Source organism: Cyanistes caeruleus, unplaced genomic scaffold (assembly GCF_971803275.1).
Source record: "Cyanistes caeruleus unplaced genomic scaffold, bCyaCae1.hap1.1 HAP1_SCAFFOLD_160, whole genome shotgun sequence".
NCBI lineage: Eukaryota > Metazoa > Chordata > Aves > Passeriformes > Paridae > Cyanistes > Cyanistes caeruleus.
This window is the reverse complement of record NW_028255952.1, coordinates 1-263,000: the sequence shown is the minus strand read 5'-3', so window position 1 is coordinate 263,000 and position 263,000 is coordinate 1. Positions and strand designations below refer to the sequence as shown.

Here is a 263,000-nt window from a genome sequence, read left to right as displayed (position 1 = left end):
CAAAATTTCCTACATTTTCCCAAAATCCCACGTCTGATGGACTGACACTTCAGAAAACCAAGAGAAGCACCTAAGGAAGTTGAAGCTGCTGGAGGCTGAGAGGAGTTTTTCTCCTGGCCCATAAGAGGCCATTGCTGAGAAGTGCCAGCAGTTTTGACTCTGTCAAAAATCTCCAAAAATCCCACAAAATCATTTAAATATCCTCAAAATTTTACAAAAAATCTAGAAAATTTCCACAAAAATCTAGAAAAATTCCCAAAATTCCATACATTTCCTCAAAATCCCATAAGATTCCACAAAAATCTTACAAAATTCCCTAAATCTCTTCAAAATCACACAGAAATTTTTTAATCTCCCCAAAATCCTGCAAAATTCCTGATGGATCCCACAAAATTCCACAAAATTTCCACAAAATTCCATACATCTCCTCAAAATTCCAGAAAATTCCAGAATAATCCCACAAAATTATTGAAATCTCCTCAAAATCCTCTAGAATTCCAGAAAAATTCTACAAAATTACCTAAATCTCATCAAAATCCCACAAAATTCCAGAAAAAATCCACAAAATTCTACCAAAATCCCACAAAATTTCCTACATTTTCTCAAAATCCCACGTCTGATGGACTGACATTTCAAAAAACAAACACCTAAGGAAGTTGAAGCTGCTGGAGGCTGTGAGGAGTTTTTCTCCTGGCCCATAAGAGGCCATTGCTGAGAAGTGCCAGCAGTTTTGCCCATTGCAAAGTGCCATCAAGCTGGGAACAGCACTTGAAGCCCTAAGGCCGGCAATTTCTCTTGGCTCTCTTTGCTTTGCGCCTTTTGAAGAGGTAGCAGGGCTCGGCTTCAGCCTCCTTCCCCCCAGGCCAGCCAAGGCCACGGGAGGGGAGCGGGGCTGGCCGCAGCTCTGCGCTTCCCGGGGAGGATGGAGACTGGCAAGTGCCAGGAGCCCCTTCTCAGAGGCTTGGCTGGGCCTTGCACAGCGGGGCTGCCGGGCCAGGCCGCTCCCTGCCTGGCCTGCACTTTGTGCCGCTGCTCAGTTTCACCACAGGCTGCCACTAAAGGCAGGGAAAGATAGCAGCTTGCAGCTTTGTGCTCAGATAATGGCCACACTCCCCACAGCAGCCATGGGGAAAAATCATCTGTGTTCCTGAATGCCAACAATTTCATCAGATTTCACTGGAATTTTGTGGGATTCTCTGGAATTTTGTGGGATTTGGAGGAGACTTGAAGAATTTTGACGGACTTTTCTTAGATTTTGTGGAAATTTGTTGGGCTTTTGTGGGATGTTTCTAGAATTTGGTAGGATTTTGAGAAGATTGTGGGAATTTTGTGGTATTATTCTGGAATTTAGTTGGATTTTGAGAAAATTTAAAGAATTTTCTGGGATGTTTCTGGAATTTGGTGGGTTTTTTTTGAATTTTGTGAAAATTTCTGGAATTTTGTGGGATTTTGAGGAAATTTGAAGAAGTTTGAGGGATGTTTCTTAGATTTTGAGGGAATTGGTGGAGGTTTTGTGAGATGTTTCTGGAATTTTGTGGGCTTTTGAGGAGACTTGAAGAATTTTGTGAGACTTTTCTTAGATTTTGTGGGAATTGAAGGTGATTTTGCGGGATTTTTCTGGAATTCTGTGGACATTTGAGGACATTTTGTGGGATGTTTCTGGATTTTTGTGGGGTTTTAATAACATTTAGGGAATTTTGTGGGATTATTTTTCTGGAATATTCTAAGGCTTTTCAAGAATTTTGTGGGATTTTTAGGAGCTGTGGGAATTTTGTGGGATTTTTCTGGAATTTTGTGGACATTTGTGTAGATTTTGTGAGATGTTTCTGGAATTTGTTAGGGTTTTGAAAATGTATAGGGAATTTTGTGGGATTTTCCTGGAATTTTGTGGGGCTTTTAAAGAATTTTGTGGAAATTTGAGGAGAGTTGAAAAATCTTGAAGGACTTTTCTTAGATTTTGTGGGAGTTGGTTTAGATTTTTTGGGATTTCTCTGGAATTTGGTAGGGTTTTGAGAAGATTTATGGAATTTTGTGGGATCTTTTCTGGAATTTTGTGGGGTTTTTAATGACTTTTGAGGGACTTCATTTAGCTTTTGTGGACATTTGTGGAGATTTTGTGGGATGTTCTGGAATTTAGTCTGGTTTTGAGGATATTTGGAGAATTTTGTGTGATTTTTCTGGAATTTTGTGGGAATTTGTGGTGATTTTGTTGTATGTTTCAAGAATTTTGTGAAATAATGAGAAGATTAAGGGAATTTTGTGGTATTTTTCTGGAATTTTGTGGAATTTCGCAAGAATTTTGTGGGATACTGAGGAGATTTTGTGGGATTTTGTGGGATATTTGTGGGATGTTTGTGGGATTTTCAGGAGACTTGAAGAATTTTTGAGGGATTTTTCTTGAATTTTGTGGACATTTGTGGAGATTTTGTGGGATGTTGCTGGAGTTTGGTAGGATTTTGAGAAGACTGAAGGAATTTTGTAACATTTTCCTGGAATTTTGAGGATTTCTCTTGAATTTCTGGGAATTTGGAGGAGACTTGGAGAATTTTGGGGGATTTTTCTTAGGGTTTTTTTTGGAAATTGTTGGAGATTTTGTGAGATATTACAGGAATTTGATTGGGTTTTGAGAAGATTTAGGGAATTTTGTGGCATTTTTCTTGAATTTTGTGGGATTTTTAGGAGACTTGAAGAATTTGGGGGGATTTTTCTTAGTTTTTTTTGGGAATTGTTGGAGATTTTGTGGGATGTTTCTAGAATTTGGTAGGATTTTGAGAAAATTTAGGGAATTTTGTGGGATTTTCTTAGAATTTTGAAGATTTCTTTTGAATTTTGTGGGATTTCGAGGAGACTTGAAGAATTTTGACAGATTTTTCTTAGATTTTGTGGAAATTGGTGGAGATTTTGTGACATCTTGCAGGAATTTGGTAGGGTTTTGAGAAAATTTAGAGAATTTTGTGGGATTTTTCTGGAATTGTGTGGGAAGTTTGTGGGATTTTGAGGAGACTTGAAGAATTTTGGGGGATTTTTCTTAGTTTTTTTTGGAAATTGTTGGAGATTTTGTGAGATGTTTCAGGAATTTAGTCGGGTTTTGAGGAGTTTTAGGGAATTTTGTGGGATTCTTCTGGAATTTTGTGGGTCTTTTCTGGAATTTTGTGGCATTTTTCTGGAATTTTTTGGAAATTGGAGGAGATTTTGTGGGAAGTTTCTGGTATTTGGTGGGGGTTTTGTGGAATTTTGAGGGATATTAAGGAGACATTTTTATGTGTGAGTTTCCTTAGATTTTGTGGAAATTTGTGGATATTTTGTGGGAAGTTGCAGGAATTTGATTGTGTTTTGAAAAGATTTAGGGAATTTTGTGGGATTTTACTGGAATTTTATGGGATGTTTCTGGAATTTTGTGAATTTTTTGTGGAATTTTGTGGATATCTGAGGAGATGATGTGGCATTTTCCTGGTATTTGGTGGGGATTTTTGTGGGATTGTGTGGAATTTTGAGGAGAATTGAAGAATACTGAGGGATTTTTCTTATATTTTGTGGGAACTGGTGGAGATTTTGTGGGATGCCTCTGGAACTTGGTAGCGTTGTGAGAAGATTTAATGAATTTTCTGGGATTTTTCTGAAATTTTTTGGAAATTTGAGGAGATTTTGTAGGAATTTTCTGGAATTTGATGGGGGGTTTGTGGAATATTGAGGGATATTTAGGAGATATATAGAATTTTCAATGATTTTTCTGGAATTTTGTCGACATCTGTGGATATTTTGTGGGATGTTGCAGGAATTTGGGTTTTCAAAAGATTTAGGGAATTTTGTGGGATTTTCTTGGAATTTTGTGGGATTTGGCTGGACTTTTCAGGGATGATTCTGGAATTTCGAGTGATTTCGGTAATATTTAAACAATTTTGTGGCATTTTTCTGGAATTTGGCGGGGCTTTTCCAGAATTTTGTGGGATCTTGAGGAGATTATGTGGGATGTTTCTGGAATTTTGTGGGACTTTTGTGGGATTTTGTGGGATTTGTAGGAGACTTGAAGAATTTTGAGGGATTTTTCTTAGATTTTGTGAGAATTGGTGAAGATTTTGTGGGATGTCTCTGGAATTTGGTAGTGTTGTGAAAAGATTTAGGGAATTTTGTGGGATTTTCTTGGAATTTTGAGGATTTCTCTTGAATTTTGTGGGATTTTGAGGAGACTTGAAGAATTTTTTGGGAGTTTTCTTAGATTTTGTGGACATTTGTGGCAGTTTTGTGGTATGTTTCTGGAATTTGGTAGGGTGTTGGGAAGATGTAGGGATTTTGTGGGATTTTTTGTGGAATTTGGTTGGGTCTTTTCTCGCATTTTTTGGGATTGAGAGAGGATTTTGTTGGATGTTTCTGAAATTTTGTGGGTTTTTGTGGAACTCTGAAGTATATTGAAAGTTTTTGAGGAGGCTTGAAAAATTTTGATAGATATTTCTTAGATTTTGTGGAAATTTGTGGAGATTTTGTGGGATGTTTCAGGAATTTGGTAGGGTTTCAAGAAGTTTTAGGAATTTTTTTGCGATTTTCCTGCAATTTGCAGGGACTTTTCTTGAATTTTGTGGATGTTGAGAAAATGTGAAGCATTTTGTGGTGTTTTTCTGGATTTTTTTCTGTAATTTTCCTGAATTTTTTGGGAATTTGAGGAGATTTTGTTGGTATTTTTTGGAATTTTGTGGGATTTTTGTGTAGTTTCATCAGATTTTCCTGGAATTTTGTGGAATTTCGTGGATTTTTTGAAGAATTTTGTGGGATAATTAAAAGTTTTTAGGAATTTCGTGGGATATTTCTATAATTTTATGACATGTTTCTGGAATTTTCAGGATTTTGAGGATTTCAGTTTGGGGAATTTGGTGAGATTTTTCTGGAATTTTGTGGGATGTTGAGGAGATTTTGTGAGACCTTTGTGGATTTTTGTGGAGTTTTTCTGGAATTTTGTAGGATTTTGAGAACAATTGGGCATTTTTTATGAAGATTTTGATAAAAAAGCTGGGAAAAAAGTGTTAAAACTGCTGAAATTTCAATAAACAAAGGAGAAAAGCAAAACCATCCCAGGGGACCTAAACTCCCCGTTAAGTCCGCATGGTTTGGCCTAACATCAGCCAAATGGGGTTAAAATCATCCCAAGGGGTCCAAACTGCAACCACCAAGGCATAAAAATGCCCAAAGCGGTGTCAAACCCACTCCAAATGGCCTAAAATCACCCTGGGATCTCCCAAATGGGTGCAAGGTCCACCCTGAAAGTCGCTGGTTTTGCCTCAAATCACCCAAAGGGCCCCAACATCAGCCAAAGTGGCCTGAAACGCCCAAAAGGGACCTGAAATCACCCGAAAAGGGCTCGGTTCGAGCGGCACCGGGACTGGGAGCGAGACCCAGATGGAGACCGGGACCGAGACTGAGGCCTAGAGCGGGCCTGAGACTGGGACTGAATCCGGCACCGGCACCGAGAGCGGCACCGCTCCGGGACCGGGACTGAGACCGGGACCGGCACCGCTGCGCCATTGAGATCGACACCGGGACCGGAATCGGCTCCGGGAGTGCCCCGGGACTGCTCCGAGACTGAGAGCGAGGCCAGCACAGGGACTGGGATCAACACCAGGAGCGCTCTGAGACCGAGACTGAGACCAGAACCGGGATCAGCGCCGGGATCACTCCAGGACCAGCACTGGGATCAGCACCGGGATCACTCCAGGACCAGCACTGTGATCACTCCAGTACCAGCACTGGGATCAGCACCGGGATCACTCCAGGCCCAGCACTGGGATCAGCACCGGGATCACTCCAGGACCAGCACTGGGATCAACACCGGGATCACTCCAGGATCAGCACTGGGATCAGCACCGGGATCACTCCAGGACCAGCACTGGGATCAGCACCGGGATCACTCCAGGACCAGCACTGGGATCAGCACCGGGATCACTCCAGGACCAGCACTGGGATCAGCACTGGGATCGGTCCAGGACCAGCACCGGGATCAACACCGGGATCACTCCAGGACCAGCACTGGCACTGGGACAGGAACTGCTCCGAGGCCAAGACCAAGACCAGGACTGAAACCAGCACTGGCACTGGCACTGAGACTGGCACCGCTCCGGGACCGAGACCAGGACTGAGAGTGAGATGGAGACAAAGAGTGGGACTGGGAGCGCTCTGGGACCGACACTGGGACCACCACAGCTCCGGGACAGAGATCGACACCGGGACCAGAATCAGCATTGGGATCGCTCTGGGACTACCGTGTTCACTCTGGGCAGTTTTGGCCATGCCCCCAGACGAGACTGGGAAGGGCTGGGAAGGAACTGGGAGGGTGTTGGAGTCTGAGATACAGAGTGTGTGCCCTTGTTTCTAATGCTTAGTTCTAGGATCCCGAAAAACACTGAATTTCATGTAAGATGAAATTCATGAGCATGTTTTCATGGTGATACATGAAAACAAATGTTAAAGTTAGATAGGAAAAGTGTGAGTGTGTAGATTAGAAAGTTTCTTAAATCACTGGGCTAAAAAGTAGTTTAGAGAACAGGAGACAAGATGGAGGATTTAGGGTGTTGTCTCTTGTCCTCCTTCTTTCTTCTTCATGTTCTTCTCCTAGGGGTTTTTGGGTAGTAGTAGGTGATTGGATAGAAAATACCGTAGTGCAGCACACAGGTGTTGCGTCGTTGGGTCACTAAGAGAAATAATTTAGTTGGCATCTGTTAATTGGGTAAATGGACATATAAAAGACCTTGAAGAGGATCTTTGTTAGCCATTTTACCCTTTTCTATCATAGTGCACATAGCTCCTTGTACCTTGTAATGCTGATAAGAAAAGAATAAACAACTCAGACCGAACACGAGAAAACTGCCTCCCTCTCGTCAATCTTCAGTTCAAAGGGAAAAAAACCCCAAATCCAAAAGTCCTTAATGAGACACCCGTCGTGTCTTTCTTGAACCGGGTCGCCTTGCCTCCACCAAGGCAACAGGTTTTGGGAAGCTTTAAGGAATTTTGTGGGATTTTTCTTGAATTTTGTGGAAATTTGTGGAGATTTTGTGGGATGCTTCTGGAATTTGGTGGGGTATGAGGCGATTTTGGGAAATTTGTGGCATTTTCCTGGAATTTTGTGGGGCTTTTCCAGAATTTTGAAAGATTTGGAGGAGACTTGAAGAATTTTGAGGGATTTTCTTAGATTTTCTGGAAAATTGTGGAGATTTTGTCAGATATTTCTGGATTTTTTTTGGGTTTTGAAAAGATTTAGGGAATTCTGTGGGATTTTTCTGGAATTTTGAGGATGTCTCTTGAATTTTGTTGGATTTTGAGGGGACTTGAAGAATTTTAATAGCTTTTTCTTGGATTTTGTGGAAGTTGGTGGGGATTTTGTGAGATGCTGCAGGACTTTGGTTGAGTTTTGAAAATATTTAAGAAATTTTGTGGGATGCTTCTGGAACCTTGTGGGATATTGAGGAGATTTAGGGAAATTTGTGGGATTTTTCTGGAATTTTGAGGAGCTTTTCCAGAATTTTGTGGGATTTTTCTTGAATTTTGTGGAAATTTGTGGAGATATTGTGAGATGTTGCAGGAATTTGGTAAGGTTTTGAGAAGATTTAGGGAAATTTGTGGGGCTTTTCAAGAATTTTATGAGATTTTTCTGGAATTTTGTGGAAATTGGTGGGGATTTTCTGGGATGTTTCTGAAAATTTGTGGGATATTGAGGAGATTTAGGCAATTTTGCGGTATTTTTTCTGAGATTTTGTGGTCATTTGTGGACATTTTGTGGGATATTGCAGGAATTTGGTAGGGTTTTGAGAAGATTGAAGGAATTTTGTGGGATATTTGTGGAATTTTGTGGGGCTCTTCCAGAATTTTGTGAGATTTGGAGGAGACTTGAAGAATTTGGAGGGATTTTTCTTAGATTTTGTGGAAATTGGTGGAGATTTTGTGTAGTTTTGAGGAGAGTTAGGGAATTTTGTAGGATTTTTCTGGAATTTTGTTGACATTTGAGGACATTTTGTGGGATGTTTCCAGATTTTCTTAGGGTTTTGAGAAGATATAGGGAATTCTGTGGGATTTTTTTCTGGAATATTCTAAGGCCCTTCAAAAATTTTATGCGATTTTTAGGAGGTGTGGGAATTTTGTGGGATTTTTCTGGAATTTTGTGGACATTTGTGAACATTTTGTGGGATGTTTCTGGAATTTGGTAGAATTTTGAGAAGATTTAGGGAATTCTGTGGGATTTTTTCTGGAATATTAAAAGGCGTTTCAAGAATTTTGTGGAGTTTTTAAAACCTGTGGGAATTTTGTGGGATTTTTTTGGAATTTTGTGGGGCTTTTTCTTGAATTTTTTGGACATTTCAAGACATTTTGTGGGATGTGGCCAGAATCTGGTAGAATTTGGAGAAGATATAGGGAATTTTGTGTGATGTTTCTGGAATTTTGTGGGATGTTTATGGGATTTTGTGGGATTTTTTAGGAGATTTGAAGAATTTTGAATGACTTTTTCTGGAATATTCTAAGGCTTTTCAAGAATTTTGTGGGATTTTGAGAAGATTTAGGGAATTTTGTGGGATTCTTCTCAAATTTTGCGGGATTTTTATGGGATTTTGTGAGATTTTGAGGAGACTTGAAGATTGTTGAGGTTTTTTCCTTAGATTTTGCAAACATTTGTGGAGATTTTGTGGGATGTTGCTGGAATTTGGTAGTGTTTTGAGAAGTTTTAGGGGATTTTGTGGGATTCTTTGAGAATTTTGTGGGATGTTTCAAGAATTTTAAGAGATTTTTCTGGAATTTTATGGAAAATTGTGGAGATTTTGTGAGATTTTTCACGAATTTTGTAGGTTAAGGAGGATATTTAGGGAATTTTGGGGCATTTTTCTTGAATTTTGTGGTCATTTGAGGACATTTTGTAGGATGTTGCAGGAAATTAGTTGAATTTTGAGAAGATTTAGAGAATTTTGTGGGATGTTTCTGGAATTTTGTGGGATTTTTATGGGATTTTGTGGGATTTTGGTAGATTTTGCGGGATGTTTCTGGAATTTGGTTGGGTTTTGTGATAGATTGGCATTGAAGAAAACAAAGAGAAACACCTAAGGAAGTTCAAACTGCTGGCGGCTGATGGGAGTTTGTCTCCTCGCCAACAGCTGGCCATTTCTAAGAATTGACAGCAGTTTCAAGCACTGCAAAGTGAGATCAAGCTGTGAACAGCAGCTTAAGCCCTAAGGCTGGGAATTTCTTTGTCTCTTGGTTTGCTGGCTGTGAAAGGTAACTGAGCTCCAGCTGGCTTCCCGTCCCCGGCCCAGCCCATGCGGCCCGGGCAGGGGCTGGGCTGGGCCTGCCGCGGCTCCCGGCCGGGAGATGGGGCCTGCGGGGCTTGCCCCGGGCTCTGGCCGGGCCAGGCCGCTCCCTGGCTCGGCTGCACTTTTTGCTGCGACTGAATTCACCACAGACTGCCCAGGAAAGAAAGAAAAAGCTCTTGAGCTGCGGCGGGCTGAGACAGTGACCACACTCTCCAGAGCAGCCATGAAGAATCTTCCAGCGCACACAGCTCCAGCCGCTGCTCCGGCAGAGATCACAGAACCATCTACAAAGCCTGGGCAAGATTTTAACCTTTTCATTACCCAGATGAGACTTGCAGATTAATCCTTTTACCCAGAGAGAGAAAAAGAGAGGAATCAACATGTAAAGAGACTTCATAAACTATAAGAGACAGTAAAGGAAAGAATTAAGCTTCAGAAGAGGTGGAGAATAAGGAGATGCTTTAATTAAACTGAAATATTTTTCTGTTTAAGCTATGGAGATGGACAATAGTGTCCTGAAAAAACTCCTTTAATTCATGACAGAGTATATTGGGAGGAATGGAGTGTTCAAAGGGTGGATTTTGGGCAAAAGGTGGAGTAATTGTGATACAGTGAGGTGCTGGAACACAGAGGGGAGAAGTAATAGTTGAAGATTTGAGGCCTTGAGAGGCAAAGAGAAAACTTCTGTTTCCAGGGAAGCTCACAGAGACAGATGAAGAGAACTTTTGCCTTTGAATAACTCATCCTTAAAATGCCATCCCTAGACTCATTGACCCATACACACCTCAGAGTGATGTGAAATGGGAGGAGTGAACTGCTGACAGGATTTCTGGGCAGCTGGCATCAGAGAAATAGAAAACTATAACAGAAATAATTTTCCTGTGAAAAACTCCACAAATTAGCAGAAGAAGACTTCTGTTTCTCTACAAAGACTGATGAAAAGACTCTAGCAGGAATTAGGACATTTTAAACACCAAAGTTCCAAGGTTTTTTGTCTCTATGTTGCCATGTGAACAAGGGAATGGTTCGGTAGTGGGGGAAAAAAGGGTTTTCTGGAGGTTTATTCTGGTGTTCTTATTCTTGTAGTTTGTTAATAAAATTTCTTTATTCCTTTTAAGTTTTAAGCCTGTATTTCTCCTGCTCTAATCCATATCTCACAGCAAAAAATAAGTGAGTTTTCTAGTAATTTTTTAGTTACTGCCTCTAAAACATGACATTTATTGGATGCATTAGCCGGAAAAATGAAATTAGCAAATCTAAACCATTACAAAAGAAACTCCTCAAAATTCCAGGAAAATGCCAAAAAATTCCTTAAATCTTCTCAAAACATTACCAAATTCCAGAGACATCTCACAAAATGACCACAAATATCCACAAAATTCAAGAAAAATCCCACAAAATTCTTGAAAAGCACCACAAAATTCCTTAAATCTATTCAAAACCCTACCAAATTCCAGAAACATCCCACAAAATCTGTAGAAATGTCCACAAAATTGCAAAAAACTCCCACAAAATTCCCTGAATCTTCTCAAAACCCTACCAAATTCCAGAAACATCTCACAAAATCTCCACTGATTTCCCCAAAATCTAAACAAAATTCCTCAAAATTTCCACAAATTTTCACTAAATTTTAGAGAAATTCTACCATATTCCAGAAAAATCCCAGAAAATGTTCACAAAATACAGGAAAAACCACACAAAATTCCCTATATCATCCCAAAACCCAACCAAATACCTGAAACATCTCACAAAATCTCCACAAATTTCCAGAAAATCTAAGAAAAGTCCCTCAAAATACTTCAGGTCTCCTACAAGTCCAACAAAATTCTGGAAAAGCTCCACAAAATTCCAGAAAAATTCCACAAAATTCCCTTAATCATCTCAAAACCTTACCAAATTCAAGAAATATCTCACAAAATTGCCACAAATGTCCAGCAAATTCAAGAAAAATCCCACAAAATTCCTTAAATCTTCTCAAAACATTACAAAATTTCAGTGACATCTCACAAAATGTCTACAAATGTTCACAAAGTTCAAGAAATATCCCAGATTTCCCTGAATCTCATCAATATCCCACAAAATTCTACAAAAAAAATCCACAAAATTCCAGAAATGTCCCACACAATTCCAGTAAAATCTGATGAAATTGTTAGAGATCTGGAACATACATCATCACACAATGATTATATGAAGGTGCTTTATTGAAGAGCTCTGGGTGTCAGGGGTACACAGACCCAAATCTGACCCATCTTGGTTTGAGTTGAACATGTTTTATACTCTATCGTTATACAACTTACATATTAATTATTAAACTTACATTGTTCTATTGTATGCATTGTTTTTACCCAAACATGTATTTCTCGTGATCCCACCTCAACCCCCTAACATTGTTCCTCATGTTCTTTAAACAATAATTATATCTAATCACATCTAACAATTCTATCATTTATCATATATTGATTACACAGATGCAGTTTCACATGATCTTTAGCAAGCACAAGGCCTAACATTTCCCCGGGCCTACTTTTCCCAGGGCTTGCCAAGCCTAACTTCCTTTCTGAGTTCCCGAACTTCCTAAGATTTTAAAATGTTTTACGATCACCTCCAGACACAAGGAGTCCTGTCTGAACAGTCACAAAGCTACATCTATTTTTAATTTTAACTTTTATAAATTTTTCCAGAGCCTGCTGGCTGTGTTCAAGGTTTTCTCCCTATTTCCTCCCTAGTGCACATTCTACAGAAACTCTGCTTTTACATCCTTTTGCATTGATTAAAGTTACCTGCAATGATGAGTCAATCCAAACCCTGGGGAAACTTGAACTTCAATGTGTACCCACGCAAAATATCTGCCTCCCACATCTGAAGCCATGAGCTGCCAAGTACTGTCCCCACTGTCATACCCTGTCCCCTGGAGGTGTGCTGATGCCATTTCAAAGGGGTTGCCAATGAAAACAAGTTTGAATATTTTGGTAGGTTCCACATTGGCATTAAAATCCTTGACTAGAAAAATCACAAGTCAAGATTTCTAGGATTCTTCCATACCAAAGTTGTCATTCTCACCCTGGATTTTAGAGTGTCTGAACAGTCAGACAAGGTTTTAGTTTTACACCCTACAGACAAAGTCCCTGCTGTTCGGCGATCCCATTCCATCAGCATATAGTCCTGATGATTCCTTTAGGCAGGAGCAGCAAAGGCAAGAATGAGCCAAACAAGCTGTTCCTGTGTTCTCATGTCCTGCACAGCAGTAACTGGGAATTCAAGAATGGATTCAGGAGACAATGGGTGCACAGGGAGCCACCAAGACTTTGGGATGCTGAAATGGACCAGCCTGGTGCCTGTGCCCGGGCTGCACCGTGCTGAGCTCCAACTGGACAATCTAACAAGGGTTGAATGGACACACCATGGGCCACTGGAGACTCCTACTCCTAGTTCTGTGAGCTACACTATTCACCTGTCATTCACCAGATGATTTTTTCATCTTTGCTTGAAATCCAGGAGAGGAAAAGGTCAACATGGAAAAGTGTTCTCCCAATTCTAGTGACACCTGTGCCTGCACACCACCTGTGCCCATGGCAGGGTGCTTGGAGACTGCACGATGTTGATGCTAATTTGCAACACCAAGTGCTCAGGGATTCTGGGATTGCCCAAGTGGAGAGCAAAACTGAGCCGTGTAAGTCCCTACTTCTTTTCAGCGCATGCTGCTTCTTCCTTTGTTCCAAGCAAGTCCAGGATTTGGTTTCATGTGTCTTTAAGGTGCCTGGACAGATGAGAGGGAGGGCAGCTGCCCCATCAGACACACTCTCTCTCTCTCTCTCTCTCTCTCTCTCTCTCTCTCTCTCTCACTCAGGATGGTGCCAGTGCCGCTGCCTTGGGACACCTGAGTGTGGAAGGCGAGCTCGGCCTCAAGCACGGCCATCCAAGCCAGTCACAGGCACAGGCTGCAGCTGAAGCTGGCAAGCGTTGCTGTGAGGCTGCAAGTGAAGAGAAAGCCATTGTGGCCAACTCTGCTGAAGCCTTTTGCCAAAGCAAAGGCAATTGTGCCCACAGCCTCCCCCTGTTTGGCACCCGGCTGCTGCGGACGCCTCAGTGCGCAGGTGCCGACGTTGGGGCTGCTGCTGTTCCTGGGCACACTCTGCTGCTGTTTCTGTGGGCTCCAGAGCCGCTTGGGCAGCAGCCACTGGGCAGCCCTGCTGGAGGAGACATCGCCACCCTCCCCATGGTGGCAGCAGCTCTGTGGACCCCGAGCTCTGTGTCAGGGGGGCCTTGGTCACAACAGCGTGGCCTGGGCAGCCGTGAGGGCCCGGGCTGGCCGCCAGCCCTGCCTCTGCCCACTGCCCCTTCCTGGAGGCACCCAGTGGCCGTGGCCTGGCAGCACCCCCTGCCCTCCATGTCCCCAGCCAGCCCAGCCTGGGCACCTCGGGCTGTCCCCACCCTCCCGCTGGGGTGGTGTCCCAGCCTCCAGGCCTTCTGCTGCAGGCCTGGGGGACATTTTGGGGCAGCACCGGAGCAGCCGGGTGTCAGGGACCAGGCGGCTGCCCGGGGGCTGCTTATGGCCTCTGACACCCAATTCCTCAGGGCTTCCCACCACCCCGGCTCCTCCAGGGCCTTCTGTCCCCTTGGAACCTCCTGCCACCCACTCCCTCACACATCCCCCTCGTGCCTTCCCACTGCCTTGTCCCGTCTGGGCCTCCGCAGCCCCTCATCCCTTCATGGCCTCCCAGCACCCCGTGCCCTCAGGGGCTCCCCCAGCCTGGCCCGGCAGCAGCGCCGCAGCCCCACAGGAGCTCCAGCAGCTCCTCAGCCATCACGGCAGCAACACACGGGCAGCAGGACACAGATGGCGCTTCCTGCCTGCCACAGGGCTTGTCGCTTCAGCACAACCACCAAAGGCCAAGGGGCTTCTGGCCATTTCCCCTGCTCCACTGCATGCCCCAGCAGGTTGCTGAACACAAGAACCCTTTTCCCTCTCTTCCCCTATGCCCCACACACCCTGGGCAGCAAAAGAAAGGTCTTGGGACTCTTGTGGTTTATAACATATCCTATATTATTTACATACTAGATGGAAACGAAACAAAGAACAATCTCTATGAAACAAAAACTAACAGATGGCCCATGTGGCCCCAGAAGACAGAGCCTCTCAGCCCTAACATATCCTACATTATTTACATAGTAAAAAGAAGACAAAAAAGGAAAAGAACAACCCTTATGAAATAAAAAATCCTGGCTGGCCCATGTGGCCCCAGAAGACAGAGCCTCTCAGGTCAGCTCTGAGTACATCTCCAGCAGTGCAGCCAGCCCAGGCCCGACAGACGAGGCCGTGTCCTCCATGCCCTGAGGATTTGGTCTTGCATCCTCTGGAGAATGGAGTAACGGGCACTCTGGATGGCCCGGAGGACATACAGCGTCTCAAGTGCCAGGTCTGACACGGCACCGCTTCTGTCCTCCGTCAGGCGTTCGAGGGCTGCAAGAGAGACGAACAGAGCCACGGTCACACCCCAGAGCTGTGGGGGCCCAGCGAGAGCCCCCTGCCAGGGCCATGCCAGCTGGCTCTTGCCTTGGCCAGGAGGGAGCAGGGACCAAGGGGGTCAGCCCGAAGCTGCTGGCCACAAATGCCCCACGTGGCCCTGAAATCTCACTGTGCTCTGCCCACGCCGCCCCTCATCGGCACAGGGAGCAGAGCCCTCCACAGCCAGGCCAGGGCTTGCAGCTGCCCCCGACAGCCACCGCTGTCAGCCCGCTGCCCTGGCTCACCTCTGCACAACACCTGGAGCTCTGCCTGCTGCCCCCTCAGCTGCTCCCCGGCCATCCCTGAGAACACAGAGCCTGTCAGGGTCCCAGCAACACAGCTCCCTGCCAGCGGCGCTGCCAGCCCTGTGGCCACACGGCCTCCTGCCCCGGCAGGGCTCAGCCCGGGCCCTTGCCGCATCCTGACTCAGCCCAAGGGCACGGCTGCCAGAGGCCGGCAGCAGCAGCCCCGAGGGCAGCCGGGGCTCCAGGGCGCCGGGCCCGGGTGCCGCTGCCGGGGCAGCAACCGGGGCTGGGGCCGAGCTGCGGCGGGGCGGGGAGGGAGCCCGGGCTCGAGACTCACCGATGACCCTGATGGCCGCCGCTCGCAGGGTCTCCTGTGGGTCCTGCAGGTACTGCAGGGCCCGACGCAGGTGCTCGGCCAAGGGGATCCTGTGGTCTGCCAGCTGGAGAGAGCGGCAGGAGGGAAGGGTTGGCGCGGGCTCTGCCCTTCGGCCGGGCGCTGCTGCCTGTGACCAGCCCCGGCCTCCCGTGCCCGGCCAGCCCTGAGGCCCGGCCAGCAGCCGCTGGCGCCGGGCTCTGGAGGGGGCAGAGGGCCGGCTGCTGCCCGGGGAGCCGCGGTGCCGGCCCGGCCCGCAGCCCCGCTCGGCTGGGGCTCCATCGGCACCCGGCTCGGGGCCACAGGGGGCTGGAGAAGAAGCCGTGCGGCCCCCGGCTGCAGCAGTGGGCAGGGGCACAGCTGCCAGCCCCACACACTGAGCACCGGGGCCTGGGGGCTTCCGTAGCCTGAGGCTGGGACTTCCAAGCTGTCCTTACCACGAGCTTGGCAAACTTCCACAGCTTCTCCTTCCTCACAGCTTTTTCCAGGTCTGGCCTCTTCAGGAAGTCAGCCGCGCGAAGGAGCGTTGTCCGAGAGGCCTGGGGAGCAGCAGAGAGCAGCAAATGGCCCCACAAGGCAGGGCACAGGAGTGTCCCAGTGCCAAGGGCTGGAGGAGGCTGCAGCCTGCAAGCCTGCGTCAGGGCAGGAGGCAGCTGAGCCCCCTGCCAAGGCGCAGCAGCAGCCCAGGAGTCCTCACCTCTGCCACATGCCGATTCTCATCTTGGCAGTGGAAAAAGAGTGGGAGCAGGCTCTGGTACACTCGTTCCTTCAGGGGCTTTCTTCCTTCTTCTTCTGCCGAAGACATCACTCTTCGAAGGAGAGACATGGAGAGCAGCTGCACGTGGCTATCAGGCTGTATGAAAGGAAGGAAGGAAAAATGACCTTATCATTGGCTTCTTATGGCCCACATTGGTGCAGGCCTGCAAATGCACAGGGCACAAAGTGTCCGGGCAGCAGGCAGTGGCTGTGGCTGGGGCACAGAGCCTTACATTGTCCAGGAGTTTCAGGAGCGGCTCAGCCAGCTGCAGGGCCCTGCGCCAGGATATTGGGATGTCTTCTTTCAGGAAAATATGGCTCAGGAGAGCAATGCTCATCCTGGCAACGTCACTGTCCAAGTCCCACAGGAGGTGCACTAGTCTTCCTGTCAGGCTCTGAATTCTTTCGGCCTGTGCAGAACACAAGGGTGTGAAAGCCCGGGCAGCTGCCGCAGGGCCCAGAGGCCAAAGGGCTGTCCCAAAGCACTCGGGCAGCTGAAGCAGGAGGCAGGAGAGCTGGGAGGAGCTGCCTCAGCGCCCAAGGCAAAGGCCAGCCAAGGCCAAGTGACAGCATTGCCCAGCCTCATGCTGCCCACACGGCTTCAGCTGCTGCCCCCTTCTCACCATGGAGGGATGGTCCTTTAGCAGGAGGAGAGCCCTGAGCACCTGGTGATGCATCTCTGTGGAGTTGTACCACAGGTACTTATACAAGATATCCATTAGGCTGTCACCACAGTCACTCAAGTCCAGGCAATCTAGGAGCTGAAAGGCACAGGGCAGTGAGAGGGGAGCTGGCCGGCAGGAGCCTGGAAGTGCGCAGGGCTGGGCCCAGGCAGTAGCACAGGGCGGCGGGTGCCATCCCAGGCAGCTGTGGCTATGGCAGGGGACAGGGCTGGCAGGGAGCTGAGCGAGGTAGTGCTGGCCATCAGGCTCACCTCCACAAGGAATGCCATGGCAGAGACATCCCAGAGTGGCAACGGTTTGCTGAGCACCTCAAGCAGGTAGCTTAAGATGCTTTTGCACAAGTGGATGGATGCACGGCGCATTACCCTGGAAGGCGGAAAATGGCAGAAAGAGTCTCAGCAAGGGTGCGAAAAACCTCTCCCAGGACTGATGGACACAGTTGTCCTATTGCCCCAGCACCCTGTGAGGCGATTTGGGCCCTTGAGATGTGGCTGCTCCTGGACAGGTTCCTCTCGCAGCCTTTTGCAGTCTCCTTGGCCATCCCTCGGTGACGAGGCCCTCAGGCCCATGGCCACGGGGACTGTGGGGGGCATCCCGGGCATGGGGCACAAATGTCAGAGGCAGTGGGGAGAAGGGGGGCTCACCTGGCCAGCAGACCCACGGCATAGTGGTGGGTGTCAGCACAGAGCAGCGTGTCCCAGCCACTCTTGCGTTCCATTGCCACCACCACATGCTCCAAGTGGAGACTGCAGAGCAGGGCCTTCAGGGTCTGCACTGCAAACCTGTGTGCACAGCAAAGCCCAGGTGACGCTGGGAGCGCTGGCTCTGAGGCTGGGGAAGTGGCAGGGACAGGAGGAGTGGCATGGAGCACCTGTTGGGGCTGGTGGAGAGGCCGTGTTGCTCCTGGCATTCCTTCCAGAAGGTATGGACGTCCTCTGTCATATACAAAGTACTGAAGTATGTTTGGAAGAGGAGATGCACAAAGAGGCGGGGGAAATAGACTGTGAGGATCTGTGGGCAACAGGGCCCCTGGAGGATCTTCCACATCACCAGAGTTGCCTGCAGAGGACAAAGCAGCCTGAGACAGCGCTCAGTGCCGGGGCGTCCGTGTGGCAGGGCCTGAGCGTGGCAGGGAGAGGCAGGGGGAGACGCAGGGGGAGCAGCGGGCCTGGTGGCCCTGAAGCTGCCCCTAGGCCAGGTTTGTGGCCAGTGCCTGAAGCAGGGAGATGCAGTGGGGGAAGGAGGCAACAGAGTTGCTGGAGAGGCGGCCGGCCTTGCAGTGAGCAAAGGCCAGCTCCAGAAACTCACAGTCAGGGAAAAGACAGCCGTCTTGTCCCCATCAGAGGTGCCCAGGTTTTTCTGCGGCCAGCTCCCCACCACATTGATGAGGAGCGGTGTCACTTCCTCTGAAATCCAGGGCGAGAGCAAGATGGTCGTCCACATGGCCATAGCAGCTCTGCGGGGTCAGACACAGCACCGTGGGCTGGGCAGCAGCGGGGAGCTGAGCTGGCCGCCAGTTCTGCCTGTGCCCACTGGCCCTGAGCGACAGCAGCAGCCAGGCAGCCCAGCCCTGTGGGGACAGGCCCCTGAGGGGCAGGCTGGCAGCACGGCAGCGGGCTCGGGGGCCGACTTTGTAGCAGGGCTGGCAAAGGGAGCAGCCAGAGGGCCCTGGAACTCTGTGTTGCTCACAGCCCTGGGCCGGGCTGTACAGGGTGATGGGCTGGGGAGCCCTGAGGCCTCAGGGCAGCTGGGCCCCATACCTGTCACACGTTGGGGCCACCCGCAGGAGAGTGATGGCCACATCATCGGGCTCTGCCTCGGCCACTTGCATCAGGGCCCAGTCCATCCTGTGCTCAGCAGCCTCATTGGCCATGAGCCACTGGTGGATGTACCTCACCACGGCGGGCACCTGGAGAAGGCACAGGGAGACTTGGAATGCTAGCAGAGGGAGTCAGCAATGTGCCCAGCTTCTTCCCCAGACAAGTGTTTCTCTTCCACCATGCTGCCATGGCCTCAAAAGCTTCAAGTGAGCATCAGGCGTGGCTTGGGAAAGCCAAGCAATTGCTGGAGGATCAAAGGCTGGCCACAGGCTGCTTACTTGCTCTGGATTGAAAAGAGCCGTCTCTACAAGCAGATCCAGCTGGGCAGCGCTGCTCTGTTCTACCAAGACCTCTGAGGATGCTTTGACCTCAGTGTCCATAGGTCTGGTGTCTTCCTTGCCAATTCTCTTGATGTATTGGTAAAGAAACTGTAGGAGAAGGGCAGGAAGGCAGGGAAGTTGCATGGAGTGCTCCAAGTGCGGTGCTGGGCTGAGCAGTGCCAGCAGGCCCAGCGCAGGTGGGGATGGCTGCAGGTACCTGCGCTGCTCTGCGGAAGCGGCCACGGGCGGTGTCCTGCTCTTGTGTGCCGTCCATGGCTGCATCTGGCAAAGAGCAGCCAGAGCTGAGGGGCTGCGGGAGAGGCCGGAGAGCACAGCCCAGCCCTGCGTTCCCCAGGCAGGGACAGTCCCGGGATGCCCCAGGGGATGCAGCACGGCCACTGCTGCGGGGGCAGCCCCAGCCCCTTTTTTGTGCTGTCCATGGGTGTGTCTCCACAGGACAGTGTGGGATGGGATGAGATGGGATGCAATGGGATGGGATGGGGCCAAGATGGCCGCAGGCACCAGCCCTGTGGCCCAGCTCTGCCACTCACCCTCCTCCAGTGGCTGCAACTGCTGCACCTCTTCGGTCTCTGGTGCTGGGGCAGCTCCAGGGCCTTCTTCCTCTTCTTCCTCTTCCTCCTCCACCCAGGCCAGCTTGGGCACTCTTGGGGGTCGCTGCTCCGTATCTTCTTCCAGACTCTCCAATCCTTTCCATAGGAACAGCACCAGGGGATGGCATGGCATGGAATGGGATGGGGCCAAGCTGGCAACAGGCACTAGCCCTAAGGCCGAGCTCTGCAACTCACCCTCCTGTGGTGCCTGGAACTCCTGCACCTCTTCAGACTCCTGTGCCAGGACAGCTCCAGAGCCTTCTTCTTCCTGCTCCTCAAGCCAGGCCAACTTGGGCACTCGTGGGGGTCGCTGCTCCATGGCAGTGACTGGATTTCTGGCTACTTGAAGGAGAGATGGCTCGGAAAAGCTCGGAGTCAGCAAGTCCTGCAGTCGTGCCTGGAAGGCACCTGCAAGACTCAAGTCCTGGCAAGATTGCAAGACAGTGAGTCCTGCACTTGGGTCTTGAGGGCTCGTGCCAGAAGGACAGGAGGCTCCTCGACAGGGACTGTGGTCTGGTCTCAAGGGCAGAGACTGCAGGGATGGGCGACACCTCGGAAAAGCTCCGGGTCACCAAGTCCCACGGTCTGCCCTCAAGAGAACCTTAAGAAGGAAGGCTCAGCAAGGCCACAGGTCAGCAAGACCTGTGGTCTGGCCTCGAGGTCACCTGTAGTAATAGTGCTTCAGAAAAGCTCCAGGTCCGACACAAAGGAGTGCGCTGTGCGGGGGCTCCTCACAGCACCGCTCTGGCGCGTCCTGACCCGTCGCGTGCACCGAGCACTGTGGCGTGGCCCTGTCACCGCCAGCTCCTATGGCAGCACGTGTCACAAAGGGCCCTTTGACATCTGCTCCCGTTGCCACCATCCCACGGTGATCGTGCTGCAGCGTGTCACAAAGGGGCCTTGCACACCCTGCCCTCCGTCCTGGGGCCGCCCCCATCCCCCCCCAAGTGGCCCAGCTTGGAAGGAATCCCTTGCCCAAAGTGTCTAAGCCTGACGGGATCTTTAGGAACAGCTTGTTAGAAATGAAATGGAGGCAAATTTATCAATAAGAATTTTATTGAAAACTTTGTAAAATTTACTCATGGAAATGTCTCAGTGTTGAGAGACAGGTGTCTGCTAGGGAGGGCAGGAGCCTCCCTTGGAATGAAAAATGTAGACCCCCCCCTCCGAATTATGATAATCTTGAAATCAAGGGGCTCTCAGGCAGAGATCTGGGGATAGGAATAACAGTTCTTTACTAATATTTATAACCAGGCAAAGAAACAACAATAACTACAGCGTTAGCAAGAAAACAGAGCCAGGGACCCCGTGACAGCTTTCTGGGCTGAGACGGGAAAGGATGGAGGAGAGGCTTTGTTTCACAAACCCCCTCGGGTTGGCAGTCAGTGCTGGTGCTCCTGCAGGGCTCTGAGGAACACTCAGCTGGAACAGCAGGGATGAGCTGAGATCCCGGGCCAGTGGCTGAGGTGGATCAGCAGCTCCGTGGCAGTGGCTGGCACTGCCACACGTCCCGGCAGGACAGGGGGTGCGAGGCCACCAATGAAGAGGGAAGAAGGAGAAGAAGCAGCAGCTCCATCTGGGTGATGGAGAAATTCCCTTCTCCCCACCACAACAGCTCTGCACCCAAAGTGTTCTTCTCCGAAGCTTAAGAAGACACCAAACTGTCCCCACCCTCCCCTTTTCCTGCCCCCTTCCCCCCCTGGGCCCAGCCAAACTCTTTATCTTTCCTCAAGCACCCACCAAGTACCCGCAGTTAAGTTTTCCCTGCAAGTCATGAGTAAAAATTCCACAGGCAAGCCAGAACTAAATAGAAAATAAAGGACACCTAACCCCCAACACCTGTAAGTTGTATCTTGAGAGTCAGCCAGGATCTTTGTTTGCCAGAAACACCTCTGAAGTTTAATCAAGGCATTAGTAATCAAAATTATTTTGAAAATTTAAAGATCAAAGTAGCCAAAATACTCAATGTAACTAATTGCTGGGTATGTTCTCAGCTCAGGTTGGGAGGAATGGGGTTCCCTCGGAGGGCTCACCCTGTGGGGTGGCCAAAACTCTGTCAATGGGCTCTGACTTGTAACGGATCCAGTTCAGGGACACTGACAGAAAACTGTGCTGTGGAACACAGGAATGCAATTATCAGTTTTACAGGATTGACTGAGATTTCCCTTCCGGAGAAACCAAGCCCTGTTCTAGTTGGAGGCCACAATGTGAAAGGATTTCTGTGCTTTACCATCACAAGCTTACTCATTCTTTTTCCTCACCCTCATTCACGTTAGGAACAATAATTCTGTTGTCCATGGAGCTGGCACCTTTTGAATTCCAGAATAATGTCCCCAAGGTCCTTTGCTGTTCAGCTTTACCGCGCTGTCTGTGGCTAACAATGCTTGCTGGGGTCCTTTCCCCTTCGGCTGGAGAGGTGCCGGGTCCCAGTCCCTGAGGGACAGCCAGGCTCCTGTCTGGAATTGGTGTGGAAGTCCCTCAGGGTCACATCAGCCTTCACATGGAGCCCTGTAGATCTGAGCATTTTCCAAAGGGGCCGTTGGGGCAAACAGGGAGATTTGGTCTGGCAGGGTCTGTAAAACAATATCCCATCCCATCGACTTGTTCTGGCAGAGAACACTTGGCTGCAGGGACATATTCCCATTGTTCCTGCCCAGGTCTCAGGATCCCAACAGTGTTGTCTTTGCCCAGAGCTGTTCCTTCAGCTGGCTTGGGAGGGCCATTTGGCCTCTGGACCCACACTCTGGCTCCTTTATTAGGACTGCTGGGTCCAAACTCTTTTTATCCACAAATGGAGGCAATTTGAAGTTGTTATAAATGCAAAGGCAATTTCGGGTTATATAAAAGAGAAAATTTATTATCAAACAATAATAAATTCGAACAAAGAGAAAAAAAAAACCACAATAAAATAAGCAGCGCAGCGCTGGGTGGACAGGGTCTATACGCAAGGTATAGATGCTCCCAAATCCACGCCTGAGAGTCCTTTGGCCTGGGTTTTTATAGGAAGTTTGTGTCCCGAGGCCAAATTCCAAGCAGGCACCCTTTGCTAAGAGGTTCTTGATTGTTCGAAGAATAGATTTCCTGGCACTGGAGAATAGAGTCAATAGACGTTGGGCAGAGGCTCCTCATATGTAAAGAGGTCCAGGATGTCTTTTTGATATCATTTTGGTCCGGGCCATTAGGGTGGAGTGGTGGCACCCATCCTGGAGCCGATGGCTATCTCGGCTGGCTCCTCTTCCTTTGTCTAGTTTCTCCATTTCTCCAGCACAGGTGGTCAGGGCGGAGATGCTCGGGCTCGGCGATATCTCGTCCGGGCCCGTTCCTTTGTTTGTTCGATGGCCCGTGTCCTGCCCATTCTTTCGGCGCTGATGTGCCTGCTTGCGATTGTTATCTGGGTGCTTGGCTGCAATCTGTTGCTTTGGAAGAGAAATCCTGCCTCGACCTGGAGGAGGATTTCTCATTCCATATTTTCATCATTTACAATTACATATACTTTATTTAAACCTTTTCTTTCGAATTTTTATTCATCCAATTCTTTATTACAGTCCCCCACCTAATAATTTGACCACATTAAAAATTCGTATTATTTTATTCAATCTTACAGAGGGATGAGTGTGAGATTAACCACATTCACTTTTCTCCCAGTCTGATATTTTGCTTTTAGGATTTAACTCGTCTTCATCTCTGGAGAAACAGAATACTTGGTCAAATTGTAAACATACCCGGTCAACTTCACTTTTTAACAAATCTAAAATTATTGGTTCATTATTGAAGGAAGCTTTTGTTTCATGTTTTAAATTTCTATCTTCTTAATACATTTTTCCACTTATAGTACACGTTTTCAAGTTCGCTTTATTGTAACATAGGATTGATTTTGTAATATGCTACAAAGGTGGATTGTCTTTTTCTTCTGATCTAGATGGTTTTATTACATTGACTATAAATTGAAATCGGAGGAATCCCTCCCACTTCTCTCTTGTACCTGAAGTGGGTAGTTTTGATCTTTTGTCTTTCAGGAGTTTGAAACTGCCCGTCTTTAAAACTTGTCTTTGAGCAGTAACACCAGACCTCCCCCTTTAATTTACAGATCTTATACTGAGTGCCGTTGGAAAAACACATCCCCTTCTGCAGTTCTGGAGGACAGTCAATCTTTCGTCCGGTTTCTGTGGCAGTCTGACACTGCTCACACTTCCCCAGGGGACTCTCCCCCTGGAGGTACCTCGGGACTCGTTCCCTCGGCCAAGCACACGGCTAGGTTCAGGACTATCAGGATTCCCCACCATTGCATCTCTCTGCCTTGCCCTTCGCCCGTATAGGAACATACGGCGGGGATTACCATCTTCTCGGCAGCAGGGACTGTCTTCAGGGGCCCTTGTAGTCCTTAAGGCGTACCTTCTTTTGAAAGTAGCCCACCGAGACGATTTAGTTGGGTCTGTCCTACACAGTACTTTAAACTTTAATTGTTTTTCGGCACTCGATTTCTAAAGCCTTGGCTTTGGAATCTAACTGGCCTCTTAACCCCTTTTGGAACAATAGGAACCACTCAGGAGAGTTTAGTTCCAAGGACCCCGCCCGGGTGGCAAGTGTTAAGAAACGGCTAGTCTCCTCCTGTTCTTTCTCTAGACACTTTGTGCACAATCCTTTAGGTTTGTACCCTCTTAAACAGTGGGCTACCCAAATCTGTTTACAATAAGCACACTCGAAGTGGATAAATGGAAAGCAATTACAATCAGGATTAATACAACTTATCTGGTCGTCACTTGTCATTTGTGATGACGCCGGCGTTTGATTTTCAGCTCTCTCGGAGGTGTGGTGACTTTCCCCTCGGAGGAGTTGTAATCCGTTACTTTTTTCACTCGAGGTGAGTGTGTCCAGTTCTTTTCTGCAGTCCGGACAGCTGTGTCTGTGGTCAGGAGGACGAGAAACGGTCCTTCCCAGTGAGGGTTGAGGGGGAGCTCTTTCTAAGCTTTGATCAGGACTTTATCCCCAGGCTGCATTTGGTGTATGGCAAATCCCAGTGTTGTGCTTTGGGGAATCAGTCCTCTTTTCTGCAGACTGGTTAACAAAGCCGCTCGTTTTTCCTCTTTGTCTGCCAGGTTGTTACTTCGGGTGTGGAACTGCCATCCTGTTTGGTGTCCTTTTACATGGACAACTGATATTTCTTTTGGTTCTCTGACAGCCTGTAGAATTTGTCGAATGATTTCCCTATGGATTAACTCTTTTTTTTTTCGTATTTATCAGACTTCTTTTTCTCAAATTTTCTTAAAAGTATGTACTACCTTAAAAGCATACCGCGAATTTGTATAGATGATCCCCCTCTTTCTTTTCAACCCCTGGAGGGCTCTCAGGAGAGCATAAAGCTCGCAAGCTTGTGCAGACCAGCTTGCTTTCAGGGGGCCTGATTTCACAATGCTTCCTGATATGCCATTTACTCTAGCATATCCTGACTTTCTTTTTCTCTCAACAACTTTCGAGGATCTATCTATAAACTACTTTTCTCCTTTTTCTAACTCCTGATTTTCTAAATCTGGTTTAACTTTAGTTTGCAATTCCACAGTTTCAATGCAATTGTGTAATAGTTTCTCTGTTGGTTCCCCAAACAGGAACTGCGCAGGATTCTGCGCAGTAGTGGTTCTTAATTCTAAACTAGGCAAGCTGATTAAGATGGCTTCATATTTCAGAAGCCTCAAATCAGTCAACCACTTTTCCGCTTTTTGTTGTAAGATATTTCTTACATCATGTAGACTATCAAGGGAGCTCTGAAAGTTACCCCTTTTTTTTTTTTTTTTTTTTTTTCTTCTCTTACTAATAAAGCCACTGCCACAATTGCTTGCAAACAAGTAGGCCAACCCCGACTAACCGGGTCTAAAAATTTTGAGAGAAACCTTATGGGCTTCTTTTTTCTGCCCACTCTTGGGTCAGAACTCCTTGTGCTGCTTGTCTATTCACATCTACGAATAATTGAAATTCTTATTGGTATCCAGTAAAGTTAGTACGGGGGCAGTTATGAGTGCATCTGTAAGAGACGCTTTCTGGGGACGGTCAGAGACACGGCAAAGACCTCTATAATCGAGTTAAGTGTTAGAAGTTTATTTCAGGGCGTGGGGTAGAGAGGTAGAGAGAGAGAGCAAGAGAGGGCAAGAGAGAGAGCGCAAGAGAGACGGAAAAAAAGAGCAAGCAAGAGAAAAAAAGAGACCGAGCTCTTCTATACCACTACTTATATAACCTATACCTTTGAATATTCTATTCCTTTTCTAACCAATCTTTCTAAGTATACTAATATAGTAACATTTGTGTACAACCTATAGAAATCGCTATTTTTGCATATTTTTAGTTATCTCAGGGTCCTTCAGACCTTTCCTTATAAGGCTGGGATGAGGGGCCTCAGCTTGGTTTTATTGCAGGAAAGAATGTGTTCTGGCATACCAGCCCGGTTGGTTTCTTTGAATTATTCAAACCGTGCTATCATTTGTATTTCTTCCTTAGCCTTTCTGGCTACAAAGTCATATTTATAATTTCTTTCTAATTCTACCTTCCCAACATCTCCCCCGTTTTGTCTATGAATAACTAAGATATTAGATACGGTTCTACTCATTAGTTTCTGCATGCACTGGAGTATACAAGGTATAGCTATTAAAACTACAATTATCACTATACAGATTAAAACAAAAAGATAAAAACAACATGCACTTGGGTAAACGACAGAACTCCATTTTTTTTTTTCTTGAGCTGCTTCTGGTAGATCACTTTCTTCTTGAAGATTCTGCGTAGATCAGGCTTGGGCGTCTGCTTCTTGGCTCTTTTTTGCAGGGTCACTGGCTGGTGTGGAGGTTTCAGCAGACTTCGATGTGCAGTAGGGTTTTAGTGAGCTTTTGATCTCGTGCCTCTGCTTGAGCCGCGATTACTGCAGCTTGTGATGTTTGTGCTAAAAGAGCTTTTTCCAGCTTCTCCCCTAAGGTTCTCCCCAATTCAGTTGCTTGAATTGCTGCTACATGTTGTGGACTTCCTATTTTGTTACAAGCGTCTATCATTTCTGGCACTGTTGGCTTTTCTTTTCCCAGGGCTTTGATCACCTTCTTACATTCGGCATTAGCATTATTTTCGATAATGTCCCGTATCATAATTGGACGGGCTATATCATCACCACACTGGCGTTCAGCAGCTTGAATTACACGATCCACAAATGTTGTGAATGGCCCAGAGGCTTCTTGGCTAATAAGGTTATAAGCTTTTTCAAAAGTTCCGGCAGGCTGAATTTGCAAGAAGGCTCGCCGTGCCATTTTTTTGATGTCATCTAATGCTACCCTAGGCAGGTTTATCTGATTTTCATTTCGGTCATCTGGAGGTTCACCTGTGAGCTTTGACAGGGTGAGAGCACGCAAATCTGGATCATTACTACGTCTATAATTGTCCAATACATTTCTGAGTAGTCTCTTCCATTTCAATTCCCATAGCATAAATTGCGAATCTGTAAGGGTGATGCTAGCAAGATGTTTGCAGTCATTGGGCGTGAGAGTATGCTCTTCTAGTGTACTTTTCAGCAGTTGTTTAAAATATGGAGAGCAAATGCCACTGTCCTTTATCGCTTTTCGCAGTTCTTTTATCTCCTGGGGTGAAATAGCTGTCCATGTTCTTGGACCGCCCGCCTGCTGACTAAATAACACCGGCATTGCTAGGGGGTTTATGTTTTCTTCTTTGCAAATTTGTCTTTTGACTTCCAGCCAGTTTGTAAGTTGGCTATCATCATAACATTCTTGGGAATTTATGTGTAGTGGAGCTTCGAATTTTACAATCTCACTTTGAAGTGGTAAAGTCAGGGGATTAGCTGTTGCATGCATAGAATAGTTCACTGTCTCTCCTGTATTTATTAATGCAGATACTGTGTTAGAAATTCCCCCTTCCTTTTGTACCTTTTGTGTAGCCAGGTGTAGCGGCGGCCTTGTAGTTGTAGTGTCGGCTGACAGTAGCTGCGATAGGGGACGGTCAGGGGGCAGAACGGGATGCTGCACTTGCGGATAAGCCTCTGGGAGCTGCGGCACGGCCGAGGGCAGGGAAGCAGGTTTCGGTTGTTCGCGGTTATAATGCGCGGGGGCATCTGACAGCGAAGCGGCAGTTCTTGGTGATATTACAGCCGGGTCTGGTAGAGGATCGGGGGAATACACAGGACCAGACGCTGGCGGGAGTAGCGCGGTGTTTTGTGACCGTGTGGAAACCTGTGGTTGACACTGCGTTTGTGTAAGTTCCGGTCCAGGGTCGGTGGTGGCGGCCCTTGTGGCAGGCAGAACCGGGACCTGCTGCGGCTCGGGACCGCGTGGCCAGAGAGAAACAGCAGAAGGAGCTGAGGGGGCCGGGGTGGACCGGGCAGCGGAGGCTGGAACGTCTGCGGGCCGCGGCAAAACGGGAGGTGGAGAAAAATGAAACAACGAGATGTTCGAGGCAGCAGTGGTCTGTGTCGGCTCAGGGGCCGAGGTGTGACCCGCTGCTGACGGCGGGGCTGACTCAGCGGTGACAGGAGGTAGTGGAGGAGTTAGGGAAGAGGCTGCAGTGTGGTTTTGTAGCGCAGATAGAATATAAGCGGTAGCCGCGATGACGGCCGCAGGGTGCAGCGGGGGAGGAGCGGGAGATTCTCCGGTGGGGAGGAGGGGTGGTGGAGTTGAGGCGACAGCACCGACGGGGGGAGGAGCCACGATGACATCGCTGGGCGGAGGCGCAGGGGCGGAGTCAAGGGGCGGGGTCGCACCGGTGACGGGAGCGGGAGGGGCGGGGTGCACCGCGAGGGCAGAGCCGGGGGTGGGCAGCGCGGGGGTTGTGACAGCGGAGACGGGGTTTCTTGAGGGAACGGGGAGCTCGCCGCTTGCCACACTGGGGGCGGGAACAGTATCGGGAGGGGGAGGGGGAGCAGGGGCGGGGGCCGCAGGGTCTGCCGAGGGGGATGGGGTCACCGGAACAGATTGCGAAATCACGGGGGCTGGGGGGGGTGGGGAAGGGACGCGCGAAACTGCGGATGCTGGAGTCACTGAGTTTCGGGGGGCCGGAACGGGCCTGGCCACGTTTCGGGTCTCCGTGGCCAGGGACAAACGCGTAGTAGGGACTGGATCCGACGCAACAGCCACTGATGGTTGTTGCTTATTATGAAAGAGTTCTACGAGAGTTCTACACGCTGGGACCAGCTGCGCGGCAGTCATATCGCGGTGTGAGATATTATTAAAGAGTTTAATACCGACCGTGTCCCAAAAATCTCTAGTAAATACAGCTGAACGGTCAGCGTTGGGGAAGTTAAGTAGAGTCCATTCTAAAAGATCTTTTAGCTCTTGTTTCGGTAAATTATTGGACTCAGAGCGTAATAAATGTTTTAGTCGCTTATAGAGGTCTCTGTTGTGAATAGAGTAAGATTGTCCCATGATTAAAACTTGTGCGCACTAACCTCAGTACCGGAGAAAACAGCGTATCCAATCCCAGCTTCTCGTGGGGGCTGGCCAGGCTCCCCTGCTGCGGCTCCAGACGCTGCTTTTCGGGTTCCTTCACCAAGCTCCGCTTCTAGCTGTTGCTTTGCAACACTGCAGCGAGCTCAGAACCCCTTTCCAGCACAGCACCAAGCGGTGCCAGGCACCTCGCTGTGCTCCACTCCCGGGCTGAGTCTCCCAGAGCTCCAAAAGACACCGATCCTCAGCGTCTCTGGACTCAGGAACTCCCCTTGCAACTTTAAAGAGCTTCGGCCCAACTCGCTGCTAAGCAGCGTGGTCCTTGCTCACGGTACTGGCTCGCCAATCTGTAGGAGACGCTTTCTGGGGACGGTCAGAGACACGGCAAAGACCTCTATAATCAAGTTAAGTGTTAGAAGTTTATTTCAGGGCGTGGGGTAGAGAGGTAGAGAGAGAGAGCAAGAGAGGGCAAGAGAGAGAGCGCAAGAGAGACGGAAAAAAAGAGCAAGCAAGAGAAAAAAAGAGACCGAGCTCTTCTATACCACTACTTATATAACCTATACCTTTGAATATTCTATTCCTTTTCTAACCAATCTTTCTAAGTATACTAATATAGTAACATTTGTGTACAACCTATAGAAATCGCTATTTTTGCATATTTTTAGTTATCTCAGGGTCCTTCAGACCTTTCCTTATAAGGCTGGGATGAGGGGCCTCAGCTTGGTTTTATTGCAGGAAAGAATGTGTTCTGGCATACCAGCCCGGTTGGTTTCTTTGAATTATTCAAACCGTGCTATCATTTGTATTTCTTCCTTAGCCTTTCTGGCTACAAAGTCATATTTATAATTTCTTTCTAATTCTACCTTCCCAACAGCATCCTTTAATTTCTGAAAATTAAATTCATTTTGCTCAGTCTATTTCAACTTATCAGTGTTTAACCTTTCATACAGAAATTTTACTTTTTCACTAAATCCTTTAATTCATTGTCTGCAATATCTCAGGAGCCCCAAAAATTGTCTTATCTGTCTTTTTTGTTTTTGGGGCAGGGAGTGCAAGAATCCCTGCTACTCTCTCAGGGTCTAATTTCTTTTTCCCTTGAGATATCCAATGACCAAGGTATTTTACTTCGGGCTCTGTGAATTGCAATTTGGATTTAGATACTTTTAACCCCTTCCGTCTCAAGAAATTCAGTAAAGAAATCGTGCTTTTCTTCACCTTTTCTTCCGTCGTTCCGGCAATTAACAAGTCATCTACATATTGTAACAATTTTGTCCCCTCCTCTGGAATGAATTGGGTGAGTAGTTGTTCCAGAGCTTGTCTGAACAGATTTGGGGATTCTACAAACCCCTGCGGGAGGACCGTCCACCTCAGCTGTTGCTTTCGGTTTGTGTCCGGGTCCTCCCACTGAAAGGCGAAGAAATTTTTACTCTTTTCATCTAGAGGGCAAGTCCAAAAGCATCTTTTAAATCGATTACACTATACCATACATCTTTAGGTGAGAGCCTGTTCAGTAAAGTGTAAGGACTGGCCACCACCAGGAATCTGGTTCGGGTTCTAACATTTACAGCTCTGAGGTCCTGAACCAATCGTAAACTGCTATCTGTTTTTCTTACAGCCAGGATGGGGGTGTTATGCTGAGACATACAGGGTTTCAGGGTACCCCTTTAAGGAGGTCGGCAATTACTTGTTTTAATCCCCTTCTCCCTTCCATCGGGATGGAGTATTGCTTGATCCTTATAGGGTCTTCAGGGTCCTCGATTTCTATTTTAATAGGCTTGATATCTAATTTCTCTATTTCTCCTTTTGAGTGCCACACTCTAGGGTTAATTTCTTCTTCGTCTTTGGGAGTCAGTTTGAATATTTTTACTACTAATTCAGAGTTTTTAACAACAATATTAATTCTTAATGCAACAATCATATCTCTTCTTAATGAATTATAATCTGCTTTTTCTACAAGCAATAAATTTCTTAAACAAATTTTATTTTCCGATTCTATTTCTACATTCTCTATTACAGATACTTTGAAAGGATCCCCCTTGATTCTAATTACAAAAACTTTTTCCTTGCTTGTCACACACCCCTCTGGCAATTTCTGCAGAGTACCTCTCTCTGTTCTAGTGTCCACTAAAAAGCTTACTTCCTGCCATTGGGGACTCACTTTTAATTTTATCAAGGGCTCCTTGGATGTTCTTGTCTCCAAATTAAAGAGCCTCTGACAGCCCTAATCTTCTTGAAAAATCTTTTCATTTTTTTTTTTTTTATTCTTTGCCTGCAATCCTGCTGAATGTGTCTTACTTTCTTACAGTAGTAACATTCGGGGACCTCTCTCCGTGGGGTAGGGGCTGCCTTGTGAGTGCTTTTCTGTTTTCTAGGTAGTATTTTAAACTTACCTTGTGTTTGTTCTTGGTTTTGGACTTCTTTGACCGCAGCTACCAAAACCTTAGCTTACAGTCTCTGTTTTTCATCCTCCCTTCTCATATATACTTTTTGAGCTTCCCTCAGAAGCTCTTGGAGGCTTTTATCTTGTTACCTGTCAATATTTTCTAATTTCCTCCTAATGTTTTCCCAGGATTTGGCAACAAATTGTGTTTTTAGTAAGACTTCCCCCACGGGAGAGTTCGGGTCAGTTCCAGAGTAGATCTGAAAACTTCGCCACAACCTCTCTACCCATTCCGTGGGCGATTCCTCCTTCCCTTGGCATTCCCCGAACACTTTACTAATGTTTTGACCTCGGGGAACTGCCTCTCTTATTCCCTGAACAATCATGTTTCTTAAATCCACCATGCTCTGCCTGCCCTCCTCCCTGGGCATTCCAGCTCGGGCTCACGCTAGGCCATTTCTGGTCACCTGGTGTCCCCTGTGGACTGCGTCGGTCCCAGTCTCTGATACCGGCTTGTTTAATCATTTCTCTTTCCTCTTGATTAAACAGGCGATCTCAGGATGGTCATAAGATCATCGTATGTGTAAATACTACTTCCTAAAAAGTTATCCAGCTTTTCAGCCACACCAAAGGATCGTCTAACAATCGCCCCATCTCCTTTTTAAACGCTAGCACATCCCCGGAGTTAAGAGGAACATTCACAAATCCAATCACTCCCGGGGCTGTCGGTACTTCCCTGAGAGGGAACGACCGGTGCTCATTCTCACTACTCTCTCCCCCCTCCTCGCCCATCATTTTTGCTTTCAAACGAGTTCTACTTGCAGGAGGGGAACTGAGGTTTGTGGGGGTTTTCTCTTTTGTTGATTGTGGGAACTCCCCTGCCACCCGGTTACCGGTAGGGACCCCTTCAGTTAAGTGTGAGGGTCCCGGCTGTGGCGGCCGGACCGGCAAGGACGGATAGAGCTGTCCCCAGCCTTGTGCCGGAGAAACCTCTGAGGAGACTCCTGTGGCTGCAGTGTTTGCAGGCTGGGAAAGGGGAAGGGCTGCCAGCATCGCTGCCAGCACCGAGTCTCCCGCTTGAGACACATGCATCTCAGTGGGTTGGTCTCGGGGGCCCGAAGGTGCTGAAGGCACCACTTGATCTGGGGACGACGGCCCAGCCAGTCCATGGTACGGGGGAGGTAAGTGGTCAAGGGGTTCCTAGGATTCAGTTTTCGACTCACGTTTTTGTTTTTGTTTCATTGGGAACAGCCCTACCCTGGCGTTTAACCAGAGCTTAGCATATTCCCTCTCCTCGGGGTCCGAGGGGTCCTTGTTCTCCACATAGGAGAACAACTTATTACAGGTTTATTTTTTCAGATGTGCCTAACACTGGCTAAGTAAGGTGACTTCTCAACTCCTGTCTTCCCCAAACTTCTATACAATAATGTATTAATTTTTCTTTCGATTTCCCTTTCCTCAGGGGACAATCTTCCCAGTGTTTTAACATTTACTTCAAGGGACTTTCCAGCGGGATGTCTGGTGATCTCTCTCCTCCGGATTGGAGGGATTTTTCCCTGTGCTCTTTCTTTGTAGCTTACTTTTTCTCTGCTCTATACTTCGCAAATATACTCGTTACACGTCCACCTTTCAAATGTGCCCACCACAGGCTAAGTGAGGTGGTTTCTCAGTTCTTGCCCTCCCCAGACTTCGGCACAATACCAGATCATTTTTGCCTTAGATTTCTTTTTTCTCTCAGAGCAATTTTCCCAATATTTTAACATCCATCCCAAGGGACTTTCCGGTGGGATGTCTAGTGATCCCTTCTCTCTCTCAGAGGGACCCTTTTCATTACTCTTTTTCTGCATCTTACTTTTTCTTTGTCCCATATTGAAAAATATCTTACCTTTCTTGCGTTGTGTTCGTTCCGCCTTTACCAGATGAATCAAAGTCTTTGCTAATACTCACCTCGCAGTTAGCTGTACTGGAGTCTCTTGTATTCAGCACTTCGATTCTCTCTTGGACCTTTGCCTAGGTCCGTTGACTGAAAGGGTTTACTAATTCCCGAGCTCGACAGGACGTCCTCTTCCCCTTTCAGCCTCCTGTGATCGGTTCCCCAGGACCTCCTTCGTCCCAGGTTTTTACAATCGTGTAAAGAGAGAACTTTTTCACCCCGAATCGCTTCCTTCTCGGCCGGCCAATTCCCTCGCGGGAGGATGGAACCGCGACCTTGAAGTCCGCACTCGCTTCGTGATCAGATCACGTCTCACACAATCGCCCAATCATCAGCTCAACCTCACAATACTTACAGCTATTTTCCTGCGAGGGTGTCTTCGTGCACAGATGACTTTTTACGAGCTACCAAGCCGCGGCTTTCTCGAAGGCTCCTCGCCTTCCCGAGCTCTCTGGATCCTTTTTCCTTTTTATTGTGGTTTTTACCTTAGCCTAAATTTGGTTTGGATGTCGGAATGAGCTGCGGAGATTCTCGACTCACCAGGCCGCTAAAATCAGCGGGGGTACCCGTCCTGGGTAGCGAGATTCTCCTGCAATTTCTCCGATCCGAGTCACGGCACCAATCTGTTATAAATGCAAAGGCAATTTCGGGTTATATAAAAGAGAAAATTTATTATCAAACAATAATAAATTCGAACAAAGAGAAAAAAAAAACACAATAAAATAAGCAGCGCAGCGCTGGGTGGACAGGGTCTATACGCAAGGTATAGATGCTCCCAAATCCACGCCTGAGAGTCCTTTGGCCTGGGTTTTTATAGGAAGTTTGTGTCCCGAGGCCAAATTCCAAGCAGGCACCCTTTGCTAAGAGGTTCTTGATTGTTCGAAGAATAGATTTCCTGGCACTGGAGAATAGAGTCAATAGACGTTGGGCAGAGGCTCCTCATATGTAAAGAGGTCCAGGATGTCTTTTTGATATCATTTTGGTCCGGGCCATTAGGGTGGAGTGGTGGCACCCATCCTGGAGCCGATGGCTATCTCGGCTGGCTCCTCTTCCTTTGTCTAGTTTCTCCATTTCTCCAGCACAGGTGGTCAGGGCGGAGATGCTCGGGCTCGGCGATATCTCGTCCGGGCCCGTTCCTTTGTTTGTTCGATGGCCCGTGTCCTGCCCATTCTTTCGGCGCTGATGTGCCTGCTTGCGATTGTTATCTGGGTGCTTGGCTGCAATCTGTTGCTTTGGAAGAGAAATCCTGCCTCGACCTGGAGGAGGATTTCTCATTCCATATTTTCATCATTTACAATTACATATACTTTATTTAAACCTTTTCTTTCGAATTTTTATTCATCCAATTCTTTATTACAAAGTGGATATTCTTTCTTCACAATTATTTTTTCAATTGCAATATCAATATTTCTTCTACCTTGTCATGGGGTTGAACAATCAAATCTTTTTCACTATTGTTTAACAGACTTACTTCAATTTCTCCTTGATAATCTGCATCAATTCCTCCTCCCGTGACATGAACCCTTTGCAAGGCCAAGCTCCAGTGAGCAGTTATCAAACCAAAGTGTCCTGGAGGAATCTGAATTCTTATTCCTGTATTGTAAACTCTCATTTGCTTCTGATTTCTCCTAATGAATTCCAGTGCATGAAGGTCCAGCCCTGCAGCCTCTGGGCTGGCCCTGGCAGGGGCCATCACAGCCAGAACAATTTCCCAGGCAGTCCAAGTCTCACTGTCCATGGCTGTGTTTGCAAATTGGGTGCAGCCGTGCACACCCAGGGGTTTCCATTTCCCAGTGGGCCCATTGTTAAGGGCATGGAGCTCATCTGGGAGATGGGTTCTCCACCGGGACAGGTTCCCATCTCCTCATTTTATCAACTGCTCTTTTAACAATTGTTCAACCAATCCTGTAGCTTGTAGATAGTGTGTTACATGAAAAACCCAGCAGTCTTAATCACTGTGTTTTTCACAGGAACAGACAAAGCATTCCACATCACAGCATCACCAAACCCTATAAAAATTGCCAGTTTTATCCCTTCCTCCTTTATTCCTTGTATACAATTCACAAAGTTTACCATTGACATTTGGGTCTTTGCTAGTCCTTTTTTGTAGGGTATTTTAGTGTTACAGTGAGCAGCCAAAGGTAACAAATTGGAATTGTCAGCATTATTTCACATTTTTGATTTTTAGTTATATATATAAATATATATTATTGTGTTGTTATTGCTATTATTATTGTTATTGTTATTATTATTTTACTTGGACAAACAAACCTGAGCTAAAGACTAAAACCACTCCACGTGGGAGCATTCCAAAAACAATTGTTCCTTCTGTTGGTGCTGTTAACAAAATCCCTCCTTGTCTTCCCAAACCCTTGAGTTCTTTTCCTTTTTCCATATGCAATGTTTGGATGCATTTTAAGACATCCAGCGGTTCAGCCTCTTTTAACCGACTGCCCCACTGCTCGCACGGTGCTCCGACCTCAGCCCCACTCCAGAGCCAGCGAACTCTGGGGAGAGCTTCCCTTCTGGGAATTACAGATGGGACTGATTCCTTACATTTACATTTTAAAAGTGACATTTTGTTGTGATCTGGCTAGACTTTGCCAGTTTTGTTTCAGCAGCAGGCAGAGTCAGCACCAAAGGCACAAACACCACCTGAAGGAATCAGTGTCACTGCAGCTCCAAGCAGCAAAAGATGACAAAAGGAGCAGCTCAGCAATGAATCCAATCATCAGTGCCAAAGATTGCCTGCAGGGATTAACAAAGATCCAGCACCAGTTCCCCTCAGACTTTGCCATCCCCAGATCCACCCATCAGCTGGGGAAGCTGTCACAGCCAAGGGCTGGAGAGCCACTCCAGACACTGGGAATTCCTGCAGGTGCCTCCAGCCACAGGTGAGGCTCCAACCCTGCTGTGAGAGAGGGCCCAGCTTTGATAGTGCTGAATAAACAAACTGACAGCACTTCTGGTGTGGGAACCTCTGGTTTCATCCTCCTCTTGGTTCCCTACAGAAGCCTGGCCAGGGCTCAAGGAGGAACCAAGGGAGTCGACCCTGACCATACACCCCAAACAAGGCCAGATGTCGGATTTCATGGCCTTGTCTGGCTTCTAAACACAGAAAGGTCAATCCATGTTTCATTGATGAGTGGATACATCTATCACAGTGTTCATGACCATGAATATTTCAGTAATGAGCAGATGGACAGGTAACCTTTGGCTGGAAGGTTCATTCAGAGATCACCTTTGGCTCAGGGCCTGTTGTTCAGGCCTCACTCAGGGCCTGTTGTGCAGACCTTGGCACTTCAGAAACGAGGTTTAGTGGGGGGCTTGACACTGCTGGGTGTCTGGCTGGACTGGATGAACTCAGAGGTCTTTTCCAGCAGAATGGATTCTATAATACCAGGATTCTATCTGCTGCATTCAGCTAGGTCCATTACTTAGCAGCATTACTTTAGTCCAAAAGCCCCCTCTTGCTCAGCTCTTGTGGCCTGAGGCTTCAGCTCCTTCAGCTCCTGGTGCTGAGCTGCTCAAGCTGAAGGAGACAACTGGGAGAGAAGAATAAGTTCATTCAATTCCTTCTGGGACACAGAGAGGGGAAATGTGAAAACAGGAGCATTGTTTGGTGTGGCCTCCTCTCTGCTCTTCACACCTTTCAGTGCTTTGACCCAGCCAAGAGCTTTCTCCAGGATTCAATGAAGCAGCTGTTCCTGCTCCCAGCTCTGGCTCTTCCCAGTCTCTGACCTTGACTGGTTTTGTCCCTCTTGCTGTGCCCTCTGTTCCCCCAGGGGGCTGCCCCAGACTGAGGGATCAGATGCAGGCACTGCTGCTGCTCCCTCGGGACCAGCCCCAGTTTGGTTGTTGCTGTCAGTGCCAGCAGAAGCCGTGGCTGGAGCAGCGGGTGCTGACAGTGGCCCAAGGCCCGGGGCTGGAGGGGTCCCTGGGCTGGGGCTGGGAGGGAGCTGCCCCTTGTTCTCCCTCTGCCTCCCGCAGAGCTGGGCCGGGCACAAGTGGGGCAGCAGAGCCAACAGGGAGCCTGCGAGTCTCTTGCAGCCGTGCCTGCTCAGAGTTTGGCCTTGGAGCTTCAGGTGGGCAAAGGCAGCTGCTCTGCTCCCTCTGCGTGTGCCCGTGTTCAGCACTGCTGCTCCATCAGTCTGTGCCCAGCAACGGGGAAAAGCCTCAGCCCTGCAGGGCCAGGAGCTGCCGGGCTCTGCCTGAGCAGCTCAGCCAGCGGGAAGGGAGCTGCTCCACACGGGAACCAGGAGCAAAGGACATGCCTTTTCTAGGACATGTTTTCTGTAAAAAAAACCAACAAAAACAACAAAAGCAAGCAAAAAAACCCCCCCCAAAAATATGAAAGATAAAAATTACCCCCAAATGTGTAGTGAAAAATCTTCTATAACACTGGAGTAAGAAAGAGGTAACTGATCTTTTGAAAAAGAGAACTCAGCTTTGATTTTAGTTCCTTAGTTTGTTCACATGCTAGTGAAAAGGATCCATTAGCTGCCTTCCTTGAGAGATTTTATGGATGTTTTCCAATATTAAGATATTTTACACTGCAGTTAAAGGAATAGAAAATTGAAATACATGTTCTTCATGACTGTGTCTTGAGTGTAAAAATTTGCAGTTTGGAACTTGGACCTAAATGATGAGTTCGGCGGGAGAAATGCAGCACTCAATATGAATGATCAGCAAGTCTCATTTATTGGTAACTCTAAAACCACTTATATAGCATCAATAATTAGGCTCATACATAGTGCAAAAGCAAGCTCATTATTGGATATTTTTATTTAAGGTCAACTCCACCTAATTCCACATTCCTGTGATCGCTCATCTATGCTGAATTCACATTCTTCTGATCACAGCGTCCTGTTCTCAGTTAACAGTTATCACTAAGGCCTTCCTGACCTTGCAACATCTCACACCAACTGTACTCTATTGTCTCATTCTTTCCCAGCTAACTGCTGCATGGGAACATGACCTTTGCTCTCTAGCCATTCCTCTGTAATTCCCCTGTTTTCCTTTTGTACTAACAAAACTGTAGAAGTAGCCCTTTTCATCATGTTTTGCAAGCATTGCAGTATGCAAGGAATAAACAGTAGCACAATCACAATGATCAATATAACAACAATTGCCATTTGTGCCAAATATTTTAACCATCCTGTGAGACCTAGGGATTGAAACCATTCCTCTAATGGATTTGTTTCCATGGTTAATATTTTCATATTGTTCTGTAGTTGTCGGAGATGAGCATGAATAGACACTGAATGGTCAGAAAGATTCATGCAACACATCCCATCAAAGTCTTCACAGCCATGGCCCTGTGCTAATAGCAAAAAATCAATAGCAGCTCTATTCTGCAATACAGCATGCCTAACACTCTTCATATCCAAAAGCAAATCAGACAAAACCTTTGATGTAATATTAAACTGTTTTCCTGTCCAACATGCCAGTCGTCGTAACTGTGTTAAGGCTTGATCACTAGATACTCCAGGTGTAAAAATAGATGACACAATCACTGTAGGACGTTCCCAAAGTTCAACCTGATCCTTGCATTCTGGCCCAAATTGGAACACACTTCTCTTTGTTCGTAACCTGGTTCTATTGGCTCCTAATAGTTGCTGTATAGTGGGTGCAAACAATGTCAATTTCCCAAAATAACAAGGCCCTCCATAAATGTTTGCTGGCAGTCCTTTGCCATACGCGATCTCCACAGATTAGAAAAATACCAGGTGGTAATTGTAGAGGTGAACTGCTAGAATTTACCTTGTGAGACCAATTGCCACAGTATGCATCATTATTTTGCAAATACAGCAAATTTTGTGGAGAAACATTTGTACCATTTGGCCCATGAGACCTTTTTGCATGATTGTTCCTAGCCCAATTGACAAAAGTTAAACAATAATTGCTAGGGGCTGAGCCTAACAGTCTTAACTCTTGTGATTCTGACCCGGTAACATTTAAACCTGTAGCAATGTACCAAATTTGAGCACCAATGGGATTTGCTGGGATTAAACTTGTGTCACAGATATTGATCGTGAATTTACCTGATGGGATTTCACATAATGTTTTGTTTGCTTCCTTGGGCATTTTCCAATTCTTTGTCCATTTTTTAAACATTTTGGCATTGAGTGAATCCTCTAAAGGTGCACCCACTAAACAAGTTCGAAAAGGATCTGAAGGGGTAACCACTGAAAGGCAAAAATTATCTTGTCCAGTTTGATTGGCCCACATTATCCACATATTTTGTCTTTCATCAATGTCAATCAAGAGCCCTTCATTTCCCTTTATCATGGTAAACCACTACAACAACCGAATCAGAGATAGTCTCTTAAGGACTTTAAAAAGATTGTGGCAGTTCAGCCAGCATCTTGGCTGGATCCCATGTGAGATCTTGCTTCCCTTTTCTTTTACCCCTCTGCCTCGCCCGTCGATTCAGTTGCTTCAAACCACGGGCTGTTCCATCTTCTCAGCAGCAGGGATAACTTTCAGGGAAAGACCCTTTCTCTCGAGACTGCCGTTTTAAGAATTGCTCCCAATTTTTATTTTTTACCCCTGGAATATCACACCTGACCTGTGTAAGTGTTTTACGACAGCGTATTGTGGTTATTTCAATAATATATGGCAAAGGGGTATTAGGATGATAACAATAATTTTCTGGGTTTATCCCAAAAGCAAAAATCTCCCACCATCTATCAGATCCTTTTTCAAATTGTCCTGTTTGTATACCTTCCTGTAATGCAACCTCAATGAAATTTCTTTCAAAGTTGTAACACTCTGTACAAATCCCTCTTGGGGATCGACCCCACTTAGAATGTGCCCACCACTTTTCTTTACACACTTTACAAATGTAACATACAAAAGGATAACATTCACACTCTGGTACTGTACACAAGATTTGCATGTGAGAGTTCATCAGATCCCGTCTCTATGTTGCTGGCAGAGAGCGAGAAGTATCTGCAGAATTTTCTGGATCAGCTGCAGGTAAATCCCTGGGATCAGCAGGTTTAGTCCATCGGCTCGGCACCCAGACAGGCCCTGTGGGGGTAGACACACAAAGATAACCACGTCCCCAATACAGTACTTTGCTGGAACCTCCCCACAGTCCTGTTTTTGGATCCTTATAGCGAACCCATATTGGACTTTGAGTTTTCTCTGCTTTAGGTGCACTATGACGTATTGCTGCAGGCAAATCACTGTTTCCGAAAATACACAGAAAATTTTAAACAAACAATGCAATAATCATTCTTGTGGATCTTTGATCTCTCTAAATTTGTTCAGATATTGCTTTAAAGTACCATTAGCTCGTTCTACTATTGCCTGACTTGTGGGGGAATGTGGAATCCCTGTTATGTGTCTGATTCCCCATGATTGCATCACCTGCTTAATTCTACTACTACAATAAGCAGGCCCATTGTCTGTTTTGATAGAACGTGGAACTCCCATGACTGCAAAACAACTTACTAAATGTCACTCAATATTCTGTGCTTTCTCACCAGATTGAGCTGTGGCCCAGATGTAATGACTGTAAGTATCAATGGTGACATGTACATACTTAACTCTCCCAAATTCTGCAACATGAGTAATATCCATTTGCCACAACCCATTAGCCTGTAATCCTCTAGGGTTTACCCCAAGACCCAATCCACTGCCTTGATTATGAAAACTACAAATAGGACATGCTTTGACAATAGCCTGAGCCTCCTCCAAAGGTATCTGAAACTCTCGATGGAGACCACTTGCATTTTGATGAAAGATGGCATGAGCTTCTCTAGCTAATGTCTGTGGTGGGACAGGACTATTTTGTGTCAAAGAAACCAATTGATCTGCCCTAGCATTTGCTTCTCCTAAACCCACGTCCCATTTGTGGCTACGAATATGGATAATAGCAAAGGCAGCAGTCCTCAACTTTACTGCTCTTTGAAGCTGCAAAAACAGTTCATATAAACGAGGGTTTTTTACTTCCTTTATGTCTGCTTTTTCAATACGTTCACTCACTCTTGCAACATATAAAGAATCAGTTACCACATTAACAGGACCCTTAAACTTCACCAAAACCCAAACAACAGCGACTAATTCCAGAGTTTGTAATGTATCCTCATTTTGAGCTGGCATAATGTGATGATTCCATTGTCCTTCTGAATTTTGCCATGTAGCAGCAGCTGTGGGAGATTTCTTTCCAGCATCAGTGAACACCGTTGATGCCCCTGGTAACGGCAAAATGATCGTTTGGGCTTTTCAATCCAATTCTGCTGGCCTATCCATCGTAGTGGTATTCGAGGCACCTCCTCAGTACTGACCACACTGCTGTTGTCAAGCAATGCTTCTTGCAGTGTGGAGCTGTGAATTAAATACCAGTCTAAAGTGTCCTTTTTTATTGGTATCTGAATTACAGCTGGATCTGCACCCATAATTTGTCACAATCACTTCTACCTTTGTTTTATTAAATTTGCTAAAATTTCAATTTTTTGAATTAAGGTATGTCTCTGCTGTAGTGGTGGCAACAACCACTCTAACACCCATATCTCCCCTGTTTCCTTTTGTTGCTGTGTTAAAGCACTGATGAGATGTTGAGGTCCAAACCATACAGTAAGGTTAATGTCCAAGTCTGGATCTGGCCTATGAACAACACCTGTCTGGATACAGTCCATTATTTTATTGAGAGCTTCTTGTTGTTCACTGGTGATCTGTATAGGTGCTGTAGGATCAGTACCTTTTAACAAAGGTCATAAGGGTTGTAAAAGTTCATTAGGAATACCCACAACAGGTTTAAGGCATTGCAAATCCCCCAGCAATCGCTGAGCATCATGAACAGTATGAAGTGACATGTTCAATGACAGTTTCTGAGGGGCAACATACTGCTCAGTTAAAGTCCCCCCGAGATATTTCCATGGGGATGACTGCTCTATTTTCTCAGGTGCAACAATCAGTCCATTCTGAAGTAGTTGTGTTTGAATGTCTTTAACTTGTTAATCTGCAAAAGGTTGTGACTGAGCAAAAAGAATATCATCCATGTAGTGATAAATAATGGTTGTAGGCCATCGAACACGTAGTGGCTGCAAAGCATTATCAACATAAAGCTGGCACAAGGTAGGAGAATTACGCATACCCTGTGGTAAAACTGTCCATTCAAATCTCTTGTCTGGTTCTGCTCGATTTAATGAGGGCAAGGTAAAAGCAAATCTGCAAGTATCCTGTTCATGCAGTGAGATAGTGAAAAAACAATCCTTTAAATCAATTATTAACAAGGGCCAATCTTTTGGCAACATTGCAGGATTGGGTAAACCAGGTTGTAGCGCCCCCATTGGCTCCATTTGTTCATTTACTGCACGTAAGTCATGCTGCAATCGATATTTTCCAGATTTCTTTTTTATAACAAAAATAGGGGCATTCCAAGGACTTGTTGACAACTTTAAATGTCCTTGTTGATATTGTTCCAGCACTAATAGATGAGCTCGTTGCAGACTTTCCCTTTTTAAATGCCACTGTTCAACCCATACTGGTTCCTGAATTATCCATTTAAGTGGGAATGGGAAAGTCCAAACAATGGCCTCTACTCTAAAGGGTGCTCATTGGTCAAAATAACACCAAGTTGTGACAAAATATCTCGCCCTATTAGACATTGAACCTTGTCTGGTAATGGAACAATTGACAAAACAGAACTGATGACCTTCCCATCTAATTGAATATGGATTTGAGGAGACCTTTTTGCCAAAGTTAAGCCTCCCACCCCTGTAACAGTAACCATACTGGACAACAAAGGCCATTCCTGGGGCCAATACTGTGGAGCAACAATACTTGAGTCTGTCCCAGTATCCAATAGTCCTTCTAATTGGTGGGATTCTCCGTTATAATTGGGAACAACTTTTCGCTTGGGTCGAGTGTTTAAGCCGAGGGTAAGCAATGTAAGTCCTCCTGTAGAACCAAATCCACCTGTACCCTGTAATTGATTTTGCAATGGTGTCAATTGATGGGTATATTGTGGTAGTGGCACCAGTTGTGCAATTCGCTGTCCCTTATCAATTCTGGCTGGTGGTGCCAGTGTATATGCCACGATATATATTTCACCAGAACAGTCCACATCAATTACTCCAGGTAAAATAAACAGTCCCATTAGACTAGCAGATGAACGTCCCAACACTATTGCGCCCACAGCTTTTCCATTTATTATCACTGGTCCCATAATTCCCGTGGGAATCTTGTAGGGCTGAGATGTCAATAAATCCACAGTCACTGAGGCTGCCAGGTGTCGTGGTTTTAAACCAGTAAGTAAAAAATTACTTATTTCTTGTTGTGAGATATGGATTAGAACAAGAGCAAAACAGGCTTAAAACTTAAAAGGAATAAAGACAGTTTATTAACAAACTACAAGAATAAGAACACCAGAATAAACTTTCAGAAAACCCCCTTATCTTTCACATCTTAACTATTCTTCTGTACGCATGACAACATAGAGACAAATAACTTTAGGACTTTGGTGGTTAAAAACAGTCTTAATTCTTGCTACAGTCTTTTCATCAGTCTTTGTAGAGAAACAGAAGTCTCTTTCTGTTAACTTACGGAGTTTCTCACAAGAAAACTATTTTTTGTCATAGTTTTCTATTTCTCTAATGCCAGCTGCCCGGAAATCTGTCATTAGATCTTCTCCTCCCATTTCACATCTCCGAGGTGTGTATGGGTCACTGAGCTTAGGGATTTTATTTTTAAGGATAAGTCATTCAAAGGCAGAAGTCTTCTTCATCTGTCTCTGTGAGCCTTCCTGGAAAACAGTTTTCTCTTTGCTCCTCAAAGCTTCAAAATCTTCACTTAACTCAATTCCAGCGACTCACAGTATCACAAGTACTCTCTCTCTCTTCTGCTCAAAAGTTACACTTTGAATATCTTATCCCTCCCAATACTCTTATCATGAATTAAAGGAGTCTTTTTATACTATTATTGTCTATCTCCATAGCTTTAACAGAAAGATATTTCAGCTGTAAAGCATCTCCTTATTCTCTCTTTCTTATTTAAACTTAACTCTTTTCTTCACTGTTTTTGGTGGTTCTATGATGTCTTCTCTATGTTGATTGTCTCTCTCTGTTTTTCTGACAAAAGGAGTAATCTGTACGTTTATCCAGGTAGTAAAAGAATTAAAAGCTTTAGGAAAACTGCAAGAGTTCATGGTGTTAAGTTTCAGTCTAGCAGCTAAAACTGAAAACCAAGCTCGGCTGACGAGCGCTGCTTCTCTTCCCCCTCCCCTCTTCCACCCCGAGGCCTTGTCGGCCTGGAGAGGGGGGGAGGAGGCTGAGACAGAGCCTTGTTACCTCCTCAGAAGCCGGAAACCAAAGAGAATAAGAGAATTCTGTCTGTACTTCTTAAGGGGGTGTTTACAAGTTGAATTCACTTTTTAATAGTCAGATCTGCTGTCAATGACTGATAATTGGTCAGGAGGAAAAACTCCCATCAGCCACTAGCAGCTTCAACTTCTCTTCTTTCTAAGCTGTCTTAAAAGTAAAGCTACCCTATGACAGCTCTCTTGTTCTCTTTGGTTTCTGGCTTCTGACAAGGTAACAGGCTCTGTCTCGGCCTCCTCCCCCCTCCAGGCCGGACAAGGCCGCAGAGGGCGGGGGGGGAGAAACGGAGCCGGCCGGCCTGGCTTGGTTTGCAGTTTCTGCTGCTGAACTGAAACCTGACACCATCAACATCTGCAGCTTTCCAAGACTTTAACTCTTTTACTACCTGGATAAAACATACAGATTACTCCTTTTTCCCAGAGAGACAGAGAGAGACAGACAATCAACATAAAGACGACATCATAAAACCATCAAAAACTGTGATGAAAGGAGTTAAGTTTTAGATGCGGAAGAGAGAATAAGGAGATGCTTCAATTAAACTGAAATATTTTTCTGTTAAAGCTATGGAGATGGACAATAGTGTTCTGAAAAAGAGCTCCTTTAATTCATGACAGAGTATATTGGGAGGAATGGAGTGTTCAAAGTGTGGATTTTGAGCAAATAGTGAAGCGATTGTGATGCTGTGAGATACTGAAACAGAGGGAGAAGTAATAGTTGAAGATTTGTGGCCTTTTGAGAGGCAAAGAGAAAACTTCTCGTTCCAGGGAGGCTCACAGAGACAGATGAAGAGAACTTTTGCCTTTGAATAACTCATCCTTAAAAATGACATCCCAAGACTCATTTGACCCTTAACACACCTCAGAGTGATGTGAAATGGGAGGAGTGAACTGCTGACAGATTTTTTCCAGGCAGCTGGCATCAGAGAAATAGAAAGCTATAACAGAAATGGTTTTCTTGTGAAAAACTCCATAGATTAGCAGAAGACTTCTGTTTCTCTATAAAGCTGATGAAAAGACTCTAGCAGGAATTTGGAGTGTTTTAAACACCAAAGTTCCAAGTTTTTTGTCTCTATGTTGTCATGTGAACAAAGGAATGGTTGGGTAGTGGGGGAGAAAGAGGTTTTCTGGAAGTTATTCTGGTTTTCTTATTCTTGTAGTTCTGTTAAAAAACTTTCTTTATTCCTTTTAAGTCTCTTTTGCTCTTGTTCTAATGTATATCTCACAGCAAGAAATAAGTAAGTTTTCTTGTAATTTTTTAGCTACTGCTTTAAAACCATGACATTTATTTGGTGCGTTGGCCGGGAAACGAAATTAGCAAATCTAAACCACAACATTGTGCTGCACCCCAGGGCCAGGCTCTGCCTCTCTTGGCTCTGGCTGCTGCTTCCAAGCTGTCCTCTGTGATTTGGATTTGCAAGCCACCTCTCTGACCAGCTTCCACTTTGCTTGAAAAATTCAGCACCATGGTGGGGGCTGAACAAGTCCCAGAGCTGGGGAGAAGGATTTGAGATGCAATTTGCATCCCAGAGTTGTTACAGTGGGGAAAATGTCGCATCCCTCCTGTGCCTGGAGCTGCTAATCTTGTTGCAAATATTGAAAACCTCTTTAGCTTCTCTCATTCTACCTAAATTTGATGACTGCTTTGATTTCACACCTCTTTCATGCAGGTTTTTCCTCTGTCCTTGGCTAGAATTGTCAGGCCTGAGAAATTTTGTTGAGCCTTGGGACAGCTCCCATCATCTATCCCTGCTCCTAATGCTGCTTTGAATTCTCTTGGGAATGTGAGCATGAGGGAAACTGGGGGGACTTTAGTGAGAGGAAAAGTGAGGCACAGAGGCTGAAGTGCAAATGCAGAGTGTGCAGGGTCAGCACAGTCTGCAGTGTTGTGGGGATTTGGGCCATGCAAACAGATGTTTCTTCTCTGGGAATGGCTGATTCCTTTGGTGTGTCTCCTCCTGAAATTGCTGTGCACCAGGGCTGGTGCTGGAGCTGCAGCAGCACAAAGTTACCAGGGAGCCGTGTGGGAGCCAGTGGGAATCATTTCTTTGCTGCTTTGGATGAAAAGTTGTGACATGAATCTCAGTGTCAGGGAGGTGCCACGTTCATGCTGCTGCAGTGCCCACACACTGTGTCTGGAGACAGCTCAGGAGAAAAGGAAGAAAGGCCAGGATGAAATCCCATGTGCTACTGAACTCTATCAGAAAGTGCTTGGAGTGTAGTGTGTGAAGTGACTGGGGAGAGCTGGATAGAAGGGAGAGCTGTGAGCAGTGTGTGGCACATCACTGACATCCTTGCAGTGATCTTTGCACAGAGATGAAAAAGTATCAGTTTGCATGGCCTGAATCTCTGTATTCTCTGGGTCTGGAAATTCTGCGTGTTGCACAAGCTGTGCTGAGCTCATCTGGCTCTGAAATAGCTGAAATATCATCTCTGCACCTAGGGCAGGAAGAGCATCAGAGTTCTGAAGAGATGAATAAAAATCTGTCATAACCCAGAAGCAAACCTTGGCAATAGACGTGTGTGGCAGGTGAGACTGAAAGCTTTCATTCTTGTCCTGGGAGAATGAATTCAGCAATAAAAAGTCCTCTCTCTTGGCATTAAAATACTTTAGTTTCAGCTCTGCCCCAGCCCATCAATGTCCCTGTGTGGTTGGGGGTAGGTTCTCCCCCTGTAGCTCTCTGCAGGTTGGTGCTAATTCAAGATGTTCTGGCAGGTTCCAATGTTTTGGTGCCCAAGCAGGGAGTGCAGAACAGGGATTACAAGTGCTGACATTTGCTGGGCTAGAAAGTCCAAGGGACAAATTTGTGCCAATTAAGGTCTCCCCTTTAACTAGGAGGAACAATTGATGTTGTGCTTGTAGCAGAGTGTGGTGAGAGAGGGGGTTTCCAAAGGAAATCTTGGTGCATGTGGTCCAGAGGCCCCTGTGCTGAGGCTCCCTCCAGGCTGGCTCCAGCCCCTCAGGGTGCCCAGGAAGCAGGCTGCCCGCAGCCCAGTGCAGCCTCCTTAGCCCTGGGGCTAGCCAGGGAAGAGCCATGGATGAGGCTGAGCCCTGCTCCCATGTGGGATGCCATGGGACAGGGCCCACTGGGATTTGCCCCTCCAGCTATCAAGTGTGTGCAGAGAAACTGCAAGGAGAGGGTGAGCTCTGTCAGTGGGACCCCCTGTGCACAGGGAGCCCACTCCTGGGGTGGCTGTGCCAGCTCCTGCAGGGACATCCAGCCCTGGGAACCTGGAGCGAGTGGAAAGCACAACTTTGCAAATGTGCCCGAGGCAAATGCAAAGAGAACTGGGGTTTTGCAAAGAATGTTTATTGGTAGAAGAAAAGGAACAAGAATGAACTACACAACATATTTACATTGTAAGAATATTGGTAACAACAACAATAAACTATAGAACCTATTTACCTAAGAACATATCTAACAAAACTACATGAAACTTATTTACAGAACACTTAAGCAAACTCTAAAACATCTATCAGAACACAACAACTGTAAAACGTATATACAGCAGGGTGGCATCTGTGTCCGGGATGTGCCTCAGTCCTGGAAGAAAAACAAGTAGCACGGTCAGTGCAGTCAGGCATGGAGGGGTGTTCCATGTGCTGCCAGGCTGGGACACTGGCACAGTGGGACTCTGCTGCCAGAAGTGAGGCTGGCTGGGGCTGGGGGCTGTGGCCCAGGCACTGGAACAGGGCTTGTGTGGCCCAAAGCAAGCCCAGGCCAGGCCAGGGATGGCCAGCAGAATCCAGTGCATGGGCTAGCATGTCCCTGAGCAGGGAGTGCCCAGCCCAGCCCCAGGCTGGCAGCAGGGGACCCACTCTGCCTGTGGGGAGCACCTGCCTGTTCTGCTGCTGGCATCGCTCTTTATCCCAACACCATGTCCTCCTCCTCATCTTCCATATCAATATCCATCTCCTCAATGTGCTCTTCCATGTCCACCTCCATTTCTTCCTCTCCCGTCTCCTGTCCATCCACTTCCATTTCCTCTTCTGTATCCATCTGTGTATCCACTTCCATCTCTTCCTCCACCTCCTTCACATCCACCTCCATCTCCTCCTCTGTGTCTGTGCCAGCCTGCAGAGGTAGCAAAATCTCCCAGTGGGGTCCCTTTCCCACACTATCCCACAGAGCTCCAGCCCAGCCAGGCAGCTGTGGGGTGTCCACCTCTGTGGAATGGTACCATACCTTCTTTGGAGCAAATGCAGACATCCTGCAGGGATGGAGAGCAAAATGCACTCAACGGGGAGCTTTTGGGACTGCTGGGGGTATGAGGGAGCAGGTGACAGCAAGGTGACAGGGGTAGGCCTGGAGCAGGGTGAAGAGCGTGCTGACACAAGGAGCCAAGGGTTGTGTTGTGGCCGTTGCTGGATGCTGGAAGTTCTAGCTGGAGCGTGCACTGTGACATCAGTGCCAGGAGCCCAGGCCCAGGCTGAAGTGGACAAGGGAGATGCTAGAATGATGGAATCCCTGGGTGCTTGGGCTTGGAAGGGACCCTAAAGACCATCTTGTTCCAAGCTGAGCAATCTTCCCCCAGAACAGGTTGCTCAGAGCCCTGCTCCCAGCTGGCCTTGGATGTTGCCAAGGATGGAGCATCCCCAGCCTCTGTGCCCAGCCTGGGCCAGTGGCCCAGCAGCCTGAGTGGAAAAGAGCAGCTGCATTAGATCCAACTTCAATCTCACTCCTGCAGTTGAAAGCCTTCTCCTCTCTGTGCCCATCTTTCCTAGAGCTGCAGGGAGGCCTCCCCAGCCCCTTCTCTTTCCAGGCTGAGCATCCCCAGCCCCACATGGACAGCACTCAGATCCGTGGGGGTCGAGGCTAAAGGGTGGCAAACGGCATCAGGAAGTGAGAGATGGAAGCTTTTGGAGATGGAAGGTTTGCCTCTAAATGTAGAAAAGAAATGAAAGTGGAGGGGAAAATGGTGGGACTCTGGCTCTGTTCTAACTGGGGAAGATTTTCTTCTCTTCTTTTCTGTCGTGCTGCCCCAAGTTTTGTTGTTTGAAAGGAGGTTTGGCAAAATATTCATTGTCTTCTCCATTAATAAAAAAATCGCACAAAATTCCAGCAAAATCTGACAAAATTCCCACAAAAATCCCACAAAATGGCAGAAAAACACCACAAAATTCCCTAAATTTTGTTTAAATCCCACAAATTCCACAAAAATCCACAAAATTGCAGAAGAATTCCACCAAAAGTACTGGAAAAACCCCATAATGCTTTAATTTTTCTTTAAATCCTGCAGAATTCTTGAAAAAGTGCACAAAATTCCACAAAAAACCCAACAAAATTCCCTAAATCTCTTCAAATTCCCACAACATCCAACAAATTCCCTCAAAATTCTTGAAATCTCCTCAAAATCCCACTAAATTTCAGAAAATTCCACAAAATTCCTGAAAACTTTGAAAAATTCCACAAATAGTCCATAAAATGCACCCTACAAAAAACCTTAACTAAATTCTGTAAATTATCTCAAAGTCCAACAAAATTCCAGAAAAACTCCACAAAATTCCCTAAACCACCTCAAAATCCCACAAAATTCCACAAAACTTCCACAAAATTCCATAAATCTCTGCAATATCCCGCAAAATTCCACAAAAAATACACAAAATTCCACAAAAATCCCACAAAATTCCAGAGAAATTCCAGAAACTTCCACAAAATTCCCACAAAATTTCCTACATTTTCTCAAAATGTCACGTGTGATGGACTGACATTTCAAAAAACAAACACCTAAGGAAGTTGAAGCTGCTGGAGGCTGAGAGGAGTTTTTCTCCTGGCCCATAAGAGGCCATTGCTGAGAAGTGCCAGCAGTTTTGCCCATTGCAAAGTGCCATCAAGCTGGGAACAGCACTTGAAGCCCTAAGGCCGGCAATTTCTCTTGGCTCTCTTTGCTTTGCGCCTTTTGAAGAGGTAGCAGGGCTCGGCTTCAGCCTCCTTCCCCCCAGGCCAGCCAAGGCCACGGGAGGGGAGCGGGGCTGGCCGCAGCTCTGCGCTTCCCGGGGAGGATGGAGACTGGCAAGTGCCAGGAGCCCCTTCTCAGAGGCTTGGCTGGGCCTTGCACAGCGGGGCTGCCGGGCCAGGCCGCTCCCTGCCTGGCCTGCACTTTGTGCCGCTGCTCAGTTTCACCACAGGCTGCCACTAAAGGCAGGGAAAGATAGCAGCTTGCAGCTTTGTGCTCAGATAATGGCCACACTCCCCACAGCAGCCATGGGGAAAAATCATCTGTGTTCCTGAATGCCAACAATTTCATCCGATTTTACTGGAATTTTGTGGGATTCTCTGGAATTTTGAGGGATTTTAAAAGGAGACTTGAAGAATTTTATGAGATTTTTCTTAGATTTTGTGGAAATTTGTTGAGCTTTTGTGGGATGTTTCTAGAATTTGGTAGGGTTTTGAGAAGATTGTGGGAATTTTGTGGTATTATTCTGGAATTTAGTTGGATTTTGAGAAAATTTAAAGAATTTTCTGGGATGTTTCTGGAATTTGGTGGGGTTTTTTTGAATTTTGTGAAAATTTCTGGAATTTTGTGGGATTTTGAGGAAATTTGAAGAAGTTTGAGGGATTTATCTTAGATTTTGGGGGAATTGGTGGAGGTTTTGTGAGATGTTTCTGGAATTTTGTGGGATTTTGAGGAGACTTGAAGAATTTTGTGCGACTTTTCTTAGATTTTGTGGGAATTGAAGGTGATTTTGCGGGATTTTTCTGGAATTCTGTGGACATTTGAGGACATTTTGTGGGATGTTTCTGGATTTTTGTGGGGTTTTAATAACATTTAGGGAATTTTGTGGGATTATTTTTCTGGAATATTCTAAGGCTTTTCAAGAATTTTGTGGGATTTTTAGGAGCTGTGGAAATTTTGTGTGATTTTTCTGGAATTTTGTGGACATTTGTGTAGATTTTGTGAGATGTTTCTGGAATCTGTTAGGGTTTTGAAAATGTATAGGGAATTTTGTGGGATTTTCCTGGAATTTTGTGGGGCTTTTAAAGAATTTTGTGGAATTTTGAGGAGACTTGAAAAATTTTGAAGGACTTTTCTTAGATTTTGTAGGAGTTGGTTTAGATTTTTTGGGATGTCTCTGGAATTTGGTAGGGTTTTGAGAAGATTTAGGGGATTTTGTGGGAATTTGAGGAGATTTTGTTGTATATTTCAGGAATTTTCTGAAATAATGAGAAGATTTAGTGAATTTTGTGGGATTTTTCTTGAATTTGGTGGTCATTTGAGGACATTTTGTGGGATATTTCTGGAGTTCCGTAAGGTTTTGAGAAGATTTAGTAAATTTTGTGGAATTTTCCTGGAATTTTGTGGGGCTTTTTAAGAATTTTGTGAGGTTTTGAGGAGACTTGAAGCATTCTGAGGGATTTTTATAGAATTTTGTGGAAATGTGTGGAGATTTTCTGGGATATTTCTGGAATTTGGTAGAATTTTGAGAAGATTTAGGGAATATTGTGGGATGTTTCTGGAATTTGGGGGATATTGAGAAAATTTTAAAAATTTTGTGGGATGGTTTTTGAATTTTTGTGGAGATTTGTGTAGATTTTGTGGGATGTTTCTGGAATTTGGTAGTGTTGTGAGAAGATTTAGGGAATTTTATGGGATTTTTCTGGAATTCAGTGGGGATTTTAAGGAATTTTGTGGGATTTAGAGGAGACTAGAAGAATTTTGAGGGATTTCTCTGAAATTTTATAGGAATTGGTGGAGATTTTGTGAGATGTTTCTAAAATTTGATAGGTATTTAGAAAATTTAGGGAATTTTGTGGGATTTACCGGGAATTTTGTGGGGCTTGTCAAGAATTTTGTGGGATTTAGAGGAAATGAAGAATTTTGAGAGATTTTTCTGGAATTTTGTGGAAATTTGTAGAGATTTTGTGAGATGTTTCTAGAATTTTGAGGGATATTGAAAAGATTTAGGGAAATTTGTGGGATTTTTCCAAAATTGTGTGGACATTTGTGGACGTTTGTGGACATTTTGTGGGATGTTGCTGTTATTTGGCAGGGTTTTGAAAAGATTTAGGGAATTTTGTGGGATATTTTTTTAACTTTTATGGGTCTTTTTAAGAATTTTGAGGGTTATTGTGGAAATTTGTGGACATTTTGTGAGAAATTGCAGGAATTTGGTAGGGTTTTGAGAAGATTTCCGGAATTTTGTGCTATTTTTTTAGCATGTTGTGGAATTTTCAGGAATCCTGTGGGATTTTGAGGAGATTTGAAGAATTTGAGGGATTCTTCTTAGTTTTTGTGGAAATTGGTGGAGATTTTCTGGGATGTTTGTAGAATTTTGTGGATTTTTGTGGAATTTCGTGGGATTTTGATGAGACATTGACATGGTTTTAAAGCTGAAATTAAATAACTACTAGAAAACGTAGTTACTTTTTGCTGTGAGATAGGGATTAGAACAAGAGCAAAACAGGCTTAAAACTTCAAAGGAATAAATAAAGTTTATTAATAAAACTACAAGAATAAGAACACCAGAATAAACTTCCAGAACACACTTTTATCCCCCACTACCCAACCATTCTCTTGTTCACATGGCAACATAGAGACAAAAAACCTTGGAACTTTGGTGTTTAAAACAGTCCCAATTCCTGTTAGAGTCTTTTCATCAGACTTTGTATAGTAAAAGAAGTCTTCTGCTAATCTATGGAGTTTTTCACAGGAAAACCATTTCTGTTATAGTTTTCTATTTCTCTGATGCCAGCTGCCCAGAAATCTGTCAGCAGTTCACTCCTCCCATTTCACATCACTCTTAGGTGTGTATGGGTCAATGAGTCAAGGGATGTCATTTTTAAGGATGAGTTATTCAAAGGCAAAAGTTCTCTTCATCTGTCTCTGTGAGCTTCCCTGGAAACAGAAGTTTGCTCTTTGCCTCTCAAGGCTGCAAATCTTCAACTATTACTTCTCCCCGCTCTGTTCCAGCACCTCACTGTATCACAATTACTCCACCTCTTGCTGAAAATCCACACTTGGAACACTCCATTCCTCCCAATATACTCTGTCATGAATTAAAGGAGTTTTTTTCAGAACACTATTGTCCATCTCCATAGCTTTAACAGAAAAATATTTCAGCTTAATTAAAGCATCTCCTTATTCTCTACCTCTTCTGAAGCTTAATTCTTTTCTTTACTGTCTCTGATAGTTTATAAAGTCTCTTTACATGTTGATTCCTCTCTTTTTCTCTCTCTGGGTAAAAGGATTAATCTGCAAGTCTCATCTGGGTAATGAAAAGGTTAAAATCTTGCCCAGGCTTTGTAGATGGTTCTGTGATCTCTGCCGGAGCAGCGGCTGGAGCTGTGTGCGCTGGAAGATTCTTCATGGCTGCTCTGGAGAGTGTGGTCACTGTCTCAGCCCGCCGCAGCTCAGGAGCTTTTTCTTTCTTTCCTGGGCAGTCTGTGGTGAATTCAGTCGCAGCAAAAAGTGCAGCCGAGCCAGGGAGCGGCCTGGCCCGGCCAGAGCCCGGGGCAAGCCCCGCAGGCCCCATCTCCCGGCCGGGAGCCGCGGCAGGCCCAGCCCAGCCCCTGCCCAGGCCGCATGGGCTGGGCCGGGGACGGGAAGCCAGCTGGAGCTCAGTTACCTTTCACAGCCAGCAAACCAAGAGACAAAGAAATTCCCAGCCTTAGGGCTTAAGTGCTGTTCCCAGCTTGATGGCACTTTGCAATGGGCAAAACTGCTGGCACTTCTCAGCAATGGCCTCTTATGGGCCAGGAGAAAAACTCCTCTCAGCCTCCAGCAGCTTCAACTTCCTTAGGTGTTTCTCTTTGTTTTCTGAAATGTCAACCCATCAGACATGGGATTTTGGGAAAATGTAGGATATTCTGTGGGATTTTTGTGGAGGTTTCTGTAATTACTCTGGAATTTTTGGGGATTTTGATGAGATTTAGGTAATTTTGTGGAATTTTTCTGGAATTCTGAGGGATTTTGAGGAGATTTAAATAATTTTGTAGAATTATTCTGGAGTTTTCTTGAATTTTGAGGAGATGTATGGAATTTTGTGGAAATTTTGTGGGATTTATCTGGAATCCTGCAAGATTTTGGGAAGATTCAAATAATTTTGTGGGATTTTGAAGAGGTTTAGAGAATTTTTTAAGATTTTTGTGGAATCTTATGGGATTTTTTCTGGAATTTTGTGGGATTTTGAGAACACGTAAAGTATTTTGTGGGATTTTTTTCTGGATTTTTGTAGATTTTATGAAAATTTGAAGAATTCTGTGGCATTTTTGTAGAATTACATGGGATTTTTGTGGAATTCTTGGGATTTTGGTGTCATTTTATCAGATTTTGCTGCAATTTTGTAAAATTTTTCTTGAATTCTGTGAGATTTTTGTGTAATTCTGTCAGATTTTACTGCAATTTTGTGGATTTTTTTGTGGAATTTTGAACAATTTTTGTGGAATTTTGTCGGAATTTGAAGAGACTTAAGGAATTCTGTGAGATTTTCCTGGATTTTTGTGGACTTTTGTGGGATTTTTGTGTAATTTTTCTGGAATTTTGTGGAATTTTGAGAAAATTTAAATATTTTCAAGGAATTCTTGTGGAATTTTGTAGGGTTTTTTTGAATTCTATGCAATTTTGAGAAAATTTAGGGTATTTCGAGGAAATTTGAGGCAATTTCGGAAACTGTGGGATTTTTCTGAAATTTTGTGGGATTTTGTAAGGATTTGAGGAAGTTAGTGGGATTTTTGTGGGATTTTTGTGGAACTTTGATGGATTTTTATGGAATTTTGTAGATTTTTTCTGGAATTTTGAGGGTTATTTCTGGCTGTCTTTGAAAACTGGAGGAGATTTTGTGGTATAGTTCTGGAATTTGGTGGGATTTTGAGTAGATTTAGGGAATTTTGTGGAGCTTTTCTGCAATTTTGTGGGAATTTGAGGTAATTTAGAGAATTTAATTAAAGCTTTTTGCAGAATTTTGTGGAGTATTTGTGGAATTTTTGAAAGTTTTCAGGAATTTTGTGGAATTTTCTGAAATTTTGTGGGATTTTCAGGAGATGTCAAGAATTTTGAGGGATTTTTCTTGGACGTGGGAATTTGAAAAGATTTAGGGAATTTTGTTGGTTTTTTTGTGGAAGTTTGTGCATTTTTTTCTAGAATTTTGTGGGATTTAAAGAAAAATTAAAGAATGATGGGATTTTTCCTTAATTTTTGTGGAATTCTTCTGGAATTTTGTGGATTTTTTCTGCAATTTTGTGGATTTTTTTCTGCAATTTGTGGGATTTTAACGAAGTTTAGGGAATTTTGTGGGATTTTTGTGCCATTTTGTGGGATTTTTGTAGGAATTTTGTCAGATTTAACTGGAATTTTGTGGGATTTTTTTATTAATGGAGAAGACAATGAATATTTTGCCAAACCTCCTTTCAAACAACAAAACTTGGGGCAGCACGACAGAAAAGAAGAAAAGAAAATCTTCGCCAGTCAGAACAGAGCCGGAGTCCCACCATTTTCCCCTCCACTTTCATTTCTTTTCTCCATTTAGAGGCAAACCTTCCATCTCCAAAAGCTTCCATCTCTCACTTCCTGATGCCGTTTGCCACCCTTTAGCCTCGACCCCCACGGATCTGAGTGCTGTCCATGTGGGGCTGGGGATGCTCAGCCTGGAAAGAGAAGGGGCTGGGGAGGCCTCCCTGCAGCTCTAGGAAAGATGGGCACAGAGAGGAGAAGGCTTTCAACTGCAGGAGTGAGATTGAAGTTGGATCTAATGCAGCTGCTCTTTTCCACTCAGGCTGCTGGGCCACTGGCCCAGGCTGGGCACAGAGGCTGGGGATGCTCCATCCTTGGCAACATCCAAGGCCAGCTGGGAGCAGGGCTCTGAGCAACCTGTTCTGGGGGAAGATTGCTCAGCTTGGAACAAGATGGTCTTTAGGGTCCCTTCCAAGCCCAAGCACCCAGGGATTCCATCATTCTAGCATCTCCCTTGTCCACTTCAGCCTGGGCCTGGGCTCCTGGCACTGATGTCACAGTGCACGCTCCAGCTAGAACTTCCAGCATCCAGCAACGGCCACAACACAACCCTTGGCTCCTTGTGTCAGCACGCTCTTCACCCTGCTCCAGGCCTACCCCTGTCACCTTGTTGTCACCTGCTCCCTCATACCCCCAGCAGTCCCAAAAGCTCCCCAGTGTGTGCATTTTGCTCTCCATCCCTGCAGGATGTCTGCATTTGCTCCAAAGAAGGTATGGTACTATTCCACGGAGGTGGACAGCCTGCAGCTGCCTGGCTGGGCTGGAGCTCTGTGGGATAGTGTGGGAAAGGGACCCACTGGGAGATTTTGCTACCTCTGCAGGCTGGCACAGACACAGAGGAGGAGATGGAGGTGGATGTGAAGGAGGTGGAGGAAGAGATGGAAGTGGATACACAGATGGATACAGAAGAGGACATGGAAGTGGATGGACAGGAGATGGGAGAGGAAGAAATGGAGGTGGACATGGAAGAGCACATTGAGGAGATGGATATTGATATGGAAGACGAGGAGGAGGACATGGTGTTGGGATGAAGAGCGATGCCAGCAGCAGAACAGGCAGGTGCTCCCCACAGGCAGAGTGGGTCCCCTGCTGCCAGCCTGGGGCTGGGCTGGGCACTCCCTGCTCAGGGACACGCTAGCCCATGCACTGGATTCTGCTGGCCATCCCTGGCCTGGCCTGGGCTTGCTTTGGGCCACACAAGCCCTGTTCCAGTGCCTGGGCCACAGCCCCCAGCCCCAGCCAGCCTCACTTCTGGCAGCAGAGTCCCACTGTGCCAGTGTCCCAGCCTGGCAGCACATGGAACACCCCTCCATGCCTGACTGCACTGACCGTGCTACTTGTTTTTCTTCCAGGACTGAGGCACATCCCGGACACAGATGCCACCCTGCTGTATATACGTTTTACAGTTGTTGTGTTCTGATAGATGTTTTAGGGTTTGCTGTAGTGTTCTGTAAATACGTTTCATGTAGTTTTCTTAGATATGTTCTTAGGTAAATAGGTTCTATAGTTTGTTGTTGTTGTTACCAATATTCTTACAATGTAAATATGTTGTTCATTCTTTTTCCTTTTCTTCTACCAATAAACATTCTTTGTTTTTCACACCCCAGGTCTCTTTGCATTTGCTTCGGGCACATTTGCAAAGTTGTGGATTGTTTTGGGAACAATGCTTTCAGGACTCTAAAGAGAATATCAAAACCGCTCTGCCACACTCTCAGCTGCTGCAGCCCCAAAAAGCACTGGCTCTCTTTGCTCACAGAGTCACAATTGTGCTGGCATTTCTACCACACCACAGGACAGCGATTTTTTTCTTTTTCTCCTGGAAATACCTACAGCACTTCTGGGTAGCAAGGCAAACATGAGCCTCTTTTAGTGGCCCTTGAAATTGGACATGTGAAATGAGGTACACAAAGCCACAGGCCAGCTGAACCTGTCATCTCTGAATGGGTCTTCACCTTCTTCCCAGGAAGATGAATGGCAATCACTATTTTGGCAGGGAAACTGCATCAGCTGGCAATTTGCTGTAGAAAATGTGCTTTCTGCTCCTCTCACAGCCAAAACTCCTACCCATTTCTTGGAAGTCCTTCTTAGATAAGGACCATGTTCAACTGAGTGGCAGTGAAGCCAAATGGCAATCCAGCAATCAATTGTCCTGTCCACAATCTCCTCCATCCACGTGGAAGGTTACTCACGGGCACACAGGAGTAAGTGTAGTGGTTTAGATTTGCTAATTTCATTTTCCCAGGTAGAGCACCAAAGTTATGTCGTGGTTTTAAAGCAGTAACTAAAAAATTACTAGAAAACTTACTTATTTCTTGCTGTGAGATATGGATTAGAACAAGAGCAAAACAGGCTTAAAACTTAAAAGAAATAAAGAAAATTTATTAACAAAACTACAAGGATAAGAACACCAGAATAAACTTCCAGAACAACCCTTTTAACCCCCACTACCTAACCATTCCCTTGTTAACATGACAATATAGAGACAAAAAACCTTGGAACTTTGGTGTTTAAAACAGTCCTAATTCTTGCTAGAGTCTTTTCATGTAGAAAAACAGAAGTCTTCTGCTAATCTATGGAGTTTCTCATGAGAAAATTATTTCTGTTATAGTTTTCTATTTCTCTGATGCCAGCTGCCCTGAAATCTGTCATCAGTTCACTCCTCCCATTTCACATCACTCTGAGGTGTGTATGGGTCAATGAGTCTAGGGGTGTCATTTTTAAGGATGAGTTATTCAAAGGCAAAAGTTCTCTTCATCTGTCTCTGTGAGCTTCTCTGGAAACAGAAGTTTTCTCTTTGCCTCTCAAGGCCTCAAATCTTCAACTATTACTTCTCCCCGCTCTGTTCCAGCACCTCACTGTATCACAATTACTCCACCTTTCGCCCAAAATCCACCCTTTGAACATTCCATTCCTCCCAATATACTCTGTCATGAATTAAAGGAGTTTTTTTTCAGATCACTATTGTCCATCTCCATAGCTTTAACAGAAAAATATTTCAGCTTATAAAGCATCTCCTTATTCTCCACCTCTTCTGGAGCTTAATTCTTTTCTTTACTGTCTCTAATAGTTTATAAAGTCTCTTTACATGTTGATTCCTTTCTTTTTCTCTCTCTGGGTAAAAGGATTAATCTGCAAGTCTCATCTGGGTAATGAAAAGGTTAAAATCTTGCCCAGGCTTTGTAGATGGTTCTGTGATCTCTGCCGGAGCAGCGGCTGGAGCTGTGTGCGCTGGAAGATTCTTCATGGCTGCTCTGGAGAGTGTGGTCACTGTCTCAGCCTGCCGCAGCTCAAGAGCTTTTTCTTTCTTTCCTGGGCAGTCTGTGGTGAATTCAGTCGCAGCAAAAAGTGCAGCCGAGCCAGGGAGCGGCCTGGCCCGGCCAGAGCCCGGGGCAAGCCCCGCAGGCCCCATCTCCCGGCCGGGAGCCGCGGCAGGCCCAGCCCAGCCCCTGCCCGGGCCGCATGGGCTGGGCCGGGGACGGGAAGCCAGCTGGAGCTCAGTTACCTTTCACAGCCAGCAAACCAAGAGACAAAGAAATTCCCAGCCTTAGGGCTTAAGCTGCTGTTCACAGCTTGATCTCACTTTGCAGTGCTTAAAACTGCTGTCAATTCTTAGAAATGGCCAGCTGTTGGCGAGGAGACAAACTCCCATCAGCCGCCAGCAGTTTGAACTTCCTTAGGTGTTTCTCTTTGTTTTCTTCAATGCCAATCTATCACAAAACCCTACCAAATTCCAGAAACATCCCACAAAATCCCCACAAATGCCACAAAATGCCAGAAAAATCCCTCAAAATTCTTCATCTCTCTTCAAAATCCCACAAAATCCCATAAAAATCCCACAAAATTCCCTAAATCTTCTCAAAAGTCTACCAAATTCCAGCAACATCCACCAAAATGTCCTCAAATGTCAAAAAAATTCAACAAAAATGCCCTAAAATTCCCTAAATATCCTCCTTATCCCACAAAATTCATGAAACATCTCACAAAAACTCCTCAATTTTCCACAAAATTCCAGAAAAATCCCACAAAATTCTTGAAACATCCCACAAAATTCCCAAAGAATCCCAAAAAATTACCTAAATCTTTTCAAAACCCTTCCAAATTCCAGAGACATTCCACAAAACCTACACAAAAATCCACAAAATTTCAGAAAAATCCTACAAAATTCCCTAAATTTTCCCAATACCCTAACAAATTCAAAAAACATCCCATAAAATCTACACAAATGCCAACATATTTGAATAATCCTAAAAAATTCCCAGAGCTCCTCAAAATCCCAAGAAATTATTGAAAAGCCTTAGAATATTCCAGAAAAAAATCCTACAAAATTGCCTAAATCATCTCAATATTCCAAAAAATTCCAGAAACAACCCAGAAAATCTCCACAAATGTCAAAAAAATTCAAGAAAAATCCCACAAAATTCCCTAAATCTTCCCAGAACCATACCAAATTCCAGAAACATTCCACAAAATCTAAACCAACTCCCACCAAATCTAAGAAAAAATGCCTCAAAATTCTTCAAGTCTCCTCAAAATGCCTCAAGATTCTAGAAAAAGTCCCACAAAATTCCCTAAATCTTCTCAAAACCCCATCAAATTCCAGAAACATCCCACGAAATCTCCACAAATCTCCACAAAATTCAAAGATAATCCATCAAAAATCTTCACGTCTCCTCAAAATCCCACAAACATCCCACCAAAATCCCACAAAATATCCTCAGTATCCCACAAAATTCTAGAAAAATTCCACAAAATTCCAGAAAAATCCCACAAAATTCCCTCAATCTTCTCAAAACCCAACCAAATTCCTGCAACATCTCATCAAATCTCTACCAATTTCCACAAAATCTAAGAAAAATTCCTCAAAATTCTTTAAGTCTCTTCCAAATCCCACAAAATTCAAGAGAAATCCTCAAAATTCCAGGAAAATGCCACAAAATTCCCTAAATCTCCTCAATATCCCACAAAATTCCACAAACATCCCACAAAGTGTCCACAAATTTCCACAAAATTAAAAAAAAAGCCCCACACAATACCAGAAAAATCCCCAAAAATTTTTTAAATTTTCTCAAAACTTCACGAAAGTCAGGAAACATCCCACAAAATCTTTACAAATTAACACAAAATCTAAGAAAAATACCTCAAAATTCTTCAACTCTTTTCAAAATCCCACAAAATTCCAGAAAATTCTAAAACATTCCATAAAATAACACAACATTCCAGCAAAATCCCAAAAATTACAGAGGAATAAAAAAATATCCCTAAATCTTCTCAAAACCCTTCAAAATTCCAGCAACATCCCACAAAATGTCCACAAATGTCCACAAAATTCATGAAAAATCCCACAAAATTCCCTAAATCTTCTCAAAACCCTACCAAATCCCTGCAACATCTCACAAAATCTCCACTGATTTCCACAAAATTCAAGAAAAATCCCTCAAAATTCTTCAAGTCTCCTCAAAATCTCACAAAAGAGCAGAAAATTTCACATTAGAAAAAAATATCCCACAAAATTCGAGAAACATCCCACCAGCACTCCACAAAATTCCACAAAATCTAACAAAAATCCCACAGAATTCTTCATCTCCACAAAATCCCTCAAGATTCCAGAAAAAGTCCCACAAAATTCCCTAAATCTTCTCAAAACCCTACCAAATTTTAGAAACATCCCACAAAATCTCCACCAATTCCCTCAAAATCTAAGAAAAATCCTTCAAAATTCTTCAAGTCTCCTCAAAATCTTACAAAAATCCCACAAATTTCCAGAAACATCCCAAAAAATCTCTTCAATATCCCACAAAATTCCTGAAAAGCCCCTCAAAATTCCAGAAAAATCCCACAAAATTCCCTAAATCTTCTCAAAACCCAACCAAATTCCAGAAACATCCCACAAAATCTCTACAAATTTCCACAAAATCTAAGAAAAATCCCTCAATATTCTTCAAGTCTTCTCAAAATCCCACACAAAATGCCAAAAAATTTCAGAAACATCCAACTGAATTCTTAAAATTTTCTCAAAATATCAAAAAAATCCAGACTAATCTTACAAAATTCACTAAATCTTCTCAAAATCCCACAAAATTCCAGAAAAATCCCACAAAATTCTGAAAATCCCTCAAAATCTCACAAATTTCTTGAAAAAACCCATAGAATTCCCTAAATCTTCTCGAATACCTATCAAATTTTAGAAACATCTCACAAAATCTCCATCAATTCCTACAAAATTCCAGAAAAATCCCTCAAAATTCTTCAAGTCTCCTCAAAATCCCACAAATCTTAGAAAAATCTCACAAAATTCCGTAAATATCCCACAAAATCTACTCAATATCCCACAAAATTCCAGGAACATCAAACAAAATTCCAGAAAAATCTCACAAAATCTCCAATTTTTTCAAAATCTAAGAAAAATCTCTCAAAAATCTTCAAATTTCCTCAAAATCCTACAAAATTTCAGAAAATTTCACAAAATTCCAAAAAATCCTACAAAATTCCAGAAGCATCCCAGAAAATTCTTTAAATTTTCTCAAAGTCCCACAAATCTCCAGAATAATCCCACAAAATTCCTGAAATCTTCTCAAAACCCTACCAAATTCTAGAAACATCCCACAAAATCTCAACAAATTTCCAGAAAATCTTAGAAAAATCTCATGAAATTCTTTAAGTCTCCTCAAAATCCCACAAAATTCCAGTAAAATCGGATGAAATTGTTGGCATTCAGGAACACAGATGATTTTTCCCCATGGCTGCTGTGGGGAGTGTGGCCATTATCTGAGCACAAAGCTGCAAGCTGCTATCTTTCCCTGCCTTTAGTGGCAGCCTGTGGTGAAACTGAGCAGCGGCACAAAGTGCAGGCCAGGCAGGGAGCGGCCTGGCCCGGCAGCCCCGCTGTGCAAGGCCCAGCCAAGCCTCTGAGAAGGGGCTCCTGGCACTTGCCAGTCTCCATCCTCCCCGGGAAGCGCAGAGCTGCGGCCAGCCCCGCTCCCCTCCCGTGGCCTTGGCTGGCCTGGGGGGAAGGAGGCTGAAGCCGAGCCCTGCTACCTCTTCAAAAGGCGCAAAGCAAAGAGAGCCAAGAGAAATTGCCGGCCTTAGGGCTTCAAGTGCTGTTCCCAGCTTGATGGCACTTTGCAATGGGCAAAACTGCTGGCACTTCTCAGCAATGGCCTCTTATGGGCCAGGAGAAAAACTCCTCTCAGCCTCCAGCAGCTTCAACTTCCTTAGGTGCTTCTCTTTCTTTCCTGAAACGTCAACTCATCAGACGTGGGATTTTGGGAAAATGTAGGAAATTTTGTGGGATTTTGGTGGAATTTTGTGGATTTTTTCAGGAATTTTGTGGGATTTTGATGAGATTTAGGTAATTTTGTGGAATTTTTCTGGAATTCTAGAGGATTTTGAGGAGATTTCAATAATTTTGTGGGATTATTCTGGAATTTTCTGGAATTTTGAGGAGATGTATGGAATTTTGTAGAAGTTTTGTGGAATTTTGTGGGATCCATTGGGAATTTTGCAGGATTTTGGGATGATTTAAATAATTTTGTGTGATTTTGAAAAGGTTTAGGGAATTTTGTAAGATTTTTGTGGAATCTTATGGGATTTTGAGGAAATGTATGGAATTTTGGGAATTTTTCTAGATTTTTGTGGAAATTTTGAGGATATTTAAATGATTTTGTGGGAATTTTGTGGAATTTTGTGAGATTTTTGGAGATTTTTGACAGAGTCAAAACTGCTGGCACTTCTCAGCAATGGCCTCTTATGGGCCAGGAGAAAAACTCCTCTCAGCCTCCAGCAGCTTCAACTTCCTTAGGTGCCTCTCTTTGTTTCCTGAAATGTCAACCCATCAGACGTGGGATTTTGAGAAAATGTAGGAAATTTTGTGGGATTTGTGTGGAAGTTTCTGGAATTTCTCTGGAATTATTTTGGATTTTGATGGAATTTTGTGGATTTTTTCTGGAATTTTGTGGGATATTGAGAAAATGTAAAGTATTTTGTGCGATTTTTCCTGGATTTTTGTAGATTTTATGAAAATTTAAAGAATTCTGTGGCATTTTTGTAGAATTACGTGGGATTTTCTGGAATTCTTGGGATTTTTGTGTCATTTTATCAGAGTTTACTGCAATTTTGTGGAATTTTTCTTGAATTCTGTGAGATTTTTGTAGAATTTTATCAGATTTTACTGGAGTTTTGTGAATTTTTGGTGGAATTTTGAACATTTTTTGTGGAATTTTGTGGGATTTTGAAGGGACTTAAGGAATTCTTTGAGATTTTCCTGGATTTTTGTGGACTTTTCTGGGATTTTTGTGGAATTTTTCTGGAATTTTGTAGAATTTTGAGAAAATTTCAATATTTTTGTGGAATTCTTTTGGAATCTTGTAGGGTTTTTTTGAATTTTATGCAATTTTGAGAAAATTTAGGGAATATCGAGAAATTTTGAGGTGATTTGGGAAACCGTGAGATTTTTCTGAAATTTTGTAAGGACTTTGAGGAGATTTAGGGAATTTCATGGAATTTTTTCTGGAATTTTGTGGGATTTTGTAAAGATTTGGGGAATTTAGTGGGATTTTTGTGGGATTTTTGTGGAACTTTGAAGGATTTTTCTGGAATTTTGTGTTTTTTTTCTGGAATATTGAGGGTTATTTCTGGCCGTCTGTGGAAACTGGAGGAGATTTTGTGGTATAGTTCTGGAATTTGCTGGGATTTTGAATAGATTTAGGGAATTTTGTGGAGTTTTTCTGGGATTCTGTGGTATTTTGAGGAGATTTCAAGAATTTTGAGGGATTTTGGTTCGATTTTGTGGGAATTTGAGGAGATTTACGGAATTTTCTTGGGTTTTTTGTGGAATTTTGTGCATTTTTTCTAGAACGTTGAGGGATTTAAAGAAAAATTAAAGAATTGTGGGATTTTCCAGTACTTTTTGTGGAATTCTTCTGGAATTTTGTGGACTTTTTCTGCAGTTTTGTGTATTTTTTCTGCAATGTGTGGGATTTTTGTAGGAATTTTGTCAGATTTTACTGGAATTTTGTGGGGTTTTTTTATTAATGGAGAAGACAATGAATATTTTGCCAAACCTCCTTTCAAACAACAAAACTTGGGGCAGCACGACAGAAAAGAGGAAAAGAAAATCTTCCCCAGTTAGAACAGAGCCAGAGTCCCACCATTTTCCCCTCCACTTTCATTTCTTTTCTACATTTAGAGGCAAACCTTCCATCTCCAAAAGCTTCCATCTCTCACTTCCTGATGCCGTTTGCCACCCTTTAGCCTCGACCCCCACGGATCTGAGTGCTGTCCATGTGGGGCTGGGGATGCTCAGCCTGGAAAGAGAAGGGGCTGGGGAGGCCTCCCTGCAGCTCTAGGAAAGATGGGCACAGAGAGGAGAAGGCTTTCAACTGCAGGAGTGAGATTGAAGTTGGATCTAATGCAGCTGCTCTTTTCCACTCAGGCTGCTGGGCCACTGGCCCAGGCTGGGCACAGAGGCTGGGGATGCTCCATCCTTGGCAACATCCAAGGCCAGCTGGGAGCAGGGCTCTGAGGAACCTGTTCTGGGGGAAGATTGCTCAGCTTGGAACAAGATGGTCTTTAGGGTCCCTTCCAAGCCCAAGCACCCAGGGATTCCATCATTCTGGCATCTCCCTTGTCCACTTCAGCCTGGGCCTGGGCTCCTGGCACTGATGTCACAGTGCACGCTCCAGCTAGAACTTCCAGCATCCAGCAACGGCCACAACACAACCCTTGGCTCCTTGTGTCAGCACGCTCTTCACCCTGCTCCAGGCCTACCCCTGTCACCTTGTTGTCACCTGCTCCCTCATACCCCCAGCAGTCCCAAAAGCTCCCCGTTGTGTGCATTTTGCTCTCCATCCCTGCAGGATGTCTGCATTTGCTCCAAAGAAGGTATGGTACTATTCCACGGAGGTGGACACCCCGCAGCTGCCTGGCTGGGCTGGAGCTCTGTGGGATAGTGTGGGAAAGGGACCCCACTGGGAGATTTTGCTACCTCTGCAGGCTGGCACAGACACAGAGGAGGAGATGGAGGTGGATGTGAAGGAGGTGGAGGAAGAGATGGAAGTGGATACACAGATGGATACAGAAGAGGACATGGAAGTGGATGGACAGGAGATGGGAGAGGAAGAAATGGAGGTGGACATGGAAGAGCACATTGAGGAGATGGATATTGATATGGAAGACGAGGAGGAGGACATGGTGTTGGGATGAAGAGCGATGCCAGCAGTAGAACAGGCAGGTGCTCCCCACAGGCAGAGTGGGTCCCCTGCTGCCAGCCTGGGGCTGGGCTGGGCACTCCCTGCTCAGGGACACGCTAGCCCATGCACTGGATTCTGCTGGCCATCCCTGGCCTGGCCTGGGCTTGCTTTGGGCCACACAAGCCCTGTTCCAGTGCCTGGGCCACAGCCCCCAGCCCCAGCCAGCCTCACTTCTGGCAGCAGAGTCCCACTGTGCCAGTGTCCCAGCCTGGCAGCACATGGAACACCCCTCCATGCCTGACTGCACTGACCGTGCTACTTGTTTTCCTTCCAGGACTGAGGCACATCCCGGACACAGATGCCACCCTGCTGTATATACGTTTTACAGTTGTTGTGTTCTGATAGACGTTTTGGAGTTTGCTTAAGTGTTCTGTAAATACGTTTCATGTAGTTTTGTTAGATATGTTCTTAGGTAAATAGGTTCTATAGTTTGTTGTTGTTGCTACCAATATTCTTACAATGTAAATATGTTGTGTAGTTCATTCTTGTTCCTTTTCTTCTACAAATAAACATTCTTTGTTTTTCACACCCCAGTTCTCTTTGCATTTGCCTCGGGCACATTTGCAAAGTTGTGCTTTACATTCGCTCCAGGTTCCCAGGGCTGGATGTCCCTGCGGGAGCTGGCACAGCCACCCCAGGAGTGGGCTCCCTGTGCACAGGGGGTCCCACTGACAGAGCTCACCCTCTCCTTGCAGTTTCTCTGCACACACTTGGTAGCTGGAGGGGCAAATCCCAGTGGGCCCTGTCCCATGGCATCCCACATGGGAGCAGGGCTCAGCCTCATCCATGGCTCTTCCCTGGCTAGCCCCAGGGCTAAGGAGGCTGCACTGGGCTGCGGGCAGCCTGCTTCCTGGGCACCCTGAGGTGCTGGAGCCAGCCTGGAGGGAGCCTCAGCACAGGGGCCTCTGGCCCACATGCACCAAGATTTCCTTTGGAAACCCCCTCTGTCACCACACTCTGCTACAAGCACAACATCAATTGTTCCTCCTAGTTAAAGGGGAGACCTTAATTGGCACAAATTTGTCCCTTGGACTTTCTAGCCCAGCAAATGTCAGCACTTGTAATCCCTGTTCTGCACTCCCTGCTCGGGCACCAAAACCTTGGAACCTGCCAGAACATCTTGAATTAGCACCAACCTGCAGAGAGCTACAGGGGGAGAACCTACCCCCAACCACACAGGGACATTGATGGGCTGGGGCAGAGCTGAAACTAAAGTATTTTAATGCCAAGAGAGAGGATTTTTTATTGCTGAATTCATTCTCCCAGGACAAGAATGAAAGCTTTGTCTCCTCACCTGCCACACGTCTATTGCCAAGGTTTGCTTCTGAGTTATGACTGATTTTCACTAATCTGTTCAGAACTCTGATGCTCTTCCTGCCTAAGGTGCAGAGATGATATTTCAGATATTTCAGAGCCAGGTGAGCTCAGCACAGCTTGTGCAACACACAGAATTTCCAGACCCACAGATTCAGGCCATGCAAACTGATACTTTTTCATCTCTGTGCAAAGATCACTGCAAGGATGTCAGTGATGTACCACACACTGCTCAGAGCTGTCCCATCTATCCAGCTCTCCCCAGTCACTTCACACACTTCACTCCAAGCACTTTCTGATAGAGTTCAGTAGCACATGGGATTTCATCCTGGCTTTTCTTCCTTTTCTCCTGAGCTGTCTCCAGACACAGTGTGTGGGCACTGCAGCAGCATGAACGTGGCACCTCCCTGACACTGAGATTCATGTCACAACTTTTCATCCAAAGCAGCAAAGAAATGATTCCCACTGGCTCCCACACGGCTCCCTGGTAACTTTGTGCTGCTGCAGCTCCAGCACCAGCCCTGGTGCACAGCAATTTCAAGAGGAGACACACCAAAGGAATCAGCCATTCCCAGAGAAGAAACATCTGTTTGCATGGCCCAAATCCCCACAACACTGCAGACTGTGGTGACCCTGCACACTCTGCATTTGCACTTCAGCCTCTGTGCCTCACTTTTCCTCTCACTAAAGTCCCCCCAGTTTCCCTCATGCTCACATTCCCAAGAGAATTCAAAGCAGCATTAGGAGCAGGGAGTGATGATGGGAGCTGTCCCAAGGCTCAACAAAATTTCTCAGGCCTGACAATTCTAGCCAAGGACAGAGGAAAAACCTGCATGGAAGAGGTGTGAAATCAAAGCAGTCATCAAATTTAGGTAGAATGAGAGAAGCTAAAGAGGTTTTCAATATTTGCAACAAGATTAGCAGCTCCAGGCACAGGAGGGATGTGACATTTTCCCCACTGTAACAACTCTGGGATGCAAATTGCATCTCAAATCCTTCTCCCCAGCTCTGGGACTTGTTCAGCCACCAACATGGTGCTGAATTTTTCAAGCAAAGTGGAAGCTGGTCAGAGAGGTGGCTTGCAAATCCAAATCACAGAGGACAGCTTGGAAGCAGCAGCCAGAGCCAAGAGAGGCAGAGCCTGGCCCTGGGGTGCAGCACAATGTTGTGGTTTAGATTTGCTAATTTCGTTTCCCGGCCAACACACCAAATAAATGTCATGGTTTTAAAGCAGTAGCTAAAAAATTACAAGAAAACTTACTTATTTCTTGCTGTGAGATATACATTAGAACAAGAGCAAAAGAGACTTAAAAGGAATAAAGAAAGTTTTTTAACAGAACTACAAGAATAAGAAAACCAGAATAACTTCCAGAAAACCTCCTTCTCCCCCACTACCCAACCATTCCTTTGTTCACATGACAACATAGAGACAAAAAACTTGGAACTTTGGTGTTTAAAACACTCCCAATTCCTGCTAGAGTCTTTTCATCAGCTTTGTAGAGAAACAGAAGTCTTCTGCTAATCTATGGAGTTTTTCGCAAGAAAACCATTTCTGTTATAGTTTTCTATTTCTCTGAAGCCAGCTGCCTGGAAAAAATCTGTCAGCAGTTCACTCCTCCCATTTCACATCACTCTGAGGTTATGGGTCAAATGAGTCTTGGGATGTCATTTTTAAGGATGAGTTATTCAAAGGCAAAATTCTCTTCATCTGTCTCTGTGAGCTTCTCTGGAAACAGAAGTTTTCTCTTTGCCTCTCAAAAGGCTACAAATCTTCAACTATTACTTTTCCCTCTGTTTCAGTATCTCACAGCATCACAATTACTCCACCTCTTGCTCAAAATCCACACTTTGAACACTCCATTCCTCCCAATATATTCTATCATGAATTAAAGGACCTCTTTTTCAGAACACTGTTGTCCATCTCCATAGCTTTAACAGAAAAATATTTCAGTTTAATTAAAGCATCTCCTTATTCTCTCTTCCCCATCTAAAACTTAACTCTTTTCTTCACTGTTTTTGATGGTTTTATCATGTCTTCTTCATGTTATCTCTCTCTCTCTCTCATCCTTCTCTCTCTCTCAGAAAAAGAGTAATCTGCAAGTCTCATCCAGGTAGTAAAAGAGTTAAAGTCTTGGAAAGCTGCAGATGTTGATGGTGTCAGGTTTCAGTCCAGCAGCAGAAACTGCAAACCAAGCCAGGCCGGCCGGCTCCGTTTCTCCCCCCCCCGCCCTCTGCGGCCTTGTCCGGCCTGGAGGGCGGAGGAGGCCGAGACAGAGCCTGTTACCTCGTCAGAAGCCAGAAACCAAAGAGAACAAGAGAGCCCTGGCTTTACATCTTAAGGTGGTGTTCACAAGTTGATCTCACTTTTCAATGGTCAAAACTGCTGTCAGTTCTTAGAAATGACCAATAATTGGTCACAAGAAAAGACTCCCATCAGCCTCTCGCAGCTTCAACTTCCTCCCAGCTCCCAAAGCTGTCTTAAAGGTAAAGTCACCCCATGACACACCTGTCTTCCAAAACAAAGACAGATGGGGAGTTTCTCCATCCTCCTTACCTTTGCAGGGCCGGTAGAGGTCTTGGTTCCGCATGCTCTTTTTGTGGGGCTTTTTGTGTCTGTCCCCCTCCACTATGGGGGGGCTCGAGTTGTGTCTGTGCCCCTCCGACTTAGGGGGACAGGGGATATTTGCTGCCCCCTTTCTGCTTCTGGGAAGCCTGTGTGGGCTCTTTGTCCCCCTCTGATTTGGGGGGTGCCAGTGTTGTCACCATCCTGGCAGCCCCCAACCGCTCTTTGACCTTTTCCAGACCAAGGGTGTTCTCTGTCCCGTTGCAATTTGCGGGGCTGGCACAGGCACCTCCTCTTTGGGGGGGCTGGCAGTCTCCCCTTCCCACTCGCACTTGGGGGCTACTCTGGGCTCCATTAATCTCTTATTTTGGGGGGGTTGGGTATTTATCTCCCTTCAGTTTGGGGGGCCCAGGGATCATCTCCATCCTCCTCCAGTTTTGAGGGGCCTGGGAGTAGTCTCTGCCTCTCACCGATTTGGGGGGACTGGTGCAGGCTCCACCCTGCTCTGATTTTGAGGGACAACCTGGAGGAAAAGCATCAAAAGCTTGACAAAGGCTGAAGGGAACGCTCTGATTACCCCATTTGCCAAGAGGTTCCCTTAGCTGAAGTTGCTAACAAGGACCAGAATTGCCAGCCCGCAGTGGGTTTCGGGTTGTTTTATTTCCTGGGCCCTCAGTGCTGCGTGGGACACGGGAACTGGGTGCTGCAGAGGCTGCGGCAAGGCATCAGAAATGCCCACCCAACACAGAAGGATGGTAGAAGATCTGCTCCAGCACTGGCCGGTCCATGGGGTGCTTGGACAAACACCAGCAGATCAGATGTTGGCACTCTGGGGAGAGAAGGCAGAAAGCAGCGCTCACTTGCAGAAGGCTCCTGCCCAGCTGCTCCCAGCGCCTGCAGAAGCCGGGCCACGCTGCGTGTGCTCGGAGCTGCCCTGGGCGGGAGAGCGGCACGGCAGGATAAGCCGTGGCCTTGATTGGGAGGTGGCCCCTGCCTGGACCCACCACCACTGTTTGGCATCCCCGGGCCCGCCGTGCTGGGCCTTGCACGCTGAGCCCACGCCCGCTGCCCGTGGCCATGTCCCACCCTTGGCCCCGGCCATATCCCTGCTTGCCACGGCCCGCTCTGTCCCGCTGTCCCCGCTCACTCACCAGCTCGTCCCACGGCAGGACCATGTCCTGGGCCACGCACTTGATGGCCACCTGCAAGCCGTGGAGAGAGGGGGGCTGAGCTCAAGCCTGGCTCCAGGACACTTGCTGCTCCTCCACCTGCTCCTGAGATGGCTCCCCTGGATCGGGCTGGGCTCCCACTTCAACCTGTGGGCTTTCCCTGGCCATATCAGTGGTCAGGGCTGCACCTGTGCTGTTGAGGTCCAAGGGTCCAAGGGAACTGGGAGACCTGTCCCTGGGCTCTGCACCTTCTGCAGGCTGACAGGTCTGGCTGAGCCTCTCCGAGGGATGGAGGCTGTCAGAGATAGCAGAGGCTCCTAGCACCATGGACATTCTCTGACAGCCTGAGCTTCTTGCATGGGTGGCAGGTGTTTTCTGCTGTGCCATCCTTGCAAGGGTTGAGGCTCTCCCAGGGATGGTGAATCTTGCTGGGAGCAGCCTCCTGAAGGGATGGCGGCTTCTGGAGGAGCTGGGCGAGCCATAGCAGGGCACGTGGCCTCACTTCATCAGCTTCTCCAGTTCTTTCCACATCGCCTGCCACATCCCAAAGAAGAGCGGCACAAATGTCCCATTGTGTGCCCAGTGCTGGATCATCACTTCCTGCAGCTCTAGGGCCACTGCCACGCAGGGACTGCAGCTGCAGGAGCTCTCCAGAGGGCTTGCGGGAGCACCTGGCCACTTGTGAAGGGTCGCCCAAGGCCTGGAGAACCTGGGAGCTGCAGGGGCTGCTCGGTTCCTCCATGAGCCTCTGGGCCTAACCCTGGGGCGCTTCCATCTCCTCCTCATCTGCTGTCTCCGTGGTTTCCAGTGGCCAATGGCCCACCAGCCACAGCAACCAGCAGCAGGACAAGTGCAGGCATCGGGATGCCACCGTCACACATGGCTACGGCACGTCCCATGGTGACTGCACTGGCAGCTGCGGGGGCTGGCCCGGTTTATATAGGGCTGGCGTGGTGATGTCACAGTGCTGTGGCCAGGACAGCTGTGTGACATCATGGCCCTGCATCACCCCAGCGCTCAGCTCCTTTGTGACATCACGGCCCCACCCAATTCAGGGGTCACACAACCGGCTCATCCCTGAACATGAACATGGCCGGGAAAAGCCTGGAAATAAGAACCGGAGCTCAGCCCCTTGCAATGAATCCTTCCCTGGAGCAAGTGGCAGCACATCAGGAAGAGTGCTGCTGCCACCTGTGTCAAGCCCCAGCTCCCAGAATGCTGCAGCGGCACCAACTTCAAACAACCACTACCCTGTGCCAGAGAAGATCCCCCAGAGACAAAGGGAGGTGAAGTTCCTCTGTCTCTGGGGAGATCTCCTGAAATGGCTGGCGAGGACTGCAAGAGTTTTTTCTTAGCAGCTCACCAACTTCTGCAGAGCCTCTGTTGTAAATCAATCAGGATATTCCAAAGAGCACTCATTCTTGTCCCACTGCTCTGGTTTTGACTGCCATAGGGTTCCTTTCTTCCCAATAGCTGGCACATGCTGCGTTTGGATTCAAGATGGGAATGCTGTGGTTCAGTCAGGGGTGGTTTGTTTTCTGCTGAGGAGGGCTTGCCCTTTTCCAGGACTTTGCAGTGTCCCTTGGTATAATGCATGTTTTCCACTGGGAAGGGATGGGTGAGATGCAAAGAGGGATGGAAAGAATGCATTAGAAAACCTGTACAGTGTCTGTGTTTATCAGGTGACCATCCACATCCTGGAAGGGGATGATTTAATTTCTATATTTTTTAAATAAATGTATTTAACAAGTCAATTTTTATTGTGCCTCACATTTTTGGCCACCTTCGTCTCCAGCTGAGCTTTCACTGCACCAAATTTCTTGCTACAGTGGCAAGAAGCATCTCTGTATTCTTCTCCTGACCTTCATTCCTTGTCCTCTACCCGTCCCATCCCGCACCAGGGAGCGGGGACCTTCCTGGGGCAGATGCAGGAGGATATCCAGGACAGTCCTTGCCTGGGACGGGTGTCAAGGAGATCCAGGAGGGTTCAGTGTCCAGCTCTAAGTCCTGGGACACCCTGTGCCGTGCTCCCAACAGCCCCGATTTTCAGGAAGGAGCCACAGCAGCCTCCTGGCCATCCATGGATTTTTCTCCCAGGAATTCGCTGTGGAGCTTGTTTCTGTTTTCCTGCTCTTTGTGAGCTCCTGTCCACATGGCATGGAGCTGGAAGAGGTGGGAGGGGGCAGAACACACAGCTGGGGAACTCTTGAGGGCTGCTGTGTTTCTGGCACCCTGCTTTCCTCCTCTCCTTTCGTGTAGCTGTGGGCCGGGACGGAGCATTTTTCTGGGGGAGCTCCCGGTGCCCTGGATCCCTGCCCTGAAAGGGGAGGGCCTAGAGACGGCATCTCTGCCCTGCCCCACGCAGCCAGGCTGTCCCACAGAGCTCCTGCAAAGCCCTGCTCCTGCCCGCCAGGGCATTAATTAGCGAGGTTTTAATGAGGGAGGAAGGAACGGCGTTCATTAGGGAGGGGATGGCGGGGAGCCGCTCCGAGCCGAGGGGGCGAGGCCTGAGCGGGAGGCGGGGCCAGCGCTGAGGGGAAAAAGGGCGGCAAAAGGCTCAGCCCTGCTGAGGGGAAACGTCGGGAAGGAGAAGACAGAGTGAAATTGTTGGGGAAAAGGGAGACACGCACCCCGAACGGTGGCTGGGGAAAGCTCCATACACTGCAGCCTGCATAGCCCAGCCCCAAACCCAGGGGAAGCCATGGCTAAAATCCAGGATAAACAGTGCTGAGGATCCAAGGAATCAGAGCCATGATCCGTGTGGAGAGTGTCCCTGACAGGAGGAACGTAAATGGAAGTGAGCGAGGCTGGGGCAGGAGGGTCAGAGCGAGCAGAGAAGGGGGAGCCTCTGTCCATGGCAAGGCCCAGGGCAGCCCTGTCCTGGCAGGTGGGCAGGGAGCGGATCCTTGAGCTGCTGCACGTTTGTGCTGCCCTCGCTCAGCCGGGAACCCCCTCATTGCCCGGGGGGAGCTGGTGGCAGTGGGGAGTGGGAGAGGAAAGAAGCGGAACACAAGGATCTGTCCTACAGCCACATGGACTGCAATGCTGTGTTCATGGGCTGTGCCAAATGGCTGCCCTGTTGGGAACAGAACCAGAAACCTCCACCTAATTTACTGCTCTAGGGAAAGAAAAAATTCCCAACTTTAATTCCAGGGAGGATAATTTAATATCTCCTTGGCATCTGGAGATCTATTACCTGAATCCAGTCATGAGTTTCCTTCAGGTCTTCACCCTCAGGACCAGTTAAAAGACAGTGGGGTTAAACTCTTTCCCACTTGTTAAATCTGGATCATCCCGTTCTGTGAGGGACTTTCTTGGTTGCCACAGCCTTAACTTGCTGTGAGGCTTTAAGGATTAGAGAGCCTCCTACTCTCCTCACTTACCATTAAAGCCGTGGCTGCACAAGTTTACAAACAATGGGGCCACCTCTTGCCAAGTGGTCTAACATTTTAGAAAAAGGGGCCATTGGTCTTCAAGAACTGCCCTGTGGTGTTCCTGCACTAGAACTCCTTTGGCCTGCTTCTGTTCAACACCCACATAAAATTCAAATTCTTTTTCCCTGTTTGGAAGGGCTAGGGCAGGTTCTTCAGTTCATCTGCTGTTTAAGACTTCAAAATTCTGACAGTAGTTTTGCCCATTGAAAAGTGACATCAACCTGTGAACACCACCCTTTAAAAGTTAATCCCGGGAATTTCTCTTTCTCTTTGGTTTCTGGCTTTTGAAGAGGTCACAGGGCTCCGGTTCAGCCTCCTCCCCCCAGGTCTGACAAGGGCACAGGGGGAGCAGGGCTGGCCAGAATTCTGCGGTTCCCAGCGGGGGATGGAGACTATGAAATGACAGGAGCCCCTTCCCAGAGGGAAGTACTCCCATCTGTACTACTGGACTGCCCTGACTGTCAATCTTTGACTTCTTCAAAGGGTCATTGCTAAACAAAACCTTGGTTTTGCCTGCTGACATTGCTGGTCAGGCAGTGTCCCGGGAGATGCTCTTGATGGTTTCCCCTTTTCCTGGTCATGGCACTGGAGGAGGTCCAGGCCCAGGTGATGCCACTGAAGGAAATGTGCCCTCATCCCAGGGACGCTCAACACGGACTCCCCCAGCCCCTCAGTGCCCCGCTGCTGGTCACAGCAGCCCCTGCCTGGCTCCTGCCACCCACACTCTGGTCAGCCCTGCCTGCTCCTGGACATGGGGCTCAGCCAGGGCTGGTGCTGTGTGGGCTTTGCTGGTGGTACCAGCCGGACACTGGGGTGAGAGCTCCATCTCTTTATTGGAGCAGAAGAGCTGTGCTGGGCCCTGCCCTGGCAGGAGGGACCCACCTTCAGTCCAGGCCACAGAGCAGGGCGGGTCCCTTCAGGGACACAGGGCCTTGCTGTGGGTGCTGGCAGCATCTGCACAGCAGCAAGCTGGTAATGCAGCTGTGCCAGGGACAGTGGGCATGGGCATGGAGATGTGAAATGTGTGGTGCAGGTGTCCCTGAGGGAGGTGTTTGGTCGTTCTTGTGAAGCTGCAGAGGGGCACCTATTGAGAGAGGAGATGGCTGAGGTCCCAGCTGCAGCTGGCACACAGGGACCCTCCTGCACAGCGGGAGATTCTCACTGTGCTCAAAGATTCCCTCTGAAGACTAGGAGGGGAGCTTGTCAGAAGTCCCGAAAAATATCTGGGGAAAGGTCTTAGGTTAGTTGTTGAGACGAGGTACAAATCTCCAGCGGGAAAAGAGCCTCTCCAGTAGGCTGGGTGTTTTGGGGTGTCTTAGTTCTTCCTAGAATAAAGATTACCAATTGACTGCAATTTCAGTTTTTATTCTAGATGTGTAAAAATGTTCCGAGATTTTCTGAATTCTAAAACTACCTTGAAAAATACAGAACTACTATGGAAATAATAATCTATAATTGTAGATTTCTTTCTACAAAAAATATTTCTAAATATTTCTAAAAATTTCAAATTTCTAAAAATGAAAAGCAAAGGCAAAACGAGGTCGCCTTTTCAGAATTCTAAAACTAATTTGAAGAATCCTAAACAACTGTGAATATTGGGAAGAAACATTTGGGGATTACTTGCTACCAACAATATCTCTAAAGGGTTCTAAAAATTTCTAATTTCTACAAATGAAAAACAAAGTCAACATGGTGCCCCATGCCCGGCTGCTGCCTGCCCAGCCAAGGCTGTGGCCAGCCAAGCAGCTGTGCCAGTGCGGGTGGTACCAGCCAGAGCCCAGAGCAGAAGCCCAAAGGTGTTGCTCAAACCCTTCCCTGGCAGGAGGGGCCCACATTCAGGCCTGGCCAGGCACCAGGGCCAGCACCTGCAGGGACAGAGGGTCCTGTTCTGGGTGGTGGCGGCACAGCAATAAGCTGATAATGCAACTGTGGCAGGGACAACGGACACTGGCTTGGAGATGGAGAATGACAGGTGCAGGTCTCCCAGACTAACGTGTTTGGCAGGACATCTGGAGGTGCAGAGGTGCTCCTGTGGAGAGAGGAGGTGGCTGAGGCCCCCAGCTGCCGCTGGCACGCAGGGATCCTCCTGCACAGCAGGGCCCAGAGCGGCCAAGGCTCCCCAGCACGGCTGGAGCTGCTGGCACAGCTTGGCCCAGCTGGACAGCTGCCCCTCAAGGCCCCGGCGAGCAGGGGATGGCTCTGGGCAGGGTCCCTGGCCAGGAGCGGGCCCCAGAGCGCCTCTGCCTTTCAAGGGCAATCTCGTCCCCGCTCCTTCTCCTGCCCACCTTGCTTTGCCTCTGCCCGCTGCTCCTGGGGCTGCTCTTGGCCAGGCAACCTCAGTGGCAGCCAGCACTGGCTGCAGCCCCAGCGGGCTCCCCAGGACAAGGCCCAGCAATTAAGAGGCCAATTAAAGGCCTGGGCAGCAGCAGAACTCTTGGCAGAGTTATTTGGACAACCACTGACTATCTACAGGTCCACAGCAGACTCACTGGGAATGTTTCTATTCTACAATAGACTTTCAAAAGAAGCTGTTTGAGGGAAAGATGAACAAAACACTCACCGTTTTGTCTTCCAGCAATACCAGATTCCAACACCGCATAAAACAAGTAAATGCACCAAACAAATCAGGCCTGCCATTAATTCTGGCCAACAGCGTGTTCCCTGACAGAAACCTCTTCCGATGTCCTTCTGGGAATTGGGAACACGTGTTGTGGTGCTGGCTGCATCTGTGGGAGCAATGGGCAGTGAGAGCCCATGCTGTGCTGCTCTGCTGAGCTGGCAGCATGGTGGGAATGTCCAGGATGTTCTCTGTTTCCCCCAGAGCTGGGGCCTGCAGGCACCTTGTTGGCCCTTGGCACAGGCTGTGCCACCCAACAAAGCCCAGAAGGCCGGGAGCAGAGCCCGGGGGACAGCACAGCTGCTTGGGCAGTGGCTCCTTCCAGGGACACGGGCCAAACCCATCCCTGAGCAGCCACTGCCACTCCTGACCCTCCCTTCCCTGTGACAGCTCCCCCAGCCCAAGGGGACAGAGCCAGGCCCTGTCAGGGGCCAGTGCAGCCCCTGCCCAGTTGGGAGCCAGGGCTGGCTGTGGCCCTGGGCTCGTGGCAGGGCTCCCGCTCGGGGCTGCTCCTGTGCCTTGGGCCTCTGGGCGCTCACGGCTACCTCTGGGAGCAGCTGCAGTGGGATACATGTTGGTGCATGAGTCCCATTTCCCAGGAGCTGGAAACGAGCTCCAGAGGCCTGGAAGCCGAGGTGCCTCCAGCTTTGGCTGCTGCTGGGTCATGCAAGGGCCAGCCCTAGGGGAAGAGCTGCTGGCACACAGCCCCGCCAAGGGCTGAGCCCAGCACAGCAATTACCTCCTGTGTCTGGGCCTGTGCCTGGCATCGCCTTCTTTCCTGCCAATGAGCCACTGCTTTCTCTGGGAAACGTCTCCACCTGCATGGTCTTTTGGTCCATCCCTTGAGAAAGGAAGAGGCACAGCTGAACCAGATGGAGAAGTTCTTGATTTGGGTGCTGGCATTTTCAGGACCTCATGCTTGTCAAATACGGGGATAAGGTTCAAAAAATGCCTTGGCTTTTGGGCCCTCTCTCCTCCAAAAAGCTGCCAATTCTGAGCAGTAGTGAGGGGATTGTGCAGGGTGAGGGCACACACGTGCACGGCTCTGTCCTGACACCTGAGCTTTGGGCTTTGGGCTCTAAGCTGGCAGCTCTCCCAGGGGGAAAGGCCTTCACCTACCCTCACCATCTCCCAGAGCCTCAGTCCTGGACGTGGGTTGGGAAGCCAGATCACCTTCACCAAGAGGCTTGGCTTCAAGGAAAGGCAGGACAGAAGAGCTCCCGTGGCTCTGTAGGAGATCCTCAGGCTCCCTGGGGCTGGCAAAGGAGTCACACAAGGCACAGCCCTGGGGCCAGCCCCTTCCCTCTCTGCTCCTCTCCGTGGCTGCACAGAGCACATGGAAGGAGACACTGGCATTGCACATGGGAAGAAGATTGACAGCTAAATGCTCCTTCCTCCCACTGACAGCGATGCTGTGGGATCACTCAGGGCTCCAGAAGGGAGCAGGGCAAGGCTTCCAGAATCCTTCAGCCCTGAGATTATGTTAAGGGATATGGCACATGAGTGAGCTCTTGCCACCTTGACATTATTCCATCAGGAAAAGCACATTGAGAACTTGCCTCCAGCATTCTCCAAGTCTTGCCAGCTGTCATCTAGCCGGGCTTCCAGATAATCCATGTCCTGATCCCAGTCTAGAAGCCAGTACAGATCAGAGCCACGTCCATGGTGCACTGGGATCCACTTCTGCCTTGGGGTAGTGGGCACTGCAAGGGGTTTGGGTTAGATCGTGAGTACCAGATGTCAATGGACATGGCCAAAGCTGCAGAGGGGCCTGGGGAGCTCTGGGCTGGCTCTGGTCACTCTCCACCCTCTTTGCAGGCCCTGTGCAACATCCCTGGTGGGGGGTGACAGGGCCAGAGCAGGGATCCTGGCTGCTGAGTCTCAGGAGAAGGCTGAGGGACATGGACCCACCTTGTCCTCCCTGCAGCATTTCCTTCAGCATTTGTTTCATGGGTTTTGATGGCACATGGAGTTTCTGGTGTCCTGCAGCTTTGTTCTTTCCACTTGGAGGACCTTAAGAGAAAACAGTTCCCCTTTGCAGGAATGGATCCCAGAAAAGCAGTGCTCAGTCTGTGGGGTCAGGAGGGACACACCACTCACCCCTGCGATGGGAGCTGGGCTTGCGTACAGTTACCAACCCAGGAGCTGGGAAAGTCCTGCCTGCAGGCACACCTGTAACTCAACAGCCACAGAAGCTTCTGTCACCTCTGCTCATCTGCACAGGCAGCACTGAGCCACGGGAGAGGTGAGGGGAACGCGATGGGCGAGGGCACACACGTGTATGTCTCTGTTCTGACACCTGCAGTGGTGCCAGGACACTGAAACTGCTTATTCTGCCAGGAAAGGACCATTGAGAACTTACCTCCAGCATTTCTCAAGTGTTTCAAGCTGTCATCCAGCAGGGCCTCTGGATAATGCAAGTTGTGATTCCAATCTAGAAGGGAGCCCAGATCAGAACCCTGCCATGGTGTGCTGAGATCCCCTTCTACTTTTGACAACTGGGCACTGCAGGGGTGTCAGGTAAGACCCTGGGTGCCAAATGTCAAAGGAGAATGGCCAAAGCTGCACAGGGGCCAGAGGACCTCTGGGTTGGTGTCTGGTCACTCTCCAAGCTCTTTGCAGTCCCTGTGCAACATCCCTGGAAGAGGTGGCTGGGGCAGCCCAAGGCCCATTGGGGCTCTCTCACAGCTACAGCTGAAAGACTTGCTAAAGCAATGAGGAAAAACTGCAGCAGGCAGTTGTACAACTATCCCTCCCTCACTCCTGCCCTCTCTCCCTCCCTTCCTGCCTTCCTCTCTGTCTCCATCCCTCTTTTCCCTGGGACAGCTCCCCCAGCCCAAGGGGGCAGAGCCAGGCCCTCTCAGGACACACTGGAGCCTTGGCCTCCCCCTTCTGCCTTTTCCCCACCCTGGGCACCCCTTTGCAGCCCCTGCCAGGTTTTGGGACGTGTCTCCCATGGATGGACCCCAGCAGGACTGCTCAGTAGCCGAGTGCCCTGAGCCTGCTGGGGATAATTCCTCTGGGCTGTGCCGGTCTTGGCCAGGCTGTGCCTGCACTGCCAAGCAGCAGAGATGGCAGCTCAAGCCTCAGCAGGGCTCAGGCCCAGAGGCACAGCAATTACCTCCTGTGACTGTGCCTGGCATGGCCTCCCTTCCTGCAGCAGAGGCTGCCCATGGGCCACTGCTTCCTCCGGGAAACGCCGCCTTCAGCACAGCCGCTCTGTCCACTTCTGCAGAAAGGGGCAGCTGGATCAGATGGAACCATTCACCACTGGGGAAACTTCAGGAGGCAATGCTTGTCAAAGGCATGGTTAAGGATCAAGAATCCCTGAAAATTTTTTGGCATTGGCCAGGGCCTACACTATCAAAACAGCTGCCCTTTCTGATCTACCTGGGGACCGAGAAATTGCAGGGGATCTCAGTGTGAGCATGACCCCTGCTGCACTTTGGGCTCCCTGCCTGCTGATGCCAAATGCCTTCCTGCAGAGGCTGGGGAGACGCTGCAGCCAGGCCAGGCTGGGAAACAGCCCTGCAGGCCAGGAAAGCAACAGTGGGGCAGCGAGGCTGCCATGGATCCTCTTCCCGCTGTGCAAAGAAAGCCCCTGGCTGCTGAGTCTCAGGAGAAGGCTGAGGGACATGGACCCACCTTGTCCTCCCTGCAGCATTTCCTTCAGCATTTGCAGAGTGATTTTGGATGGCACATGGGGTTTCTGGTGTCCTGTAGCTTTGTTCTTTCCACTTGGAGGACCTTAAGTGAAAATAGTTCCCCTTTGCAGGAATGGATCCCAGAAAACCAGTGCTCAGCCTGTGGGGTCAGGAGGGACACACCACTCACCCCTGCGATGGGAGCCGGGCTTGCGTACAGTTACCAACCCAGGAGCTGGGAAAGTCCTCGCTGCAGACACACCTGTAACTCAACAGCCACAGAAGCTTCTGTCACCTCTGCTCATCTGCACAGGCAGCACTGAGCCATGGGAGAGGTGAGGGGATAGCACAGGACGGGGGCACACACGTGCACGGCTCTGTCCTGACACCTGCAGCGATGCTGCCCTGGCTGAGCTTTGGGCTCTGAGCTGGCAGCTCTCCCAGGAGGAAAGGCCTTCACCTACCCTCGCCATCTCCCAGAGCCTCAGTCCTGGACGTGGGTTGGGAAGCCAGATCACCTTCAGCAAGAGGCTTGGCTGCAAGGAAAGGCAGGACAGAAGAGCTCCTGTGGATCTGTAGGAGATCCTCAGGCTCCCTGGGGCTGGAAAAGGAGCCGCGAAAGGCAAAGCCCTGGGCACAGCCCCTTCCCTCTCTGCTCCTCTCCGTGGCTGCACAGAGCACATGGAAGGAGACACTGGCATTGCACACAGGTAGAAGATTGACAGCTAAATGCTCCTTCCTCCCACTGACAGCGATGCTGGGGGATCACTCAGGGCTCCAGAAGGGAGCAGAGAAAAATTTCCAGAATCCTTTAACCCTCACATGACCTTAACAGAAACGGCACATAAGTGAGCACTTCTCACCTTGACAGATTATTCTGTCAGTACAAGTGGCAATTCAGAACTTACCTCCAGCATTCTCCGAGATTTTCACAGTCTCATTCACCAGTGATCCCAAATAATTCAAGTCATGATCCCAATCTAGAAAGAAGCACAGATCAGAACCATGGCCATGGTGCACTGGGATCCCCTTCTGCCTTAGGGAACTGGGCACTGCAAGGGGTTTGGGTAAGGCTGTGGGGGCCAGATGTCAATGGACATGGCCAAAGCTGCAGAGGGGCCTGGGGAGCTCTGGGCTGGCTCTGGTCACTCTCCACCCTCTTTGCAGGCCCTGTGCAACATCCCTGCAGAGGCAGCAGGTCCAGCCCAGGGCCCCTGTGGACTCTCTCCCTCCCACAGCGGAAACCCTCCCTAAAGCCCTGTGGAAAACCATCCCCAACTCTTTCCAGGAGAAGGAAGTGCTGTCCCAGGAAAGGGAAGCCAGGCTGCGGGCTCACCTGCTCCCTGTGCTCGCTGCGGAGCAGCCTGGGCAGCCCTGTCAGGCAGGGCCACTGCCAGGAGGAGCAGGAGGAGGAGGCGCAGAGCAAAGGCCATGGTGCCTTGCCCTCTGCCAGTCCTGCAGCTCTTGCTGCCACCACTGTCCTGACACCGCTGTCCCAATGTCAGCACCGCTGCTTCCGCCGCCGCTGCTGCCGCAACAGTCGTGGTCAAGGACTGACTGCTCGGTCCTCGTGGTGCTGTGCAACCACGGGGCTCTGGGACCTCTGTGACCTCAGAGCCTGCTGTCACCTCAGCCTGCTGTCACCCCACAGGCTGCTGTGACCTCATGGCCAGGGTGGAATTGTGTGGGGAGTGGGATCTGCCTTCTTCACCAGGGAGCTCATCCTGCCCAGCAACTCTGCCCAAGGGCTATGACAGGGTCCCAGCCCAGCTGATCTCACAGGCTGGGGGATGAAGGGATGGAGAGCAGCCCTGCTGAGAAGGACTTGTGGCTGCTGCAAGGAGAGAGGCTGGACATGAGCCAGCCATGTGCCTCCAAAGGAGGCTGCCCAGCAGCTTGAAGGAGGTGATTCCACCACCCCTCTGCTCTGGTGTGAGCCCACCTGGAGTACTGCATCCACCTCTGGGTGCCCAGCACAGGAAGGACATGGTCCTGTTGGAGCTAGTCCAGAGGAGGGACAGAATGCTCTGAGGGCTGGAGCCCCTCTGCTTTGGAGACAGGCTGGGATAGCTGGGGGTGTTCAGCCTGGAAGAGGGAAGGCTCCACGCAGACCTGATTGCTACCTTTCAGTACTTTAAGGGGGCTTGTAAAAAAGACAGGACAGAACTTTTAGTAGGGCCTGTTGTGACAAGACTGAGGGGGAATGTTTTCAATCTAAAAGACAGTAAATTCAGACTAGACATAATGAAGATGTTTTTTACACTGTGGGTTTTGAAACCCTGGCACAGGTTGCCCAGAGAGGTGGGCATCCATCCCTGCTGACATTCAAGCTCATGCTCTGAGCAACCTGATCCAAAGGTGTCCCTGCTCACTGCAGGGCACTGCACTAGATGGCTTTTAAATGTCCCTTCCAAGCCAAGCCATTCTGTGCTGCTGTGCACCAGTAGAGCAGTGCTGGAATAATGCTGGGGTGATGATGCTGGCACCTGTGTTTTGGTAGTTGTGCCATTTAGCTGTTGGCCAAGAGAGGATTGATGGGCTGCACAGTGAAGTCTGCAAAGAACAGTGTGCTCAAGGAGAAACAGGAGAGGAACAGGGCTTCCAGCTCAGATAAATGCCAGCAATTTGCTGCCCATTCCTTGTTAAGAAATAAAGCAATGTTCTGAAGATCTCTTCAGTGTGGGTGCACTATTGGCTATATCAGTGCTTGTGTTCTGTAAAACAGGTGAGTTGTTACAGCTTCTTGCCCCATTTACCACTGGATAAAACCCAAATACTGCATTGCTCCATGTCTCCTTTCTTCCAAGTAAAGGCAGATTTTGTTCATTCTTCAGTGGGACATATTCATCTGTTGACAAGCAAATTCTTCTTGCCATTCACACAATGTTGATTTGCACTAATCCGATTATAATTAAGACCGTAATTTATCAGAGTATAATTAAGACCATATAATTAATTGTAATTAAGGCTGATGGATTGTGAGGCAAAGTGTTGCATCATTTTCCCTTTAGAGAGTTTTTCTCTAATTCAATGACATTTGAAGACAGCTGTAGCCTACCATACTTCTGGCATACTAGAAATGAAAAAACAGCCATGGAAACAGGCTGTTCTATCCTTTTCTCCTCCTCCCTGAAGTCTGAGCTCTTCAGCTGCCTCACAAACATTGTTTTAATTCACACAGGTATCCATCAGGACAGTGGCTGTGAAGCTTGGAACAATGTAGGTTTAGAGCAGCAAAAATAATAATCCATTTCCCAGGTTAAGCCAAGCATTTCCCAAATAACTCTAGCTATCCTCAGGGATGTTTCCAAAAGTATCATAGTAAATGTTGGGAGCGGGGAGAGAGAATGTGAACAAAATTAAAAATACAGCTTTCTGAGATCTTTTTATTCCTATAAAAACAGAATCAAAATTGTTTATAGATAGAACATTAACTAAGAAGTGAACAACAGATTGTCAAGATAATTGCTTAGGAATCAAAAATATCTAAATAAAAATAAGTTAACATGTGGATTTATAAGAAAACAATCGTACTAAGAAAAAAAAAACAACAAACCTACCAAATCTAAAAACAATATGGCTGCCTCATCTGTCTCAATATCAAAAAAAAAAATTAAAAAAAAAAAAAAAAAAAAATTGAAAATAGTCAGATCCTCATGACCATTACTATATACAGGACCCTCCAGGTAATGGGAATAAACGAAGGAACTTTTGGACATTTTTTTTCTTTTTGGGCTGGGGGAGCTGTCACAGGGAAGGGAGGGTCAGGGGTGGCAGTGGCTGCTCAGGGATGGGTTTGGCCCGTGTCCCTGGAAGGAGCCACTGCCAAGCAGCTGTGCTGCCCCCGGGCTCTGCTCTCATCTTTCTGGGCTCTGTTGGGTGGCACAGCCTGTGCCAAGGGGTGGCAAGGTGCCTGCAGGCCCCAGCTCTGGGGGAAACAGAGAACGTCCTGGCCGTATCCAGCGTGCTGCCAGCTCAGCAGTGGAGCACAGCACAGGCTCACGCTGCCCATTGCTCCCACAGATGCAGCCGGCACCACAAGACATGCTCAGAAGATCTGGGAGAGCATGAGAAGAGTTTTCTACCAGGGAACACATGGTTTGATTAAGTTAATGGCCACTGTGGCTGGTGGAGCACTTTTCCTGCTGATGTGCTATGCTGGAATCTGGTATTGCTGGAAGAGAAAACAGTGAGTGTTTTGCTGATCTCGGCCTCAAACAGCTTCTTGAAAGGCTGCTCATAGTCGGGAAACATTCCCAGTGAGTCTGCTGTGGACCTGTAGATAGTCAGTGGTTGTCCAAATAACTCTGCCAGGAGTTCTGCTGCTGCCCAGGCCTTTAATTGGCCTCTTAATTGCTGGGCCTTGTCCTGGGGAGCCCGCTGGGGCTGCAGCCAGTGCTGGCTCCCACTGAGGCTGCCTGGCCAAGAGCAGCCCCAGGAGCAGCGGGCAGAGGCAAAGCAAGGTGGGCAGGAGAAAGAGCGGGGACGAGATTGCCCTTGAAAGGCAGAGGCGCTCTGGGGCCCGCTCCTGGCCAGGGACCCTGCCCAGAGCCATCCCCTGCTTGCCGGGGCCTTGAGGGGCAGCTGTCCAGCTGGGCCAAGCTGTGCCAGCAGCTCCAGCCGTGCTGGGGAGCCTTGGCCGCTCTGGGCCCTGCTGTGCAGGAGGGTCCCTGCGTGCCAGCGGCAGCTGGGGGCCTCAGCCACCTCCTCTCTCCACAGGAGCACCTCTGCACCTTCAGAAGAGCAGCCAAAGACTTTAATCACCGAGAAGCTGATCTGTCATCCCCGCTCTTCACCTCTGTCTACTTCTGCTCTGCTGCGGCTCCATCCCCATCTTGAGTGCGTCCCAAGACCCACACGTGCAAAGTGAGACCCTCTGCCCCTGAGCCCCCTGGCCCTGGTCCCTGGCCAGGGCTGAAATTGGGCAGCCCCTGTCCACCAGAGCAGGGCTGGGCCCATGGTTTTTGTTCCAATAAAGAGATGGAGCTTTCATCTCAGTGTCTGGATGGTACCACCAGCAAAGCCCTCATGGCACCAGCCCCTGCTGAGCTCCATGTCCAGGAGCAGCCGGGTGTGCCCACAGTGTGGACAGGCAGGAGCCAGGCAGGGGCTGCCATGACCAGTGGTGGGGCCACGAGGGGCTGGGGGAGCCCATGCTGAGCGTCCCTGGGCTGTGAGGGCACATTTCCTTCAGTGGCATCACCTGGGCCTGCACCTCATGAGGCACCCAGGGCTAATTTGGGCTCTCTGCTAAGGTGTGCAGGGATCCCCCATGAGGTGTGCAGCGGGGTTAAATTGAGAGGGTTTTTTCCTCTTCTCAGCACAGCAAAGGGGACACTCTTGGCTGAGGTTTTGCAGAGCTGGGAGGAAGCCTCTTGCGAGCCCTTGGGCCCGGCCTGTGGGCACAGCGGGCAGGCAGAGCCCATCCCTTGAGGCCAGTCCGGGCTGCTCGGGCCGGGCCGGGCCGGGCCAGGTGAGGGCCCCGGCAGGGAAGGGCCGTGGCCGTGGGCTCTGATGAGGCTGCCGAGCTTCACCCTGGCCCTGTGCTGCAGCCAAACACACATTTACAGCCACAGCCATTCTCTGGGGCACAGGAGGCACCCGGGGCTGGAACTGAGGCCATGGCTTCTCACCCTGAAGGGAGGCTGGCTCTGTTGGTTTGGAGGGCACAGCTTAGATCCCAGTTCCCTTTGTAAACCTGCTGGGGAAGTGTGGAGGGGCAGAGAGTTCCAACCCTTTTCATTGGGCAGTCTGGCTGATGCTGTGGGGTTTTTCAATTTTTTGGCCTCTGAATTTGTGTCCTGGCAGAGGGTTAAGTTTGCTTGCTCTCACAAAGGCCCTTTTCTTCTTGGTGCTCAGTGGGACTGCAATGCAGCCGGGGTTGAAGGAGGATCTGCGGCCGCTTGGGCCATGATTGTGGGACACCGTGTGGGACCTGCTACTTTTGGCTGTGATTTGTGGTGCTGCTGGTTCAGGCCTTTTACAGTAACTGACTTCAGTTCGTTCATCTTGTCACCAAAGGTTGGGAATAAATCTCTTGAACACCCCTGTAGTATTAAGAGGCAGGCATTGCTTTCTTGAAGTGCTGCATGCACAGGCCATGGGGATCACAGGGCCTTCTTGGTGGGGTCTTCAGGGAGCCTGGTGGTCATTGAGGGAGGAAGCTGATTCTACTGGAAAAAAGAGGGTTTTCCATGTGTGGAAAAGAATAACCTCTCACTTCCCCATCCCTTTCTGTACAAAGTTATACAGGCAAGTGCATTCAAATATCTCTTTCTGCATTGTCAGCGTATTTTTCTTTCGATATCTATCTGTCTATCTATCTATCTATCTATCTATCTATCTATCTATCCATCCACCTACCTACCTACCTACCTTACTAATCTATTTCTATGCATGAGGTTTTGTTACTTTATAAATTATGACACTTCAATTGAGAGCTGGAAAATGATACCATCCATGTTTGATATAGCAAAGCTTGGCTTTAGGAACACACATGAACTGTGATTTCTTTCTTGCTAGACATATGCTGGCTTGTTTAGATTGACTTTGAACTGATAGCCTGCAAAGCTGGAAAATGCCTGGTGGCCATTGCTGTGATATCCTTAAAAATCCTTTTTTCATTTTTATTTTTTTCTTTTGTGCTGGTTGGTAAATACCTTTCTTCCTTGAGCTGTGTGCTGGCAATATTGGAGGTAGAAAATAACATAATACTGCATTTTTTGGATACTTGATAGCTGTCCTGTGAAATTTTATTGTAGTATGTTCTGTCTAATACCCACTCAGAATTAAATCAGCTGGTCAGCTACTGAGCACAACTTACTGCACAGCTGCAGCTCAAGTTTCCACAGTGCAAGTGGCTTTTTCTTCCTCTGCATATGTATCAAACACAACCAAGTGCAAGGCTGCTGACAGAGGAAAGAGCCTTGTTTAGTGGAGCCAGGACTTTGGGAAGGTGGTAGCTGTTAGATCAACACCCAGCAAAGTGCCTAAATTCCTTTTTGTGACTGCTGTCTGGTGACTTTGGCCTGGCTTCTTGAGGAGGTTCAATTTTCATTTAGAAATGGCACGAGAACACTCCGTGTGCTCCCGTGGAGCCAGGGCTGTCCCAGGACACATGGAGCTGGGACAAAGGGCACATTGATTCTCATCTCAAGAAGCCACCTGAGCTCCTCATGGCAGCAACCCCACGCACTGCTAATGGATCCATTACAATTAACTCAGCACACAGCTTGGAACTTGAAGCTCTGACATACGGAGCTTGTTCAGTTCTGCCACGGAGGAATGGAGTTTGAAAACAAAGAGGTTTAGCAAGGAGATCCACGCACAGCTAAACTCTTTGTACTCTAGCAAAGGAAGTCTTAGGATGTAAACCCTCACCCATCCTCTGGTTTTACCCCTCCAATGAGCCAAATTCTTGGTCTTCATTCCTGTGTCAGTAGGAAAATATGACAGGGAAGTGGAGATTTTCCTTGGCTTCTTCAGCTGGCCAGCTTGTAACCTCATCCTCTGCCACAAACAGGAACAGACAAACTGGGATTTTGTTATGAAACCTACTTGGTGTTTGATTTTACCCAGAAGTAACTGAGATTCACTGGAATATTTACAAGCCATAAATGATGGATTTATTGTGGTTGCTAGAATCTTTCAGATTTTACAACTTTTCTGCTGCACGAGAACCTGGCACTTGCAGAACTCTTGCCCCATGCACTTCTCTAGTGCTTCTTGCAGAGAAGTGCTTTGGGATTAATCAGGATGAGTGCCACGTTCACGTGTGGTTTATGGAGCCCACAGGACAGGGAATTGTCTTTGCTGAGGGCACTGGCTGTCATTCCAACACCTGCATCACTTTTTCTACAGTAATCCTTGTGAGAAAGGTTGTTCTTTGCCATAGAGATTTTTAGTCCACATTTTTTATCTCAAACAGCCAAAAGTTTTCCATCTCACACGTTTCTGATGCTGATTTGTCCATTCCAGTCTGTTGTTGGACTTGTCAGGAAAATTCATCTACAAACACCAGAGGTTTATGTCTAAAAAGGAGACAGAGGAGTCCTTTTACTTGATTTGAATAAAGGGAGAGGCCATGGGCCATTCTCCTGGGGTCTCTCAAATTTTTGGAGGACACAGCCTCCTATTTATCCAAATTTCCCAGCCACGTCCCTGTCTCTTTCCCCATTGGCTGAGGTACTTGAGAGGTCCAGACTCCCCGGAGTGCCTGATACCTAAGATTCCCCTCTAATGTATAACCCTCCTTCTTCATTTTTAATTCTTATGGAATTTATGGTTTTCCCCCATTGTTTCTTTCATCTTTCAGTATCAAATTTCATTTATCAGCAAACTTACAGTTTGTTTGTAAAGGCAAATATCTTTTTTCCATTCATCAATCAGAGGAATCCTTCCCATTGTTTCTTTTATCTCTCAGTGCTAGTTTTATTTACCAGCAGACCCACAGCTTGTTTTTAAAGACAAATCTCTCATTCCTCTCAACCTCTCTTTTTAAAAAAAAATTCTTACTAATTGTCTTTACAAACTTTAGTTATCATTGACTTTATTTCCTATTCCTTGATTTTTTTTTTTTGTTTTGCAATTATTTGCAGTGACATCAATTTCTGTCCTTTTGTAGCTATTCCTGGATTAGTAGCTATGGCTACTACCTGCATCCTCTTTATCAAATGTTGAAGAAATTGTACTAAGCAAGGGATCACGCATGCTAAAAGATAAGAGTTGCTACAGCACAAGAAAAGCATTTGTTAAACCCACAGTTTACTAGATAACCACAAAAACACGTCTTATTCTCAATTCTTTCTATGTTTGGACTGATACATGAGTTAACTTTCCTATTGCTTTTGTAATTTCTTTCACCACCTTTTAGCTATCAGTTAATTTGCCACACTCTCCCTTCTTCTGCTGACAGAGTTTGCATTTCTAAGCTCTCACACGAGGCTTCTACCTGCAGTTCCATTTAAATCTGTTTTGTTGGATCTGGACCAGAACCTATTACAAAGGATTTGAGTTTTGTTTCAGTGTTGCTACTTCTACTGATCATCACGGACAACACGTGTCCTGCTTATGGAATTGTTTTGGGGGCAGCTTAAAAATAAGGGCTCCAAAAAACCTTCTCTTTCCCCTCTGCTTTATAGCCTTCAAAATCTTTTTGGTAATTATGGAAGGAACACCTTGCTTAGCTGCTGGTAGTGAACTTAACAAACATTTGATTCTATTTGCCTTGATATCTGAAACAATTATAAGGAGGGAAGTTGGGGGTCTAACACTCTGAACCTAAAGTCTAGTCAGAAATGCTTTTTCCCGCGTATGTGCTTCTTGTTCTATTTAGACAATAAATGCTTTTTTTCAGAAGAATGAAGCCACCATAGACTTCCTTCTTCATCTGAAAATCTTGTTTATTATGGACTTAACTCACTGGTTAGGTTTGACTGGGCTGGCCACCCACAGCCAGTCTTCAGATCTTCCTGGCCTTCCACAGACTTCACAATTTTTCAGGTAAAAGGATTTGCTACTTCTTCTCTTATGGTTAAAAATTACTTTTCTACTTTTGGCTTCAACCTCAAGTGGCTGACAATATCAAGGTAAGATTATTAAGACAAACATTTTAATGGTGTAATTTAATTTCCTAACTTAACTTTTACTTTCATGTTGTCTTTACACGACCTGTAAAGGCGAGTGAAGGCACAGAAAGAGCTTTAACATAAAGAAACCAATGACAGTGAGGATTGGCCTCTAATGACTGGAGATTTGAGAGAAGGGATGCCCACACAAACTATTTCAGCAGCCAGGCTGTGGGAGGCACACGGGGCTTCCCCTGATGTTGATGGCCTGGCTACTGCTCCAGTCCCCTCTTGTGGAGCATCAGTGGCAGCCTGCCGAGCTTCTCCTCTAGCTGAGATGTCTGAATTTCTGGGGCCTTAGAGACCTTGACTCGAGAGGGATGGCTCTACCCGTGTTCAGCTCTCCTGACGGCTCTTTCTGTGCTCAGCAACACTTGCACAGGTCTACACTACTTTGCTGCTGCTGCTGCTGCTTCTCTCTACTCCTTCACTAGGACTCAATCTCCTGGCTGGATGTTGTGAACAGCAAAGTCTAAAGGCAGGCTCTGTGCTAGCTGAGCTTCTTGTCAAAGAGCTTTTACAAGAGACACTATCCAGGCTACATATTGTTTCCAATAGATATCCTTTATCCCTACCCCCAGGTAATTCTCAAGGCTGAGGATTACCAGGATAAGGAATTCTAAACAGCAGTTCAAAGGGAGATAATTGAGTATCCCCACTGGGTCTGGCCCTTCTTCTTGCCCAAGCCAGTGGCAAGAGCCGGCATCTTAGTTTCTATCACCAGCTTCAGAAGGTGTTTCTTTATTTCCCCATTCATCTTTTCATCTCAGACAGAACTCTGGGGGTGCCAGGGGCTATGGAGGTTCCATTGGATCCGTAAAGCAGTCAAAACTCTGAGACATAAACTTTGAAGAATTTAAGAATTTAGAGAAGCTGAGGCCTTCATTAGAAAGAAGCCTTGCTAAATCTAAACAAAATAAATAGATGTGCCTTGCTAAAATTAAAGGGAGCTAGAGAAACTTTGCTAAAATTAGAGGTTAATCGTTGGCTAATAACTAATTGTCTGTCAACTCTATGCTTGTTCAGCTGGGCTTATAATGAGAAGCAATGAATCTGGTAAGGAACTTGAAGAACAGAAGAGAATTGCAAATCAGAAACTCCTGGAAGACATGAAACTAGGAGCCCAGCCAAGGGTCCATTTGTCACTTTGCATTGAAAAGGTAGAAAGGTCAGAAGGAGGAAGAGCCATATCCCTTCCCTCCCTTCTCTCACCCCTCCTCATAAAAGGACCACCAACTCATTTCAAGGAACAAACTACGCATGCTTAATTGCTTTTTTCCTAATTAGCATAGGAAGCAGAGTGTGGGTGGCAACGGGGTTATGAATATGCATTTGTGTTCCATATTTCTGGAAATAAAAAGCCTGTATTCACCAGTATTCGGGGCCCTGTGTATTAAGGGGTGATCTGACACATGGGCCCAGCGCTGCTAATAATCATACACTTTTTAACCCTAAACCAGTTCAAGAGTCTTTGTCTGTCTCAGTTGGATAGTGATACTAGATCATATCCATATTTTAGTAAATCAGTCTTAGAATGCAGCCAAAAATTGCATGTGGAAAAAGGAAAAGAACTGGTGGGTTTGGGAAGATGAGGATGGATTTTGTTAACAGCACATTGGAAACAGCACCAAGAGAAGGAACAATTGTTTTTGGAATGCTCCCATGTGAAGGTACAGCAGGTTTTAGTCTTGAGCTCAGGTTTGTTTGTGCAAGTGAAACAACAAAAACAACAATGATGATGATGATAATGATAATAATAATGATAATAATAGTAATAATTTTAATAATGATAATAATAATAATAATCAATAATATATATTTATATCCAAAATTAAAAATTGATAATGTGCAATAATGTTGACAATACTAATTTGTGAGCTTAGGTTGCTCACTGTAACACTAAATACCCTACAAAAAAGGACTAGCAAAGGCCCAAATGTCAATGGTAAACTTTGTGAATTGTATACACAGAATAAAGGAGGAAGGGGTGAAGTTGGCTGTTTTTATATGGTTTGCTGATGCTGTGATGTGCAATGTTTTGTCTGTTCCTGGGAAAAATACAGAGATTAAAACTGCTGGGTTTTTCATGTACCACACTATCCACAAGCTGCAGGATTGGTTCCATGGCTGGAGAGGCTGTTAATAGAGCAGTTGATAAAATGAGGAGATGGGAACCTGTCCCGGTGGAGAACCCATCTCCCAGATGGGCTCCATGCCCTTAACAATGGGCCCACTGGGAAATGGAAACCCCTGGGTGTGCACGGCTGCACCCAATTTGCAAACACAGCCATGGACAGTGAGACTTGGACTGCCTGGGAAATTGTTCTGGCTGTGATGGCCCCTGCCAGGGCCAGCCCAGAGGCTGCAGGGCTGGACCTTCATGCACTGGAATTCATTAGGAGAAATCAGAAGCAAATGACAGTTTACAATACAGGAATAAGAATTCAGATTCCTCCAGGACACTTTGGTTTGATAACTGCTCATTGGAGCTTGGCCTTGCAAAGGGTTCATGTCACGGGAGGAGGAATTGATGCAGATGATCAAGGAGAAATTGAAGTAAGTCTGTTAAACAATAGTGAACAAGATTTGGTTTTCCACCACAATGCAGGGTAATACAGTTATCCATATTGCAGTTTTAAAAACAATTGTGAAAAAAGGATATCCACCTCAAATCACCTCCATTTGTGGAGATAAAAGGTATGGATCCAGCAGTCCTAATAAAGGAGCCAGAGTGTGGGTCCAGAGGCCAAATGGCCCTCCCGAGCCAGCTGAAGGAACAGCTCTGGGCAAAGACAACACTGTTGGAATCCTGAGACCTGAGCAGGAACAATGGGAATATGTCCCTGCAGCCAAGTGTTCTCTGCCAGAACAAGTCGATGGGATGGGATATTGTTTTACAGACCCTGCCAGACCAAACCTCCCTGTTTGCCCCAACGGCCCCTTTGGAAAATGCTCAGATCCACGGGGCTCCATGTGAAGGCTGATGTGACCCTGAGGGACTTCCACACCAATTCCAACCAGGAGCCTGGCTGTCCCTCAGGGACTGGGACCCGGCACCTCTCCAGCCGAAGGGAAAAGGACCCCAGCAAGCCTTGTTAGCCACAGACAGCACGGTAAAGCTGAACAGCAAAGGACCTTGGGGACATTATTCTGGAATTCAAAAGGTGCCAGCTCCATGGACAACAGAATTATTGTTCCTAACGTGAATGAGAGTGAGGAAAAAGAATGAGTAAGCTTGTGATGGTAAAGCACAGAAATCCTTTCACATTGTGGCCTCCAACTAGAACATGGCTTGGTTTCTCCGTAAGGGAAATCTCAGTCAATCCTGTAAAACTGACAATTGCATTCCTGTGTTCCACAGCACAGTTTTCTGTCAGTGTCCCTGCACTGGATCCGTTACAAGTCAGAGCCCATTGACAGAGTTTTGGCCACCCCACAGGGTGAGCCCTCCGAGGGAACCCCATTCCTCCCAACCTGAGCTGAGAACATACCCAGCAATTAGTTACATTGAGTATTTTGGCTACTTTGATCTTTAAATTTTCAAAATAATTTTGATGACTAATGCCTTGATTGAACTTCAGAGGTGTTTCTGGCAAACAAAGATCCTGTCTGACTCTCAAGATACAACTTACAGGTGTTGGGGGTTAGGTGTCCTTTATTTTCTATTTAGTTCTGGCTTGCCTGTGGAATTTTTACGCATGACTTGCAGGAAAACTTAACTGCGGGTACTTGGTGGGTGCTTGAGGAAAGATAAAGAGTTTGGCTGGGCCCAGGGCGGGAAGGGGGCAGGAAAAGGGGAGGGTGGGGACAGTTTGGTGGCTTCTTAAGCTTCGGAGAAGAACACTTTGGGTGCAGAGCTGTTGTGGTGGGGAGAAGGGAATTTCGCCATCACCCAGATGGAGCTGCTGCTTCTTCTCCTTCTTCCCTCTTCATTGGTGGCCTCGCACCCCCTGTCCTGCCAGGACGTGTGGCAGTGCCAGCCACCGCCACGGAGCTGCTGATCCACCTCAGCCACTGGCCCGGGATCTCAGCTCATCCCTGCTGTTCCAGCTGAGTGTTCCTCAGAGCCCTGCAGGAGCACCAGCACTGACTGCCAACCCGAGGGGGTTTGTGAAACAAAGCCTCTCCTCCATCCTTTCCCGTCTCAGCCCAGAAAGCTGTCACGGGGTCCCTGGCTCTGTTTTCTTGCTAACGCTGTAGTTATTGTTTTTTGTTTGCCTGGTTATAAATATTAGTAAAGAACTGTTATTCCTATCCCCAGATGGCTGCCTGAGAGCCCCTTGATTTCAGGATTATCATAATTCGGAGGGGGGGGTCCACATTTTTCATTCCAAGGGAGGCTCCTGCCCTCCCTAGCAGACACCTGTCTCTCAACACCGAGACATTTCCATGAGTAAATTTTACAAAGTTTTCAATAAAATTCCTATTGATAAATTTGACTCCATTTCATTGCTAACAAGCTGTTCCTAAAGATCCCGTCAGGCTGTCTTAGACATTTTGGGCAAGGGATTCCTTCCAAGCTGGGCCACTTGGGGGAGGGGATGGGGGCGGCCCCAGGGCGGAGGGCAGGGTGTGCAAGGGCCCTTTGTGACACGCTGCAGCACGGTCACCGTGGGATGGTGGCAACGGGAGCAGATGTCAAAGGGCCCTTTGTGACACGTGCTGCCATAGGAGCTGGCGGTGACAGGGCCACGCCACAGTGCTCGGTGCACGCGACGGGTCAGGACGCGCCAGAGCGGTGCTGTGAGGAGCCCCCGCACAGCGCAGTCCTTTGTGTCGGACCTGGAGCTTTTCTGAAGCACTATTCCTACAGGTGACCTCGAGGCCAGACCACAGGTCTTGCTGACCTGTGGCCTTCCCGAGGCTTCCTTCTTAAGGTTCTCTTGAGGGCAGACCGTGGGACTTGGTGACCCGGAGCTTTTCCGACGTGTCGCCCATCCCTGCAGTCTCTGCCCTTGAGACCAGACCACAATCCCTGTCGAGGAGCCTCCTGTCCTTCTGGCAGGAGCCCTCAAGACCCAAGTGCAGGACTCGCTGTCTTGCAATCTTGCCAGGACTTGAGTCTTGCAGGTGCCTTCCAGGCACGACTGCAGGACTTGCCGACTCTGAGCTTTTCTGAGCCATCTCTCCTGCAAGCAACCATAAATCCAGTCACTGCCATGGAGCAGCGACCCCCAAGAGTGCCCAAGTTGGCCTGGCTTGAGGAGGAGGAAGAAGAAGGCTCTGGAGCTGTCCTGGCACAGGAGTCTGAAGAGGTGCAGGAGTTCCAGGCACCACAGGAGGGTGAGTTGCAGAGCTTGGCCTTAGGGCCAGTGCCTGTTGCCAGCTTGGCCCCATCCCATTCCATGCCATGCCATCCCCTGGTGCTGTTCCTATGGAAAGGATTGGAGAGTCTGGAAGAAGATACGGAGCAGCGACCCCCAAGAGTGCCCAAGCTGGCCTGGGTGGAGGAGGAAGAGGAAGAAGTGGAAGAAGGCCCTGGAGCTGCCCCAGCACCAGAGACCGAAGAGGTGCAGCAGTTGCAGCCACTGGAGGAGGGTGAGTGGCAGAGCTGGGCCACAGGGCTGGTGCCTGCGGCCATCTTGGCCCCATCCCATCCCATTGCATCCCATCTCATCCCATCCCACACTGTCCTGTGGACACACACCCATGGACAGCACAAAAAAGGGGCTGGGGCTGCCCCCGAAGCAGTGGCCGTGCTGCATCCCCTGGGGCATCCCGGGACTGTCCCTGCCTGGGGAACGCAGGGCTGGGCTGTGCTCTCCGGCCTCTCCTGCAGCCCCTCAGCTCTGGCTGCTCTTTGCCAGATGCAGCCATGGACGGCACACAAGAGCAGGACACCGCCCGTGGCCGCTTCCGCAGAGCAGCGCAGGTACCTGCAGCCATCCCCACCTGCGCTGGGCCTGCTGGCACTGCTCAGCCCAGCACCGCACTTGGAGCACTCCATGCAACTTCCCTGCCTTCCTGCCCTTCTCCTACAGTTTCTTTACCAATACATCAAGAGAATTGGCAAGGAAGACACCAGACCTATGGACACTGAGGTCAAAGCATCCTCAGAGGTCTTGGTAGAACAGAGCAGCGCTGCCCAGCTGGATTTGCTTGTAGAGACGGCTCTTTTCAATCCAGAGCAAGTAAGCAGCCTGTGGCCAGCCTTTGATCCTCCAGCAATTGCTTGGCTTTCCCAAGCCACGCCTGTTGCTCACTTGGAGCTTTTGAGCCCATGGCAGCGTGCTGGAAGAGAAGCACTTGTCTGGGGAAGAAGCTGGGCACGTTGCTGACTCCCTCTGCTAGCATTCCAAGTCTCCCTGTGCCTTCTCCAGGTGCCCGCCGTGGTGAGGTACATCCACCAGTGGCTCATGGCCAATGAGGCTGCTGAGCACAGGATGGACTGGGCCCTGATGCAAGTGGCCGAGGCAGAGCCCGATGATGTGGCCATCACTCTCCTGCGGGTGGCCCCAACGTGTGACAGGTATGGGGCCCAGCTGCCCCGAGGCCTCAGGGCTCCCCAGCCCATCACCCTGTAGAGCCCGGCCCAGGGCTGTGAGCAACACAGACTTGCAGGGCCCTCTGGCTGCTCCCTTTGCCAGCCCTGCTACAAAGTCGGCCCCCGAGCCCGCTGCCGTGCTGCCAGCCTGCCCCTCAGGGGCCTGTCCCCACAGGGCTGGGCTGCCTGGCTGCTGCTGCCGCTCAGGGGCAGTGGGCACAGGCAGAGCTGGCGGCCAGCTCAGCTCCCCGCTGCTGCCCAGCCCACGGTGCTGTGTCTGACCCCGCAGAGCTGCTATGGCCATGTGGACGACCATCTTGCTCTCGCCCTGGATTTCAGAGGAAGTGACACCGCTCCTCATCAATGTGGTGGGGAGCTGGCCGCAGAAAAACCTGGGCACCTCTGATGGGGACAAGACGGCTGTCTTTTCCCTGACTGTGAGTTTCTGGAGCTGGCCTTTGCTCACCGCAAGGCCGGCCGCCTCTCCAGCAGCTCTGTTGCCTCCTTCCCCCACTGCATCTCCCTGCTTCAGGCACTGGCCACAAACCTGGCCTAGGGGCAGCTTTAGGGCCACCAGGCCCGCTGCTCCCCCTGCGTCTCCCCCGGCCTCTCCCTGCCACGCTCAGGCCCTGCCACACGGACGCCCCGGCACTGAGCGCTGTCTCGGGCTGCTTTGTCCTCTGCAGGCAACTCTGGTGATGTGGAAGATCCTCCAGGGGCCCTGTTGCCCACAGATCCTCACAGTCTATTTCCCCCGCCTCTTTGTGCATCTCCTCTTCCAAACATACTTCAGTACTTTGTATATGACAGAGGACGTCCATACCTTCTGGAAGGAATGCCAGGAGCAACACGGCCTCTCCACCAGCCCCAACAGGTGCTCCATGCCAGTCCTCTTGTCCCTGCCACTTCCCCAGCCTCGGAGCCAGCGCTCCCAGCGTCACCTGGGCTTTGCTGTGCACACAGGTTTGCAGTGCAGACCCTGAAGGCCCTGCTCTGCAGTCTCCACTTGGAGCATGTGGTGGTGGCAATGGAACGCAAGCGTGGCTGGGACACGCTGCTCTGTGCTGACACCCACCACTATGCCGTGGGTCTGCTGGCCAGGTGAGCCCCCCTTCTCCCCACTGCCTCTGGCATTTATGCCCCCTGCCCGGGATGCCCCCCCACAGTCCCCGTGGCCATGGGCCTGAGGGCCTCGTCACCGAGGGATGGCCAAGGAGACTGCAAAAGGCTGCGAGAGGAACCTGTCCAGGAGCAGCCACATCTCAAGGGCCCAAATCGCCTCACAGGGTGCTGGGGCAATAGGACAACTGTGTCCATCAGTCCTGGGAGAGGTTTTCGCACCCTTGCTGAGACTCTTTCTGCCATTTTCCGCCTTCCAGGGTAATGCGCCGTGCATCCGTCCACTTGTGCAAAAGCATCTTAAGCTACCTGCTTGAGGTGCTCAGCAAACCGTTGCCACTCTGGGATGTCTCTGCCATGGCATTCCTTGTGGAGGTGAGCCTGATGGCCAGCACTACCTCGCTCAGCTCCCTGCCAGCCCTGTCCCCTGGCACAGCCACAGCTGCCTGGGATGGCACCCGCGCCCTGTGCTACTGCCTGGGCCCAGCCCTGCGCACTTCCAGGCTCCTGCCGGCCAGCTCCCCTCTCACTGCCCTGTGCCTTTCAGCTCCTAGATTGCCTGGACTTGAGTGACTGTGGTGACAGCCTAATGGAGATCTTGTATAAGTACCTGTGGTACAATTCCACAGAGATGCATCACCAGGTTCTCAGGGCTCTCCTCCTGCTAAAGGACCGTCCCTCCATGGTGAGAAGGGGGCAGCAGCTGAGGCCGTGTGGGCAGCATGAGGCTGGGCAATGCTGTCACTTGGCCTTGGCTGGCCTTTGCCTTGGGCGCTGAGGCAGCTCCTCCCAGCTCTCCTGCCTCCTGCTTCAGCTGCCCGAGTGCTTTGGGACAGCCCTTTGGCCTCTGGGCCCTGCGGCAGCTGCCCGGGCTTTCACACCCTTGTGTTCTGCACAGGCCGAAAGAATTCAGAGCCTGACAGGAAGACTAGTGCACCTCCTGTGGGACTTGGACAGTGACGTGGCCAGGATGAGCACTGCTCTTCTGAGCCATATTTTCCTGAAAGAAGACATCCCAATATCCTGGCGCAGGGCCCTGCAGCTGGCTGAGCCGCTCCTGAAACTCCTGGACAATGTAAGGCTCTGTGCCCCAGCCACGGCCACTGCCTGCTGCCCGGACACTTTGTGCCCTGTGCATTTGCAGACCTGTGCCGATGTGGGCCATAAGAAGCCAATGATAAGGTCATTTTTCCTTCCTTCCTTTCATACAGCCTGATAGCCACGTGCAGCTGCTCTCCATGTCTCTCCTTCGAAGAGTGATGTCTTCAGCAGAAGAAGAAGGAAGAAAGCCCCTGAAGGAACGAGTGTACCAGAGCCTGCTCCCACTCTTTTTCCACTGCCAAGATGAGAATCGGCATGTGGCAGAGGTGAGGACTCCTGGGCTGCTGCTGCGCCTTGGCAGGGGGCTCAGCTGCCTCCTGCCCTGACGCAGGCTTGCAGGCTGCAGCCTCCTCCAGCCCTTGGCACTGGGACACTCCTGTGCCCTGCCTTGTGGGGCCATTTGCTGCTCTCTGCTGCTCCCCAGGCCTCTCGGACAACGCTCCTTCGCGCGGCTGACTTCCTGAAGAGGCCAGACCTGGAGAAAGCTGTGAGGAAGGAGAAGCTGTGGAAGTTTGCCAAGCTCGTGGTAAGGACAGCCTGGAAGTCCCAGCCTCAAGCTACAGAAGCCCCCTGGCCCCGGTGCTCAGTGTGTGGGGCTGGCAGCTGTGCCCCTGCCCACTGCTGCTCCCGGGGTCCGCACGGCTTCTTCTCCAGCCCCCTGTGGCCCCGAGCCGGGTGCCGATGGAGCCCCGGCGGCCGGCACGGCGGCTCCCCGGGCAGCAGCCGGCCCTCTGCCCCCTCCAGAGCCCGGCGCCAGCGGCTGCTGGCCGGGCCTCAGGGCTGGCCGGGCACGGGAGGCCGGGGCTAGCCGCAGGCAGCAGCGCCCCGCCGAGGGGCAGAGCCCGCGCCAACCCTTCCCTCCTGCCGCTCTCTCCAGCTGGCAGACCACAGGATCCCCTTGGCCGAGCACCTGCGTCGGGCCCTGCAGTACCTGCAGGACCCACAGGAGACCCTGAGAGCGGCGGCCATCAGGGTCATCGGTGAGTCCCGAGCCCGGGCTCCCTCCCCGCCCCGCCGCAGCTCGGCCCCAGCCCCGGCTGCTGCCCCGGCAGCGGCACCCGGGCCCGGCGCCCTGGAGCCCCGGCTGCCCTCGGGGCTGCTGCTGCCGGCCTCTGGCAGCCGTGCCCTTGGGCTGGGTCAGGATGCGGCAAGGGCCCGGGCTGATCCCTGCCGGGGCAGGAGGCCGTGTGGCCACAGGGCTGGCAGCGCCGCTGGCAGGGAGCTGTGCTGCTGGGACCCTGACAGGCTCTGTGTTCTCAGGGATGGCCGGGGAGCAGCTGAGGGGGCAGCAAGCAGAGCTCCAGGTCTTGTGCAGAGGTGAGCCAGGACAGCGGGCTGACAGTGTTGGCTGTCGGGGGCAGCTGCAGCCCTGGCCAGGCTGTGGAGGGCTCTGCTCCCTGTGCCGATGAGGGGCGGCGTGGGCAGAGCACAGTGAGATTTCAGGGCCGCGTGGGGCATTTGTGGCCAGCAGCTTCGGGCTGACCCCCTTGGTCCCTGCTCCCTCCTGGCCAAGGCAAGAGCCGGCTGGCATGGCCCTGGCAGGGGGCTCTCGCTGGGCCCCCACAGCTCTGGGGTCTGACCGTAGCTCTGTTCGTCTCTCTTGCAGCCCTCGAACGCCTGACGGAGGACAGAAGCTGTGCCGTGTCAGACCTGGCACTTGAAACGCTGTATGTCCTCCGGGCCATCCAGAGTGCCCGATATTCCATCCTGCAGAGGATGCAAGACCAAATCCTCAGGGCATGGAGGACACGGCCTCGTCTGTCGGGCTTGGGCTGGCTGCGCTGCTGGAGATGTGGTCAGCGCTGACCTGAGAGGCTCTGTCTTCTGGGGCCACATGGGCCAGCCAGGATTGTTTATTTCATAAGGGTTGTTCTTTTCCTATTTTCTCTTCTTTTTAGTATGTAAATAATATAGGATATGTTAGGGCTGAGAGGCTCTATCTTCTGGGGCCACATGGGCCATCTGTTATTTTTTTTTTCATAGAGATTATTCTTTTCTTCGTTTCGTTTCCATCTAGTATGTAAATAATATAGGATATGTTATAAACCACAAGAGTCCCAAGACCTTTCTTTTGCTGCCCAGGTTGTGTGGGGCATAGGGGAAGAGAGAGAAAAGGGTTCTTGTGTTCAGCAACCTGCCGGGGCGTGCAGTGTGCAGGGGAAATGGCCAGAAGCCCCTTGGCCTTTGGTGGTTGTGCTGAAGCCACAAGCCCTGTGGCAGGCAGGAAGCGCCATCTGTGTCCTGCTGCCCGTGTGTTGCTGCCGTGATGGCTGAGGAGCTGCTGGAGCTCCTGTGGGGCTGCGGCGCTGCTGCCGGGCCAGGCTGGGGGTGCCCCTGAGGGCACGGGGTGCTGGGAGGCCGTGAAGGGATGAGGGGCTGCGGAGGCCCAGATGGGACAAGGCAGTGGGAAGGCACGAGGGGGATGTGTGAGGGAGTGGGTGGCAGGAGGTTCCAAGGGGACAGAAGGCCCTGGAGGAGCCGGGGTGGTGGGAAGCCCTGAGGAATTGGGTGTCAGAGGCCATAAGCAGCCCCCGGGCAGCCGCCTGGTCCCTGACACCCGGCTGCTACGGTGCTTCCCCAAAATGTCCCCCAGGCCTGCAGCAGAAGGCCTGGAGGCTGGGACACCACCCCAGCGGGAGGGTGGGGACAGCCCGAGGTGCCCAGGCTGGGCTGGCTGGGGACATGGAGGGCAGGGGCGAGCTGCCAGTCCACGGCCACTGGGTGCCTCCAGGAAGGGGCAGTGGGCAGAGGCAGGGCTGGTGGCCAGCCCGGGCCCTCGTGGCTGCCCAGGTCACGCTGCTGTGACCGAGGCCTCCCTGACACAGAGCTCGGGGCCCACAGAGCTGCTGCCACCATGGGGAGGGTGGCGATGTCTCCTCCGGCAGGGCTGCCCAGTGGCTGCTGCCCAAGCGGCTCTGGAGCCCACAGAAACAGCAGCAGAGTGTGCCCAGGAACAGCAGCAGCCCCAACGTCGGCACCTGCGCACTGAGGCGTCCGCAGCAGCCGGGTGCCAAACAGGGGGAGGCTGTGGGCACAATTGCCTTTGCTTAGGCAAAAGGCTTCAGCAGAGTTGGCCACAATGGCTTTCTCTTCACTTGCAGCCTCACAGCAACGCTTGCGAGCTTCAGCTGCAGCCTGTGCCTGTGACTGACTTGGATGGCCGGGCGAGCTCGCCTTCCACACTCAGGTGTCCCAAGGCAGCGGCATTGGCACCATCCTGAGTGAGAGAGAGAGAGAGAGAGAGAGAGAGAGAGAGAGAGTCTGATGGGGCAGCTGCCCTCCCTCTCATCTGTCCAGGCACCTTAAAGACACATGAAACCAAATCCTGGACTTGCTTGGAACAAAGGAAGAAGCAGCATGTGCTGAAAAAAAGCAGGGACTTACATGGCTCAGTTTTGCTCTCCACTTGGGCAATCCCAGAATCCCTGAGCACTTGGTGTTGCAAAGTATCATCAACATCATCCAGTCACCAACCACCCTGCCATGGGCACAGGTGGTATGCAGGCACAGCTGTCACTAGAATTGGGAGAACACTTTTCCATGTTGACCTTTTCCTCTCCTGGATTTCAAGCAAAGATGAAAACATCATCTGGTGAATGACAGGTGAATAGTGTAGCTCACAGAACTAGGAGTAGGAGTCTCCAGTGGCCCATGGTGTGTCCATTCAACCCTTGTTAGATTGTCCAGTTGGAGCTCAGCGCGGTGCAGCCCGGGCACTGGCACCAGGCTGGTCCATTTCAGCATCCCAAAGTCTTGGTGGCTCCCTGTGCACCCACTGTCTCCTGAATCCATTCTTGAATTCCCAGTTACTGCTGTGCAGGACATGAGAACACAGGAGCAGCTTGTTTGGCTCATTCTTGCCTTTGCTGCTCCTGCCTAAGGGAATCATCAGGACTATATGCTGATGGAATGGGATCGCCGAACAGCAGGGACTTTGTAGTGTCTAAAACTAAAACCTTGTCTGACTGTTCAGACACTCTAAAATCCAGGGTGAGAATGACAGCTTTGGTATGGAAGAATCCTAGAAATCTTGACTTGTGATTTTTCTAGTCAAGGATTTTAATGCCAGTGTGGAAACTACCAAAATATTCAAACTTGTTTTCATTGGCAACCCCTTTGAAATGGCATCAGCAGAGCTCCAGAGGACAGGGTATGACAGTGGGGACAGTACTTGGCAGCTCATGACTTCAGATGTGGGAGGTAAATATTTTGCCTAGGTACACATTTAAGTTCAAGTTTTCCCATGGTTTGGATCGACTGGTCATTGCAGGTAACTTTAATCAATGCAAAAGGATGTAAAAGCAGAGTTTCTGGAGAATGTGCACTAGGGAGGAAATAGGGAGAAAACCTTGAACACAGCCAGCAGGCTCTGGAAAAATTTACAAAATTACAGTTAAAAATAGATGTAGCACTGTGACTGTTCAGACAGGACTCTTTGTGCCTGGAGGTGAGGGTAAAACATTTTAAAATCTTAGGAAATTCGGGAACTCAGAAAGAAAGTTAGGCTTGGCAAGCCCTGGGAAAAGTAGGCCCAGGGAAATGTTAGGCCTTGTGCTTGCTAAAGATCATGTGAAACTGCACCTGTGTAATCAATATATGATAAATGATAGAATTGTTAGATGTGATTAGATATAATTATTGTTTAAAGAACATGAGGAACAATGTTAGGGGGCTGGGGTGGGATCACGAGAAATCCATGCTTGGGTAAAAACAATGCATACAATAGAACAATATAAGTTTAATAATTAATATCTAAGTTGTATAATGATAGAGTATAAAACATGTTCAACTCAAAAGCAAGATGGGTCAGATTTGGGTCTGTGTACCCTTGACACCCAGAGCTCTTCAATGAAGCACCTGCATATAATCATTGTGTGATGATGTGTGTTCCTGAACTCTAACATTTTGGTTATGGACCAGATGGGACCTTGTGAGTGCTGCTGAGCAAGCTCGCGATCCGATCCTGCTCCAGCCGGCACCGAGGGATTCTCGGGGAGCCCATCGGCCGCGACCGTCTGTGCTGCTCACAGCGTCCCCAGGAGAAGAGGTAAGGTGCTTTCACTTTGGTTTGGGTGCCTGCCAATAAGACGCAGCAAAAGCTGCGCTTGGTTGGGCTAAAGGAATTCCTGTTGGGATTGCCTGGGCACCGTCCGTCAGACGACTGCGAAAGCGTCGCAGGTTCGGCATTTGTGGTGTATTGTAGTTGTGACATGGAGAAGCTTGAAGGGGTTTTGGGCAGCAATGCTCTCATAGCAGGAACTTCTCCTTTGGGGTGCTTATTAGCACATTGGAAACAAGGTCACTTTGGGGAAGAATTACATAAGGCTAAATTAATTTTGGTGAGATCTCCCCACGGAAAAAGACCCCTGTGACACTGTCTCATCTGTTGGTAGCTATAACCTCTCTCTTTCTTTACTTTGTTTTCTTTCTCCTCTCTCTCTCTCTCTCTCACTCCCTCTCCTCTATCACATAATACTTGTTATCACTAAAATAAATGTACATTATTGCTGTTGTGATTTCAACTGAAATCCCTTGTGTCCTTTGTGCCCTCTGAGATCAAAGAAACTTCTCGCGACTCCCACTGGCGTTAGCGAATCGTGACATTTAAACTGGAGTCACGGGCAGGATTTCTGACAGACAGAAGGGGCTGCAGGTTTGTTGTGCAGTCTGTATTAGGGGAAAGATGTTTTGCTCCAGCCGCACCCAGCCCGACACTCCCAAGAGAGTGAGCGGTGTCTAGAAAGCAAGGGGGGCAACTCGAATTTCCAACAAACTGCACACGCCGAGGTGAAAAGCACCCCACACTCACTTGAGGGCTCTGTCTGCAGAATTTCACAAATGATCTCTTAGTGCAAAAGGGTAGGAATGTTTTTGTTGTTGTTGTGTGTGTGAATTTTGAGTGCTTGGTGTAGCAAAGAGACAATCAGAATTTTAAACTGAAAGAGTGCCTCCTGAGCAGATTTGGTCTTTTTACCCACACAGGGAAGCAAAAAGCAGTGTGTGTGTGTGTGTGTGTGTGGGTGTGGGTGTGGGTGTATAATTGAAGTTTATACCTCCCTGTAGTGGTTTTCCCTTTGTAAAAATGACTGAAAAGGGCAGTGCAGAAGTTAAAGCTGCATTTTATGCTCTGTTAGCAAAACACAATGCCAGAAGGGAAAAGTGGGCGCTTAGTTACTGGTTTAATTTGGAAAATGTGATTGATAGAGTGTGTTCTTTACAAGATGAAAGAAAATTTAAACTGGGCAAAAATCAAACTCTACTCTGCTCAGTTTTGGGAGCTTGTTTTACAGCAGCTCTAGAAACTGGCTTTAAGCAAAGAAGTGAGGAAAGAACTAGAATAGACTCCTTCTAAAACCTAGTTGAAATTTTGCAAAAACAATTCAATGAAGAAAAGAGTAAGATCCATCTGTTGCGAGCAGCCCTCCATGAAGAAAATTCAAAAATGCTGACTCGCTAAAAGAAACAGAAGAGGGGGAAACCCCTCTCCTGAATCAAATTTACCCTCCAAAAGAGCTAATTCATTCCAGTAGAAATGATGGACCTGTAAAAATGGCAGAAGAAAAATCAGAGAAAGCAAAGGTGTTAGATGCATTGGTTCTCTTAAGGAAAACCCAGACAAGAGAAAAGAAATCTCTCACTGCCAGTATTGGTGGTCACTGGAGATAAAGAAGGGGGTCCCCAGCAAGGTAATAGATGGCTTCTCACTTCAAAGTTGAGTGAAGTTGTTTCTAATTGGCACTGTCCCAAGTTCATTGTATGGAATGCCCCATTGGATAACCCAGCACAGCTCCACAGGCTCTGGGCTGTGAGCCAAAGCCGTCTCCTTCTCAGCTTCTGGGAGTGGAGCCCAAAGAGCCTCAGAATCAGGGAAACTGAGAACTCTGCTTCTCCTGGGTGAGCAGAGAGGCAGAGGTTGCTTTTATTTCAAATGCTCACGAGAAATAACAAAACTGGAGACATATTGATTACAGCAATAGTGTGTAGAGAATATTTGAAGAGAAGGTGGGCATGATATTTTAGTAAAGGCCTGTCTGCACAAACCAGCTTTTGGTATAAGTCGTGATATTAAAGGCTCATGTCCTTGAAACTTTCCTGAAGCAGAGAGAATGAAGCAAAACAATATCCTTGTGTATAAGAGAAAAAATGTAAACCTGTGTGGATTAACCAAGAGTAACTTGCTTAGCCCGGGGACCCTGTAAAACCCTATAAAAGTGTGCTAAAGATAGAAATAAACGATGTTCTCCATACTTCTGTGAAGACTAGGCTGAATAGTCTGAGCGCTTTCTCCATAATAGTGGGTCCTATACATCCACTTTTTACTTTTGTAGTTAACACTGGAGCCCAAATTTCTGTGTTGCCAATAAAGACTGGTGCAGGATTTGAGAGCAATATATGGAATAACTAAAGATATTTACCCAGTGGTAGCTAATCCTTGCACATTGTTAACATCTATAAAAGAGAAATAGAAATGGTTTACTGTACTTGATTTAAAAGATGCCTTTGTCTGCACACCCCTTGACAAAAAAAGTAGGAAACTGTTTACCTTTGAATGGGAAAATCCAGAAATAGGAAGGAAAACTCAGCTCACTTGGACACGACTCCCACAAGGATACAAGAACAGTCCAACCCTATTTGGAAGCCAGCTGGGGAAGGAGCTGGAGATTTGGACCGAGAACGGGCAAGTACCGAGAAAACAATACCTGCTGTTACAGTATGTTGATGATATACTGATAGCTACAGAAGAGAGAACAACCTGCATAAAGGTACCAATTGAAATTTGAAATCAGCTGGGAATGGGAGGATATAAGGAGTCTAAAGAAAAGGCACAAATTGCCTGGCAGAGTGTGATTTCCCTGGGATGTGAAATCTCACAAGGGCAATGTAAGCTGGGTACTAATTGTATTCAAGCTATTTGTGCTATTCCAGAACCCCAGAACGTGCATGAGCTGCGAGTCTTCCTTGGGATGATAGGGTGGTGCTGCCTGTGGATCATGGACTATGGACTAATTGCAAAAGCCCTGGATGAGGCCCAGAAGACGCAGCCGTTTACCTGGGGCAGAGCACAGAAGGAGGCCGTCCTCAAACTGAAGGAGGCATTGACAACTGCTCCGGCGTTCGGATTGCCAGACTTGTCCAAAGATTTCCAGCTGTTTGTGCATGAAAGACTACACCTAGCACTGGGAGTGCTGAGCCAAGGTTTGGGAAGCTGGGAAAGGCCGGTAGGCTGCTTTTCCAAACAGCTTGACAAGGGGAGTGCTGGATGGCCTTCATGCCTGCGGGCAGTTGCAGCCAGCGTGATGCTGCCACAAGAAGCCAGGAAACTCACCATGGGTAGACACATAGATGTCTGTGTGCCACACATGGTGAGCACTGTTTTAGAACAAAAGAGGGGCCATTGGCTATCTCCAAGCAGGATGATGAAATTCCAGGTAATCCTGACTGGGCAGGATGATGTCACACTAAAGACAACTGACCTCTTGAATGCAGCTCTGTTCCTGGGTACCACAACTGAAGAAGGCCCATTAGAGCATGACTGTGTAGAAGTAATAGAGGACACCTATTTGGCAAGAGAAGACCTGAAAGACATCCCACTGGAGCAAGCAGAGTGAGAGCTATTCACAGATGGAAGCAGCTTGGTGGAGAACGGGACCAGATACGCTGGATATGTGGTAACAGCAGTCAGTGCAATAGTGGAGGCAAAAGCATTATCAGCAAATGCATCTGCCCAGAGGGCAGAACTGGTTGCCTTAAGCAGAGCACTAGAATTGAGTAAAGGGAAAAGGGGAAACATCTGGACTGGCTCAGAGTATGCTTTGGAGTAGTGCATGTCCACAGAGTGCTGTGGAAAGAAAGAAGACTGCTGTCTGCTCAAGGCACACACATTAAACATCAAGATGCAGTCCTGCAATTGATAAAAGCAATACAAAAACCTGAACAAGTAGCAATTATGCACTGCAAAGGACACCAATCAGGAAACTCCAAAATTTGTGAAGAAAATGGAAAAGCAGACTTGAGCTCGACAGATTGCTTGAAAAGGGCACAGAACAATGGCACTGATATCTTTAAAAGTTAATGTATCTCAATTTAATTTGCCTCCAAAACCAAAATATTCAATAGGAGATGAGAAATTGGGACATTTTCTAAATGCACAAAAGAATTCAGAAGAGTGGTATGTAACTGCACAAAGACAAATAGTGTTTACCCCCTTGATAATGAGAGAAATTCTATAAATGAAACATAACAAATGTCATTGGGGTGCAGAGGCATTGGTAAAATGGATGACACAAAAAATAATCTCGGTACAGATGCTAACAATGGTAAAATCAGTAATGTCAAAATGTGAAATGTGCTTAAAAACAACTCAGTGGCTAGACACAGGCATAGCTAGGGAAGATTAGGATAGGAACAGAATCAGGATGACACTTGGCAGAACCCTCTTGTAGAGTGAAATTTGGCTGGGCCCTAGAGTGTTTGCTTGGTCCTAGAGCAAACTATCAGAATAAAGAAATGTTTTACAAACCTACAGGTCAGGTAGATAAATTGGCAAGAGTGATCTGGGAAAGATTTAAAGAACTAAATGTACAATTACAATTTATTACTCCTGAAAGAGCATGGAGTGTGTGGGTTTTTAAATGGATGGATTGATCATTGCTGTGTCCACATCCCAAATGTGACTGCAGATGTAGAATATGACATCAATCAGTTGCAACAAATAGAGCACAAAACACAGGAAGAGCAAAAGGATTTGACTACAAGCTGGTTAGGCAAAATCTTCCAAGGGTTAGGGTGGAATGTGAGTTCACGGATTAAATCTATCATTAAGAGTGTGATAATCTTACTAATTGTATTCTTAGCAATTTGGTTAATTTACAGCATCTTCAAGGGAGAAATACAGAAGAAAACATCCTGGAACCAGAAAATAATAAAGGCACTGACACGAGATCCACCCCCACCATCTTCTGGTTCTCCAGTTCCTGACAGCATCCAGGACAACGTTTACATCAATCAAGGATTCGAAGAACATCTAGTGTAAACTCAGAAACAAAGGACTGTATCAAGTGAAAACATTTGCACTTAGAGTGAAGTGAAAATGCTTTCAAAGGGAGGAATGATAGTAAAAGGTTCTAAAATCATAGAAAATTTGGGGACTTAGAAAGAAAGTTAGGCTTGGCAAGCCCTGGGAAAAGTAGGTCCTGGGAAATGTTAGGCCTTGTGCTTGCTAAAGATCATATGAAAATGCACCTGTGGAATCAATATATGATAAATGACACAATTGTTAGATGTGATTAGATATAATTATTGTTTAAAGAACATGAGGAACAATGTTAGGGGTCTGAGGAGGGAACACGAGAAATCCATGCTTTGGTAAAAACAATGCATACAATAGAACAATGTAAGTTAAATAATTAATATCTAAGTTGTATAACCATAGAGTATAAAGCATGTTCAGCTCAAAACCAAGATGGGTCAGATTTGGGTCTGTGTACCCCTGACACCCAGAGCTCTTCAATAAAGCACCTTCATATAATCATTGTGTGATGATGTGTGTTCCTGAACTCTAACAATTTCATCAGATTTTACTGGAATTTTGTGGGATTTTGTGAAATTTTGTGGACATTTTTGGATATGTTGTGGATGTTGCTGGAATTTGGTAGAATTTTGAGAAGTTATAGGGAATGTTGTGGCATTTTTCTGGAATTTTTTGAGGCTTTTCCAGAATTTTGTGGGATATTGAGGAGATTTTGTGGAATGTTTCTGGAATTTTGTGGGATTTTTGTGGGATTTGGAGGAGACTTGAAGAATTTTGAGGGATTTTTCTTGGATTTAGTGGGAAATGGTGGAGATTTAGTAAGCTTTTGCAGGGAGTTATTTTTCTTAGTGACCCAATGACCCAACACCTGTGTGCTGCACTACGGTATTTTCTATCCAATCACCTCCTACTACCCCAAAACCCCTAGGAGAAGAACATGAAGAAGAAAGAAGAAGGACAAGAGAAAAACCCTAAATCCTCCATCTTGTCTCTTGTTCTCTAAACTACTTTTTTGCCCAGTGATTTAGAAAACTTTCTAATCTACACACTCACACTTTTCCTATCTAACTTTAACATTTGTTTTCATGTATCACCATGAAAACATGCTCATGAATTTCGTATTATATGAAATTCAGTGTTTCTTTGAATCCTAGAAGTAAGTATTAAAAACAAGGGGACACACTCAGACTCCAACATGTTATCTACCTTTGACTGATCCAAGGAGCTATTAATCATAATGCTGCCTTAATTAATAGGATTAGTCACCCAAGTCTCAGGCTAGATAGTGAAGACACAGGCAAGCAGCTTAGCAGAAGGTTTTCTAGGAACATAAAGAAGGAATCCAGGACATTGTCCTGTATTTTCCTTTAAAACAGCTCTGAGAAATCCCCAGGATACTCATGTTAGGAGAAAAGTCCTACATGATTTACATGACCCTGCTGAGCTTCCGAGATCAGGCGGGATCGGGCGCTCTCAGGGCGCTCTGGCCGTAGGCGCTGCTTCCCCTCTCAGGAGCGCTCACCTTCCTGCCGTGCCCCGCAGCCTCACCAACACAGCCCAGACACGCAGAGCACACAGCCCGGCCACCAGGGCTGCCTATGGCCACAGCGGACTCGGAGCCACAGCCAGCAGCACACAGGCCACACAAAGCACAAAACCCACACCAGGCCAGGCACACAAGGCACACAAAGCACACCAGCCACCTGTGCCCACAAGCTCCTGCCCCTCGCCAAGGCTGCCCAAGGAAAACAAGGCACCTGCCGGGACCTGTGCTACTGTTCAAAGTTATTAGTCTCTGCCATATAACAGGAATAGATGGTCCAAAATTAAATGGCCTCAATGTCACCAGGAGTTCTTCACACAGTGCAGGTGTGACATTTGAAAGCAGACAGACTACAGTCCTTTTTTTCTGTGTAACTTCTGGCTGCAAGTCTGTGGCCATAGGGAGATGCCACAATGTGTCATTTAAAAATCATCATTTTTAAAAGCCCAAACAACCAACCACAGCTTCATCTTTCTTGGAGGACTTCATCAGTTTATTCCATAACAGGAGCACAATCTAACCAAGAGAACACAGAACTGTCATTCCAAATACATGGGCTATGCCCCTTCCACTTGGGCTAAGGGGCTGGATTTCCATCAGTGACCACAAGCCAGGACTTTCAACAGTGTTTGCTGCCTTTTTCTCTAAGGCATCATTTGGGATATTTTATGGCCTTTAATTAAATGTAAAAAAATGCTACCTTTTCAAATACTTTGTAAGGAACTGAAAAGACAAACTTTCCACAGCCAAACAAAAATAGTGTGTATGTCTCTAGATGCATATCTGGAGGTGGAAAAAGACAAGAGGATAGAAGGTAAGAAAAAATAGGATTTTTTCTTAATAAGCTTTTTCTTAAAATAGGATTTTTTCATCTGGGATTGGGGGAGGAGAGGAGGGAGGGGCAGGAATGGGACAGTGCTCCAGGGTCTGTGGCAAACAGTAAAGAAAAATATGGAGAGGTGTCAGAGAAGTAGAGGTGTCAGAAAATTAAAGGTGTCTCCAATAACAATAAGTATTTGAATTTTAAGATGGAGTGTCTGTAGGCAGCTAAGCAGGGAGATGACAAGGATGGGAGTGTGAAAGAGTTAAGGATCAAAGGAATTGCTCGGGATGGATCTATCTGTGAATAGCACTAACACAAGTTTGCTGCCATTTTAAGCACCAAGTGCTCCACTCAGCCATACTTTGAGATCAAGTTCCTGTAAAAGTATATATTTAAGTTACGTATGAGGGCATTTCTTCACACAGGAACAATTTGAGCTATTCCTGCAAAGGCAGGCAGCTCAATATTTGAGATATAGAGTGGTTCTGCAAGGAGATCTGTTTTCTTAGACTGATGGACTTGGAATACAAATATGAGTCCGATGTTTCTTGTGACACCTATGTCTGGAAGTTTACAGTAACCCTGAGGTGATGGCCCTGCTTCAAATTCATGCATTATGTCAATGAAGAACTGTGCACGGACTGGAAAAGCTGCTAAGCCGTATTTTCCCAGGAGACTGAGCTGTGTGAAATCATCTAAGATGAGTGTTTCATGGGGCTTTCCATTTCTGTTCCTGTTGGGAAGGCAGATTGCCTCAGTGAGCTGAGCAGTGAGTCATGAAGGTCACACAACAAAAAAAAGTGGAAAAAACTATTTCAGTTGGAAGAGTCCTACACCAGTCATAGAATGACAGAATCATAGAATGGCTTGGGTTGGAAGGGACTTTGAAGATCATCTAGTTCCAATCACGCTGCCACGGGCAGGGACACCTTCCTCTAGAGCAGGTTACTCCAAGCCTTGTCCAGCCTGCTCTTGAACACTTTCAGGCACGGAGCACCCACGGCTTCTCTGGGCAACCTGTTCCAGTGCCTCACCAGCCTCACCCTAAAGAATTTCTAACATTTCATCTAAATGTACTTTCTTTTGGTTTCAAGCCATTTCCCCTTATCCTATCACTACATGTCCTTTAAAAGTCTCTCCAGCTTTCTTGGAGCCCCCCTTTAAGGTGCTTTAAGGTTGCCCCAGAGCCTTCTGTTCTCCAGGCTGAACAAACCAAACTCTCTCAGCTTGTCATCGTAGGAGAGGTATTCCAGCCCTCTGATCCTATCCATGGTCTCCAGCTGTCCCATGGCCTCCTTCAGCTGCTTGAATCAATTCAGGGCTGAGCAAAATGTAAAGAATGTTATTCAGCTCATTGTCCAAGTACCTCTCAAACAGACAGGCTTGGAACCATCAATCATCTCTTTAGGAAGCCTGTTAGGAAGTGTTTGACCCATGTCTATTGATAAAAATGCTTGCTAAACCTCATCTAGCTCAGTTTGGAACCATTCCCATCTGTCTTATCACTGGATACCGGGGAGAAGAGATCAGCACCTTGCCTTCCTCAGGTGTTTGGAGAGAGCAAAGAGTTTGCTGCTCAGCCTCATTTCCCCCAGCTGCCAGCACTGCTGGGTAATTCCCCCTTTTGACCAATTAATGATGCTGTGTTTCATTTGCCCCAGCATGACGTTCCCTGGGGGCACACTGCTGACTCCTCTTTAGCCAACACCCCCAGATCCTTTTCTGTAGGGCTGCTCTCCCCCCACTTCTGTCCAAACCTATACTTGTGTCCAGCTTGACTTTTTTTCTTAGTGTTGACCTCTACAATTCTGCATCACCAGCAGACTCTGCTGATTATGTCCTCACATGCTTCTGCTAAATTTATTTGGCCCATCTCAGCTTTTATCCGTGTATCTACTTGTCCAAATCAGAGGATACATATGAAAATATTTCCCAGCCTTGTTTGTGCATTTCTCACGGTCAAGTACATACATTGCTTTGAATTGAAGAAGTATTTCAATAGGTGAATGAAAACTATCAGCATTATACAAGGCAAGGTAGAAATGCAAATTAGAGGGAGAAGTTGGTTTTAAAGACACAAGCGATTAGGGCCAGTCACATCGGTTAGTTTTGATTGCAAGGCCACAACTTAGACCTAGTGCTTGGGATTTTCCACAGAAGCATTCAGTCTGGCTTTGATGACATTGAGTTATGGGGCATCTACTCTTTTCTTCATGTTTTGAGTTACTGGCCATTCACTCCATATTAAAAAAAAAAAAAAAAAAAAAAAAAAAAGTTTGATAAGTATTTTCTCCTGAATTTTTGTATCTTTTGTACCCATAGTATTGTTTGCTGCTAGATGAAAGAGTTATTTCATATCCTGTACTTTTACCCTGAGAAGGCAGTTAGAAACTATGATCAAATAACCCCTCAGTCCTCTTTTGGATAAGTACATTGATCTCTAAAAGATCTATTTAAAGAGTAAAACTGGTGGGGGAGAAGGCAATGATCATTTTACTTTCATGCTCCTGTAATTACTGATGCCATGAGAAAGATATTTATTACAACAATATGTATGGAACTGTACAACATACAGAGAAATGTGTGCTCTCCAAATTTACTTGGATTATCTCAAGGTTTTTCCTAAGACTGCATTTATCGTGCATTGCCTTGACTGTCAATGCATCATTGCTTTTACGTTCTTAGAGGAGCAAGAACGAAGACACTCTGAAATGGTATTAGAATTCCAACCTGGATTTCTTCCAGTGCTGTTCAGCATAAGTAATTGAAACCCAATATTGTATTTTTATATACTCTGGAGCATTTCTTCCAAGGGGCAAATTTCTACTCACTTACTGTTGTGTAGGTCATAAACGACATTGTGCATTTCTCCGGATCCATTCTTTTAGCCTGGGATTGAGATTTTCTGAGGTGGAACAAGCCCTTTGGAGTTGGGATTGAGCCCTTTTGGGGTCAAATGGAGCTGTTTTGCGTGGGATTGAGTTGTTCTGAGGTGACAGATGGATCCCTCCTGGCTTTTGGAGTGCAAAGAGATGGAGATGAGAAGCAAACTGTGGCCAAAGGAGAAGGATAAGCAGCCAGGTGTATTGCCAAGGTGGATTCCAGGAATGTGCCCAAGGTGGCTCCTCCAGTGGGGGATGGAGCTGCAGCAGCGCACGAAGCTCTTCCCGCACTCGGGGCACTCGCAGGCTCCCCTTCCGTTGGTGTCGGGTCAAGTGAGAGCTCTGTGAGAAGCTCTTCCCACACTGGGAACACTCGTGGGGCCTCTCCCCGCTGTGGATGCGCCGCTGCTTGACCAGGTTGCTGTTGTGCTTGAAGCCCTTCCCGCAGTCGGGGCAGCGGAAAGGCCTCTCATCCCTGTGAATCCGATAGTGCCGGAAGAGAATGGATCTGTTGGGAAACCTCTTCCCACACTGAGAACACTCGGAGATCCCTGTTCTGCTCTGGGAGCGCTCCTGGTGTTGATCCCAGTCCCTGTGCTGGCCTCGCTCTCAGTCTCGGAGCAGTCCCGGGGCACTCCCGGAGCCGATTCCGGTCCCGGTGTCGATCTCAATGGCGCAGCGGTGCCGGTCCCGGTCTCAGTCCCGGTCCCGGAGCGGTGCCGCTCTCGGTGCCGGTGCCGGATTCAGTCCCAGTCTCAGGCCCGCTCTAGGCCTCAGTCTCGGTCTCGGTCTCCATCTGGGTCTCGCTCCCAGTCCCGGTGCCGCTCGAACCGAGCCCTTTTCGGGTGATTTCAGGTCCCTTTTGGGCGTTTCAGGCCACTTTGGCTGATGTTGGGGCCCTTTGGGTGATTTGAGGCAAAACCAGCGACTTTCAGGGTGGACCTTGCACCCATTTGGGAGATCCCAGGGTGATTTTAGGCCATTTGGAGTGGGTTTGACACCGCTTTGGGCATTTTTATGCCCTTGTGGTTGCACTTTGGACCCCTTGGGATGATTTTAACCCCATTTGGCTGATGTTAGGCCAAACCATGCGGATTTAGCGCGCAGTTTAGGTCCCTTTCTATGATTTTGCTTTTCTCCTTTGTTTATTGAAATTTCAGCAGTTTTAACACTTTTTTCCCCACTTTTTTATCAAAATCTTCATAAAAATTGCCCCAATTGTTCTCAAAATCCTACAAAATTCCAGAAAAACTCCACAAAATTCCACAAAAATCCCACAAAACCTACTGAAATTCCCACAAAATTCCAGAAAAATACCATCAAATTCACCAAACAGATTCAAAATCCCGAAAATTCCAGAAATATCTCACAAAATTATAGAAATATCCCACAAAAATCCCTAAAGCTTTTAAATATCGCACAAAATTCTTTAAAAAATTCACAAAATTCCACAAAACCCCCAGAAATTACAGAAAAATCTGATGCAATTACACAAAATTCCACTAAATTCCAAAAATATCTCAAAAATCTAATTTGAAAAAACTCCAGAAATATTCCAGAAAAAAATCCAGTGAAACACCACAAAATTCTTCACGTTTTCTCAACATACACAAAATTCAAGAAAAATCCCAGGAAATTGCACAAAAATACAAAAAATTCCCTGAAACTTCTCAAACCCCAACCAAATTCCAGAAACATTTGATAAAATCTCCACAAATTCCCAAAAAATTTAAGAAAAAACCCACAAAATCCCCTAAATTTTTTTCAAAACCCCACCAAATTCCTGCAAGATCTCACAAAATCTCCACCAATTTCCGAAAAACCCAGGAAAAATCCCTCACAATTTTCCGACTCTCCTCCAAATCCCAGAAAAATCCCACAAAATTCCAGAAACATCCCACAAAATCTCCTCAATATCACAGAAAATTCTAGAGAAAGTCCACAAAATTGCAGAAAAATGCCACAAAATTCCCTAAATCTTCTCCAAACATTACAAAATTCCAGAGACGCCTCACAAAATCTCCACCAATTTCCTCAAAATCTAAGAAAAATCCCTCAAAATTCGTCAAGTCTCCACCAAATCCCACAAAATTCAAGAGAAATCGTCAAAATTCCAGGAATTGCCAGAAAATTCCCTAAATCTTCTCAAAACCCAACCAAATTCCTGCAACATCCCACAAAATCTCCACAAATGTCCACAAAATTCAAGAAAAATCCCACAAAAATCACTAAATTTCCTCAATATCCCACAAAATTCCACAGACATCTCACAAAATCTCCACAAATGTCCCACAAAATCTAAGAAAATTCCCTCAAAATTCTTCAAGTCTCCTCCAAATCTCACAGAATTCGAGAGAAATCCTCAAAATTCCAGGAAAATGCTACAAAATTCCTTCAATCTTCTCAAAACCTGACCAAACTCCAGCCACATCCCACAAAATGTCCACAAATTGCCACAAAATTCAAGAAAAATACCACAAAATTCTTCAAGTCTCCTCAAAATCCCACAAACATCTCACAAAATCTCCTCAATATCCCACAAAATTCTAGAGAATTTCCACAAAATTCCAGGAAAAATCCCACAAAATTCCCTCAATCTTCTCAAAACACAACCAAATTCCTGCACCATCTCACAAAATCTCCAACAATTTCCAGAAAAATCTAAGAAAAATCCCTCAAAATTCTTCAAGTCTCCTCCAAATCGCACAAAATTCTGGAAAAGCCCCACACAATTCCCTAAATCTTCTCAAAACCCTACCAAATTCCTGCAACATCTCACAAAATCTCCACGAATGTCCACAAAATTCAAGAAAAATCCCACTAAAATCACTAAATTTCCTCAATATCTCACAAAATTCCAGAACCATCTCACAAAAATCTCAACAAATTTCCACAAAATTCAAGAAAACTCCCACAAAATTCTTGAAAGCCTCTCAAAATTCCAGAAAAATCCCACACAATTCCCACAATCTTCTCAAAACATTACAAAATACCAGACATCTCAAAAAATCTCCACACATTTCCACAAAATCTACGAAAATTCCCTCAGAATTCCTCAGGTCTCCACCAATTTCCACAAAATGCAAGAAAACTCCCACAAAATTCTTGAAAGCCCCTCAAAATTCTGGAAAATCCTCACAAAATTCCCTAAATCTTCTCCAAACATTACAAAATTCCACAGACATCTCACAAAATCCCCACAAATTTCCACCAAATCTAAGAAAATTCCCTCAAAATTCTTCAAGTCTCCTCCAGATTCCAAGAAATTCAAGAGAAATCCTCAAAATTCCAGGAAAATGCTACAGAATTCCTTGAATCTTCTCAAAACCTGACCAAACTCCAGCGACATCCCACAAAATTTCCACAAATTGCCACAAAATTCAAGAAAAATACCACAAAATTCTTCAAGTCTCCTCAAAATCCCACAAACATCCCACAAAATCCCACAAAATTGCAGAAGAATCTCAAAAATTCCCCAAATTTACTCAAAACCCAACCATATTCCTGCAATATCCCACAAAATCTCCACAAATGTCTAGAAAATCTAAAAAAATTCCCCCATAATTCTTCAAGTCTCCTCAAAATCCCACAAACATCCCACAAAATCCCACAAAATCTCCTCAATATCCCACAAAATTCTAGAGAAATTCCACAAAATTCCAGCAACATCCCAAAAAATTCCCTGAATCTTCTCAAAACCCAACCAAATTCCTGCAACATCTCACAAAAGCTCCACCAATTTCCACAAAATCTAGGAAAAATCCCACAAAATTCTTCAAGTCTCCTCCAAACCCTAGAAAAATCCTCAAAATTCCAGAAACATCCCACAAAATCACCTCAATATCACAGAAAATTCTAGAGAAATTCCACAAAATTCCAGCAACATCCCACAAAATTCCCTGAATTTTCTCCAAACATTACAAAATTCCAGAGACGTCTCACAAAACCTCCACCAATTTTCACATTATCAAAGAAAAATCCCACAAAATTCTGGAAAAGCCCCACACAATTCCCTAAATCTTCTGAAAACCTTACCAAATTCCTGTAACATCCCACAAAATCTCCACGAATGTCCACATCATTCAAGAAAAATCCCACAAAATTAACTAAATTTCCTCAATATCCCACAAAATTCCAGAACCATCTCACAAAAATCTCAACAAATTTCCACAAAATTCAAGAAAACTCCCACAAAATTCTTGAAAGCCCCTCAAAATTCTGGAAAATCCTCACAAAATTCCCTAAATCTTCTCAAAACATTACAAAATTCCAAAGACATCTCACAAAATCCCCACAAATTTCCACCAAATCTAGGAAAAATCCCTCAAAATTCTTCAAGTCTGCTCCAGATTCCAAGAAATTCAAGAGAAATCCTCAAAATTCCAGGAAAATGTTACAAAATTCCTTCAATCTTCTCAAAATCCTACCAAACTCCAGCAACATCCCACAAAATCTCCAACAATTTCCACAAAATCTAGGAAAAATCCCTCAAAATTCTTCAAGTCTCCTCAAAATTCCACAAACATCCCACAAACATCCCACAAAATCTCCTCAATATCCCACAAAATTCTAGAGAAATTCCACAAAATTCCAGGAAAAATCCCACAAAATTCCCTGAATCTTCTCAAAACACAACCAAATTCCTACATCATCCTACAAAATCTCCACAAATGTCCACAAAATTCAAGAAAAATCCCTCAAAAATCACTAAATTTCCTCAATATCCCACAAAATTCCACAGGCATCTCACAAAATCTCCACAAATGTCCCACAAAATCTAAGAAAATTCCCTCAAAATTCTTCAAGTCTCCTCCAAATCTCACAGAATTCAAGAGAAATCCTCAAAATTCCAGGAAAATGCTACAAAATTCCTTCAATCTTCTCAAAACCCTACCAAACTCCAGCCACATCCCGCAAAATGACCACAAATGTCCACAAAATTCAAGAAAAATCCCACAAAATTCTTCAAGTCACCTCAAAATCCCACAAACATCCCACAAAATCCCACAAAATTGCAGAAAAATCACAAAAATTCCCCAAATTTACTCAAAACCCAACCATATTCCTGCAATATCCCACAAAATCTCCACAAATGTCCAGAAAATCTAAAAAAATTCCCCCATAATTCTTCAAGTCTCCTCAAAATCCCACAAACATCCCACAAAATCCCACAAAATCTCCTCAATATCCCACAAAATTCTAGAGAAATTCCACAAAATTCCAGCAACATCCCACAAAATTCCCTGAATCTTCTCAAAACCCAACCAAATTCCTGCAACATCTCACAAAATCTCCACCAATTTCCACAAAATCTAGGAAAAATCCCACAAAATTCTGGAAAAGCCCCACACAATTCCCTAAATCTTCTGAAAACCTTACCAAATTCCTGTAACATCCAACAAAATCTCCACGAATGTCCACGTAATTCAAGAAAAATCCCACAAAATTAACTAAATTTCCTCAATATCCCACAAAATTCCAGAACCATCTCACAAAATCTAAACAAATTTCCACAAAATTCAAGAAAACTCCCACAAAATTCTTGACAAGCCTCTCAAAATTCTTGAAAATCCTCACAAAATTCCCTAAATCTTCTCAAAACATTACAAAATTCCAAAGACATCTCACAAAATCCATACAAATTTCCACCAAATCTAAGAAAATTCCCTCAAAATTCTTCAAGTCTCCTCCAGATTCCAAGAAATTCAAGAGAAATCCTCAAAATTCCCGGAAAATGTTACAAAATTCCTTCCATCTTCTCAAAATCCTACAAACTCCAGCAACATCCACAAAATCTCCAACAATTTCCACAAAATCTAGGAAAAATCCCTCAAAATTCTTCAAGTCTCCTCAAAATACCACAAACATCCCACAAATATCTCACAAAATCTCCTCAATATCCCACAAAATTCTAGAGAAATTCCACAAAATTCCAGGAAAATCCCACAAAATTCCCTCAATCTTCTCAAAACACAACCAAATTCCTGCACCATCTCACAAAATCTCCAACAATTTCCAGAAAAATCTAAGAAAAATCCCTCAAAATTCTTCAAGTCTCCTCCAAATCGCACAAAATTCTGGAAATGCCCCACACAATTCTCTAAATCTTCTCAAATTTCTACCAAATTCCTGCAACATCTCACAAAATCTCCACGAATGTCCACAAAATTCAAGAAAAATCCCACTAAAATCACTAAATATCCTCAATATCCCACAAAATTCCAGAACCATCTCACGAAAATCTCAACAAATTTCCACAAAATTCAAGAAAACTCCCACAAAATTCTTGAAAGCCTCTCAAAATTCCAGAAAAATCCCACTCAATTCCCACAATCTTCCCTAAACATTACAAAATACCAGACATCTCAAAAAATCTCCACACATTTCCACAAAATCTACGAAAATTCCCTCAAAATTCTTCAGGTCTCCACCAATTTCCACAAAATTCAAGAAAACTGCCACAAAATTCTTGAAAAGCTCCTCAAAATTCTAAAAAAATCCCACAAATTTCCCTATACCTTCTCCAAACATTACAAAATTCCACAGGCATCTCACAAAATGTCTACAAATTTCCACAAAATCTAAGAAAATTCCCTCAAAATTCTTCAAGTCTCCTCGAAATCCCACAAAATTTTGAGGATTTTTGAGAAATCCTCAAAATTCCAGGAAAATGTTACAAAATTCCTTCAATCTTCTCAAAACCCTACCAAACTCCAGCCACATCCCGCAAAATGTCCACAAATGTCCACAAAATTCAAGAAAAATCCCACAAAATTCTTCAAGTCTCCTCAAAATCCCACAAACATCCCACAAAATCCCACAAAATTGCAGAAAAATCACAAAAATTCCCCAAATTTACTCAAAACCCAACCATATTCCTGCAATATCCCACAAAATCTCCACAAATGTCCAGAAAATCTAAAAAAATTCACCCATAATTCTTCAAGTCTCCTCAAAATCCCACAAACATCCAACAAAATCCCACAAAATTGCAGAAAAATCTCAAAAATTCCCCAAATTTACTCAAAACCCAACCATATTCCTGCAATATCCCACAAAATCTCCACAAATGTCTAGAAAATCTAAAAAAATTCCCCCATAATTCTTCAAGTCTCCTCAAAATCCCACAAACATCCCACAAAATCCCACAAAATCTCCTCAATATCCCACAAAATTCTAGAGAAATTCCACAAAATTCCAGCAACATCCCACAAAATTCCCTGAATCTTCTCAAAACCCAACCAAATTCCTGCAACATCTCACAAAATCTCCGTGAATGTCCACAAAATTCAAGAAAAATCCCACTAAAATCACTAAATTTCCTCAATATCCCACAAAATTCCAGAACCATCTCACAAAAATCTCAACAAATTTCCACAAAATTCAAGAAAACTCCCACAAAATTCTTGAAAGCCCCTCAAAATTCTGGAAAATCCTCACAAAATTCCCTAAATCTTCTCAAAACATTACAAAATTCCAAAGACATCTCACAAAATCCCCACAAATTTCCACCAAATCTAGGTAAAATCCCTCAAAATTCTTCAAGTCTGCTCCAGATTCCAAGAAATTCAAGAGAAATCCTCAAAATTCCAGGAAAATGTTACAAAATTCCTTCAATCTTCTCAAAATCCTACCAAACTCCAGCAACATCCCACAAAATCTCCAACAATTTCCACAAAATCTAGGAAAAATCCCTCAAAATTCTTCAAGTCTCCTCAAAATTCCACAAACATCCCACATAATCCCACAAAATCTCCTCAATATCCCACAAAATTCTAGAGAAATTCCACAAAATTCCAGGAAAAATCCCACAAAATTCCCTGAATCTTCTCAAAACACAACCAAATTCCTACATCATCCTACAAAATCTCCACAAATGTCCACAAAATTCAAGAAAAATCCCTCAAAAATCACTAAATTTCCTCAATATCCCACAAAATTCCACAGGCATCTCACAAAATCTCCACAAATGTCCCACAAAATCTAAGAAAATTCCCTCAAAATTCTTCAAGTCTCCTCCAAATCTCACAGAATTCAAGAGAAATCCTCAAAATTCCAGGAAAATGCTACAAAATTCCTTCAATCTTCTCAAAACCTGACCAAACTCCAGCCACATCCCACAAAATGTCCACAAATTGCCACAAAATTCCAGAAAAATCCCTCAAAATTCTTCAAGTCTCCTCAAAATCCCACAAACATCTCACAAAATCTCCTCAATATCCCACAAAATTCTAGAGAAATTCCACAAAATTCCAGGAAAAATCCCACAAAATTCCCTCAATCTTCTCAAAACACAACCAAATTCCTGCACCATCTCACAAAATCTCCAACGATTTCCAGAAAAATCTAAGAAAAATCCCTCAAAATTCTTCAAGTCTCCTCCAAATCGCACAAAATTCTGGAAATGCCCCACACAATTCTCTAAATCTTCTCAAATTTCTACCAAATTCCTGCAACATCTCACAAAATCTCCACGAATGTCCACAAAATTAAAAAAAACTCCCACAAAATTCTTGAAAGCCTCTCAAAATTCCAGAAAAATCCCACTCAATTCCCATAATCTTCCCAAAACATTACAAAATACCAGACATCTCAAAAAATCTCCACACATTTCCACAAAATCTACGAAAATTCCCTCAAAATTCTTCAGGTTTCCACCACTTTCCACAAAATTCAAGAAAACTGCCACAAAATTCTTGAAAAGCTCCTCAAAATTCTAAAAAAACCCCACAAAATTCCCTAAACCTTCTCCAAACATTACAAATTTCCACAGACATCTCACAAAATGTCTACAAATTTCCACAAAATCTAAGAAAATTCCCTCAAAATTCATCAAGTCTCCTCCAAATTCCAAGAAATTCAAGAGAAATCCTCAAAATTCCAGGAAAATGTTATAAAATTCCTTCAATCTTCTCTAAACCCTACCAAACTCCAGCAACATCCCACTAAATGTCCACAAATGTCCACAAAATTCAAGAAAAATCCCACAAAATTCTTCAAGTCTCCTCAAAATCCCACAAACATCCCACAAAATCCCACAGAATTGCAGAAAAATCAAAAAATTCCCCAAATTTACTCAAAACCCAACCATATTCCTGCAATATCCCACAAAATCTCCACAAATGTCCAGAAAATCTAAAAAAATTCCCCCATAATTCTTCAAGTCTCCTCAAAATCCCACAAACATCCAACAAAATCCCACAAAATTGCAGAAAAATCTCAAAAATTCCCCAAATTTACTCAAAACCCAACCATATTCCTGCAATATCCCACAAAATCTCCACAAATGTCTAGAAAATCTAAAAAAATTCCCCCATAATTCTTCAAGTCTCCTCAAAATCCCACAAACATCCCACAAAATCCCACAAAATCTCCTCAATATCCCACAAAATTCTAGAGAAATTCCACAAAATTCCAGCAACATCCCACAAAATTCCCTGAATCTTCTCAAAACCCAACCAAATTCCTGCAACATCTCACAAAATCTCCGTGAATGTCCACAAAATTCAAGAAAAATCCCACTAAAATCACTAAATTTCCTCAATATCCCACAAAATTCCAGAACCATCTCACAAAAATCTCAACAAATTTCCACAAAATTCAAGAAAACTCCCACAAAATTCTTGAAAGCCCCTCAAAATTCTGGAAAATCCTCACAAAATTCCCTAAATCTTCTCAAAACATTACAAAATTCCAAAGACATCTCACAAAATCCCCACAAATTTCCACCAAATCTAGGAAAAATCCCTCAAAATTCTTCAAGTCTGCTCCAGATTCCAAGAAATTCAAGAGAAATCCTCAAAATTCCAGGAAAATGTTACAAAATTCCTTCAATCTTCTCAAAATCCTACCAAACTCCAGCAACATCCCACAAAATCTCCAACAATTTCCACAAAATCTAGGAAAAATCCCTCAAAATTCTTCAAGTCTCCTCAAAATTCCACAAACATCCCACATAATCCCACAAAATCTCCTCAATATCCCACAAAATTCTAGAGAAATTCCACAAAATTCCAGGAAAAATCCCACAAAATTCCCTGAATCTTCTCAAAACACAACCAAATTCCTACATCATCCTACAAAATCTCCACAAATGTCCACAAAATTCAAGAAAAATCCCTCAAAAATCACTAAATTTCCTCAATATCCCACAAAATTCCACAGGCATCTCACAAAATCTCCACAAATGTCCCACAAAATCTAAGAAAATTCCCTCAAAATTCTTCAAGTCTCCTCCAAATCTCACAGAATTCAAGAGAAATCCTCAAAATTCCAGGAAAATGCTACAAAATTCCTTCAATCTTCTCAAAACCTGACCAAACTCCAGCCACATCCCACAAAATGTCCACAAATTGCCACAAAATTCCAGAAAAATCCCTCAAAATTCTTCAAGTCTCCTCAAAATCCCACAAACATCTCACAAAATCTCCTCAATATCCCACAAAATTCTAGAGAAATTCCACAAAATTCCAGGAAAAATCCCACAAAATTCCCTCAATCTTCTCAAAACACAACCAAATTCCTGCACCATCTCACAAAATCTCCAATGATTTCCAGAAAAATCTAAGAAAAATCCCTCAAAATTCTTCAAGTCTCCTCCAAATCGCACAAAATTCTGGAAATGCCCCACACAATTCTCTAAATCTTCTCAAATTTCTACCAAATTCCTGCAACATCTCACAAAATCTCCACGAATGTCCACAAAATTCAAAAAAACTCCCACAAAATTCTTGAAAGCCTCTCAAAATTCCAGAAAAATCCCACTCAATTCCCATAATCTTCCCAAAACATTACAAAATACCAGACATCTCAAAAAATCTCCACACATTTCCACAAAATCTACGAAAATTCCCTCAAACTTCTTCAGGTCTCCACCACTTTCCACAAAATTCAAGAAAACTGCCACAAAATTCTTGAAAAGCTCCTCAAAATTCTAAAAAAATCCCACAAAATTCCCTAAACCTTCTCCAAACATTACAAATTTCCACAGACATCTCACAAAATGTCTACAAATTTCCACAAAATCTAAGAAAATTCCCTCAAAATTCTTCAAGTCTCCTCGAAATCCCACAAAATTCAAGAGAAATCCTCAAAATTCCAGGAAAATGTTACAAAATTCCTTCAATCTTCTCAAAACCCTACCAAACTCCAGCCAAATCCCACAAAATGTCCACAAATGTCCACAAAATTCAAGAAAAATCCCACAAAATTCTTCAAGTCTCCTCAAAATCCCACAAACATCCCACAAAATCCCACAGAATTGCAGAAAAATCACAAAAATTCCCCAAATTTACTCAAAACCCAACCATATTCCTGCAATATCCCACAAAATCTCCACAAATGTCTAGAAAATCTAAAAAAATTCCCCCACAATTCTTCAAGTCTCCTCAAAATCCCACAAACATCCCACAAAATCCCACAAAATCTCCTCAATATCCCACAAAATTCTAGAGAAATTCCACAAAATTCCAGCAACATCCCACAAAATTCCCTGAATCTTCTCCAAACCCAACCAAATTCCTGCAACATCTCACAAAATCTCCACCAATTTCCACAAAATCTAGGAAAAATCCCAAAAAATTCTTCCAGTCTCCTCCAAATCCTAGAAAAATCCCACAAAATTCCAGAAACATCCCACAAAATCTCCTCAATATCACAGAAAATTCTAGAGAAATTCCACAAAATTGCAGAAAAATGCCACAAAATTCCCTAAATCTTCTCCAAACATTACAAAATTCCAGAGACGTCTCACAAAATCTCCACCAATTTTCACATTATCAAAGAAAAATCCCACAAAATTCTGGAAAAGCCCCACACAATTCCCTCAATCTTCTGAAAAACACAACCAAATTCCTGTAACATCCCACAAAATGTCCACGAATGTCCACATCATTCAAGAAAAATCCCACAAAATTAACTAAATTTCCTCAATATCCCACAAAATTCCAGAACCATCTCACAAAAATCTCAACAAATTGCCACAAAATTCAAGAAAACTCCCACAAATTTCTTGAAAGCCTCTCAAAATTCCAGAAAAATCCCACACAATTCCCACAATCTTCTCAAAACATTACAAAATACCAGACATCCCAAAAAATCTCCACACATTTCCACCAAATCTACGAAAATTCCCTCAAAATTCTTCAGGTCTCCACCAATTTCCACAAAATTCAAGAGAAATCCTCAAAATTCCAGGAAAATGTTACAAAATTCCTTCAATCTTCTCAAAACCCTACCAAACTCCAGCCACATCCCACAAAATGTCCACAAATGTCCACAAAATTCAAGAAAAATCCCACCAAATTCTTCAAGTCTCCTCAAAATCCCACAAACATCCCACAAAATCCCACAAAATTGCAGAAAAATCTCAAAAATTCCCCAAATTTACTCAAAACCCAACCATATTCCTGCAATATCCCACAAAATCTCCACAAATGTCTAGAAAATCTAAAAAAAATCCCCCATAATTCTTCAAGTCTCCTCAAAATCCCACAAACATCCCACAAAATCCCACAAAATCTCCTCAATATCCCACAAAATTCTAGAGAAGTTCCACAAAATTCCAGCAACATCCCACAAAATTCCCTGAATCTTCTCAAAACCCAACCAAATTCCTGCAACATCTCACAAAATCTCCACCAATTTCCACAAAATCTCCACAAAAATCCCACAAAATTCTTCAAGTCTCCTCCAAATCCTAGAAAAATCCCACAAAATTCCAGAAACATCCCACAAAATCTCCTCAATATCACAGAAAATTCTAGAGAAATTCCACAAAATTGCAGAAAAATGCCACAAAATTCCCTAAATCTTCTCCAAACATTACAAAATTCCAGAGACGTCTCACAAAACCTCCACCAATTTTCACATTATCAAAGAAAAATCCCACAAAATTCTGGAAAAGCCCCACACAATTCCCTAAATCTTCTGAAAACCTTACCAAATTCCTGTAACATCCCACAAAATGGCCACGAATGTCCACATCATTCAAGAAAAATCCCACAAAATTAACTAAATTTCCTCAATATCCCACAAAATTCCAGAACCATCTCACAAAATCTAAACAAATTTCCACAAAATTCAAGAAAACTCCCACAAAATTCTTGAAAGCCCCTCAAAATTCTGGAAAATCCTCACAAAATTCCCTAAATCTTCTCCAAACATTACAAAATTCCAAAGACATCTCACAAAATCCCCACAAATTTCCACCAAATCTAAGAAAATTCCCTCAAAATTCTTCAAGTCTCCTCCAGATTCCAAGAAATTCAAGAGAAATCCTCAAAATTCCAGGAAAATGTTACAAAATTCCTTCAATCTTCTCAAAATCCTACCAAATTCCAGCAACATCCCACAAAATCTCCAACAATTTCCACAAAATCTAGGAAAAATCCCTCAAAATTCTTCAAGTCTCCTCCAAATTCCACAAACATCCCACAAACATCCCACAAAATCTCCTCAATATCCCACAAAATTCTAGAGAATTTCCACAAAATTCCAGAAATATCCCACAAAATTTCCTCAATCTTCCCAAAACACAACCAAATTCCTGCATCATCCTACAAAATCTCCACGAATGTCCACAAAATTCAAGAAAAATCCCACTAAAATCACTAAATTTCCTCAATATCCCACAAAATTCCAGAACCATCTCACAAAAATCTCAACAAATTGCCACAAAATTCAAGAAAACTCCCACAAAATTCTTGAAAGCCTCTCAAAATTCCAGAAAAATCCCACACAATTCCCACAATCTTCCCAAAACATTACAAAATACCAGACATCTCAAAAAATCTCCACACATTTCCACAAAATCTATGAAAATTCCCTCAAAATTCTTCAGGTCTCCACCAATTTCCACAAAATTCAAGAAAACTGCCACAAAATTCTTGAAAAGCTCCTCAAAATTCTAAAAAAATCCCACAAAATTCCCTAAACCTTCTCCAAACATTACAAAACTCCACAGACATCTCACAAAATGTCTACAAATTTCCACAAAATCTAAGAAAATTCCCTCAAAATTCTTCAAGTCTCCTCGAAATCCCACAAAATTCAAGAGAAATCCTCAAAATTCCAGGAAAATGGTTTAAAATTCCTTGGATCTTCTCAAAACCCTACCAAACTCCAGCTACATCCCACAAAATGTCCACAAATTGCCACAAAATTCAAGAAAAATCCCACCAAATTCTTCAAGTCTCCTCAAAATCCCACAAACATCCCACAAAATCCCACAAAATTGCAGAAAAATCTCAAAAATTCCCCAAATTTACTCAAAACCCAACCATATTCCTGCAATATCCCACAAAATCTCCACAAATGTCTAGAAAATCTAAAAAAATTCCCCCACAATTCTTCAAGTCTCCTCAAAATCCCACAAACATCCCACAAAATCCCACAAAATCTCCTCAATATCCCACAAAATTCTAGAGAAATTCCACAAAATTCCCGCAACATCCCACAAAATTCCCTGAATCTTCTCAAAACCCAACCAAATTCCTGCAACATCTCACAAAATCTCCACCAATTTCCACAAAATCTTCACAAAAATCCCACAAAATTCTTCAAGTCTCCTCCAAATCTCACAGAATTCGAGAGAAATCCTCAAAATTCCAGGAAAATGCTACAAAATTCCTTGATTTTCTGAAAACCTGACCAAACTCCAGCCACATCCCACAAAATGTCCACAAATTCCCACAAAATTCAAGAAAAATACCACAAAATTCTTCAAGTCTCCTCAAAATCCCACAAACATCTCACAAAATCTCCTCAATATCCCACAAAATTCTAGAGAAATTCCACAAAATTCCAGGAAATATCCCACAAAATTCCCTCAATCTTCTCAAAACACAACCAAATTCCTGCACCATCTCACAAAATCTCCAACAATTTCCAGAAAAATCTAAGAAAAATCCCTCAAAATTCTTCAAGTCTCCTCCAAATCGCACAAAATTCTGGAAAAGCCCCACACAATTCTCTAAATCTTCTCAAATTTCTACCAAATTCCTGCAACATCTCACAAAATCTCCACGAATGTCCACAAAATTCAAGAAAAATCCCACTAAAATCACTAAATTTCCTCAATATCCCACAAAATTCCAGAACCATCTCACAAAAATCTCAACAAATTGCCACAAAATTCAAGAAAACTCCCACAAAATTCTTGAAAGCCTCTCAAAATTCCAGAAAAATCCCACACAATTCCCACAATCTTCCCAAAACATTACAAAATACCAGACATCTCAAAAAATCTCCACACATTTCCACAAAATCTATGAAAATTCCCTCAAAATTCTTCAGGTCTCCACCAATTTCCACAAAATTCAAGAAAACTGCCACAAAATTCTTGAAAAGCTCCTCAAAATTCTAAAAAAATCCCACAAAATTACCAAAACCTTCTCCAAACATTACAAAACTCCACAGACATCTCACAAAATGTCTACAAATTTCCACAAAATCTAAGTAAATTCCCTCAAAATTCTTCAAGTCTCCTCGAAATCCCACAAAATTCAAGAGAAATCCTCAAAATTCCAGGAAAATGGTTTAAAATTCCTTGGATCTTCTCAAAACCCTACCAAACTCCAGCTACATCCCACAAAATGTCCACAAATTGCCACAAAATTCAAGAAAAATCCCACAAAATTCTTCAAGTCTCCTCAAAATCCCACAAACATCCCACAAAATCCCACAAAATTGCAGAAAAATCTCAAAAATTCCCCAAATTTACTCAAAACCCAACCATATTCCTGCAATATCCCACAAAATCTCCACAAATGTCTAGAAAATCTAAAAAAATTCCCCCACAATTCTTCAAGTCTCCTCAAAATCCCACAAACATCCCACAAAATCCCACAAAATCTCCTCAATATCCCACAAAATTCTAGAGAAATTCCACAAAATTCCCGCAACATCCCACAAAATTCCCTGAATCTTCTCAAAACCCAAACAAATTCCTGCAACATCTCACAAAATCTCCACCAATTTCCACAAAATCTCCACAAAAATCCCACAAAATTCTTCAAGTCTCCTCCAAATCCTAGAAAAATCCCACAAAATTCCAGAAACATCCCACAAAATCTCCTCAATATCACAGAAAATTCTAGAGAAATTCCACAAAATTGCAGAAAAATGCCACAAAATCCCCTAAATCTTCTCCAAACATTACAAAATTCCAGAGACGTCTCACAAAACCTCCACCAATTTTCACATTATCAAAGAAAAATCCCACAAAATTCTGGAAAAGCCCCACACAATTCCCTAAATCTTCTGAAAACCTTACCAAATTCCTGTAACATCCCACAAAATGGCCACGAATGTCCACATCATTCAAGAAAAATCCCACAAAATTAACTAAATTTCCTCAATATCCCACAAAATTCCAGAACCATCTCACAAAATCTAAACAAATTTCCACAAAATTCAAGAAAACTCCCACAAAATTCTTGAAAGCCCCTCAAAATTCTGGAAAATCCTCACAAAATTCCCTAAATCTTCTCCAAACATTACAAAATTCCAAAGACATCTCACAAAATCCCCACAAATTTCCACCAAATCTAAGAAAATTCCCTCAAAATTCTTCAAGTCTCCTCCAGATTCCAAGAAATTCAAGAGAAATCCTCAAAATTCCAGGAAAATGTTACAAAATTCCTTCAATCTTCTCAAAATCCTACCAAATTCCAGCAACATCCCACAAAATCTCCAACAATTTCCACAAAATCTAGGAAAAATCCCTCAAAATTCTTCAAGTCTCCTCCAAATTCCACAAACATCCCACAAACATCCCACAAAATCTCCTCAATATCCCACAAAATTCTAGAGAATTTCCACAAAATTCCAGAAATATCCCACAAAATTTCCTCAATCTTCCCAAAACACAACCAAATTCCTGCATCATCCTACAAAATCTCCACGAATGTCCACAAAATTCAAGAAAAATCCCACTAAAATCACTAAATTTCCTCAATATCCCACAAAATTCCAGAACCATCTCACAAAAATCTCAACAAATTGCCACAAAATTCAAGAAAACTCCCACAAAATTCTTGAAAGCCTCTCAAAATTCCAGAAAAATCCCACACAATTCCCACAATCTTCCCAAAACATTACAAAATACCAGACATCTCAAAAAATCTCCACACATTTCCACAAAATCTATGAAAATTCCCTCAAAATTCTTCAGGTCTCCACCAATTTCCACAAAATTCAAGAAAACTGCCACAAAATTCTTGAAAAGCTCCTCAAAATTCTAAAAAAATCCCACAAAATTCCCTAAACCTTCTCCAAACATTACAAAACTCCACAGACATCTCACAAAATGTCTACAAATTTCCACAAAATCTAAGAAAATTCCCTCAAAATTCTTCAAGTCTCCTCGAAATCCCACAAAATTCAAGAGAAATCCTCAAAATTCCAGGAAAATGGTTTAAAATTCCTTGGATCTTCTCAAAACCCTACCAAACTCCAGCTACATCCCACAAAATGTCCACAAATTGCCACAAAATTCAAGAAAAATCCCACCAAATTCTTCAAGTCTCCTCAAAATCCCACAAACATCCCACAAAATCCCACAAAATTGCAGAAAAATCTCAAAAATTCCCCAAATTTACTCAAAACCCAACCATATTCCTGCAATATCCCACAAAATCTCCACAAATGTCTAGAAAATCTAAAAAAATTCCCCCACAATTCTTCAAGTCTCCTCAAAATCCCACAAACATCCCACAAAATCCCACAAAATCTCCTCAATATCCCACAAAATTCTAGAGAAATTCCACAAAATTCCCGCAACATCCCACAAAATTCCCTGAATCTTCTCAAAACCCAACCAAATTCCTGCAACATCTCACAAAATCTCCACCAATTTCCACAAAATCTTCACAAAAATCCCACAAAATTCTTCAAGTCTCCTCCAAATCTCACAGAATTCGAGAGAAATCCTCAAAATTCCAGGAAAATGCTACAAAATTCCTTGATTTTCTGAAAACCTGACCAAACTCCAGCCACATCCCACAAAATGTCCACAAATTCCCACAAAATTCAAGAAAAATACCACAAAATTCTTCAAGTCTCCTCAAAATCCCACAAACATCTCACAAAATCTCCTCAATATCCCACAAAATTCTAGAGAAATTCCACAAAATTCCAGGAAATATCCCACAAAATTCCCTCAATCTTCTCAAAACACAACCAAATTCCTGCACCATCTCACAAAATCTCCAACAATTTCCAGAAAAATCTAAGAAAAATCCCTCAAAATTCTTCAAGTCTCCTCCAAATCGCACAAAATTCTGGAAAAGCCCCACACAATTCTCTAAATCTTCTCAAATTTCTACCAAATTCCTGCAACATCTCACAAAATCTCCACGAATGTCCACAAAATTCAAGAAAAATCCCACTAAAATCACTAAATTTCCTCAATATCCCACAAAATTCCAGAACCATCTCACAAAAATCTCAACAAATTGCCACAAAATTCAAGAAAACTCCCACAAAATTCTTGAAAGCCTCTCAAAATTCCAGAAAAATCCCACACAATTCCCACAATCTTCCCAAAACATTACAAAATACCAGACATCTCAAAAAATCTCCACACATTTCCACAAAATCTATGAAAATTCCCTCAAAATTCTTCAGGTCTCCACCAATTTCCACAAAATTCAAGAAAACTGCCACAAAATTCTTGAAAAGCTCCTCAAAATTCTAAAAAAATCCCACAAAATTACCAAAACCTTCTCCAAACATTACAAAACTCCACAGACATCTCACAAAATGTCTACAAATTTCCACAAAATCTAAGTAAATTCCCTCAAAATTCTTCAAGTCTCCTCGAAATCCCACAAAATTCAAGAGAAATCCTCAAAATTCCAGGAAAATGGTTTAAAATTCCTTGGATCTTCTCAAAACCCTACCAAACTCCAGCTACATCCCACAAAATGTCCACAAATTGCCACAAAATTCAAGAAAAATCCCACAAAATTCTTCAAGTCTCCTCAAAATCCCACAAACATCCCACAAAATCCCACAAAATTGCAGAAAAATCTCAAAAATTCCCCAAATTTACTCAAAACCCAACCATATTCCTGCAATATCCCACAAAATCTCCACAAATGTCTAGAAAATCTAAAAAAATTCCCCCACAATTCTTCAAGTCTCCTCAAAATCCCACAAACATCCCACAAAATCCCACAAAATCTCCTCAATATCCCACAAAATTCTAGAGAAATTCCACAAAATTCCCGCAACATCCCACAAAATTCCCTGAATCTTCTCAAAACCCAAACAAATTCCTGCAACATCTCACAAAATCTCCACCAATTTCCACAAAATCTCCACAAAAATCCCACAAAATTCTTCAAGTCTCCTCCAAATCCTAGAAAAATCCCACAAAATTCCAGAAACATCCCACAAAATCTCCTCAATATCACAGAAAATTCTAGAGAAATTCCACAAAATTGCAGAAAAATGCCACAAAATCCCCTAAATCTTCTCCAAACATTACAAAATTCCAGAGACGTCTCACAAAACCTCCACCAATTTTCACATTATCAAAGAAAAATCCCACAAAATTCTGGAAAAGCCCCACACAATTCCCTAAATCTTCTGAAAACCTTACCAAATTCCTGTAACATCCCACAAAATGGCCACGAATGTCCACATCATTCAAGAAAAATCCCACAAAATTAACTAAATTTCCTCAATATCCCACAAAATTCCAGAACCATCTCACAAAATCTAAACAAATTTCCACAAAATTCAAGAAAACTCCCACAAAATTCTTGAAAGCCCCTCAAAATTCTGGAAAATCCTCACAAAATTCCCTAAATCTTCTCCAAACATTACAAAATTCCAAAGACATCTCACAAAATCCCCACAAATTTCCACCAAATCTAAGAAAATTCCCTCAAAATTCTTCAAGTCTCCTCCAGATTCCAAGAAATTCAAGAGAAATCCTCAAAATTCCAGGAAAATGTTACAAAATTCCTTCAATCTTCTCAAAATCCTACCAAATTCCAGCAACATCCCACAAAATCTCCAACAATTTCCACAAAATCTAGGAAAAATCCCTCAAAATTCTTCAAGTCTCCTCCAAATTCCACAAACATCCCACAAACATCCCACAAAATCTCCTCAATATCCCACAAAATTCTAGAGAATTTCCACAAAATTCCAGAAATATCCCACAAAATTTCCTCAATCTTCCCAAAACACAACCAAATTCCTGCATCATCCTACAAAATCTCCACGAATGTCCACAAAATTCAAGAAAAATCCCACTAAAATCACTAAATTTCCTCAATATCCCACAAAATTCCAGAACCATCTCACAAAAATCTCAACAAATTGCCACAAAATTCAAGAAAACTCCCACAAAATTCTTGAAAGCCTCTCAAAATTCCAGAAAAATCCCACACAATTCCCACAATCTTCCCAAAACATTACAAAATACCAGACATCTCAAAAAATCTCCACACATTTCCACAAAATCTATGAAAATTCCCTCAAAATTCTTCAGGTCTCCACCAATTTCCACAAAATTCAAGAAAACTGCCACAAAATTCTTGAAAAGCTCCTCAAAATTCTAAAAAAATCCCACAAAATTCCCTAAACCTTCTCCAAACATTACAAAACTCCACAGACATCTCACAAAATGTCTACAAATTTCCACAAAATCTAAGAAAATTCCCTCAAAATTCTTCAAGTCTCCTCGAAATCCCACAAAATTCAAGAGAAATCCTCAAAATTCCAGGAAAATGGTTTAAAATTCCTTGGATCTTCTCAAAACCCTACCAAACTCCAGCTACATCCCACAAAATGTCCACAAATTGCCACAAAATTCAAGAAAAATCCCACCAAATTCTTCAAGTCTCCTCAAAATCCCACAAACATCCCACAAAATCCCACAAAATTGCAGAAAAATCTCAAAAATTCCCCAAATTTACTCAAAACCCAACCATATTCCTGCAATATCCCACAAAATCTCCACAAATGTCTAGAAAATCTAAAAAAATTCCCCCACAATTCTTCAAGTCTCCTCAAAATCCCACAAACATCCCACAAAATCCCACAAAATCTCCTCAATATCCCACAAAATTCTAGAGAAATTCCACAAAATTCCCGCAACATCCCACAAAATTCCCTGAATCTTCTCAAAACCCAACCAAATTCCTGCAACATCTCACAAAATCTCCACCAATTTCCACAAAATCTTCACAAAAATCCCACAAAATTCTTCAAGTCTCCTCCAAATCTCACAGAATTCGAGAGAAATCCTCAAAATTCCAGGAAAATGCTACAAAATTCCTTGATTTTCTGAAAACCTGACCAAACTCCAGCCACATCCCACAAAATGTCCACAAATTCCCACAAAATTCAAGAAAAATACCACAAAATTCTTCAAGTCTCCTCAAAATCCCACAAACATCTCACAAAATCTCCTCAATATCCCACAAAATTCTAGAGAAATTCCACAAAATTCCAGGAAATATCCCACAAAATTCCCTCAATCTTCTCAAAACACAACCAAATTCCTGCACCATCTCACAAAATCTCCAACAATTTCCAGAAAAATCTAAGAAAAATCCCTCAAAATTCTTCAAGTCTCCTCCAAATCGCACAAAATTCTGGAAAAGCCCCACACAATTCTCTAAATCTTCTCAAATTTCTACCAAATTCCTGCAACATCTCACAAAATCTCCACGAATGTCCACAAAATTCAAGAAAAATCCCACTAAAATCACTAAATTTCCTCAATATCCCACAAAATTCCAGAACCATCTCACAAAAATCTCAACAAATTGCCACAAAATTCAAGAAAACTCCCACAAAATTCTTGAAAGCCTCTCAAAATTCCAGAAAAATCCCACACAATTCCCACAATCTTCCCAAAACATTACAAAATACCAGACATCTCAAAAAATCTCCACACATTTCCACAAAATCTATGAAAATTCCCTCAAAATTCTTCAGGTCTCCACCAATTTCCACAAAATTCAAGAAAACTGCCACAAAATTCTTGAAAAGCTCCTCAAAATTCTAAAAAAATCCCACAAAATTACCAAAACCTTCTCCAAACATTACAAAACTCCACAGACATCTCACAAAATGTCTACAAATTTCCACAAAATCTAAGTAAATTCCCTCAAAATTCTTCAAGTCTCCTCGAAATCCCACAAAATTCAAGAGAAATCCTCAAAATTCCAGGAAAATGGTTTAAAATTCCTTGGATCTTCTCAAAACCCTACCAAACTCCAGCTACATCCCACAAAATGTCCACAAATTGCCACAAAATTCAAGAAAAATCCCACAAAATTCTTCAAGTCTCCTCAAAATCCCACAAACATCCCACAAAATCCCACAAAATTGCAGAAAAATCTCAAAAATTCCCCAAATTTACTCAAAACCCAACCATATTCCTGCAATATCCCACAAAATCTCCACAAATGTCTAGAAAATCTAAAAAAATTCCCCCACAATTCTTCAAGTCTCCTCAAAATCCCACAAACATCCCACAAAATCCCACAAAATCTCCTCAATATCCCACAAAATTCTAGAGAAATTCCACAAAATTCCCGCAACATCCCACAAAATTCCCTGAATCTTCTCAAAACCCAAACAAATTCCTGCAACATCTCACAAAATCTCCACCAATTTCCACAAAATCTCCACAAAAATCCCACAAAATTCTTCAAGTCTCCTCCAAATCCTAGAAAAATCCCACAAAATTCCAGAAACATCCCACAAAATCTCCTCAATATCACAGAAAATTCTAGAGAAATTCCACAAAATTGCAGAAAAATGCCACAAAATCCCCTAAATCTTCTCCAAACATTACAAAATTCCAGAGACGTCTCACAAAACCTCCACCAATTTTCACATTATCAAAGAAAAATCCCACAAAATTCTGGAAAAGCCCCACACAATTCCCTAAATCTTCTGAAAACCTTACCAAATTCCTGTAACATCCCACAAAATGGCCACGAATGTCCACATCATTCAAGAAAAATCCCACAAAATTAACTAAATTTCCTCAATATCCCACAAAATTCCAGAACCATCTCACAAAATCTAAACAAATTTCCACAAAATTCAAGAAAACTCCCACAAAATTCTTGAAAGCCCCTCAAAATTCTGGAAAATCCTCACAAAATTCCCTAAATCTTCTCCAAACATTACAAAATTCCAAAGACATCTCACAAAATCCCCACAAATTTCCACCAAATCTAAGAAAATTCCCTCAAAATTCTTCAAGTCTCCTCCAGATTCCAAGAAATTCAAGAGAAATCCTCAAAATTCCAGGAAAATGTTACAAAATTCCTTCAATCTTCTCAAAATCCTACCAAATTCCAGCAACATCCCACAAAATCTCCAACAATTTCCACAAAATCTAGGAAAAATCCCTCAAAATTCTTCAAGTCTCCTCCAAATTCCACAAACATCCCACAAACATCCCACAAAATCTCCTCAATATCCCACAAAATTCTAGAGAATTTCCACAAAATTCCAGAAATATCCCACAAAATTTCCTCAATCTTCCCAAAACACAACCAAATTCCTGCATCATCCTACAAAATCTCCACCAATTTCCACAAAATCTCCACAAAAATCCCACAAAATTCTTCAAGTCTCCTCCAAATCCTAGAAAAATCCAACAAAATTCCAGAAACATCCCACAAAATCTCCTCAATATCACAGAAAATTCTAGAGAAATTCCACAAAATTGCAGAAAAATGCCACAAAATTCCCTAAATCTTCTCCAAACATTACAAAATTCCAGAGACGTCTCACAAAACCTCCACCAATTTTCACATTATCAAAGAAAAATCCCACAAAATTCTGGAAAAGCCCCACACAATTCCCTAAATCTTCTGAAAACCTTACCAAATTCCTGTAACATCCCACAAAATGGCCACGAATGTCCACATCATTCAAGAAAAATCCCACAAAATTAACTAAATTTCCTCAATATCCCACAAAATTCCAGAACCATCTCACAAAATCTAAACAAATTTCCACAAAATTCAAGAAAACTCCCACAAAATTCTTGAAAGCCCCTCAAAATTCTGGAAAATCCTCACAAAATTCCCTAAATCTTCTCCAAACATTACAAAATTCCAAAGACATCTCACAAAATCCCCACAAATTTCCACCAAATCTAAGAAAATTCCCTCAAAATTCTTCAAGTCTCCTCCAGATTCCAAGAAATTCAAGAGAAATCCTCAAAATTCCAGGAAAATGTTACAAAATTCCTTCAATCTTCTCAAAATCCTACCAAATTCCAGCAACATCCCACAAAATCTCCAACAATTTCCACAAAATCTAGGAAAAATCCCTCAAAATTCTTCAAGTCTCCTCCAAATTCCACAAACATCCCACAAACATCCCACAAAATCTCCTCAATATCCCACAAAATTCTAGAGAATTTCCACAAAATTCCAGAAATATCCCACAAAATTTCCTCAATCTTCCCAAAACACAACCAAATTCCTGCATCATCCTACAAAATCTCCACGAATGTCCACAAAATTCAAGAAAAATCCCACTAAAATCACTAAATTTCCTCAATATCCCACAAAATTCCAGAACCATCTCACAAAAATCTCAACAAATTGCCACAAAATTCAAGAAAACTCCCACAAAATTCTTGAAAGCCTCTCAAAATTCCAGAAAAATCCCACACAATTCCCACAATCTTCCCAAAACATTACAAAATACCAGACATCTCAAAAAATCTCCACACATTTCCACAAAATCTATGAAAATTCCCTCAAAATTCTTCAGGTCTCTACCAGTTTCCACAAAATTCAAGAAAACTGCCACAAAATTCTTGAAAAGCTCCTCAAAATTCTAAAAAAATCCCACAAAATTACCAAAACCTTCTCCAAACATTACAAAACTCCACAGACATCTCACAAAATGTCTACAAATTTCCACAAAATCTAAGAAAATTCCCTCAAAATTCTTCAAGTCTCCTCGAAATCCCACAAAATTCAAGAGAAATCCTCAAAATTCCAGGAAAATGTTACAAAATTCCTTCAATCTTCTCAAAACCCTACCAAACTCCAGCCACATCCCACAAAATGTCCACAAATTGCCACAAAATTCAAGAAAAATCCCACAAAAATCACTAAATTTCCTCAATATCCCACAAAATTCCACAGACATCTCACAAAATCTCCACAAATGTCCCACCAAATCTAAGAAAATTCCCTCAAAATTCTTCAAGTCTCCTCCAAATCTCACAGAATTCGAGAGAAATCCTCAAAATTCCAGGAAAATGGTTTAAAATTCCTTGGATCTTCTCAAAACCCTACCAAACTCCAGCTACATCCCACAAAATCTCCAACAATTTCCACAAAATCTAGGAAAAATCCCTCAAAATTCTTCAAGTCTCATCCAAATTCCACAAACATCCCACAAACATCCCACAAAATCTCCTCAATATCCCACAAAATTCTAGAGAATTTCCACAAAATTCCAGAAATATCCCACAAAATTTCCTCAATCTTCCCAAAACACAACCAAATTCCTGCATCATCCTACAAAATCTCCACGAATGTCCACAAAATTCAAGAAAAATCCCACTAAAATCACTAAATTTCCTCAATATCCCACAAAATTCCAGAACCATCTCACAAAAATCTCAACAAATTGCCACAAAATTCAAGAAAACTCTCACAAAATTCTTGAAAGCCTCTCAAAATTCCAGAAAAATCCCACACAATTCCCACAATCTTCTCAAAACATTACAAAATACCAGACATCTCAAAAAATCTCCACACATTTCCACAAAATCTATGAAAATTCCCTCAAAATTCTTCAGGTCTCTACCAGTTTCCACAAAATTCAAGAAAACTGCCACAAAATTCTTGAAAAGCTCCTCAAAATTCTAAAAAAATCCCACAAAATTCCCTAAACCTTCTCCAAACATTACAAAACTCCACAGACATCTCACAAAATGTCTACAAATTTCCACAAAATCTAAGAAAATTCCCTCAAAATTCTTCAAGTCTCCTCGAAATCCCACAAAATTCAAGAGAAATCCTCAAAATTCCAGGAAAATGGTTTAAAATTCCTTGGATCTTCTCAAAACCCTACCAAACTCCAGCTACATCCCACAAAATGTCCACAAATTGCCACAAAATTCAAGAAAAATCCCACAAAATTCTTCAAGTCTCCTCAAAATCCCACAAACATCCCACAAAATCCCACAAAATTGCAGAAAAATCTCAAAAATTCCCCAAATTTACTCAAAACCCAACCATATTCCTGCAATATCCCACAAAATCTCCACAAATGTCTAGAAAATCTAAAAAAATTCCCCCACAATTCTTCAAGTCTCCTCAAAATCCCACAAACATCCCACAAAATCCCACAAAATCTCCTCAATATCCCACAAAATTCTAGAGAAATTCCACAAAATTCCCGCAACATCCCACAAAATTCCCTGAATCTTCTCAAAACCCAACCAAATTCCTGCAACATCTCACAAAATCTCCACCAATTTCCACAAAATCTTCACAAAAATCCCACAAAATTCTTCAAGTCTCCTCCAAATCTCACAGAATTCGAGAGAAATCCTCAAAATTCCAGGAAAATGCTACAAAATTCCTTGAATCTTCTGAAAACCTGACCAAACTCCAGCCACATCCCACAAAATGTCCACAAATTCCCACAAAATTCAAGAAAAATACCACAAAATTCTTCAAGTCTCCTCAAAATCCCACAAACATCTCACAAAATCTCCTCAATATCCCACAAAATTCTAGAGAAATTCCACAAAATTCCAGGAAATATCCCACAAAATTCCCTCAATCTTCTCAAAACACAACCAAATTCCTGCACCATCTCACAAAATCTCCAACAATTTCCAGAAAAATCTAAGAAAAATCCCTCAAAATTCTTCAAGTCTCCTCCAAATCGCACAAAATTCTGGAAAGGCCCCACACAATTCTCTAAATCTTCTCAAATTTCTACCAAATTCCTGCAACATCTCACAAAATCTCCACGAATGTCCACAAAATTCAAGAAAAATCCCACTAAAATCACTAAATTTCCTCAATATCCCACAAAATTCCAGAACCATCTCACAAAAATCTCAACAAATTGCCACAAAATTCAAGAAAACTCCCACAAAATTCTTGAAAGCCTCTCAAAATTCCAGAAAAATCCCACACAATTCCCACAATCTTCCCAAAACATTACAAAATACCAGACATCTCAAAAAATCTCCACACATTTCCACAAAATCTATGAAAATTCCCTCAAAATTCTTCAGGTCTCCACCAATTTCCACAAAATTCAAGAAAACTGCCACAAAATTCTTGAAAAGCTCCTCAAAATTCTAAAAAAATCCCACAAAATTACCAAAACCTTCTCCAAACATTACAAAACTCCACAGACATCTCACAAAATGTCTACAAATTTCCACAAAATCTAAGAAAATTCCCTCAAAATTCTTCAAGTCTCCTCGAAATCCCACAAAATTCAAGAGAAATCCTCAAAATTCCAGGAAAATGTTACAAAATTCCTTCAATCTTCTCAAAACCCTACCAAACTCCAGCCACATCCCACAAAATGTCCACAAATTGCCACAAAATTCAAGAAAAATCCCACAAAAATCACTAAATTTCCTCAATATCCCACAAAATTCCACAGACATCTCACAAAATCTCCACAAATGTCCCACCAAATCTAAGAAAATTCCCTCAAAATTCTTCAAGTCTCCTCCAAATCTCACAGAATTCGAGAGAAATCCTCAAAATTCCAGGAAAATGCTACAAAATTCCTTGAATCTTCTGAAAACCTGACCAAACTCCAGCCACATCCCACAAAATGTCCACAAATTCCCACAAAATTACAGGAAAAATCCCACAAAATTCCCTCAATCTTCTCAAAACACAACCAAATTCCTGCACCATCTCACAAAATCTCCAACAATTTCCAGAAAAATCTAAGAAAAATCCCTCAAAATTCTTCAAGTCTCCTCCAAATCGCACAAAATTCTGGAAAAGCCCCACACAATTCTCTAAATCTTCTCAAATTTCTACCAAATTCCTGCAACATCTCACAAAATCTCCACGAATGTCCACAAAATTCAAGAAAAATCCCACTAAAATCACTAAATTTCCTCAATATCCCACAAAATTCCAGAACCATCTCACAAAAATCTCAACAAATTGCCACAAAATTCAAGAAAACTCCCACAAAATTCTTGAAAGCCTCTCAAAATTCCAGAAAAATCCCACACAATTCCCACAATCTTCCCAAAACATTACAAAATACCAGACATCTCAAAAAATCTCCACACATTTCCACAAAATCTATGAAAATTCCCTCAAAATTCTTCAGGTCTCCACCAATTTCCACAAAATTCAAGAAAACTGCCACAAAATTCTTGAAAAGCTCCTCAAAATTCTAAAAAAATCCCACAAAATTACCAAAACCTTCTCCAAACATTACAAAACTCCACAGACATCTCACAAAATGTCTACAAATTTCCACAAAATCTAAGAAAATTCCCTCAAAATTCTTCAAGTCTCCTCGAAATCCCACAAAATTCAAGAGAAATCCTCAAAATTCCAGGAAAATGTTACAAAATTCCTTCAATCTTCTCAAAACCCTACCAAACTCCAGCCACATCCCACAAAATGTCCACAAATTGCCACAAAATTCAAGAAAAATCCCACAAAAATCACTAAATTTCCTCAATATCCCACAAAATTCCACAGACATCTCACAAAATCTCCACAAATGTCCCACCAAATCTAAGAAAATTCCCTCAAAATTCTTCAAGTCTCCTCCAAATCTCACAGAATTCGAGAGAAATCCTCAAAATTCCAGGAAAATGCTACAAAATTCCTTGAATCTTCTGAAAACCTGACCAAACTCCAGCCAGATCCCACAAAATGTCCACAAATTCCCACAAAATTCAAGAAAAATACCACAAAATTCTTCAAGTCTCCTCAAAATCCCACAAACATCTCACAAAATCTCCTCAATATCCCACAAAATTCTAGAGAAATTCCACAAAATTCCAGGAAATATCCCACAAAATTCCCTCAATCTTCTCAAAACACAACCAAATTCCTGCACCATCTCACAAAATCTCCAACAATTTCCAGAAAAATCTAAGAAAAATCCCTCAAAATTCTTCAAGTCTCCTCCAAATCGCACAAAATTCTGGAAAAGCCCCACACAATTCTCTAAATCTTCTCAAATTTCTACCAAATTCCTGCAACATCTCACAAAATCTCCACGAATGTCCACAAAATTCAAGAAAAATCCCACTAAAATCACTAAATTTCCTCAATATCCCACAAAATTCCAGAACCATCTCACAAAAATCTCAACAAATTGCCACAAAATTCAAGAAAACTCCCACAAAATTCTTGAAAGCCTCTCAAAATTCCAGAAAAATCCCACACAATTCCCACAATCTTCCCAAAACATTACAAAATACCAGACATCTCAAAAAATCTCCACACATTTCCACAAAATCTATGAAAATTCCCTCAAAATTCTTCAGGTCTCCACCAATTTCCACAAAATTCAAGAAAACTGCCACAAAATTCTTGAAAAGCTCCTCAAAATTCTAAAAAAATCCCACAAAATTACCAAAACCTTCTCCAAACATTACAAAACTCCACAGACATCTCACAAAATGTCTACAAATTTCCACCAAATCTAAGAAAATTCCCTCAAAATTCTTCAAGTCTCCTCGAAATCCCACAAAATTCAAGAGAAATCCTCAAAATTCCAGGAAAATGTTACAAAATTCCTTCAATCTTCTCAAAACCCTACCAAACTCCAGCCACATCCCACAAAATGTCCACAAATTGCCACAAAATTCAAGAAAAATCCCACAAAAATCACTAAATTTCCTCAATATCCCACAAAATTCCACAGACATCTCACAAAATCTCCACAAATGTCCCACCAAATCTAAGAAAATTCCCTCAAAATTCTTCAAGTCTCCTCCAAATCTCACAGAATTCGAGAGAAATCCTCAAAATTCCAGGAAAATGCTACAAAATTCCTTGAATCTTCTGAAAACCTGACCAAACTCCAGCCAGATCCCACAAAATGTCCACAAATTCCCACAAAATTCAAGAAAAATACCACAAAATTCTTCAAGTCTCCTCAAAATCCCACAAACATCTCACAAAATCTCCTCAATATCCCACAAAATTCTAGAGAAATTCCACAAAATTCCAGGAAATATCCCACAAAATTCCCTCAATCTTCTCAAAACACAACCAAATTCCTGCACCATCTCACAAAATCTCCAACAATTTCCAGAAAAATCTAAGAAAAATCCCTCAAAATTCTTCAAGTCTCCTCCAAATCGCACAAAATTCTGGAAAAGCCCCACACAATTCTCTAAATCTTCTCAAATTTCTACCAAATTCCTGCAACATCTCACAAAATCTCCACGAATGTCCACAAAATTCAAGAAAAATCCCACTAAAATCACTAAATTTCCTCAATATCCCACAAAATTCCAGAACCATCTCACAAAAATCTCAACAAATTGCCACAAAATTCAAGAAAACTCCCACAAAATTCTTGAAAGCCTCTCAAAATTCCAGAAAAATCCCACACAATTCCCACAATCTTCTCAAAACATTACAAAATACCAGACATCTCAAAAAATCTCCACACATTTCCACAAAATCTATGAAAATTCCCTCAAAATTCTTCAGGTCTCTACCAGTTTCCACAAAATTCAAGAAAACTGCCACAAAATTCTTGAAAAGGTCCTCAAAATTCTAAAAAAATCCCACAAAATTCCCTAAACCTTCTCCAAACATTACAAAACTCCACAGACATCTCACAAAATGTCTACAAATTTCCACAAAATCTAAGAAAATTCCCTCAAAATTCTTCAAGTCTCCTCGAAATCCCACAAAATTCAAGAGAAATCCTCAAAATTCCAGGAAAATGGTTTAAAATTCCTTGGATCTTCTCAAAACCCTACCAAACTCCAGCTACATCCCACAAAATGTCCACAAATTGCCACAAAATTCAAGAAAAATCCCACAAAATTCTTCAAGTCTCCTCAAAATCCCACAAACATCCCACAAAATCCCACAAAATTGCAGAAAAATCTCAAAAATTACCCAAATTTACTCAAAACCCAACCATATTCCTGCAATATCCCACAAAATCTCCACAAATGTCTAGAAAATCTAAAAAAATTCCCCCACAATTCTTCAAGTCTCCTCAAAATCCCACAAACATCCCACAAAATCCCACAAAATCTCCTCAATATCCCACAAAATTCTAGAGAAATTCCACAAAATTCCCGCAACATCCCACAAAATTCCCTGAATCTTCTCAAAACCCAACCAAATTCCTGCAACATCTCACAAAATCTCCACCAATTTCCACAAAATCTTCACAAAAATCCCACAAAATTCTTCAAGTCTCCTCCAAATCTCACAGAATTCGAGAGAAATCCTCAAAATTCCAGGAAAATGCTACAAAATTCCTTGAATTTTCTGAAAACCTGACCAAACTCCAGCCAGATCCCACAAAATGTCCACAAATTCCCACAAAATTCAAGAAAAATACCACAAAATTCTTCAAGTCTCCTCAAAATCCCACAAACATCTCACAAAATCTCCTCAATATCCCACAAAATTCTAGAGAAATTCCACAAAATTCCAGGAAATATCCCACAAAATTCCCTCAATCTTCTCAAAACACAACCAAATTCCTGCACCATCTCACAAAATCTCCAACAATTTCCAGAAAAATCTAAGAAAAATCCCTCAAAATTCTTCAAGTCTCCTCCAAATCGCACAAAATTCTGGAAAAGCCCCACACAATTCTCTAAATCTTCTCAAATTTCTACCAAATTCCTGCAACATCTCACAAAATCTCCACGAATGTCCACAAAATTCAAGAAAAATCCCACTAAAATCACTAAATTTCCTCAATATCCCACAAAATTCCAGAACCATCTCACAAAAATCTCAACAAATTGCCACAAAATTCAAGAAAACTCCCACAAAATTCTTGAAAGCCTCTCAAAATTCCAGAAAAATCCCACACAATTCCCACAATCTTCCCAAAACATTACAAAATACCAGACATCTCAAAAAATCTCCACACATTTCCACAAAATCTATGAAAATTCCCTCAAAATTCTTCAGGTCTCCACCAATTTCCACAAAATTCAAGAAAACTGCCACAAAATTCTTGAAAAGCTCCTCAAAATTCTAAAAAAATCCCACAAAATTACCAAAACCTTCTCCAAACATTACAAAACTCCACAGACATCTCACAAAATGTCTACAAATTTCCACAAAATCTAAGAAAATTCCCTCAAAATTCTTCAAGTCTCCTCGAAATCCCACAAAATTCAAGAGAAATCCTCAAAATTCCAGGAAAATGTTACAAAATTCCTTCAATCTTCTCAAAACCCTACCAAACTCCAGCCACATCCCACAAAATGTCCACAAATTGCCACAAAATTCAAGAAAAATCCCACAAAAATCACTAAATTTCCTCAATATCCCACAAAATTCCACAGACATCTCACAAAATCTCCACAAATGTCCCACCAAATCTAAGAAAATTCCCTCAAAATTCTTCAAGTCTCCTCCAAATCTCACAGAATTCGAGAGAAATCCTCAAAATTCCAGGAAAATGCTACAAAATTCCTTGAATCTTCTGAAAACCTGACCAAACTCCAGCCAGATCCCACAAAATGTCCACAAATTCCCACAAAATTCAAGAAAAATACCACAAAATTCTTCAAGTCTCCTCAAAATCCCACAAACATCTCACAAAATCTCCTCAATATCCCACAAAATTCTAGAGAAATTCCACAAAATTCCAGGAAATATCCCACAAAATTCCCTCAATCTTCTCAAAACACAACCAAATTCCTGCACCATCTCACAAAATCTCCAACAATTTCCAGAAAAATCTAAGAAAAATCCCTCAAAATTCTTCAAGTCTCCTCCAAATCGCACAAAATTCTGGAAAAGCCCCACACAATTCTCTAAATCTTCTCAAATTTCTACCAAATTCCTGCAACATCTCACAAAATCTCCACGAATGTCCACAAAATTCAAGAAAAATCCCACTAAAATCACTAAATTTCCTCAATATCCCACAAAATTCCAGAACCATCTCACAAAAATCTCAACAAATTGCCACAAAATTCAAGAAAACTCCCACAAAATTCTTGAAAGCCTCTCAAAATTCCAGAAAAATCCCACACAATTCCCACAATCTTCCCAAAACATTACAAAATACCAGACATCTCAAAAAATCTCCACACATTTCCACAAAATCTATGAAAATTCCCTCAAAATTCTTCAGGTCTCCACCAATTTCCACAAAATTCAAGAAAACTGCCACAAAATTCTTGAAAAGCTCCTCAAAATTCTAAAAAAATCCCACAAAATTACCAAAACCTTCTCCAAACATTACAAAACTCCACAGACATCTCACAAAATGTCTACAAATTTCCACAAAATCTAAGAAAATTCCCTCAAAATTCTTCAAGTCTCCTCGAAATCCCACAAAATTCAAGAGAAATCCTCAAAATTCCAGGAAAATGTTACAAAATTCCTTCAATCTTCTCAAAACCCTACCAAACTCCAGCCACATCCCAAAAAATTTCCACAAATTGCCACAAAATTCAAGAAAAATCCCACAAAATTCTTCAAGTCTCCTCAAAATCCCACAAACATCCCACAAAATCCCACAAAATTGCAGAAAAATCTCAAAAATTCCCCAAATTTACTCAAAACCCAACCATATTCCTGCAATATCCCACAAAATCTCCACAAATGTCTAGAAAATCTAAAAAAATTCCCCCACAATTCTTCAAGTCTCCTCAAAAGCCCACAAACATCCCACAAAATCCCACAAAATCTCCTCAATATCCCACAAAATTCTAGAGAAATTCCACAAAATTCCCGCAACATCCCACAAAATTCCCTGAATCTTCTCAAAACCCAAACAAATTCCTGCAACATCTCACAAAATCTCCACCAATTTCCACAAAATCTCCACAAAAATCCCACAAAATTCTTCAAGTCTCCTCCAAATCCTAGAAAAATCCCACAAAATTCCAGAAACATCCCACAAAATCTCCTCAATATCACAGAAAATTCTAGAGAAATTCCACAAAATTGCAGAAAAATGCCACAAAATTCCCTAAATCTTCTCCAAACATTACAAAATTCCAGAGACGTCTCACAAAACCTCCACCAATTTTCACATTATCAAAGAAAAATCCCACAAAATTCTGGAAAAGCCCCACACAATTCCCTAAATCTTCTGAAAACCTTACCAAATTCCTGTAACATCCCACAAAATGGCCACGAATGTCCACATCATTCAAGAAAAATCCCACAAAATTAACTAAATTTCCTCAATATCCCACAAAATTCCAGAACCATCTCACAAAATCTAAACAAATTTCCACAAAATTCAAGAAAACTCCCACAAAATTCTTGAAAGCCCCTCAAAATTCTGGAAAATCCTCACAAAATTCCCTAAATCTTCTCCAAACATTACAAAATTCCAAAGACATCTCACAAAATCCCCACAAATTTCCACCAAATCTAAGAAAATTCCCTCAAAATTCTTCAAGTCTCCTCCAGATTCCAAGAAATTCAAGAGAAATCCTCAAAATTCCAGGAAAATGTTACAAAATTCCTTCAATCTTCTCAAAATCCTACCAAATTCCAGCAACATCCCACAAAATCTCCAACAATTTCCACAAAATCTAGGAAAAATCCCTCAAAATTCTTCAAGTCTCCTCCAAATTCCACAAACATCCCACAAACATCCCACAAAATCTCCTCAATATCCCACAAAATTCTAGAGAATTTCCACAAAATTCCAGAAATATCCCACAAAATTTCCTCAATCTTCCCAAAACACAACCAAATTCCTGCATCATCCTACAAAATCTCCACCAATTTCCACAAAATCTCCACAAAAATCCCACAAAATTCTTCAAGTCTCCTCCAAATCCTAGAAAAATCCAACAAAATTCCAGAAACATCCCACAAAATCTCCTCAATATCACAGAAAATTCTAGAGAAATTCCACAAAATTGCAGAAAAATGCCACAAAATTCCCTAAATCTTCTCCAAACATTACAAAATTCCAGAGACGTCTCACAAAACCTCCACCAATTTTCACATTATCAAAGAAAAATCCCACAAAATTCTGGAAAAGCCCCACACAATTCCCTAAATCTTCTGAAAACCTTACCAAATTCCTGTAACATCCCACAAAATGGCCACGAATGTCCACATCATTCAAGAAAAATCCCACAAAATTAACTAAATTTCCTCAATATCCCACAAAATTCCAGAACCATCTCACAAAATCTAAACAAATTTCCACAAAATTCAAGAAAACTCCCACAAAATTCTTGAAAGCCCCTCAAAATTCTGGAAAATCCTCACAAAATTCCCTAAATCTTCTCCAAACATTACAAAATTCCAAAGACATCTCACAAAATCCCCACAAATTTCCACCAAATCTAAGAAAATTCCCTCAAAATTCTTCAAGTCTCCTCCAGATTCCAAGAAATTCAAGAGAAATCCTCAAAATTCCAGGAAAATGTTACAAAATTCCTTCAATCTTCTCAAAATCCTACCAAATTCCAGCAACATCCCACAAAATCTCCAACAATTTCCACAAAATCTAGGAAAAATCCCTCAAAATTCTTCAAGTCTCCTCCAAATTCCACAAACATCCCACAAACATCCCACAAAATCTCCTCAATATCCCACAAAATTCTAGAGAATTTCCACAAAATTCCAGAAATATCCCACAAAATTTCCTCAATCTTCCCAAAACACAACCAAATTCCTGCATCATCCTACAAAATCTCCACGAATGTCCACAAAATTCAAGAAAAATCCCACTAAAATCACTAAATTTCCTCAATATCCCACAAAATTCCAGAACCATCTCACAAAAATCTCAACAAATTGCCACAAAATTCAAGAAAACTCCCACAAAATTCTTGAAAGCCTCTCAAAATTCCAGAAAAATCCCACACAATTCCCACAATCTTCCCAAAACATTACAAAATACCAGACATCTCAAAAAATCTCCACACATTTCCACAAAATCTATGAAAATTCCCTCAAAATTCTTCAGGTCTCTACCAGTTTCCACAAAATTCAAGAAAACTGCCACAAAATTCTTGAAAAGCTCCTCAAAATTCTAAAAAAATCCCACAAAATTACCAAAACCTTCTCCAAACATTACAAAACTCCACAGACATCTCACAAAATGTCTACAAATTTCCACAAAATCTAAGAAAATTCCCTCAAAATTCTTCAAGTCTCCTCGAAATCCCACAAAATTCAAGAGAAATCCTCAAAATTCCAGGAAAATGTTACAAAATTCCTTCAATCTTCTCAAAACCCTACCAAACTCCAGCCACATCCCACAAAATGTCCACAAATTGCCACAAAATTCAAGAAAAATCCCACAAAAATCACTAAATTTCCTCAATATCCCACAAAATTCCACAGACATCTCACAAAATCTCCACAAATGTCCCACCAAATCTAAGAAAATTCCCTCAAAATTCTTCAAGTCTCCTCCAAATCTCACAGAATTCGAGAGAAATCCTCAAAATTCCAGGAAAATGGTTTAAAATTCCTTGGATCTTCTCAAAACCCTACCAAACTCCAGCTACATCCCACAAAATCTCCAACAATTTCCACAAAATCTAGGAAAAATCCCTCAAAATTCTTCAAGTCTCATCCAAATTCCACAAACATCCCACAAACATCCCACAAAATCTCCTCAATATCCCACAAAATTCTAGAGAATTTCCACAAAATTCCAGAAATATCCCACAAAATTTCCTCAATCTTCCCAAAACACAACCAAATTCCTGCATCATCCTACAAAATCTCCACGAATGTCCACAAAATTCAAGAAAAATCCCACTAAAATCACTAAATTTCCTCAATATCCCACAAAATTCCAGAACCATCTCACAAAAATCTCAACAAATTGCCACAAAATTCAAGAAAACTCTCACAAAATTCTTGAAAGCCTCTCAAAATTCCAGAAAAATCCCACACAATTCCCACAATCTTCTCAAAACATTACAAAATACCAGACATCTCAAAAAATCTCCACACATTTCCACAAAATCTATGAAAATTCCCTCAAAATTCTTCAGGTCTCTACCAGTTTCCACAAAATTCAAGAAAACTGCCACAAAATTCTTGAAAAGCTCCTCAAAATTCTAAAAAAATCCCACAAAATTCCCTAAACCTTCTCCAAACATTACAAAACTCCACAGACATCTCACAAAATGTCTACAAATTTCCACAAAATCTAAGAAAATTCCCTCAAAATTCTTCAAGTCTCCTCGAAATCCCACAAAATTCAAGAGAAATCCTCAAAATTCCAGGAAAATGGTTTAAAATTCCTTGGATCTTCTCAAAACCCTACCAAACTCCAGCTACATCCCACAAAATGTCCACAAATTGCCACAAAATTCAAGAAAAATCCCACAAAATTCTTCAAGTCTCCTCAAAATCCCACAAACATCCCACAAAATCCCACAAAATTGCAGAAAAATCTCAAAAATTCCCCAAATTTACTCAAAACCCAACCATATTCCTGCAATATCCCACAAAATCTCCACAAATGTCTAGAAAATCTAAAAAAATTCCCCCACAATTCTTCAAGTCTCCTCAAAATCCCACAAACATCCCACAAAATCCCACAAAATCTCCTCAATATCCCACAAAATTCTAGAGAAATTCCACAAAATTCCCGCAACATCCCACAAAATTCCCTGAATCTTCTCAAAACCCAACCAAATTCCTGCAACATCTCACAAAATCTCCACCAATTTCCACAAAATCTTCACAAAAATCCCACAAAATTCTTCAAGTCTCCTCCAAATCTCACAGAATTCGAGAGAAATCCTCAAAATTCCAGGAAAATGCTACAAAATTCCTTGAATCTTCTGAAAACCTGACCAAACTCCAGCCACATCCCACAAAATGTCCACAAATTCCCACAAAATTCAAGAAAAATACCACAAAATTCTTCAAGTCTCCTCAAAATCCCACAAACATCTCACAAAATCTCCTCAATATCCCACAAAATTCTAGAGAAATTCCACAAAATTCCAGGAAATATCCCACAAAATTCCCTCAATCTTCTCAAAACACAACCAAATTCCTGCACCATCTCACAAAATCTCCAACAATTTCCAGAAAAATCTAAGAAAAATCCCTCAAAATTCTTCAAGTCTCCTCCAAATCGCACAAAATTCTGGAAAGGCCCCACACAATTCTCTAAATCTTCTCAAATTTCTACCAAATTCCTGCAACATCTCACAAAATCTCCACGAATGTCCACAAAATTCAAGAAAAATCCCACTAAAATCACTAAATTTCCTCAATATCCCACAAAATTCCAGAACCATCTCACAAAAATCTCAACAAATTGCCACAAAATTCAAGAAAACTCCCACAAAATTCTTGAAAGCCTCTCAAAATTCCAGAAAAATCCCACACAATTCCCACAATCTTCCCAAAACATTACAAAATACCAGACATCTCAAAAAATCTCCACACATTTCCACAAAATCTATGAAAATTCCCTCAAAATTCTTCAGGTCTCCACCAATTTCCACAAAATTCAAGAAAACTGCCACAAAATTCTTGAAAAGCTCCTCAAAATTCTAAAAAAATCCCACAAAATTACCAAAACCTTCTCCAAACATTACAAAACTCCACAGACATCTCACAAAATGTCTACAAATTTCCACAAAATCTAAGAAAATTCCCTCAAAATTCTTCAAGTCTCCTCGAAATCCCACAAAATTCAAGAGAAATCCTCAAAATTCCAGGAAAATGTTACAAAATTCCTTCAATCTTCTCAAAACCCTACCAAACTCCAGCCACATCCCACAAAATGTCCACAAATTGCCACAAAATTCAAGAAAAATCCCACAAAAATCACTAAATTTCCTCAATATCCCACAAAATTCCACAGACATCTCACAAAATCTCCACAAATGTCCCACCAAATCTAAGAAAATTCCCTCAAAATTCTTCAAGTCTCCTCCAAATCTCACAGAATTCGAGAGAAATCCTCAAAATTCCAGGAAAATGCTACAAAATTCCTTGAATCTTCTGAAAACCTGACCAAACTCCAGCCACATCCCACAAAATGTCCACAAATTCCCACAAAATTACAGGAAAAATCCCACAAAATTCCCTCAATCTTCTCAAAACACAACCAAATTCCTGCACCATCTCACAAAATCTCCAACAATTTCCAGAAAAATCTAAGAAAAATCCCTCAAAATTCTTCAAGTCTCCTCCAAATCGCACAAAATTCTGGAAAAGCCCCACACAATTCTCTAAATCTTCTCAAATTTCTACCAAATTCCTGCAACATCTCACAAAATCTCCACGAATGTCCACAAAATTCAAGAAAAATCCCACTAAAATCACTAAATTTCCTCAATATCCCACAAAATTCCAGAACCATCTCACAAAAATCTCAACAAATTGCCACAAAATTCAAGAAAACTCCCACAAAATTCTTGAAAGCCTCTCAAAATTCCAGAAAAATCCCACACAATTCCCACAATCTTCCCAAAACATTACAAAATACCAGACATCTCAAAAAATCTCCACACATTTCCACAAAATCTATGAAAATTCCCTCAAAATTCTTCAGGTCTCCACCAATTTCCACAAAATTCAAGAAAACTGCCACAAAATTCTTGAAAAGCTCCTCAAAATTCTAAAAAAATCCCACAAAATTACCAAAACCTTCTCCAAACATTACAAAACTCCACAGACATCTCACAAAATGTCTACAAATTTCCACAAAATCTAAGAAAATTCCCTCAAAATTCTTCAAGTCTCCTCGAAATCCCACAAAATTCAAGAGAAATCCTCAAAATTCCAGGAAAATGTTACAAAATTCCTTCAATCTTCTCAAAACCCTACCAAACTCCAGCCACATCCCACAAAATGTCCACAAATTGCCACAAAATTCAAGAAAAATCCCACAAAAATCACTAAATTTCCTCAATATCCCACAAAATTCCACAGACATCTCACAAAATCTCCACAAATGTCCCACCAAATCTAAGAAAATTCCCTCAAAATTCTTCAAGTCTCCTCCAAATCTCACAGAATTCGAGAGAAATCCTCAAAATTCCAGGAAAATGCTACAAAATTCCTTGAATCTTCTGAAAACCTGACCAAACTCCAGCCAGATCCCACAAAATGTCCACAAATTCCCACAAAATTCAAGAAAAATACCACAAAATTCTTCAAGTCTCCTCAAAATCCCACAAACATCTCACAAAATCTCCTCAATATCCCACAAAATTCTAGAGAAATTCCACAAAATTCCAGGAAATATCCCACAAAATTCCCTCAATCTTCTCAAAACACAACCAAATTCCTGCACCATCTCACAAAATCTCCAACAATTTCCAGAAAAATCTAAGAAAAATCCCTCAAAATTCTTCAAGTCTCCTCCAAATCGCACAAAATTCTGGAAAAGCCCCACACAATTCTCTAAATCTTCTCAAATTTCTACCAAATTCCTGCAACATCTCACAAAATCTCCACGAATGTCCACAAAATTCAAGAAAAATCCCACTAAAATCACTAAATTTCCTCAATATCCCACAAAATTCCAGAACCATCTCACAAAAATCTCAACAAATTGCCACAAAATTCAAGAAAACTCCCACAAAATTCTTGAAAGCCTCTCAAAATTCCAGAAAAATCCCACACAATTCCCACAATCTTCCCAAAACATTACAAAATACCAGACATCTCAAAAAATCTCCACACATTTCCACAAAATCTATGAAAATTCCCTCAAAATTCTTCAGGTCTCCACCAATTTCCACAAAATTCAAGAAAACTGCCACAAAATTCTTGAAAAGCTCCTCAAAATTCTAAAAAAATCCCACAAAATTCCCTAAACCTTCTCCAAACATTACAAAACTCCACAGACATCTCACAAAATGTCTACAAATTTCCACAAAATCTAAGAAAATTCCCTCAAAATTCTTCAAGTCTCCTCGAAATCCCACAAAATTCAAGAGAAATCCTCAAAATTCCAGGAAAATGGTTTAAAATTCCTTGGATCTTCTCAAAACCCTACCAAACTCCAGCTACATCCCACAAAATGTCCACAAATTGCCACAAAATTCAAGAAAAATCCCACCAAATTCTTCAAGTCTCCTCAAAATCCCACAAACATCCCACAAAATCCCACAAAATTGCAGAAAAATCTCAAAAATTCCCCAAATTTACTCAAAACCCAACCATATTCCTGCAATATCCCACAAAATCTCCACAAATGTCTAGAAAATCTAAAAAAATTCCCCCACAATTCTTCAAGTCTCCTCAAAATCCCACAAACATCCCACAAAATCCCACAAAATCTCCTCAATATCCCACAAAATTCTAGAGAAATTCCACAAAATTCCCGCAACATCCCACAAAATTCCCTGAATCTTCTCAAAACCCAACCAAATTCCTGCAACATCTCACAAAATCTCCACCAATTTCCACAAAATCTTCACAAAAATCCCACAAAATTCTTCAAGTCTCCTCCAAATCTCACAGAATTCGAGAGAAATCCTCAAAATTCCAGGAAAATGCTACAAAATTCCTTGATTTTCTGAAAACCTGACCAAACTCCAGCCAGATCCCACAAAATGTCCACAAATTCCCACAAAATTCAAGAAAAATACCACAAAATTCTTCAAGTCTCCTCAAAATCCCACAAACATCTCACAAAATCTCCTCAATATCCCACAAAATTCTAGAGAAATTCCACAAAATTCCAGGAAATATCCCACAAAATTCCCTCAATCTTCTCAAAACACAACCAAATTCCTGCACCATCTCACAAAATCTCCAACAATTTCCAGAAAAATCTAAGAAAAATCCCTCAAAATTCTTCAAGTCTCCTCCAAATCGCACAAAATTCTGGAAAAGCCCCACACAATTCTCTAAATCTTCTCAAATTTCTACCAAATTCCTGCAACATCTCACAAAATCTCCACGAATGTCCACAAAATTCAAGAAAAATCCCACTAAAATCACTAAATTTCCTCAATATCCCACAAAATTCCAGAACCATCTCACAAAAATCTCAACAAATTGCCACAAAATTCAAGAAAACTCCCACAAAATTCTTGAAAGCCTCTCAAAATTCCAGAAAAATCCCACACAATTCCCACAATCTTCCCAAAACATTACAAAATACCAGACATCTCAAAAAATCTCCACACATTTCCACAAAATCTATGAAAATTCCCTCAAAATTCTTCAGGTCTCCACCAATTTCCACAAAATTCAAGAAAACTGCCACAAAATTCTTGAAAAGCTCCTCAAAATTCTAAAAAAATCCCACAAAATTACCAAAACCTTCTCCAAACATTACAAAACTCCACAGACATCTCACAAAATGTCTACAAATTTCCACAAAATCTAAGTAAATTCCCTCAAAATTCTTCAAGTCTCCTCGAAATCCCACAAAATTCAAGAGAAATCCTCAAAATTCCAGGAAAATGGTTTAAAATTCCTTGGATCTTCTCAAAACCCTACCAAACTCCAGCTACATCCCACAAAATGTCCACAAATTGCCACAAAATTCAAGAAAAATCCCACAAAATTCTTCAAGTCTCCTCAAAATCCCACAAACATCCCACAAAATCCCACAAAATTGCAGAAAAATCTCAAAAATTCCCCAAATTTACTCAAAACCCAACCATATTCCTGCAATATCCCACAAAATCTCCACAAATGTCTAGAAAATCTAAAAAAATTCCCCCACAATTCTTCAAGTCTCCTCAAAATCCCACAAACATCCCACAAAATCCCACAAAATCTCCTCAATATCCCACAAAATTCTAGAGAAATTCCACAAAATTCCCGCAACATCCCACAAAATTCCCTGAATCTTCTCAAAACCCAAACAAATTCCTGCAACATCTCACAAAATCTCCACCAATTTCCACAAAATCTCCACAAAAATCCCACAAAATTCTTCAAGTCTCCTCCAAATCCTAGAAAAATCCCACAAAATTCCAGAAACATCCCACAAAATCTCCTCAATATCACAGAAAATTCTAGAGAAATTCCACAAAATTGCAGAAAAATGCCACAAAATCCCCTAAATCTTCTCCAAACATTACAAAATTCCAGAGACGTCTCACAAAACCTCCACCAATTTTCACATTATCAAAGAAAAATCCCACAAAATTCTGGAAAAGCCCCACACAATTCCCTAAATCTTCTGAAAACCTTACCAAATTCCTGTAACATCCCACAAAATGGCCACGAATGTCCACATCATTCAAGAAAAATCCCACAAAATTAACTAAATTTCCTCAATATCCCACAAAATTCCAGAACCATCTCACAAAATCTAAACAAATTTCCACAAAATTCAAGAAAACTCCCACAAAATTCTTGAAAGCCCCTCAAAATTCTGGAAAATCCTCACAAAATTCCCTAAATCTTCTCCAAACATTACAAAATTCCAAAGACATCTCACAAAATCCCCACAAATTTCCACCAAATCTAAGAAAATTCCCTCAAAATTCTTCAAGTCTCCTCCAGATTCCAAGAAATTCAAGAGAAATCCTCAAAATTCCAGGAAAATGTTACAAAATTCCTTCAATCTTCTCAAAATCCTACCAAATTCCAGCAACATCCCACAAAATCTCCAACAATTTCCACAAAATCTAGGAAAAATCCCTCAAAATTCTTCAAGTCTCCTCCAAATTCCACAAACATCCCACAAACATCCCACAAAATCTCCTCAATATCCCACAAAATTCTAGAGAATTTCCACAAAATTCCAGAAATATCCCACAAAATTTCCTCAATCTTCCCAAAACACAACCAAATTCCTGCATCATCCTACAAAATCTCCACGAATGTCCACAAAATTCAAGAAAAATCCCACTAAAATCACTAAATTTCCTCAATATCCCACAAAATTCCAGAACCATCTCACAAAAATCTCAACAAATTGCCACAAAATTCAAGAAAACTCCCACAAAATTCTTGAAAGCCTCTCAAAATTCCAGAAAAATCCCACACAATTCCCACAATCTTCCCAAAACATTACAAAATACCAGACATCTCAAAAAATCTCCACACATTTCCACAAAATCTATGAAAATTCCCTCAAAATTCTTCAGGTCTCCACCAATTTCCACAAAATTCAAGAAAACTGCCACAAAATTCTTGAAAAGCTCCTCAAAATTCTAAAAAAATCCCACAAAATTCCCTAAACCTTCTCCAAACATTACAAAACTCCACAGACATCTCACAAAATGTCTACAAATTTCCACAAAATCTAAGAAAATTCCCTCAAAATTCTTCAAGTCTCCTCGAAATCCCACAAAATTCAAGAGAAATCCTCAAAATTCCAGGAAAATGGTTTAAAATTCCTTGGATCTTCTCAAAACCCTACCAAACTCCAGCTACATCCCACAAAATGTCCACAAATTGCCACAAAATTCAAGAAAAATCCCACCAAATTCTTCAAGTCTCCTCAAAATCCCACAAACATCCCACAAAATCCCACAAAATTGCAGAAAAATCTCAAAAATTCCCCAAATTTACTCAAAACCCAACCATATTCCTGCAATATCCCACAAAATCTCCACAAATGTCTAGAAAATCTAAAAAAATTCCCCCACAATTCTTCAAGTCTCCTCAAAATCCCACAAACATCCCACAAAATCCCACAAAATCTCCTCAATATCCCACAAAATTCTAGAGAAATTCCACAAAATTCCCGCAACATCCCACAAAATTCCCTGAATCTTCTCAAAACCCAACCAAATTCCTGCAACATCTCACAAAATCTCCACCAATTTCCACAAAATCTTCACAAAAATCCCACAAAATTCTTCAAGTCTCCTCCAAATCTCACAGAATTCGAGAGAAATCCTCAAAATTCCAGGAAAATGCTACAAAATTCCTTGATTTTCTGAAAACCTGACCAAACTCCAGCCACATCCCACAAAATGTCCACAAATTCCCACAAAATTCAAGAAAAATACCACAAAATTCTTCAAGTCTCCTCAAAATCCCACAAACATCTCACAAAATCTCCTCAATATCCCACAAAATTCTAGAGAAATTCCACAAAATTCCAGGAAATATCCCACAAAATTCCCTCAATCTTCTCAAAACACAACCAAATTCCTGCACCATCTCACAAAATCTCCAACAATTTCCAGAAAAATCTAAGAAAAATCCCTCAAAATTCTTCAAGTCTCCTCCAAATCGCACAAAATTCTGGAAAAGCCCCACACAATTCTCTAAATCTTCTCAAATTTCTACCAAATTCCTGCAACATCTCACAAAATCTCCACGAATGTCCACAAAATTCAAGAAAAATCCCACTAAAATCACTAAATTTCCTCAATATCCCACAAAATTCCAGAACCATCTCACAAAAATCTCAACAAATTGCCACAAAATTCAAGAAAACTCCCACAAAATTCTTGAAAGCCTCTCAAAATTCCAGAAAAATCCCACACAATTCCCACAATCTTCCCAAAACATTACAAAATACCAGACATCTCAAAAAATCTCCACACATTTCCACAAAATCTATGAAAATTCCCTCAAAATTCTTCAGGTCTCCACCAATTTCCACAAAATTCAAGAAAACTGCCACAAAATTCTTGAAAAGCTCCTCAAAATTCTAAAAAAATCCCACAAAATTACCAAAACCTTCTCCAAACATTACAAAACTCCACAGACATCTCACAAAATGTCTACAAATTTCCACAAAATCTAAGAAAATTCCCTCAAAATTCTTCAAGTCTCCTCGAAATCCCACAAAATTCAAGAGAAATCCTCAAAATTCCAGGAAAATGGTTTAAAATTCCTTGGATCTTCTCAAAACCCTACCAAACTCCAGCTACATCCCACAAAATGTCCACAAATTGCCACAAAATTCAAGAAAAATCCCACAAAATTCTTCAAGTCTCCTCAAAATCCCACAAACATCCCACAAAATCCCACAAAATTGCAGAAAAATCTCAAAAATTCCCCAAATTTACTCAAAACCCAACCATATTCCTGCAATATCCCACAAAATCTCCACAAATGTCTAGAAAATCTAAAAAAATTCCCCCACAATTCTTCAAGTCTCCTCAAAATCCCACAAACATCCCACAAAATCCCACAAAATCTCCTCAATATCCCACAAAATTCTAGAGAAATTCCACAAAATTCCCGCAACATCCCACAAAATTCCCTGAATCTTCTCAAAACCCAAACAAATTCCTGCAACATCTCACAAAATCTCCACCAATTTCCACAAAATCTCCACAAAAATCCCACAAAATTCTTCAAGTCTCCTCCAAATCCTAGAAAAATCCCACAAAATTCCAGAAACATCCCACAAAATCTCCTCAATATCACAGAAAATTCTAGAGAAATTCCACAAAATTGCAGAAAAATGCCACAAAATCCCCTAAATCTTCTCCAAACATTACAAAATTCCAGAGACGTCTCACAAAACCTCCACCAATTTTCACATTATCAAAGAAAAATCCCACAAAATTCTGGAAAAGCCCCACACAATTCCCTAAATCTTCTGAAAACCTTACCAAATTCCTGTAACATCCCACAAAATGGCCACGAATGTCCACATCATTCAAGAAAAATCCCACAAAATTAACTAAATTTCCTCAATATCCCACAAAATTCCAGAACCATCTCACAAAATCTAAACAAATTTCCACAAAATTCAAGAAAACTCCCACAAAATTCTTGAAAGCCCCTCAAAATTCTGGAAAATCCTCACAAAATTCCCTAAATCTTCTCCAAACATTACAAAATTCCAAAGACATCTCACAAAATCCCCACAAATTTCCACCAAATCTAAGAAAATTCCCTCAAAATTCTTCAAGTCTCCTCCAGATTCCAAGAAATTCAAGAGAAATCCTCAAAATTCCAGGAAAATGTTACAAAATTCCTTCAATCTTCTCAAAATCCTACCAAATTCCAGCAACATCCCACAAAATCTCCAACAATTTCCACAAAATCTAGGAAAAATCCCTCAAAATTCTTCAAGTCTCCTCCAAATTCCACAAACATCCCACAAACATCCCACAAAATCTCCTCAATATCCCACAAAATTCTAGAGAATTTCCACAAAATTCCAGAAATATCCCACAAAATTTCCTCAATCTTCCCAAAACACAACCAAATTCCTGCATCATCCTACAAAATCTCCACCAATTTCCACAAAATCTCCACAAAAATCCCACAAAATTCTTCAAGTCTCCTCCAAATCCTAGAAAAATCCAACAAAATTCCAGAAACATCCCACAAAATCTCCTCAATATCACAGAAAATTCTAGAGAAATTCCACAAAATTGCAGAAAAATGCCACAAAATTCCCTAAATCTTCTCCAAACATTACAAAATTCCAGAGACGTCTCACAAAACCTCCACCAATTTTCACATTATCAAAGAAAAATCCCACAAAATTCTGGAAAAGCCCCACACAATTCCCTAAATCTTCTGAAAACCTTACCAAATTCCTGTAACATCCCACAAAATGGCCACGAATGTCCACATCATTCAAGAAAAATCCCACAAAATTAACTAAATTTCCTCAATATCCCACAAAATTCCAGAACCATCTCACAAAATCTAAACAAATTTCCACAAAATTCAAGAAAACTCCCACAAAATTCTTGAAAGCCCCTCAAAATTCTGGAAAATCCTCACAAAATTCCCTAAATCTTCTCCAAACATTACAAAATTCCAAAGACATCTCACAAAATCCCCACAAATTTCCACCAAATCTAAGAAAATTCCCTCAAAATTCTTCAAGTCTCCTCCAGATTCCAAGAAATTCAAGAGAAATCCTCAAAATTCCAGGAAAATGTTACAAAATTCCTTCAATCTTCTCAAAATCCTACCAAATTCCAGCAACATCCCACAAAATCTCCAACAATTTCCACAAAATCTAGGAAAAATCCCTCAAAATTCTTCAAGTCTCCTCCAAATTCCACAAACATCCCACAAACATCCCACAAAATCTCCTCAATATCCCACAAAATTCTAGAGAATTTCCACAAAATTCCAGAAATATCCCACAAAATTTCCTCAATCTTCCCAAAACACAACCAAATTCCTGCATCATCCTACAAAATCTCCACGAATGTCCACAAAATTCAAGAAAAATCCCACTAAAATCACTAAATTTCCTCAATATCCCACAAAATTCCAGAACCATCTCACAAAAATCTCAACAAATTGCCACAAAATTCAAGAAAACTCCCACAAAATTCTTGAAAGCCTCTCAAAATTCCAGAAAAATCCCACACAATTCCCACAATCTTCCCAAAACATTACAAAATACCAGACATCTCAAAAAATCTCCACACATTTCCACAAAATCTATGAAAATTCCCTCAAAATTCTTCAGGTCTCTACCAGTTTCCACAAAATTCAAGAAAACTGCCACAAAATTCTTGAAAAGCTCCTCAAAATTCTAAAAAAATCCCACAAAATTACCAAAACCTTCTCCAAACATTACAAAACTCCACAGACATCTCACAAAATGTCTACAAATTTCCACAAAATCTAAGAAAATTCCCTCAAAATTCTTCAAGTCTCCTCGAAATCCCACAAAATTCAAGAGAAATCCTCAAAATTCCAGGAAAATGTTACAAAATTCCTTCAATCTTCTCAAAACCCTACCAAACTCCAGCCACATCCCACAAAATGTCCACAAATTGCCACAAAATTCAAGAAAAATCCCACAAAAATCACTAAATTTCCTCAATATCCCACAAAATTCCACAGACATCTCACAAAATCTCCACAAATGTCCCACCAAATCTAAGAAAATTCCCTCAAAATTCTTCAAGTCTCCTCCAAATCTCACAGAATTCGAGAGAAATCCTCAAAATTCCAGGAAAATGGTTTAAAATTCCTTGGATCTTCTCAAAACCCTACCAAACTCCAGCTACATCCCACAAAATCTCCAACAATTTCCACAAAATCTAGGAAAAATCCCTCAAAATTCTTCAAGTCTCATCCAAATTCCACAAACATCCCACAAACATCCCACAAAATCTCCTCAATATCCCACAAAATTCTAGAGAATTTCCACAAAATTCCAGAAATATCCCACAAAATTTCCTCAATCTTCCCAAAACACAACCAAATTCCTGCATCATCCTACAAAATCTCCACGAATGTCCACAAAATTCAAGAAAAATCCCACTAAAATCACTAAATTTCCTCAATATCCCACAAAATTCCAGAACCATCTCACAAAAATCTCAACAAATTGCCACAAAATTCAAGAAAACTCTCACAAAATTCTTGAAAGCCTCTCAAAATTCCAGAAAAATCCCACACAATTCCCACAATCTTCTCAAAACATTACAAAATACCAGACATCTCAAAAAATCTCCACACATTTCCACAAAATCTATGAAAATTCCCTCAAAATTCTTCAGGTCTCTACCAGTTTCCACAAAATTCAAGAAAACTGCCACAAAATTCTTGAAAAGCTCCTCAAAATTCTAAAAAAATCCCACAAAATTCCCTAAACCTTCTCCAAACATTACAAAACTCCACAGACATCTCACAAAATGTCTACAAATTTCCACAAAATCTAAGAAAATTCCCTCAAAATTCTTCAAGTCTCCTCGAAATCCCACAAAATTCAAGAGAAATCCTCAAAATTCCAGGAAAATGGTTTAAAATTCCTTGGATCTTCTCAAAACCCTACCAAACTCCAGCTACATCCCACAAAATGTCCACAAATTGCCACAAAATTCAAGAAAAATCCCACAAAATTCTTCAAGTCTCCTCAAAATCCCACAAACATCCCACAAAATCCCACAAAATTGCAGAAAAATCTCAAAAATTCCCCAAATTTACTCAAAACCCAACCATATTCCTGCAATATCCCACAAAATCTCCACAAATGTCTAGAAAATCTAAAAAAATTCCCCCACAATTCTTCAAGTCTCCTCAAAATCCCACAAACATCCCACAAAATCCCACAAAATCTCCTCAATATCCCACAAAATTCTAGAGAAATTCCACAAAATTCCCGCAACATCCCACAAAATTCCCTGAATCTTCTCAAAACCCAACCAAATTCCTGCAACATCTCACAAAATCTCCACCAATTTCCACAAAATCTTCACAAAAATCCCACAAAATTCTTCAAGTCTCCTCCAAATCTCACAGAATTCGAGAGAAATCCTCAAAATTCCAGGAAAATGCTACAAAATTCCTTGAATCTTCTGAAAACCTGACCAAACTCCAGCCACATCCCACAAAATGTCCACAAATTCCCACAAAATTCAAGAAAAATACCACAAAATTCTTCAAGTCTCCTCAAAATCCCACAAACATCTCACAAAATCTCCTCAATATCCCACAAAATTCTAGAGAAATTCCACAAAATTCCAGGAAATATCCCACAAAATTCCCTCAATCTTCTCAAAACACAACCAAATTCCTGCACCATCTCACAAAATCTCCAACAATTTCCAGAAAAATCTAAGAAAAATCCCTCAAAATTCTTCAAGTCTCCTCCAAATCGCACAAAATTCTGGAAAGGCCCCACACAATTCTCTAAATCTTCTCAAATTTCTACCAAATTCCTGCAACATCTCACAAAATCTCCACGAATGTCCACAAAATTCAAGAAAAATCCCACTAAAATCACTAAATTTCCTCAATATCCCACAAAATTCCAGAACCATCTCACAAAAATCTCAACAAATTGCCACAAAATTCAAGAAAACTCCCACAAAATTCTTGAAAGCCTCTCAAAATTCCAGAAAAATCCCACACAATTCCCACAATCTTCCCAAAACATTACAAAATACCAGACATCTCAAAAAATCTCCACACATTTCCACAAAATCTATGAAAATTCCCTCAAAATTCTTCAGGTCTCCACCAATTTCCACAAAATTCAAGAAAACTGCCACAAAATTCTTGAAAAGCTCCTCAAAATTCTAAAAAAATCCCACAAAATTACCAAAACCTTCTCCAAACATTACAAAACTCCACAGACATCTCACAAAATGTCTACAAATTTCCACAAAATCTAAGAAAATTCCCTCAAAATTCTTCAAGTCTCCTCGAAATCCCACAAAATTCAAGAGAAATCCTCAAAATTCCAGGAAAATGTTACAAAATTCCTTCAATCTTCTCAAAACCCTACCAAACTCCAGCCACATCCCACAAAATGTCCACAAATTGCCACAAAATTCAAGAAAAATCCCACAAAAATCACTAAATTTCCTCAATATCCCACAAAATTCCACAGACATCTCACAAAATCTCCACAAATGTCCCACCAAATCTAAGAAAATTCCCTCAAAATTCTTCAAGTCTCCTCCAAATCTCACAGAATTCGAGAGAAATCCTCAAAATTCCAGGAAAATGCTACAAAATTCCTTGAATCTTCTGAAAACCTGACCAAACTCCAGCCACATCCCACAAAATGTCCACAAATTCCCACAAAATTACAGGAAAAATCCCACAAAATTCCCTCAATCTTCTCAAAACACAACCAAATTCCTGCACCATCTCACAAAATCTCCAACAATTTCCAGAAAAATCTAAGAAAAATCCCTCAAAATTCTTCAAGTCTCCTCCAAATCGCACAAAATTCTGGAAAAGCCCCACACAATTCTCTAAATCTTCTCAAATTTCTACCAAATTCCTGCAACATCTCACAAAATCTCCACGAATGTCCACAAAATTCAAGAAAAATCCCACTAAAATCACTAAATTTCCTCAATATCCCACAAAATTCCAGAACCATCTCACAAAAATCTCAACAAATTGCCACAAAATTCAAGAAAACTCCCACAAAATTCTTGAAAGCCTCTCAAAATTCCAGAAAAATCCCACACAATTCCCACAATCTTCCCAAAACATTACAAAATACCAGACATCTCAAAAAATCTCCACACATTTCCACAAAATCTATGAAAATTCCCTCAAAATTCTTCAGGTCTCCACCAATTTCCACAAAATTCAAGAAAACTGCCACAAAATTCTTGAAAAGCTCCTCAAAATTCTAAAAAAATCCCACAAAATTACCAAAACCTTCTCCAAACATTACAAAACTCCACAGACATCTCACAAAATGTCTACAAATTTCCACAAAATCTAAGAAAATTCCCTCAAAATTCTTCAAGTCTCCTCGAAATCCCACAAAATTCAAGAGAAATCCTCAAAATTCCAGGAAAATGTTACAAAATTCCTTCAATCTTCTCAAAACCCTACCAAACTCCAGCCACATCCCACAAAATGTCCACAAATTGCCACAAAATTCAAGAAAAATCCCACAAAAATCACTAAATTTCCTCAATATCCCACAAAATTCCACAGACATCTCACAAAATCTCCACAAATGTCCCACCAAATCTAAGAAAATTCCCTCAAAATTCTTCAAGTCTCCTCCAAATCTCACAGAATTCGAGAGAAATCCTCAAAATTCCAGGAAAATGCTACAAAATTCCTTGAATCTTCTGAAAACCTGACCAAACTCCAGCCAGATCCCACAAAATGTCCACAAATTCCCACAAAATTACAGGAAAAATCCCACAAAATTCCCTCAATCTTCTCAAAACACAACCAAATTCCTGCACCATCTCACAAAATCTCCAACAATTTCCAGAAAAATCTAAGAAAAATCCCTCAAAATTCTTCAAGTCTCCTCCAAATCGCACAAAATTCTGGAAAAGCCCCACACAATTCTCTAAATCTTCTCAAATTTCTACCAAATTCCTGCAACATCTCACAAAATCTCCACGAATGTCCACAAAATTCAAGAAAAATCCCACTAAAATCACTAAATTTCCTCAATATCCCACAAAATTCCAGAACCATCTCACAAAAATCTCAACAAATTGCCACAAAATTCAAGAAAACTCCCACAAAATTCTTGAAAGCCTCTCAAAATTCCAGAAAAATCCCACACAATTCCCACAATCTTCCCAAAACATTACAAAATACCAGACATCTCAAAAAATCTCCACACATTTCCACAAAATCTATGAAAATTCCCTCAAAATTCTTCAGGTCTCCACCAATTTCCACAAAATTCAAGAAAACTGCCACAAAATTCTTGAAAAGCTCCTCAAAATTCTAAAAAAATCCCACAAAATTACCAAAACCTTCTCCAAACATTACAAAACTCCACAGACATCTCACAAAATGTCTACAAATTTCCACAAAATCTAAGAAAATTCCCTCAAAATTCTTCAAGTCTCCTCGAAATCCCACAAAATTCAAGAGAAATCCTCAAAATTCCAGGAAAATGTTACAAAATTCCTTCAATCTTCTCAAAACCCTACCAAACTCCAGCCACATCCCACAAAATGTCCACAAATTGCCACAAAATTCAAGAAAAATCCCACAAAAATCACTAAATTTCCTCAATATCCCACAAAATTCCACAGACATCTCACAAAATCTCCACAAATGTCCCACCAAATCTAAGAAAATTCCCTCAAAATTCTTCAAGTCTCCTCCAAATCTCACAGAATTCGAGAGAAATCCTCAAAATTCCAGGAAAATGCTACAAAATTCCTTGAATCTTCTGAAAACCTGACCAAACTCCAGCCAGATCCCACAAAATGTCCACAAATTCCCACAAAATTCAAGAAAAATACCACAAAATTCTTCAAGTCTCCTCAAAATCCCACAAACATCTCACAAAATCTCCTCAATATCCCACAAAATTCTAGAGAAATTCCACAAAATTCCAGGAAATATCCCACAAAATTCCCTCAATCTTCTCAAAACACAACCAAATTCCTGCACCATCTCACAAAATCTCCAACAATTTCCAGAAAAATCTAAGAAAAATCCCTCAAAATTCTTCAAGTCTCCTCCAAATCGCACAAAATTCTGGAAAAGCCCCACACAATTCTCTAAATCTTCTCAAATTTCTACCAAATTCCTGCAACATCTCACAAAATCTCCACGAATGTCCACAAAATTCAAGAAAAATCCCACTAAAATCACTAAATTTCCTCAATATCCCACAAAATTCCAGAACCATCTCACAAAAATCTCAACAAATTGCCACAAAATTCAAGAAAACTCCCACAAAATTCTTGAAAGCCTCTCAAAATTCCAGAAAAATCCCACACAATTCCCACAATCTTCCCAAAACATTACAAAATACCAGACATCTCAAAAAATCTCCACACATTTCCACAAAATCTATGAAAATTCCCTCAAAATTCTTCAGGTCTCCACCAATTTCCACAAAATTCAAGAAAACTGCCACAAAATTCTTGAAAAGCTCCTCAAAATTCTAAAAAAATCCCACAAAATTACCAAAACCTTCTCCAAACATTACAAAACTCCACAGACATCTCACAAAATGTCTACAAATTTCCACCAAATCTAAGAAAATTCCCTCAAAATTCTTCAAGTCTCCTCGAAATCCCACAAAATTCAAGAGAAATCCTCAAAATTCCAGGAAAATGTTACAAAATTCCTTCAATCTTCTCAAAACCCTACCAAACTCCAGCCACATCCCACAAAATGTCCACAAATTGCCACAAAATTCAAGAAAAATCCCACAAAAATCACTAAATTTCCTCAATATCCCACAAAATTCCACAGACATCTCACAAAATCTCCACAAATGTCCCACCAAATCTAAGAAAATTCCCTCAAAATTCTTCAAGTCTCCTCCAAATCTCACAGAATTCGAGAGAAATCCTCAAAATTCCAGGAAAATGCTACAAAATTCCTTGAATCTTCTGAAAACCTGACCAAACTCCAGCCAGATCCCACAAAATGTCCACAAATTCCCACAAAATTCAAGAAAAATACCACAAAATTCTTCAAGTCTCCTCAAAATCCCACAAACATCTCACAAAATCTCCTCAATATCCCACAAAATTCTAGAGAAATTCCACAAAATTCCAGGAAATATCCCACAAAATTCCCTCAATCTTCTCAAAACACAACCAAATTCCTGCACCATCTCACAAAATCTCCAACAATTTCCAGAAAAATCTAAGAAAAATCCCTCAAAATTCTTCAAGTCTCCTCCAAATCGCACAAAATTCTGGAAAAGCCCCACACAATTCTCTAAATCTTCTCAAATTTCTACCAAATTCCTGCAACATCTCACAAAATCTCCACGAATGTCCACAAAATTCAAGAAAAATCCCACTAAAATCACTAAATTTCCTCAATATCCCACAAAATTCCAGAACCATCTCACAAAAATCTCAACAAATTGCCACAAAATTCAAGAAAACTCCCACAAAATTCTTGAAAGCCTCTCAAAATTCCAGAAAAATCCCACACAATTCCCACAATCTTCCCAAAACATTACAAAATACCAGACATCTCAAAAAATCTCCACACATTTCCACAAAATCTATGAAAATTCCCTCAAAATTCTTCAGGTCTCTACCAGTTTCCACAAAATTCAAGAAAACTGCCACAAAATTCTTGAAAAGCTCCTCAAAATTCTAAAAAAATCCCACAAAATTCCCTAAACCTTCTCCAAACATTACAAAACTCCACAGACATCTCACAAAATGTCTACAAATTTCCACAAAATCTAAGAAAATTCCCTCAAAATTCTTCAAGTCTCCTCGAAATCCCACAAAATTCAAGAGAAATCCTCAAAATTCCAGGAAAATGGTTTAAAATTCCTTGGATCTTCTCAAAACCCTACCAAACTCCAGCTACATCCCACAAAATGTCCACAAATTGCCACAAAATTCAAGAAAAATCCCACAAAATTCTTCAAGTCTCCTCAAAATCCCACAAACATCCCACAAAATCCCACAAAATTGCAGAAAAATCTCAAAAATTACCCAAATTTACTCAAAACCCAACCATATTCCTGCAATATCCCACAAAATCTCCACAAATGTCTAGAAAATCTAAAAAAATTCCCCCACAATTCTTCAAGTCTCCTCAAAATCCCACAAACATCCCACAAAATCCCACAAAATCTCCTCAATATCCCACAAAATTCTAGAGAAATTCCACAAAATTCCCGCAACATCCCACAAAATTCCCTGAATCTTCTCAAAACCCAACCAAATTCCTGCAACATCTCACAAAATCTCCACCAATTTCCACAAAATCTTCACAAAAATCCCACAAAATTCTTCAAGTCTCCTCCAAATCTCACAGAATTCGAGAGAAATCCTCAAAATTCCAGGAAAATGCTACAAAATTCCTTGAATTTTCTGAAAACCTGACCAAACTCCAGCCAGATCCCACAAAATGTCCACAAATTCCCACAAAATTCAAGAAAAATACCACAAAATTCTTCAAGTCTCCTCAAAATCCCACAAACATCTCACAAAATCTCCTCAATATCCCACAAAATTCTAGAGAAATTCCACAAAATTCCAGGAAATATCCCACAAAATTCCCTCAATCTTCTCAAAACACAACCAAATTCCTGCACCATCTCACAAAATCTCCAACAATTTCCAGAAAAATCTAAGAAAAATCCCTCAAAATTCTTCAAGTCTCCTCCAAATCGCACAAAATTCTGGAAAAGCCCCACACAATTCTCTAAATCTTCTCAAATTTCTACCAAATTCCTGCAACATCTCACAAAATCTCCACGAATGTCCACAAAATTCAAGAAAAATCCCACTAAAATCACTAAATTTCCTCAATATCCCACAAAATTCCAGAACCATCTCACAAAAATCTCAACAAATTGCCACAAAATTCAAGAAAACTCCCACAAAATTCTTGAAAGCCTCTCAAAATTCCAGAAAAATCCCACACAATTCCCACAATCTTCCCAAAACATTACAAAATACCAGACATCTCAAAAAATCTCCACACATTTCCACAAAATCTATGAAAATTCCCTCAAAATTCTTCAGGTCTCCACCAATTTCCACAAAATTCAAGAAAACTGCCACAAAATTCTTGAAAAGCTCCTCAAAATTCTAAAAAAATCCCACAAAATTACCAAAACCTTCTCCAAACATTACAAAACTCCACAGACATCTCACAAAATGTCTACAAATTTCCACAAAATCTAAGAAAATTCCCTCAAAATTCTTCAAGTCTCCTCGAAATCCCACAAAATTCAAGAGAAATCCTCAAAATTCCAGGAAAATGTTACAAAATTCCTTCAATCTTCTCAAAACCCTACCAAACTCCAGCCACATCCCACAAAATGTCCACAAATTGCCACAAAATTCAAGAAAAATCCCACAAAAATCACTAAATTTCCTCAATATCCCACAAAATTCCACAGACATCTCACAAAATCTCCACAAATGTCCCACCAAATCTAAGAAAATTCCCTCAAAATTCTTCAAGTCTCCTCCAAATCTCACAGAATTCGAGAGAAATCCTCAAAATTCCAGGAAAATGCTACAAAATTCCTTGAATCTTCTGAAAACCTGACCAAACTCCAGCCAGATCCCACAAAATGTCCACAAATTCCCACAAAATTCAAGAAAAATACCACAAAATTCTTCAAGTCTCCTCAAAATCCCACAAACATCTCACAAAATCTCCTCAATATCCCACAAAATTCTAGAGAAATTCCACAAAATTCCAGGAAATATCCCACAAAATTCCCTCAATCTTCTCAAAACACAACCAAATTCCTGCACCATCTCACAAAATCTCCAACAATTTCCAGAAAAATCTAAGAAAAATCCCTCAAAATTCTTCAAGTCTCCTCCAAATCGCACAAAATTCTGGAAAAGCCCCACACAATTCTCTAAATCTTCTCAAATTTCTACCAAATTCCTGCAACATCTCACAAAATCTCCACGAATGTCCACAAAATTCAAGAAAAATCCCACTAAAATCACTAAATTTCCTCAATATCCCACAAAATTCCAGAACCATCTCACAAAAATCTCAACAAATTGCCACAAAATTCAAGAAAACTCCCACAAAATTCTTGAAAGCCTCTCAAAATTCCAGAAAAATCCCACACAATTCCCACAATCTTCCCAAAACATTACAAAATACCAGACATCTCAAAAAATCTCCACACATTTCCACAAAATCTATGAAAATTCCCTCAAAATTCTTCAGGTCTCCACCAATTTCCACAAAATTCAAGAAAACTGCCACAAAATTCTTGAAAAGCTCCTCAAAATTCTAAAAAAATCCCACAAAATTCCCTAAACCTTCTCCAAACATTACAAAACTCCACAGACATCTCACAAAATGTCTACAAATTTCCACAAAATCTAAGAAAATTCCCTCAAAATTCTTCAAGTCTCCTCGAAATCCCACAAAATTCAAGAGAAATCCTCAAAATTCCAGGAAAATGTTACAAAATTCCTTCAATCTTCTCAAAACCCTACCAAACTCCAGCCACATCCCAAAAAATTTCCACAAATTGCCACAAAATTCAAGAAAAATCCCACAAAATTCTTCAAGTCTCCTCAAAATCCCACAAACATCCCACAAAATCCCACAAAATTGCAGAAAAATCTCAAAAATTCCCCAAATTTACTCAAAACCCAACCATATTCCTGCAATATCCCACAAAATCTCCACAAATGTCTAGAAAATCTAAAAAAATTCCCCCACAATTCTTCAAGTCTCCTCAAAAGCCCACAAACATCCCACAAAATCCCACAAAATCTCCTCAATATCCCACAAAATTCTAGAGAAATTCCACAAAATTCCCGCAACATCCCACAAAATTCCCTGAATCTTCTCAAAACCCAAACAAATTCCTGCAACATCTCACAAAATCTCCACCAATTTCCACAAAATCTCCACAAAAATCCCACAAAATTCTTCAAGTCTCCTCCAAATCCTAGAAAAATCCCACAAAATTCCAGAAACATCCCACAAAATCTCCTCAATATCACAGAAAATTCTAGAGAAATTCCACAAAATTGCAGAAAAATGCCACAAAATTCCCTAAATCTTCTCCAAACATTACAAAATTCCAGAGACGTCTCACAAAACCTCCACCAATTTTCACATTATCAAAGAAAAATCCCACAAAATTCTGGAAAAGCCCCACACAATTCCCTAAATCTTCTGAAAACCTTACCAAATTCCTGTAACATCCCACAAAATGGCCACGAATGTCCACATCATTCAAGAAAAATCCCACAAAATTAACTAAATTTCCTCAATATCCCACAAAATTCCAGAACCATCTCACAAAATCTAAACAAATTTCCACAAAATTCAAGAAAACTCCCACAAAATTCTTGAAAGCCCCTCAAAATTCTGGAAAATCCTCACAAAATTCCCTAAATCTTCTCCAAACATTACAAAATTCCAAAGACATCTCACAAAATCCCCACAAATTTCCACCAAATCTAAGAAAATTCCCTCAAAATTCTTCAAGTCTCCTCCAGATTCCAAGAAATTCAAGAGAAATCCTCAAAATTCCAGGAAAATGTTACAAAATTCCTTCAATCTTCTCAAAATCCTACCAAACTCCAGCCAGATCCCACAAAATGTCCACAAATTCCCACAAAATTCAAGAAAAATACCACAAAATTCTTCAAGTCTCTTCAAAATCTCACAAACATCTCACAAAATCTCCTCAATATCCCGCAAAATTCTAGAGAAATTCCACAAAATTCCAGGAAAAATCCCACAAAATTCCCTCAATCTTCTCAAAACACAACCAAATTCCTGCACCATCTCACAAAATCTCCAACAATTTCCACAAAATCTAGGAAAAATCCCACACAATTCTTCAAGTCTCCTCAAAATCCCACAAACATCCCACAAACATCCCACAAAATCTCCTCAATATCCCACAAAATTCTAGAGAAATTCCACAAAATTCCAGGAAAAATCCCACAAAATTCCCTACATCTTCTCAAAACCCAAACAAATTCCTGCAACATCTCACAAAATCTCCGACAACTTCCAAAAAAATCAAAGAAAAATCCCAAAAAATTCTTCATGTCTCGTACACATCCGACAAAAATTCCCTCAAAATTCCAGAAACATCCCACAAAATCTCCTCAATATCATAGAAAATTCTGGAAAAGCCCCACAAAATTGCAGAAAAATGCAACAAAATTCCCTAAATCTTCTGGAAACCTTACAAAATTCCAGAGACATCTCACAAAACCTCCACAAACTTCCACATTATCTAGGAAAAATCCCTCAATATTCTTCAAGTCTCCTCCAAATCCCACAAAATTCTGGAAAAGCCCCACACAATTCCCTAAATCTTCTCAAAATCCAACCAAATTCCCGAAACATCCCACAAAATCTCCACAAATGTCCACAAAATTCAAGAAAAATCCCTCAAAAAAAACTAAATTTCCTCATTATCTCACAAAATTCCAGGACCATCTCACAAAATCTCCACAAATGTCCACAAAATTTAAGAAAAATCCCACAAAATTTATGATAAGCACCACAAATTTCCAGAGAAATTCCACAAATCCCCTAAATCTTCTCAAAACCCAACCAAATTCCTGAAACAGCCCACAAAATCTCCATCAATTCACAGAAAATCTAAGAAAAATCCCTCAAAATTCTTCAAGTTACCTCAAAATCCCAGAAACTCTCACAAAAATTCCTAACTTTTTTCAAAACCCTACCAAATTCCACCAACATCCTACAAAATGTCCTCAAATATAAAAAAAATTCATGAAAAATCCCACAAAATTCACTAAATCTCCTCAAAACCTTAACAAATTCCAGAAACATCCAACAAAATCTACACAAAGGTCCACAAAATTCCAGAAAAATCACACGAAATTCCCTAAATCTCCTCAATTTCTCACAAAATTCCATGAAAATCCCACAAAATTCCCTAAATTGTCTCAAAACTCAAAACATTTAGCAAATGCCCCAATTTCTCATCTCCTACTGAATATATTTGTTTTGGAGGCAAATTAAATTGAGATACATTAACTTTTAAAGAAATCAATGCCATTGTTCTTTGCACTTCTCGAGCAATCTGTCGAGCTGTCCAGTCTGCTTTTCCATTTTCTTCACAAATTTTGGAGTTTCCTGATTGGTGTCCTTTGCAGTGCATATTTGCTACTTGTTCAGGTTTTGTATTGCTTTTATCAATTGCAGGACTGCATCTTGATGTTTAATGTGTGTGCCTTGAGCAGACAGCAGTCTTCTTTCTTTCCACAGCACTCTGTGGACATGCACTACTCCAAAGCATACTCTGAGCCAGTCCAGATGTTTCCCCTTTTCCCTTTACTCAATTCTAGTGCTCTGCTTAAGGCAACCAGTTCTGCCCTCTGGGCAGATGCATTTGCTGATAATGCTTTTGCCTCCACTATTGCACTGACTGCTGTTACCGCATATCCAGCGTATCTGGTCCCGTTCTCCACCAAGCTGCTTCCATCTGTGAATAGCTCTCACTCTGCTTGCTCCAGTGGGATGTCTTTCAGGTCTTCTCTTGCCAAATAGGTGTCCTCTATTACTTCTACACAGTCATGCTCTAATGGGCCTTCTTCAGTTGTGGTACCCAGGAACAGAGCTGCATTCAAGAGGTCAGTTGTCTTTAGTGTGACATCATCCTGCTCAGTCAGGATTACCTGGAATTTCATCATCCTGCTTGGAGATAGCCAATGGCCCCTCTTTTGTTCTAAAACAGTGCTCACCATGTGTGGCACAGAGACATCTATGTGTCTACCCATGGTGAGTTTCCTGGCTTCTTGTGGCAGCATCACGCTGGCTGCAACTGCCCGCAGGCATGAAGGCCATCCAGCACTCCCCTTGTCAAGCTGTTTGGAAAAGCAGCCTACCGGCCTTTCCCAGCTTCCCAAACCTTGGCTCAGCACTCCCAGTGCTAGGTGTAGTCTTTCATGCACAAACAGCTGGAAATCTTTGGACAAATCTGGCAATCCGAACGCCGGAGCAGTTGTCAATGCCTCCTTCAGTTTGAGGAAGGCCTCCTTCTGTGCTCTGCCCCAGGTAAACGGCTGCGTCTTCTGGGCCTCATCCAGGGCTTTTGCAATTAGTCCATAGTCCATGATCCACAGGCAGCACCACCCTGTCATCCCAAGGAAGACTCGCAGCTCATGCACGTTCTGGGGTTCTGGAATAGCACAAATAGCTTGAATACAATTAGTACCCAGCTTACATTGCCCTGGTGAGATTTCACATCCCAGGGAAATCACACTCTGCCAGGCAATTTGTGCCTTTTCTTTAGACTCCTTATATCCTCCCATTCCCAGCTGATTTCAAATTTCAATTGTTACCTTTATGCAGGTTGTTTTCTCTTCTGTAGCTATCAGTACCCCATCAATATACTGTAACAGCAGGTATTGTTTTCTCAGTACTTGCCCGTTCTCAGTCCAAATCTCCAGCTCCTTCCCCAGCTGGCTTCCAAATAGGGTTGGACTGTTCTTGTATCCTTGTGGGAGTCGTGTTCAGGTGAGCTGAGTTTTCCTTCTATTTTCTGGACTTTCCCACTCAAAGACAAACAGTTTCCTACTTTTTTTGTCAAGGGGTGTGCAGACAAAGGCATCTTTTAAATCAAGTACAGTAAACCATTTCTATTTCTCTTTTATAGATGTTAACAATGTGCAAGGATTAGCTACCACTGGGTAAATATCTTTAGTTATTCCATATATTGCTCTCAAATCCTGCACTAGTCTTTATTGGTCAACACAGAAATTTGGGCTCCAGTGTTAACTACAAAAGTAAAAAGTGGATGTATAGGACCCACTATTATTGAGAAACCGCTCAGACTATTCAGCCTAGCCTTCACAGAAGTATGGAGAACACCATTTATTTCTATCTTCAGCACACTTTTATAGGGTTTTACAGGGTTCCCGGGCTAAGCAAGTTATTCTTGGTTAATCCACACAGGTTTACATTTTTTCTCTTATACGCAAGGATGTTGTTTTGCTTCATTCTCTCTGCTTCAGGAAAGTTTCAAGGACATGAGCCTTTAATATCACAACTTATACCAAAAGCTGGTTTGTGCAGACAGGCCTTTACTAAAATATCATGCCCACCTTCTGTTCAAATATTCTCTACACACTATTGCTGTAATCAATATGTCTCCAGTTTTGTTATTTCTCGTGAGCATTTGAAATAAAAGCAACCTCTGCCTCTCTGCTCACCCAGGAGAGGCAGAGTTCCCAGTTTCCCTGATTCTGAGGCTCTTTGGGCTCCACTCCCAGAAGCTGAGAAGGAGACGGCTTTGGCTCACAGCCCAGAGCCTGTGGAGCTGTGCTGGGTTATCCAATGGGGCATTCCATACAATGAACTTGGGACAGTGCCAATTAGAAACAACTTCACTCAACTTGGAAGTGAGAAGCCATCTATTACCTTGCTGGGGACCCCCTTCTTTATCTCCAGTGACCACCAATACTGGCAGTGAGAGATTTCTTTTCCCTTGTCTGGGTTTTCCTTAAGAGAACCAATGCATCTAACACCTTTGCTTTCTCTGATTTTTCTTCTGCCATTTTTACAGGTCCATCATTTCTACTGGAATGAATTAGCTCTTTTGGAGGGTAAATTTGATTCAGGACAGAGGTTTCCCCCTCTTCTTTCCTCAATTCTTTGCTTAAAGCCAGTTTTTGGAGCTGCTGTAAAACAAGCTCCCAAAACTGAGCAGAGTAGAGTTTGATTTTTGACCAATTTAAATTTTCTTTCATCTTGTAAAGAACACACTCTATCAATCACATTTTCCAAATTAAACCACTAACTAAGCGCCTGCTTTTCCCCTCCCACAGAAGGTCTGGCATTGTGTTTTGCTAACAGAGCACAAAATGCAGCTTTAACTTCAGCACTGCCCTTTTCAGTCATTTTTACAAAGGGAAAACCACTATAGGGAGGTATAAACTTCAATTATAAACACACCCACACCCACACCCACACCCACACTGCTTTTTGCTTCCCTGTGTGGGTAAAAAGACCAAATCTGCTCAGGAGGCACTCTTTCAGTTTAAAATTCTGATTGTCTCTTTGCTACACCAAGCACTCAAAATTCACACACACAACAACAACAAAAACATTCCCACCCTTTTGCACTAAGAGATCTTTTGTGAAATTCTGCAGACAGAGCCCTCAAGTGAGTGTGGGGTGCTTTTCACCTCGGCGGTGCAGTTTGTGGGAAATTTGAGTTGCCCCCCTTGCTTTCTAGACACCGCTCACTCTCTTGGGAGTGTCGGGCTGGGTGCGGCTGGAGCAAAACATCTTTCCCCTAATACAGACTGCACAACAAACCTGCAGCCCCTTCTGTCTGTCAGAAATCCTGTCCGTGACTCCAGTTTAAATGTCACGATTCGCTAACGCCAGTGGGAGTCGCGAGAAGTTTCTTTGATCTCAGAGGGCAAAAAGGACACAAGGGATTTCAGTTGAAATCACAACAGCAATAATGTACATTTATTTTAGTGATAACAAAGACTATGTGATAGAGGAGAGGGAGTGAGAGAGAGAGAGAGAGAGGAGAAAGAAAACAAAGTAAAGAAAGAGAGAGGTTATAGCTACCAACAGATGAGACAGTGTCACAGGGGTCTTTTTCCGTGGGGAGATCTCACCAAAATCAATTCAGCCTTATGTAATTCTTCCCCAAAGTGACCTTGTTTCCAATGTGCTAATAAGCACCCCAAAGGAGAAGTTCCTGCTATGAGAGCATTGCTGCCCAAAACCCCTTTAAGCTTCTCCATGTCACAACTACAATACACCACAAATGCCGAACCTGCAACGCTTTCGCAGTCGTCTGACGGACGGCGCCCAGGCAATCCCAACAGGAATTCCTTTAGCCCAACCAAGCGCAGCTTTTGCTGCGTCTTATTGGCAGGCACCCAAACCAAAGTGAAAGCACCTTACCTCTTCTCCTGGAGACGCTGTGAGCAGCGCAGACGGTCGCGGCTGATGGGCTCCCCGAGAATCCCTCGGTGCCGGCTGGAGCAGGATCGGGTCGCGAGCTCGCTCAGCAGCACTCACAAGGTCCCATCTGGGGCACCAAAATGTTAGAGTTCAGGAACACACATCATCACACAATGATTATATGCAGGTGCTTTAGTGAAGAGCTCTGGGTGTCAGGGGTACACAGACCCAAATCTGACCCATCTTGCTTTTGAGCTGAACATGTTTGGTACTCTATCATTATATAACTTACATATTAATTATTAAACTTACATTGTTCTATTGTATGCATTGTTTTTACCCTAGCATGGATTTCTCGTGATCCCACCCCAGCCCCCTAACATTGTTCCTCATGTTCTTTAAACAATAATTATATCTAATCACATCTAACAATTCTATCATTTATCATATATTGATTACACAGGTGCAGTTTCACATGATCTTTAGCAAGCACAAGGCCTAACATTTCCAGGGCCTACTTTTCCCAGGGCTTGCCAAGCCTAACTTTCTTTCTGAGTTCCCGAATTTCCTAAGATTTTAAAATGTTTTACGATCACCTCCAGACACAAAGAGTCCTGTCTGAACAGTCACAGTGCTACATCTATTTTTAATTTTAATTTTTATCAATTTTTCCAGAGCCTGCTGGCTGTGTTCAAGATTTTCTCCCTATTCCCTCCCTAGTGCACATTCTCCAGAAACTCTGCTTTTACATCCTTTTGCATTGATTAAAGTTACCTGCAATGACGAGTCAATCCAAACCCTGGGAAAACTTCAACTTCAATGTGTACCTAGGGAAAATATTTACCTCCCACATCTGAAGCCATGAGCTGCCAAGTACTGTCCCCACTGTCATACCCTGTCCCCTGGAGGTGTGCTGATGCCATTTCAAAAGGGTTGCCAATGAAAACAAGTTTGAATATTTTGGTAGTTTCCACACTGGCATTCAAATCCTTGACTAGAAAAATCACAAGTCATGATTTCTAGGATTCTTCCATACCAAAGCTGTCATTCTCACCCTGGATTTTAGAGTGTCTGAACAGTCAGACAAGGTTTTAGTTTTAGACTCTACAGACAAAGTCCCTGCTGTTCGGCGATCCCATTCCATCAGCATATAGTCCTGCTGATTCCTTTAGGCAGGAGCAGCAAAAGGCAAGAATGAGGCAAACAAGCTGCTCCTGTGTTCTCATGTCCAGCACAGCAGTAACTGGGAATTCAAGAATGGATTCAGGAGACAATGGGTGCACAGGGAGCCACCACGACTTTGGGATGCTGAAATGGACCAGCGTGGTGCCTGTGCCCGGGCTGCACCGCGCTGAGCTCCAACTGGACAATCTAACAATGGTTGAATGGACACACCATGGGCCACTGGAGACTCCTACTCCTAGTTCTGTGAGCTACACTATTCACCTGTCATTCACCAGATGATGTTTTCATCTCTGCTTGAAATCCAGGAGAGGAAAAGGTCAACATGGAAAAGTGTTCTCCCAATTCTAGTGACACCTGTGCCTGCACACCACCTGTGCCCATGGCAGGGTGGTTGGAGGCTGGATGATGTTGATGATACTTTGCAACACCAAGTGCTCAGGGATTCTGGGATTGCCCAAGTGGAGAGCAAAACTGAGCCGTGTAAGTCCCTGGTTTTTTTCAGCACATGCTGCTTCTTCCTTTGTTCCAAGCAAGTCCAGGATTTGGTTTCATGTGTCTTTAAGGTGCCTGGACAGATGACAGGGAGGGCAGCTGCCCCATCAGACTCTCTCTCTCTCTCTCTCTCTCTCTCTCTCTCTCACTCAGGATGGTGCCAATGCCGCTGCCTTGGGACACCTGAGTGTGGAAGGCGAGCTCGCCCTCAAGCACGGCCATCCAAGTCAGTCACGGGCACAGGCTGCAGCTGAAGCTGCCAAGCGTTGCTGTGAGGCTGCAAGTGAAGAGAAAGCCATTGTGGCCAACTCTGCTGAAGCCTTTTGCCAAAGCAAAGGCAATTGTGCCCAAAGCCTCCCCCTGTTTGGCACCCGGCTGCTGCGGACGCCTCAGTGCGCAGGTGCTGACGTTGGGGCTGCTGCTGTTCCTGGGCACACTCTGCTGCTGTTTCTGTGGGCTCCAGAGCCGCTTGGGCAGCAGCCACTGGGCAGCCCTGCTGGAGGAGACATCGCCACCCTCCCCATGGTGGCAGCAGCTCTGTGGGCCCCGAGCTCTGTGTCAGGGGGGCCTCGGTCACAGCAGCGTGGCCTGGGCAGCCGCGAGGGCCCGGGCTGGCCGCCAGCCCTGCCTCTGCCCACTGCCCCTTCCTGAAGGCACCCAGTGGCCGTGGCCTGGCAGCACCACCTGCCCTCCATGTCCCCAGCTAGCCCAGCCTGGGCACCTCGGGCTGTCCCCACCCTCCCGCTGGGGTGGTGTCCCAGCCTCCAGGCCTTCTGCTGCAGGCCTGGGGGACATTTTGGGACAGCACCGGAGCAGCCGGGTGTCAGGGACCAGGCGGCTGCCCGGGGGCTGCTTATGGCCTCTGACATCCGATTCCTCAGGGCTTCCCACCACCCCGGCTCCTCCAGGGCCTTCTGTCCCCTTGGAACCTCCTGCCACCCACTCCCTCACACATCCCCCTCGTGCCTTCCCACTGCCTTGTCCCGTCTGGGCCTCCGCAGCCCCTCATCCCTTCACGGCCTCCCAGCACCCCGTGCCCTCAGGGGCTCCCCCAGCCTGGCCCGGCAGCAGCGCCGCAGCCCCACAGGAGCTCCAGCAGCTCCTCAGCCATCACGGCAGCAACACATGGGCAGCAGGACACAGATGGCGCTTCCTGCCTGCCACAGGGCTTGTGGCTTCAGCACAACCACCAAAGGCCAAGGGGCTTCTGGCCATTTCCCCTGCACCACTGCATGCCCTGGCAGGTTGCTGAACACAAGAACCCTTTTCCCTCTCTTCCCCTATGCCCCGCACACCCTGGGCAGCAAAGGAAAGGTCTTGGGACTCTTGTGGTTTATAACATATCCTATATTATTTACATACTAGATGGAAACGAAACAAAGAACAATCTCTATCAAACAAAAACTAACAGATGGCCCATGTGGCCCCAGAAGACAGAGCCTCTCAGCCCTAACATATCCTACATTATTTACATAGTAAAAAGAAGAGAAAAAAGGAAAAGAACAACCCTTATGAAAAAAAAAATCCTGGCTGGCCCATGTGGCCCCAGAAGACAGAGCCTCTCAGGTCAGCTCTGAGTACACCTCCAGCAGCGCAGCCAGCCCAGGCCCGACAGACGAGGCCGTGTCCTCCATGCCCTGAGGATTTGGTCTTGCATCCTCTGGAGAATGGAGTAACGGGCACTCTGGATGGCCCGGAGGACATACAGCGTTTCAAGTGCCAGATCTGACACGGCACCGCTTCTGTCCTCCGTCAGGCGTTCGAGGGCTGCAAGAGAGACAAACAGAGCCACGGTCAGACCCCAGAGCTGTGGGGGCCCATCGAGAGCCCCCTGCCAGGGCCATGCCAGCCGGCTCTTGCCTTGGCCAGGAGGGAGCAGGGACCAAGGGGGTCAGCCCGAAGCTGCTGGCCACAAATGCCCCACGTGGCCCTGAAATCTCACTGTGCTCTGCCCACGCCGTCCCTCATCGGCACAGGGAGCAGAGCCCTCCACAGCCTGGCCAGGGCTTGCAGCTGCCCCCGACAGCCACTGCTGTCAGCCCGCTGCCCTGGCTCACCTCTGCACAACACCTGGAGCTCTGCGTGCTGCCCCCTCAGCTGCTCCCCGGCCATCCCTGAGAACACAGAGCCTGTCAGGGTCCCAGCAGCACAGCTCCCTGCCAGCGGCGCTGCCAGCCCTGTGGCCACACGGCCTCCTGCCCCGGCAGGGCTCAGCCCGGGCCCTTACCGCATCCTAACCCAGCCCAAGGGCACGGCTGCCAGAGGCCGGCAGCAGCAGCCCCGAGGGCAGCCGGGGCTCCAGGGCGCCGGGCCCGGGTGCCGCTGCCGGGGCAGCAGCCGGGGCTGGGGCCGAGCTGCGGCGGGGCGGGGAGGGAGCCCGGGCTCGGGACTCACCGATGACCCTGATGGCCGCCGCTCGCAGGGTCTCCTGTGGGTCCTGCAGGTACTGCAGGGCCCGGCGCAGGTGCTGGGCCAAGGGGATCCTGTGGTCTGCCAGCTGGAGAGAGCGGCAGGAGGGAAGGGTTGGCGCGGGCTCTGCCCCTCGGCCGGGCGCTGCTGCCTGCGGCCAGTCCCGGCCTCCCGTGCCCGGCCAGCCCTGAGAAGCCGTGCGGCCCCCGGCTGCAGCAGTGGGCAGAGGCACAGCTGCCAGCCCCACACACTGAGCACCGGGGCCAGGGGGCTTCTCTAGCCTTTGGCTGGCACTTGCAGCCCGCCCTTACCACGAGCTTGGCAAACTTCCACAGCTTCTCCTTCCTCACAGCTTTTTCCAGGTCTGGCCTCTTCAGAAAGCCAGCCGCGCGAAGGAGCGTTGTCCGAGAGGCCTGGGGAGCAGCAGAGAGCCGCAAATGGCCCCACAAGGCAGGGCACAGGAGTGTCCCAGTGCCAAGGGCTGGAGGAGGCTGCAGCCTGCAAGCCTGCGTCAGGGCAGGAGGCAGCTGAGCCCTCTGCCAAGGCGCAGCAGCAGCCCAGGAGTCCTCACCTCTGCCACATGCCGATTCTCATCTTGGCAGTGGAAAAAGAGTGGGAGCAGGCTCTGGTACAGTCGTTCCTTCAGGGGCTTTCTTCCTTCTTCTTCTGCCGACGACATCATTCTTCGAAGGAGAGACATGGAGAGCAGCTGCACCTGGCTATCAGGCTGTATGAAAGGAAGGAAGGAAAAATGACCTCATCATTGGCTTCTTGTGGCCCACATTGGCGCAGGCCTGCAAATGCACAGGGCACAAAGTGTCCGGGCAGCAGGCAGTGGCCGTGGCTGGGGCACAGAGCCTTACATTGTCCAGGAGTTTCAGGAGCGGCTCAGCCAGCTGCAGGGCCCTGCGCCAGGATATTGGGGTTTCTTCATCCAGGAAAATATAGCTCAGGAGAGCAATGCTCATCCTGGCCACATCACTGTCCAAGTCCCACAGGAGGTGCACTAGTCTTCCTGTCAGGCTCTGAATTCTTTCGGCCTGTGCAGAACACAAGGGTGTGAAAGCCCGGGCAGCTGCCGCAGGGCCCAGAGGCCAAAGGGCTGTCCCAAAGCACTCGGGCAGCTGAAGCAGGAGGCAGGAGAGCTGGGAGGAGCTGCCTCAGCGCCCAAGGCAAAGGCCAGCCAAGGCCAAGTGACAGCATTGCCCAGCCTCATGCTGCCCACACGGCTTCAGCTGCTGCCCCCTTCTCACCATGGAGGGACGGTCCTTTAGCAGGAGGAGAGCCCTGAGCACCTGGTGATGCATCTCTGTGGAGTTGTACCACAGGTACTTATACAAGATCTCCATTAGGCTGTCACCACAGTCACTCAAGTCCAGGCAATCTAGGAGCTGAAAGGCACAGGGCAGTGAGAGGGGAGCTGGCCGGCAGGAGCCTGGAAGTGCGCAGGGCTGGGCCCAGGCAGTAGCACAGGGCGCGGGTGCCGTCCCAGGCAGCTGTGGCTATGCCAGGGGACAGGGCTGGCAGGGAGCTGAGCGAGGTAGTGCTGGCCATCAGGCTCACCTCCACAAGGAATGCCATGGCAGAGACATCCCAGTGTGGCAACGGTTTGCTGAGCACCTCAAGCAGGTAGCTTAAGATGCTTTTGCACAAGTGGGCGGATGCACGGCGCATTACCCTGGAAGGCAGAAAATGGCAGAAAGAGTCTCAGCAAGGGTGCAAAAAACCTCTCCCAGGACTGACTGACACAGTTGTCCTACTGCCCCAGCACCCTGTGAGGGGATGTGGGCCCTTCAGATGTGGCTGCTCCTGGGCACCCTCCTCTCACAGCCTTTTGCAGTCTCCTTGGCCATCCCTCGGTGACGAGGTCCTCAGGCCCATGGCCACGGGGACTGTGGGGGGCATCCCGGGCAGGGGGCACAAACGTCAGAGGCAGTGGGGAGATGGGGGGCTCACCTGGCCAGCAGACCCACGGCATAGTGGTGGGTGTCAGCACAGAGCAGCGTGTCCCAGCCACGCTTGCGTTCCATTGCCACCACCACATGCTCCAAGTGGAGACTGCAGAGCAGGGCCTTCAGGGTCTGCACTGCAAACCTGTGTGCACAGCAAAGCCCAGGTGACGCTGGGAGCGCTGGCTGTGAGGCTGGGGAAGTGGCAGGGACAGGAGGAGTGGCATGGAGCACCTGTTGGGGCTGGTGGAGAGGCCGTGTTGCTCCTGGCATTCCTTCCAGAAGGTATGGACGTCCTCTGTCATATACAAAGTACTGAAGTACGTTTGGAAGAGGAGATGCACAAAGAGGCGGGGGAAATAGACTGTGAGGATCTGTGGGCAACAGGGCCCCTGGAGGATCTTCCACATCACCAGAGTTGCCTGCAGAGGACAAAGCAGCCCGAGACAGCGCTCAGTGCCGGGGCGTCCGTGTGGCAGGGCCTGAGCGTGGCAGGGAGAGGCCGGGGCAGACGCAGGGGGAGCAGCGGGCCTGGTGGCCCTGAAGCTGCCCCTAGGCCAGGTTTGTGGCCAGTGCCTGAAGCAGGGAGATGCAGTGGGGGAAGGAGGCAACAGAGCTGCTGGAGAGGCGGCCGGCCTTGCGGTGAGCAAAGGCCAGCTCCAGAAACTCACAGTCAGGGAAAAGACAGCCGTCTTGTCCCCATCAGAGGTGCCCAGGTTTTTCTGCGGCCAGCTCCCCACCACATTGATGAGGAGCGGTGTCACTTCCTCTGAAATCCAGGGCGAGAGCAAGATGGTCGTCCACATGGCCATAGCAGCTCTGCGGGGTCAGACACAGCACCGTGGGCTGGGCAGCAGCGGGGAGCTGAGCTGGCCGCCAGCTCTGCCTGTGCCCACTGGCCCTGAGCGGCAGCAGCAGCCAGGCAGCCCAGCCCTGTGGGGACAGGCCCCTGAGGGGCAGGCTGGCAGCACGGCAGCGGGCTCGGGGGCTGACTTTGTAGCAGGGCTGGCAAAGGGAGCAGCCAGAGGGCCCTGCAAATCTGTGTTGCTCACAGCCCTGGGCCGGGCTGTACAGGGTGATGGGCTGGGGAGCCCTGAGGCCTCGGGGCAGCTGGGCCCCATACCTGTCACACGTTGGGGCCACCCGCAGGAGAGTGATGGCCACATCATCGGGCTCTGCCTCGGCCACTTGCATCAGGGCCCAGTCCATCCTGTGCTCAGCAGCCTCATTGGCCATGAGCCACTGGTGGATGTACCTCACCACGCCGGGCACCTGGAGAAGGCACAGGGAGACTTGGAATGCCAGCAGAGGGAGTCAGCAATGTGCCCAGCTTCTTCCCCAGACAAGTGCTTCTCTTCCAGCACGCTGCCATGGCCTCAAAAGCTTCAAGTGAGCAGCAGGCGTGGCTTGGGAAAGCCAAGCAATTGCTGGAGGATCAAAGGCTGGCCACAGGCTGCTTACTTGCTCTGGATTGAAAAGAGCCGTCTCTACAAGCAGATCCAGCTGGGCAGCGGTGCTCTGTTCTACCAAGACCTCTGAGGATGTCTTGACCTCAGTGTCCATGGGACTGGTGTCTTCCTTGCCAATTCTCTTGATGTATTGGTAAAGAAACTGTAGGAGAAGGGCAGGAAGGCAGGGAAGTTGCATGGAGTGCTCCAAGTGCGGTGCTGGGCTGAGCAGTGCCAGCAGGCCCAGCCCAGGTGGGGATGGCTGCAGGTACCTGCGCTGCTCTGCGGAAGCGGCCACGGGCGGTGTCCTGCTCTTGTGTGCCGTCCATGGCTGCATCTGGCAAAGAGCAGCCAGAGCTGAGGGGCTGCGGGAGAGGCCGGAGAGCACAGCCCAGCCCTGCGTTCCCCAGGCAGGGACAGTCCCGGGATGCCCCAGGGGATGCAGCACGGCCACTGCTGCGGGGGCAGCCCCAGCCCCTTTTTTGTGCTGTCCATGGGTGTGTCTCCACAGGACAGTGTGGGATGGGATGAGATGGGATGCAATGGGATGGGATGGGGCCAAGATGGCCGCAGGCACCAGCCCTGTGGCCCAGCTCTGCCACTCACCCTCCTCCAGCGGCTGCAACTGCTGCACCTCTTCGGTCTCTGGTGCTGGGGCAGCTCCAGGACCTTCTTCCTCGACCTCCTCTTCCTCCTTGTCCACCCAGGCCAGTTTGGGCACTCTTGGGGGTCGCTGCTCCAAATCTTCCAGACTCTCCAATCCTTTCCATAGGAACAGCACCAGGGGATGGCATGGCATGTAATGGGATGGGGCCAAGCTGGCAACAGGCACTAGCCCTAAGGCTGAGCTCTGCAACTCACCCTCCTGTGGTGCCTGGAACTCCTGCACCTCTTCAGACTCCTGTGCCAGGACAGCTCCAGAGCCTTCTTCTTCCTGCTCCTCAAGCCAGGCCAACTTGGGCACTCTTGGGGGTCGCTGCTCCATGGCAGTGACTGGATTTATGGCTGCTTGCAGGAGAGATGGCTCGGAAAAACTCAGAGTCAGCAAGTCCTGCAGTCGTGCCTGGAAGGCACCTGCAAGACTCAAGTCCTGGCAAGATTGCAAGACAGCGAGTCCTGCACTTGGGTGTTGAGGGCCCCTGCCACAAGGACAGGAGGCTCCTCGACAGGGATTGTGGTCTGGTCTCAAGGGCAGAGACTGCAGGGATGGGCGACACGTCGGAAAAGCTCCGGGTCACCAAGTCCCACGGTCTGCCCTCAAGAGAACCTTAAGAAGGAAGGGTCAGCAAGGCCACAGGTCAGCAAGACCTGTGGTCTGGCCTCGAGGTCACCTGTAGTAATAGTGCTTCAGAAAAGCTCCAGGTCCGACACAAAGGAGTGCGCTGTGCGGGGGCTCCTCACAGCACCGCTCTGGCGTGTCCTGACCCGTCGCGTGCACCGAGCACTGTGGCGTGGCCCTGTCACCGCCAGCTCCTATGGCAGCACGTGTCACAAAGGGCCCTTTGACATCTGCTCCCGTTGCCACCATCCCACGGTGACCGTGCTGCAGCGTGTCACAAAGGGGCCTTGCACACCCTGCCCTCCGCCCTGGGGCCGCCCCCATCCCCCCACCAAGTGGCCCAGCTTGGAAGGAATCCCTTGCCCAAAGTGTCTAAGACAGCCTGACGGGATCTTTAGGAACAGCTTGTTAGAAATGAAATGGAGGCAAATTTATCAATAAGAATTTTATTGAAAACTTTGTAAAATTTACTAATGGAAATGTCTCAGTGTTGAGAGACAGGTGTCTGCTAGGGAGGGCAGGAGCCTCCCTTGGAATGAAAAATGTAGACCCCCTCCCTCCGAATTATGATAATCTTGAAATCAAGGGGCTCTCAGGCAGAGATCTGGGGATAGGAATAACAGTTTTTTACTAATATTTATACCCAGGCAAACAAACAACAATAACTACAGCGTTAGCAAGAAAACAGAGCCAGGGACCCCGTGACAGCTTTCTGGGCTGAGACGGGAAAGGATGGAGGAGAGGCTTTGTTTTACAAACCCCCTCGGGTTGGCAGTCAGTGCTGGTGCTCCTGCAGGGCTCTGAGGAACACTCAGCTGGAACAGCAGGGATGAGCTGAGATCCCGGGCCAGTGGCTGAGGTGGATCAGCAGCTCCGTGGCGGTGGCTGGCAGTGCCACACGTCCCGGCAGGACAGGGGGTGCGAGGCCACCAATGAAGAGGGAAGAAGGAGAAGAAGCAGCAGCTCCATCTGGGTGATGGCAAAATTCCCTTCTCCCCACCACAACAGCTCTGCACCCAAAGTGTTCTTCTCCGAAGCTGAAGAAGACACCAAACTGTCCCCACCCTCCCCTTTTCCTGCCCCCTTCCCCCCCTGGGCCCAGCCAAACTCTTTATCTTTCCTCAAGCACCCACCAGGTACCCGCAGTTAAGTTTTCCCTGCAAGTCATGAGTAAAAATTCCACAGGCAAGCCAGAACTAAATAGAAAATAAAGGACACGTAACCCCCAACACCTGTAAGTTGTATCTTGAGAGTCAACCAGGATCTTTGTTTGCCAGAAACACCTCTGAAGTTTAATCAAGGCATTAGTCATCAAAATTATTTTGAAAATTTAAAGATCAAAGTAGCCAAAATACTCAATGTAACTAATTGCTGGGTATGTTCTCAGCTCAGGTTGGGAGGAATGGGGTTCCCTCGGAGGGCTCACCCTGTGGGGTGGCCAAAACTCTGTCAATGGGCTCTGACTTGTAACGGATCCAGTTCAGGGACACTGACAGAAAACTGTGCTGTGGAACACAGGAATGCAATTATCAGTTTTACAGGATTGACTGAGATTTCCCTTCCGGAGAAACCAAGCCCTGTTCTAGTTGGAGACCACAATGTGAAAGGATTTCTGTGCTTTACCATCACAAGCCTACTCATCCTTTTTCCTCACCCTCATTCACGTTAGGAACAATAATTCTGTTGTCCATGGAGCTGGCACCTTTTGAATTCCAGAATAATGTCCCCAAGGTCCTTTGCTGTTCAGCTTTACCGCACTGTCTGTGGCTAACAAGGCTTGCTGGGGTCCTTTCCCCTTCGGCTGGAGAGGTGCCGAGTCCCAGTCCCTGAGGGACAGCCAGGCTCCTGGCTGGAATTGGTGTGGAAGTCCCTCAGGGTCACATCAGCCTTCACATGGAGCCCCATGGATCTGAGCATTTTCCAAAGGGGCCGTTGGGGCAAACAGGGAGATTTGGTCTGGCAGGGTCTGTAAAACAATATCCCATCCCATCGACTTGTTCTGGCAGAGAACACTTGGCTGCAGGGACATATTCCCATTGTTCCTGCCCAGGTCTCAGGATTCCAACAGTGTTGTCTTTGCCCAGAGCTGTTCCTTCAGCTGGCTTGGGAGGGCCATTTGGCCTCTGGACCCACACTCTGGCTCCTTTATTAGGACTGCTGGGTCCAAACTCTTTTTATCCACAAATGGAGGCAATTTGAAGTTGTTATAAATGCAAAGGCAATTTTGGGTTATATAAAAGAGAAAATTTATTATCAAACAATAATAAATTCGAACAAAGAGAAAAAAAAAACCACAATAAAATAAGCAGCGCAGCGCTGGGTGGACAGGGTCTATACGCAAGGTATAGATGCTCCCAAATCCACGCCTGAGAGTCCTTTGGCCTGGGTTTTTATAGGAAGTTTGTGTCCCGAGGCCAAATTCCAAGCAGGCACCCTTTGCTAAGAGGTTCTTGATTGTTCGAAGAATAGATTTCCTGGCACTGGAGAATAGAGTCAATAGACGTTGGGCAGAGGCTCCTCATATGTAAAGAGGTCCAGGATGTCTTTTTGATATCATTTTGGTCCGGGCCATTAGGGTGGAGTGGTGGAACCCATCCTGGAGCCGATGGCTATCTCGGCTGGCTCCTCTTCCTTTGTCTAGTTTCTCCATTTCTCCAGCACAGGTGGTCAGGGCGGAGATGCTCGGGCTCGGCGATATCTCGTCCGGGCCCGTTCCTTTGTTTGTTCGTTGGCCCGTGTCCTGCCCATTCTTTCGGCGCTGATGTGCCTGCTTGCGATTGTTATCTGGGTGCTTGGCTGCAATCTGTTGCTTTGGAAGAGAAATCCTGCCTCGACCTGGAGGAGGATTTCTCATTCCATATTTTCATCATTTACAATTACATATACTTTATTTAAACCTTTTCTTTCGAATTTTTATTCATCCAATTCTTTATTACAGTCCCCCACCTAATAATTTGACCACATTAAAAATTCGTATTATTTTATTCAATCTTACAGAGGGATGAGTGTGAGATTAACCACATTCACTTTTCTCCCAGTCTGATATTTTGCTTTTAGGATTTAACTCGTCTTCATCTCTGGAGAAACAGAATACTTGGTCAAATTGTAAACATACCCGGTCAACTTCACTTTTTAACAAATCTAAAATTATTGGTTCATTATTGAAGGAAGCTTTTGTTTCATGTTTTAAATTTCTATCTTCTTAATACATTTTTCCACTTATAGTACACGTTTTCAAGTTCGCTTTATTGTAACATAGGATTGATTTTGTAATATGCTACAAAGGTGGATTGTCTTTTTCTTCTGATCTAGATGGTTTTATTACATTGACTATAAATTGAAATCGGAGGAATCCCTCCCACTTCTCTCTTGTACCTGAAGTGGGTAGTTTTGATCTTTTGTCTTTCAGGAGTTTGAAACTGCCCGTCTTTAAAACTTGTCTTTGAGCAGTAACACCAGACCTCCCCCTTTAATTTACAGATCTTATACTGAGTGCCGTTGGAAAAACACATCCCCTTCTGCAGTTCTGGAGGACAGTCAATCTTTCGTCCGGTTTCTGTGGCAGTCTGACACTGCTCACACTTCCCCAGGGGACTCTCCCCCTGGAGGTACCTCGGGACTCGTTCCCTCGGCCAAGCACACGGCTAGGTTCAGGACTATCAGGATTCCCCACCATTGCATCTCTCTGCCTTGCCCTTCGCCCGTATAGGAACATACGGCGGGGATTACCATCTTCTCGGCAGCAGGGACTGTCTTCAGGGGCCCTTGTAGTCCTTAAGGCGTACCTTCTTTTGAAAGTAGCCCACCGAGACGATTTAGTTGGGTCTGTCCTACACAGTACTTTAAACTTTAATTGTTTTTCGGCACTCGATTTCTAAAGCCTTGGCTTTGGAATCTAACTGGCCTCTTAACCCCTTTTGGAACAATAGGAACCACTCAGGAGAGTTTAGTTCCAAGGACCCCGCCCGGGTGGCAAGTGTTAAGAAACGGCTAGTCTCCTCCTGTTCTTTCTCTAGACACTTTGTGCACAATCCTTTAGGTTTGTACCCTCTTAAACAGTGGGCTACCCAAATCTGTTTACAATAAGCACACTCGAAGTGGATAAATGGAAAACAATTACAATCAGGATTAATACAACTTATCTGGTCGTCACTTGTCATTTGTGATGACGCCGGCGTTTGATTTTCAGCTCTCTCGGAGGTGTGGTGACTTTCCCCTCGGAGGAGTTGTAATCCGTTACTTTTTTCACTCGAGGTGAGTGTGTCCAGTTCTTTTCTGCAGTCCGGACAGCTGTGTCTGTGGTCAGGAGGACGAGAAACGGTCCTTCCCAGTGAGGGTTGAGGGGGAGCTCTTTCTAAGCTTTGATCAGGACTTTATCCCCAGGCTGCATTTGGTGTATGGCAAATCCCAGTGTTGTGCTTTGGGGAATCAGTCCTCTTTTCTGCAGACTGGTTAACAAAGCCGCTCGTTTTTCCTCTTTGTCTGCCAGGTTGTTACTTCGGGTGTGGAACTGCCATCCTGTTTGGTGTCCTTTTACATGGACAACTGATATTTCTTTTGGTTCTCTGACAGCCTGTAGAATTTGTCGAATGATTTCCCTATGGATTAACTCTTTTTTTTTTCGTATTTATCAGACTTCTTTTTCTCAAATTTTCTTAAAAGTATGTACTACCTTAAAAGCATACCGCGAATTTGTATAGATGATCCCCCTCTTTCTTTTCAACCCCTGGAGGGCTCTCAGGAGAGCATAAAGCTCGCAAGCTTGTGCAGACCAGCTTGCTTTCAGGGGGCCTGATTTCACAATGCTTCCTGATATGCCATTTACTCTAGCATATCCTGACTTTCTTTTTCTCTCAACAACTTTCGAGGATCTATCTATAAACTACTTTTCTCCTTTTTCTAACTCCTGATTTTCTAAATCTGGTTTAACTTTAGTTTGCAATTCCACAGTTTCAATGCAATTGTGTAATAGTTTCTCTGTTGGTTCCCCAAACAGGAACTGCGCAGGATTCTGCGCAGTAGTGGTTCTTAATTCTAAACTAGGCGAGCTGATTAAGATGGCTTCATATTTCAGAAGCCTCAAATCAGTCAACCACTTTTCCGCTTTTTGTTGTAAGATATTTCTTACATCATGTAGACTATCAAGGGAGCTCCGAAAGTTACCCCTTTTTTTTTTTTTTTTTTTTTTCTTCTCTTACTAATAAAGCCACTGCCACAATTGCTTGCAAACAAGTAGGCCAACCCCGACTAACCGGGTCTAAAAATTTTGAGAGAAACCTTATGGGCTTCTTTTTTCTGCCCACTCTTGGGTCAGAACTCCTTGTGCTGCTTGTCTATTCACATCTACGAATAATTGAAATTCTTATTGGTATCCAGTAAAGTTAGTACGGGGGCAGTTATGAGTGCATCTGTAAGAGACGCTTTCTGGGGACGGTCAGAGACACGGCAAAGACCTCTATAATCGAGTTAAGTGTTAGAAGTTTATTTCAGGGCGTGGGGTAGAGAGGTAGAGAGAGAGAGCAAGAGAGGGCAAGAGAGAGAGCGCAAGAGAGACGGAAAAAAAGAGCAAGCAAGAGAAAAAAAGAGACCGAGCTCTTCTATACCACTACTTATATAACCTATACCTTTGAATATTCTATTCCTTAACTAACCAATCTTTCTAAGTATACTAATATAGTAACATTTGTGTACAACCTATAGAAATCGCTATTTTTGCATATTTTTAGTTATCTCAGGGTCCTTCAGACCTTTCCTTATAAGGCTGGGATGAGGGGCCTCAGCTTGGTTTTATTGCAGGAAAGAATGTGTTCTGGCATACCAGCCCGGTTGGTTTCTTTGAATTATTCAAACCGTGCTATCATTTGTATTTCTTCCTTAGCCTTTCTGGCTACAAAGTCATATTTATAATTTCTTTCTAATTCTACCTTCCCAACATCTCCCCCGTTTTGTCTATGAATAACTAAGATATTAGATACGGTTCTACTCATTAGTTTCTGCATGCATTGGAGTATACAAGGTATAGCTATTAAAACTACAATTATCACTATACAGATTAAAACAAAAAGATAAAAACAACATGCACTTGGGTAAACGACAGAACTCCATTTTTTTTTTTCTTGAGCTGCTTCTGGTAGATCACTTTCTTCTTGAAGATTCTGCGTAGATCAGGCTTGGGCGTCTGCTTCTTGGCTCTTTTTTGCAGGGTCACTGGCTGGTGTGGAGGTTTCAGCAGACTTCGATGTGCAGTAGGGTTTTAGTGAGCTTTTGATCTCGTGCCTCTGCTTGAGCCGCGATTACTGCAGCTTGTGATGTTTGTGCTAAAAGAGCTTTTTCCAGCTTCTCCCCTAAGGTTCTCCCCAATTCAGTTGCTTGAATTGCTGCTACATGTTGTGGACTTCCTATTTTGTTACAAGCGTCTATCATTTCTGGCACTGTTGGCTTTTCTTTTCCCAGGGCTTTGATCACCTTCTTACATTCGGCATTAGCATTATTTTCGATAATGTCCCGTATCATAATTGGACGGGCTATATCATCACCACACTGGCGTTCAGCAGCTTGAATTACACGATCCACAAATGTTGTGAATGGCTCAGAGGCTTCTTGGCTAATAAGGTTATAAGCTTTTTCAAAAGTTCCAGCAGGCTGAATTTGTAAGAAGGCTCGCCGTGCCATTTTTTTGATGTCATCTAATGCTACCCTAGGCAGGTTTATCTGATTTTCATTTTGGTCATCTGGAGGTTCACCTGTGAGCTTTGACAGGGTGAGAGCACGCAAATCTGGATCATTACTACGTCTATAATTGTCCAATACATTTCTGAGTAGTCTCTTCCATTTCAATTCCCATAGCATAAATTGCGAATCTGTAAGGGTAATGCTAGCAATATTTTTGCAGTCATTGGGTGTGAGAGTATGCTCTTCTAGTGTACTTTTCAGCAGTTGTTTAAAATATGGAGAGCAAATGCCACTGTCCTTTATCGCTTTTCGCAGTTCTTTTATCTCCTGGGGTGAAATAGCTGTCCATGTTCTTGGACCGCCCGCCTGCTGACTAAATAACACCGGCATTGCTAGGGGGTTTATGTTTTCTTCTTTGCAAATTTGTCTTTTGACTTCCAGCCAGTTTGTAAGTTGGCTATCATCATAACATTCTTGGGAATTTATGTGTAGTGGAGCTTCGAATTTTACAATCTCACTTTGAAGTGGTAAAGTCAGGGGATTAGCTGTTGCATGCATAGAATAGTTCACTGTCTCTCCTGTATTTATTAATGCAGATACTGTGTTAGAAATTCCCCTTTCCTTTTGTACCTTTTGTGTAGCCAGGTGTAGCGGCGGCCTTGTAGTTGTAGTGTCGGCTGACAGTAGCTGCGATAGGGGACGGTCAGGGGGCAGAATGGGATGCTGCACTTGCGGATAAGCCTCTGGGAGCTGCGGCACGGGCGAGGGCAGGGAAGCAGGTTTCGGTTGTTCGCGGTTATAATGCGCGGGGGCATCTGACAGCGAAGCGGCAGTTCTTGGTGATATTACAGCCGGGTCTGGTAGAGGATCGGGGGAATACACAGGACCAGACGCTGGCGGGAGTAGCGCGGTGTTTTGTGACCGTGTGGAAACCTGTGGTTGACACTGTGTTTGTGTAAGTTCCGGTCCAGGGTCGGTGGTGGCGGCCCTCGTGGCAGGCAGAACCGGGACCTGCTGCGGCTCAGGACCGCGTGGCCAGAGAGAAACAGCAGAAGGAGCTGAGGGGGCCGGGGTGGACCGGGCAGCGGAGGCTGGAACGTCTGCGGGCCGCGGCGAAACGGGAGGCGGAGAAAAATGAAACAACGAGATGTTCGAGGCAGCAGTGGTCTGTGTCGGCTCAGGGGCCGAGGTGTGACCCGCTGCTGACGGCGGGGCTGACTCCGCGGTGACAGGAGGTAGTGGAAGAGTTAGGGAAGAGGCTGCAGTGTGGTTTTGTAGCGCAGATAGAATATAAGTGGTAGCCGCGATGACGGCCGCAGGGTGCAGCGGGGGAGGAGCGGGAGATTCTCCGGTGGGGAGGAGGGGTGGTGGAGTTGAGGCGACAGCACCGACGGGGGGAGGAGCCACGATGACATCGCTGGGCGGAGGCGCAGGGGCGGAGTCAAGGGGCGGGGTCGCACCGGTGACGGGAGCGGGAGGGGCGGGGTGCACCGCGAGGGCAGAGCCGGGGGTGGGCAGCGCGGGGGTTGTGACAGCGGAGACGGGGTTTCTTGAGGGAGCGGGGAGCTCGCCGCTTGCCACACTGGGGGCGGGAACAGTATCGGGAGGGGGAGGGGGAGCAGGGGCGGGGGCCGCAGGGTCCGCCGAGGGGGATGGGGTCACCGGAACAGATTGCGAAATCACGGGGGCTGGGGGGGGGGTGGGGAAGGGACGCGCGAAACTGCGGATGCTGGAGTCACTGAGTTTCGGGGGGCCGGAACGGGCCTGGCCACGTTTCGGGCCTCCGTGGCCAGGGACAAACGCGTAGTAGGGACCGGATCCGACGCGACAGCCACTGATGGTTGTTGCTTATTATGAAAGAGTTCTACGAGAGCTCTACACGCTGGTACTAGCTGTGCGGCTGTCATATCGCGGTGTGAGATATTATTAAAGAGTTTAATACCGACCGTGTCCCAAAAATGTCTAGTAAATACAGCTGAACGGTCAGCGTTGGGGAAGTTAAGTAGAGTCCATTCTAAAAGATCTTTTAGCTCTTGTTTCGGTAAATTATTGGACTCAGAGCGTAATAAATGTTTTAGTCGCTTATAGAGGTCTCTGTCGTGAATAGAGTAAGATTGTCCCATGATTAAAACTTGTGCGCACTAACCTCAGTACCGGAGAAAACAGCGTATCCAATCCCAGCTTCTCGTGGGGGCTCCCCTGCTGCGGCTCCAGACGCTGCTTTTCGGGTTCCTTCACCAAGCTCCGCTTCTAGCTGTTGCTTTGCAACACTGCAGCGAGCTCAGAACCCCTTTCCAGCACAGCACCAAGCGGTGCCAGGCACCTCGCTGTGCTCCACTCCCGGGGCTGAGTCTCCCAGAGCTCCAAAAGACACCGATCCTCAGCGTCTCTGGACTCAGGAACTCCCCTTGCAACTTTAAAGAGCTTCGGCCCAACTCGCTGCTAAGCAGCGTGGTCCTTGCTAACGGTACTGGGAAAGCAGGCACGACAGATAAGTGTTAGTTACCGTCCATGAGGGTCTCTTACAGCTGAAGAAAACGATCTGCTCCTGGCTGGCTCGCCAATCTGTAGGAGACGCTTTCTGGGGACGGTCAGAGACACGGCAAAGACCTCTATAATCGAGTTAAGTGTTAGAAGTTTATTTCAGGGCGTGGGGTAGAGAGGTAGAGAGAGAACAAGAGAGGGCAAGAGAGAGGGCAAGAGAGACGGAAAAAAAGAGCAAGCAAGAGAAAAAAGAGGGAGACCGAGCTCTTCTATACCACTACTTATATAACCTATACCTTTGAATATTCTATTCCTTAACTAACCAATCTTTCTAAGTATACTAATATAGTAACATTTGTGTACAACCTATAGAAATCGCTATTTTTGCATATTTTTAGTTATCTCAGGGTCCTTCAGACCTTTCCTTATAAGGCTGGGATGAGGGGTCTCAGCTTGGTTTTATTGCAGGAAAGAATGTGTTCTGGCATACCAGCCCGGTTGGTTTCTTTGAATTATTCAAACCGTGCTATCATTTGTATTTCTTCCTTAGCCTTTCTGGCTACAAAATCATATTTATAATTTCTTTCTAATTCTACCTTCCCAACACTTACTCATTTCTTGCTGTGAGATCTGGATTAGAAGAGCAAAACAGGCTAAAAACTTGAAAGGCATAAAGAAAGTTTATTAACAAAACTACAAGAATAAGAAACCAGAATAAAACCTCCAGAAACCCTTTTTCCCCACTACCCAACTATTCCCCTTGTTCACGTGACAACATAGAGACAAAAAAACCTTGGTGGTTAAAACAGTCTCAACTTTGCTATAGTCTTTTCATCAGTCTTTGTAGAGAAAAAAAAGTTCTCTTTTGTCAATTTATGGAGTTTTTCACAAAAAACCTAATTTTCTCATGGTTTTCTATTTCTCTGATGACAGCTGCCTGGAAAACTCTGCCATCAGTTCTCTCCTCCCGTTTCTCCTCACTCTGAGACGTGTTCCTGGGTCATTGGTCATATGGTGTCATTTGAAGGATGAGTTATTCAAAGGCAAAAGTTCTCTTCATCTGTCTCTGTGATCATCTCTGGAAACAGAATTTTTCTCTTTGTCTCTTAAGGGCCACAAATCTTCAACAATTCTCACTTCTCTGTTTCTGTTCCAGCATCTCATGGGATCACCACTACTTCACCATTTTCTTCTGTCTACACTTTGAAATACTCCATTCTCCCCAAAATACTCTTGCAGGAATTACAGGAGATTTTTCAGAACACTATTGTCCATCTCCATAGTTTTAGCAAAAGAATATTTCAGCTTCTTAAAGCATCTCTTATTTCTCTCCCCCATCTGAAGCTTAATTCTTTTATTTACAGTTTTTGATAGTTTATGTTGTCTCTTTCCATGTTGATCACTCTCTCTCTCTTCCCCTATCTCTGGAAAAAAGGATGAATTTGCCAGTCTCATCTGTGTAGTGAGCAGGTTGAACTCTTGCCCAGGCCTTGTGGCTGATCCCGGGATCTCTGCCGGAGCAGCGGCTGGAGCTGTCCACGCTAGAAGACTTTTTCCCATGGCTGCTGTGGGGAGTGTGGCCATCATCTGAGCACAAAGCTGCAAGCTGCTATCTTTCCCTGCCTTTAGTGGCAGCCTGTGGTGAAACTGAGCAGCGGCACAAAGTGCAGGCCAGGCAGGGAGCGGCCTGGCCCGGCAGCCCCGCTGTGCAAGGCCCAGCCAAGCCTCTGAGAAGGGGCTCCTGGCACTTGCCAGTCTCCATCCTCCCCGGGAAGCGCAGAGCTGCGGCCAGCCCCGCTCCCCTCCCGTGGCCTTGGCTGGCCTGGGGGGAAGGAGGCTGAAGCCGAGCCCTGCTACCTCTTCAAAAGGCGCAAAGCAAAGAGAGCCAAGAGAAATTGCCGGCCTTAGGGCTTCAAGTGCTGTTCCCAGCTTGATGGCACTTTGCAATGGGCAAAACTGCTGGCACTTCTCAGCAATGGCCTCTTATGGGCCAGGAGAAAAACTCCTCTCAGCCTCCAGCAGCTTCAACTTCCTTAGGTGCTTCTCTTTCTTTTCTGAAACGTCAACCCATCAGACGTGGGATTTTGGGAAAATGTAGGAAATTTTGTGGGATTTTGGTGGAATTTTGTGTATTTTTTGTGGAATTTTTTTGGATTTTGATGAGATTTAGGTAATTTTGTAGAATTTTTCTGGAATTCTAGAGGATTTTGAGGAGATTTAAATAATTTTGTGGGATTATTTGGGAATTTTCTGGAATTTTGAGGAGATGTATGGAATTTTGTAGAAGTTTTGTGGAATTTTGTGGGATTCATCGGGAATTTTGCAGGATTTTGGGGAGATTTAAATAATTTTGTGGGATTTTGAAGAGGTTTAGGTAATTTTGTAAGATTTTTGTGGAATCTTATGGGATTTTGAGGAAATGTATGGAATTTTGGGAATTTTTCTAGATTTTTGTGGAAATTTGAAGGATATTTAAATGATTTTGTGGGATTTTTGTGGAATTTTGTGGGATTTTTGGAGATTTTTGACAGAGTCAAAACTGCTGGCACTTCTCAGCAATGGCCTCTTATGGGCCAGGAGAAAAACTCCTCCCAGCCTCAAGCAGCTTCAACTTCCTTAGGTGTTTGTTTTTTGAAATGTCAACTCATCAGACATGGGATTTTGGGAAAATGTAGAAAATTTTGTGGGATTTTTCTGGAATTTTGTGGATTTTTTCTGGAATTTTGTAGGATTTTGATGAGATTTAGGTAATTTTGTAGAATTTTTCTGGAATTTTGAGGGATTTTGAGAAGATTTAAATAATTTTGTGGGATTATCCTGGAATTTTCTGGAATTTTGAGGAGATGTATGGAATTTTGTAGAAGTTTTGTGGAATTTTGTGGGATCCATCAGGAATTTTGCAGGATTTTGGGGTGATTTAAATAATTTTGTGTGATTTTGAAAAGGTTTAGGGAATTTTGTAAGATTTTTGTGGAATCTTATGGGATTTTGAGGAAATGTATGTAATTTTTGGAATTTTTCTAGAATTTTGTGGAAATTTTCAGGATTTTTTGTAAAATTTTGAGGATATTTAAATGATTTTGTGGGATTTTTGTGGAATTTTGTGGAATTTTGTAGAGATTTTTGACAGAGTCAAAACTGCTGGCACTTCTCAGCAATGGCCTCTTATGGGCCAGGAGAAAAACTCCTCTCAGCCTCCAGCAGCTTCAACTTCCTTAGGTGTTTGTTTTTTGAAATGTCAGTCCATCAGACGTGGCATTTTGAGAAAATGTAGGAAATTTTGTGGGATTTTTCTGGAATTTTGTGTATTTTTTGTGGAATTTTGTGGGATTTTGATGAGATTTAGGGAATTTTGTAAGATTTTTGTGGAATCATGGGATTTTGAGGAAATGTATGGAATTTTGGGAATTTTTCTAGAATTTTGTGGAAATTTTCAGGATTTTTTGTAAAATTTTGAGGATATTTAAATGATTTTGTGGGATTTTTGTGGAATTTTGTGGGATTTTTGGAGATTTTTGACAGAGTCAAAACTGCTGGCACTTCTCAGCAATGGCCTCTTATGGGCCAGGAGAAAAACTCCTCTCAGCCTCCAGCAGCTTCAACTTCCTTAGGTGTTTGTTTTTTGAAATGTCAGTCCATCAGACGTGGGATTTTGGGAAAATGTAGGAAATTTTGTGGGATTTGTGTGGAATTTTGTGGATTTTTTTTGGAATTTTGTAGGATTTTGATGAGATTTAGGTAATTTTGTAGAATTTTTCTGGAATTCTAGAGGATTTTGAGGAGATTTAAATAATTTTGTGGGATTATTTGGAAATTTTCTGGAATTTTGAGGAAATTTATGGCATTTTTTAGAATTTTTGTGGAATTTTATGGCATCCATCGGGAATTTTGCAAGATTTTGGGAAGATTTAAATAATTTTGTGTGATTTTGAAGAGGTTTAGAGAATTTTGTAAGATTTTTGTGGAATCTTATGGGATTTTTTCTGGAATTTTTGGGGATTTTTGTGGGATTTTGTGGATTTTTTCTGGAATTTTGTGGGATTTTGAGAAAATGTAAAGTATTTTGTTGGATTTTTTCTGGATTTTTGTAGATTTTATGAAAATTTGAAGAATTCTGTGGCATTTTTGTAGAATTACGTGGGATTTTGTGGAATTCTTGGGATTTTTGTGTCATTTTATCAGATTTTACTGTAATTTTGTAAAATTTTTCTTGAATTCTGTGGGATTTTTGTGTAATTCTGTCAGATTTTACTGCAATTTTGTGGATTTTTTTGTGGAATTTTGAACAATTTTTGTGGAATTTTGTCGGAATTTGAAGAGACTTAAAGAATTCTGTGAGATTTTCCTGGATTTTTGTGGACTTTTGTGGGATTTTTGTGGCATTTTTCTGGAATTTTGTGGAATTTTGAGAAAATTTCAATATTTTTGTGGAATTCTTGTGGAATTTTGTAGGGTTTTTTCGAATTTTATGCAATTTTGAGAAAATTTAGGGAATGTCGAGGAATTTTGAGGCGATTTGGGAAACCGTGAGATTTTTCTGAAATTTTGTAAGGACTTAGAGGAGATTTAGGGAATTTCATGGATTTTTTTCTGGAATTTTGTGGGATTTTTGTAAAGATTTGGGGGATTTAGTGGGATTTTTGTGGGATTTTTGTGGAACTTTGAAGGATTTTTCTGGAATTTTGTGGTTTTTTTCTGGAATATTGAGGGTTATTTCTGGCCGTCTGTGGAAACTGGAGGAGATTTTGTGGTATAGTTCTGGAATTTGCTGGGATTTTGAATAGATTTAGGGAATTTTGTGGAGTTTTTCTGGGATTCTGTGGTATTTTGAGGAGATTTCAAGAATTTTGAGGGATTTTGGTTCGATTTTGTGGGAATTTGAGGAAATTCAGGGAATTTTCTTGGGTTTTTTGTGGAATTTTGTGCATTTTTTCTAGAATGTTGAGGGATTTAAAGAAAAATTAGAGAATTGTGGGATTTTCCAGTACTTTTTGTGGAATTCTTCTGGAATTTTGTGGATTTTTTCTGCAGTTTTGAGTATTTTTTCTGCAATTTGTGGGATTTTTTAAAGAATTTTGTCAGATTTTGCTGGAATTTTGTGGGATTTTTTTATTAATGGAGAAGACAATGGAGATTTTGCCAAACCTCCTTTCAAACAACAAAACTTGGGGCAGCACGACAGAAAAGAGGAAAAGAAAATCTTCCCCAGTTAGAACAGAGTCAGAGTCCCACCATTTTCCCCTCCACTTTCATTTCTTTTCTACATTTAGAGGCAAACCTTCCATCTCCAAAAGCTTCCATCTCTCACTTCCTGATGCCGTTTGCCACCCTTTAGCCTCGACCCCCACGGATCTGAGTGCTGTCCATGTGGGGCTGGGGATGCTCAGCCTGGAAAGAGAAGGGGCTGGGGAGGCCTCCCTGCAGCTCTAGGAAAGATGGGCACAGAGAGGAGAAGGCTTTCAACTGCAGGAGTGAGATTGAAGTTGGATCTAATGCAGCTGCTCTTTTCCACTCAGGCTGCTGGGCCACTGGCCCAGGCTGGGCACAGAGGCTGGGGATGCTCCATCCTTGGCAACATCCAAGGCCAGCTGGGAGCAGGGCTCTGAGCAACCTGTTCTGGGGGAAGATTGCTCAGCTTGGAACAAGATGGTCTTTAGGGTCCCTTCCAAGCCCAAGCACCCAGGGATTCCATCATTCTAGCATCTCCCTTGTCCACTTCAGCCTGGGCCTGGGCTCCTGGCACTGATGTCACAGTGCACGCTCCAGCTAGAACTTCCAGCATCCAGCAACGGCCACAACACAACCCTTGGCTCCTTGTGTCAGCACGCTCTTCACCCTGCTCCAGGCCTACCCCTGTCACCTTGTTGTCACCTGCTCCCTCAGACCCCCAGCAGTCCCAAAAGCTCCCCGTTGAGTGCATTTTGCTCTCCATCCCTGCAGGATGTCTGCATTTGCTCCAAAGAAGGTATGGTACTATTCCACGGAGGTGGACACCCCGCAGCTGCCTGGCTGGGCTGGAGCTCTGTGGGACAGGGTGGGAAAGGGACCCCACTGGGAGATTTTGCTACCTCTGCAGGCTGGCACAGACACAGAGGAGGAGATGGAGGTGGATACACAAATTAATAGCGAAGAGAAAATGGAAGTGGATGGAGAGGAGACGGGAGAGGAAGAGATGGATGTGGATGAGACAGAGGAAGAAATGGAGGTGGACGTGGAAGACAATATTGAGGAGATGGATATTGATGTAAAAGACGAGGAGGAGGACATGGTGTTGGGATGAAGAGCGATGCCAGCAGCAGAACAGGCAGGTGCTCCCCACAGGCAGAGTGGGTCCCCTGCTGCCAGCCTGGGGCTGGGCTGGGCACTCCCTGCTCAGGGACACGCTAGCCCATGCACTGGATTCTGCTGGCCATCCCTGGCCTGGCCTGGGCTTGCTTTGGGCCACACAAGCCCTGTTCCAGTGCCTGGGCCACAGCCCCCAGCCCCAGCCAGCCTCACTTCTGGCAGCAGAGTCCCACTGTGCCAGTGTCCCAGCCTGGCAGCACAGGGAACACCCCTCCATGCCTGACTGCACTGACCGTGCTACTTGTTTTTCTTCCAGGACTGAGGCACATCCCGGACACAGATGCCACCCTGCTGTATATACGTTTTACAGTTGTTGTGTTCTGATAGATGTTTTGGAGTTTGCTTAAGTGTAAATACGTTTCATGTAGTTTTGTTAGATATGTTCTTAGGTAAATAGGTTCTATAGTTTGTTGTTGTTGTTACCAATATTCTTACAATGTAAATATTTTGTGTAGTTCATTCTTTTTCCTTTTCTTCTACAAATAAACATTCTTTTTTTTTCACACCCCAGTTCTCTTTGCATTTGCCTCGGGCACATTTGCAAAGTTGTGCTTTCCACTCGCTCCAGGTTCCCAGGGCTGGATGTCCCTGCGGGAGCTGGCACAGCCACCCCAGGAGTGGGCTCCCTGTGCACAGGGGGTCCCACTGACAGAGCTCACCCTCTCCTTGCAGTTTCTCTGCACACACTTGGTAGCTGGAGGGGCAAATCCCAGTGGGCCCTGTCCCATGGCATCCCACATGGGAGCAGGGCTCAGCCTCATCCATGGCTCTTCCCTGGCTAGCCCCAGGGCTAAGGAGGCTGCACTGGGCTGCGGGCAGCCTGCTTCCTGGGCACCCTGAGGGGCTGGAGCCAGCCTGGAGGGAGCCTCAGCACAGGGGCCTCTGGCCTACATGCACCAAGATTTCCTTTGGAAACCCCCTCTCTCACCACACTCTGCTACAAGCACCACATCAATTGTTCCTCCTAGTTAAAGGGGAGACCTTAATTGGCACAAATTTGTCCCTTGGACTTTATAGCCCAGCAAATGTCAGCGCTTGTAATCCCTGTTCTGCACTCCCTGCTCGGGCACCAAAACCTTGGAACCTGCCAGAACATCTTGAATTAGCACCAACCTGCAGAGAGCTACAGGGGGAGAACCTACCCCCAACCACACAGGGACATTGATGGGCTGGGGCAGAGCTGAAACTAAAGTATTTTAATGCCAAGAGACAGGATTTTTTATTGCTGAATTCATTCTCCCAGGACAAGAATGAAAGCTTTCAGTCTCCTCACCTGCCACACACGTCTATTGCCAAGGTTTGCTTCTGGGTTACGACTGATTTTTATTCATCTCTTCACAACTCTGATGCTCTTCCTGCCTAAGGTACAGAGATGATATTTCAGATATTTCAGAGCCAGGTGAGCTCAGCACAGCTTGTGCAACACACAGAATTTCCAGACCCACAGATTCAGGCCATGCAAACTGATACTTTTTCATCTCTGTGCAAAGATCACTGCAAGGATGTCAGTGATGTGCCACACACTTCTCAGAGCTGTCCCTTCTATCCAGCTCTCCCCAGTCACTTCACACACTTCACTCCAAGCACTTTCTGATAGAGTTCAGTAGCACATGGGATTTCATCCTGGCTTTTCTTCCTTTTCTCCTGAGCTGTCTCCAGACAACAGTGTGTGGGCACTGCAGCAGCATGAACGTGGCACCTCCCTGACACAGAGATTCATGTCACAACTTTTCATCCAAAGCAGCAAAGAAATGATTCCCACCGGCTCCCACACGGCTCCCTGGCAACTTGGTGCTGCTGCAGCTCCAGCACCAGCCCTGGTGCACAGCAATTTCAGGAGGAGACACACCAAAGGAATCAGCCATTCCCAGAGAAGAAACATCTGTTTGCATGGCCCAAATCCCCACAACACTGCAGACTGTGCTGACCCTGCACACTCTGCATTTGCACTTCAGCCTCTGTGCCTCACTTTTCCTCTCACTAAAGTCCCCCCAGTTTCCCTCATGCTCACATTCCCAAGAGAATTCAAAGCAGCATTAGGAGCAGGGAGTGATGATGGGAGCTGTCCCAAGGCTCAACAAAATTTCTCAGGCCTGACAATTCTAGCCAAGGACAGAGGAAAAACCTGCATGGAAGAGGTGTGAAATCAAAGCAGTCATCAAATTTAGGTAGAATGAGAGAAGCTGAAGAGGTTTTCAGTGTTTGCAACAAGATTAGCAGCTCCAGGCACAGGAGGGATGCGACATTTTCCCCACTGTAACAACTCTGGGATGCAAATTGCATCTCAAATCCTTCTCCCCAGCTCTGGGACTTGTTCAGCCACCCACATGGTGCTGAATTTTTCAAGCAAAGTGGAAGCTGGTCAGAGAGGTGGCTTGCAAATCCAAATCACAGAGGACAGCTTGGAAGCAGCAGCCAGAGCAAAGAGACGCAGAGCCTGGCCCTGGGGAGCAGCACAATGTTGTGGTTTAGATTTCCTAATTTTGTTTCCTGGCCAATGCACCAAATAAATGTCATGGTTTTAAAGCAGCAGCTAAAAAATTACAAGAAAACTTACTTATTTCTTGCTGTGAGATATACATTAGAATAAGAGCAAAAGAGGCTTAAAACTTTAAAGGAATAAAGAAAGTTTTTTAACAGAACTACAAGAATAAGAAAACCAGAATAACTTCCAGAAAACCTCCTTCTCCCCCACTACCCAACCATTCCTTTGTTCACATGACAACATAGAAACAAAAAACTTGGAACTTTGGTGTTTAAAACATTCCCAATTCCTGCTAGAGTCTTTTCATCAGCTTTGTAGAGAAACAGAAGTCTTCTTCTGCTAATCTATGGAGTTTTTCGCAAGAAAACCATTTCTGTTATAGCTTTCTATTTATCTGATGCCAGCTGCCTGGAAAAAATCTGTCAGCAGTTCACTCTTCCCATTTCACATCACTCTGAGGTGTGTATGGGTCAATGAGTCTAGGGGTGTCATTTTTAAGGATGAATTATTCAAAGGCAAAAGTTCTCTTCATCTGTCTCTGTGAATCTCCCTGGAAACAGAAGTTTGCTCTTTGCCTCTCAAAAGGCCACAAATCTTCAACTATTACTTCTCCCTCTGTTTCAGTATCTCACAGCATCACAATCGCTTCACTATTTGCTCTAAATCCACCCTTTGAACACTCCATTCCTCCCAATATACTCTGTCATGAATTAAAGGAGCTCTTTTTCAGAACACTATTGTCCATCTCCATAGCTTTAACAGAAAAATATTTCAGCTTAATTAAAGCATCTCCTTATTCTCTCTTCCTCATCTAAAACTGTACTAGTTTGAAATCAAACCAGTGAGAGATCGCAAGTCAGAATTATAATTTAATAGGAAAATGATAAAAAGAATAAATGCAATAATATCAAAAACACTGACAGAGTCAGAATACAGCCTGGAACCCTGTTAGGGTGATGGTAGTCGTCCAGATGAGGTGCTCTTGTTGAAGCGTGATCCTCTGGAAGAAAGGGGGTCTGGTCTTCAGCTGAAAGTCCAGCAGTAGCTCCTGTCCTCTGGAAGTCCCGTAGGTAAGGGCTGCTGTGGTGTTCGAATTCTCAGCTTATATCCAGTATGGAATGCTTGGCTCCTCCCTCGGGGAGGAGCATCTCACAATGGGATGGTGAGTCATGAGATAAGGCCTTGATGAGCCATTAACAGAAAACAGTCCAGGAGGAAGTTATCTCTGAGTCATGCAGCAAGGCAGTGGTGGGCCCATTAGCCCATTAACAGGGGACAATACAGGGGGAAGTTATCTATGAGTCATGGGGCAGGGCATTGATGGGCCCATTAACAGAAGGTAGCCCGGGGGGGGGGGGGGGGGGGGGGGGGAGGCAGGGAGCACTGCCTCACCTGGTTTCAACAGTACATGAGGATGGTGATAGAATATACTGCAACCCAGGACATAATCCACCCCTTATTCTATTACCATCTACATAATTCCAAATCAGTACCTTCCTTAAACTCCACACACACACACACACATATATATATATATATACAATGGAACCTTACACACAGTTCTCACTTAAAATGAGGTCTCCTTGTGGCACACATCGGGTTTCCCCATCTTTCCGCATTACCCACCAAGTGCAACCAGGTCCTTGAGCGAAGACAATCCCACGGATAGGTTTGCTCTTGCCTGAGGTGGGATTAATCCAAACAGTCTTTCCTAACATACCTCTCATGTGTACCACAGGGACTTTATCTCCATCCACCGTGTGCAAGGGTTCAGACTGGGCAGGACCAGCTCGATTGATGGATCCTCTGGTGTTAACCATCCAGGTGGCCTTTGCTAAGTTCACTTCTCAATTTTTGAAGGTTCCTCCACCAAGTGCTTTTAGGGTAGTCTTGAGTAGTCCATTGCACCGTTCAACTTTCCCAGCAGCTGGTGCATGATAAGGGATATGATAGATCCATTCAATTCCATGTTCTCTGGCCCAAGTACTTACGAGGCTGTTCTTGAAATGCGTCCCGTTGTCTGACTCGATTCTCTCAGGGGTGCCATGTCTCCAAAGGACTTGCTTTTCCAGGCCCAAGATGGTGTTCCGGGCAGTAGCATGAGGCACAGGGTATGTCTCCAGCCATCCAGTGGTTGCTTCCACCATGGTCAACACGTAGCGCTTGCCTTGGCGGGTTTGGGGAAGGGTGATGTAGTCAATTTGCCAGGCTTCCCCATACCTGTACTTGGACCATCTTCCACCGTACCACAGAGGCTTTACCCGCTTGGCCTGTTTGATTGCAGCGCAGGTCTCGCAGTTGTGGATAACCTGTGAGATGCTGTCCATAGTAAGGTCCACCCCTCGCTCACGAGCCCATCGGTACGTTGCATCTCGTCCCTGATGACCAGAGGCATCATGGGCCCAACGAGCTAAAAATAATTCTCCCTTGTGCTGCCAGTCCAGATCCACCTGTGATATTTTCACCTTGGCAGCTCGATCCACCTGCTCATTGTTACGGTGCTCTTCATTAGCCCGACTTTTGGGTACATGAGCATCCACGTGTCGAACCTTCACGATCAGCTTCTCCACCCGAGCGGCGATGTCCTGCCAAATCTCAGCGGCCCAGATGGGTTTCCCTCTGCGCTGCCAGTTGGCTTTTCTCCATCGATCCAGCCATCCCCACAGAGCATTAGCTACCATCCAGGAGTCAGTGTAGAGATAGAGCCTCGGCCACTTCTCTCTTTCAGCAATATCTAAAGCCAGCTGGACAGCTTTAAGTTCTGCGACCTGACTCGATCCACCCTCTCCCTCGGTAGCTTGTGCAACTCGTCGTGTGGGGCTCCATACAGCAGCTTTCCATTTCCGGTTAGTGCTTACAATTCGGCAGGAACCATCGGTGAAGAGGGCATATCGTCTTTCACTCTCCGGTAGCTCATTATATGGTGGGGCTTCCTCAGCACGTGTCACTTGCTCCTCTTCTTCAGAAGATAATCCAAAAGTCTCACCTTCAGGCCAGTTTGTTATAATTTCCAGAATCCCAGGGCGGTTCAGGTTTCCAATACGGGCACGCTGTGTAATGAGGGCAATCCATTTGCTCCAAGTAGCATCGGTGGCATGATGCGTGGAAGGAATCTTTCCCTTGAACATCCACCCCAGCACCGGCAGTCGGGGTGCCAGAAGCAGCTGCGCTTCAGTACCAATGACCTCTGAGGCAGCTTGGACTCCTTCATAGGCGGCCAAAATTTCCTTCTCTGTTGGGGTGTAGTTGGCCTCGGATCCTCTGTAGCTTCGGCTCCAGAATCCCAGTGGTCGACCCCGAGTCTCACCAGGCACCTTCTGCCAAAGGCTCCAGGACAGACCATTGTTCCCGGCTGCAGAGTAGAGCACGTTTTTCACTTCTGGCCCCGTTCTGACTGGACCAAGGGCTACCGCATGAGCGATTTCCTGCTTGATCTGGGCGAAAGCTTGTTGTTGTTCAGGGCCCCAATGGAAATTGTTCTTCTTGCGGGTAACCAGGTAGAGAGGGCTCACAATCTGGCTATATTCAGGAATGTGCATTCTCCAAAAGCCTATGGCACCTAGGAAAGCTTGTGTTTCCTTCTTGTTGGTCGGTGGAGACATCGCAGTGATCTTATTGATGACTTCAGTGGGAATCTGACGCCGTCCATCTTGCCACTTTACCCCCAGGAACTGGATCTCCCGGGCAGGTCCCTTGACTTTGCTCCTCTTGATGGCAAAACCAGCCTTCAGGAGAATCTGGATGATCTTCTGTCCCTTCTCAAATACTTCTGCTGCCATGTTCCCCCACACAATGATGTCATCAATGTACTGCAGGTGTTCTGGAGCCTCACCCTTTTCTAGCACAGTCTGGATCAGTCCATGGCAGATAGTAGGACTGTGCTTCCACCCCTGGGGCAATCGGTTCCAGGTATACTGCACACCCCTCCAGGTGAAGGCAAACTGAGGCCTGCACTCTGCTGCCAGAGGAATGGAGAAAAACGCATTTGCAATATCAATGGTCGCGTACCACTTTGCTGCCTTGGATTCCAGCTCATACTGAAGCTCCAGCATGTCTGGTACGGCTGCACTCAGTGGTGGCGTGACTTCATTCAGTCCACGGTAATCCACCGTCAGTCTCCATTCTCCACTGGACTTACGCACTGGCCATATGGGGCTGTTAAAGGGTGAACGAGCCTTGCTGACCACCCCTTGGCTCTCCAGCTCACGAATCATCGTATGGATGGGGACCACAGAGTCTCTGTCGGTGCGGTATTGCCGACGGTGCACTGTTGCTCTGGCAATTGGTACCTGTTGTTCTTCAACTCTCAGTAGTCCCACAGCAGAAGGGTTGTCTGAGAGACCAGGCAAGGTACTCAGTTGTCTGATGCCTTCTGTCTCTAGAGCAGCTATCCCAAAAGCCCAGCGATAACCTTTTGGGTCTTTGAAGTACCCGTTCCTGAGGTAATCTATGCCGAGGATGCATGGGGCCTCTGGACCAGTCACGATGGGGTGTTTCTGCCACTCATTCCCAGTTAAACTCACTTCAGCTTCCAGTACCGTGAGCTCCTGGGATCCCCCTGTCACCCCAGAAATAGAAATGGGTTCCGCTCCCACATACCTTGATGGCATTAGAGTGCATTGAGCGCCGGTATCAACCAAAGCCGTATATCTTTGTGGGTCAGATGTGCCAGGCCATCGGATCCACACTGTCCAATAGATCCGGTTGTCCCTCTCCTCTACCTGGCTAGAGGCAGGGACCCTCTAATCCTGGTCATGGTGCACGTTGCTCTCCTCCGGTGAATATGCTCTTGATGTCCCTTCAAGAGGATCACTCATATCATCATTTCTATACCTTCTGATGTTCTGGCCACGAGAGACCGGAGCGGCGCTGGCTCTAGATGAGCTCCTTGTGGTAGTTGTCCCTTTTTTTAGTTCACGTACCCGGGCTGCTAAGGAGGAGGTGGGTTTTCCATCCCACTTCCTCATGTCTTCTCCATGCTCCTGGAGAAAAAACCAGAGGTTACCTCGTGGAGTGTATCCTTTCTCCCTGGCTGGGGAATGCCTACTCCTAATAGCAGAGACTCTTGTTGGTTCTGGGGAGACGTGGTAAATTTCTTCCTTAAGTTCCTTTTTTAGTTTCTGATGGCCCTCTTCAATCAAGCTCCGGACTTGCTCAGCCAGCCTTGTTTCCACAGATGAGACATGGGTGCGAAACGGGGCAGTGACAGTGTCCTCGTAGATTCTTAGTTTATTGGCCAGGACACCCACCCTGTCCTCACCTTCCCTCCATTGCAGTGTTGCCAGGTAACGGGAGTACATCTCTGGTCCAAGCCGTGCAAATCTCAGCCACATCTGTGACGTGCACTGGACACCATCTGGGCTCTTAGGAAATCTCTCATCTTCTGCAAAAATGATCTCCAGCACAGCCAACTCCCTCAGGCATCGGATACCCTGTTCCATTGTGCTCCATTTTCCCTGGTGCACCTGGAGGTCTTCTTTGCAGAGGTATCTGTCCCTTACACTTGTCAGCAGTCGCCTCCAGAGGCTGAGAGTTTCTTGGGTTCTCCCAATCCCCTGGTCAATGACCACATCCCGGGACAGCGATCCCAGTTGCCTGGCCTCACTTCCATCCAGGATGGTGTCGTTTGCTGCAGCGTCCCAGATGCGGAGCAGCCAGGTTAGGATGGACTCGTTCGTCTGGCGGGTGAATTCCCTCCGCAGGTCACGCAGCTCACCTAGGGATAGAGAGCGAGTGATAATCTCTGGTTCTGTCTCCTCCGCTGCGTGTGAAGGTCCTGCCTCACCCTCATCAGTCACTATGCGGACTGATTTGCTTTTTGATTTCTTTTTCTGAATGGGGGCAACTTCTACCGGTTTAGGCTGCTCTGGTTCGGTGACTGTTTGTGTGGAGGTGCTCATGGCCCTTTTGGTTCCTTTCTCCTCTGTGGTAGTCTGCGTAGACATGGACGCTGTTGTTTTGCTCTTGGTTCCTTTCTCCTCTGTGGCAGTCTGAGTGGACACGGATGCTGTTGCTTTGCTCTTGGTTTCTTTCTCCTCTGTGGCAGTCTGCGTAGACACGGACGCTGTGGCTTTGCTCTTGGTTCCTTTCTCCTCTGTGGCAGTCTGTGTGGTCATGGATGCTGTTGCTCTGCTCTTGGTTCTTTTCTCTTCCTCCTCAAGAAGACGCTGTACCACACCAAACAGTGCTTTGTTTCTAAGCATGGTGTACATGGTGCAGGCCATGCAGAGAAAACAAAACAGCAAGACTAGGCTGTCCTTGGCATCCAGAGAGAACTCAATATTTTTAAAAACTGCTGTGCCTGACCTGAAAGGCTGGAAGAAACCACTCTCCACTCTTCCCACCAAGGGCAGGGTGCGATTGTTGAGAAGGTCCCAGATGTAGCAGCCCAGACTAGGACAAGCAAACAAAATTGAGTATATATTCCGAATGGTATTCATTGCCTCACAGGTTATCATGCCATAAGCATAATAAACCAATAAAGCAATTCTCATACCATTCCCTGGTCTCAACAGGAGCAATACAACAGGCAAGTAGTTCCCCATGTGAGGGAAAATATAGAGAGCAAGATACAGTACCCATATAGACAAGCCAACCACCATGGTGGATAGGTTTCTGTTAATATGAAATTGCAATTCTGACTTTCTCTCAGGTTAATGCCCCACGTTGGGCGCCAAAATATGTACTAGTTTGAAATCAAACCAGTGAGAGATCGCAAGTCAGAATTATAATTTAATAGGAAAATGATAAAAAGAATAAATGCAATAATATCAAAAACACTGACAGAGTCAGAATACAGCCTGGAACCCTGTTAGGGTGATGGTAGTCGTCCAGATGAGGTGCTCTTGTTGAAGCGTGATCCTCTGGAAGAAAGGGGGTCTGGTCTTCAGCTGAAAGTCCAGCAGTAGCTCCTGTCCTCTGGAAGTCCCGTAGGTAAGGGCTGCTGTGGTGTTCGAATTCTCAGCTTATATCCAGTATGGAATGCTTGGCTCCTCCCTCGGGGAGGAGCATCTCACAATGGGATGGTGAGTCATGAGATAAGGCCTTGATGAGCCATTAACAGAAAACAGTCCAGGAGGAAGTTATCTCTGAGTCATGCAGCAAGGCAGTGGTGGGCCCATTAACAGGGGACAATACAGGGGGAAGTTATCTATGAGTCATGGGGCAGGGCATTGATGGGCCCATTAACAGAAGGTAGCCCGGGGGGGGGGGGGGGGGGGGGGGGGGAGGCAGGGAGCACTGCCTCACCTGGTTTCAACAGTACATGAGGATGGTGATAGAATATACTGCAACCCAGGACAAAAACTTAACTCTTTCCTTCACAGTCTTTGACGGTTTTATGATGTCTTCTTCATGTTGATTGTCTCTCTCTCTCTGTCTCTCTGGGAAAAAGGAGTAATCTGTACGTTTTATCCAGGTAGTAAGAGTTAAAGTCTTGGAAAGCTGCAGATGTTGATGGTGTCAGGTTTCAGTTCAGCAGCAGAAACTGCAAACCAAGCCAGGCCGGCCGGCTCCGTTTCTCCCCCCCCGCCCTCTGCGGCCTTGTCCGGCCTGGAGGGGGGAGGAGGCCGAGACAGAGCCTGTTACCTCGTCAGAAGCCAGAAACCAAAGAGAACAAGAGAGCCCTGGCTTTACATCTCAAGGTGGTGTTCACAAGTTGATCTCACTTTTCAATGGTCAAAACTGCTGTCAATTCTTAGAAATGACCAATAATTGGTCACAAGAAAAGACTCCCATCAGCCTCTCGCAGCTCCAACTTCCTCCCAGCTCCCAAAGCTGTCTTAAAGGTAAAGTCACCCCATGACACACCTGTCTTCCAAAACGAAGACAGATGGGGAGTTTCTCCATCCTCCTTACCTTTGCAGGGCCGGTAGAGGTCTTGATTCCCCATGCTCTTTTTGTGGGGCTTTTTGTGTCTGTCCCCCTCCAATATGGGGGGGCTCGAGTTGTGTCTGTGCCCCTCCGACTTAGGGGGACAGGGGATATTTGCTGCCCCCTTTCTGCTTCTGGGAAGCCTGTGCGGGCTCTTTGTCCCCCTCTGATTTGGGGGGTGCCAGTGTTGTCACCATCTTGGCAGCCCCCAACCGCTCTTTGACCTTTTCCAGACCAAGGGTGTTCTCTGTCCCGTTGCAATTTGCGGGGCTGGCACAGGCACAATTCCCCTCCTCTTTGGGGGGGCTGGCAGTCTCCCCTTCCCACTCGCACTTGGGGGCTACTCTGGGCCCCATTAATCTCTTATTTTGGGGGGGCTGGGTATTTATCTCCCTTCAGTTTGGGGGGCCCAGGGATCGTCTCCATCCTCCTCCAGTTTTGAGGGGCCTGGGAGTAGTCTCTGCCTCTCACCGATTTGGGGGGACTGGTGCAGGCTCCACCCCCCTCTGATTTTGAGGGACAACCTGGAGGAAAGGCATCAAAAGCTTGACAAAGGCTGAAGGGAACGCTCTGATTACCCCTTTTGCCAAGAGGTTCCCTTAGCTGAAGTTGCTAACAAGGACCAGAATTGCCAGCCCGCAGTGGCTTTCGGGTTGTTTTATTTCCTGGGCCCTCAGTCCTGCGTGGGACACGGGAACTGGGTGCTGCAGAGGCTGCGGCAAGGCATCAGAAATGCCCGCCCAACACCCAAGGATGGTAGAAGATCTGCTCCAGCACTGGCCGATCCATGGGGCGCTTGGACAAACACCAGCGGATCAGATGCTGGCACTCTGGGGAGAGAAGGCAGAAAGCAGCACTCACTTGCAGAAGGCTCCTGCCCAGCTGCTCCCGGCGCCTGCAGAAGCCGGGCCACGCTGCGTGTGCTCGGAGCTGCCCTGGGCGGGAGAGCGGCACGGCAGGATACGCCGTGGCCTTGATTGGGAGGTGGCCCCTGCCTGGACCCACCACCACTGTTTGGCATCCCCGGGCCCGCCGTGCTGGGCCTTGCACGCTGAGCCCACGCCCGCTGCCCGTGGCCATGTCCCACCCTTGGCCCCGGCCATATCCCTGCTTGCCACGGCCCGCTCTGTCCCGCTGTCCCCGCTCACTCACCAGCTCGTCCCACGGCAGGACCGTGTCCTGGGCCACGCACTTGATGGCCACCTGCAAGCCATGGAGAGAGGGGGGCTGAGCTCAAGCCTGGCTCCAGGACACTTGCTGCTCCTCCACCTGCTCCTGAGATGGCTCCCCTGGATCGGGCTGGGCTCCCACTTCAACCTGTGGGCTTTCCCTGGCCATATCAGTGGTCAGGGCTGCACCTGTGCTGTTGAGGTCCAAGGGTCCAAGGGAGCTGGGAGACCTGTCCCTGGGCTCTGCACCTTCTGCAGGCTGACAGGTCTGGCTGAGCCTCTCCGAGGGATGGAGGCTGTCAGAGATAGCAGAGGCTCCTAGCACCATGGACATTCTCTGACAGCCTGAGCTTCTTGCATGGGTGGCAGGTGTTTTCTGCTGTGCCATCCTTGCAAGGGTTGAGGCTCTCCCAGGGATGGTGAATCTTGCTGGGAGCAGCCTCCTGAAGGGATGGCGGCTTCTGGAGGAGCTGGGCGAGCCATAGCAGGGCACGTGGCCTCACTTCATCAGCTTCTCCAGTTCTTTCCACATCACCTGCCACATCCCAAAGAAGAGCGGCACAAATGTCCCATTGTGTGCCCAGTGCTGGATCATCACTTCCTGCAGCTCTAGGGCCACTGCCACGCAGGGACTGCAGCTGCAGGAGCTCTCCAGAGGGCTTGCGGGAGCACCTGGCCACTTGTGAAGGGTCGCCCAAGGCCTGGAGAACCTGGGAGCTGCAGGGGCTGCTCGGTTCCTCCATGAGCCTCTGGGCCTAACCCTGGGGTGCTTCCATCTCCTCCTCATCTGCTGTCTCCGTGGTTTCCAGTGGCCAATGGCCCACCAGCCACAGCAACCAGCAGCAGGACAAGTGCAGGCATCGGGATGCCACCGTCACACATGGCTACGGCACGTCCCATGGTGACTGCACTGGCAGCTGCGGGGGCTGGCCCGGTTTATATAGGGCTGGCGTGGTGATGTCACAGTGCTGTGGCCAGGACAGCTGTGTGACATCATGGCCCTGCATCACCCCAGCGCTCAGCTCCTTTGTGACATCACGGCCCCACCCAATTCAGGGGTCACACAACCGGCTCATCCCTGAACATGAACATGGCCGGGAAAAGCCTGGAAATAAGAACCGGAGCTCAGCCCCTTGCAATGAATCCTTCCCTGGAGCAAGTGGCAGCACATCAGGAAGAGTGCTGCTGCCACCTGTGTCAAGCCCCAGCTCCCAGAATGCTGCAGCGGCACCAACTTCAAACAACCACTACCCTGTGCCAGAGAAGATCCCCCAGAGACAAAGGGAGGTGAAGTTCCTCTGTCTCTGGGGAGATCTCCTGAAATGGCTGGCGAGGACTGCAAGAGTTTTTTCTTAGCAGCTCACCAACTTCTGCAGAGCCTCTGTTGTAAATCAATCAGGATATTCCAAAGAGCACTCATTCTTGTCCCACTGCTCTGGTTTTGACTGCCATAGGGTTCCTTTCTTCCCAATAGCTGGCACATGCTGTGTTTGGATTCAAGATGGGAATGCTGTGGTTCAGTCAGGGGTGGTTTGTTTTCTGCTGAGGAGGGCTTGCCCTTTTCCAGGACTTTGCAGTGTCCCTTGGTATAATGCATGTTTTCCACTGGGAAGGGATGGGTGAGATGCAAAGAGGGATGGAAAGAATGCATTAGAAAACCTGTACAGTGTCTGTGTTTATCAGGTGACCATCCACATCCTGGAAGGGGATGATTTAATTTCTATATTTTTTAAATAAATGTATTTAACAAGTCAATTTTTATTGTGCCTCACATTTTTGGCCACCTTCGTCTCCAGCTGAGCTTTCACTGCACCAAATTTCTTGCTACAGTGGCAAGAAGCATCTCTGTATTCTTCTCCTGACCTTCATTCCTTGTCCTCTACCCGTCCCATCCCGCACCAGGGAGCGGGGACCTTCCTGGGGCAGATGCAGGAGGATATCCAGGACAGTCCTTGCCTGGGACGGGTGTCAAGGAGATCCAGGAGGGTTCAGTGTCCAGCTCTAAGTCCTGGGACACCCTGTGCCGTGCTCCCAACAGCCCCGATTTTCAGGAAGGAGCCACAGCAGCCTCCTGGCCATCCATGGATTTTTCTCCCAGGAATTCGCTGTGGAGCTTGTTTCTGTTTTCCTGCTCTTTGTGAGCTCCTGTCCACATGGCATGGAGCTGGAAGAGGTGGGAGGGGGCAGAACACACAGCTGGGGAACTCTTGAGGGCTGCTGTGTTTCTGGCACCCTGCTTTCCTCCTCTCCTTTCGTGTAGCTGTGGGCCGGGACGGAGCATTTTTCTGGGGGAGCTCCCGGTGCCCTGGATCCCTGCCCTGAAAGGGGAGGGCCTAGAGACGGCATCTCTGCCCTGCCCCACGCAGCCAGGCTGTCCCACAGAGCTCCTGCAAAGCCCTGCTCCTGCCCGCCAGGGCATTAATTAGCGAGGTTTTAATGAGGGAGGAAGGAACGGCGTTCATTAGGGAGGGGATGGCGGGGAGCCGCTCCGAGCCGAGGGGGCGAGGCCTGAGCGGGGGGGGCGGGGCCAGCGCTGAGGGGAAAAAGGGCGGCAAAAGGCTCAGCCCTGCTGAGGGGAAACGTCGGGAAGGAGAAGACAGAGTGAAATTGTTGGGGAAAAGGGAGACATGCACCCCGAACGGTGGCTGGGGAAAGCTCCACACACTGCAGCCTTCATAGCCCAGCCCCAAACCCAGGGGAAGCCCTGGCTAAAATCCAGGATAAACAGTGCTGAGGATCCAAGGAATCAGAGCCATGATCCGTGTGGAGAGTGTCCCTGACAGGAGGAACGTGAATGGAAGTGAGCGAGGCTGGGGCAGGAGGGTCAGAGCGAGCAGAGAAGGGGGAGCCTCTGTCCATGGCAAGGCCCAGGGCAGCCCTGTCCTGGCAGGTGGGCAGGGAGTGGATCCTTGAGCTGCTGCACGTTTGTGCTGCCCTCGCTCAGCCGGGAACCCCCTCATTGCCCGGGGGGAGCTGGTGGCAGTGGGGAGTGGGAGAGGAAAGAAGCGGAACACAAGGATCTGTCCTACAGCCACGTGGACTGCAATGCTGTGTTCATGGGCTGTGCCAAATGGCTGCCCTGTTGGGAACAGAACCAGAAACCTCCACCAACATCCTAATTTACTGCTCTAGGGAAAGAAAAAATTCCCAACTTTAATTCCAGGGAGGATAATTTAATATCTCCTTGGCATCTGGAGATCTATTACCTGAATCCAGTCATGAGTTTCCTTCAGGTCTCACCTTCGGGACCAGTTAAAAGACAGTGGGGTTAAACTCTTTCCCACTTGTTAAATCTGGATCATCCTGTTCTGTGAGGGGCTTTCTTGGTTGCCACAGCCTTAACTTGCTGTGAGGCTTTAAGGATTAGAGAGCCTCCTACTCTCCTCACTTACCATTAAAGCCGTGGCTGCACAAGTTTACAAACAATGGGGCCACCTCTCGCCAGGTGGTCTAACATTTTAGAAAAAGGGGCCATTGGTCTTCAAGAACTGCCCTGTAGTGTTCTTGCACTAGAACTCCTTTGGCCTGCTTCTGTTCAACACCCACATAAAATTCAAATTCTTTTTCCCTGTTTGGAAGAGCTAGGGCAGGTTCTTCAGTTCATCTGCTGTTTGAGACTTCAAAATTCTGACAGTAGTTTTGCCCATTGAAAAGTGACATCAACCTGTGAACACCACCCTTTAAAAGTTAATCCCGGGAATTTCTCTTTCTCTTTGGTTTCTGGCTTTTGAAGAGGTCACAGGGCTCCGGTTCATCCTCTCCCCAGGCTGGACAGGGGCACGGGGGAGCAGGGCTGGCCGGAGTTCTGCGGTTCCCGGCGGGGGATGGAGACTGTGAAGTGACAGGAGCCCCTTCCCAGAGGGAAGTACTCCCATCTGTACTACTGGACTGCCCTGACTGTCAGTCTTTGACTTCTTCAAAGGGTCATTGCTAAACAAAACCTTGGTTTTGCCTGCTGACATTGCTGGTCAGGCGGTGTCTCAGGAGATGCTCTTGATGGTTTCCTCTTTTCCTGGGCTTGGCACTGGAGGAGGTCCAGGCCCAGGTGATGCCACTGAAGGAAATGTGCCCTCATCCCAGGGACGCTCAACACCGACTCCCCCAGCCCCTCAGTGCCCCGCTGCTGGTCACAGTAGCCCCTGCCTGGCTCCTGCCACCCACACTCTGGTCAGCCCTGCCTGCTCCTGGACATGGGGCTCAGCCAGGGCTGGTGCTGTGTGGGCTTTGCTGGTGGTACCAGCCAGACACTGGGGTGAGAGCTCCATCTCTTTATTGGAACAGAAGAGCTGTGCTGGGCCCTGCCCTGGCAGGAGGGACCCACCTTCAGTCCAGGCCACAGAGCAGGGCGGGTCCCTTCAGGGACACAGGGCCTTGCTGTGGGTGGTGGCAGCATCTGCACAGCAGCAAGCTGGTAATGCAGCTGTGCCAGGGACATTGGGCATGGGCATGGAGATGTGAAATGTGCGGTGCAGGTGTCCCTGAGGGAGGTGTTTGGCCTTTCTTGTGAAGCTGCAGAGGGGCACCTATTGAGAGAGGAGATGGCTGAGGTCCCAGCTGCAGCTGGCACACAGGGACCCTCCTGCACAGCGGGAGATTCTCACTGTGCTCAAAGATTCCCTCTGAAGCCTAAGAGGGGAGCTTGTCAGAAGTCCCAAAAAATATCTGGGGAAAGGTCTTAGGTTAGTTGTTGAAACTAGGTACAAATCTCCAGCGGGAAAAGAGCCTCTCCAGTAGGCTGGGTGTTTTGGGGTGTCTTAGTTCTTCCTAGAATAAAGATCACCAATTGAATGCAATTTCAGTTTTTATTCTAGAAGTGTAAAATGTTCCAAGATTATCTGAATTCTAAAACTACCTTGAAAAATCCTGAACTACTATGGAAATAAGTAAAAAAATATTTGTAGATTTCTTTCTACAAAAAATATTTCTAAATATTTCTAAAAATGAAAAGCAAAGACAAAACGCGGTTGCCTTTTCAGAATTCTAAAACTAATTTGAAAAATCCTAAAGAACTATGGAAATTGGGAAGACATATTTGGGGTTTACTTTCTACCAATAATAATTCTAAAGAGTTCTAAAAGTTTCTAATTTCTACAAATGAAAAACAAAGTCAACATGGTGCCCCATGCCCGGCTGCTGCCTGCCCAGCCAAGGCTGTGGCCAGCCAAGCAGCTGTGCCAGTGCTGGTGGTACCAGCCAGAGCCCAGAGCAGAAGCCCAAAGGTGTTGCTCAAGCCCTTCCCTGGCAGGAGGGGCCCACATTCAGGCCTGGCCAGGCACCAGGGCCAGCACCTGCAGGGACAGAGGGTCCTGTTCTGGGTGGTGGCGGCACAGCAATAAGCTGATAATGCAGCTGTGGCAGGGACAACGGACACTGGCTTGCAGATGGAGGATGACAGGTGCAGGTCTCCCAGACTAACGTGTTTGGCAGGACATCTGGAGGTGCAGAGGTGCTCCTGTGGAGAGAGGAGGTGGCTGAGGCCCCCAGCTGCCGCTGCCACGCAGGGACCCTCCTGCACAGCAGGGCCCAGAGCGGCCAAGGCTCCCCAGCACGGCTGGAGCTGCTGGCACAGCTTGGCCCAGCTGGACAGCTGCCCCTCAAGGCCCCGGCGAGCAGGGGATGGCTCTGGGCAGGGTCCCTGGCCAGGAGCGGGCCCCAGAGCGCCTCTGCCTTTCAAGGGCAATCTCGTCCCCGCTCTTTCTCCTGCCCACCTTGCTTTGCCTCTGCCCGCTGCTCCTGGGGCTGCTCTTGGCCAGGCAGCCTCAGTGGGAGCCAGCACTGGCTGCAGCCCCAGCGGGCTCCCCAGGACAAGGCCCAGCAATTAAGAGGCCAATTAAAGGCCTGGGCAGCAGCAGAACTCTTGGCAGAGTTATTTGGACAACCACTGACTATCTACAGGTCCACAGCAGCCTCACTGGGAATGTTTCTATTCTACAATAGACTTTCAAAAGAAGCTGTTTGAGGGAAAGATGAACAAAACACTCACCGTTTTGTCTTCCAGCAATACCAGATTCCAACACCACATAAAACGAGTAAATGCACCAAACAAATCAGGCCTGCCATTATTTCTGGCCAACAGCGTGTTCCCTGACAGAAACTTCTTCTGATGTCCTTCTGGGAATTGGGAACACGTGTTGTGGTGCTGGCTGCATCTGTGGGAGCAATGGGCAGTGACAGCCTGTGCTGTGCTGCGCTGCTGAGCTGGCAGCACGGTGGGTATGTCCAGGATGTTCTCTGTTTCCCCCAGAGCTGGGGCCTGCAGGCATCTTGTTGACCCTTGGCACAGGCTGTGCCACCCAACAGAGCCCAGAAGGCCGGGAGCAGAGCCCGGGGGACAGCACAGCTGCTTGGGCAGTGGCTCCTTCCAGGGACACGGCCAAACCCATCCCTGAGCAGCCACTGCCACCCCTGACCCTCCCTTCTCCATGACATCTCCCCCAGCCCAAGGGGACAGAGCCAGGCCCTGTCAGGGGCCAGTGCAGCCCCTGCCCAGTTGGGAGCCAGGGCTGGCTGTGGCCCTGGGCTCGTGGCAGGGCTCCCGCTCGGGGCTGCTCCTGTGCCTCGGGCCTCTGGGCGCTCACGGCTACCTCTGGGAGCAGCTGCAGTGGGATAGATGTTGGTGCATGAGTCCCATTTCCCAGGAGCTGGAAACGAGCTCCAGAGGCCTGGAAGCCGAGGTGCCTCCAGCTTTGGCTGCTGCTGGGTCATGCGAGGGCCAGCCCTAGGGGAAGAGCTGCTGGCACACAGCCCTGCCAAGGGCTGAGCCCAGCACAGCAATTACCTCCTGTGTCTGGGCCTGTGCCTGGCATCGCCTTCTTTCCTGCCAATGAGCCACTGCTTCCTCTGGGAAACGTCTCCACCTGCATGGTCTTTTGGTCCATCCCTTGAGAAAGGAAGAGGCACAGCTGAACCAGATGGAGAAGTTCTTGATTTGGGTGCTGGCATTTTCAGGACCTCATGCTTGTCAAATACGGGGATAAGGTTCAAAAAATGCCTTGGCTTTTGGGCCAGCGCCAGGGCCCTCCCTCCTCCAAAAAGCTGCCAATTCTGAGCAGTAGTGAGGGGATCGTGCAGGGTGAGGGCACACACGTGCACGGCTCTGTCCTGACACCTGCAGCGATGCTGCCCTGGCTGAGCTTTGGGCTCTGAGCTGGCAGCTCTCCCAGGGGGAAAGGCCTTCACCTACCCTCGCCATCTCCCAGAGCCTCAGTCCTGGACGTGGGTTGGGAAGCCAGATCACCTTCACCAAGTGGCTTGGCTGCAAGAAAAGGCAGGACAGAAGAGCTCCCGTGGCTCTGTAGGAGATCCTCAGGCTCCCTGGGGCTGGCAAAGGAGCTGCACAAGGCACAGCCCTGGGCCCAGCCCCTTCCCTCTCTGCTCCTCTCCGTGGCTGCACAGAGCACATGGAAGGAGACACTGGCATTGCACATGGGAAGAAGATTGACAGCTAAATGCTCCTTCCTCCCACTGACAGCGATGCTGGGGGATCACTCAAGGCTCCAGAAGGGAGCAGGGCAAGGCTTCCAGAATCCTTCAGCCCTGAGATTATGTTAAGGGATATGGCACATGAGTGAGCTCTTGCCACCTTGACATTATTCCATCAGGAAAAGCACATTGAGAACTTGCCTCCAGCATTCTCCAAGTCTTGCCAGCTGTCATCTAGCCGGGCCTCCAGGTAATCCATGTCCTGATCCCAGTCTAGAAGCCAGTACAGATCAGAGCCACGTCCATGCTGTGCTGGGATCCACTTCTGCCTGGGGGTAGTGGGCACTGCAAGGGGTTTGGGTTAGATCATGAGTACCAGATGTCAATGGGCATGGCCAAAGCTGCAGAGGGGCCTGGGGAGCTCTGGGCTGGATCCTGGTCACTCTCCACCCTCTTTGCAGTCCCTGTGCAACATCCCTGGTGGGGGGTGACAGGGCCAGAGCAGGGGTCCTGGCTGCTGAGTCTCAGGAGAAGGCTGAGGGACATGGACCCACCTTGTCCTCCCTCCAGCATTTCCTTCAGCATTTGTTTCATGGGTTTTGATGGCACATGGAGTTTCTGGTGTCCTGCAGCTTTGTTCTTTCCACTTGGAGGACCTTAAGAGAAAATAGTTCCCCTTTGCAGGAATGGATCCCAGAAAACCAGTGCTCATCCTGTGGGGTCAGGAGGGACACACCACTCACCCCTGTGATGGGAGCCGGGCTTGCGTACAGTTACCAACCCAGGACCTGGGAAAGTCCTGCCTGCAGACACACCTGTAACTCAACAGCCACAGAAGCTTCTGTCACCTCTGCTCATCTGCACAGGCAGCACTGAGCCACGGGAGTGGTGAGGGGATAGCGAAGGGCAAGGGCACACATGTGTATGTCTCTGTCCTGACACCTGCAGTGGTGCCAGGACATTGAAACTGCTTATTCTGCCAGGAAAGGACCATTGAGAACTTACCTCCAGCATTTCTCAAGTGTTTCAAGCCATCATCTAGCAGAGCCTCTGGATAATGCAAGTTGTGATTCCAATCTAGAAGGGAGCCCAGATCAGAACCCTGCCATGGTGTGCTGAGATCCCCTTCTACTTTTGACAACTGGGCACTGCAAGGGTGTCGGGTAAGACCCTGGGTGCCAAATGTCAAAGGACAATGGCCAAAGCTGCACAGGGGCCAGAGGACCTCTGGGTTGGTGTCTGGTCACTCTCCAAGCTCTTTACAGTCCCTGTGCAACATCCCTGGTAGAGGTGGCTGGAGCAGCCCAAGGCCCATTGGGGCTCTCTCACGGCTACAGCTGAAAGTCTTGCTAAAGCAATGAGGAAAAACTGCAGCAGGCAGTTGCACAACTATCCCTCCCTCACTCCTGCCCTCTCTCCCTCCCTTCCTGCCTTCCTCTCTGTCTCCATCCCTCTTTTCCCTGGGACAGCTCTCCCAGCCCAAGGGGGCAGATCCAGGCCCTCTCAGGACACACTGGAGCCTTGGCCTCCCCCTCTGCCCATTCCCCACCACGGGCACCCCTTTGCAGTCCCTGCCAGGTTTTGGGACGTGTCTCCCATGGATGGACCCCAGCAGGACTGCTCAGTAGCCGAGTGCCCTGAGCCTGCTGGGGATAATTCCTCTGGGCTGTGCCGGTCTTGGCCGGGCTGTGCCTGCACTGCCAAGCAGCAGAGATGGCAGCTCAAGCCTCAGCAGGGCTCAGGCCCAGAGGCACAGCAATTACCTCCTGTGACTGTGCCTGGCATGGCCTCCCTTCCTGCAGCAGAGGCTGCCCATGGGCCACTGCTTCCTCCGGGAAACGCCGCCTTCAGCACAGCCGCTCTGTCCACTTCTGCAGAAAGGGGCAGCTGGATCAGATGGAACCATTCCCCACTGGGGAAACTTCAGGAGGCAATGCTTGTCAAAGGCATGGTTAAGGATCAAGAATCCCTGAAAATTTTTTGGCATTGGCCAGGGCCTACACTATCAAAACAGCTGCCCTTTCTTATCTACCTGGGGACCGAGAAATTGCAGGGGATCTCAGTGTGAGCATGACCCTTGCTGCACTTTGGGCTCCCTGCCTGCTGATGCCAAATGCCTTTCTGCAGAGGCTGGGGAGAAGCTGCAGCCAGGCCAGGCTGGGAAACAGCCCTGCAGGCCAGGAAAGCAACAGTGGGGCAGCGAGGCTGCCATGGATCCGCTTCCTGCTGTGCAAAGAAAGCCCCTGGCTGCTGAGTCTCAAGAGAAGGCTGAGGGACATGGACCCACCTTGTCCTCCCTGCAGCATTTTCTTTAGCATTTCCCTCATGGGTTTTGATGGCACATGGGGTTTCTGGTGTCCTGTAGCTTTGTTCTTTCCACTTGGAGGACCTTAAGAGAAAATAGTTCCCCTTTGCAGGAATGGATCCCAGAAAAGCAGTGCTCAGCCTGTGGGGTCAGGAGGGACACACCACTCACCCCTGCGATGGGAGCCGGGCTTGCGTACAGTTACCAACCCAGGAGCTGGGAAAGTCCTCGCTGCAGACACACCTGTAACTCAACAGCCACAGAAGCTTCTGTCATCTCTGCTCATCTGCACAGGCAGCACTGAGCCACGGGAGAGGTGAGGGGATGGCGCAGGACGGGGGCACACACGTGCACGGCTCTGTCCTGGCACCTGCAGCGATGCTACCCTGGCTGAGCTTTGGGCTCTGAGCTGGCAGCTCTCCCAGGGGGAAAGGCCTTCACCTACCCTCGCCATCTCCCAGAGCCTCAGTCCTGGATGTGGGTTGGGAAGCCAGATCACCTTCAGCAAGAGGCTTGGCTGCAAGGAAAGGCAGGACAGAAGAGCTCCCGTGGCTCTGTAGGATATACTCAGGCTCCCTGGGGCTGGCAAAGGAGCTGCGCAAGGCACAGCCCTGGGCACAGCCCCTTCCCTCTCTGCTCCTCTCCGTGGCTGCACAGAGCGCATGGAAGGAGACACTGGCATTGCACACAGGTAGATTGACAGCTAAATGCTCCTTCCTCCCACTGACAGCAATGCTGGGGGATCACTCAGGGCTCCAGAAGGGAGCAGAGAAAAATTTCCAGAATCCTTTAACCCTCACACGACCTTAATGCAAACGGCACATAAGTGAGCACTTCCCACCTTGACAGATTATTCTGTCAGTACAAGTGGCAATTCAGAACTTACCTCCAGCATTCTCTGAGATTTTCACAGTCTCATTCACCAGTGATCCCAAATAATTCAAGTCATGATCCCAATCTAGAAAGAAGCACAGATCAGAACCATGTCCATGGTGCACTGGGATCCCCTTCTGCCTTAGGGAACTGGGCACTGCAAGGGGTTTGGGTAAGGCTGTGGGGGGCAGATGTCAATGGACATGCCCAAAGCTGCAGAGGGGCCTGGGGAGCTCTGGGCTGGCTCTGGTCACTCTCCACCCTCTTTGCAGGCCCTGTGCAACATCCCTGGAGAGGCAGCAGGTCCAGCCCAGGGCCCCTGGGGACTCTCTCCCTCTCACAGCGGAAACCCTCCCTAAAGCCCTGTGGAAAACCATCCCCAACTCTTCCCAGGAGAAGGAAGTGCTGTCCCAGGAAAGGGAAGCCAGGCCGCGGGCTCACCTTCTCCCTGTGCTCTCTGTGGAGCAGCCTGGGCAGCCCTGTCAGGCAGGGCCACTGCCAGGAGGAGCAGGAGGAGGAGGCGCAGAGCAAAGGCCATGGTGCCTTGCCCTCTGCCAGTCCTGCAGCTCTTGCTGCCACCACTGTCCTGACACCGCTGTCCCAATGTCAGCACCGCTGCTGCCGCCGCCGCTGCTGCCGCAACAGTCGTGGTCAAGGACTGACTGCTTGGTCCTCGTGGTGCTGTGCAACCACGGGGCTCTGGGACCTCTGTGACCTCAGAGCCTGCTGTCACCTCAGCCTGCTGTCACCCCACAGGCTGCTGTGACCTCATGGCCAGCGTGGAATTGTGTGGGGAGTGGGATCTGCCTTCTTCACCAGGGAGCTCATCCTGCCCAGCAGCTCTGTCCAAGGGCTATGACAGGGTCCCAGCCCAGCTGATCTCACAGGCTGGGGGATGAAGGGATGGAGAGCAGCCCTGCTGAGAAGGACTTGTGGCTGCTGCAAGGAGAGAGGCTGGACATGAGCCAGCCATGTGCCTCCAAAGGAGGCTGCCCAGCAGCTTGAAGGAGGTGATTCCACCACCCCTCTGCTCTGGTGTGAGCCCACCTGGAGTACTGCATCCACCTCTGGGTGCCCAGCACAGAAAGGACATGGTCCTGTTGGAGCTAGTCCAGAGGAGGGACAGAATGCTTTGAGGGCTGGAGCCCCTCTGCTTTGGAGACAGGCTGGGATAGCTGGGGGTGTTCAGCCTGGAAGAGGGAAGGCTCCACGCAGACCTGATTGCTACCTTTCAGTACTTTAAGGGAGCTTTTAGAAAAGACAGGACAGAATTTTCAGTAGGGCCTGTTGTGACAAGACTGAGGAGGAATGTTTTCAATCTAAAAGATGGTAGATTCAGACTAGACCTAATGAAGATGTATTTTTACACTGTGGGTTTTGAAACCCTGGCACAGGTTGCCCAGAGAGGTGGGCATCCATCCCTGCTGACATTCAAGCTCATGCTCTGAGCAACCTGATCCAAAGGTGTCCCTGCTCACTGCAGGGCACTGCACTAGATGGCCTTTAAATGTCCCTTCCAAGCCAAGCCATTCTGTGCTGCTGTGCACCAGCAGAGCAGTGCTGGAATAATGCTGGGGTGATGATGCTGGCACCTGTGTTTTGGTAGTTGTGCCATTTAGCTGTTGGCCAAGAGAGGATTGATGGGCTGCACAGTGAAGTCTGCAGAGAACAGTGTGCTCAAGGAGAAACAGGAGAGGAACAGGGCTTCCAGCTCAGATAAATGCCAGCATTTTGCTCCCATTCATTGTTAAGAAATAAAGCAATGTTCTGAGGATCCCTTCAGTGTGGGTGCACTATTGGCTGTATCAGTGCTTGTGTTCTGTAAAACAGGTGAGTTGTTACAGCTTCTTGCCCCATTTACCACTGGATAAAATCCAAATACTGCATTGCTCCATGTCTCCTTTCTTCCAAGTAAAGGCAGATTTTGTTCATTCTTCAGTGGGACATATTCATCTGTTGACAAGCAAATTCTTGCCATTCACACAATGTTGATATGCTCTAATCACATTATAATTAAGACCTTCCTCTCACTGTAATTAAGGCTGATGGATTGTGAGGCAAAGTGTTGCATCATTTGCCCTGGAGAGAGTTTTTCTCTAATTCAATGACATTTGGAGACAGCTGTAGCCTACCATACTTCTGGCATACTAGAAATGAAAAAACAGCCATGGAAACAGGCTGTTTTACCCTTTCCTCCTCCTCCTTCTCCAAGGTATTTTAATCCCTGAAGTCTGAGCTCTTCAGCTGTCTCACAAACATTGTTTTAATTCACACAGGCATCCATCAGGACAGTGGCTGTGAAGCTTGGAACAATGTAGGTTTAGAGCAGCAAAAATAATAATCCATTTCCCAGGTTAAGCCAAGCATTTCCCAAATAACTCTAGCTATCCTCAGGGATGTTTCCAAAAGTATCATAGTGAATGTTGGGAGCGGGGAGAGAGAATGTGAACAAAATTAAAAATACAGCTTTCTGAGATCTTTTTATTACTATAAAAACAGAATCAAAATTGTTTATAGATAGAACATTAACTAAGAAGTGAACAACAGATTGTCAAGATAATTGCTTAGGAATCAAAAATATCTAAATAAAAATAAGTTAACATGTGGATTTATAAGAAAACAATCATACTAAGAAAAAAAAAAAAAACAAACCTACCAAATCTAAAAACAATATGGCTGCCTCATCTGTCTCAATATAAAAAAAAAAAATTAAAAAAAAAATAAAAAAAATAAATAAATAAAAAAAATTGAAAATAGTCAGATCCTCATGACCATTACTATATACAGGACCCTCCAGGTAATGGGAATAAACAAAGGAACTTTTGGACATTTTTTTTCTTTTTGGGCTGGGGGAGCTGTCACAGGGAAGGAAGGGTCAGGAGTGGCAGTGGCTGCTCAGGGATAGGTTTGGCCCGTGTCCCTGGAAGGAGCCACTGCCCAAGCAGCTGTGCTGCCCCCGGGCTCTGCTCTCAGCTTTCTGGGCTCTGTTGGGGGGCACAGCCTGTGCCAAGGGGTGGCAAGGTGCCTGCAGGCCCCAGCTCTGGGGGAAACAGAGAACGTCCTGGCCGTATCCAGCATGCTGCCAGCTCAGCAGTGGAGCACAGCACAGGCTCACGCTGCCCATTGCTCCCACAGATGCAGCCGGCACCACAAGACATGCTCAGAAGATCTGGGAGAGCATGAGAAGAGTTTTCTACCAGGGAACACATGGTTTGATTAAGTTAATGGCCAGTGTGGCTGGTGGAGCACTTTTCCTGCTGATGTGCTATGCTGGACTCTGGTATTGCTGGAAGAGAAAAGGGAGAGTGTTTTGCTGATCTCGGCCTCAAACAGCTTCTTGAAAGGCTGCTCATAGTCTGGAAACATTCCCAGTGAGGCTGCTGTGGACCTGTAGATAGTCAGTGGTTGTCCAAATAACTCTGCCAAGAGTTCTGCTGCTGCCCAGGCCTTTAATTGGCCTCTTAATTGCTGGGCCTTGTCCTGGGGAGCCCGCTGGGGCTGCAGCCAGTGCTGGCTCCCACTGAGGCTGCCTGGCCAAGAGCAGCCCCAGGAGCAGCTGGCAGAGGCAAAGCAAGGTGGGCAGGAGAAAGAGCGGGGACAAGATTGCCCTTGAAAGGCAGAGGCGCTCTGAGGCCCGCTCCTGGCCAGGGACCCTGCCCAGAGCCATCCCCTGCTCGCCGGGGCCTTGAGGGGCAGCTGTCCAGCTGGGCCAAGCTGTGCCAGCAGCTCCAGCCGTGCTGGGGAGCCTTGGCCGCTCTGGGCCCTGCTGTGCAGGAGGGTCCCTGCGTGCCAGCGGCAGCTGGGGGCCTCAGCCACCTCCTCTCTCCACAGGAGCACCTCTGCACCTTCAGAACAGCAGCCAAAGACTTTAATCACCGAGAAGCTGACCTCTCATCCCCACTCTTCACCTCTGTCTCCATCTGCTCTGCTGCAGCTGCATCCCTGTCTTGAGGGCGTCCCAAGACCCACACCTGCAAAGTGAGACCCTCTGCCCCTGAGCCCCCTGGCCCTGGTCCCTGGCCAGGACTGAAATTGGGCAGCCCCTGTCCACCTGAGCAGGGCTTGGCCCATGGTTTTTGTTCCAATAAAGAGATGGAGCTTTCACCTCAGTGTCTGGCTGGTACCACCAGCAAAGCCCTCATGGCACCAGCCCTGGCTGAGCTCCATGTCCAGGAGCAGCCGGGTGTGCCCACAGTGTGGGCAGGCAGGAGCCAGGCAGGGGCTGCCATGACCAGTGGTGGGGCCACGAGGGGCTGGGGGAGCCCATGCTGAGCGTCCCTGGGCTGTGAGGGCACATTTCCTTCAGTGGTATCACCTGGGCCTGCACCTCATGAGGCACCCAGGGCTAATTTGGGCTCTCTGCTAAGGTGTGCAGGGATCCCCCATGAGGTGTGCAGCGGGGTTAAATTGAGAGGGTTTTTTCCTCTTCTCAGCACAGCAAAGGGGACACTCTTGGCTGAGGTTTTGCAGAGCTGGGAGGAAGCCTCTTGCGAGCCCTTGGGCCCGGCCTGTGGGCACAGCGGGCAGGCAGAGCCCATCCCTTGAGGCCAGTCCGGGCTGCTCGGGCCGGGCCGGGCCGGGCCAGGTGAGGGCCCCGGCAGGGAAGGGCCGTGGCCGTGGGCTCTGATGAGGCTGCCGAGCTTCACCCTGGCCCTGTGCTGCAGCCAAACACACATTTACAGCCACAGCCATTCTCTGGGGCACAGGAGGTACCCGGGGCTAGAACTGAGGCCATGGCTTCTCACCCTGAAGGGAGGATGGCTGTCTTGGTTTGGAGGGCACAGCTTAGATCCCAGTTCCCTTTGTAAACCTGCTGGGGAAGTATGGAGGGGCAGAGAGTTCCAACCCTTTTCATTGGGAAGTGTGGCTGATGCTGTGGGGTTTTTCAATTTTTTGCCCTCTGAATTTGTGTCCTGGCAGAGGGTTAAGTTTGCTTGCTCTCACAAAGGCCCTTTTCTTCTTGGTGCTCAGTGGGACTGCAATGCAGCTGGGGTTGAAGGAGGATCTGCAGCCGCTTGGGCCATGATTGTGGGACACCGTGTGGGACCTGCTGCTTTTGGCTGTGCTTTGTGGTGCTGCTGGTTCAGGCCTTTTACAGTAACTGGCTTCAGTTTCTTCATCTTGTCACCATGGCTGGGAATAAATCTCTTGAACACCCCTGTAGTATTAAGAGGCAGGCATTGCTTTCTTGAAGTGCTGCATGCACAGGCCATAGGGATCACAGGGCCTTCTTGGTGGGGTCTTCAGGGAGCCTGGTGGTCATTGAGGGAGGAAGCTGATTCTACTGGAAAAAAGAGGGTTTTCCATGTGTGGAAAAGAATAACCTCTCACTTCTTCATCCCTTTCTATACAAAGTTATGCAGGCAAGTGCATTCAAATATCTCTATCTGCATTGTCAACGTATTTTTCTTTCGATATCTATCTGTCTATCTATCTATCTGTCTATCTATTTATCTATCTATCTATCTATCTATCTATCTATCTATCTATCTATCCACCTACCTACCCACCTACCTACCTACCTTACTAATCTATTTCTATGCATGAGGTTTTGTTACTTTATAAATTATGACATTTCTATTGAGAGCTGGAAAATGATACCATCCATGTTTGATATAGCAAAGCTTGGGTTTAGGAACACACAAGAACTGTGATTTCTTTCTTGCTAGACATATGCTGGCTTGTTTAGATTGACTTTGAACTGATATCCTGCAAAGCTGGAAAATGCCTGGTGGCCATTGCTGTGATACCCTTAAAAATCCTTTGTTCATTTTTATTTTTTTCTTTTGTGCTGGTTGGTAAATACCTTTCTTCCTTAAGCTGTGTGCTGGCAATACTGGAGGTAGAAAATAACAGAATACTGTATCTTTTAGATACTTGATAGCTGTCCTGTGAAATTTTATTGTAGTATCTTCTGTCTAATACCCACTCAGAATTAAATCAGCTGGTCAGCTACTGAGCACAACTTACTGCACAGCTGCAGCTCAAGTTTCCACAGTGCAAGTGGCTTTTTCTTCTTCTGTACGTGTATCAAACACAACCAAGTGCAAGGCTGCTGACAGAGGAAAGAGCCTTGTTTAGTGGAGCCTGGACTTTGGGAAGGTGGTAGCTGTTAGATCAACACCCAGCAAAGTGCCTAAATTCCTTTTTGTGACTGCTGTCTGGTGACTTTGGCCTGGCTTCTTGAGGAGGTTCAATTTTCATTTAGAAATGGCACGAGAACACTCCGTGTGCTCCCGTGGAGCCAGGGCTGTCCCAGGACACATGGAGCTGGGACAAAGGGCACATTGATTTTCATCTCAAGAAGCCACCTGAGCTCCTCATGGCAGCAACCCCACGCACTGCTAATGGATCCATTACAATTAACTCAGCACACAGCTTGGAACTTGAAGCTCTGACATACGGAGCTTGTTCAGTTCTGCCATGGAGGAATGGAGTTTGAAAACAAAGAGGTTTAGCAAGGAGATCCACGCACAGCTAAACTCTTTGTACTCTAGCAAAGGAAGTCTTAGGATGCAAACCCTCACCCATCCTCTGGTTTTACCCCTCCAATGAGCCAAATTCTTGGTCTTCATTCCTGTGTCAGTAGGAAAATATGACAGGGAAGTGGAGATTTTCCTTGGCTTCTTCAGCTGGCCAGCTTGTAACCTCATCCTCTGCCACAAACAGGAACAGACAAACTGGGATTTTGTTATGAAACCTACTTGGTGTTTGATTTTACCCAGAAGTAACTGAGATTCACTGGAATATTTACAAGCCATAAATGATGGATTTTTTGTGGTTGCTAGAATCTTTCAGATTTTACAACTTTTCTGCTGCACGAGAACCTGGCACTTGCAGAACTCTTGCCCCATGCACTTCTCTAGTGCTTCTTGCAGAGAAGTGCTTTGGGATTAATCAGGATGAGTGCCACGTTCACGTGTGGTTTCTGGAGCCCACAGGAGAGGGAATTGTCTTTGCTGAGGGCACTGGCTGTCATTCCAACACCTGCATCACTTTTTCTACAAGTAATCCTTGTGAGAAAGGTTGTTCTTTGCCATAGAGATTTTTAGTCCACATTTTTTATCTCAAACAGCCAAAAGTTTTCCATCTCACACGTTTCTGATGCTGATTTTTCCATTCCAGTCTGTTGTTGGCCTTGTCAGGAAAATTCATCTACAAACACCAGAGGTTTATGTCTAAAAAGGAGACAGAGGAGTCCTTTTACTTGATTTGAATAAAGGGAGAGGCCATGGGCCATTCTCCTGGGGTCTCTCAAATTTTTGGAGGACACAGCCTCCTATTTATCCGAATTTCCCAGCCACGTCCCTGTCTCTTTCCCCATTGGCTGAGGTACTTGAGAGGTCCAGACTCCCCGGAGTGCCTGATACCTAAGATTCCCCTCTAATGTATAACCCTTCTTCTTCATTTTTAATTCTTATGGAATTTATGGTTTTCCCCCATTGTTTCTTTCATCTTTCAGTATCAAATTTCATTTATCAGCAAACTTACAGTTTGTTTGTAAAGGCAAATATCTTTTTTCCATTCATCAATCAGAGGAATCCTTCCCATTGTTTCTTTTATCTCTCAGTGCTAGTTTTATTTACCAGCAGACCCACAGCTTGTTTTTAAAGACAAATCTCTCATTCCTCTCAACCTCTCTTTTTAAAAAAAATTTCTTACTAATTGTCTTTACAAACTTTGGTTATCATTGACTTTATTTCCTATTCCTCGATTTTCTTTTTTGTTTTGCAATTATTTGCAGTGACATCAATTTCTGTCCTTTTGTAGCTATTCCTGGATTAGTAGCTATGGCTACTACCTGCATCCTCTTTATCAAATGTTGAAGAAATTGTACTAAGCAAGGGATCATGCATGCTAAAAGATAAGAGTTGCTACAGCACAAGAAAAGCATTTGTTAAACCCACAGTTTACTAGATAACCACGAAAACACCTCTTATTCTCATTCTTTCCATGTTTGGACTGATACATGAGTTAACTTTCCCATTGCTTTTGTAATTTGTTTCACCACCTTTTAGCTATCATTTAATTTGCCACACTCTCCCTTCTTCTGCTGACAGTGTTTGCATTTCTAAGCTGTCACACGAGGCTTCTACCTGCAGTTCCATTTAAATCTGTTTTGTTGGATCTGGACCAGAACCTATTACAAAGGATTTGAGTTTTGTTTCAGTGTTGCTACTTCTACTGATCATCACGGACAACACGTGTCCTGCTTGTGGAATTGTTTTGGGGGCAGCTTAAAAATAAGGGCTCCAAAAAACCTTCTCTTTCCCCTCTGCTTTATAGCCTTCAAAATCTTTTTGGTAATTATGGAAGGAACACCTTGCTTAGCTGCTGGTAGTGACCTTAACAAACATTTGATTCTATTTGCCTTGATATCTGAAACAATTATAAGGAGGGAAGCTGGGGGTCTAACACTCTGAACCTAAAGTCTGGTCAAAAATGCTTTTTCCCACGTATGTGCTTCTTGTTCTATTTAGACAGTAAATGCTTTTTTTCAGAAGAATGAAGCCACCATAGACTTCCTTCTTCATCTCAAAATCCTGTTTATTATGGACTTAACTCGTTGTTTAGGTTTGACTGGGCTGGCCACCCACAGCCAGTCTTCAGATCTTCCTGGCCTTCCACAGACTTCACAATTTTTCAGGTAAAAGGATTTGCTACTTCTTCTCCTATGGTTAAAAATTACTTTTCTACTTTTGGCTTCAACTTCAAGTGGCTGACAATATCAAGGTAAGATTATTAAGACAAACATTTTAATGGTGTAATTTAATTTCCTAACTTAACTTTTACTTTCATGTTGTCTTTACACGACCTGTAAAGGCGAGTGAAGGCACAGAAAGAGCTTTAACATAAAGAAAACAATGACAGTGAGGATTGGCCTCTAATGACTGGAGATTTGAGAGAAGGGATGCCCACACAAACTATTTCAGCAGCCAGGCTGTGGGAGGCACACGGGGCTTCCCCTGATGTTGATGGCCTGGCTACTGCTCCAGTCCCCTCTTGTGGAGCATCAGTGGCAGCCTGCCGAGCTTCTCCTCTAGCTGAGATGTCTGAATTTCTGGGGCCTTAGAGACCTTGACTCGAGAGGGATGGCTCTACCCGTGTTCAGCTCTCCTGACGGCTGTTTCTGTGCTCAGCAACACTTGCACAGGTCTACACTACTTTGCTGCTGCTGCTGCTGCTTCTCTCTACTCCTTCACTAGGACTCAATTTCCTGGCTGGATGTTGTGAACAGCAAAGTCTAAAGGCAGGCTCTGTGCTAGCTGAGCTTCTTGTCAAAGAGCTTTTACAAGAGACACTATGCAGGCTACATATTGTTTCCAATAGATATCCTTTATCCCTACCCCCAGGTAATTCTCAAGGCTGAGGATTACCAAGATAAGGAATTCTAAACATCAGTTCAAAGGGAGATAATTGAGTATCCCCACTGGGTCTGGCCCTTCTTCTTGCCCAAGCCAGTGGCAAGAGCCGGCATCTTAGTTTCTATCACCAGCTTCAGAAGGTGTTTCTTTATTTCCCCAGTCATCTTTTCATCTCAGCCAGAACTCTGGGGGTGCCAGGGGCTATGGAGGTTCCATTGGATCCTTAAAGCAGTCAAAACTCTGAGACATAAACTTTGAAGAATTTAAGATTTTAGAGAAGCTGAGGCCTTTATTAGAAAGAAGCCTTGCTAAATCTAAATAAAATAAATAGATGGGCCTTGCTAAAATTAAAGGGAGCTAGAGAAGCTTTGCTAAAATAGAGGTTAATCATTGGCTAATAACTAATTGTCTGTCAACTCTATGCTTGTTCAGCTGGGCTTATAATGAGAAGCAATGAATCTGGTAAGGAACTTGAAGAACAGAAGAGAATTGCAAATCAGAAACTCCTGGAAGACATGAAACTAGGAGCCCAGCCAAGGGTCCATTTGTCACTTTGCATTGAAAAGGTAGAAAGGTCAGAAGGAGGAAGAGCCATATCCCTTCCCTCCCTTCTCTCACCCCTCCTCATAAAAGGACCACCAACCCATTTCAAGGAACAAACTACGCATGCTTAATTGCTTTTTTCCTAATTAGCATAGGAAGCAGAGTGTGGGTGGCAACGGGGTTATGAATATGCATTTGTGTTCCATATTTCTGGAAATAAAAAGCCTGTATTCACCTGTATTCGGGGCCGTGTGTATTAAGGGGTGATCTGACACATCGGCCCAGCGCTGCTAATAATCATACACTTTTTAACCCTGAACCAGTTCAAGAGTCTTTGTCTGTCTCAGTTGGATAGTGATACTAGACCATATCCATATTTTAGTAAATCAGTCTTAGAATGCAGCCAAAAATTGCATGTGGAAAAAGGAAAAGAACTGGTGGGTTTGGGAAGAGGAGGATGGATTTTGTTAACAGCACACTGGAAACAGCACCAAGAGAAGGAACAATTGTTTTTGGAATGCTCCCATGTGAAGGTACAGCAGGTTTTAGTCTTGAGCTCAGGTTTGTTTGTGCAAGTGAAACAACAAAAACAACAATGATGATGATGATAATAATAATGATAATAATAGTAATAATTATAATAATGATAATAATAATCAATAATATATATTTATATCCAAAATTAAAAATTGATAATGTGCAATAATGTTGACAATACTAATTTGTGAGCTTAGCTTGCTCACTGTAACACTAAATACCCTACAAAAAAGGACTAGCAAAGACCCAAATGTCAATGGTAAACTTTGTGAATTGTATACACAGAATAAAGGAGGAAGGGGTGAAGTTGGCTGTTTTTATATGGTTTGCTGATGCTGTGATGTGGAATGCTTTGTCTGTTCCTGGGAAAAATACAGAGATTAAAACTGCTGGGTTTTTCATGTACCACATTATCCAAAAATGGCAGGATTGGTTCCATGGCTGGAGAGGCTCTTAAAAGAGCAGTTGATAAAACGAGGAGATGGGAACCTGTCCCGGTGGAGAACCCATCTCCCAGATGGGCTCCATGCCCTTAACAATGGGCCCACTGGGAAATGGAAACCCCTGGGTGTGCACGGCTGCACCCAATTTGCAAACACAGCCATGGACAGTGAGACTTGGACCGCCTGGGAAATTGTTCTGGCTGTGATGGCCCCTGCCAGGGCCACCCCAGAGGCTGCAGGGCTGGACCTTCATGCACTGGAATTCATTAGGAGAAATCAGAAGCAAATGAGAGTTTACAATACAGGAATAAGAATTCAGATTCCTCCAGGACACTTTGGTTTGATAACTGCTCATTGGAGCTTGGCCTTGCAAAGGGCTCATGTCATGGGAGGAGGAATTGATGCAGATTATCAAGGAGAAATTGAAGTAAGTCTGTTAAACAATAGTGAACAAGATTTGGTTTTCCACCACAATGCAGGGTAATACAGTTATCAATATTGCAGTTTTAAAAACAATTGTAAAAAAAGGACATCCACCTCAAATCACCTCCATTTGTGGAGATAAAAGCTATGGACCCAGCAGTCCTAATAAAGGAGCCAGAGTGTGGGTCCAGAGGCCAAATGGCCCTCCCGAGCCAGCTGAAGGAACAGCTCTGGGCAAAGACAACACTGTTGGAATCCTGAGACCTGGGCAGGAACAATGGGAATATGTCCCTGCAGCCAAGTGTTCTCTGCCAGAACAAGTCGATGGGATGGGATATTGTTTTACAGACCCTGCCAGACCAAATCTCCCTGTTTGCCCCAACGGACCCTTTGGAAAATGCTCAGATCCACGGGGCTCCATGTGAAGGCTGATGTGACCCTGAGGGACTTCCACACCAATTCCAGCCAGGAGCCTGGCTGTCCCTCAGGGACTGGGACCCGGCACCTCTCCAACCGAAGGGAAAAGGACCCCAGCAAGCCTTGTTAGCCACAGACAGCGCGGTAAAGCTGAACAGCAAAGGGCCTTGGGGACATTATTCTGGAATTCAAAAGGTGCCAGCTCCATGGACAACAGAATTATTGTTCCTAACGTGAATGAGAGTGAGGAAAAAGAATGAGTAAGCTTGTGATGGTAAAGCACAGAAATCCTTTCACATTGTGGCCTCCAACTAGAACATGGCTTGGTTTCTCCTGAAGGGAAATCTCAGTCAATCCTGTAAAACTGACAATTGCATTCCTGTGTTCCACAGCACAGTTTTCTGTCAGTGTCCCTGCACTGGATCCGTTACAAGTCAGAGCCCATTGACAGAGTTTTGGCCACCCCACAGGGTGAGCCCTCCGAGGGAACCCCATTCCTCCCAACCGGAGCTGAGAACATACCCAGCAATTAGTTACATTGAGTATTTTGGCTACTTTGATCTTTAAATTTTCAAAATAATTTTGATGACTAATGCCTTGATTAAACTTCAGAGGTGGTTCTGGCAAACAAAGATCCTGGCTGACTCTCAAGATACAACTTACAGGTGTTGGGGGTTAGGTGTCCTTTATTTTCGATTTAGTTCTGGCTTGCCTGTGGAATTTTTACTCATGACTTGCAGGGAAAACTTAACTGCGGGTACTTGGTGGCTGCTTGAGGAAAAACAAAGAGTTTGGCTGGGCCCAGGGAGGGAAGGGGGCAGGAAAAGGGGAGGGTGGGGACAGTTTGGTGGCTTCTTCAGCTTCGGAGAAGAACACTTTGGGTGCAGAGCTGTTGTGGTGGGGAGAAGGGAATTTCGCCATCACCCAGATGGAGCTGCTGCTTCTTCTCCTTCTTCCCTCTTCGTTGGTGGCCTCGCACCCCCTGTCCTGCCGGGACGTGTGGCAGTGCCAGCCACCGCCACGGAGCTGCTGATCCACCTCAGCCACTGGCCCGGGATCTCAGCTCATCCCTGCTGTTCCAGCTGAGTGTTCCTCAGAGCCCTGCAGGAGCACCAGCACTGACTGCCAACCCGAGGGGGTTTGTGAAACAAAGCCTCTCCTCCATCCTTTCCCGTCTCAGCCCAGAAAGCTGTCACGGGGTCCCTGGTTCTGTTTTCTTGCTAACGCTGTAGTTATTGTTGTTTGTTTGCCTGGTTATAAATACTAGTAAAGAACTGTTATTCCTATCCCAGATCTCTGCCTGAGAGCCCCTTGATTTCAGGATTATCATAATTTGGAGGGAGGGGGTCTACATTTTTCATTCCAAGGGAGGCTCCTGCCCTCCCTAGCAGACACCTGTCTCTCAACACTGAGACATTTCCATGAGTAAATTTTACAAAGTTTTCAATAAAATTCTTATTGATAAATTTGCCTCCATTTCATTTCTAACAAGCTGTTCCTAAAGATCCCGTCAGGCTGTCTTAGACACTTTGGGCAAGGGATTCCTTCCAAGCTGGGCCACTTGGGGGGGGATGGGGGCGGCCCCAGGGCGGAGGGCAGGGTGTGCAAGGGCCCTTTGTGACACGCTGCAGCACGGTCACCGTGGGATGGTGGCAACGGGAGCAGATGTCAAAGGGCCCTTTGTGACACGTGCTGACATAGGAGCTGGCGGTGACAGGGCCACGCCACAGTGCTCGGTGCACGCGACGGGTCAGGACGCGCCAGAGCGGTGCTGTGAGGAGCCCCCGCACAGTACACTCCTTTGTGTCGGACCTGGAGCTTTTCTGAAGCACTATTCCTACAGGTGACCTCGAGGCCAGACCACAGGTCTTGCTGACTTGTGGCCTTCCCGAGGCTTCCTTCTTAAGGTTCTCTTGAGGGCAGACCGTGGGACTTGGTGACCCGGAGCTTTTCCGACGTGTCGCCCATCCCTGCAGTCTCTGCCCTTGAGACCAGACCACAGTCCCTGTCGAGGAGCCTCCTGTCCTTGTGGCAGGAGCCCTCAAGACCCAAGTGCAGGACTCGCTGTCTTGCAATCTTGCCAGGACTTGAGTCTTGCAGGTGCCTTCCAGGCACGACTGCAGGACTTGCTGACTCTGAGCTTTTCCGAGCCATCTCTCCTGCAAGCAGCCATAAATCCAGTCACTGCCATGGAGCAGCGACCCCCAAGAGTGCCCAAGTTGGCCTGGCTTGAGGAGCAGGAAGAAGAAGGCTCTGGAGCTGTCCTGGCACAGGAGTCTGAAGAGGTGCAGGAGTTCCAGGCACCACAGGAGGGTGAGTTGCAGAGCTCGGCCTTAGGGCTAGTGCCTGTTGCCAGCTTGGCCCCATCCCATTGCATGCCATGCCATCCCCTGGTGCTGTTCCTATGGAAAGGATGGGAGAGTCCGAAAGAAGACAGGGAGCAGCGACCCCCAAGAGTGCCCAAGCTGGCCTGGGTGGAGGAGGAGGAGGAGGAGGTCGAGGAAGAAGGCCCTGGAGCTGCCCCAGCACCAGAGACCGAAGAGGTGCAGCAGTTGCAGCCGCTGGAGGAGGGTGAGTGGCAGAGCTGGGCCACAGGGCTGGTGCCTGCGGCCATCTTGGCCCCATCCCATCCCATTGCATCCCATCTCATCCCATCCCACACTGTCCTGTGGACACACACCCATGGACAGCACAAAAAAGGGGCTGGGGCTGCCCCCGCAGCAGTGGCCGTGCTGCATCCCCTGGGGCATCCCGGGACTGTCCCTGCCTGGGGAACGCAGGGCTGGGCTGTGCTCTCCGGCCTCTCCCGCAGCCCCTCAGCTCTGGCTGCTCTTTGCCAGATGCAGCCATGGACGGCACACAAGAGCAGGACACCGCCCGTGGCCGCTTCCGCAGAGCAGCGCAGGTACCTGCAGCCATCCCCACCTGCGCTGGGCCTGCTGGCACTGCTCAGCCCAGCACTGCACTTGGAGCACTCCATGCAACTTCCCTGCCTTCCTGCCCTTCTCCTACAGTTTCTTTACCAATACATCACGAGAATTGGCAAGGAAGAGTCCAGACCTATGGACACTGAGGTCAAAGCATCCTCAGAGGTCTTGGTAGAACAGAGCAGCGCTGCCCAGCTGGATCTGCTTGTAGAGACGGCTCTTTTCAATCCAGAGCAAGTAAGCAGCCTGTGGCCAGCCTTTGATCCTCCAGCAATTGCTTGGCTTTCCCAAGCCACGCCTGCTGCTCACTTGAAGCTTTTGAGGCCATGGCAGTGGGCTGGAAGAGAAGCACTTGTCTGGGGAAGAAGCTGGGCACATTGCTGACTCCCTCTGCTAGCATTCCAAGTCTCCCTGTGCCTTCTCCAGGTGCCCGGCGTGGTGAGGTACATCCACCAGTGGCTCATGGCCAATGAGGCTGCTGAGCACAGGATGGACTGGGCCCTGATGCAAGTGGCCGAGGCAGAGCCCGATGATGTGGCCATCACTCTCCTGCGGGTGGCCCCAACGTGTGACAGGTAGGGGGCCCAGCTGCCCCGAGGCCTCAGGGCTCCCCAGCCCATCACCCTGTACAGCCCGGCCCAGGGCTGTGAGCAACACAGACTTGCAGGGCCCTCTGGCTGCTCCCTTTGCCAGCCCTGCTACAAAGTCGGCCCCCGAGCCCGCTGCCGTGCTGCCAGCCTGCCCCTCAGGGGCCTGTCCCCACAGGGCTGGGCTGCCTGGCTGCTGCTGCCGCTCAGGGCCAGTGGGCACAGGCAGAGCTGGCGGCCAGCTCAGCTCCCCGCTGCTGCCCAGCCCACGGTGCTGTGTCTGACCCCGCAGAGCTGCTATGGCCATGTGGACGACCATCTTGCTCTCGCCCTGGATTTCAGAGGAAGTGACACCGCTCCTCATCAATGTGGTGGGGAGCTGGCCGCAGAAAAACCTGGGCACCTCTGATGGGGACAAGGCGGCTGTCTTTTCCCTGACTGTGAGTTTCTGGAGCTGGCCTTTGCTCACCGCAAGGCCGGCCGCCTCTCCAGCAGCTCTGTTGCCTCCTTCCCCCACTGCATCTCCCTGCTTCAGGCACTGGCCACAAACCTGGCCTAGGGGCAGCTTCAGGGCCACCAGGCCCGCTGCTCCCCCTGCGTCTGCCCCGGCCTCTCCCTGCCACGCTCAGGCCCTGCCACACGGACGCCCCGGCACTGAGCGCTGTCTCGGGCTGCTTTGTCCTCTGCAGGCAACTCTGGTGATGTGGAAGATCCTCCAGGGGCCCTGTTGCCCACAGATCCTCACAGTCTATTTCCCCCGCCTCTTCGTGCATCTCCTCTTCCAAACGTACTTCAGTACTTTGTATATGACAGAGGACGTCCATACCTTCTGGAAGGAATGCCAGGAGCAACACGGCCTCTCCACCAGCCCCAACAGGTGCTCCATGCCACTCCTCCTGTCCCTGCCACTTCCCCAGCCTCGGAGCCAGCACTCCCAGCGTCACCTGGGCTTTGCTGTGCACACAGGTTTGCAGTGCAGACCCTGAAGGCCCTGCTCTGCAGTCTCCACTTGGAGCATGTGGTGGTGGCAATGGAACGCAAGCGTGGCTGGGACACGCTGCTCTGTGCTGACACCCACCACTATGCCGTGGGTCTGCTGGCCAGGTGAGCCCCCCTTCTCCCCACTGCCTCTGACATTTGTGCCCCCTGCCCGGGATGCCCCCCACAGTCCCCGTGGCCATGGGCCTGAGGGCCTCGTCACCGAGGGATGGCCAAGGAGACTGCAAAAGGCTGTGAGAGGAGGGTGCCCAGGAGCAGCCACATCTCACGGGCCCAAATACCCTCACAGGGTGCTGGGGCAATAGGACAACTGTGTCCATCAGTCCTGGGAGAGGTTTTTCGCACCCTTGCTTAGACTCTTTCTGCCATTTTCTGCCTTCCAGGGTAATGCGCCGTGCATCCGCCCACTTGTGCAAAAGCATCTTAAGCTACCTGCTTGAGGTGCTCAGCAAACCGTTGCCACACTGGGATGTCTCTGCCATGGCATTCCTTGTGGAGGTGAGCCTGATGGCCAGCACTACCTCGCTCAGCTCCCTGCCAGCCCTGTCCCCTGGCATAGCCACAGCTGCCTGGGATGGCACCTGCGCCCTGTGCTGCTCCCTGGGCCCAGCCCTGCGCACTTCCAGGCTCCTGCCGGCCGGCTCCCCTCTCACTGCCCTGTGCCTTTCAGCTCCTAGATTGCCTGGACTTGAGTGACTGTGGTGACAGCCTAATGGAGATCTTGTATAAGTACCTGTGGTACAACTCCACAGAGATGCATCACCAGGTTCTCAGGGCTCTCCTCCTGCTAAAGGACCGTCCCTCCATGGTGAGAAGGGGGCAGCAGCTGAAGCTGTGTGGGCAGCATGAGGCTGGGCAATGCTGTCACTTGGCCTTGGCTGGCCTTTGCCTTGGGCGCTGAGGCAGCTCCTCGCAGCTCTCCTGCCTCCTGCTTCAGCTGCCCGAGTGCTTTGGGACAGCCCTTTGGCCTCTGGGCCCTGCGGCAGCTGCCCGGGCTTTCACACCCTTGTGTTCTGCACAGGCCGAAAGAATTCAGAGCCTGACAGGAAGACTAGTGCACCTCCTGTGGGACTTGGACAGTGACGTGGCCAGGATGAGCATTGCTCTCCTGAGCTATATTTTCCTGAAAGAAGACACCCCAATATCCTGGCGCAGGGCCCTGCAGCTGGCTGAGCCGCTCCTGAAACTCCTGGACAATGTAAGGCTCTGTGCTCCAGCCACGGCCACTGCCTGCTGCCCGGACACTTTGTGCCCTGTGCATTTGCAGGCCTGCGCCAATGTGGGCCACAAGAAGCCAATGATGAGGTCATTTTTCCTTCCTTTCATACAGCCTGATAGCCAGGTGCAGCTGCTCTCCATGTCTCTCCTTCGAAGAATGATGTCAGCAGAAGAAGAAGGAAGAAAGCCCCTGAAGGAACGAGTGTACCAGAGCCTGCTCCCACTCTTTTTCCACTGCCAAGATGAGAATCGGCATGTGGCAGAGGTGAGGACTCCTGGGCTGCTGCTGCGCCTTGGCAGGGGGCTCAGCTGCCTCCTGCCCTGACGCAGGCTTGCAGGCTGCAGCCTCCTCCAGCCCTTGGCACTGGGACACTCCTGTGCCCTGCCTTGTGGGGCCATTTGCGGCTCTCTGCTGCTCCCCAGGCCTCTCGGACAACGCTCCTTCGCGCGGCTGGCTTTCTGAAGAGGACAGACCTGGAAAAAGCTGTCAGGAAGGAGAAACTGTGGAAGTTTGCCAGGCTCGTGGTAAGGGCAGCCTGGAAGTGCCAGCCTCAGGCTACAGAAGCCCCCTGGCCCCGGTGCTCAGTGTGTGGGGCTGGCAGCTGTGCCTCTGCCCACTGCTGCAGCCAGGGGCCGCACGGCTTCTTCTCCAGCCCCCTGTGGCCCCGAGCCGGGTGCCGATGGAGCCCCGGCCCAGCGGGGCTGCGGGCCGGGCCGGCACCGCGGCTCCCCGGGCAGCAGCCGGCCCTCTGCCCCCTCCAGAGCCCGGCGCCAGCGGCTGCTGGCCGGGCCTCAGGGCTGGCCGGGCACGGGAGGCCGGGGCTGGCCGCAGGCAGCAGCGCCCGGCCGAGGGGCAGAGCCTGCGCCAACCCTTCCCTCCTGCCGCTCTCTCCAGCTGGCCGACCACAGGATCCCCTTGGCCGAGCACCTGCGCCGGGCCCTGCAGTACCTGCAGGACCCACAGGAGACCCTGCGAGCGGCGGCCATCAGGGTCATCGGTGAGTCCCGAGCCCGGGCTCCCTCCCCGCCCCGCCGCAGCTCGGCCCCAGCCCCGGCTGCTGCCCCGGCAGCGGCACCCGGGCCCGGCGCCCTGGAGCCCCGGCTGCCCTCGGGGCTGCTGCTGCCGGCCTCTGGCAGCCGTGCCCTTGGGCTGGGTCAGGATGCGGCAAGGGCCCGGGCTGAGCCCTGCCGGGGCAGGAGGCCGTGTGGCCACAGGGCTGGCAGCGCCGCTGTCAGGGAGCTGTGCTGCTGGGACCCTGACAAGCTCTGTGTTCTCAGGGATGGCCGGGGAGCAGCTGAGGGGGCAGCAGGCAGAGCTCCAGGTCTTGTGCAGAGGTGAGCCACGGCAGCAGGCTGACAGTGGTGGCTGTCGGGGGCAGCTGCAAGCCCTGGCCAGGCTGTGGAGGGCTCTGCTCCCTGTGCCGATGAGGGACGGCGTGGGCAGAGCACAGTGAGATTTCAGGGCCACGTGGGGCATTTGTGGCCAGCAGCTTCGGGCTGACCCCCTTGGTCCCTGCTCCCTCCTGGCCAAGGCAAGAGCCGGCTGGCATGGCCCTGGCTGGGGGCTCTCGCTGGGCCCCACAGCTCTGGGATCTGACCGTGGCTCTGTTTGTCTCTCTTGCAGCCCTCGAACGCCTGACAGAGGACAGAAGCAGTGCCGTGTCAGACCTGGCACTTGAAACGCTGTATGTCCTCCGGGCCATCCAGAGTGCCCGATACTCCATTCTCCAGAGGATGCAAGACCAAATCCTCAGGGCATGGAGGACACGGCCTCGTCTGTCGGGCCTGGGCTGGCTGCACTGCTGGAGATGTACTCAGAGCTGACCTGAGAGGCTCTGTCTTCTGGGGCCACATGGGCCAGCCAGGATTTTTTATTTCATAAGGGTTGTTCTTTTCCATTTTTCTCTTCTTTTTACTATGTAAATAATATAGGATATGTTAGGGCTGAGAGGCTCTATCTTCTGGGGCCACATGGGCCATCTGTTATTTTTTTTTTCATAGAGATTGTTCTTTTCTTTGTTTCGTTTCCATCTAGTATGTAAATAATATAGGATATGTTATAAACCACAAGAGTCCCAAGACCTTTCTTTTGCTGCCCAGGGTGTGCGGGGCATAGGGGAAGAGAGGGAAAAGGGTTCTTGTGTTCAGCAACCTGCCGGGGCGTTCAGTGGTGCAGGGCAAATGGCCAGAAGCCCCTTGGCCTTTGGTGGTTGTGCTGAAGCCACAAGCCCTGTGGCAGGCAGGAAGCGCCATCTGTGTCCTGCTGCCCGTGTGTTGGTGCCGTGATGGCTGAGGAGCTGCTGGAGCTCCTGTAGGGCTGCGGCGCTGCTGCCGGGCCCGGCTGGGGGAGCCCCTGAGGGCACGGGGTGCTGGGAGGCCGTGAAGGGATGAGGGGCTGCGGAGGCCCAGACGGGACAAGGCAGTGGGAAGGCACGAGGGGGATGTGTGAGGGAGTGGGTGGCAGGAGGTTCCAAGGGGACAGAAGGCCCTGGAGGAGCCGGGGTGGTGGGAAGCCCTGAGGAATTGGGTGTCAGAGGCCATAAGCAGCCCCCGGGCAGCCGCCTGGTCCCTTACACCTGGCTGCTCCGGTGCTGCCCCAAAATATCCCCCAGGCCTGCAGCAGAAGGCCTGGAGGCTGAGACACCACCCCAGCGGGAGGGTGGGGACAGCCCGAGGTGCCCAGGCTGGGCTGGCTGGGGACATGGAGGGTAGGGGGTGCTGCCAGGCCACGGCCACTGGGTGCTTCCAGGAAGGGGCAGTGGGCAGAGGCAGGGCTGGCGGCCAGCCCGGGCCCTCGCGGCTGCCCAGGCCACGCTGCTGTGAGCGAGGCCCCCCTGACACAGAGCTCGGGGCCCACAGAGCTGCTGCCACCATGGGGAGGGTGGCGATGTCTCCTCCGGCAGGGCTGCCCAGTGGCTGCTGCCCAAGCGGCTCTGGAGCCCACAGAAACAGCAGCAGAGTGTGCCCAGGAACAGCAGCAGCCCCAACGTCGGCACCTGCGCACTGAGGCGTCCGCAGCAGCCAGGTGCCAAACAGGGGGAGGCTGTGGGCACAATTGCCTTTGCTTTGGCAAAAGGCTTCAGCAGAGTTGGCCACAATGGCTTTCTCTTCACTTGCAGCCTCACAGCAACGCTTCCCAGCTTCAGCTGCAGCCTGTGCCCGTGACTGACTTGGGTGGCCGTGCTTGAGGGTGAGCTCGCCTTCCACACTCAGGTGTCCCAAGGCAGCGGCATTGGCACCATCCTGAGTGAGAGAGAGAGAGAGAGAGAGAGAGAGAGAGAGAGAGAGAGGGAGAGAGAGAGAGAGAGTCTGGTGGGGCAGCTGCTCTCCCTCTCATCTGTCCAGGCACCTTGAAGTCACATGAAACCAAATCCTGCACTTGCTTGGAACAAAGGAAGAAGCAGCATGCACTGAAAAAAAGCAGGGACTTACACGGCTCAGTTTTGCTCTCCACTTGGGCAATCCCAGAATCCCTGAGCACTTGGTGTTGCAAAGTAGCATCAACATCATCCAGTCTCCAGCCACCCTGCCATGGGCACAGGTGGTGTGCAGGCACAGGTGTCACTAGAATTGGGAGAACACTTTTCCATGTTGACCTTTTCCTCTCCTGGATTTCAAGCAAAGATGAAAACATCATCTGGTGAATGACAGGTGAATAGTGTGGCTCACAGAACTAGGAGTAGGAGTCTCCAGTGGCCCATGGTGTGTCCATTCAACCATTGTTAGATTGTCCAGTTGGAGCTCAGCGCGGTGCAGCCCGGGCACAGGCACCAGGCTGGTCCATTTCAGCATCCCAAAGTCTTGGTGGCTCCCTGTGCAGCCATTGTCTCCTGAATCCATTCTTGAACTCCCAGTTACTGCTGTGCCGGACATGAGAACACAGGGACAGCTTGTTTGGCTCATTCTTGCCTTTGCTGCTCCTGCCTAAAGGAATCATCAGGACTATATGCTGATGGAATGGGATCGCCGAACAGCAGGGACTTTGTCTGTAGAGTCTGAAACTAAAACCTTGTCTGACTGTTCAGACACTCTAAAATCCAGGGTGAGAATGACAGCTTTGGTATGGAAGAATCCTAGAAATCTTGACTTGTGATTTTTCTAGTCAAGGATTTTAATGCCAATGTGGAACCTACAAAAATATTCAAACTTGTTTTCATTGGCAACCCCTTTGAAATGGCATCAGCACACCTCCAGGGGACAGGGTATGACAGTGGGGACAGTACTTGGCAGCTCATGGCTTCAGATGTGGGAGGTAAATATTTTGCCTAGGTACACATTTAAGTTCAAGTTTTCCCAGGGTTTGGATTGACTCGTCATTGCAGGTAACTTTAATCAATGCAAAAGGATGTAAAAGCAGAGTTTCTGGAGAATGTGCACTAGGGAGGAAATAGGGAGAAAACCTTGAACACAGCCAGCAGGCTCTGGAAAAATTTATAAAAGTTAAAATTAAAAATAGGTGTAGCTTTGTGACTGTTCAGACAGGACTCTTTGTGTCTGGAGGTGATCGTAAAACATTTTAAAATCTTAGGAAATTTGGGAACTCAGAAAGAAAGTTAGGCTTGGCAAGCCCTGGGAAAAGTAGGCCCTGGAAATGTTAGGCCTTGTGCTTGCTAAAGATCATGTGAAACTGCACCTGTGTAATCAATATATGATAAATGATAGAATTGTTAGATGTGATTAGATATAATTATTGTTTAAAGAACATGAGGAACAATGTTAGGGGGCTGGGGTGGGATCACGAGAAATCCATGCTTGGGTAAAAACAATGCATACAATAGAACAATGTAAGTTTAATAATATGTAAGTTGTATAACGATAGAGTATAAAACATGTTCAACTCAAAACCAAGATGGGTCAGATTTGGGTCTGTGTACCCCTGACACCCAGAGCTCTTCAATAAAGCACCTGCATATAATCATTGTGTGATGATGTATGTTCCTGAACTCTAACATTTTGGTGACCCAGATGGGACCTTGTGAGTGCTGCTGAGCGAGCTCGCGACCCGATCCTGCTCCAGCCGGCACCGAGGGATTCTCGGGGAGCCCATCGGCCGCGACCGTCTGCGCTGCTCACAGCGTCCCCAGGAGAAGAGGTAAGGTGCTTTCACTTTGGTTTGGGTGCCTGCCAATAAGACGCAGCAAAAGCTGCACTTGGTTGGGCTAAAGGAATTCCTGTTGGGATTGCCTGGGCGCCGTCCGTCAGACGACTTCGAAAGCGTTGCAGGTTCGGCATTTGTGGTGTATTGTAGTTGTGACATGGAGAAGCTTAAAGGGGTTTTGGGCAGCAATGCTCTCATAGCAGGTACTTCTCCTTTGGGGTGCTTCTTAGCACATTGGAAACAAGGTCACTTTGGGGAAGAATTACATAAGGCTGAATTGATTTTGGTGAGATCTCCCCATGGAAAAAGACCCCTGTGACACTGTCTCATCTGTTGGTAGCTATAACCTCTCTCTTTCTTTACTTTGTTTTCTTTCTCCTCTCTCTCTCTCTCTCACTCCCTCTCCTCTATCACATAACCCTTGTTATCACTAAAATAAATGTACATTATTGTTGTTGTGATTTCAACTGAAATCCCTTGTGTCCTTTGTGCCCTCTGAGATCAAAGAAACTTCTCGCGACTCCCACTGGCGTTAGCGAATCGTGACATTTAAACTGGAGTCACGGGCAGGATTTCTGACAGACAGAAGGGGCTGCAGGTTTGTTGTGCAGTCTGTATTAGGGGAAAGATGTTTTGCTCCAGCCGCACCCAGCCCGACACTCCCAAGAGAGTGAGCGGTGTCTAGAAAGCAAGGGGGGCAACTCGAATTTCCCACAAACTGCCCACGCCGAGGTGAAAAGCACCCCACACTCACTTGAGGGCTCTGTCTGCAGAATTTCACAAAAGATCTCTTAGTGCAAAAGGGTGGGAATGTTTTTGTTGTTGTGTGTGTGAATTTTGAGTGCTTGGTGTAGCAAAGAGACAATCAGAATTTTAAACTGAAAGAGTGCCTCCCAAGCAGATTTGGTCTTTTTACCCACACAGGGAAGCAAAAAGCAGTGCAGGTGTGTGTGTGTGTGTGTGTGTGTGTGTGTTTGTGTGTGTGTATAATTGAAGTTTATACCTCCCTGTAGTGGTTTTCCCTTTGTAAAAATGACTGAAAAGGGCAGTGCAGAAGTTAAAGCTGCATTTTATGCTCTGTTAGCAAAACACAATGCCAGACCTGCTCCAAGAGGGGAAAAGTGGGCCCTTAGTACCTGGTTTAATTTGGAAAATGTGATTGATAGAGTGTGTTCTTTACAAGGTGAAAGAAAATTTAAACTGGGCAAAAATCAAACTCTACTCTGCTCAGTTTTGGGAGCTTGTTTTACAGCAGCTCTAAAAACTGGCTTTAAGCAAAGAAGTGAGGAAAGAACTAGAATAGACTCCTTCTAAAACCTAGTTGAAATTTTGCAAAAACAATTCAATGAAGAAAAGAGTAAGATCAATCTGTTGTGAGCAGCCCTCCAGGATGAAAATTCAAAAATGCTGACTCGCTAAAAGAAACAGAAGAGGGGGAAACCCCTGTCCTGAATCAAATTTACCCTCCAAAAGAGCTAATTCATTCCAGTAGAAATGATGGACCTGTAAAAATGGCAGAAGAAAAATCAGAGAAAGCAAAGGTGTTAGATGCATTGGTTCTCTTAAGGAAAACCCAGACAAGAGAAAAGAAATCTCTCACTGCCAGTATTGGTGGTCACTGGAGATAAAGAAGGGGGTCCCCAGCAAGGTAATAGATGGCTTCTCACTTCAAAGTTGAGTGAAGTTGTTTCTAATTGGCACTGTCCCAAGTTCATTGTATGGAATGCCCCATTGGATAACCCAGCACAGCTCCACAGGCTCTGGGGCTGTGAGCCAAAGCCGTCTCCTTCTCAGCTTCTGGGAGTGGAGCCCAAAGAGCCTCAGAATCAGGGAAACTGGGAACTCTGCCTCTCCTGGGTGAGCAGAGAGGCAGAGGTTGCTTTTATTTCAAGTGCTCACTAGAAATAACAAAACTGGAGACATACTGATTACAGCAATAGTGTGTAGAGAATATTTGAACAGAAGGTGGGCATGATATTTTAGTAAAGGCCTGTCTGCACAAACCAGCCTTTGGTATAAGTTGTGATATTAAAGGCTCATGTCCTTGAAACTTTCCTGAAGCAGAGAGAATGAAGCAAAACAATATCCTTGCGTATAAGAGAAAAAATGTAAACCTGTGTGGATTAACCAAGAGTAACTTGCTTAGCCCAGGGACCCTGTAAAACCCTATAAAAGTGTGCTAAAGATAGAAATAAACGATGTTCTCCATACTTCTGTGAAGACTAGGCTGAATAGTCTGAGCGGTTTCTCAATAACAGTGGGTCCTATACATCCACTTTTTACTTTTGTAGTTAACACTGGAGCCCAAATTTCTGTGTTGACCAATAAAGACTAGTGCAGGATTTGAGAGCAATATATGGAATAACTAAAGATATTTACCCAGTGGTAGCTAATCCTTGCACATTGTTAACATCTATAAAAATGAAATAGAAATGGTTTACTGTACTTGATTTAAAAGATGCCTTTTTCTGCATACCCCTTGACAAAAAAAGTAGGAAACTGTTTGTCTTTGAGTGGGAAAGTCCAGAAAATAGAAGGAAAACTCAGCTCACCTGAACACGACTCCCACAAGGATACAAGAACAGTCCAACCCTATTTGGAAGCCAGCTGGGGAAGGAGCTGGAGATTTGGACCGAGAACGGGCAAGTACCGAGAAAACAATACCTGCTGTTACAGTATGTTGATGATATACTGATAGCTACAGAAGAGAGAACAACCTGCATAAAGGTACCAATTGAAATTTGAGATCAGCTGGGAATGGGAGGATATAAGGAGTCGAAAGAAAAGGCACAAATTGCCTGGCAGAGTGTGATTTCCCTGGGATGTGAAATCTCACACGGGCAATGTAAGCTGGGTACTAATTGTATTCAAGCTATTTGTGCTATTCCAGAACCCCAGAACGTGCATGAGCTGCGAGTCTTCCTTGGGATGACAGGGTGGTGCTGCCTGTGGATCATGGACTATGGACTAATTGCAAAAGCCCTGGATGAGGCCCAGAAGACGCAGCCGTTTACCTGGGGCAGAGCACAGAAGGAGGCCTTCCTCAAACTGAAGGAGGCATTGACAACTGCTCCGGCGTTCGGATTGCCAGATTTGTCCAAAGATTTCCAGCTGTTTGTGCATGAAAGACTACACCTAGCACTGGGAGTGCTGAGCCAAGGTTTGGGAAGCTGGGAAAGGCCGGTAGGCTGCTTTTCCAAACAGCTTGACAAGGGGAGTGCTGGATGGCCTTCATGCCTGCGGGCAGTTGCAGCCAGCGTGATGCTGCCACAAGAAGCCAGGAAACTCACCATGGGTAGACACATAGATGTCTCTGTGCCACACATGGTGAGCACTGTTTTAGAACAAAAGAGGGGCCATTGGCTATCTCCAAGCAGGATGATGAAATTCCAGGTAATCCTGACTGAGCAGGATGATGTCACACTAAAGACAACTGACCTCTTGAATGCAGCTCTGTTCCTGGGTACCACAACTGAAGAAGGCCCATTAGAGCATGACTGTGTAGAAGTAATAGAGGACACCTATTTGGCAAGAGAAGACCTGAAAGACATCCCACTGGAGCAAGCAGAGTGAGAGCTATTCACAGATGGAAGCAGCTTGGTGGAGAACGGGACCAGATACGCTGGATATGCGGTAACAACAGTCAGTGCAATGGTGGAGGCAAAAGCATTATCAGCAAATGCATCTGCCCAGAGGGCAGAACTGGTTGCCTTAAGCAGAGCACTAGAATTGAGTAAAGGGAAAAGGGGAAACATCTGGACTGGCTCAGAGTATGCTTTGGAGTAGTGCATGTCCACAGAGTGCTGTGGAAAGAAAGAAGACTGCTGTCTGCTCAAGGTACACACATTAAACATCAAGATGCAGTCCTGCAATTGATAAAAGCAATACAAAACCTGAACAAGTAGCAATTATGCACTGCAAAGGACACCAATCAGGAAACTCCAAAATTTGTGAAGAAAATGGAAAAGCAGACTTGAGCTCGACAGATTGCTTGAAAAGGGCAAAGAACAATGGCATTGATATCTTTAAAAGTTAATGTATCTCAATTTAATTTGCCTGCAAAACCGAAATATGAAGATTTCTCATAGAAGATGAGAAATTGGGGCATTTGCTAAATGTTTTGAGCTTTGAGAAAGTTTCGGGAATTTTGTGGGATTTTTCTGGAATTTTGAGGGAAATTGAGAGATTTAGGGAATTTCGTGTGATTTTTCTGGAATTTTGTTGACCTTTGTGTAGATTTTGTGGGATGTTTCTGGAATTTGTCAGGGTTTTGAGAAGATTTAGGGAAATTTGTGGGATTTTTCTTGAATTTTTTTTATATTTGTGGACATTTTGTGGGATGTTGCTGGAATTTGCTAAGGTTTTGAAAAAAAATTAGGGATTTTTGTGGGGTGTTTCTGGGATTTTGAGGTAACTTGAAGAATTTTGAGGGATTTTTCTTAGATTTTCTGTGAATTGATGGAGATTTTGTGGGATGTTTCAGGAATTTGGTTGGGTTTTGAGAAGATTTAGGGAATTTTTTGGGGTTTCTCTGGAAATTTGTGGTGCTTATCATAAATTTTGTGGGATTTTTCTTAAATTTTGTGGACATTTGTTGAGATTTTGTGAGATGGTTCTGGAATTTCGTGGGATATTGAGGAAATTTAGTGATTTTTGGGAAATTCTTCTTGAATTTTGTGGACATTTGTGGAGATTTTGAGGGATGTTGCAGGAATTTGGTAGGGTTTTGAGAAGATTTAGGGAATTGTGTGGGGCTTTTCCAGAATTTTGTGGGATTTGGAGGAGACTTGAAGAATTTTGAGGGATTTTTCCTAGATAATGTGGAAATTGGTGGAGATTTTTTTGCGACGTCTCTAAAATTTTGTGATGTTTGGAGAAGATTGAGGGAATTTTGTGGCATTTTTCTGCAATTTTGTGGAATTTCTCTAGAATTTTCTGTGATATTGAGGAGATTTTGTGGGATGTTGCAGGAATTTGGTAACGTTTTGAGAAGATTTAGGGAATTTTGTGGCAATTCCTGGAATTTTGACGATTTCTCTAGAATTTTGTGGGATTTGGAGGAGACTTGACGAATTTTGAGGGATTTTTCTTAGATTTTGAGGAAATTGGTGGAGATTTTGTGAGGCATCTCTGGAATTTGATGTTTGGAGAAGATTTAGGGAATTTTGTGGCATTTTTCTGCAATTTTGTGGACTTTCTCTAGAATTTTCTGTGATATTGAGGAGATTTTGTGAGATGTTTCTGGAATTTTGTGGGATTTTTCTAGGGTTTGGAGGAGACTTGAAGAATTTTGTGGGATTTTTCCTAGATTTTGTGGAAATTGGTGGAGATTTTGTGAGATGTTGCAGGAATTTGGTTGGGTTTGGAGAAGATTCAGGGAATTTTGTGGGATGTTGCTGGAATTTTGTGGAATTTCTCTAAAATTTTGTGGGATATTGAGGAGATTTTGTGGGATGTTTGTGGGATTTTGAGGAGACTTGAAGAATTATGGGTGAATTTTTTTAGATTTTCTAGACATTTGTGGAGATTTTGTGGGATATTGCAGGAATATGGTTGGGTTTTGAGTAAATTTGGGGAATTTTTGAGATTTTTCTGGAATTTTGTGGGATGTTTGTGGGATTTTGAGGAGACTTGAAGAATTTTGTGGTATTTTTCTTGAATTTTGTGGCAATTTGTGGACATTTTGTGGGATGTTGCTGGAGTTTGGTCAGGTTTTGAGAAGATTCAAGGAATTTTGTAGCATTTTCCTGGAATTTTGAGGATTTCTCTTGAATTTCTTGGAATCTGGAGGAGACTTGAAGAATTTTGAGGGAATTTTCTTAGATTTGGTGGAAATTTGTGGGGATTTTGTGAGATGTCTTTGGAATTTTGTAATGTTTTGAGAAGATTTAGGGAATTTTGTGAGGATTTTCCAGAATTTTGAGGGGCTTTCAAGAATTTTGTGGCAGTTTTCTTGCATTTTGTGGAAATTGGTGGAGACCTGAAGAATTTTGAGGGAATTTTCGTAGATTTTGTGGAAATGTGTGGAGATTTTTTGAGATGTCTGGTATTTCGTAATGTTTTGAGAAGATTGTGGGAATTGTATGGGATTTTTCTGGAATTTTGAGAGGCTTTCAAGAATTTTGTGGGAGTTTTCTTGAATTTTGTGGAAATTTGTTGAGATTTTTGTGAGATGGTTCTGGAATTTTGTGAGATATTGAGGAAATTTAGTGATTTTAGTGGGATTTTTCTTGAATTTTGTGGACATTCGTGGAGATTTTGTGAGATGTTGCAGGAATTTGGTAGGGTTTTGAGAAGATTCAGGGAATTGTGTGGGGCTTTTCCAGAATTTTGTGCGATTTGGAGGAGACTTGAAGAATTTTGAGGGATTTTTCTTAGATTTTTCTGGAAATTGTTGGAGATTTTGTGAGATGGTGCAGGAATTTGGTTGTGTTTTGAGAAGATTGAGGGAATTTTGTGGGAGTTTTCCTGGAATTTTGTGGAATTTCTCTAGAATTTTGTGGGATATTGAGGAGATTTTGTGAGATGTTTGTGGGATTTTGAGGAGACTTGAAGAATTTTGTGGGATTTTTCTTGAATTTTGTGGCAATTTGTGGACATTTTGTGGGATTTGGCTGGAGTTTGGTCAGGTTTTGAGAAGATTCAAGGAATTCTGTAGCATTTTCCTGGAATTTTGAGGATTTCTCTCGAATTCTGTGAGATTTGGAGGAGACTTGAAGAATTTTGAGGGAATTTTCTTAGATTTTGTGGGATATTTGTGGAGATTTTTTGAGATGTCTGTGGAATTTTGTGGGATATTGAGGAAATTTAGTGATTTTTGTGGGATTTTTCTTGAATTTTGTGGACATTTGTGGAGATTTTGTAGGATGATGCAGGAATTTGGTTGTTTTGAGAAGATTGTGGGAATTTTGTGGGATTTTTCTGGAATTTTGTGGAAATTCTCTAGAATTTTGTGGGATATTGAGGAGATTTTGTGGGATGTTTGTGGAATTTTGAGGAGACTTGAAGAATTTTGAGGGATTTTTCCTAGATTTTGTGGAAATTGTTAGAGATTTTGTGGGATGTTGCTGGAGTTTGGTAGGATTTTGAGAAGATTGAAGGAATTTTGTAACATTTTCCTGGAATTTTGAGGATTTCTCTTGAATTTCTTGGAATCTGGAGGAGACTTGAAGAATTTTGAGGGAATTTTCTTAGATTTGGTGGAAATTTGTGGGGATTTTGTGAGATGTCTTTGGAATTTTGTAATGTTTTGAGAAGATTTAGGGAATTTTGTGAGGATTTTCCAGAATTTTGAGGGCCTTTCAAGAATTTTGTGGGAGTTTTCTTGAATTTTGTGGCAATTAGTCGACATTTTGTGGGATGTGGCTGGAGTTTGGTAGGGTTTTGAGAAGATTGAAGGAATTTTGCAACATTTTCCTGGAATTTTGAGGATTTCTCTTGAATTTTGTGGGATTTCGAGGAGACTTGAAGAATTTTGAGGGAATTTTCTTAGATTTGGTGGAAATTTGTAGACATTTTGTGAGATGTCTGTGGAATTTTGTAATGTTTGGAGAAGGTTTAGGGAATTTTGTGGGATTTTTTTAGAATTTTGAGGAGCTTTTGAAGAATTTTGTGGCAGTTTTCTTGAATTTTGTGGAAATTGGTGGAGACCTGAAGAATTTTGAGGGAATTTTCGTAGATTTTGTGGAAATGTGTGGAGATTTTTTGAGATGTCTGGTATTTTGTAATGTTTTGAGAAGATTGTGGGAATTGTGTGGGATTTTTCTGGAATTTTGAGAGGCTTTCAAGAATTTTGTGGGAGTTTTCTTGAATTTTGTGGAAATTTGTTGAGATTTTTGTGAGATGGTTCTGGAATTTTGTGGGATATTGAGGAAATTTAGTTAATTTTGTGGGATTTTTCTTGAATGATGTGGACATTCGTGGACATTTTGTGAGATGTTACAGGAATTTGGTAAGGTTTTCAGAAGATTTAGGGAATTGTGTGGGGCCTTTCCAGAATTTTGTGGGATTTTTCTTTGATAATGTGAAAATTGGTGGAGATTTTGTGAGACGTCTCTGGAATTTTGTAATGTTTTGAGAAGATTTAGGGAAGTCTGTGGCATTTTTCTGTAATTGTGTGGGGCTTTTCCATAATTTTCTTTGATATTGAGGAGATTTTGTGGGATGTTTCTGGAGTTTTGTGGGATTTTTGTGGGATTTGGTGGAGAGTTGAAGAATTTATGAGATTTTTCCTAGATTTTTTGGAAATTGGTGGATATTTTGGGAGATGTTGCAGGAATCTGGTTGGGTTTTGAGAAGATGGATGGAATTTTGTGGGATTTTCGTGGAATTTTGTGGAATTTCTCTAGAATTTTCTGTGGTATTGAGGAGATTTTGTGGGATGTTTCTGGAATTTTGTCGGATTTTTGTGCGATTTGGAGGAGACTTGAAGAATTTTGAGGGATTTTTCTTAGATATTTCTGGAAATTGTTGGAGATTTTGTGAGATGTTGCAGGAATTTGGTTGGGTTTTGAGAAGATTTAGGGAATTTTGTGGGATGTTGCTGGAATTTTGTGGAATTTCTCTAGAATTTTGTGGGATATTGAGGAGATTTTGTGAGATGTTTGTGGGATTTTGAGGAGACTTGAAGAATTTTGTGGTATTTTTCTTGAATTTTGTGGCAATTTGTGGACATTTTGTGGGATGTTGCTTGAGTTTGGTCGAGTTTTGAGAAGATTGAAGGAATTTTGTAGCATTTTCCTGGAATTTTGAGGATTTCTCTTGAATTCTGTGAGATTTGGAGGAGACTTGAAGAATTTTGAGGGAATTTTCTTAGATTTTGTGGGACATTTGTGGAGATTTTGTGAGATGCCTGTAAAATTTTGTGGGATATTGAGGAAATTTAGTGATTTTTGTGGGATATTTCTGGAATTTTGTGGAAATTCTCTAGAATTTTGTGGGATATTTTTAGAATTTTGAGGAGCTTTTCAAGAATTTTGTGGCAGTTTTCTTGAATTTCTTGGAATTTGGAGGAGACTTGAAGAATTTTGAGGGAATTTTCCTAGATTTTGTGGAAATTTGTGGACATTTTGTGAGATGTCTGTGGAATTTTGTAATGTTTGGAGAAGGTTTAGGGAATTTTGTGAGGATTTTTCAGAATTTTGAGGGGCTTTCAAGAATTTTGTGGGAGTTTTCTTGAATTTTGTGGAAATTTGTTGAGATTTTTGTGAGATGTTTCTGGAATTTTGTGGGATATTGAGGAAATTTAGTTAATTTTGTGGGATTTTTCTTGAATTTTGTGGACATTTGTGGACATTTTGTGGGATGTTACAGGAATTTGGTAGAAATTTGAGAAGATTTAGAGAATTTTGTGGGATTTTTCTGGAATTTTGTGGGAAGTTTGTGGGATTTTGTGGAGACTTGAAGCCTTTTGGGGGATTTTTCTTAGTTTTTTTTGGAAATTGTTGGAGATTTTTAGAGATGCTGCAGGAATTTGGTTGGGTTTTGAGAAGATTTAGGGAATTGTGTGGGGCTTTTCTAGAATATTTTGGGATTTGGTGGAGACCTGAAGAATTTTGATGGAATTTTCGTAGCTTTTGTGGAAATGTGTGGAGATTTTTTGAGATGTCTGGAATTTTGTAATGTTTTGAGAAGATTGTGGGAATTGTGTGGGATTTTTCTGGAATTTTGAGAGTCTTTCAAGAATTTTGTGGGTGTTTTCTTGAATTTTGTGGAAATTTGTGGACATTTTGTGAGATGGTCCTGGAATTTTGTGGGATATTGCGGAAATTTAATGATTTTTGAGGGATTTTTCTTGAATTTTGTGGACATTTGTGGAGATTTTGTGAGATGTTGCAGGAATTTGGTAGAAATTTGAGAAGATTGAGGGAATTGTTAGGGGCTTTTCCAGAATTTTGTGGGATTTCGAGGAGACTTGAAGAATTTTGAGGGATTTTTCTTAGATAATATGGAAATTGGTGGAGAGTTTGTGGCACGTCTCTGGAATTTTGTAATGTTTTGAGAAGATTTAGGGAAGTTTGTGGCATTTTTCTGTAATTCTGTGGGGCTTTTCCATAATTTTCTTTGATATTGAGGAGATTTTGTGGGATGTTTCTGGAATTTTGTGGGATTTTTGTGGGATTTGGTGGAGAGTTGAAGAATTTATGGGATTTTTCCTAGATTTTTTTGGAAATTGGTGGATATTTTGTGAGAAGTTGCAGGAATCTGGTTGGGTTTTGAGAAGATGGATGGAATTTTGTGGGATTTTCGTGGAATTTTGTGGAATTTCTGTAGAATTTTGTGGGATATTGAGGAGATTTTGTGGGATTTTGTGGGATGTTTGTGGGATTTTGAGGAGACTTGAAGAATTTTGTGAGAGTTTTCTTGAATTTTGTGGGAATTTGTTGAGATTTTGTGAGATGGTTCTGTAAATTTGTGGGATATTGAAGCAATTTGGCGATTTTTTTGGCATTTCTGTGGACATTCGTGTAGATTTTGTGGGATGTTGCAGGAATTTGGTTGGGTTTTGAGAAGATTTAGGGAATTTTGTGGCAATTCCTGGAATTTGGAGGATTTCTCTTGAATTTTGTGGGATTTGGAGGAGACTTGAGGAATTTTGAGGGATTTTTCTTAGATTTTGAGGAAATTGGTGGAGATTTTGTGAGACGTCTCTGGAATTTTGTAATGTTTGGAGAAGATTTAGGGAAGTTTGTGGCATTTTTCTACAATTTTGTGGACTTTCTCTAGAATTTTCTGTGATATTGAGGAGATTTTGTGGGATGTTTCTGGAATTTTGTGGGATTTTTGTGGGATTTGGAGGAGACTTGAGGAATTTTAAGGGATTTTTTCCTAGATTTTGTGGAAATTGGTGGAGATTTTGTGAGATGTTGCAGGAATTTGGTTGGGTTTTGAAAAAATTTAGGGGATTTTGTGGGTTTTTTCTTAAATTTTGTGAGAATTTGTGGAGATTTTATCAAATGTTTCTGGAATTTGGTTTGGGTTTGAGAAGTTTCAGGGAATTTTTTGGTATTTTTCTGCAATTTCCTGGGATTTTTCTTGAATTTTGTGGATGTTGAGAAAACGTGAAGAATTTTGTGGTGTTTCACTGGATTTTTTTCTGGAATATTTCTGGAGTTTTTTCAAATTAGAGTAGATTTTTGGGATATTTTTGGAATTTAGTGGAATTTTGTGTAATTGCATCAGATTTTTCTGTAATTTATGGTGGTTTTGTGGAATTTTGTGAATTTTTTAAAGAATTTTGTGGGATATTTAAAAGCTTTAGGGATTTTTGTGGGATATTTCTATAATTTTGTGAGATATTTCTGGAATTTTCAGGATTTTGAATCTGTTTGGTGAATTTGATGGTATTTTTCTGGAATTTTGTGGGAATTTCAGTAGGTTTTGTGGGATTTTTGTGGAATTTTGTGGAGTTTTTCTGGAATTTTTAGGATTTTGAGAACATTTGGGGCAATTTTTATGAAGATTTTGATAAAAAAGCGGGGAAAAAAGTGTTAAAACTGCTGAAATTTCAATAAACAAAGGAGAAAAGCAAAATCATCCCAAGGGACCTAAACTGCGCGCTAAATCCGCATAGTTTGGCCTAACATCAGCCAAATGGGGTTAAAATCATCCCAAGGGGTCCCAAGTGCAACCACCAGGGCATAAAAATGCCCAAAGCGGTGTCAAACCCACTCCAAATGGCCTAAAATCACCCTGGGATCTCCCAAATGGGTGCAAGGTCCACCCTGAAAGTCGCTGGTTTTGCCTCAAATCACCCAAAGGGCCCCAACATCAGCCAAAGTGGCCTGAAACGCCCAAATGGGACCTGAAATCACCCGGAAAGGGCTCGGTTCGAGCGGCACCGGGACTGGGAGCGAGACCCAGATGGAGACCGAGACCGAGACTGAGGCCTAGAGCGGGCCTGAGACTGGGACTGAATCCGGCACCGGCACCGAGAGCGGCACCGCTCCGGGACCGGGACTGAGACCGGGACCGGCACCGCTGCGCCATTGAGATCGACACCGGGACCGGAATCGGCTCCGGGAGTGCCCCGGGACTGCTCCGAGACTGAGAGCGAGGCCAGCACAGGGACTGGGATCAACACCAGGAGCGCTCTGAGACCGAGACTGAGACCAGAACCGGGATCAGCACCGGGATCACTCCAAGACCAGCACCGGGATCAGCACCGGGATCGCTCCAGGACCAGCACTGGGATCAGCACCAGGATCACTCCAGGACCAGCACTGGGATCAGCACCGGGATCACTCCAGGACCAGCACTGGGATCAGCACCGGGATCACTCCAGGACCAGCACTGGGATCAGCACCGGGATCACTCCAGGACCAGCACTGGGATCAGCACCGGGATCACTCCAGGACCAGCACTGGGATCAGCACCGGGATCACTCCAGGACCAGCACTGGCACTGGACAGGAACTGCTCGAGGCCAAGACCAAGACCAGGACTGAAACCAGCCCTGGCACCGGCACTGAGACTGGCACCGCTCCGGGACCGAGACCGGGACTGAGAGTGAGATGGAGACAAAGACTGGGACTGGGAGCGCTCTGGGACCGACACTGGGACCACCACAGCTCCAGGACAGAGATCGACACCAGGACCGGAATCAGCATTGGGATCGCTCTGGGACCACCGCGTTCACTCCGGGCAGTTTTGGCCATGCCCCCAGATGAGACTGGGAAGGGCTGGGAGGGAACTGGGAGGGTGTTGGAGTCTGAGATACAGAGTGTGTGCCCTTGTTTCTAATGCTTAGTTCTAGGATCCTGAAAAACACTGAATTTCATATAAGATGAAATTCATGAGCATGTTTTCATGGTGATACATGAAAACAAATGTTAAAGTTAGATAGGAAAAGTGTGAGTGTGTAGATTAGAAAGTTTTCTAAATCACTGGGCAAAAAAGTAGTTTAGAGAACAAGAGACAAGATGGAGGATTTAGGGTGTTGTCTCTTGTCCTCCTTCTTTCTTCTTCATGTTCTTCTCCTAGGGGTTTTGGGGTAGTAGGAGGTGATTGGATAGAAAATACCGTAGTGCAGCACACAGGTGTTGCGTCGTTGGGTCACTAAGAAAAATAATTTAGTTGGCATCAGTTAATTGGGTAAATGGACATATAAAAGACCTTGAAGAGGATCTTTGTTAGCCATTTTACCCTTTTCTATCATAGTGCACATAGCTCCTTGTACCTTGTAATGCTGATAAGAAAAGAATAAACAACTCAGACCGAACAAGAGAAAACTGCCTCCCTCTCGTCAATCTTCAGTTCAAAGGGAAAAAAACCCCAAATCCAAAAGTCCTTAATGAGACACCCGTCGTGTCTTTCTTGAACCGGGTTGCCTTGCCCCCACCAAGGCAACAGGTTTTGAGAAGCTTGAAGGAATTTTGTGGGATTTTTCTTGAATTTTGTGGAAATTTGTGGAGATTTTGTGGGATGCTTCTGGAATTTGGTGGGGTATTGAGGCGATTTTGAGAAATTTGTGGCATTTTCCAGGAATTTTGTGGGGCTTTTCCAGAATTTTGAAAGATTTGGAGGAGACTTGAAGAATTTTGAGGGATTTTCTTAGATTTTCTGGAAAATTGTGGAGATTTTGTCAGATGTTTCTGGATTTTTTTGAGGTTTTGAAAAGATTTAGGGAATTCTGTGGGATTTTTCTGGGATTTTGAGGATGTCTCTTGAATTTTGTTGGATTTTGAGGGGACTTGAAGAATTTTAATAGCTTTTTCTTGGATTTTGTGGAAGTAGGTGGGGATTTTGTGAGATGCTGCAGGACTTTGGTTGAGTTTTGAAAATATTTAAGAAATTTTGTGGGATGCTTCTGGAACCTTGTGGGATATTGAGGAGATTTAGGGAAATTTGTGGGATTTTTCTGGAATTTTGAGGAGCTTTTCCAGAATTTTGTGGGATTTTTCTTGAATTTTGTGGAAATTTGTGGAGATATTGTGAGATGTTTCCTGAATTTTGTGGACATTTGTGGACATTTTGTGAGATGTTGCAGGAATTTGGTAAGGTTTTGAGAAGATTTAGGGAAATTTGTGGGGCTTTTCAAGAATTTTATGAGATTTTTCTGGAATTTTGTGGAAATTGGTGGGGATTTTCTGGGATGTTTCTGAAAATTTGTGGGATATTGAGGAGATTTAGGCAATTTTGCGGTATTTTTTCTGAGATTTTGTGGTCATTTGTGGACATTTTGTGGGATATTGCAGGAATTTGGTAGGGTTTTGAGAAGATTGAAGGAATTTTGTGGGATATTTGTGGAATTTTGAGGGGCTTTTCCAGAATTTTGTGGGATTTGGAGGAGACTTGAAGAATTTTGAGGGATTTTTCTTAGATTTTGTGGAAAATGGTGGAGATTTTGTGAGAAGTTGCAGGAATTTTGTTGGGTTTTGAGAAAATTTAGGGAATTTTGTGGGATTTTTCTGGAATTTTGTTGACATTTGAGGACATTTTGTGGGATGCTTCCAGATTTTCGTAGGGTTTTGAGAAGATTTAGGGAATTCTGTGGGATTTTTTTCTGGAATATTCTAAGGCCCTTCAAAAATTTTA

General features: G+C 45.5%; 2 protein-coding genes across 2 annotated transcripts; one reads left to right on the top strand and one right to left on the bottom strand.

Moving 5' to 3' along the window:
- Positions 1-14,301: 14,301 nt before the first annotated feature.
- LOC147645844 (maestro heat-like repeat-containing protein family member 7) lies at positions 14,302-20,150 on the bottom strand. Its single transcript, XM_086874194.1, has 16 exons — positions 19,788-20,150; positions 19,533-19,688; positions 19,199-19,263; positions 18,940-19,089; positions 18,602-18,750; positions 18,150-18,297; positions 17,713-17,900; positions 17,486-17,623; positions 17,093-17,207; positions 16,782-16,919; positions 16,392-16,568; positions 16,100-16,255; positions 15,840-15,941; positions 15,367-15,469; positions 15,030-15,086; positions 14,302-14,739 (listed from the first exon to the last, which is right to left on the bottom strand). The coding sequence occupies exons 1-16, from the start codon at positions 19,909-19,911 to the stop codon at positions 14,540-14,542; spliced, it is 2,166 nt and encodes a 721-aa protein (XP_086730320.1). The 5' UTR covers positions 19,912-20,150; the 3' UTR covers positions 14,302-14,539.
- A 75,234-nt stretch (positions 20,151-95,384) lies between these two features.
- LOC147645843 (maestro heat-like repeat-containing protein family member 7) lies at positions 95,385-245,432 on the top strand. The gene is made up of 16 exons (XM_086874192.1): positions 95,385-96,001; positions 96,101-96,256; positions 96,526-96,590; positions 96,700-96,849; positions 97,039-97,187; positions 97,492-97,639; positions 97,889-98,076; positions 98,166-98,303; positions 98,582-98,696; positions 98,869-99,006; positions 99,220-99,396; positions 99,533-99,688; positions 99,847-99,948; positions 244,264-244,366; positions 244,647-244,703; positions 244,993-245,432. Exons 1-16 carry the CDS (start codon positions 95,878-95,880, stop codon positions 245,190-245,192), a joined length of 2,166 nt encoding a protein of 721 aa, XP_086730318.1. The 5' UTR covers positions 95,385-95,877; the 3' UTR covers positions 245,193-245,432.
- Positions 245,433-263,000: the final 17,568 nt, after the last annotated feature.

Excerpts from the sequence above, each read along its gene's own strand:
- LOC147645843 (XM_086874192.1), top strand. The coding sequence starts at position 95,878 with ATGGAGCAGCGACCCCCAAGAGTGCCCAAGTTGGCCTGGCTTGAGGAG. Across the intron at positions 98,304-98,581 it reads GCCGTGGGTCTGCTGGCCAG|GGTAATGCGCCGTGCATCCG; the intron begins GTGAGCCCCCCT and ends TCCGCCTTCCAG. Across the intron at positions 244,704-244,992 it reads GCTCCAGGTCTTGTGCAGAG|CCCTCGAACGCCTGACAGAG; the intron begins GTGAGCCACGGC and ends TCTCTCTTGCAG.
- LOC147645844 (XM_086874194.1), bottom strand. The coding sequence starts at position 19,911 with ATGGAGCAGCGACCCCCACGAGTGCCCAAGTTGGCCTGGCTTGAGGAG. Across the intron at positions 19,264-19,532 it reads GTTGCAGCCACTGGAGGAGG|ATGCAGCCATGGACGGCACA; the intron begins GTGAGTGGCAGA and ends GCTCTTTGCCAG. Across the intron at positions 18,751-18,939 it reads CTCTTTTCAATCCAGAGCAA|GTGCCCGCCGTGGTGAGGTA; the intron begins GTAAGCAGCCTG and ends TGCCTTCTCCAG.